Raw genomic sequence first — 256,746 nt, forward strand, 5'->3', positions numbered from 1 at the left:
AGGAAAGCATAAACAAAATGAAAAAACAACCCTCAGAATGAGAGAAAATCTTTGAAAATGAAGCAACTGACAAGGGATTAATCTCTAAAATATACAAACATCTCATACAGATTTATACCAAAAAAACAAACAACCCAATTAAAACTTGGTCAGAAGATCTAAATAGACATTTCTCCAAAAAAGACAGATGGTCAAAAAGCACATGAAAATATGCTTAACCTCACTAATTATTAGAGAAATGTAAATCAATACTACAATGAGGTGTCACCTCACAGCAGTCAGAATGGCCATCATCAACATTCTAAAAACAATAAAAGCTGGAGAAGGTGCAGAGAAAAGGTCACCCTCCTACACTGTTGGTGGAAATGTAAGCTGGTGCAACTGTATGGAAAGCAGTATGGACAGTCTTCAGAGAACTAAATGTAGAACTACTATATGATCCAGCAATCTCACTGCTGGGCATATACCTGGAGAAAACCATAATTCAAAAAGATACATGTACTCCAATGTTTATTGGAGCACTATTTACAATAGCCAAGACATAGAAGCAACCTAAATGTCCATCAACAGAAGATTAGATAAAGAAGGTGTGGTACATATATACAATGGAATATTACTCAGCCATAAAAAAGCATGAAATAATGCCATTTGCTGCAATATGGATGGACTGGAGATTATCATACTAAGTGAAGTAAGACAGAGACAGACAAATATATGAAATCACTGTATGTGGAATCTAATAAAACATGATACAAAAGACCTTAAAAAACAGAAAAAGACTCAAAAGAATTTGGAACCAAATTTATGGTTACCAAAGGGGAAACATGTTGGGGGGAAGGGATGAATTAGGGGGCTGTGACATATGCACACTACTGTATATAAAGTAGACAGATAACAAGGACCTACTGTATAGCATAGCATAAACTACTCAATACTATGTAATAAGCTAGATGAGAAAATAATCTGAAAAGGAATGGATATAAGTATATGTATAACTGATTTATTTTGTTGTACACCTGAAACAAACACAATTTTGTAAGTCAACTGTACTCCAATAAAATTTATTTTAAAAATAAAATAAAATACAAACTATCTTTGGGAAGATTATACAGGATTCTTTTTCTTATTTTCTATAATTTACCAATCTTCTATAATAAGTATATATTGTTTTAATTTGTAAAAAACACACATGGGTATAGTCATGGGTAAGTTTTTCAATGCAGTATGATTCATACTCAAGTACTCATACACAAAAGACTCAGTGGCTATTTTCTTTGGTAGAAAATTCCTAAATGATTTGCATATTCTCTGCCAGTAGTGGGAAATTAATACAACAAATGACTTATTTCCCAATATTAACTCCTCTAAATGACAAAACATTAACCTCAACAAGCAGCTATGGACTGAATTTAACATCTATAAAATTAATTTAAAATAAGAATACAACCAGAGTTCTTTCTGTGGCTCAGCAGGTTAAGAACCTGACAGTCGGAGGAGTTCCCATCATGGCTCAGTGGTTAACGAATCTGACTAGCATCCATGAGGATGCAGATTTGATCCCTGGCCTTGCTCAGTGGGTTAAGGATCCGGCGTTGCCGTGAGCTATGGCATAGGTCAGACCCTACATTGCTGTGGCTGTGGGTAAGCCAGCAGCTATAGCTCTGATTTGACCCCTAGCCTGATAACCTCCACATGCCAAGGTTTCGGCCCTAAAAAGCAAAAAAAAGAACCTGACAGTCTCCATGAGGATGCATGTTCGATTCCTGGCCTCGCCCAGTGAGTTAAAGATCCAGCAAGCTGCAGCATAGATCACAGATGTGGCTCAGATCTGGTGTTGCTATGTCTGTGGTGTAGGCCCCAGCTGCAGCTCTGATTCAACTCCTAGACTGGGAACTTCCATATGATGCAGGTGTGGCCCTAAAAAATTAAAAAAAAAAAAATAGAATACAACCTGCAAAGTTACAACACTGTATTAAGTCTTTCAAAATTGGTGCCAGATTAAATAATATTCAACAGAAACTTTATATCCAAATGTTAGCAAGGGAGTCTATTTTTTAAAGCAATGTATATTTTTAGAATACTGATATAAATAGGTTATTCATACTTTTATGTGAAGAGAAGAAATTTAAGCACGATTCATTAAAAATTCATTTTTTGTAAATCAACTATACTATAATAAAAAGCTAAAAAATAAAATGTACATAGTGATGATTCGATGCATTGTGAAAGGAATCCTCAGATTTGCACACATATTTCAGTCAAATAAAAATAAAAACGTTCATAGTTTGGAGCCCAACAGTCCTGGGTTCAAATTCTGATTCTGCAACTTATTAGCTGTATAACCTTGTTATAAATGGCCTAACTGTTGTGCATCTCAATTTTCCTGTTAGTAAAGTTTGTGAAATGGGAAAAATAATCCTTGCTCCCTAGGATTGTAAAGATTAATAATATAAGTAAAACACGTAGCAAACAGCAGGTGCTCAGTAAACAATGGATGTGGTAGTAATAGTTGTAGTAGTAGATTGTGTTGCTTTTGAAATTAAATATAAACGGTTATCATTTATATGAAAAGTCAGGAAAAGAGTATATTAAATCCTGACATGCTGATTCACAGATCCCTGGCCAGTTCTGGCAAAGGCCCTTCCTCCACATTTGTGTCTCTTGATACATCTGAAGTTGAGAGCAAACAAGGAATCTTCACTAGCAGCACAGAGCCTATGTAACAAGTGGTCATTCAACAGCAACCACCAAACTGAGCTTCTTGCTGGGCTCCCTCTTACTCTGTATGGCGCTGCCCCCAGCACTCATCTCCAGTCCTAACTCTGCTCATACCCACCCACAGATTTTTTTTTATTTCTTAGCTCAAATTCAGCCACCAGACCTGGTGGGGGCCAGGACAAGGAAGCATGGCCATATAGAACAGGGCACCTGGTTCTAGAAAAGAAGCAATGTAGCTAGAGAAAAGCTCCAAACTCCTTGCAGAGTGGTTGCCCTCCTCCACCACAACTGGGTCTTAGCACATAAATTACAATCACCTTTTATTGCCTTATGACTCACGCATAAGGAAGTCCAAATTTGGAAGTGAAACTGAGTGGCAACACACTACAAACAGCCAAGAAACAAGTAATGGAGGCAAGAGACAATGGGCTTACAGCCAGAGACCATAGGACTTGGTCCAGAAGACTGTTTTTAAGCTGGGATCAAAACTCCTAAGGATTGGAAAGGATGTTTTGATCTGAAAAACACTGAATAGCTTTTTGATCATGATGTAAAGTTATCAATGGCCTTTTCCCACCATGTGGCATGATCTTCTTACTTTCTCGAAATACCGAAATTTTTCTAGTTATTTTTCCTGTATATCACCTCCAGCATATCTTCACCTTAGTTTTTCTCAGACTCTGCTTTCCTGTGTGAAGAGTCCTGATTCACAAACTACTTTCCCAGAAATGGAGTCCTATGTTTATGTTTAGGAAAAAAATATGTCCATCATCATGGATTTGAAGTCCCAGTAACCCAGTAATCTTTCACTTCAGGAAACGGTTTGAGTGAAAAGAAAAGATAGAGTGAATTAGTCTTATTTATTTATATATCAATGCATTCTTTTCCTCAAAAACTAGCAATTGATGGCTAAGAGTTAGGTACAGTTCTTAGAGTTGGGGACGGCCTAGGGTATTAGGGAAGACAAACAAGGATCGTGTCCTCATGGAGCCTATATTCTAGCAAGAAAAGACAGAAAATAAGATAATTGCAGACAGCGATAGGATGCAATAAGAGAAATGCACAGGATAAGCACTATATATCACCTCGGAGAAGAAGAACAGTTGGTAGCCTCTCAATCTTATGTAAGTCACTATGCAAATGTCTTCCAGACAAGTTTCCTAACCAAAAGTCACCACCGACTCCTCCACCATCACATTATGGCAATCAGATAATTTCCCCTAAACTAAACTTCTGTAAAAGTTCTTGAGCCATCAGAGTTGTTAATGGAAAGTGACTGGCTATTTTAGATAGGATAGCCTTGCTAAGGAGATGATAATTGCATTGAAAGATGAGAAGGAAGCATCTCTTGAGGGACCAAGGGAAAAGAGTTCTAGGCGAAGGGAGGAACATGTGCAAAGGCCCTGGGGCAGAAAGAGTTTATGGTGAACTCAGACTAGAAAAGTCAGTATGGCTAGGGAAGGAGTAAGATAACAAGCTTAGTGAGGTAGCCAGAGGCCAGAAGGGTTCTGGCCCGAACCAGAAAGTCCGGAACTGAAGGGTTATAAGCAGGAGGGTGACACTATTTGATTTACAGCTTTAACAGAATGAAAGACAAAATGGAAGCAGAAAGATCTCTCAGCAGGCCATTGCAATAAGCTTAGGGGAAGATGGTTGTAGTTTGTATTTGGGGCCAGGGTGGCAGCTTTGGAAAGAAAGAGAAATGGATAATGGAAAAAAGAAAAATCATTTTAAAAAAGTAAATAAATGTTACTGCTTTAAAAAACTGAAAAAAAAAATAATAAATAGTAATAAAAAGAAGAAGAAGCCTTTCAATTCCCCCTGAATCTCTTGAAACTCAGGACCCAAGCACTAAGAAGCCCAAGCCACACAGGTGCTCTTTTGATAGCTCCAGAGTACCCAGGCAACAACCAGCATCAATTCTAGGCAGATGAGTGAACCATTTTGGGAATGGAGTCCGGTGAGTCATTAGATGATGGCTGCTCCAGCCAATAACTACCTGCCACAATACGACAGACCCCCAAGGGACAATTGTCCAGCCAAGCCCAGTCAGCACACAGACTATGAGAGAGAATAGTAAATTCTTGCTTTAGGCCAGCAAATTTGGAGTAATTTGACACACCGAAATCAATAAACAGAACATGGAATCACTTTCCAAGGCAGTGACTCAGGGATCTAGGCTGCTTTGCTCTTGTGGCTCCACCCTAATTCAGTATCTGGCCTCCACTATCACCTTGAAGGGGAAGGCAGAGGTGAAAATTCACACAGGACTTTACCCTGCCTCAGCTCAGAAGCGATAGGCATAATTTTGGCTCACAGCACAAGTTGAGCCAGGAAAGGAATATCTTGTGTATCCAAGACAGAAAAAAAAAAGAGATACATTGGTGGTCGCTGCCAATGTCTACTCTGCCTGTATGTTACTTTCACTTTTCGACTGTGAAATATTCCAAACATAACAAAAAGTATGATGATGAAAATAATAGACACCTGTCTACTCACTATCCAGACAAAAGCTTTATTTGTAAAAAGATAATTGGACTCTAAATTCCCCTGGAGAGTTTTCCCTGGATGTTGGGTAATAATTGCTAATTATAACCCTTTAAAAAATGTCAAGATCAGACTTCTTAACAATGGCCATCTCTATCAGTCTTCAGCCCCACTTTCTGGATAGTTTATAGTTTTCCTCCCAACACACTCAATAGAGGATGCTGGTTCATTTCCCCCCTTGCATCCATGTACTCTTTTTTTTTTTTTTGTCTTTTTGCCATTTCTTGGGCCACTCCTGCGGCATATGGAGGTTCCCAGGCTAGGGGTCTAATCAGGGTTGTAGCTGCTAGCCTACGCTAGAGCCACAGCAATGCGGGATCCGAGCCGCGTCTGCAACCTACACCACAGCTCATGGCAACACCAGATCGTTAACCCACTGAGCAAGGCCAGGGATCGAACCCGCAACCTCATGGTTCCTAGTCAGATTCGTTAACCACTGCACCATGACGGGAACTCCCCATGTACTCTTTTGGTAAAACAATATCCTGATGTTAGTTCGCATAACCATTTCTACCCTACTCCTAGCAAAACAGTTTGGGTGGGATTAACCCTCCCTCAGCCTCAAGACGGAGCTGGCTTTTACCACGCAGGCTATCCCATACTCTTAAACACAGTAATTGGTCCCATCTGAATGAAGCCTAGGAATTTCATCTGACAACTGAAGAAAGAGATGTCTTTCCTGTGGACATGAACAAGGAATTATCTAACCTCGGGACCTTTGGTATCATTTGAGGACCATGAGGAAGTCTGCCCTGGGAGGCAGCTTGCATAGTGGAAGCCAGAACAGAGAGAGGAAAAGAAATGAGACTTTGATGCCAGCAAGCCTTATCTACAGCCTGAACCACCTCTGGTCTTTTTAGGTGAGTTGATGAATTCCTTTCATTGTTTAAGTCAGTAGAAGCTGGGTTTTCTGTTGCTTTCAACCAAAAGACTCCTAATTAATAATACCAATACTATGATCCAGCCACTTTGAGTCACTTTCAGTTCTCTAAAATACATTGTATTTTTACTTCAAAACATGGTTAATCTGACCTCAAAATGTATTGAGCATAATCACCATAGAAAACCAAACCTGGGTCCCTGTGGTCCTGACTGATGAATGAAATCGCCATCTGCAGCATCTAGAAAACATTTCTTTTTTTGACTGCACCCACAGCATGTGGAAGTTCCTGGGCAAGGGATCGAACCCATGCCACAGCAGTGACCCAAGCCACAGCAGTGACAACACAAGATTCTTAACCCGCTGAGCCACCAGGGAACTCCTAGAAAACATTTTAGAAATTAAGAACATTGCAGATTTCCAGCTGTTGAGGAGTGCCAATCCTTCAGTGTTGAATGGATGGCATCTACAATTTTAGGGCAACTGCCTGGACGAAAGATCACGGGCAGCTCTGTGAGCCCCACGCTTTTCTCAGAATGGCTAAGCAATCAAGGTTGGGCACCACTGAGCAGAAAGCTTGGCATCTTGTGAAGACCTCACCCAAGGCCTGACAGCTCCTGCATGGAAAGCTTCTAACTTCCTGACACGGTTGTCTGAATGGGGAAGTGTGTGCCCTCGGAGAATGCATAACACAGTGCCAACAAGTATAGCTGAGTCAACTTGAGAGGTCCCAAGGTAACCTAAAAAGTGGAAATGGAGGGACATTTTTTAATCCAAAGAGTCAGATTTTCCCTTCTCTCCATATTATAATTCTCCTGAGCAACTGGAGAAGCCTTCAAGAAAGGATGACGTAAAAGTTACCAAGGGAGGAGTTCCCGTCATGGCGCAGCAGAAATGAATTGGACTAGAAACCATGAGGTTCTGTGTTCAATCCCTGGCCTTACTCCATGGGTTAAGGATCTTGCATTGCTGTGGCTGTGGCGTAGCCCGGCAGCTATAACTCCGATTCAACCCATAGCCTGGGAACCTCCATATGCCATGGGTGCAGCCCTAAAAAGCAAAAAAAAAAAAAAAAAAAAAAAAAAAAAAAAAAAAAAAAGTTACCAAGGGAGACCTTCCAGAGATTAGAGTAAAGGAAATATGTGGTTTGTGGTCTTCTCAGCCCTACAAATCCATTTTTTCTTGGATCACTATTTTGTTTTCCTCTCTTCTTCTTGGTGTTGATAAATGTTGAGGTATTCGAGATGGACATTTGCAACTTCCATGGAAATGATGAGGCAGATCCACTAAACTTAAAAAAGAACTTTTGAAGACATAGCAAATGGAGTTCCCATTTTGACTCAGTGGTAATGAATCCGACTAGTATCCATGAGGATGCGGATTCCATTCCCAGCCTTACTCAGTAGATGAAGGATCCGGTGTTGCCGTGAGCTGCAGTGTAGGTTGCAGACGTGGCTCAGATATGGTGTTGCTGTGGCTGTGGTGTAGGCCAGCAGCTACAACTCTGATTCCACCCCTAGTCTGGGAACTTCCATATACCGAGGGTGCAGCACTGAAAGGCCAAAAAAAAAAAAGACTTAGCAATTTATCGAGATGGACACACTGCTTGATACATCTTTCAAATGCAAGACCATCTTTTGCTTATTGCAAATCTCAGAAGAGCATTTGCATTAACTTATTCGTATATTTGTAATTTCAGGTCTCAGTTGAAGCCCTCGTATCAAGGTTAGCTTGATAAATCTCCATGAAATGTTAAAGAAAACCATATCTGCCTTTTGCTGCTGTTGTTGTTGTTGTTGCTATTTTGATCTCATAGAAAAGAATGTAGGAGAAGGTAAGAATATAAGCATAAACATTGAATGAAAGAATGCAATTATAGAACAGTGGTAAAAAATATACACAGAAAGTCGGCGAGATGACTCATTAGTACAAGCACAGAAATAGCTCAGTTTTGTGTATGGTGGGCAGATCTGCCAACAACTAACTCATGTAATAGAATAATGAATCGCTTGGGACTAGATTTATTTAAAAGTTCCTGTAGGAGCTCCCACTGTGACTCAGCGGTAATGAACTATATTAGTATCCATGAGGACCCCGGTTCGATCCCTGGCCTCGCTCAGTGTTAAGGATCTGGCATTGCCATGAGCTGTGGTGTAGGTCGCAGACGTAGCTCAGATCTCATGTTGCTGTGGCTGCACTGTAGGCCGGAGGCTGAGGCTCCAGTCGGACCCCTAGCCTGGGAATCTCCATGTGCTGCAGGTGTGACCCTAAAAAGCAAAAAAACAAAAAAGGAAGAAAAAAAAAAAAGTTTCTGTAAAGTACACCTGCATATATGCTACTGGAAATACCACTGACTTTCTGCAAACTTGGCGACCAATATAAGGGGGCGGGAGGGTGGAGAGAGGCAAGGGAGTGACCCACTGGTAAATTCCATGACACCAGCTGCCTGCGCTTTAATGAGGTCCCCTCACCTTCCGGTCCACCTGCCTGTCCAGGGAGCACTGGATGTTCAGCAGGCAGGGAAAGAACAGCAAGGGTGGGCAAGCCTCAGGGCTCGTGAAGTCTAACCAGGGTCTCACCTTGGGGGCCCTGACCCCACTGGACATCCCTTGGCCTCTGCACACTCTGAGTTCCCTGCACTGAATCATTTTAGTAGGACAGAGCTCACCTCCCCACTGGGTTGGGGGTGGGAGGATGGGTGGGTGCCCCACATCCCTGCCCTCTCTCCCTCAGGCTTGATGCACTCTAGGGCCTGCAGTTCCAATCAGGACTGGATGACAGAGTCAACCAGTATCCTCTCTGATGCCATTTTTCTTTTTCTTTTTTTTAATCTTTTTGTTTTTTAGGGCCGCACCTGCAGCATATGGAGTTTCCCAGGCTAGAGGTCAAACTGGAGCTGTAGCTGCCCGCCTACACCAGACCCACAGCAACCCTGGATCCGACCCACGTCTGCGACCCACACCACAGCTCATGGCAGCGCCAGATCCTTTAACCCACTGAGCAAGTCCAGGGATCGAACCCGAAACCTCATGGTTCCTAGTCGGATTCGTTTACGCTGCGCCATGATGGGAACTCCTGATGCCATTTTTCTGAAATAATTTACATTTCTGAGGGCTCCAGATCTGATAACACAGCTTTCTATGTATTTCCTACTCCACAGAGAAAAGACCCTCTCCAGACCTTTCTTCACACAGCCCACAACAGAGCACAGAGTCCGGCTGCCTGCCTTTCAGCCCTTCCTCTGCCACTTGCTTGCTACCTGGATAACCTCGGGCACATCACTCAAGCTCTATAGGCCCGTGTCTCCTCAGCCACTGAGCTGTGGTGAGGTTTCAAAGAGATAAGCCATGTAGCACGCTTCCTGATACACGTAAGAATTAACATCAGGACTCTTGCCAATATCTGGCAGCCAAGATCCCGCATCTGCAGGGGTAATGCCTGGCACGGCAGGGGCCTCCTGGACTTTGCCCCATCACTGCAGCTGGTGACCTTTCTGATTGGTCAGCACCTGTGACTTCCTGGTTGCTAAACATTTTTAATCTTAATGCTGGTTGTACTCTGTGTACCGAAAGCAAAGTCACACAGAGAAGTCTGTACTAATGGGTCCTTAAAGTGTGGGAAAGGTGAAACAAGGAATCACAAACAGAAGTTCAGGGTGGAGGATGGGAGGCAGCAGATGGAAGGGTGGCTTTGGTCTGCACCATGATAGGCAAACAGGATCTTAATGGCTCAGACCTAACAGAGAAGCATAAGAAAGACTATTGTATAATTTTCTGGGTTACCATAATGGGACCACAAACTGGGCTTAAAAACAAAAGAAATTTATCCTTTTATATTTTGGGAGGCCAGGCGTTCCCAATGTGGTTCAGCGGTAATGAACCCGACTAGTATCCATGAGGACATGGGTTTGATCCTTGGCCTCACTTAGTGGGTTAAGGATCTGGAGTTGCTGTGAGCTGTCACAGATGTGGCTTGGCTCCCAAGTTGCTGTGGCCATGGCACAGGCTGGCAGCTATAGCTCCAACTCGACCCTCAGGCTGGGAATTTGCACATGCCACAAGTGCAGCTCTAAAAATCAAAAAATAAATTGGGGAGGCCAGAAGTCCACCCTACCTCTGAAAGTGTTGGCAGGGTCGTGCTCCCTCTGAACACCCTAGGAGAGAATCCTTCTTTGCCTATTCCAAATCCTGGTGGCTCTAGGATTTTGTTGTCCTGTAGCATCATCGCTTCAATCTCCGTCTTCATCTTCACATGGCCATGCCCCGTGAGTCTCTGTGCTTTGATTGTTTTGAAGATTAAATGAGTAAACACAAAAAAGCATTTAGAACAGCACCCTGGATGTAGAAACCATTCAATGTGTGTTTGATACTATTATTTTTACTGCAATGCGTCCAATTACTACACATCAATGATACTGGAAACTGCCTAGGTAACCCATCTGGCTTCTTAAATACCCATGAATCAAAACTCATAGAGCAATGAATTTGTGTCTGTTGATATAAACTCCGCAAAGGCATCTTGATGGTCACTGGGTAGGAGGCTGAAGCATGTTCTGTGTCCCATCCGATGCATGGTTTGTTGGTGAGGCAAGATGCTAAGGAGACCACAGGGAAGACTTTGCTCCTCCAACCATCTCTCAAGCATATTCCATGGGTGGTCACTATTATTGGCTATTACTGGACTATGGGCACCATTATTGGAGAAATTACCACACTTCCATGAGCAATGATGGGTCATTGGGATCCCCTTCCTTAATTAACAAGAATGCCTTTGGGAGTTCCCATCACGGCTCAGTGAGTTAAGAATTCCACTAGTATCCTGGAGTTCCCATTGTGGCTCAGTGGTTAACGAATCCAACTAGGAACCATGAGGTTGTGGGTTCGATCCCGGCCTTGCTCAGTGGGTTAAGGTTCTGGCGTTGCTGTGAGCTGTAGTGTAGGTCGCAGACACAGCTCGGATCCTGCATTGCTGTGGCTGTGGTGTGGGCCAGCGGCTGCAGCTCCAATTAGACCCCTAGCCTGGGAACTTCCATATGCCATGGGAGCAGCCCAAGAAATGGCAAAAAGACAAAAAAAAAAAAAAAAAAAATTCCACTAGTATCCATGAGGATGCAGGTTCAATCCCTGACCTCACTCAGTGGGTCAAGTATCCAGCATTGCTGTGAGCTGTGGTATAGGTTGCAGGTGTAGCTCAGATCCAGTGTTGCTGTGGCTGTGGTGTAGGCCACAGTTCAACCCCTAGCCTGGGATCTTCCATATGCCACAGGTTTAACCCTAAAAAAGGATAATAATAATTAAAAAAATTTTTAAAAAGAATGTATTTTGGAGTTCCCGTCATGGCACAGCAGAAATGAATCCAACTAGGCACCATGAGGTTGCGGGTTTGATCACTGGCCTCACTCAGTGGATTAAGGGTCCAGTGTTGCCGTGAGCTGTGGTGTAGTTTGCAGATGCGGCTCGGATCCCACATTGCTTTGGCTGTGGTGTAGGCCAGAAGCAACAGCTCCAATTCGACCCCTAGCCTGGGAACCTCCATATGCCGTGGGTAAGGCCCTAAAAAAAAAGACAAAAAGACAAAAAAATAAAAAAGTAAAATAAAAAAGAATGTATTTTACTACCATCCAGGGGATTGGATCAGGGTAATTCAGAGGAGATAGAGAGGAAAAAAATCACTGTAAAAACACACTGATGCACAACTTTGAATTGCCTGGAAATGTGACAAAATATTCCATAAAAGGGCAAAGACAGGCCTACCTGCATAATCTTGGGTAAGTCACTTTCACTTTACCAACCACAGTCACAGTATCTGTATTAACAAAGCGGGTGTGTGACCTAGATCGGCCTTGTTGAAAGACCAAAATCTTTTTTGCTTGGAACACCCCAAATCTCCCATGACACATTATTAGAAACACCAACCTAGAAGATTTGTAACAAGGAATATCCCACTTACTACACCCCCAAGGTGTCAACAGCAGCAGACAAAATTTCCTCCCCAAGTCCATATAGCACTGCCTCCCCTCAGCCTTCCTCTGTGCCCTTAGGTCTAAATGCCTTGTCCATTTATGTTATTCCAGTTTTCAAACTCCAAATACATATGTGATTATGAATATTTATACATAAGCTTGGAGACAGAGAGAGGAGAGAACCCATAAGTCATCCATATTGGTCTGAAACTCATCTGAAGACTCTGTTTCATTCTTCCGGGTCCTTTATCTTTATAGAACCTGAGTGATGGTCTCTGGTGTCATTTACTGTCTTCTCTGGGTTAATCCCGGGGCATTCTCTCCCAGGCATTATCCGCTTCTCTGCTCCCACCAGCCACTCACCACTCAGATGGATTGCTTTAATGCTACTGGATTTCTAGGTTTTTTTGTTTTTGTTTTTTTTGTTTTTTCTAGAAAACAGTATAGTGGTTCCCCTACAATGGCTGCACCATTTTACATTCCCACCAGTAATGCACAAGGGTTCCAACTGTTCCATACCCACACCAACACTTGTTTTCTATTTTTTGATAATAGCCATCTTAGCCAATGCAAAATGTCAACAGATATTTTTAAGATCATTTAAGTGTGAGGGCTTGCTAATGCAATCTAACCAGACACCTGCCACCCAGACTGTTTAATACCACAGTTAGAGGGCATCCTGTTCCCCCCTTCTACCACATCATCTATTTCTGATACTGCCCAAGTGCCTAAGCCACAAATCCAAATGGCCCCAGGACACTTGCTTATACCCTCCCAAGCTCCTCTTGCTTCTGAAAGGCAGACTTAATCTGTGCCTTGCCTTAATCCTTAGTAATTTCTCTGATACCTTGAAAAAACTCAATAACCTGTACTAGGGCTAACTTTTTAAGAAAAAAAACACTTTTTAAATAGTAGCTTTATCAAGATATAATTTACATAATAAAATTTACCTTTTTAAAGTCCTGTATTTTTTGGAGTTCCCATTGTGGGGCAGAAGAAACAAATCTGACTAGGATCCATGAGGATGCAAATTTGATCCCTGGCCTTGCTCAGTGGGTCAGGGATCCAGCATTGCCATGAGCTGTGGTGTAGGTCACAGACGTACCTACACTAAAAATAAATAAATAAATAAAGTACTATATTTTTATTTTATTATTATTGTTGTTATTATTTTGCTTTTTTAGGGCCACGCCTGAAGCACATGGAGGTTCCCAACCTAGGGGTTGAATCAGAGCTGCAGCTGTTGGCCTACACCACAGCCACAGCAATGCCAGATCTGAGCTGCATCTGAGAGCTACACCACAGCTCACGGTATCGCCAGATCCTTAACCCACTGAGCGAAGCCAGGGATCAAACCTTCATCCTCAAGTATCCTAGTCAGATTCGTTTCTGCTGCACCATGGCAGGAACACCTAGTTCTACATTTTTAAAGACAACTTTCTGGTTCCTATGGGTGAGTCCTAAGTTCATAGTCACTTTGAGGAAGAAGAGCATTTTGTGATAGACCAATAGCGTACCATCCCTCAGCTAGGCATCTGTTTATAGACATAGTCAGCTGTCTTGGTCAGGCTCTTTGGGTTGATTAAAACAAATATTCACTCAAGTCCTTAGAAAAAGGGCATGTATAATAAATATCTTTGTGAGGAGAAACTAGGAAGCCACAAGGAACCAAAGCTACTTTTTCTCTATTTCTTTTAGTCTACATTGCCTCAAGCCATCTGTTTCTCATGATATCATTTTCTCTCTGTGTGCATTTGTCCCATTCGAAATTTTAATTTCTCTTACTATTGTGGCCCCAAGTCTAACTCATCTTCCCCCTTTCCAGGCATACTTTCCTTTCCTGCTCCTATTACTAACACCTTAATTCTCTCAGAAGGAAAGTCTATTGTCTCAGCTTATCGTTTTCTAACTAGGCCGCATGATAAGTACTGACCAGAATCAGGTGCCCAGCCTGGCCCAATGTACCTTTCCATGAGCAGGACTGAGGTCGCATAATAAACACAGAGCTGGGACTCATCCCCAACTACCAGGAGGACAGCAACAACCCCAATCCCCCAGGCTCTGAAGCCAGCCACCTTAGGACCCAGCCCTGTCCAGAAGTTTGGCTGGCAGCCTCCACACAACACAGCCAACTAAGCAGGGGGCCAGGCTGGGAGTCAGCCCCACCAACCAGTGTACCCATAGTAGTCAGCCTTGCCATGGCAGAAAGGCTCATACAGCCCACATAGACATGCCTAGACCACATAGCTCTGGTCCCAGAGGGGATTGTGCTGCTGATCTCCATAGAATGTCTCCTATATCAGGCCATTTCCCCAAGGTCAGGCTTACTTAATACATTGAAATAGAAACAAAGTGAGGAGACAAAGGAATACGTTCTAAATAAAGGAACAAGATAAAGCCCCAGAAGAAGAACTAAGTGAAGTGGGGATAAGCAATCTACCCAATAAAGAATTTGGGTAATGCTTATAAACATGCTCAATAAACTCAGGAGAAGAATAGATGAACACAGGGAGGAGATTAACAAAGAGGTAGAAAATATAAAGAAACCAAATAGAGCTAAAGAATAAAATAATTGAAATAAAAAATACACTAGAAAAGAGTTCCCACTGTGGCTCAGTGGTTAACAAATCCAACTAGGAACCATGAGGTTGCTGGTTCGATCCCTGGCCTTGCTCAGTGGGTTAGGGATCCAGCATTGACGTGAGCTGTGATGTAGGTTGCAGATGCAGCTCGGATACCTCGGTGCTGTGGCTCTGGCATAGGCCAGCAGCTACAGCTCTGATTCAACCCCTATCCTGGGGACCTCCATATGCTGCAGGAACGGCCCAAGAAAATGGCAAAAAGACAAAAAGAAAAAAAACACTAGAAGGAATCTGCAATGGGTTAGATGATACAGAGGAGCAGATCAGTGAACTGGAAGACAGAGTAGAGGAAATCACCCAAGAAGAAGAGGGAAAAAAAAAAAAGATTTTTAAAAAAATGAGGATAATTTAAGAGATCCCTGCAAACATCAAGTATACCAACATTCACATTATAGGGTTTCTAGAAGAAAACCAAAGAAAAGGGCAGGAGCTTATGTGAAGACGTTACAACTGAAAATTTCCTTACCCTGGGAAAGGAAACAGACATCCAGGTCCAGGAAGTGCAGAGAGCCACAAACAAAATGAACCCAAAATATCCACACCAAGACACATTGAAATTATTTCCCTTCAGGTGTCAATTTGTATTAAGCACTTTCCTTTGAAGTATAGTTGATTTATAACATATTAGTTTCAGGCATACAACCTAGTGAGCTAACATTTTTACAGATTATATTTAATTTAAAGTTATTAGAAAATAATGGCTATATTTCCCTGTGCTGTGCAATATATCCTTGTTTCTTATCAATTTTTTGAAGTATTAAAGAATTTTATTTTATCTTATTGAGTTACAGCTGGTTTAACACATTTAATTAAAATGACAAAAATTGGAGTTCCCATCATGGCACAGTGGAAACGAATCTGACTAGGAACCATGAGGTTGCGGGTTTGATCCCTGGCCTCACTCAGTGGGTTAAGGATCTGGCATTGCCACGAGCTCTGGAATAGGTCACAGATGCGGCTTGGATCTACTGTTGCTGTGGCTGTGGCATAGGCCAGCAGCTGTAGCTCCAATTGGACCCCTAGCCTGGGAACCTCCATATGCAGAGGGTGCAGCCCTAAAAAGCAAATAAATAAATAAATAAAGATAAAGATAAAGAGAGAATCTTCACAGCAAAAAAAGGGAAAAGCAACTAGTTTTGTACAAGGAAACTTCCATAAGACTATAAGCTGACTTTTCAGCAGAAAACTTGCAGGATGGATGGAAGTAGCATGATATATTTAAAGTGATGAAAGAAAATAAACCGGAGTTCCTGTCGTGGCACAGTGGTTAACAAATCCGACTAGGAACCGTGAGGTTGCCAGTTCGGTCCCTGCCCTTGCTCAGTGGGTTAACGATCCGGCGTTGCTGTGAGCTGTGGTGTAGGTTGCAGAGGCGGCTCAGATCCCGCGTTGCTGTGTCTCTGGCGTAGGCTGGCGACTACAGCTCCAATTCGACCCCTAGCCTGGAACCTCCATATGCCACGGGAGCGGCCCAAGAAATAGCAAAAAGACAAAGAAAAGAAAAGAAAAGAAAGAAAAGAAAAGAAACCTACAACCAAGAGCACCCTACCTAGCAAGGCTATAATTTAGATATGAATGAGAGAGGATTTTACAAGAAAAACAAGCTTATGTTAGAAAGAAGAAAAATCTCATATAAAGAACCCAACCTTACATCTAAAGAAACTAGAAAAAGGACACACAAAATCCAAAGTTAGTAGAAGAAAAGAAATAGTAAAGATCAGAGCAAAAATAAATGAAATGGAGACTAAAAAACAATGTAAAAGATCAACAAAACTAAAATCTGGTTCTTTAAAGGATAAACCGGAGTTCCTGTCGTGGTGCAGTGGTTAACGAATCTGACTGGGAACCATGAGGTTGCGGGTTCGATCCCTGGCCTTGCTCAGTGGGTTAAGGATCTGGCATTGCCATGAGCTGTGGTGTAGGTCGCAGACTCGGCTCAGATCCCATGTTGCTGTAGTTCTGGCATAGGCTGGAGGCTATAGCTCTGATTAGACACCTAGCCTGGGAACCTCCATGTGCCACAGGAGTGGCCCTAGAAATTGCAAAAAGACAAAAAAAAAAAAAAAAAAAAAGGATAAACCTTATTGATAGGCCTTTAGCCAGACTCACCTAGGAAAAAAGAAAGAAGGCTCAAATAAATAAAATCAGAAATGAAAGAGAAGTTACAACGGACACCACAGAAATACAAAAGGTCAAAAGAGATTACTAAAAACAATTACATGCCAATAAAATGTGGACAACCCAGAAGAAGTGGAGAAATTCCTAGAAATATTCTATCTCTCAAGACTGATTGAGGAAGAAACAGAAAATATGAAAATATGAACAACAAATGAAATTGAATCAGTAATTTTTAAAAATCTCAGCAAACAAAACTTCAAGATCAGATGGCTTCACAGGTGAATTATACCAAATATTTATAGAAAAATTAACAGCTATCCTCAAACTCTTCCAAAAATCGAAGAGGAAGAAACACTTCCAAATTCATTCTACAAGGCCAGCATCTGACACTCAAACTAGAAAAACAGTACAAAAAGAGAAAATTACAGTCCAGTATCCCTGATGAACATAGACGAAAATATCCTCAACAAAATATTAGAAAAACCAAATCCAACAATACATTAAAAGGATTATAGGAGTTCCCATTGTGCCTCAGCAGGTTAAGAACTTGACTAGTATCCTTGAGGATGCAGATTTGATCCCTGGCCTCGCTCAGTGGGTTAAGGATCAGGCCTTGCCGTGAGCTGAGGTGTAGGTCGTAGATGCGGCTCGGATCTGGCGTTTCTGTGGCTGTGGTGTAGGACCACGGCTGCAGCTCTGATTCAACCACTAGCCTGGAAACTTCCACATGCCACAGGAGTGGTCCTAAAAAGGAAAAAAAAGGATTATATACCATGATTAAGTAGGATTTATCCCAGATAAGTACAGATGGTTCACATCTGTAAATCAATCAATATGGTATACATCACATTAACAAAATAAAGAATAAAAATCATGATAATCTCCACAGATGCAGGAAAAGTTTTTGACAAAAATTCAACATTTACTTTTGCCACTTCTATTTTACGTATTATTGGAAGACCTAGCCACAAAAATCAGACAAGGAAAAGAAACAAAACTCATCTAAATTGGAAGTGAAGAAGTAAAATTGTCACTATTCACAGATACCAAAAAAACATATATATGTACGTGTGTGTACGTATATATATACACACACGTACATATATACTATGATATATATATATATCATATCAGAATTAATAAATGAATTCAGTTAAGTTGCAGGATCTAAGATTAATATATGGTAATGTTTTGCTTTTCCATATATTAATAATGAGCTTAAAGAAAACAAGAAAGAAATTCCCTTTATAATTGCATTTAAAATAATTAAATACCCAGACATATACTTAACCAAAGAGGTGAAAGACCTATACTCTGAAAACTGTAAAACACTAATGAAGGAAATTGAAGACAATACAAAGAAATGGAAAGATATCCTGTGTTCTTGGATTGGAAGAGTTCATACTGTTAAAATATCCATACCATCCAAAGCAGTCTATAGATTTAATGTGATCTCTATCAAAATACCAGTGGCATTTTTCACAGAGCTATAAAAAAATAATTCTAAAATTTGTATGGAAATTAAAATTCTATTTTAATTTCTAAAATAGCCAAAACAATCTTGAGAAAGAAGAACAAAGCTGGAGGTATATAATGCACCCTACTTTCAAGCCATAATACAAAGCTACTGCAATCAAAACCTCATAGTACTGGCACAAAAACAGACACACAGATCAGTGGAACAGAATAGAGAGACCAGAAAAAAACCAAAGCATGTATGGTCAATAAATCCATGACAAAAGAGGCAATACTATAAGTGGGGGAAAGGCAGTGTCTTTAGGAAATGGTATTGGGAAAACTGGACAGCTACATGCAAAAGAATTAAACTGAACTACTTTCTTATACCATATACAAAAATAAAATCAAAATGGGTTACAGACTTAAATATAAAGACTGAAACCATAAAACTCCTAGAAGAAAACATTGTCAGTACATGCTTTGACATCTGTCTTTGGATTTATCTCCTTAGGCAAGGGAAACAAAACCGAAAGTAACAAATGGGTCTATATCAAACTGACAAGATTTTGCACAGCAAAGGAAACTGTAAGCAAAATGAAAAGTCCACCTACTAATTGGGATAAAATATTTGCAAACAGTATATCTGATTAGGAGCTAATATCCAAAATATATAAAGGGTTCATACAACTCAACATAAAAACAACCCAATTTTTTAAAATTAAAAAAAAATTGCCTGTACAAACTTATATTCTATTTTTTAAAAAAAGTTTTATTGAAGTGTAGTTGATCCATAATGTGTGACTCAGCTATACATATACACATCCATTCTTTTTCAGATTCTTTTCCCATCTAGACTATCACAGAACATTGGGTAGAGTTCCCTGTGCTATACAGCAAGTCTCTGCCGGCCATCATTCCATATACCACAGTGTGCATATGACTATCCCAAACCCCGAGTCCATCCCTCTCCCCACCTGTCTCCTTTAGTAATCATAAGTTTGTTTTCAGAGTCTGCGAGTGTGTTTCTGTTCCGCACATAAGTTCATTTGTATCCTTTTTCTGGACTTAAATATAAGTGATATCATATGATGTTTGTCTTTCTCTGACTAACTTCACTTAGTATGATAATCTCTAGGGTCCCTATATGGTGCTGCAAATGGCATTATTTCATTCTTTATGTGGCTGAGTGATATTCCATAGTATCTATGTACCACATCTTCTTTATCTATTCCCCTGTCAATGGACACTTAAAACAACCTGATTTTAAAATGGATAGAGGACCTGAATATATGCTTGTCCAAAGAAGATAACCAGATGGTTCAACAGATATATGAAAAGATGCTCAGCATCACAAATCATCAGGAAAATGCAAATCAAAGCCACAGTGAGATAATACCTCACACCTGGCAGAATGGCTATCATCAAAAAGGGAAGAAACAGGAAGTTCCCATTGTGGTGCAGTGAAAATGAATCCAACTAGTATCCACGAGGATGGGGGCTTGATCCCTGGCCTTGCTCAGTGGATCAGGAATGTGGCATTGCCATAAGCTGTGGTGTATATCACAGACTTACCTCAGATCCTGCATTGCTGTGGCTGTGGCATAGGCCAGCAGCTATAGCTGTGATTCGACCCCTAGCCTGGGAACTTCCATATGCCATGGGTGAAGCCCTGAAAAAAGCAAAAAGAAAAAAAAGACAAGAAATAACAATGTTGGCAAGGATGTGGAGAATAGAGAACTCTTGCAAACTGTTAGTAAAAATGTAAATTGGTACAGTCACTATGAAAAACAGTATGGAGGTGCCTCAAAAAATTAAAAATAGGACAATTATATGACCAGCAGTTCCACTTTCAGATATTTTCCCAAAGAAAACAAAAACACTAGCTGGAAAAGATATGTTCAGTTATGTATGTACTATGTTCTTTGCAGCATTCATAGTTAATATGGAAGCAACCTAAATGCCCACTGACAGATAATGGATAGAAAAGATGTAGTACATACATATATGAGGAAATTAGCCGTAAAAAAGAATGAAATCTTGCCATCTGCCACAACATGAATAGACCTAAATGGTATTAAAAGCTAAGTGAAATAAGTCTGACAGAGTATGAAAAATACCATATAGTTTTGCTTATCCATGGAATGTAAAAAATAAACGAACATGACAAAAAAGAAAAATATTCATAGGTATAGAGAATAAACAGGGGGTTACTTGAGGGCAGGTTGGGGAGTGAGGGAAATAGGTGAAGGAGATCAAATGGTACAAACTTCCAGTTACCAAATAAATGAGTCATGAGGATGAAATGCATAGCATGGGGAATATAATCAATAAGGTTGTAGTAACTTTGTATGGTGACAGATAGTCACTGACTTACTGTGGTGACCATTTAGTAAGGTATAAAAATATTGATTCGCTATATTGTACATCTCTGTGTTGTAGGTTAATTATACTTCAACTTAAAAGAAAGAAAGAAAAAAAATCGCATAGTCGTTCCCATCATGGCTCAGCAGTTATCAAACCCAACTAGCATCCATGAGGACACGGGTTCAATCCCCAGCCTCGCTCAGTAGGTTAAGGATCTGGTGTCGCCCTGAGTTGTGGTGTAAGTTGAAGACGTGACTCAGATACTGAGTTGCTGTGGCTCTGGCATAGGCCAGTGGCTACAGTTCCGATTGGACCCCTAGCCTGGGAACCTCCATATGCCAAGGGTGCAGCCCTAAAAAGACAAAAAGACCAAAAAAGAAAGAATGACAGAAAGACAGAAAGACAGACAGATAGAAAGAAAGAAAGAGAGAAAGACAGACAAAAACAGAGCTGTCAGGGTGACATGAAGAGGATCTGATCACAGTTGAACACACAGTAAGGTAACTTAAGGGGAAGTCTAAGATTAGGAAACATGAATCTTTTTTTTTTTTTTCAATTTTTTTAAACATGTGGCCACTTCCGTGGCACATGGAAGTTCCCAGGCCAGGGATCGAACCAGAGCCATTGCAGAGACCACACTGAGTAGTTATGTTGATAGCCACCTGGGAAATCCTAGGAAACAGAATCTTTTATACTAGGCAGTTATAATGCCCTTTGCTCCAGATGAACATCGTCTTTATCATGACAGCGCTTTGCTCTACAGAGAAACATTATCTCCATCTTCCAAGGTTGTTCACTATATAAACATCCTAGGATGAAGCTAAGAAAGATAATCCAGAATAAAGGAAAGTCAGTATCTCAGCTTGCAAGCCAGGCAGAAACAAGAAAGACATGGAGAATTATCTCCCAACAGTAGTTACTAGCAAATTCTCACCTTTTTATATAAATACTATGAAGATCATAGGATTTTATTGTGTTTTCTGTGACCTAATGTTCTTGAATGTGAATGTGGACCTTGTAAAATCTTTTCTGAAAGGTATTTAAAATGGACCACTGCAGCAAGGCTTGAAATGCAAATGTAAGATATTATTATTCCTCTAAGAACTATAGAAATCAGAGTTCCCATCATGGCTCAGTGGTTAATGAATCCAACTAGGAACCATGAGATTGCGGGTTCGATCCCTAGCCTCTCTCAGTTGGGTTAAGGATCCGGCATTGCCGTGAGCTGTGGTATAGGTTGCAAATGCGGCTCGGATCTGGCTTTGCTGTGGCTCTGGCATAGGCTGGCGGCTACAGCTCCGATTGGACCCCTAGCTTGAGAACCTCCATATGCCACAGGTGCGGCCCCAGAAAAGACAAAAAGATACACACACACACACACACACAAAAAAAAACCTGTATAAATAGAAGTTCTTACTGTGGAACAGTCAGTTAAGGATCTGGCATTGCTGCAGCTGTGGCATATGTCACAGCCATGGCTCAGATTTGATCCCTGGCCCTGGAACTTCCATACACCATGATGCAGCTGAAAAAGAAAAAAAAAAAAAAGAAAGAAAAGAAATGTAGAAATAGACCAGCCTTTGCCTGGATTCTTCTAGGCTGTACTGGGTAAGTGTTTACTAGCCCCACCTAAAAGTACAGATGCGGTGTCTGCCTGGCTGAACCAGGCCATCCAGAATGACAGGGAAGGCACCGATCATAGGCGTCTAGCATAGGAGGTTACATTGGCCAGGCAAGCAGGTAGTGAGGAGTGAGGTGGCTAGTTGTAAAAATTAGGAGTCGTGGTGACCACAGCAACAGTAGAGCGTCTGTCTGAGGTTGGCAGCCACGTCTCAGCTTCAACTGATTATTTTCTCATGACAATGAGGGTCCCACGTTGCTTATTTTTTTTCCTCCAAAAACTTGGAAATGGGATTTTTATGTGATATCACCCACTCTTTATATGTTGGCAACTAATTCAAATTTAAAATACAAGTGCCCAGAAAAAAACCGGAAGGAACAGTGGGCTGGAGCTGAGGGCATAGAGTCAGAAAGGAGGGAGCAACCTCTAAGGGGTAGCGAAAGCCTCCCCTGACTGTAGTTTTAATGGGTAAACCCAGCTGATGCGAACACGGTGCTAGGAGTTGTACACAGAGCTCTGCTAGAATCACTTACCTGCCCTCTCGCCCCCACCCTCACTTACTTTTATTCGGAGTTTAGAAAAAGGAATTGTGCATGTCTGGATCAGTTCACTCCCTTTCTTCTCTTTGAGATCTGCCTACCTACAAAGAACACACGATTTGGTCCGTTCCTGGTTATCTAAGCCATAAGTTTTAGACAATTTACATGGTTGAGGAGGGGGTCCTATGAGTTGTTTAGCACTACCAGAGACCATGTCATTCTTTTTTTTCTTCTTGTTTCTTTTTCAGTTACACCTGTAGTATACAGAAGTTCTTGGTCCAGAGATCGAATCCAAGCTGCAGTTGCAGCAACACCAAATCCTTAACCCACTGCATTGAGCTGGGGATGGAACTGGAGCCTCCACAGAGAAAAGCCACATCATTAACCCACTGCACCACAGTGGGAACTCCAGAGACCATGTCATTTTTGAATGTCATTCGACATCAAATTTTCTCAATAATAAAGCTGACATGTTATTCTCCATTCTGTGGACTCTTGAATCTATTTCTCAATTGTTTCCAAATTTGGCAAAAATTAAGGTATGGCATTTATTTATTCCGTCCAACTCCAATAGACATTATTATAATTTTTTATGGCCACATTTTTGGCATATGGAAGTTCTCAAGCCAGGGATTTAATCCAAGCAGGAGCTCCTGACCTACACCACAGCTACAGCAACACCAGATCCATACCCCACTGCCCCAGGCCAGGGACGGAACCCGAGCCTTCACAGAGACTCCAGCCACAGTGGTGAGATTCTCAACCCATTGTGCCAGGGTTATTGGCACAATCCTAATAGGCATTATTATTATTTCTACTTTCCAGGTGAGAAAACAGAGGCATTGGACAATGGAGATCTATCTGGTCCCACATTCTCTGCTCCTAAACAACTACCAGTGTTACTCTTGACTGCCTATTAATGATTCCTCCTTCTCCTGGTATCAACAATTTTAGTTTCCTTGAAATTTTCACTGTATATTTGAAAGGGTAAGGATGGCCAATCAGAGCACAGAACCATATGGATATTGTGATTGGTTCAAGAAGGAACATAAGATACGAGCTTGACAAACCAGAATCAATTAAACTGAACCTGGTACAATATTGGGGAGAAGTATCCTCTCCCCAGCGGCGTCACCAAAAGAAAAGGATAAAAGCATGGAGCTTATGACAGCTATTTTGCTACCATAAGGAGATTGTGTACAGAGCTTAAAAAGAGAAACAGCATGTTAAGGTGGTGTGCCAGTTATCAACTGATTGTCTCTTGCCTCCAAATCCATCCTTTATTGTCTGCTCTGCAAATCTGTAGTGGGTCCTTACATATTTTTTCTTTACCAGCTGTCATGATGTTGCCCTTTGTCAATAGAGAGTCCTGGAAATACATAGCAGAAGAAAGGGTTCTGCTTCCTGGTTGCAGTGGAATGGGGGCCACTTCTCCAGTGTCTGCCTCTTGCAACATCAATGACTTCTCTAGCATGTGCTCCTTCACTGACCAGCTTATCCTGGCACCTCCCTCAGAAACACTTCATGAACAGATTTCCCCAGCATCATGGGGACGAATTTCCAATAAGTTGCAGGGGAAGATTTCCAGCAAGTTCTACTGAAACAGTCTGACAGTGACTTATCTGTCAGGAAGATATAGCTCTGCCCTCCCCAACAGGATCTGGATCTCTCAACTCAGGGTGGGGAGATCAGAGTGCCTGAATCTTCCTTGAATGCTCTATTTTGGCCCCCGGGGGGGAGTATTACTCCATATACTCACTATTCCTGCATTCCTTTGGACTCTACTTCTTGTTAGCCAATCCCATGTTATTCTAATCCCCTGGTATAACTGACAATTCTTTTTTTTTTATCTTTAAAAAAATGTATTGAACATAGTTGATTTACCATGTTATGTTAGTTTCAGGTGTATAGCAAAGTGAATCCTCAGATGATCTTGTGGCTTCTCCTTCCTGATGGGCCTCTGAATGACACAATGGCGAGGGAGACCAGGCCCTGATGGCACTGGCTGGGCCAGAAGCCACCCCTTCCTCTGGACTTTTCAATCATGTAAGCCAATACATTTTTTCCTTTCTTTTTTTGTTACTCTATTTTTTTTAATTTTTTTTCTTATTTTTATCGTTATTTCCCCAACACAATTTTTTTTCCACTGTACAGCATGGGGACCCAGTCACACATATATGTATACATACTTTTTTCTCCCATTGTCATGCTCCACTGTAAGTATCTAGACGTAGTTCTCAGCGCTACACAGCAGGATCTCATTGTTAATCCATTCCAAAAGCAATAGCTTGCATCCGATAACCCCAAACTCCCAATCCAACCCACTCCCTCCCCCTCCCCCTGGGCACCACAAGTCTATTCTCCAAGTCCATGAGTTTCTTTTCTGTGGGAATATTCATTTGTGCCATATATTAGATTCCAGTTATAAGTGACATCATATGGTATTTGTCTTTCTCTTTGTGACTTACTTCACTCAGTATGAGAGTCTCTAGTGTTCCATCCATGTTGCTGCAAATGGCATTATGTCATTCTTTTTATGGCTGAGTACTATTCCATTGTGTATATATACCATGTCTTCCTAATTTAATCGTCTTTTGATGGACATTTGGGTTTTTTCTGCGACTTGGCTGTTGTGAATAGTGCTGCAATGAACATGAGGGTGCATGTGTCTAAGGAAAGTTTTGTCCGGATATATGCCCAAGAGTGGGATTGCTGGGTCATATGGTAGTTCTATGTATAGTTTTCTAAGGTACCTCCATACTGATCTCCATAGTGGCTGTACCAGCTTACATTCCCACCAAGAGTGCAGGAGGGTTCCCTTTTCTCCACACCCCCTCCAGCACTTGTTATTTGTGGACTTCTTAATGATGGCCATTCTGACTGGTGTGAGGTGGTATCTCCTGGTAGTTTTGATGTGCATTCCTCTAATAATCAGGGATGTTGAGCATTTTTTCATGTGCTTGTTGGCCGTCTGTACATCTTCCTTGGAGAACGGTCTATTCAGGTCTTTTGCCCATTTTTCCATTGGGTTGTTGGCTTTTTTGCTGTTGCTTTGTATAAGTTGTTTGTATAGTCTAGAGATTAAGCCCTTGTCCATTGCATCCTTTGAAACTGTTTTCTCCCATTCTGTAAGTTGTCTTTTTGTTTCCTTTTTGATTTCCTTTGCTGTGCAAAATCCTGTTAGTTTGATGAGGTCCCATTGGTTTATTTTTGCTCTTATTTCTATTGCCTTGGGACAATGACCTGAGAAAGATATTCCTGAGGTTGATGTCAGAGAATGTTTTGCCTATGTTCTCTTTCAGGAGTTTGATGGTGTCTTGTCTTATATTTAGGTCTTTCAGTTTATTTTTGTGCATGGTGTGAAGGTGTGTTCTAGTTTCCTTGCTTTGCATGCAGCTGTCCAGGTTTCCCAGCAATGCTTGCTGAAGAGACTGTTGCTTTCCCATTTTATGCTCTGGCCTCCTTTGTCAAAGATTAATTGACCACAGGTGTCTGGGTTTATTTCTGGGTTCTCTGTTCTGTTCCACTGATCTGTATGTCTGTTGCGGTACCAGTACCACACTGTTTTGATGACTGTGGCTTTGTAGTATTTCTTGAAGTCTGGGAGAGTTATGCCTCCTGCTAGGTTTTTGTTTCTCAGGATTGCTTTGGCAATTCTGGGTCTTTTGTGGTTCCATATAAATTTTTGGATTGTTTGTTCTAGTTCTGTGAAAAATGTCCTGGGTAATTTGATAGGGATTGCATTGAATCTGTAGATTGCTTTGGGTAGTATGGCCATTTTTACAATATTGATTTTTCCATCCCAGGAACATGGAATAGCTTTCCACTTCTTTACATCTTCTGTAATTTCCTTGATTAATGTTTTATAGTTCTTGGCATATAGGTCCTTTGCCTCCTTGGTCAGGTGTATTCCGAGGTATTTGATTTTTGGGGGTGCAATTTTAAAAGGTATCATGTTTTTGTATTCCTTTTCTAATATTTCATTGTTAGTATACAGAAATGTGACTGATTTCTGAATGTTAATCTTATATCCTGTTACTTTGCTAAATTTGTTGATCAATTCAAGTACTTTTTGGGTTGAGTCTTTGGGGTTTTCTATATATAGTATCATGTCATCTGCATGCAATACTTTTTTTTCTTAGTGGAGCCTTTTTGAGCTGGGTTTTCTGCTTCTGACAAATGAAAAGATCTCAATTACATAAGCCACAAAAGGAAAAGGAATGATGAAAGGAATAGGACTTGTTTACCCAGGAAAAATGTCTTCTTTCTAGGGGGCAGTATGAGCATTTACGTTTTCATTGTGTGAAAGAATTTGAATGTAAGGATTAATTTGAACTGTAGGACCAATAGTCATCTGATGACCACATTAGGACGAATGGGTGGAAGTTACAGAGAGACAAAGTCTCAGTTCATCCTGACAGCATAAGGAAGAACTTTCCAGCAATTCAGTGTGCAAAAGTGGAATGAACTCCTTGTCTCGTTTTGAGGGCCCTGTTCCTGGAGGGATTGGGGGACAAGGAGTGACGTTCCTTCTTATGGATGCTATGGAAGAGATTTTTGCATTGGGTTGAATATGCAACTAAATGACAGGCAGAGTCCCTCCCATCCAAGATTCTGTTAGACTATGGAAATTTCTCAGCCCAAAAACTATTAGCCAGGCCCATTTAAGAGAAAACCAGACAAGGACAACATTGTGTATTATGTGAATCACTTGGGATTGAAACTTTGGGTACTGCCAGATGTTATTCCATCAAATTCAAAGAAAAAGGACTAAGTCACCAGATAGGGGTGTCGAAATAGACTTTGCCCTGCAAAGAACACAATGTATTGGGTGAAAAACAGGAAAGCAACTACTGTAAATAAAATCATTCTGCAAATAAGCATATTAAACACTTGGTTTTCATTTAACTTAAACTTATTTACCTGACTCAGAATTGGATTGCTTAAGTGAGAAGGTAAATGAAAAGTGCTCCAAGATCATCTGGCTTCCCTCAAGGTATGGAACATTAAGCTGGGAGGCAGCCAAGATAATTCAATTCCTGCTTTTTACAGTGACCTTGGGGAGAGGGGAAGGGGAAGGGGTAAAAGAAAAAGAACTTGATTTTGCTGAGCTTTGGCTTGTCCAAACCCAAGAATCAACAAAGCAGTAGTCACACCTACATCACAGAGCATGTGAAAGTTAAACAGGAACTGCCTACAAAAATAGAGAACAATGTATTTGTCTCTGAACATAATAGATATTTTGAGTCAGAATTTTTTCATGCAAAGATTTCTGGGCGTAAATTATACTGAAAGCTACACTATTTAGCCATTATTTCCCAACCCCCTCTGATTTAATATAACTTCTAAAGATATCTGATCCCAAACTAGCATGTAGAACAAGTTGGTTTAACATATACCAGAAAAGAAAGTGAAACCAGAACATACAAAAAATCATTAACAGTGTATTTAAAGGCATAATAGAATCAGGAAGTCGGAGGTAACTTTGCATCTGACTATATAGAGTAGTGCTGGAGACCAAACACTTCAGCAAATCATATCACTTCCTTTTCACTGTGGATATTTCTTTTTTCCTTTCCTTTTAAAAGGAAAAAAAAATCCAGTCACATTTCCATCTCAGTTTTTGTGGAGCAAAACTTGCTTTCAAGTTTAATTACTTACTCTGTCCTACTATTTACTATTGTTCTTTCTATTTATGCTTTGCATGCAGACCACATCCTGAGCAGGAAATTATTTTAAAACCTAATTCTTACGGATATCCTCATTTCAGGGACATTTTGTGACTGCATATTTATTGCTTACACAGAATGGGGGAAGGCAGGAATTAATCAGGAGCCAAGAAAGATTAGGGAAGGCCCCTGGACTGAGCCTTTACCATTCGGCTTCTCTGATCAGTTAAGACCAATTTGTAGATCAAATAGACCCAGCCATGTTCAATTCACCCCAAAGCCTCCTGTGTGATTTAGGGATTGTGATCTGCAGCCCAGACTTATGCAAAAGAGCCTCAACACGTTCGTCTCAGAGGGAAAGGGTTTGGGGGAGCACATTTGCAAATAGTCTCCTGAAGCCTGGAGCAATGAAGAAAGCATTAGAGGCCAAACTGCCACTCATAGATTATTTAATAGGCACTTGCAGATGCTCTATTATAGGAAATGCTTTGGAAACAGACAATAGAAGTGCAGTGGTTAGGAATGAGAGAACCGAGCTCCTAGGGATGGCATGTGCATCCAGCAAGCCTCAGTGAGAAGGCTTGGGCTGTCTGTATCCTGGAGTGAAGAGATGGAAGAGGTGGGACATTCAAGAGGCTGGTCTCCAGAGGCCAATGCTAGAGGAGCTCTCTTCTCTGTTTAGCACAGGGAAAGTACTAGGAACTCTTCACAATCAATACCTTGCATGAACCATGGAAGTGTTGGCCAGACAGCAGAGAAAAGGAGTGCTTCTCTGCAGAGAATGTGGAGCCAGGCCCCATGAGCACAGCCACCTTGTTGCCCAATTCGGAGCTCAAGTGAACTGGTAGTGTGGCTGGTGGGGGCCCTGAGAGGGAAGCCAGCTTTCAGGGAAAATGGATCTCTCTGGATTAGGGTGTTGCCCCCACAACGTTGGCAACATTTGTGGTATTGACATATGAAGTCAGGCCTCAATCATACTAAAGACTTGAGGTCACCATGTTGGAGGGCGGCTCTGGCTGGAATATACCATTAGCACTGGTCTGATTTTGTTTGTTTGTTTGTTTTTCTTTTTTGGCCACCCCTCAGCATATGGAGTTCTTGGGCCAGGGATCAGATCCGAGCCAAAGTTTTGACCTAAGTTGCAGCTGCGGCAACACCCGATCCTTAACCCAATGTGCCTGGCATTGAACCTGTGTCCCAGCGCTTCCAAGAGGACGCCGATTCCGTTGCACAGCAGTGGGAATTCCAGCACTGGCCTGTTTTCATGTGCTTGGAGCATGGCTGATGAAGCATGAGTGTGTCCTAGAGAAGGGCTCACTGAGAAATGAGGCCCTGGGAAGAAATAGGTGTTTAGGATTCAGGGATTCTACCTCACCTTCACCGCGATTCTAAGTTTGGCTCTTTCCTTCCAGAAAAGAAGGAGCGTGCCAGTCCCAGGGAAGGCCATGACCAGGTCCCCCAAACCAACTGCCTTAAAAATGGGTCAAATGATACATTTTATGTTATGTATCTCTTACTATAATTTTTAAAAATTATATATTCTAATTTTAAAAGACTAGATGAAAATACAACAAAATACCAAAAATCATTACTTCAGAGTGGTAGAATTATGGAGTTTATTTTCTTTTTTCTTTTGGAAGTTTAAAGGCTTTTATTTATTTATTTATTTTTCCTTTTTAGGGCCACACCCATGGCACATGGAGGTTCCCAGGCTGGGGGTCGAATTGGAGCTACAGCTGCTGGCCTACAACACAGCTCATGGAAATGCTGGATCCTTAACCCACTGAGTAAGGCCAGGGATCAAACCCACAACCTCATGGTTCCTAGTCGGATTCTTTTTAACTGCACCATGACAGGAACTCCTATTTTTTTTAATTTTTAAATTATTTTTATTTTTTCCATTATAATTGGTTTACAATGTTCTGTCAATTTTCTACCATACAGCAAAGTGACCCAGTCACACATACATAAATACCTTCTTTTTCTCACATTATCCTCCATCATGCTCCATCATAAGTGTCTAGATATAGTTCCCAGTGCTATAGCAGGATCTCACTGCTTATCCATTCCAAATAGATGCAATAGTTTGCATCTATTTACCCCAGTTTTCCAGTCCACTCCACTCTCTCCACCTCCCCCTTGCAGTTTATTTTCTTTATGATTTTTCAAATTTTCCACAACAAATATTTTTAATAGAAAATATTTCTTCGATTTCCTCAATCATCAGTCTACTTTTCTTTTTCTTTTCTTTTCTTTTTAATTTTGTTTTTGTCTTTTTAGGGCCGCACCCTCAGGATATGGAAGTTCCCAGGCTAAAGGTCAAATTGGAGCTGCAGCTGCCAACCTATGCCACAGCCACAGCAACGCCAGATCCAAGCTTCATCTGCAACCTACACCACAGCTCACAGCAATGCCAGGGATCCTCAACCCACTGAGCAAGGCCAGGGATCGAACCCAAGTCTACATGAATACTAGTTGGGTTCATTACCACTGAGCCACAACAGGAACTCCAAAGACTCATTCTTGTCATTAGTCTACTTATCAATTTCTTCAAGATTTGCCCAAACACAGCTATTTCTTCTTCTAGGGACATAATAAATTCAGATTTCATAGAATTAGGAAAACCTATATCCCAAATATTCCAAGAGATTTCAGTGCCATCGTCCTACTGATAACACTGGTAGTCAATTCAAAGAGTGTGTGTGGTCACTAAGCCCACAAGGTTTTTCAGTTTCCCCACAGCCGCTGCCTATCTATTATCTCTGTACTTCTCCCCTCTCCCCCCTCTGTGGTGTAAAAATCTGTGGTAACAGAGTAGATGAGGCTTCACACCTTTTACCATGACTGCAGTCAGTTCCTTGTGTCCTTATTCAGTGCTCTCTCTACATCTCTCCTCAATTCTGAGACATTCATTTTTTTTTTTTTTTGTCTTTTGTCTTTTGTCCTTTTAGGGCCGCACCAGTGGCATATGGAGCTTCCCAGGCTAGGGGTTGAATCAGAGCTGCAGCTACCAGCCTATGCCACAGCCACAGCAATGCCAGATCTGAGCTGCATCTGCGACCTACACCACAGCTCACGGCAACGCTGGATCCTGAACCTACTGAGCGAGGCCAGGGATCAAACTCACAACCTCATGGTTCTTAGTCAGATTTGTTCCCGCTGATGCTGCACCATGACGGGAACTCCTGATACGTTCGTTTTTGTCATCTGTTAAGAAAATTCACTTGGAGGAAGCAGAAGAGACTCCAAATCAGCATATCACCACGAAGGCAAAAACTACTCTCACCAGAAGCTCTTCACCAACAAGGAGCTATGGGCCATAAAGGCTCCCTTCTCACCCTTTTAATGAATAAATGTTAGAAGTTAGTTCTTCCCTGAGCACACCATGCTCATTTTTAGTCACATGAATCATTTATACACTTGTGGGTGGTTTCAGGTCTGCCTCTGTGGGGTCAGTGACTGGCCCCAGGTGTTGAGGTGGTGTTATGGGTGGCTGAGAAACAGAGCTTCTTGGCCTGACCTCCAGCAAGCTCCAGTAATTTCTTCTAAGTCCTGCTGTGGTGCCCGTCCCCCAGCCTTCTCCACCTCTTCTGACCCCGCCCCCCCACTAGATTTCTGTGCCCTCTTCCCACAGCTCTCAAACATGCACACTCTTCTCAATAAGGGGTACTTGCGTCCCGATTTGACCCATCGCCAGCAATTAAATTATTTGTAAACTGGGTCAAGTATCAAGCGCCCCTTAAAAGTGATTGATTGCTCGAACCTGCTCCACTTTTAAAATGATTTGTAAGCTGAACTTGAAAGTTTAAGTCGAAGCTAGGTTTAAGAAGTTGTGACTAGTTATACTAGTTTGCATCTGCTAATCCCAAATTCCCACTCCACCCCGCCCCCCACTCCAACCATTGTCTTAAACCTCGGCACTTTAGCTCATTTATAGTGAGTGGAAGCAGGAAGCTATTGCATGGCTGTGCCAGCTGCTCAACTCCCTCAAACCCAGTGAAACCTTCCATAAAGTGAACTGGGATGAGCCCTAATGGGCAATGGGCTCCTCTCTCCCGAGCTGGCCAAAGGTCCTATCTGGGGGGCTGAGGCCGGGGTAGTAGTTCATGGTCTGGGGGTCACTTGCACAAGCTCAATTCAGTGTGGCGTCTGTTGGGCTCAGAACAAGCTTTGCTATCTTGTGTGCTTTTTTGCAAAAATATTTTGAAAAATGTAATTCTTAATTAACTTCACAATAGTGGGACCCATATTTTGCATTTAAATGTTGGACCTCAGTTACCGCATTATTGTGCAGATTTGCTGTGCTTTCCTACTGGTTAGGTAAAATATCTGCCACCCTGAGGATTCTCCCACCTTGGGCTCTTCTGAGCTCTTCCTCTGAACACCTTCCCTATTTTCTTGTCCTGGCACAGCGTGAAGACCTGGTGTCTCAGCTGGTGTCCCTTCTGAATGGTGTGGAGATGCTCCCTGTTAAATGTCTCAGGTTACATCTGTTTCTACCCAATGTACCCCACTTTCTCAAATAACCCATTGTGGGGAGAACCCCTCAGCTGTCTCTGTGCTCTCTGTGTATGGCATCAGAGTTCTCCCCTCTTGAAGCTGCAGCTCTAGAAATTCCCTTTCCTGTGACTGGCATGTAAGCTGTATGGACTTATCTGTACTTAAGAGGTATAATGTTGGAGTTCCCGTCATGGCGCAGTGATTAACGAATCCGACTAGGAACCATGAGGTTGCAGGTTCAATCCCTGCCCTTGCTCAGTGGGTTAAGGATCTGGCATTGCCTTGAGCTGTGGTGTAGGTCGCAGACGCGGCTCGGAACCCACGTTGCTGTGGCTCTGGTTCGACGGCTACAGCTCCAGTTCGACCCCTAGCCTGGAAACCTTCATAGGCCATGGGTGCAGCCCCAGAAATGGCAAAAAGACCAAAAAAAAAAAAAAAAAAAAAAAAAGAGTTATAATGTTAATATCTGTGTATTGTGGTTACTTTGTTGTTTAGTTTCCACTCCAGATTTCCCTTGTCCTCCAGTATTTGACTAATCCTGTTGTAATCCAACCCAAGTTCAGCCTCTAATAATTTGAGAGGCAAGTGTCAGTGGAAAGGAGAGGTGCTATAATCAGAAAAGCCGGCAATGTGGGGAGATAGTGGACTCATGTCCAGAGACCAACACCAAAGATTCTGCTCTGCCAGGACAGTTCTTACAGGGAAGAATGCAGGGGAGGGAAGAAATTCAGTGAGTCGTGAAGGTGGAAGTTTGGGTTCTGCATCCTTCTCCGTTGAGGACAGACTGACCCTCTCTTCAGGTGTAAGCTTGCCTGCATGATTTGCCTGCAGGATTGCTAAGGGGGCTGTGGGAGTAGAGAGCTACTCTTAATTCTTCATGCTTCTTTTTATCTAGGGATAGAACCAGCAGGTTAGACAAGTCACGGTGTGCACATGACTTAGTGCACAGGAGTTAGTTTCAATTGTTTAGCGATCTCATTCCTATAATTAGGTTCTTTAAAGCCTAGAGGGGAACAGAAATGGGCAAACAGGAAAGGGGCAAACGAGCTGCTTTCAATTCCCTACTGTCAAACTTCATTCCATTTCTATGGGATTAGAGACAATGATCCATCTTCTGTGGCTTCTTCGTGATGATGAAGGGTGTCATCTTCTCACATTGGAAGGTGTCAACACGGTCTGTAGCATCTCTCTGCTGACAATTTTATTTTATTTTATTTTATTTACTTCCAGTTTTATTGAGATACAATTGATGTACAACACTGTGTAAGTTTAAGATACACAGCATCATGATTTAACATATCATGAAATGATTATTTCTTATGTTTAGTGAACATTATTACATATAGATACAAAATTAAGGACAAAAGATTTTTTATTCTTGTGTTGAGAAAGAACTCTCAGTCTGCTGGCAATTTTATTCACTGGCTTACATATATGGGCAGAGCAAGCTACAATTAATCTGATCCACAAAGATAGATTATTATGAGCAATAATGTTAATTTCATTCTCTCTTTTTTCTTTCCTTTTTTTGTTTCTTTCTTTTTCTTTTTTTCTTTTTTTTTTTTTTTTTTGCCACCCTGCAGCATATGGAGTTCTTGGGCCAGGGATCAGATCCAAGCCACTGTTGCAACCCATGCTACAGCAGCTGTGGCAAACAGCTGGATCCTTTAACCCACTGTGTCAGGCCAGGAATCAAACCTGTGTCCTGGTCCTGCAGAGACACCGCCAATCTTGTTGCATCACAGTGGGACCTCCACTCCCATTTTCACAATTCCAACTCTTCGAATTGTGCTAGCCATAGATTCAGCACTGCTCAAGATGGACCTCTTATGACATGGCTATCGTCTGATCATCAGGTAGTTAGCTCCCTGTCCCTGCGCCCCCCCTCTCTGGCCCATGGCAGTTATAGCCTCTGTGAAATAACTCAAGAAGGTGCATCAGACACTGAATTGCCCTATTCGTTAACTGCTTGGTTTTGTAGTGGGAGAGGGGATGCCTTTATCTCAGGTTCTACTGGTGTCTCCAGCTCTGCTCCAACACCTCTTTCCTTGGAGCCTTGGGATTCCTGCAGTGAATCTTTTACTCTTGTCCTCCCTCACCTTCCCATTATTACTTCCTCCTCTTCTCTCTTCTCCTCTGCAGGCTTGAGACAAATTTAGTCATGGCCCTCTCGAGAGCTATTTCCTCCCACTTACTGTTTCTTGCTGCAACTCTTGTTGGTTGCTTGATATTATGCTCCAGTCTCCAAACATGTGCTATAAACTGACATCTATCTTCTTCATTCCCCACCCCCGAAGCTCTTTCAGAAAACCTCCCCTTCTTTCATGTACCCTCTTCCCCTCAAAAACTTGTTACATTCTTCAGACAAATAAAAATAACTCATTTGTTCCTCTTCCTCTTTCTTTTGCATGCCCTTAAAGCCAGCCCGACTCTGCCCACCTCCTTATTATGCCATGCTCCCGGGGAATTTGCCTAACTGCATGTTACCTGTAAACAGGTGATGGAGTTCATGTTTCAGACTTACACCTTTCTTAATTCTACCTGGATCAGCGTTCCCAACTTCACATTGTACTCAAGAGTTTCAAATCACACTGCTGTGTCTTTCACGGTCTTTAAATGGAATGTCTAGCATGTGGTCAACCCCAAGTTCCCCTTTGACATAATTTGATTCTACACTAATCATCTCCAGACCAGACCCCAAACAGGTCAGCATCTTTTACCAGGGTTATTTAATACCACACGAAGCCTTGTAAGTACATAACAAAGTCTCCTATATCTATCTTTACATGCAGAAGTAGAATCAAGAATACATCCATTTTTTCTGCTGATCTGCAATTTCATGAGAACATTTACTCTTACAGAATCTGAATTACAGAAAACATAAGCTGAGCTTACTGAGTATGTTCTAACTGGATTCATGGCCATGGAGCTCACCCTGTGCTTCTCACCTGGTGGCTTTCCTTATCCCTGGTACAGCCAACTGGGGAGCATGGGGAGGGGGAATGCAGAAGGGAGATGTCACTAGAGGGTTCTAAGTTAGCTATGATGGGCTTGCATCCTGGCTCCAGCAGTAGCTGCGGAACCTTGAACAGTTGATTTCATCTAAGCCTCAGTTTTCTCATCAGCAAAACTCCCAAATAACCTATCTTTTGGGGTTGTTGGGAGGCTTAAATGAGATAATACATGCAATGTCCTTAAAACACTTTTTTTTTTCTTCTTATGGTTGCACCGTCAGCATATGGAGGTTCCCAGGCTAGGGGTTGAATCGGAGCTGCAGCTGCTGGCCTACACCACAGCCACAGCAATGCCAGATCCGAGCCATGTCTGTGACCTACACCACAGCTCACAGCACGCTGGATCCTTAACCCACTGATCCTTAACCCAGAGATCAAACCTGCATCCTCATGGATACTAGTCAGATTCGTTTCCACTGAGCCACGATGGGAACTCCAAAACCATTCTTAACACATAGTAAAGTGTTCAGTAAATGTTAGCTAGAGTTATTAGCACCAAACATTGTCCCTTCAGAGTCATCTGTTCTTCTCTCTCTTAATTAGCCTAGGCTATTCTCTTTTATCTTTCCCTCCTCAAGTCCTTCTTTAGACTGCAAAGAAATTCCTTCTCTCTCCCCTTCCCCCTCTACTTCCTTTTCGGCTCCTCCTTTTCCCACATCTTTCTCTGACTCCTCTCCTAAGGTTGTTGGTACCTAACAAGTGACAAACACCATCCAACTGGAGTCGAGGGAGAAAAAAAAAAAATGTGACTTCACCGGTCTGAGTCTGACCCATGATTGTAGAGGATTCTCTCTGCCTGTGTCTTTGTATTTGTTTGTTTGTTTTTGTCTTTTTAGGGCTGCACCTGCAGCATATGGAAGTTCCCAGGCCAGGGGTCCAATCAGAGCTACAGCTGCCAGCCTACTTCACAGCCACAGCAGCTCAGGATCCCAGCCATGTCTGCAACCTACACTGCAGATCATGGCAACGCTGGATCCTTAACCCACTGAGCAAGGCCAGGAATCGAAACTGTGTCCTCATTGATACTGGTCAGGTTCGTTAACCACTGAGCCATGGCGGGAACTCTGTGTCTTTAATTTGCAAAGTGTGCATTAGTGAGTGAATGAGGAGAGTCAGGTGGCTAGGGTAGAGGCCCATGGGAAGATTGTCGCCTTTGCAGTGCTGGGTGCTAAAGGAAGTAGGCATCAGGGTTGGGTGGGGCAGGGGTCATCCTGGTGAGGAAAAGGATCAGGGTCAGTAACCCCCAGCCCCTCCCTGTGCCCTGTGGCCTCATTCTGTGAACAAAGTGGCAACCTAAGGCAGTTGAGCTTTGAGCTCCTGGGTGGAGTGCCTGAACAGGCAGGGCCTGGGAAGGCCGGTTCACAACGCCTGTCCCAGGCTCTGGCCGGAGGCAGAGCTGACAGCTCCTCACTTCCGCCTATTTCCAAGTTCTCTGTGTGACCCAAGTTCTCTGTGTGACCCATTTCCTCCTCCACCCAGGTTAATCCAGGTTTCTCACGCCTCTGTAAAATTCTGATTTAGGAGTTCTCCTGTGTTGCAGCGAGTTAAGGATCTGACGTTGTCACTGCAGTGGCTTGGGTCACTGCTTTGCCGTGGGTTCGATTCATATGCTGCGGGTGCAACCAAAAAAAAAAAAAGGAAAAAAAGGAAAAAAAAAAAAAGCCGATTTAGTCTTTGGATATTCTGTTTATTATAGTCACAACTTTTTTTGGTTTGTTTTTGTTTTTGTTTGTCTTTTTAGGGCCGCCCCTGTGGCATATGGAGGTTCCCAAGCTAGTGGTTGAATTGGAGCTGTAGCCACTGGCATATGCCACAGCCCCAGCAATGCCAGATCCAAGCCGCATCTGTGACCTACACCACAGCTCACAGCAATGCCAGATCCTTAACCCACTGAGCAAGGCCAGGGATTAAACATGAGTCCTCATAGATGCTAGTCAGATTCTTTTCTGCTGAGCCACCATGGGAACTCCGAGTCACAACTTCTTAAACCTAGCTTCGACTTAAGTTGTATGTAGGATAGATAAACAACAAGGCCCAACTGTATAGCACAGGGAACTATATTCAATATTCTGTAAGAAACCATAATGGAAAAGAATGTGAAAAAGAATATATGTATATGTATAACTGAATCCTTTGCTATACAGCCGAAAAGAACACAACACTGTAAATCACCTATACTTCAATAAAATAATTTTTTTTTTCAAAAAAGAGAACGTTGAGAGCATAAACTGTGGAGGGAAAAATTCTCTTACAAAATGTAAAAAGTACGAATATTGACAACTCTCCCCTTCCTCTTTCTTCTAAATACAGTTCATACTGAATTTACATTTGTTCTAGATGAAGTGATACCAAAAGGAAATTTCAAAAGGATCAATAGGAAGTGATTCAGCTGAAAACAAAATAAAGCTGACTTCTGAAGCAAAACCTTAGGTCATTATGTGAGAATATAGGGCTCAGATTGTTCTCAGGTGGCTGTCTCATGAGAATGCTGAACCCCAACCACTTGATGGTGGTCCCAGAATTTTGTCACTTTGAAGGAAGAATTCAGCAGAGACTGCGGGTAGTGAAGCAAATAAGTGTTTATTAAGAGAGAAGAGAGAGAAGATAGGGGTGGAGAAAGCACAGATGCGGCAGGCTGGCAGGGGAGCACAGAGAGACAGAGAACAAGAGCAAGAGAAGATGAAAGCCACACGTGCTTTGGAGGTCCTTTTAAAGCACTTGGGGGGGGGGGGCAGGCCTTCCAGGCTTCCTCTGGCCAATCATCTTGTTTCCTCTGGCTTTGGCCTGACTCAGGGCCCGCCCCTGTGTGTGCGCGTGCGCGGGGCGGGGGGGGGGGGGGGGGCTTTTTCTTGTCTTTTTTTTTTTTTTTTTTTTTAAGCCAGGGTGGATTCTAGCGTTCAGAGTCTCTGGAAGTTGACAAGATTTATTATGGTCTGGTGCCCCTCCTTTCTCTGACCCCTGAGGAACTTTTCTGCAAGTGTGTAGTAGCTCCGGGGGTCTCCTCGACCTCCAATGAGAAATAGATGGTCTTATTTTACTTTATTTTATTTTATTATCTTTTGTCTTTTTAGGGCCGCACCCATGGCACACGGAAGCTTCCAGGCCAGGCGTCAAATGGGAGCCACAGCCGTCAGCCTACACCACAGCCACAGCAACGCAGGATCCGAGCTACATCTGCGACCTCCATATACCACAGCTCACCACAATGCGGTTCCCCAACCCACTGAGCAAGGCCAGGTATCGAACCCGTGTCCCCATGGATTCTAGTGGGGTTCGCTAACCACTGATCCAGGAAGGGAACTCACAGATGGTCTCTATTTTTTATCCAGGCAGGTTGCAGCTTTTATCTTGAAGTTATCTGTCCATGGGGAACAGACGACAGTTGCTCAGCCTGGGACCCATCTCATTTCCTGCTTCAATATCATAGGCACAATCAAAAAGGGAAATTGGCAGAGGGGAGCTGCCCCTGGGGCCCATCATGGTGGGGTTACAAAGTATGGGAGACTGCCTATGGAGCAGGCACGTTTTGGGGGTGGGAATAAGTAAAGTTGAAGTAGAAAGGAGCAGAGTCCAGCCAGAAGCACCATGGAAGACTATTCATTTTTGCACAGCTTGGGGAGAGTCAAGATTTTGATCCTGCCAGTTCCAGTTTCCAAAGGGACTCTGGAAAAAACCTAGAGTTGGCAGGGGCAGCCTCATGGTAGGACCCCTGTGATGGGCATGCCTGTTCCTCTCCCCTCATGCCAGGAAACTGGGGGTGGGAGGGGCGTCCAAGATGTACCAATGTGTGGCAGAGGCTGGGAGAAGCTCTGGCATCTGCAAGGCTGTCTACCCAGGTGGGCCTCCTGGACTCTAGCATCATTGCAGCACTGAGGGCTGCAGATGGCTGGGCCCCAAGTGCAGGCACCTGCATGGAGACCCCTTGGTGGTGGATGGCAGCCGGCCTGAGGAGCCAGGTTCATGCAACACCTGCAGGGGGAGCTCCTGAGCACCGCCCTAGAGCGTTGATAAACGCGATGATGGCTACCCTCTTCTCCCAATGCAATTGAGGCTGAGGTTTCTATTTAACCAGGAGGAGGGGCATGAGTTCTGCTGCAATCGTGCCTATGCCACTCCCTAACCCTGAATCGAATGTGCAAGAAAGACTAGAGGTTGTGAAATGCAACTCATCGGAAGTCGCTGCCCGACAGGGCGGTTCTGTGGTGTGTGTGGAAAAGAAGGTCTCATAAAAGCTGGGTGATGGGTCAGCTTCATGGAGCACTTAGCAACTATGTGTTAGAGAAATGCAAAATAAAATAATATACAAGGAACAGGGAAAGAATTGGGGTATCTCTTTTCAAAGAGGCAGAGAAGGGTGAGAAATGTTTTTCGAATGTTTTAAAATAAAGTTCTAAGAAGGGGAGAAAGTCAAAGAAAGGTTTTAAGCAGCAAATCAATTTCTGGCTGCACAGAAATTCAAATGGAAGCATGGGCCAAGGAAACCAAGGTAGAAAAATGCAAAGAACAATTGTCAGAGCCGAATTAGGGGACAAGACAGAGGTCTATGGGACTTTAAGAAAAATGAGAAGGGGAACAGAGTCTCTTACTACGAGAAAGAAAAACATACAAAGAATCACAGATATGAGGTTGCAGAATCTTCAGATAGCAGAAATGTATAAGCAGCAGCCAGAAATATATATGGGGGGGGAGAAAGAACTATAAATGTGTAAGTAGCAGCCAGAAATATGTATATATAGATGGGGGTGGGGGAAGAAAGTTGAACATTTATGAATGAAAAGTTTTATTTGGCTCCTGGTAATTCCGGTAAACTGCTGCTGGCATACCCAGTGGATAGCACACCCCTGGCTCAGGTAATGACAGTTACCACCCCATAGCTGTAGACTTCATCCGGGGACTTTAGAATGTACTTGCTGTCAGAGTTCCCATCATGGCTCAGTGGAAACCATTCTGACTAGCATCCATGAGGACACAGGTTCGATTCCTGGTCCCAATCAGTGGGTTAAAGATCCGGCGTTGCCCTGAGCTATGGTGTAGGTTGAAGTCAAGGCTCGGATCCCGATTTGCTGTGGCTGTGGTGTAGGCTGGCCGCTACAGCTCCAATTCAGCCCCTACCCTGGGAACCTCCATATGCTGTGGGTGTGGCCCTAAAAAGCACCCCCCCAAAAAAAAGCAAACCAAAAAAAATGTATTGCCCTGATTGTAGTCACTCTAGAGGATCCCAGGACAGAGGGAAGCATCTTTTGTCAGGCTTGCATTCCCATCAAAGGATTCAGAGGACAGCCTAAGGGGAGGGGCCATTTCTGCATTGGTTGCTATTTCTCAGGCAGGATTAGGAGGGACAGAGATTAAGTAGGGATTGAGTGCTATTTGTGCCTAAACAATGGGCTATCCGCAATAATACATGAAAATGGGACCGTGGGTCTGGGGGTGTCATTGGAATGCATCAATAATCACCCCAAGGGGGGCGTTATTATGGCATTTTACAGCCTTAAGAAAAAGAAATAATTTCTGTTAGTTTTGCAACTGGCTTTATCTGTTTCTGTCCTTCCAGCCTGGTTAAAGCAGGGCTGCTTTTTTTCTTTCTCAGTTTGAGCTGATTTTTATTCTTTCAGTATCAGGTTTTTTTCTCTCATTCCTGTCTTGGCCAAGGGTACACAATGTCAGACCTTAGGACATTATTCTGCAAAATTCATGTCTTCCCTATAATCCAGGTTGATCCGAAGGCAGTTCAGAGAACCTCATATATGTTCAGATGAGAAGAAACTTCTCCTTCCTGCTGTTGTCGGATAAACTGAATCATCTGATTGGACAATGGCCGTACACTAGCATTTGGACTCTGGAGGTCACACACTTGAATACTGCAACACACACAAATACTAGAATAGATTATCTTCAGGGTGTATAGTCCATTTCCAAACCAAGTGCCAAGTTTACTCAAAATTGTATCAGGAATAGGTTGCACCCCCATTCTGCAGAACCTATAGAACCAGTTACAGGGGTATTAGCTAAACTGAATTGAGTATGAATTCATGTTTAGGTTAATATAGATACAGAAATTTACATGTAGAACTATTTTTGCATATATATAACACATGCACGGCTAATTATACACATTTTTTTTCTTTGCTCTGTCAGCCAGGGGGGACCTAGGATCAACACTCCAGTGGCCTTGAGTAGACCTATTGCCCAGTCTTGAGCTTTGAATACCATTCTGCAAGAAAAGAACCCAGGGCTCTTTGGCAAAATAGTTGATTCTAGGTCTAGGGGAAGAAAATATACAAGATAAGCCTGGAGCAGCTTGCAGTACCAGATAGAAATAAGGAAGAAGAGAGGGAGGAAGAGAGAGAGAAAGAAAACACACATGTGGGCGTTCCCATTGTGGCTCAGTAGTAATGAACCTGGGTAGGATCCATGAGAACTTGGATTCAATCCCTGGCCTCATTCAATGGGTTAAGGATCCGGTGTTGCTGTGGCTGTGGTGTAGGCCGGCAGCTGCAGCTCCAATTTGACCCCTAGCCTGGAACTTCCACATACCACAGGTGCAGTCCTAAAAAAACAAAAAATAAATAAAAAATAAAAAATAAAACATGTACACACAATGAAGGGACATAGGTTAGCTGAAAGAGGTCCCAGTGGCCAAAGGTGGAACAAGTTGAGCAAGAAAACGAAGTACTGTTGGATTATAACTCAAAGTATAAAATAAATATCCATGAGGCCATGCTGATGTAAATAAATGATTGAATACATGAAAAAATGGGAAAGAAACAAACCTCCCATACAGAAGGATTTCAAAGTGTTCATGTAGATACTTTGCCCTTAAGAGGTGGAATAAGCCACCCACGCCTGAAATGTGAGCTGCATTGGCGACTTCCTTCCAAAGAGAACAGTGTGAAAAGGTGGGGGTGGGGGTGGGGAGTGACTTTACAGTGGAGAAACCTGACAAAACCCCCTCAGCCAGGTAATCAAGATTCCCATCAGTGGTGGGAAGTCATAACGATGTACCCTTGATAAGATGTGACGAGAATGGTATTTGCTCCTTTGATCTTCCTCCAGAAAGCCCATAACCCTACTCTAATCGTGAGAAAAACACCAGACAACTCTCAGTTGAGGGCCATTCTGCAAAATACTGACATGGTCTACAAAATACAGCTCCCCTCCAGTCTGTAAAGGTCACCAACGTTGAGGAAAGTCAGAAATTGTCACAGCCAAGAGGAGGCTAAGGAGATGTGATAACTCAATGTAATATGGTGTCTGGATGGGATCCTAGAACAGAAAAAAGACATTAGGTAAAAACTAAGGAATCTGAATCCATTATGGACTTTAGTTAACAATAATGTAATTAGAAGATTTTTTTTTAAAGGGTGTGTGTTTCTACCTATTCTCCACCCCCCCCAAAAGGCTGAAAACTTCTATTGACTTCATTTCCATCGGGATTTTCAAGGACAGTTTTCTTTTGATTAATTTCAACTTAGAACATTTTCTTTTAAGGTTTATATAATTAAATTGTCAAAGCTTTACCCTGTCATTAGTTAAAAATTAAGTGCTGCTTTTGCAACAAAATGCCCCTCCCTCTATCTCCGTTAATGACTTTAATCATAATATTTTTCATTCTCTTGAGAAAAGGCCCATAGTGAGGCTTTAGGGAATTTGCTGGGGTGGGGGGGTTGTGTGTGTGTGTGTGTATTTAACTAAGTACTGGTAAAGTAGCGTTCATCTGACTTTCCCCTCAGGTCACTTGTTAGATATGTATGTGACTTTGAGCACATCACCCAACTTTCCCTTGTATGCGTGGTAGATGCCAGTCCTTCACTCCATGAATATATACTGGAGAATATACTGTGTACCAGGCATGGTGCTAAGTCCTGGGAAGACGGAGAAGTGCAGAGTGGACTCCATTCCCCCATGGAGCTTGTAGTCTACAATGATTAATACTACTAACAATTAAAGTATCTCATAGGCAAAAGCAAAATCATCACAGTTGTGGAGTTGCCATCGTGGTGCAACAGAAACAAATACAACTAGGAACTATGAGGTTGTAGGTTCGATCCCTGGCTTCAATTGGTGGGTTAAGGATCCGGCATTGCCGTGAGCTGGGGTGTAGGTCACAGATGCAGCTCAGATCTGGCATTGCTGTGGCTGTGGTGTAGGCCAAAGCTGTAGCTCCGATTTGATCCCTAGCTTGGGAACCTCTGTATGCCACAGGTGCAGCCCTAAAAAGCAAAAAAAAAAAAAAAAAAAAAAAGTCATAATTGCCACACACACACACTACCAAGGTCCAAGGGAAGGAATTTGCCGCCTTGGGGAAGGTGAGGCTCTGGATGCGAGGGATGGGGAGTGAGGGTGGGGGGTTGGGGAGGTGGGGGACAAAGGGCCTGGAGGGAAGGCATGGGGGGCCTAGAGGCCCGGGAGGGAGCGTGGTGAGTAAATACCCTGCTCTGCCTCCCCTTCAGCTCTCTGGTTATCCAATCAGTCCTTTTGACTTGCTGAGTCTGGGAAGAAGGACACAGAAAGGGACAAGTGTCTCAAACTTAATTAGCCACACTTGAAGTCCTCTTGAAGACTCCCAGTTGGCTTATCAGCAGCAGAGCCAGCCCCATGGCCTCCAGCAGGAAGCTTCACAGCTCTGCCCTGGGCTCCAGCAACCTCAGGGCACCTGTGGCTCCACCTCCATCATTCCCTCTCCCTCCCCCATCCCCTGCCCCCCAATTCTCTCCACTGGCTCCTCCTGCCAAGCAACTGCTTATTCTGACTCTTCCAAGCCCCCCGTGGCTTTGGTTTGGGAGTGGCCTCTGTGGTCTCCTGGCTGCTGCTCACTCCATCTTTCAGTGGCTCTCAGCTGCCTCTGCCCTGTTGGCTCCAATTGCTAAGGGCGTGTGCTCCACTCAGCTGCTCACTCTCCACAGCGTCCTCCCCAGATCAGGTCTGCAGCCATGGCCTGGCTGGAGATGTTGTCTTGAGGTCAGGTGGGAGCAGGAAAGTGAGATGAGCATCAAGGCCCCTTGTCTCTGAGGGCCTGCCTCTGGGCATCCTTGCACCTTTGGAGAGGTGGGCACTTCTCAAGAGTTTTACAACTTGAACTAATGGCCCCTCCAACTTACAAGGCTGTATTGTACTTGCTTCTTTCCTCATTTATCTCCCACCCCAGAGTGTGTGAGTGTGCTATGGCAGCCATAACAAAGTACCACAGATTGGTTGGCTTAAACAACACATATTGGAGTTCCCACTGTGGCACAATGGGTTAAGAATCCGACTATAGCAGCTCAGGTTGCTGCAGAGGCGCCAGTTCAATTCCCAGTCCAGCGGAGTAAGTTAAAGATCCAGTGTTGCCACATCTGTGGCTTGGATTCAGTCCCTGGCCCAGAACTGAACTCTCATATGCCATGGGTTCATCCACTAAAAACAAAACAAACAAAAAACACACCAAAAAAACCCCAGCACAATTTCATAAATTTGGAGGCTAGAAATCCAAGATCCAGGCACAGGCAGGGTGAGTTTCCTTCCTCTCTCCTTGGCTCGTAGGTAGTCATCTTCCTCAGGTATCCCCACGTGGTCTTCCCTCTGTGTAGTGTCTGTGTCCTAACCTCCCCTTCCTGTAAGGACACCAAGTGTGTTGGATTAAGGCCCAGCCAAAGGACCTCACTGGAGGCCCTGTCTCCAAAGACAGACCCATCCTGAGGTGCTGGGAGTGGGGACTTAAACATGTGATTTGTGGGGAATGAGATTAACCCCAAATCACCCTCAAGGACAGAACCACATGCTGTGAGTCATTTTATTTTATTTTATTTTATTTTTGTCTTTTTGTTGTTGTTGTTGTTGTTGCTATTTCTTGGGCCGCTCCCGCAGCATATGGAGGTTCCCAGACTAGGGGTTGAATCGGAGCTGTAGCCACTGGCCTACGCCAGAGCCACAGCAACGCGTGATCCGAGCCGCGTCTGCAACCTACACCACAGCTCACGGCAACGCCAGATCGTTAACCCACTGAGCAAGGACAGGGACCGAACCCGCAACCTCATGGTTCCTAGTCGGATTCGTTAACCACTGCGCCACGACGGGAACTCCTGTGAGTCATTTTATACCCAGCCCTCAAGACTACCTGACACATGGTGAGCACTCAGTTTTTTTGAAGATAGGAAAAGACAGAAAGATGAAGAACAGGGAGGGATGGTTCAGAGTCAGCAGCAGCTTAATTCAAGGTGTGGAAAAGAGTGAGATGACCAGTGTGAAGCCATACAGAGAATGGCATGACCAGGACAATCGTTCTTTGTGTGGAGCTGTGGGAAATGAAACTGAAGGTTAGGACCAATTCTTTCTTTTTTAATTTAATTTTTATTTCATTTAAGTTTATTGGAGAATAGTTGATTTGCAATGCTGTATAGTTTCAGGTGTACAGCAAAGTGAATCAGTCATACATATAAATATATCCATTCTTTCCCATATAGGTTATTACAAACTATTGAGTAGATTTTCCTGTGCTATACAGAAGGTTCTTGTTAATCATCTGTTTTTTACAGTAGTGGATATGTGTATTCCCACCCTCCCAAATCTTTCCTACCCCCAGTGGTTTCACCTATGATAACCATAAGGTTGATTTTTAAATCTGTAAGTTTGTTTCTGTTTTGTTTTTGTGGGGGTTTTTTGTGTGTTTTTTTGGTTTTTGATGCTTTCTTTTACAAAAAAAATTATTACAGTCGATTTACAATGTTCTATCAATTTCTGCTGTACAGCAAAGTGACCCAGTCACACGTATATATACATTCTTTTCTCACATTATCCTCCATCATGTTTTATCACAAATGATTGGACATAGTTCCCTGTGCTATACAACAGGCTCTCATTGCTTTTCCACTCCAAATGCAATAGTTTGCATCTACTAATCCCAAACTCCCAATCCATCCCACTCCTTCCCCCTCCCCCTTCCGCTCCCCCTCCCCCTTGGCAACCAGATGTCTGTTCTCCATGTCCATGATTTTTTTTTTCTGTAGATAGGTTCATTTATGTCATATATTAGATTCCAGATACAAGTGATATCATACGTTATTTGTCTTTCTCTTTCTGACTTACTTCACTTAGTATGAGAGCTTCTAGTTCTATCCATGTTGCTGCAAATGGCATTATTTTGTTCTTTTTTTAAATGGCTCAGTAGTACTCCATGGTGTATATGTACCACATCTTCTTAATCCGTCAATGGATATTTAGGTTGTTTCCATGTCTTGTCTATTGTGAATAGTGCTGCAATGAACATAGGGGTACAAGTATCTTTTGGGGTTTTTTGTGTGTTTGCTTTTGTTTTTCGTTGTTGTTTTTAAAAATCTTTTATTGTCGTCAATTTATAATGTTCTGTCAATTTCTGCTGTACAGTAAAGTGACCCAGTCATATGTATATATACATTCTTTTTCTCACATTATCCTCCATCATGTTCCATCACAAGTGATTAGATGTAGTTCTCTGTGCAATACAGCAGGATCTCATTGCTTATCCACTCCAAATGCAATAGTTTGCATCTACTAATCCCAAACTCTCAGTCCATCCCACTCCCTCCCCCTCCCCCTTGGCAACCACAAGTCTGTTCTCCATGTCCATGAATTTGCATACATTTTTTGAATGAAAGTTTTGTCTGGATATATGCCCAGGAGTGGGATTGCTGGATCACATGATAATTCTATATTTAGTTTTCTGAGGTACTACCATACTGTTTTCCACAGTGGTTATACCAATTTACATTTCCCACAAACATTGTAGGAGGGTTCCCTTTTCTTTATACCCTCTCCAGCATTTGTTATTCATAGACATTAATGATAGCCATTCAATGAGGTGGAGATTAAGCCCTTGTCAGTTGCATCATTTGCAACTATTTTCTCCCATTCTGTAGGTTGTCTTTTTTGTTTTTTTATGGTTTTCTTTGCTGTGCAAAAGCTTGTAAGTTTGATTAGGTCCCATTGGTTCATTTTTGTTTTTATTTCTGTTGCCTTGGGAGACTGACCTAAGAAAACATTTGTACGGTTGATGTCAGAGAATGTTGGCCTATGATCTCTTCTAGGAGTTTTATGGTGTCTTGTCTTATGTTTAAGTCTTTAAGCCATTTTGAGTTTATTTTTGTGCGTGGTGTGAGGGTGTGTTCTAGTTTCACTGATTTACAGGCAGCTGTCCAGTTTTGCCAGCACCACTTGCTGAAGAGGAAGGCCCAATTCTTAAAACCCTGGGTGCCCAGGTGAGGCACTTGGAATTTGTTCTAAGAGCAACCTCGTTGTCCTGAGAGGTAATGAGCAGAGGAAGAACTTGAGACCAATAGCATTTGAATGTTAGTGAAAATCTGGTATTGAGAGCTTCTCTCTAGAGATATGCAATTTTTATTAAGAATTCCAGAAAACCATGAATTGTGCAGGGAAAAAAAATTTAAAAAAAAAAAACTGCCTCTTTCTGGTCAAAGGTTGATTTTACTGAAGATATAACATTAGGTAACAGGACCATTAAGACCTCATTTAAAAACTGACCCCTACAGGAGTTCCCTTATGGCACAGCAGGTTAAGGATCTGGTGTTGTCACCACTGTGGCTGAAGTCACTGCTGTGGCATGCATTCAATCCCTGGCCGGAGAAAGTCCATGGTCGTGGCTGGGGGAAAAAAAAAATGACCTCTTTTATGATATAACCAGGTCAATTTCTAGGAAAGGTGAGTCATCACCACCCTTGTTTAAAGCTTTTAAAATGTTGGGGTCATTCTACCAGCTCGCTAGAAGACCCCAGCAAGTGTCTCTCTCTCTCTCTCTCTTTTTTTTTTTTTTTGTCTTTTTGCCATTTCTTGGGCCACTCGCTCCTGCGGCATACGGAGGTTCCCAGGCCAGGGGTCCAATCGGAGCTGTAGCCGCCGGCCTACACCAGAGCCACAGCAACTCGGGATCCGAGCAGCGTCTGCAAACTACACCACAGCTCAGGGCAACGCCAGATCGTTAATCCACTGAGCAAGGCCAGGGATCGAACCTGCAACTTCATGGTTCCTAGTCGGATTCGCCAACCACTGCGCCACGACGAGAACTCCCTCTCCTCCTTTATTAATTTGATTTCTTGTGGTTATCTTGCCCTGCTCACAAGACCATGTATCTGTCTCTGTTTGTCAAAGATTCATTCATGGTAATTAACCAAAGAAACAAAAACAAACAAAAAAAAAGGAGTTCTCATCGTGGCGCAGAGGAAATGAATCCGACTAGGAACCATGAGGTTGCAGGTTTGATCCCTGGCTTCAGTGGGTTAAGGATCTGGCATTGCTGTGGCTGTGATGTAGACCGGCAGCTGTAGCTCCGATTAGATCCCTAGCCTGGGAACCTCCATATGCCATGAGTGCGGCCCTACAAAATAAATAAATAAAATAAGAAATAAAATAAAAAAACTGGAGCCAGTGAAACAGAAAGAGTTCTAAGTGTGTAAGTCACTGGTAAGGTAGCAGTGCAGCTGGCCACAAGCATGCCTGGAACCAGGGACTCAGGTCCTTCAAATCTCTCTCAGTCTGGCTCCATTCTCTCAGGCTGGCTGGCTCTACAAGGCTCTAATATCCTGAATGGCTATATCCTTAATTTCTCCCCCTTCCTTTCCACAGGAAGATTTGAGTCTATCAACCAACTCCAATCCATGGTCTAATTTGAATCCCAATTCTAATAAACTGTTTCTTAAAAAATGAAAATTTGGGAGTTCCCATCATGGCCCAGCAGTAACAAATCTGACTAGAATCCATGAGGATGTGAGTTCAAACCCTGGCCTTGCTCAGTGGGTTAAGGATCCGGCATTGCCATGAGCTGTGGTGTCGGTTGAAGACTCGTCTTAGATCTGGCATTGCTGTGGCTGTGGTGTAGGCCAGCAGCTGAGTCTCCAATTTGACCCCTAGCCTGGGAACCCCCATATGCCACGGGTGCGGCCCTAAAAAAAGCAATAACTAAATAAATAAATAAATAAATAAATTTGAACCCAACTTACTACCTGATCATAAAAGAAATCATGGTTAATTTTTTTTCTTTTAATGATATTTATTTTTTTTTCCATTGTAGCTGGTTTACAGTGTTCTATCAAAATCATGATTAATTTTTAAGGCACAGTAATAATATTGTGTTTATTTTTTTTGCAAAGAGTCCTTATCTTTTGAAATTCGTACTGAAATATTTATTGTGAAAACTATGATGTCTGGAATTTGCTTCAAAAAAATGCAGGGAGAAGTGGGTGAGGATTGGGATGAAACAAGATTAAAGAGGACTCTTTCTCACCAGAACCAACTGGGAAATTCCAGAGAAACTCTGCTTAGGTCATTTACCCACTCCTGCCCCAAGGGAGGCTTATGGTTGACCTTAGGAGGAGAAAATCCCTCCTCACAAAAGGGGATGCTAATCTAGGCTGATAAAATAATAAGTGTTTGTTTTGGAGCCTCACAGAAATTGTTTTTATTTATAAGCATTTTGGGGCTATGTGACTGGTCCTGGTGAACTGATAGGTTAAAATTTCCTGAACAATCCCAATTTCATTTAAGGTGTTTTTTTCTCAATAAAGATGATTTATTTATTTATTTATTTATTTTTTGGTCTTTTTGCTATTTCTTGGGCCGCTCCCGCAGCATATGGAGGTTCCCAGGCTAGGGGTTGAATCGGAGCTGTAGCTGCCAGCCTACGCCAGAGCCACAGCAACTCGGGATAGGAGCCGCGTCTGCAACCTACACCACAGCTCATGGCAATGCAGGATCGTTAACCCACTGAGCAAGGGCAGGGACTGAACCCTCAACCTCATTGTTCCTAGTCAGATTCGTTAACCACTGTGCCACGATGGGAACTCCAATAAAGATGATTCTTAAGTGTACAATTAAATATGATTTGCTTTGTACACCTTTGTACAACTTCATATGAACGAATGAATGACTAAGTCTGAAAGTCATTTGTCAAATCTCGTGTCCTTGGTTTTAAAAACTGGGTGTATTGCTTTGCTGTTGAGTACACTAACAAAATTATCAAGAATCTCTGGATCTTTCTTCTTTACTTCTGTCATTGGATCTCTTCATTTGTCTCTTGACCTACTCGAATGGGAGCCTTGTAACCTCAGACTCTGCTTATTAATTGTTCAGGTCTAGGTTTTGTTGGCTTACCAACAACCGGTAAAGGATGTGTTTGCTTAACAATTGAGAAATAATGTTTTCCACATTAGACTCTATTTGAAGTGTGAGGCTTTTTTTTGCTGGTTGCCTGATAATCATTACTTCAGCTTTCTTTGAATGAGACTCTCTAGGGGTTGTGAGGCAGGAATTTGGAGTTTACAAAAACTAAATCATGGAGTTCCCATCGTGGCGCAGTGGTTAACGAATCCTACTAGGAACCATGAGGTTGTGGGTTCGATCCCTGGCCTCGCTCAGTGGGTTAAGGATCCGGCATTGCAGTGAACTGTGGTGTAGGTCGCAGATGTGGATCGGGTTATGTGTTGCTGTGGCTCTGGTGTAGGCCAGCGGCTACAGCTCTGATTAGACCCATAGCCTGGGAACCTCCATATGCAGTAGGAGCGGCCCTAGAAAAGGCAAAGAGACAAAAACAAACAAACAAAAAAAACCTAAATCATTATCCCCCACTTTAGACTGTGACTATACACGAGGCTTTTTAAAAGAAAATTTTATTGAGGGAGTTCCCTTCATGGCTCAGCAGTTAACAAGCCTAGCTAGGATCCATGAGGACACAGGTTCGATCCCTGGCCTCGCTCAGTGGGTTAAGGATCCAGTGTTGCCATGTGCTGTGGTGTAGGTTGCAGACTCAGTTCTGATCAGGTGTTGCTATGGCTGTGGTGTAGGCCAGCAGCTACAGCTCCGATTCAGCCCCTAGCCTGGAAATTTCCATATGCCGAGAGTGTGGCTCTAAAAAGCAAAAAAAAAAAAAAAAAAAATTTACCGAGGTATAGTTGATTTTCAATGTTGTGTTTGTTTCTGTTGTACAGTAAAGTGACTTGGTCATACATTCTTTTTCATGGTCTTTTCCATTATGGTTTATCATAGGATATTGAATATAGTTCCCTGTGCCAAATGGTAGGACCTTGTTGTTTATCCATCCTACAGATACTAGTTTGCATTTGCTAATTCCAAACTTCCAATCCATCTCTCCCTCAACTCCCCTCCCTTTTGGCAACCACAAACCTGTTCTCTATGTCTGAGTCTGTTTCTGTTTCGTAGATAGGCTCATTCGAAATAAGAGGCTCTTGGGAGTTCCCATTGTGGCTCAGTGCATTATGAACCCAACTAGTATCCGTCTCTGGCCTCGCTCAGTGGGTTAAGGATCTGGTGTGGCTGAGGGCTGTGGTGTAGGTCTCAGACATGGCTTAGATATGGTGTTGCTGTGGCATCGGCTGGCATCTGCAGCTCCAATTCGACCCCTAGCCTGGGAACTTCCATATGACACGGACGCAGCCTTTAAAAGGCAACAATAATAATAAGAGTCTCTGAATCTATTGCCTGTCTCTGTGGCTGGTGGCAGGGGGGATGGCTAGAAGGAGGACACTAAAGGCAGGAAACAGGCAAAGAAGTAAATGCACACAGAAGAAAACCACACCCGGGATATAACTATGAGAGTGTAAAAGAAGAGAAACATTATGAAAGAAGAATCCATAGAACATGGTGGCTAAGTGGACCTACAGAGAGAAGAGGAAGGGAGAGTCAAAGATGGTTAGATGGCTTTAATCTGTGAGAGAAGCAGAGGAGAAACCCTTAATGGAAATGGAGAAGGTGAGAATGAGAAAATGATGCTGTTTTTGACATATCAGACTAGACAGAAAACCACTTTCGGGTAGCTGGAAACCCAGGATCACCCCTAGTTAATGTTCAGGAGGAGAAGTGCCGAGAGGTAGCAACCCCAGCCCCAGGTCAAGGGGCCAGAGGGCATCAGAGGGGCGACACAAGTCTGTAACTAAAAGGGCTCACACACTGTGATGTGGCCCATAAAATGCTGAGACTAATCAGCTAGAATAGGTCCATTTTTTCTTTCTTTTTTTATTTTTTATGAAATTTTTTAAATAAACAAAAGTAGAAATAATATAATGAACCCCCATGTTTCCAACACCCAGCCTCAACAATGATTAAATTGTGGTTAATTTTGTTTCATCCCAACTCTCACCCACTCCTCCCTGCATTATTATTTTGAAGCAAATACCAGACATCATAGCTTTCACAAGAAATATTTCTATATGAATTTCAAAATATATGGACTCTTTACAAAAAAAATAAGCCAATGCCATTATCATACCTTAAAAATTAACAATGGTTTCTTATCAAATACCAAGTCAGGGAGTTCCCACTGCAACATGGTGGGTTAAGAATCCAACTGCAGCAGCTCAGGCGGCTGCAGAGGTGTGGGTTTGATCCTGGCCCAGCACAGTGGTCTAAAAGATCTGACATTGCCATACCTACAGCTTGGATTCAGTTTCTGCCTGGCCTGGGAACTTTTATGTGCCGGAAAAAAAAAAGTCAGGTTCAATGTTTCATTTTTTTCAAAAGCAGTTTATTTGAATTGGGATTCAAATCAGTCTGCAGATTGGGATTGGTTGATGGGCTCTTAAGTCTCTTTTACTCTATGGGTTCTGTCTCTCCCCTCATCCCCACTCCCACCGCATTCCCCTTCCCTCCCCCCTTTTCCAATTTGTATTTGAAGAAATGGATTCTTCATTTCTTCAATAGACTCTCCCTCACTCTGGATTCTGCTGGTTGCATTCCTTTGGTGTATGTTGGCATGTTCCTCTGACCTCTGTATGTTCTCTAAGTTGGAGGCCCTAATCGGATTCCCATCTGTTTTTATTTTCAATGTTATGTGAAAAGATGCCCAAGCGAAGGTGGTTGGAGGGATCCCTGGCAGTGGACAGGATCCGAGGGAAAGAGTGTCAAGTGAGCGGGGTCTGAGGACAGAGCCCTAAGGAAGGGGGGCACTCAAGGGGCAGACAGAGGAAGAGACTCCTGGGACGGAGGGGCAGAGGAGCAACCAGGCCAGGCTGAGGTGGGGACCACAGGGGCTCTGGCCTCGCAGTCTCTGGGTAGCACGCAGGTATCTTCCCTGCCATCTCTCCCCAGCCTGCAGGAGGCGCTGTGTCCCAGACCCTGGCGGGGGACGCGCTCTTACCCAGCCTTACCTGCCCCAGAAAGCAACTTGTTCTGCCTGGCGAGAAAACAAGCAGAAACACTGCCTGGGATGCACACAACGCGTGAGCATGGAGCCTGGAGCCTCAGGGACCAGGCTGAGGATGAAACACGCTCAGCCCCCAGCTCCAACCCGGCACCCTTCGGCCCGCCCCAGCCCCCAGGAGATGGGGTGGCTGGATGCCCGGCAGCCCTCCGTTTGACGAGGCTATGCGGTGTCTGTCCTCCTGGCCCTCTCTGTGTGTCCATCTCCTGCAACAGGCCCTGCAGCTTTCTTTGCAGTTCCATCCTCCCCCGGAGCCTCCCTGCAGAGACTCTGCTTCTCCAGCTGGTACAGGGCTTCTCCTTCAGGCGCTGGAGAGATGCTAGACTGGCTTGCTTTCCCTCACTACTCAGGGGTCTGCTCTTCCTCAAAGGGTCTGCTACATACTCTCCTCACTGCTGTGAACCACTTTTCTTCTGCCTGTGGCGGTATTTATAGTCAGTCACTTTTGTGCTAGGTTTTCAATGATATAACTTTTGGACTCTTGCAAAAAGCAGTGGGTTGCACCACCATACAGACACCTGGTCTAGGTCAGTGGATCGGACCAACCTGGCCACCTGTGCCCCAGTATGGCCCATTTGGCTGCTGTGCCCAGCCTCACTGGAGAGCAGTCACAAATCCTTCTCTGCCTTGGAAAGTTCTGGAAAGAAGTTGGGCCTACCACAAAGGTCTCTCTTCAGAGAGAAATGCCAGTCAGGGCTTCTGAGCCCTGATAGGAAGCCTGTGAGCTGACAAGCAGAGTCAATCAGCTTCCAATTGTGGAAAGTAACATAATGTCTTTTCTATCAAAGGAAATCTTGGTTACTCCATTTTGCTCTGGTATCCCTTGAAATGCCCCTGCGACCCCCTTCCGGTTTACCTCTTTTCCCAGCAACAATTTGTTTCAATTATCCGATTGGGAAAAAAATGTGCGCCCTGACCTGACCAATGGGAAGGGGACAGGTACATCACCTGCCTTAGGGATAAATAGGGGAGGGTCCTTTGTTCTGCCCGCTTACTTTTTGGAGTACCCTGGCCCTCCTGCAGAAGTAAAGAGCCTTGGAGTTCCCTTCGTGGCGCGGTGGTTAACGAATCTGACTAGGAACTATGAGGTTGCATGAGGTTGCGGGTTCGGTCCCTGCCCTTGCTCAGTGGGTTAACGATCCGGCGTTGCCATGAGCATGGTGTAGGTTGCAGACGCGGCTTGGATCCCGAGTTGCTGTGGCTCTGGCGTAGAACAGAAGCTATAGCTCCAATTTGACCCCTAGCCTGGGAACCTCCATATGCTGTGGGAGCGGCCCAAGAAATAGCAAAAAGACAAAAAGACAAAAAAAAGACAAAAAAAAAAAAAAAAGAAGTAAAGAGCCTTATCAAGATTTCTCCTTGTCCATGTGTCTCACTTTCCAACACTGGCGACCTGAGCCAGAGTTATCTTAATTTTCCAACACCTTCTCTAACTTCCCAGGCACCCTCAAAATCTCAGGGTGGGTCACTACTTTGCTTGGCATCTACGGCCTCTGTGACAGGGTTAACTCAATACCAATAGATGCCTGATAGTTAACTCCCAAAATGTGGATAAGAATAAAGGATATGATAGCCTCAACCAGGAACATCAAGACTCTCAGGGAATGGAACAAAGGCTAGTATGGTTCTGATGGGGGCAGAGAGGGTTCTGGCTTGGGAACCGCCCTGCACTCTCTGGAAGTGGGCCCACAAAGTGGGGTAACCCAGCATGAAATCCCTGGGTTCTAGTAAATGGCCAGGATGGGGGAGGCAAGAGATATGGAAGGAAAGGAAACTGCATTTTTTTAAGTTAAAGTATAGGCGATTTACAACATTGTGCCAATTTCTGCTGTATAACAAAGTGATTCAGTCATTCAAATACATGTGTGTGTGTGTGTATAGTATTCTTTTTAGTATATTTTTCATCATGGTCTAACCCAGAAGATTGGATATAGTTCCTTGTGCCACACAGTAGAACCTTGTTGCTTATCCATTCTAAATGTAAGAGTTTGCATCTACCAATCCCAAACTTCCAATCCATCCCATTCCTCCCCCTCCCCCTTGGCAACCACAAGTCTGAGAAAACTATCATTTTATTGGACATCCAGACAGGCATTATGGAGTTGCCGTCGTGGCTCAGTTGTTAACAAATCAGACTAGGAACCATGAGGTTGCAGGTTCGATCCCTGGCCTCACTCAGTGGGTTAAGATTCCGGCGTTGCCATGAGCTGTGGTGTAGGTCGCAGACATGGTGCGGATTCCACATTGCTGTGGCTCTGGCGTAGGCCGTCGGCTACAGCTCCGATTCGACCCCTAGCCTGGGAATCTCCATATGCCACAGGAGCAGGCCTTAAAAAGGCAAAAAGACAAAAAAAAAAAAAAAAAAAAAGAAAAGAAAAAGAAAGGCATTCTGCTGGTGCTAAGATACAGGCAAAAACTAAACCTCGGGGGGGAGCATTAAAAATTATGGAAGTGGAAATGGATATTTTTTGTTACTCCTCTCCCCCTAAGATGACGCTAATCTGTGCAAGAGTGAAACAAATCTTGAAAGAACATAGAAGCCAGCAGCAGGAAACCCCCTGCCGATACAGCTCATTTCCTCACTAAAAGCCCCCTTCTAGGATCTCAGCCTCACACAAAGCACAGGGCATAGGTCTGACACTGTCGAGGAGCAGTGAATGGATCAGAGGTGAATTCAGTCCCATGTGCTCAAGATTCCCACAGGCCGTCAGCCCCCACCTCTAAAAGTAGAAGGGACATGTCTCACCATGTCTGTGGAGGAATCCTAGGTATTTCCAGGACATGAACCATTTTCCCAGTGCCCACTGAACAGGAGGCAGGTTCCCTGACGCCCTCACAGACATGCTGTAAAGGTTGCTGGGTCAGGCCTGGTAAATGGCCAATGTCTTAAATTCCTCTGCAGGGCCAGGAGCTTCCAGGACAGCCCTGGGTGGTATTTTAAGCCTGCAGGGCAGGCTGGCTAATGGGGCCCTGAGCTGGTAAAGTCTGCCTTAGGCTTTCAGATAACCATATGGTGGTAACAGATGCAAAGCTAGTCGGTTTTACTGGGCAAAGAGGGGAGATTTAAGTGATCAGGATTATCACCCGTGTTGTTTCCCTGTTAGAGAAATTGCTTTTTATTGCTTGTTGTTTTTCTAAAATTATTTCCTCCCTCTGACTTAGACAAATAATATAGGGAAGGTGATTAGAGGGGAGAAAATGGGGGGGGGGGAATAGGAGATAGGCTTCAAAACCATACACCGGAGGAAAAGGGGGAGTTTTCTATTTTTAATGAATTTAATTCAGTTTTCGCAGACTGTAGAAGTGACTTATGACACCAGAAACTCTCTGCCCACCTTCTGGTTGTCGATAGATTTTAATTCTTCTGTATGACATTAACAGATTTAGTGTATATTAATTACCTGCCAGCTGGCCTATTTATTTGAAATATAGCTGTGAATTAATGGATTTTTATGTGTTTCGTGTTTTGTTCATATACATTCTTTTCATAATTCAAAGTGGAAAGAAATTCAGCACTCGTTTTGAGAAGCTCATTCTCCAGAATTGAAACAAATAAAAATGCATTTCTTCTCTTAAGGTTATTTGTTTGATAACCTGAATTCACGAACGCATTCAAAATGTAAAAGCCTAAGATTCCAACCTTAAGGGCAGTCACTTTGCTGTACAGAAGAAATGGACAGAACATTGTAAATCAACTATAATAGAAAAAATAAAAATCTTACAAACAAAACGAAACAAAAACACCTTGCTGGCAGTAAGATGCCAACAGATAAAATCCACTGACCTGGTTTTCTCTTAAAGTGACAGGTGTATATAAATAGATTAAAATCACAAGCACTTGTGTAGCACTTGTTAAGTAGCAGGTGCTGTTTTAAGCACTTTGTAGGTATTAACTCATTTCATTGTCATGAAAATTCTGGGGAATAGGCACCATCGTTAACCCATTTTATGGATGACAAAATTGAGGTACAGAGAGGTTAGATTGCTTGCTAAGGGTCAAACACTAGGAGGTAGAAGAGCCAGCACTTAAATCCAAGCCACCTGGTTCCAAAGCCACATTCTTTCCCCATATGCTAGGCCTTTCAATTAAAAAAAAAAAAAAGAAAGAAAGAAGGAAAGAAAAAAGAAAATCCCTCAAAAGTGTTGCCTTGAACTCTTGCGTCCTTGTCTGGATATGAGGTTCATGAGTTGAGGAGCTCCTGGAGGCAAGAATAACAAAGGTGTAGAAAGGTTAAGTAACTTGCCCCAGACTGTGTGGCAGGTATGTGGCTGGAGAGGCTTCAAAGTCATTGTGTAACATCAAGAACACATTAAACCACTTTGAGATATTTGTCAATAAAGTCCTTAGGGAAAATTAATAATTCAAGAGATTTTTAAAATCACCAACTATGTGAAAGCATATCTTTAACATAAACCTCATCCATAAATATAAGGTGGTAGCATTAGGCTTATAGAAATAACACAAATCTTACCCCCCAGTAATTTTAGAATTAATAGATAATTGAGATGATGTATGTGAAAGTTTGGAGTTCCTGTCCTGGCTCAGCGTAAATGAATCTGACTAGTATCCGTGAGGACACAAGTTCGATCCCTGGCCTTGCTCAGTAGGTTAAGGATTTGGTGGTTTGTTTGTTTTTTGGTTTTTTTTTTAACCACTTATGACATTTTATTGGCATATGACAATTTACAAGGATCCCTGTTGCATTATACATCACACTGAGTAAGCATCGTTTAGCCATCTATATTCATTCTTATTGGGTATACTTTTACTCAAATTATAAATGAATTCCCAACACTTGATTTTAACTGTGACAAAAGGGAACAATAATAATTCCTTAAAGTAGGCTGCAATTGGAAAAACAAACTTTCTTTTTATTTATTTTTTAATTTTTTTCTTTGCCAATTTTCTTTTTTTTTTTAATTTTCTTTTTTTTCCTGCTGTACAGAAACTTTACTTTTTATATTAAAATTTCTAGAATGTTGAAAGGTATACACACCTAAGGACTGAGTCATGGCCTTCTTAAACAGCTTTCTTAATCCTTTCTGAAAATATCCTTGGGTTCATTTTTACTTTCCTTCTCTAGGCAAAAGGAAGTCTGTTAACAGGTTATCAAAGAGTTGCTATTTTCTGGCAAGAGGAACCATTCACCTTTTTATAATGTGTCATGAAGTGTGGAGTTCAACTGTGGTTTAAAAAAATACACACAGGCTCCTCTTTATATGCTTACCTCTAACAAAAGGTAACATCCACCACAGCATTCTATTGCAGTGTTTTCACAATCACCCTTCCTACTATATTCTATAGGATACTCTTTCCTCAATTTTACTTAACAAAAATAACCAAATCATGTATATATTTGGGTTAAAATAATGCATTTACTCTTAAAACATAACCTGCTGGTAGGACTTAGGTAGCTTTAGTCCCATTCTCTATTAAATAATTTCTCAGTGAATTCCCTTTTCCTGTTGTCTTATGTGAAAAAAGCAAAACTGTCTATTTATAGTCATGCGGAGATTCAGTATCTAACAAAGTAACTGTTCAAATAAAAGCTAAAATTTATTTGCATAAAGAAAATGGTCGTGAAAATTCTGTGTTGGAGATCAAATCCATGTTGCTTTAGCACGTTATTAAGTATTATTCTGATTAGGAGAATATTAGTTATGTCCTGATTAATGCAACACATAACTTGCTTTGACAGAATTTCCTCTTCTCTAACAATTTCAGAAAGACAATATAGGAGAAATCATGCAATATTTAAGGATCTTAGGGCCATAAACATCACATATGTTGAGTTTTGTTTTCTATTTCTTCCTCTTAAAGCTCTTAACTAATGCCCCTGACTGTAATCAAGGTGCTAGAAGCATCACAAATCATCAGTGAAGATAAAAAAAAAAAAAAAAGCCATACACTTAAGATGATTAAAAGTTTGACAGAATAAGCATTATCTCCTTTTAATGCAAACATATACAACTAATTCAGCTGCTGAATTAACAAGTGAAATTTGACTACTTTTATATATGCTCTCAGAGCAGACAGACTTTACACTGAAATTTACTATTTCGGATTTTCATTCCTTTTAAGAGACATCAGCATAAACATAAAGGTAATTCATGTTTGAAAGAGTATCTTCCAGAAAAAATAGAACCCTTGGGAAGAAAAAGAAAAACCCATTTTATACACTTCAACTGAAATATGGAAAAAATAAGAAACAAGTTAGATCAATGCTGTAACAAAATTTCCTGTCAAATATTTTTATTAGTGACATTTGAAAAACAAGTTACTTAAAATACTAATGATGAACAGTATATTCTGTTCACCTATTTTTCCGTATGGTTAGACTACAAAGTAATGATTCAGCTGTTCAAAAGTTCAAATAAATATGTAAGATATGACATCAGGTACACATGTTTTTAACGTATCAAGTCATTCTGCAGAATAAGGATTTGGTGTTGATATGAGCTGTGGTGCAGGTCACAGACGCGGCTCAGATCTGGCATTGCTGCGGCTGTGGTGTAGGCCAGCGGCTATAGCTCTGATTTGACCCCTAGCCTGGGTACCTCCATATGCCACAAAAAAGAAAAAGAAAGTTTACAAGTTTGATTAAAACTGTTGAAAGGTTATATAGCTCCATCACTAACTGGTTTGTTGTTGTTGCTGCTTTGCTCTCTGTATCTTCCTCTAGAGTATCAGCTCTCTGAGAAAAATCACCTTGATTACCTTGTTTTTGCTATAGAAAAATGCATGGTACACAGCAGGTGCTCAATGAATGAACACTGAATGAATGAATGAGCGTATTTACCAATCTTGTTGAGGCTGTGAGCTTGAATGAGCTCTCTGAGAATGCAACCATGGACAATGATGGAAAAGGAAGAATCATGCAGAATTCTGCCATTCAGAGAATAGGAGTGAAAGAGGAATCAGAAAGTGATCAGTGGGATGGAGGGCAAATCCAGATAGTGAAGGATTAGAGTTCCTTGGTGGCTCAGCAAGATAAGGAGCTGGCCTTGTCACTGTTGTAGGTCACGTTGCTGCTGTGGCACAGGTTCCCTGGCCCTGGAAATTCCACATGCCATAGGCACTGCCAAAAGAAAAAAAAAAAAAAATGAAGAATAGTGAAAGTTGAGTAGGGAGAAGTTTGGAAAGTGATTGTCAACTGAAAAAAAATGCACAACCTAAAAGTTGAGAGTTATGTTTTATTTGGCATCTTTTCTATGGATGTCAAGCCCGGGAGACTGAACTCTCAGATAGCTTTGAGAGACTGCTCCAAAGAGATAAGGGAGGAGCCAGTATATATAGGAGTCTGTGCAACAAAACCAAGTAGTGGGAACACCAAGAAATTACTGTTAACTAAAGAAAACCAGGAGTTCTGGTTGTGGCTCAGCTGTAACAAACCACACTAGGATCCATGAGCATGTAGGTTCGATCCCTGGCCTCGCTGGGTGGGTTAAGTATCTGGCTGCGGTGTAGGTTGCAGATGCATCTTGGATCTGGAGTTGCTCTGGTGTAGGCCGGCAGCTGTAGCTCCAATTCGATGATTCAACCCCTAGCCTGGGAATTTCCATATGCTTCAGGTGCGGCTCTAAAAAGCAAAAAAAGAAAGGAAGGAAGGAAGGAAAGAAGGAAGGGAGGGAGAGAGGAAGGAAGGAAGGAAATAAGGAAGGGAGAAAAGCTGGCAGGCAGGCAGGAAGAGAAAGAGAGAAAGAGAAAGAAAGAAAGAAAGAAAGAAAGAAAGAAAGAAAGAAAGAAAGAAAGAAAGAAAGGAAGGAAGGAAGGAAGGAAGGAAGGAAGGAAGGAAGGAAGGAAGAAAAAGAAAAAGAAAGAAAGAAAGAAAGAAAGGAAGGAAGAAAGGAAGAAAGAAAGAAAGAAAAAAGAAAACCAGACATCTCGGGTTAATGAATTTAGTCCTTTTCTACATATGAGAAGAGGCAAAAGTCTGGGCTCATTGAAAGCATTCCTTTGATATGCACCTCAGCTATCTGGGAGCAGTATCCTGTGTTTTCTCTTCCTGAGTCTCCACAGGATGCACCATCAGGGGGCAACTGTAATGTGGTGGCTTGATGGCTGCAATATCCTTTGTTTACAACATGGCAGCCAACATTTCTTTTCCTTCATATAATGACTAACATTAGGAAACACTGCCAAAAAATTTTAAAAGATGATAATCGGGAAGACACTGTTGCATCTGGTCTTTGGGGGCCAAAAAAAGGCAGCTGCCAAAGAGACATTGCAGTGGAACCCCATTTGCACAGGAATTAAGGAGTAATTAGGACAACAGGCCAGAAGCTTGGCAGTGAATGAAGGAAAGAGTTGACAGCATTGGACATTTTCTTGTAGAATGCAAGGACATTGTTAATTCAGTAGAAAAGTGTCATGTTGTCACTTTGTCAGTGACTCAAGTTGGGGCTCCCTCTCACTCACCCTTTGTCTTAAAAGAACAAAAGGGGCCTTGAATTTCATGAGTGCCCCAGTGACGCTTCTGAGAGCTCAAGCTTTGGAATCAGACTCTCCAAGTTCAAATCCTATTCTTCCTATGACTAGCGTGACTTAGGAGAAATTACTTAAGTCCCGAAGTTTTCTCATCAGTGAAGTAGAGAGTTAGTCATTGACTATTACTGTGTTCCACCATGTGCCACAGTTCTGGTAGGGGAGTTAACATACCAGCGATAAACAGATCTTTCTACAATTCCAAAAACATGAAGCCAATATTTTTAAATTATATCTTGACTTCTGCTTCCAGGAAGATGGAGTAGGTGTCTGTTCCATTGTCCCCACTAAGCACAACCTAAAACCCTAGACCTTGTATCTAAGACATGAGAAGACTCTGGAGGGTGGAGAGAAAAATGCTCACAGGCTAGGGAATTTGGGATCCAAGGCACAATCTAGTGATGAGTTCCCAGGGTTTTCATTCAGCTTCATGTGTCCCAGACTCAGAGCTGAAGAAGCTGGCATCCTAGAATTGCCAATAGGGGAGTTACCATCATGGCTAAACGGTAATGAATCTGACTAGTATCCATGAGGATGCAGGTTCGATCCCTGGCCTCTCTCAGTGGGTTAAGGATCTGGCATTGCCATGAGCTGTGGTGTAGGTCACAGATGCTGCTCGGATCTGGTGTGGCTGTGGCTGTGGTGTAGTCTGGCAGCTGTAGCCCTGCTTCCACCTCTAGCCTGGGAACTTCCATATGCTGCAGGTGCGGCCCTAAAAAAGAAAGAAAGAAAGAAAGAAAGAAAGAAAGAAAGAAAGAAAGAAAGAAAGAAAGAAAGAAAGAAAGAAAGAAAGAAAAAGAAAGAAAGGCCAATAGGAGCAAACAAACAAAAAGTCCCCAACAAAAGACCAGGCATTCTAAAAAGAGTGAAAACTTTTAAACTGTAACCACTTACTCCAGCCAAAAAACACAGTAAGAATGTTGGCTCCATTCCATCTACACCAGCAAAGGAGTGGGAGCCTAGACTTCCTGCTCAGCAGGCTATATCAAAGGACCCCAACTGCACCCCCCACTTACACATTCAGGTGATATCAGAGAAGCCCACAGGGAGCCAGACTTTCATCTCCGCCTGAGAGTAATGGGCCCTGCCCATGTGGTGTCAATGGAGACCACATAGGGCATCTGAACTCCACCCATGGCAGCAGTAACAGGCACCCCTCCCTTTCCCAGCTGCAGTCGTGTCAAACGGGGCCTCATGGGGAACAGTAACAAGACAATCCTACCTCTCCCAGCCAGGGTGGATGCCTCATGGGATCTAGACTCCCACCCCTGCCTGGCAGCAACTAGGAGGGCTTTCTTCTCCAGGGTCATCAGTGGTTAAATGGTGAACCTCTATCTCTGCTCCAACCTGGAAATGATGAGGCAGTGCCTCCCTTTTCCTCAGCTAGGAAGCAGAAGAGCCAGTTCAAACAGAGAGTTTAAGTAAAACCCAGAGTCTCATAATGTCCAAAATGTCCAAGTTTCAATTGAAAATTACTCATCACACCAAGAAGCAGGAAAATCTAACCTTGAAAGAGAAAAACATCAATATGTGCCAACAATAAGATGACAGAGATATTAGAATTATCTGACAAATATTCTAAAACAGTCATCTTAATGTTTCAGCAAGCAATTATGAATGTTCTTAAAACATGAAAAAATACAAAGTCTGAGCAAAGAAATAGAAAGTCTCAGCGCAGAAATAGAGAAGGTAAAGAAGAACAAAGTGGGCTGTGGTGCAGGTTCAGGAATCGTCTTGGATCCCACGTTGCTGTGGCTGTGGTGTAGGCTGGCAGTTACAGTTCCAATTTAACCCCTAGCCTGGATACCTACACATGCCATGGCTGTGCCCCCCCCCCCAAAAGAAAACCCTTAGTGGGTGGACTCAATAGCAAAATGGAAGGGTCAGCATGGAAAAAAAAAAGAAAAAAATCAAAAAACAAACCCCCTGAGAACTATAATATAGATCAACAGAAATTACCCAATTTGAATAATACGGAGAAAATAGACTGGGGGAAATAATGATCTATGGACCCATAACAAAAATCTTATAAGGAAGGACAAAGAGAGCAAGACTGAAATATTATTTGAAGAAATAATGGCTGAAAACTTCCTAAATCTGGCAAAAGACATAAGCCTACAGGTTCAACCATAAATATACCACAAACAGGACAAACCAAAAGAAACTCCATTCCAAGTGAAACTTTTCAAAACTAAACATAGTATTTATTCTTATATTTATTTATATGTAAGTTTATTCTACTAAATATAATAATGAAATTTGAACAACAAAAAACCCTAAAGACAAAAAATCTTGAAAACTGAAACAATACCTTACAATACCTTACATCTATCTTGAAAAACAAAAAATCTTGAAAGCTGAAACAATACCTTACATCTATCTACACCTTGAACAATAGCCGACTTATCATCAGAAACTACAGAAGTTGAAAAGAAGTGGTGAAACATTTTTGAAGTGCTGAAATAAAAGAAATTTCAACCCAGAATTCTATATCCAGTGAAACTACCCTTCAAGAATGAAGGGGAGTTCTCTTGTGCCACAGTAGGTTAAGGATGTGGCATGGTCACTGCACCTGCTTGAGTCACACTGTGGCAGGGGCTCAATCCCTGGCCCAGGAACTTCCACATGGTTTTGGTGTAGCCAAAAAAAAAAAAAAAAAAGGAGAGAGAGAGAGATACACTCAAAAACACCATTGGAATTCCAGCGTGACTCAGTGGGTTAAGGATCCAGCATTGTCATCGCTGTGGCTCAGGTCGCTGCCGTAGTATGGGTTCAATACCTGACCCAGGAAATTTGCATGCTATGGGCACAACAAAACAACAAAAACCAAACACTATAGCCATAGGAGAATGTACAAAATAAAATTATAAAATTTAAATTTAAATTGAACAGTATAGATAAATGAAAATAGAATTAAAAAAAATGTTTGTGGTCCATAAAAAGCAAAATAAATAAATAGATAAACAAAAAACAGTAAAATAGCAGATTTAAGTTCCAACATCAATAATTACGTTAAATGTAAATTATCTAAATACAGTACCTCGGAGTTCCCATCGTGGCTCAGTGGTTAATGAATCCGACTAGGAACCATGAGGTTGTGGGTTCAATCCCTGGCCTCGCTCAGTGGGTTAAGGATCTGGCGTTGCCTTGAGCTGTGGTGTAGGTTGCAGACGCGGCTCGGATCCCTCATTGCTGTGGCCGTGGTGTAGGCCGGCGGCTACAGCTCCGATTCGACCCCTAGCCTGGGAACCTCCATGTGCCGCAGGAGCAGCCCTAGAAATGGCAAAAAGACAAAAATAAATAAATAAATAAATACACCACCTGAAAGACAGAGATTGGTAAGCTAGCTTAGAAAATATGACCCAACTGGATGCTATCTACAAGAAACTCACTTAAATACCACCAAACACGTAGGTTGAAAGTAAAAGAATAGAAAAAGACGTATCATCCAAAAGCTAATCAAAAGAAAGCAGGATTGGCAATAATAATATCAAGAATGTACACTTTAGAGCAAAGCTATGTACGAGAGATAGAGGGACATGCCATAATGCCAAAAAGATTAATCACCTAGGAGACATAGCAATATTAAATATGATGGAAGCACCAAACAATAGAGCTAAAATACCTATGAAGCAAAAACTGACAGAATGAAAAGAAATAGACAAATCCACAATTACAGCGGGAGAATTCAACATTCTTTTCTCAACTATTGATAGAACAATTAGACATAGAATTAGCAAGGATATAGAACATCATCAAGCAACAGGATTTAACTGACATTAAAAAGACTTCCCCCAACAATAACAGAATGCATAGTCTTTTCAATTACTCAGAATATATGCAAAGATAGGGTTATATCCAAATTTCACATTTTAAAAATATCCAGACCTATGGATTCTTGAAGTTTTTAGACATAAATATTAGATTTTATTTGAGTTGGTTTATCAGAAGCGAAGATTTCAAGTGAAATTTATTTCATGTTCATTAGGATTGACGTTAAGTGCATCTGCAGTAACTGATACCTCTTTCTTCCTTTTCCAGATGTAGCACAAAACACCAAGGCAAGGGAGGCACTCACTTAGAGCAACCAGTTATGAAAATCTGGATTTACAGAGAAGATATTTTCACCTTCACAGATGTTTTCACAAAAGATTGGCCAAAATGTTGCTGGATTGAGGAGAGACAAAACTCCAAACAGAAAGTGTCGCGTCAACCTAAATAGTGACTTAAATCACTACTCAATATCTAAGGAGTTATATCCCAGAAATGTCATTGGAAAAAAAATTCCCATCTGGGAGCTTACATCAAGGTTAAAAAATCTGGAGTTCCTATAGTGGCACAGCAGAAACAAATCTGACTAGGAACCATGTAGTTGTGGATTTGATCCCTGGCCTCACTCAGTGGGTTAAGGATCCGGTGTTGCCATGAGCTGTGGTGTAGGTCAGAAACACAGCTTGGATCCTGCATTGCTGTCACTGTGGTATAGGCTGGCTGCTACAGCTCGGATTCGACCCCTAGCCTGGGAGCCTCCACGAGCCGTGGGTGCATCCCTAAGAAGCACCCCCCAAAAAAAGATTAAAAAATTTAAAAATCAAGACACACACACAACAAAATGGGCCCTTCCCCTTTCTCTTTGCCTTGAACAAAGGGGAAAAGATGAAGGAAGAGCTAAATGACTTTTTTTTTTTAATAGTGGGAGAAGATTTACCAATGACAAGAAAATGCCCTTTGCCTCAGATAAGAAGGTCTTCATATCCCAGATGCTCTGAGAAACTACAAAACTAAGTTCAGGCCTCCCCGTGGTCTGTGGACCACTCTGGACAGGACAGGAGAGTGGCCTTTCAGCAAAGTGGTCATCCCTCAGAGCCACACCTGCCCCAATTTCCTTTTCTCTCCATTTTTCCATCCTGCTCAATGTATTTTCTAAGAATGTTCTATGAACCAGGACCAGTGAGGCTGCACCGGGGATTAGTTGGAATAGTAAATCTTCCTCTGGTGGGAGCAAAATATATATCTTTGACCTCCAGTTTCTCACTAGGACCCAGCTGGATTGGTCTGTCAGAGCCCATACCTCTGAGGCACACAATGGCTTAATTTTTCCACTGACATTCAGGCAACACAACATAAATTTCATCTATTGCTCAACTATCCTCTCTCACTCTCACAGGCACAGACATGAGAAACCCGGAGAAAATAAAAACCAGCTCCCCAGAGCAAGTTTATGAGTTCAACTGAGCCGCTGTGTGAGCCATCAGTGCATACAGGACACTAAACATCACGAGAATCACTCAGAATTACATGTCCATTAACTCAGGTGTCACAAGCTATTCCTCACATAACCAGTAAATGTGAACTGGATCCACATCCACAGAAGACAACCAGGCCTTAGTGGGGAAAACTGTCCTTAACAGCACCAGCTCCATCCACACTAAATGGATCTTGAAATTTTATTTGTATGAATATTAGTTCGGATGGGCTAATGCATTAGTCTGCTTCATATTCTTTGGATGATTCCAAGGACCCACATCTCTTGTTTATTATGGTTCATGTCTGAGCTAACCAGTCAGAAAACAACATGGAAATCTTGTTTTCATCTGTATCTGTCCAAAACCAGGAGAAAAAAATAAGAGTCAAGATGATTTAGAACTGTGTTTCGAGTTTTTGCCCAGAAGTATGCTAACTCGCAGTGTGGTTTACAGGCTTTTGTTTTTTCCTCTTCCTCTCTTCTGTTGCCTTTTCGCTGTTCCAAGAGGGAAAAAGAGAAGCGGTGTGGGCGGGGGACCACAATGGTGAAAGAGAAAGTTGACGGGATGAACTAAAATTTGATTGATCCTCCAGAAGGTGCCACTTTGGACCAACAGTAATTTTTTAAAAAACAGATTTATGAAAAATGATACAGTACGACCACCCACTTCTCAAGGGGTCTTTTATTTTTAATGAAGGGAGTTATGAGAACATTTATTCATAAGAATGACTTCTAATTTATTTAAAATAGACTTCAGATTCAAATACAGATGGAAACAGAGTACATGCTTAAGATGGTTGGTACTACTGGTTCACTGGAATCTATATCTCACATCTTACTTAAAATTCATTCCGTGTGGACCTAAATGTAAGAAATCAAAACAGAAAATATACTAAAATAAATCATGAAAGAAAAGTTTTTAATAATCTTCAAGTTGACAAAAAATACAAAGAATTAATTAAAGACTGTATGCAGATGACATGATACTATACATAGAAAACCCTAAGGACTCAACCCAAAAACTGCTTGAACACACCCTCACACCATGCACAAAAATAAACTCAAAATGGCTGAAAGACCTAAATATAAGACAAGACACCATCAAACTCCTAGAAGAGAACATAGGCAAAACATTCTCTGACATCAACCTCAGGAATATCTTTCTCAGGTCATTGTCCCAAGGCAATAGAAATAAGAGCAAAAATAAACCAATGGGACCTCATCAAACTAACAGGATTTTGCACAGCAAAGGAAATCAAAAAGAAAACAAAAAGACAACTTACAGAATGGGAGAAAACAGTTTCAAAGGATGCAATGGACAAGGGCTTAATCTCTAGACTATACAAACAACTTATACAAAGCAACAGCAAAAAAGCCAACAACCCAATGGAAAAATGGGCAAAAGACCTGAATAGACCGTTCTCCAAGGAAGATGTACAGACGGCCAACAAGCACATGAAAAAATGCTCAACATCCCTGATTATTAGAGGAATGCACATCAAAACTACCAGGAGATACCACCTCACACCAGTCAGAATGGCCATCATTAAGAAGTCCACAAATAACAAGTGCTGGAGGGGGTGTGGAGAAAAGGGAACCCTCCTGCACTCTTGGTGGGAATGTAAGCTGGTACAGCCACTATGGAGATCAGTATGGAGGTACCTTAGAAAACTATACATAGAACTACCATATGACCCAGCAATCCCACTCTTGGGCATATATCCGGACAAAACTTTCCTTAGACACATGCACCCTCATGTTCATTGCAGCACTATTCACAACAGCCAAGACATGGAAACAACCCAAATGTCCATCAAAAGACGATTAAATTAGGAAGACATGGTACATATACACAATGGAATACTACTCAGCCATAAAAAGAATGACATAATGCCATTTGCAGCAACATGGATGGAACACTAGAGACTCTCATACTGAGTGAAGTAAGTCACAAAGAGAAAGACAAATACCATATGATGTCACTTATAACTGGAATCTAATATATGGCACAAATGAACATCTCCTCAGAAAAGAAAATCATGGACCTGGAGAATAGACTTGTGGCTGCCCAGGGGGAGAGGGAGGGAGTGGGAGGGATTGGGAGCTTGGGGTTATCAGATGCAAGCTATTGCTTTTGGAATGGATTAACAATGAGATCCTGCTGTGTAGAGCTGAGAACTATATCTAAATACTAACATCGCAACAAAACAATGGGAGGAAAAAGAATGTATACATGTATGTGTAACTTGGTCCCCGTGCTGTACAGCAGAAAAAAATAAAATAAATAAATAAATAAAAAAGAATTAAAGGATAATTCAATGGTCTTTATACATATGAAAAAAGAGGTTCAAATTCATCCATAATAGGACAAAGGTGAATGAGACTATTCTTTTTTTTTTTTTTTTTTGTCTTTCTAGGGCCAAAATGGCAGCATATGGAGCTTCCCAGACTAGGGGTCTAATCAGAGCTGTAGCCCCTGGCCTACACCACAGCCACAGCAACACCAGATCGGAACTGTGTCTGCAACCTACACCACAGCTCATGGCAATGCCGGATCCTTAACCCACTGAGCGAGGCCAGGGATCAAACATGCAACCTCATGGTTCCTAGTCAGATTCATTTCTGCTGCGCCATGATGGAAACTCCAAGAAACTATTCTGAGAAGCGATGTAAGTACATAAATCCTGTAGACCATTCTACCCAGGAAATCCTTATAAATACTGACAAAAGTTATTATGCTGGCTTTTGATAGAACATTACATGGAATAGGGGATTAAATAACTTTATATGGTTATTGAAGGAAGGTTTGACTCGAGAAGGCTTGAGGCCTTTGGTATGTTTGGATTACAATTGCAGAATAAGAGCGAGAACATATTCCCATTAAATTAAATAATGTCCTCTAGAATAAAAATTAAGAATTTTTTAATATGATCTTTTTCAAATTGTATTACTAAGCTAAAATGCAGACTTAAAAATACTGTGTAAAATATACCAATTTTGTATATGTTTTCCAAGGAAAAAATTGGAAGGACACAGACTAAAATGTTTTTTGGGGTTTTTGTTTGTTTGTCCATCTTTTAGGGCTGTACCTATAACATATGGAAGTTCCCAGGCTAGGGGTCAAATCGGAGCTACAGCTGCCAGCTTACACCACAGCCACAGCAACATCAGGTTGGAGCAGTGTCTGCAACCTACCACCACAGCTCACGGCAATGCCAGATCTTTAACCCACTGAGCAAGGCCAGGGATGGAACCCACTTCCCCATTGATACGAGTCAGGCCCATTACCGATGAGCCACAACAGGAACTCCCATTGTTTTAGACTAAAATGTTAATGGGAGTAAATAGGAGTTCACATTGTGACTCAGCAGGCTAAGAACCCAACATAGTGTCTGTGAGAATTCGAGTTCAATTCCTGGCCTTGCTCAGTGGGTTAAGGATCCAGCATTGCCGGACGCTGCAGCGTAAGTCACAGATATAGCCCGGATCTGGTGTTGCAGCTGCTGTGGCATAAACTGCAACTGCAACTCTGATTCAACCTCTAGCCTGGGAAACTTTCGCTGCAGTGTAGACTTAAAATCAGAAAAAAAAGAAAAGAAAAAAGAAATACATTTATTTTATTTTATTTTTTATTACTCAAATGAATTTATCACATCCGTAGTTGTATAATGATCATAACAATCTGATTTCACAGGATTTCCATCCCACAGCCCAAGCACATCCCCCTACCCTCCAAACTGTCTCCTTTGGAGACCATAAGTTTTTCAATGTCTGTGAGTCAGCATCTGTTCTGCAAAGAAGTTGCGTCTGTCCTTTTTTCAGATTCCACATGTCAGTGAAAGCATTTGATGTTGGTGTCTCATTGTATGGCTGACTTCACTTAGCATGATAGTTTCTAGGTCAATCCCTGTTGCAAAAAATGCTGGTATTTCATTCTTTTCAATGGCTGAGTAATATTCCATTGTGTATATGTACCGCTTCTTCTTGATTCACTCCTCTGTTGATGGACATTTAGGTCGTTTCCATGTCTTGGCTGTTGTAAATAGTGCTGCAACGGAACATCGGAGTACATGTGTCTTTGCGAGTCAGAGTTTTCTCTGGGTAGATGCCCAGGAGTGGGATTGCTGGATCAAATGGGAGTTCTATGTTTAGTTTTCTGAGGCATCTCCATACTGTTTTCCACAGTGGTTGCACCAAGTTACAGTCTCACCAACAGTGTAAGAGGGGTCCTTTTTCTCCACACCCTCTCCAGCACTTGTTTGTAGACGTTTTGATGATGGCCATTCTGGCTGGTGTAAGGTGGTACCTCATGGTGGTTTTGATTTGCATTTCTCTAATAATGAGCGATGTTGAACATTTTTCATGTGTTTCTTGGCCATCTGTATGTCTTCTTTGGAGAACTGTCTGTTTAGATCTTCCACCCATTTTTTGACGGGATTTTTGGTTTTTTTTTGTTTTTTTTTTTTTTTTGGTATGGAGCTGCAGAAGGTGTTTATAAATTTTGGAGATTAATCCCTTGTCAGTCGCTTCACTTGCAAAGATTTTCTCCCATTCTGTGGGTTGTCTTTTCATTTTGTTTAGGGTTTCCTTTGCTGTGCAGAAACTTTTCAGTTGGATTAGGTCCCGTTTATTTTTGCTTTTATTGTCAATACCGTAAGAGGTGGATCTGAGAAGATGTTGCTATCGTTTATGTCAGAGAGTGTTTGGCCTATGTTTTCCTCTAGGAGTTTGATAGTGTCTGGTCTTATATCTAGGTCTTTAATCCATTTGGAGTTTATTTTTGTGTCTGGTGGTAGGGAGTGTTCTGATTTCATTCTTTTCCATGTGGCTGTCCAGTTTTCCCAGCACCACTGATTGAACAAGCTGTCCTTTCTCCATTGTATCTTCTTGCCTCTTTTGTCATAGATGAGTTGGCTGTAGGTGCGTGGGTTTAATTCTGGGCTTTCTATCCTGTTCTGCTGATCTGTATTTCTGTCTTTGTGCCAGTACCATGTGGTTTTGATGATTGTTGCTTTGTAGTATAGTCTGAAGTTCTGGGAGCCTGATTCCTCCAGCTCCATTTTTCTTTTTCAGGATGTCTTTGGCTAGTCTGGGTCTTTTGTGCTTCCAAACAAACTTTAAAATATTTTGTTCAGGAGTTCCCGTCGTGGCGCAGTGGTTAACGAATCCGACTAGGAACCATGAGGTTGCGGGTTCGGTCCCTGCCCTTGCTCAGTGGGTTAACGATCCGGCGTTGCCGTGAGCTGTGGTGTAGGTTGCAGACGCGGCTCGGATCCTGCGTTGCTGTGGCTCTGGCGTAGGCCGGTGGCTACAGCTCCGATTCAACCCCTAGCCTGGGAACCTCCATATGCCGCGGGAGCGGCCCAAGAAATAGCAACAACAACAACAAAAAAAAAAAGACAAAAAAAAAAAAAATATTTTGTTCAAGTTCTGTGAAAAATGCCCTTGGTAATTTGATAGGGATTGCATTGAATCTGTAGATTGCCTTAGGGAGTATATTCATTCTGATAATATTAACTCTTCCAATCCATGAGCATGGTATATCTTTCCATCTATTTGTGTCATCTTTGATTTCTTTCATCAGTGGCTTATAGTTTTCAGAATACACATCTTTTGTCTCTTTAGGTAGTTTCACTCCTAGGTATTTTATTCTTTTGGATGCGATGGTAAACGGATTGCTTCCCTAATTTCCTTTTCTGCTCTTTCACTGTTAGTGTATAGAAATGCCGTTAATTTCTGTGTATTGATTTTGTATCCTGCAACTTTGCCAAATTCATGGATGAGCTCTAACAGTTTTCTGGTAGAGTTTTTAGGATTCTCTAGGTATAGTATCATGTCATCTGCAAATAGGGATAGTTTTACTTCTTCCTTTCCAAGTTGGATTCCTTTTAAGAAATACATTAATTTTAGAAAACAATCTCTCAGAGAAGAGAGAATATATAATAATACATATTATATATAATATTAACATAGCAATATTAATATATTAATATTAATGGAATATGTATGTTATATAATATATTCCCCCCAAACCAAGATTCAAATAGTTCTATTCTAACAACCACATGAAATAGTTTACAAGAAAGGAGTGGTGGAGGTGTCTTTATACTGATTCAGTGAGAACTTTCTCAACTTATTAGTCCACTTAAAGATTAACATAGGATAAAACCACAGCAGCAAGAAACAAATGTGAGATATAGCAAAACAGCTTCTTAAATGATTAATATTGAGTTCATAAGGAATATTTGTAACATCCATAAGAGAGATCTTGTGGTTTTAAAAAGCTCTTGAACTTTCTGAGAAATTCAATCTGTAGGCTTGTGTTTAAATACACAGGATATTATTATATAACTAAGCAGCTGGGAAGATTAATCATGATTAAAAATAAAAGGGAAAACACACAGAACACCAAGGCAGGACTGTTTAATGAGAGAATGGTGACTCAAAGGAAAACTGTATTTGTACAGGGTAATAAAAAGTCAACCCACAAACTTATCAAATAAGAATAAAGGTATTCAAGGAGTTCCCTGGTGGTCTAGTGGTTAGGACTTGGCACTTTCACCACTGCAGCCCAGGTTCAATCCCTGATCTGGTAACTGAGATCCCACGTCAAGCTGCTGCACACCCTGACCAACCCCCTCCAAAAAAGAATAAAGTTATTCTACCTCATACCTGATTCAAAAGGTACTGACTATCCCAGTAATGATTACACTAGAAATAATATTCATGAGCATATACACCAAATATATGTATTATGGACCATTTGTGAAGTATTTATTTCCAAATCTCACACCATTTTTCATTTCAAACACCTTAATGTGTCTCTGAGCTATCTTTTCAGCCTACTTTTTTTCCCTCACACCCTGCTTTCCATTGTACCCCAAACCTAGTGTGTTGAACACCATATACACCGCTTACCCATCACAACTTTTTGGGGGAGAAGGGAAACAAATGTGAGATATAGCAAAACAGCTCCTTAAATCTGGGGTCACACCCTCAGCATGCAGAAGTTCCCAGGCCAGGGTCTGAACCCATAACACAGCAGTAACAATGCTGGATCCTTAACCCACTGAGCCACCAGGAAACTCCTACCCTACCTATCACATCTTTGACATGAACTTCCAGTTTGTCCTTTACATATACCAGCCCCAACCCATTAATACTTCTTCAGAGCCCACTAGCCTACTTTATACTATAGCATGTTCATTCAGACCACAAAGGTTCATGGAGAAGCATCAGGATCTATGACATGTTCTAGAGATAAGAAAAGACAAATAGAGCTTTGTCTTGGGGGTCCCCATCACGGCTCAGCAGTTACACAGCCAACTAGTATCCATGAGGAGATGGGTTCAATCCTCGGCCTTGCTCAGTGGGTTAAGGAGCCAGCATTGCCATGAGCTGCGGTGTAGTTTGCAGACACGGCTGGGATCCTGCATTGCTGTGGCTGTGGCTGTAGCTCCAAGTCGACCCCTAGCCTGGGAACTTCCATATGCTGTGGGTGTGACCCCAAAAAAGACAAACAAAAACAAAAACAAAACATTGTCTTACATGCAGAGAATTCTGGCTGAGTGAGGGGCAGAACTTGTAAACAATTGTTAAAATACAGTAGGCTTGTGGGGAGAAAGCATGGCTATGCTTAGTGAAGCCAGCCTCCAGTTAGCAATTACTTGTTATTAATCCATCTTCCACAAACTCTCCTAAACCACTGCTTGTGAACTTGAATGCTCATAGAGTAAGCAGGTAACATGAACATATGAGTCAGGTTGGGTGTGAGACTGTTATCATGCTGAGACCTGTGCAATGGAGAGTACTTGTTTGTCTAAAGCCATTCATTCAATTTCTCACTTTTTTGAATGTCATGCCCCCAAACCAAAATATGCTTGCAGGCCTGATTTGGTTTGGGCTGCCTGTTTGTGACTTCTGTACGAAGTTTAACAATGTCATCTAATGTTTACTAGATGTGGGTCCCTCTTTGAGGTACTTTATGTGCATGCACTCACTCCTACAACAACCACTGAGGCTACTATTATGATTTTGCCCATTTTACAAATGAAACAATTGAGGCACCGGAGGGTTCATGTAACTTGCTGATGTTACACAGTTATTACGGTGGTGGAACTGGGACTTGAACCCAGACAGTCAGGCTCCTTCAGAGCCCACACTTTTTTTTTTTTTTTTTTTTTTTGGTCTTTTTAGGGCTGCACCCACAGCATATGGAGGTTCCAAGGCTAGGGGTCCAATCAGAGCTGTAGCTGCTGGCCTATGCCACACCAGAGCAATGCCAGAGCTGAGCCGTGTCTGCAACTTACACCACAGCTCACGGCAACACCGGATCCTTAACCCACTGAACGACGCCAGGGATCGAACCTACATCCTCATGGATACTAGTTGGGTTCATTAACCGCTGAGCCAGAGCCCACATTCTTAAATGAAACCCTTCATAGAACTATACTGTTTTTTTTTTTTTTTTTTTTTTTTTTTTTTTTGCCCATACCTGCGGCAGGTGGAAGTTTCCAGGCCAGGGATGGAACCCAAGCCATAGCAGTGACAATGAGCCACAGCAGTGACAACGCTGAATCATTAACCACTAGGCTGTCAGGTAACTCCTGTATCTAAACTTTGAAATTCCTTTATTCAGCTTATACTACAGAATGAGCTACATATTTAATAATGTGTCAAATACTCTTCTTTTTTGTTTTTGAACTCTTTTAACTGGCATATACAGATCGATGTAAAAATTTATATCCATCTTTAAGTTGCATCATATTCCGTTTACCACCATGGTTCTCAGTTGAAGTGGTCCTAATTCTTTAGATACAACTTTGCAGTTTATACCCAAAAAGCACATGTTCATTCATGGAGAAAGGCAGTGAGGTATCTTAAGGTATTTTCAAAGTCACTCCCACGTCTTTCCCCTCTTTCCAATTCACCTCCTCCATCCCTCCCATTTCTGGAGGGTATGTGGCTTATTAGCCCTCCAAACAGTAGGATAATGTTTTGTTTTGAATAATTGTCTGTATGTTTACAACTCTGTGGCCTTTCTGGACAAGGCAATCGATCAGGACAAAGCCTTCAGAGAAACCCTATTTATATGAGCAAAAACAAATCCAAGGACACCTAGGATTTGGTGAAGCAGACAAAATATAAAGCCCAAAGTCTTTTTTTTTTTTTTTTTTTGGCTGCCCCATGGTATATGGAGTTCATGGGCCAGGTATCAGATCTGAGCCACAACTGCAACCTGTGCAATCCCTTAACCCAGTGTCGGGCTGGGATCAAACCTGCGTCCTGGTGCTGCAGAGATGGCCTAACACAATTGTGCCACAGTAGGAATTCTAAACTCGAAAGTCTTTGATCTTGAGAGTTCCCATTGTGGCTCAGTGGGTCACAAACCTGACTAGCATCCATGAGGACAAGGGTTCGACCCCTGGCCTTGCTCAGAGGGTTAATGATCTGGCATTGCCATGAGCTGTGGTATAGATGCAGCTCTGATTCAACCCCTAGCCTGGGAACTTCCATATGCCATGGGTGTGTCCACCCCCCCAGAAAAAAAATCCACAAATTCTTTGATCTTAATCCAAAAGTTTCACTTGAACGGGAGAGGTGGTCACTTTTTTATTCCTTCCTAAGAGCTCTGGCTATTACATGATCTTCTTTTACTGAGTCTTGATACAGGCTATGGGTACTGCCTCTTAGCCTTTATTCCTACGCTCCCTCATCCAGGACCTCCCCACATTGGCACCCCCTTCCCAAACCCCGCCTCCCACCCAACCTTCCTGTCACTCCTCACATGGTCCCTCCTTTGGGGAAACTGATCTCCAAAGTGGTTATGTGTCCCTCCTGTAGAGACACCCAGTGACCAGCATCTAATATCTACTTCAGTTATTTCATTTAATTTGTAGTTGGAATTTTTGTAGTATTTATACTTTTTTTTAACCTAATTTGTACCTAAAATTTATGTAGTTATACATAGTCCTGAAAAAAGTTGTGCCCTTCAGCTTTTAAACTTCACTATTTTACATCTCAAGAATGGTAAAAATACATGGGTTGTGGGCTTTAGTATTGACCTAATGTGTGTTTGGCATCCAGTTCTAGTTCTAATGGCTGAATGACCTTGAACTTAACATCTCTGAGGCAGTTTTATCATTAGGAAAATAAAGACCTACTTCTCCATGAAGATTAAAGAATAAGAGTACAGAGCACATTACCTGTTCGAGTTCATGCTAAGTGGTAACTGCTATTGTATATCTTAACTTCATCAAGAGGAGAGATTTAACAAAAAGGACAGAAAAAATATTGCCAGCTAATTGGGACTACTCAAACGTACTTTATTTCTTATTTTTGGCTGCACCCATGTCATGTGGAAGTTTCCGGGCCAGGGATTGAACCCGTGCCACAGCACTGACCCAAGCTGTTTCAGTGACAATACCAGATCCTTAACTGGCTGCACTGCAAGAGAATGACCCAGATGTATTTTAGGATATGCAACTTTACCTACATTGAGATCAATACTTAACATTTGTTATCTGTTGCTTTCCACCTATTCAACATCAAAATACATCTTAAATGATTCGAAAATGTATCTGATCCCTTTAAATATTCTAATAAAAAAAGAGAGCTGAAAAACAAAAAACAATAGTGGCACCATCTAAGGGAGTATCATTTATACCAGGAAATTAATAGTATAGTAAATGTCACTGAATAAGACCCTATCTTAATCTCTAGGAGATGGGAAACTTCAGTTCATCTAAATCTCTATGCATCAAATTTAAAACAGCTTAGACAGTATTTTAAAGTTATTTACTTAATAGTAAATTGGCTTGTGAGCCAGTGAAGATTCCAGTAACCCCTGAGTGTTTAAACCCTTCTTAGACAGGAACTAAAATGCTTAGCAGATAATTATTGCCAGATTTAACCTGCTAAGACCCACAGACAATGCTTACTAATAAAGACTGTCTCTAACGAACTTTTCACTCTGGACTATGCAAAATCCCAAGAGGAAATGTGCCCTATTTCCTTGGATTTGCCTCTTTTAGATAAGCTTTAGATCTGAAAAGCCACAAGGTTAAACAAGGCGATATTTCTTCAGCACCAGCATAAGCCAAAAGTACATGAACATACACAACTGCATTGTATGTTCATTCATTTACACATTTATTAATCTCCATTTGCTCTATATTAGAATCCATTCTAGGTACTGGGGGAAATCCCAAGCTGAATAAAACAATGTATTCTTGCCCTTAGGCAGCTCTCAGTTTTATTTGCAAAAATGTAGTATTTTAAGTCATCATTAATTCACATCTGAAGTAGGCACCAATTCATAGCTGAAACCAAAGGCATGAGGAGATTAGGCGTGTTCAGGGTGGTATGGCGGGACACTGAACCAGAGCCTTGAGATGAGATGGAGAAATGGTAGAACAGAGGAGGGAATGGGCAGGAGACAAGACGACGGAAAAGGCAGGAAAAGGAAACTAGGGCATAACCTTGGTCTTAGGAGTCAGACATTCATTCCAAGTCGGTATCTAGACTAGGAATTACTAGCAATGCAAACAATCTTGGCTTCCTATAACTAGTATATATTTTACAGTTGAAAAACTTTAATCACCAAAAAAATTCTTGGAGTTCCTGACATGGCACAGCGGAAATGAATCTGACTAGGAACCATGAGGTTGCGGATTGGATCCCTGGCCTTGCTCAGTGGGTTAAGCATCTGGCGTTGCTGTGGCTGTGGTGTAGGCCAGCAGCTATAGCTCCTATTAGACCTCTAGTCTGGGAATCTCCATATGCTTCAGGTTGCAGCCCTAAAAATCAAAAAAATAAAATCTTTATTTCATGGGGTTTTTAAGATCAAATGAGAGCGCTGATGAAAGGATATAATACAGTGCTTATTATTGGGAAGCTCAACTAGTACACTCGTTTTTAAAAATGCAGTATCCCCTTAATGACTATTCAACACAATTTTGTTAATTTACATTTATACATATTTTTTTTTGCTTTTTGTCTTTTTGCCATTTCTTGGGCCCCTCCCGCAGTATATGGAGGTTCCCAGGCTAGGGGTTGAATCAGAGCTGTAGCCACTGGCCTACGCCAGAGCCACAGCAACTCGGGATCCACGCTGCATCTGCAACCTACACCACAGCTCATGGCAACACTGGATCCTTAACCCCCTGAGCAAGGGCAGGGATCAAACTCGCAACTTGATTGTTCCTAGTCAGATTCGTTAACCACTGAGCCGCGACGGGAGCTCCAAGGTTCAAGTTCTCGATAGCCAGTTGCCTTGCCTGAAAGAAGTCATTTTATCATCATGGACAAATTTTCACAGGGTGGTAAAGCTTAAATGTTAGAGAGATATAGAGCCCAGAACAAAGCAACTGACACTCAAGTATTAACTTCACTCTCCTTGATTCCTAAATAAATGCACTTCCCGGCTTTACTGGATGCCTGAGTTTTGGCTGCTCAGCATGCAAAACTAGCACAACCTGAGCCCCCTTCCCTGTTCTTTAAAGGTGAGGAAGGGAGGAGACCCGCCTTCCCCTGCCCTCTGCTGGCGGAAGCCCTCTGGTGGCCTGCAGTCTAGGCACAGCAAAAACGATACTCCCTTCTGAGGCTCTGACTTTACAGCGATGGCAGAGCAGACACTGTCTGGGCTAGTGGTGACGATGGCGGTGGCCACGACAGAAATTGGCACCCTGGCCCCATAACAACCTCTCATCAATCCTGTGACCTATACATTCATTCAATAAATTAATTTTCTCCTTAAATAGTTACTGCTGTTTATAAACAAGAACCCTTTTGTAAAACTAATACAAAAAGTCTGCTTTTGTAAAACTAATAAAAGTAAGTATCAGTGCCGGAAATTATTTTAATATCTTTTTCTCCATGACTGAATATACACAGATAACGGAAGTAACGTATTCTTCTGCTGTAAAGATGGGTGGAATATATCAAAATCCACTTGTTGAATTTTCTTTAAATAGTCCTCCAGAGCAACCTGGGAAAAGAGAATAATGGTCACTAGATCATAGAATGATGAAGTCTTTAAAAGAAACAAAAAACAAAACCCACCAAGTACTAAGGCTTTTTTAGTTTTCCTGAGATGGTCTTCTAGACATTAAGAATGTAAATGAGAATTTTAAAAAAGAGATCATCTTCTAAGAAGTTTCTACTAGACCGATATAACCATATCATCGAGACAGTACTACAGATATCAAGCCAGTTCTGATCATAAGTTATAGTCTTCTGGTCAAAATGTAGGAGAGAAATTATTGTCCAGGTCTAACTATTGGATTCTGTAGAACACAAAATCAGTGTTTCAGCTAAGGAAGATGAACATCACCCCGTCCCCACCCACAGAAATGCACTGTGCCACAAGGGGAGTTCAAGCTGTTTGTCTGAAAAATTATTTTGTGAAAAAGTTTAAAGGTTCTCCATGTCCTTGCCAGAAAACAATCTGCAACCAGGGAGCACAATCACAGGTCCTTATAAACGTCACCCATCACACAAAACCTGACAAAGCTTTCACTAGGATTGGGGGCAGGATGGAAAGACACTGATGATGAGCTCTTTATGGTTTTCAATTATTTTATGGATGTGTGAATTTTTATTTTATTTTGATAATTTGTTCATTAGAGAAGTGTTAGTTTTTGCACTGCCCAGTGCTGAGGCGTGAAGCCCATGTGCACAGCACCCCCTAGAGTTCTGAGGCACAACCTGTGCGATCCAACAGAGATCATGCTTATCCAAAGGATGGTGGGTTTTTTTCTCCCAGGCTTTTCTTCTACACACTATAAACAGATGAGAGTACATGCAAATGAGCTTGAGCTCCACTTTTTAAACCCTTAATTTGCATAATGTTTATAGCAATAGATAGACGTGCATCACTGTGCACAGCTGTAAAAAACCTGGAAACTCAGAAGTTCTTTAAAAAAAAACCAGATAAATGAAATGTTCACACAATGAAATATTTTGCTACGGTAAAATGAATGTAACTAGATGCAATAATATAGATAATTCTAAGAAACTCTGTGTGTGTGTGTGTGTGTGTGTGTAACTTAGAAGACATAAAGAAACAATGACCCATTTTTATAAAGTTCAAAAACAAAACTAAGCAACATATTGGTTAGAAATACATAAAAATGGGGGAAAGTTTTTTTTTCAGAATAAAAGCCAGAGAATAATAAATATAAAATTCAGGATTGCTACTGGGAAGAGGAAGAGGGAGGCAAGGAGATGAGATGGGAAAAACACAATTTTAATGGCCACATTCTAATTTCTGGATGGAGTAGTGAGTTCATGCTATGTTCATGTTATGGGTTATAATACTGCATACATATATAGACATCAAAAACAAAGAGATTTTAAAAGAGAATGAAAGTAAAAACTTTGAAGGTATTCTAGTGTGCTTTCTTTCACATGTTCTCTTTTTTTCTGGAAAAAGTTCATGTTATGCATAATGTGCTGTAACCTGATTTCTTATCACTTAATATACTGTGAATAACTTTCCAGCTCTAATTATGTTCATTTTAATCATCTTATAATATCCAGTTATATGGAACAGTTAATGAAATTAAGATGCAAACACATGACCAAATATTATATGGTCATTAAATATTGTATTAATAATTATTTTAAATAACATGGTTAAATGCTTGATAAACAGGATACTGACATAAAATATGACTTTATATACAAAATTTCATTTTAAAAAGAAGAAAAGAATAAATAGCATTTAGCTCTGGGTCTGGGAATTATAGGTGATGGTTATTTTCTTCTAATTTTTATTCTATTGTCCAACTCTCTATTATGAGAATGTACTGCTTTTACAATTAGGAGAAAATTCCATTAAAATACAGATGAAACATGACTTCAAAATTAGAGTTCAACTGAGCATTCGCAAATTAGGGTTTGTTTCAAAGCAAAGTCTGGCTAATGATAAGTTATTTGAGATAAAAAATTCACTGTGAAATTCTCGAAGATGTTACAATTTCTGAATATAGCTTCTTAAAATTGCAGCATAGAGAACAACGCACTCCACCCTAGACTAGTCATTTTGAAATCACTTTTAAACAGCAAAACCTTTTCTTTGAACAAATGTCCCATATACAAAACAAATGAGAAGAGATGTGCCCTGGCTGGAATGAGGGTGTAGGACAGAAGCAGCTCCCCAGGAATTGCCATGTAGTCCCCCTAATTTCTCCCAACACACAACAGAAACTGAAAGCTGGGCTTTAGCCCCAAGAGTTTCTGATTCATTGGGTCTGTAAGTGGAGCCCAAGATTTGCATTTTTAACAATATTTCGGACAGATATTCCTGGTATAGGAACCACAGCAGTAGCCTAGCATAGTGGTGCTCGGGCCTAGCTGCACTTCTTGATTACTGGGGAGCTATTTTTGTGTGTGTGGTGTGTGTGTGACATATGTGTGTCTTTTTTCAAGACATATGGAGGTTCCTAGGCTAGGGGTTAAATTGGAGCTGTAGCCACTGGCCTACACCACAGCCACAGCAACACCAGATACGAGCTGCATCTTCGACTTACACCACAGGTCACAACACCAGATCCTTAGACTACTGAACGAGGCCAGGGATCGAACCAGTGTCCTCTTGGATCCTAGTCAGATTCGTTTCCACTGAGCCACGATGGGAATTCCCCGGGGGAGCTTTTACAAAGTATCAATACCTAGTCCAACCTCTTAGATATTGTGATTTTATTGGTTTGGGGAGGGGCCCAGCTTTGTTTTTGTTTTTTTAGAGCTCTGGAAGTGATTTTAATAGACAACTAGAGTTAAGAAAAACCTTTTTCACAGATGTGAACAAAACAAAGTCTTTATCCTTCATAGAGCTTAATTCAGTTAAATTAAAAAAATAACCATTTAGACCAAAGAGCTAAATAAATAATCATTAAAAATGGTAACACAGAACAATGTGTTGACATAGAAAGAGCTGCTCAGCACTTCATTTATACAAAAAACTCATATGTAATTATACGAGCATAAAAAGTCCATTATACGAGCATAAAAAGATGAACAGACATTATTTCTGAAAAGGATGGAACTGGAAAGATTCTAATTTCTTCTTTTGCCTCCTCTTATGTGAACATCTAAAATATCAATGTATTACTTTTATAAGCAAACCCAGTAAAGAAACAAAGTGATTTCAAACACTCAGATCTGAGACCTAGGAGAGACGACATGAAGGGATAGAAACGAATCTTTAAATATATTTTAGGGGAAAAAGGGGGGGGGAGTTTGGTACTGCAGAAAATGAATGAGTTTTCCATTTTCAAACACCACACACCTTTGAACCTTGCTTTCGATCTACAAAGTGAAGTAAACCACAGCTAGGAATGTGTGAAATGACCTAGCTCAGAATCTGTCCCATAAAAGGTAATACTAACTGGAAGCAAGTCTCATTTCTTTATGTATTTTACAACAATGGTGCCTGGAGTTCCCGGAGTGGTTCTACAGCTAACGAAACCGACTCGTATCCATGAGGATGCAGGTTTGATCCCTGGCCTCCCTCAGTGGGTTAAGGAGCCAGCGTTGCTATGAGCTATGGTGTAGGTCGCAGACGCAGCTCAGATCTGGTGTTGCTGTGGCTGTGGTGTAGGCCGGTGGCTAGAGCTCCAACTCGACCACTAGCCTGGGAACCTCTATATGCTGTGGGTGTGGCCCTAAAAAGCAAAATAACAAAAACAAAACAAAACAAAACAAACACACAATGGTTCCCGCACCTGGCTACACAATCAGAATCACCTGGGCAATTTTTAAAAATCACAGCTCCTCTTAGGAATGGCCTTCTCCTCAACCCTAAGAGTCTTATTTAGTAAGAAGACCTCAGGAATCTGTATTTTTAAAGAAGCTTTCCAAATGATTCTGATGCAGCCAGCCTCTGGTCTGGCTGTGAACCATTTTCAGGGACCAGAGCAACAATATGGTCACTATAGAGAATGAAATTTTTAATTTTATAATTTTATAGGCTAGGAGTAGCCTAACACTCCTACAGGGTGTTTTCTCCCACGTGTAAACTGAGGAACAGAGTGTTTAAGGAACTTAAGGTTCCATAGCCAGTAAGGGGCAAAGCAGATTCAAACCACTGCAGTCTGGCTGCAGTCAGCACTGATGACAATTCCACTCACCTGCTTCTGGGGACACAGGCTCTGACGGTCACCATAAGCAGAATGTAACTAACAAAACCCACCCCAAGGGAGGAAAACAAAAACAAAGACTCCAAACTAAAGATCTGCATCAGGAACCTTATAAAATAGAGAAAGAGATTATACACATCTGCTTCATTAATTAAACCACTGTCTCTGTTAATCTACTTACTGTCTGAAGAAAAGCAGGAAATGCTTTCGCAGGAACGCTTTTGTGGAAGGACCTTGCCTAAAAAAGGAAGACAAAAGGAAACTGGCTTGAAATACAAATATTTCTGGAAATAAACACTCTGCCGCTGAAAGTGAACACAGAGCAACATCAGCAGTTTAAAACAGCACAGTTGGAGCCTCTCTCAAAAGCAACAAAACAGTTCTCATCTCATCTGCCAGTTGAGATTAATGTGCCAAACCTAAAGGAATCAGGAAAAGGTACTGAATGAAGAATTCCATTCCTCCTTACGGATTGGCTTCGGCATTTCTAGCTGCCTTATAACTTTGACACCCCCCAGCCCCAACTCAGTGGTAAGGGGTAAGTGTCCAAACATGGGTTCATTATGTGCAGATTTTTTTCAATAGAAAATGTACTACTCCATCCTTGGTCGGTTGAATCCACCCACACTGAAGAACCTTGGATACAGAAGGCCACCTATAAATTATCCGTGGATTTTTAACTACGAGGAGGGCTGGAGCCCCTAATTCCCTCGGTTGGTCAAGGGTCAAATGAAGTTGCATTAAAAGTCCCAGCACCTCCCTGGTTTGGATCATCATTCCCTCCTGTCTAGATGAATATAAGGTCCTCCTGGCTGATCTTTCTGTCTCTGTGTTCCTCAACCTTTAATTCATTCTGTGCAGTCAGCCCAATTAATGTAAGTCATTGTTTTATTTCACTTTCTTTAACTTATTTTCCTGATAGATCATATCTTAACTATCCATATTGGAATGCAAGACCCTCCCCATCTTGAATCCAACCTCATCTGCACAACCTAACTCCCTACTACTCTGGACTAGGGAGCCCTGACCCACTCAGGCTAATGCCCATCACCCTGCCCTCACCAAGCCCACTTCTGTGCACAGGTCTTTGTTTATATTGTCAGACAGCACCTCTACTCCTGGACTCACTGCTTCACCCGAGATGCTCTGGTTTTACCCCCATCTACTAAAATTGTTCTCCTCGAGACCATCCACAACATACTAACCATCATACTCATTTTCTCTCCTTAATCTCTCCGCAGAATATAAAACTTTGGTACTCCCTGTTCCCAGAATTTGCTCCTCCCTTGGTTTTCAAGGCACTGACTCTGAGTTCTCCTACTTCTTTGATCATTCTTTCCTTTTCCTTCTTCCTAATAAATGGCCCTTTTCCCCTCCTACCTGAGAAACGGAGGTGGGCTCAAGGTTCTGCCTTTGGTCTTCTGGTCTAAAAGTACATTCTCGGAGTTCCCATCATGGCTCAGTGGTTAACAAATCCGACTAGGAACCATGAGGTTTGAGGTTCGATCCCTGGCCTTGCTCAGTGGGTTAAGGATCCGGTGTTGCCGTGAGCTGTGGTGTGGGTTGCAGACGCGGCTCGGATCCCGCGTTGCTGTGGCTCTGGCGTAGGCAGGTGGCTACAGCTCCGATTCAACCCCTAGCCTGGGAACCTCCATATGCCGCGGGAGCGGCCCAAAGAAATAGCAAAAAGACAAAAAAAAAAAAAAAAAAAAGGACATTCTCCTTGGACAATAGTACATCCCCACCTAAAGAGCTTTAACCATAGATGACTTGCAGTCTATATCCCTAATTCGGACCTCCTTTTAAAGTCACAATCCTGCAATCTACATTCTAGCTACCTCCCTAAACATCCTCTAATTCCCTTAAATTCAGTGATGTCTATCAGCTTGTCCAAAGTCTACAGATCAGTACCCACCATACCACTGCCTTTTTACTGGAGTCTCTTGACTGGCACCGTCACCATCTATATTTGAGCTCTGTGCAGCCTTTGACTTTCTTGCTGCCTGATCCTGCCACAAACCAATCAGTTATCAGGTCTAGTTGATTCTCTATTATATGTGTGTGTGCATATGTATATAGGATATACATTCACATTCATACATACAAACATCTACCCTCTCTAAATCAGACACTTTATTATTTTTTTTTAAACTTTTTCAGGGCCATACCCACAGCATATGGATGTTCCCAGGCTAGGCATCAAATCAGAGCTGCAGCTGCCGCCCTATGCCACAGCCACAGCAACTAGGGATCTGAACCACATCTGTAACCTTTGCCACAGTTTGCAGCAATGCAAGATCCTTGACCCATAAGCAAGGCCAGGGATCGAACTCATATCCTCATGGATACTAGCCAGATTCTTAACCCGCTGAGCCACAATGGGAACTCCGTAAAATTATTTCTCATTGGAACAATTTGCTCTTCTATTGTTACAAATGAGTATACCTCCAAAATTCAAAGAGTACAATAGTGACACAATTTTCCTCTTGTAAAACTCTTAAAAAGATGTTGCAGGTATGAAATAAGACTGGGCAACAGGAGAAGCACAGCCCTTTGGACTCCCCTGCAATTTCTATAGCATTCACTCATATCTTAGAAGCACTTAAGGTGAAGCTACCAAGAGGGTTTAAGAATGCAATAAATCAGACACTCCAAACGTAGCCAGAAGGAGATTATTATTAGAATAGGCAGGATGAAAGCTACACTATAGCAAGGTGAACAGTGCTGGGGTGGTGAGGGCCTTGAGGTAAAAATGAGTGCAGGACACTTATTCGAAAAAAAAGGTTAATTGGGAGGGAAAAATAAAAAACAGTCTAATGGGCTGCCTGTAACTTCAGAAGACAGTAGCAACAAACCAGAAGATAAAAGGGGCAAGTTTTCAGAAAGGCCAACTGAAAACACCTGCTGGGAACTGCTGAGGATGCAAGATCCTGGAAGAGCTAAAGACAAGGCAGGAAGACACACTGTCCCCTGAGAGAAAGAAATGGTGAGGGGATGAATCAGAGAGGAACCCAAGGAAGCTGAGAAGAAGACAAGGGGATTTTTTAAAAGAGGGAAAAGTTTACAATAGTCCCTGAGATAAGCCTACCGGGATTTCAATGAGAGACAGAAGACGACTGCCAAATAGAGAACACTACAACCATGCCTAGGAGTAGCCACAGCTAGAAAGGGTAGTTTCCTAAGGGCTTTGGCAAAAAGAGGCTACTTACATGCTTTAGGTGCAGGTGTGCCTGGCTGGCAATGTCATACACCACATCTCTCACATTTTTATCTTGGCTTTTCCGCAAAAAATCCTCTTGGGAAACACCATGCTGTATGGGAAAATGGCTGTTACATAGAAATCAAAAAGCACACTTACAACTCACTTAGCTCAAGAAAACAGGTGACAGGAGTTCCCATTGAGGCTCAGTGGTAACAAAACTCGACTAGCATCCTTGAGGACTCGGGTTCGATCCCTGGCCTTGCTCAGTGGGTTAAAGATCCGGCACTGCCGTGAGCTATGGTGTAGGTTGCAGATGTGGCTCGGATCCTGTATTGCTGTGGCTGTGGTGTGGGCTGGCAGCTACAGCTCCAATTTGACCCCTAGTCTGGGAACTTCCATAGGCTGCAGGTACAGTCCTAAAAAGACCAAAAAAAAAAAAAAAAGAAAAAAGAAAAAGAAAGAAAGAAAGAAAACAGGTGATAGAACAGTATGTACAGTAAATGCCTATTTTGTTTTTTAAAATATACGTGTCTAGAGGTACACATACATATATGCATGCACACACTCTCAGAAGAATATATAAGAAGTAATGACAGTTGAAGGTAAGACAAAATAAACAGAACAAGAAACAAACAGATCAGAAATTTAAAAGAACAGTCAGTAATGAACCTCATCCAGAAAACTCGCTGTCATAAACAGCATTCTTTTTTTTAATGGATTACTACCCTCCTTTAAAGTAAAATAAGGAACAGGCTAAGATGAACACTAGGAATAAGAACTGTAATTGCTTGGGAGAGAGGATGGCATCAACATGAAGCCACACCAAGCAAGGCTCTCTGGACCTTCTCACCGTCCACCTGAAATGTCTGACAGATACAATTCTGACTTGGTGACTCTGGAGCAAAAAAGAATTAAGGATTCATTTCAAAGCAGTTACTTGACTAGACTAAGCAAAAAACGAAGAGAGAACATGTGTCCCCATGTTCTTGAGGTAAATGACTAGAGGGTACAGATAACGGCCTTACCAGCATACAAATATCCATGGGAAGGAAGACCCTTCTTCGGCTACCATGATAGGGCGTTGCTCTCAAGCAAGTGACAATGCCTTGTGCTTTTCCAATATGACTCGCAGCATGATCTGCATGAAGATCCTTTACACCTATGGTTTCAGAAATTAAACAACAGGGCTGCTCTTTTCTCTTTGTAAGTGTAACGAGGCAATAGAAGTAATATAGAGAAATCACCTAAACACGTAAAAGATTTTTATCCTATGTTTTATACCTAAAAACCAGGACACAAAGACAAGCTGACCATTTACCACTAATGGGTTTCTGAACTGCATCTTTTCTTTTTTGGCCGTGCCCACAGCATGTGGAAGTTCCTGGGCCAGGGATCAAACCCATACCTCCTCACTGATGTGAGCCACTACAGACAGGTTCTTAACCCAGTGAGCCACAGTGGGAACTCCCAAACTTCCAACTTTTAAATAACAGCTCTCTTCAGACTCCAGCACACCAAGAGCACATTTGCAATTGTAATCAGCTATCCTGGAAAAACACTGCAAGTTTTGCATTTTTTTCTCAGAGCAATTTCCATATGACCTCATTTGAAGTATATGCTTAAAACATTCTGTTCTCTGCTCCCTCCGTTCATTGTGTTGGCAAACATGTCACTAAATGTGGAGGCAGAACAGGCCTGGGAAATTCTGTAGGGGCTTGTGTTATTCTATTAAGGTGACATAAAGACATAGTACCTTCTTCAATGGGATGGTATTGTCCTTGTCACAAATAATTTCCTCATTCCAATCTGCATTATACCAAGACCTCACCAACTTAGAAAAAAAAGAGTAAAAAATACCATCTAAATGGCATAGTTAATTTTTTTAAAGAAAAATCTCATTCAAACTTAGAGATAGGTGGTTTTACTTATTCTACCTTAAGAAAAAAAAAAAGGAGAAATATTACTGACGGAGAAGGAGGAATCAAGCCACAGGTCTCCCAAATTGTAGGAGACATGTAACAAGGTAAAATCATCCGCAATTATCAGGTTAATTATAGTACTCCCATCAGGTAATAACTACAGTACTTTTATGAGAGCCTGGTTATTCTGAGTAGTCTGCATTCCATTCCAAAGAAAGGTATATATTAAATTTCCATACTCCTAAAATACAAGGACAGGGAACAATATTTAATATTTTATAATAATGTATAATAAAAGAGAATCTGAAAAAATATATATATGTGTTGCTGAATCACTTTGCTGTATACCTGAAACTAATCCAATATTGTAAATTAACTATACTTCAACTTTTTAAAAAAAGGTATTTTCTTTAAAAAAAAAAAAAGAGAGAAGTATAAAATAGAAAAAAAAAACTCACCCAATATTTCTAGTGTTAAATAAAGAAGAGAGCTCTGTGTGTTTTCAGCATAATTTTCCAGTTCCTGGATATTACGATATGCTTTGTCATCCAAATTTTTTTCCTATAGGCAAACAAAATGCTTTATTTGCTTGATGAACAGTCAACATTTTATTTTAAAAAGGCACAATTTTTTTGTCCAAAAATACTGAATAATAAAGAACAAAAAATTTTAGTACACATTATTATCCAATAAAATAAGATTAAAATAAAATTCAAGTACGAAAGTCCTAATACATTCAATATTCAAAATACCTCAGGAATAATCTCAATGCACAAATTGCCATGTACATGAAGTTGTCCTAATTTTTAATTCCTTCTAAATTAAAGCCAATGTATCATGAGAAACTGACTTAACTGAGCTCTTACTTAAGCACTTCAGACTTTGTCTTTTTTTTTTGCCTAGCCATGGAGCAGCTTGATGTGGGGTCTCAGTTCCTAGATATGGGATTGAACTTGAGCTGCGGGGATGAAAGTGCCATCACACCACCAGGGAACTCTGTAGACATTATCTTCTAAATTCTACTAACTCCCTCAAAAGTTAAGGAATTAATACTTCTTCCATTTTGCAGATGAAAGAACAATTATGGACACGTTAAGGAATATGCTCAAGGTTGCACAGCAAATAAATGGTGAGAAAAGGATTCAAACCCACATATCTTGACTGTTAAACCCATGCTCTTAATAAGGAAAAAGTACCTGGAAAAGAAAGGAGATTATAATCAGGCCCTGCACCCTCCCCCAAAGAAACCACGCTTAATAAAGTAACAGAGTTGATTACATGAACACATTATATTAAAGAAACAGAAATATGTAAATCTTAGAATAAGAACATTTAGCGACTCATAATAACACATTTACAAAGACTTGATGGCCAGGAAAAACTGGCACCAGCAAAGATCCCAGGAAAAAAACTGTCTACATCCTTAACATTTAAAAAAAATTGAGACATAACTCACATACCATAAAATGTACCCTTCTAAAGTATACAATTCAGTGGGTATAGCGGTTGATATATTCACAGTTCTGCAGGTAACACCACTATCTAATTCCAGAATATTTTCATCACCTCGAAAAGAAATCCCATAAGCAGTCACTTCCCATCTCTCCCTCTCCTTATCTCCTGACAAACTACTAAAAGATACTTTCTGTCTCCATGGATTTGCCTGTTGTGAACATTTTATAAAAACGCAATCACACAGTAAGTGGCCTTTTGTTTCTAGCTTCTTTCAATTAGCATGTTTTCAAGATTCATTCGTGTTGGCACATCTATGAGTACTTCATTCCTTTTAAGAAATTATGCATAATATTCCACTGCATGGATATATAACCTGTGTTTATTCATTCCTTCACAAACTATGAGTGTTCCTATTTGGGGGCTCTTGTGAATAACGTTGCTATGAACGTTTATGTACAAGTTTTGTATGGACAGATTTTCATTTCTCACGTCAACCTAGGAGTGAAGTTGCTGGGTGGAGGAAAGCTCTGTGTTTAACTTTCTGAAGAACTGCCAAGCAGTTTTTCCAAAGCAGCTGCACCATTTTATATTCCCACCAGCAATGTATGAAGGGTTCCAACTTCTCCACATCCTCACCAATACTCATTATTGTTCATCCTTTTCATTACAGTCATTCTAATGCGTGTGGAGTGGTATCTTATCGTGATTTTGATTTCCATTTCCCTAGTGAAAAGATGTTGAGCATCTTTTTAGGTACTTATGCGTCACTTGGCTATCTTCCTTGGAGAAATGTTTCCTCAAATCCTTTGCCCCTGTTTAAACTGGGTTATTTCTCTTTTTATGGTCAAATTATAACAGTTCTTTAAGTATTCTAAATACTAGTCCCCTATCAAATATATAAGCCACAAGTATTTTTCCATTCTGTAGATTGCCTTTTCATTTTCTTGAAGGTTTTTAATTTTGATGAAATCCAACTATCTTTTTTTAATTGCTTGTGCTTTTGGTATCATATCTAAGAAATCACTGCCCAACATAAAATTTAAAAGATTTATGCCTACGTTGTCTCCTAAAAGTTTCACATTTGGGTCTTTGATCTGTTCTGAGTTAGTTTTTGTATATGGTATGGGGTAAGAATCTAAATTAATTCTTTTGCATTGGATATCCAGTTATTCCAGCATTGTTTTTGAAAAGGCTCTTCTTTGCCCATTGAATTATGTTTACATCCTTGTCAAAAATCAATTGACTATCAATATATAGATTCATATCTGGACTCTTGATTCTATTCCATGTGAGCTACATGATCACTATATATTTACTTCTATGTCTATGCCATGTTGATGCTACATAGTTTGATTACTGTAACTTTGTAGTTAAGCATCAAAATTGGGAAATCTGAGTCCCCTTTGTTCTTCTTTTTCAAGATTATCTTGGTGATTCTAAGTCTCTTGCTTTTCCATATGAATTTTAGGATCAGCTTGTCAATTTCTGTAAAAAGGCAACTGAAATTTTTATAGGGACTGAATTTAATCTTTAGATCGATTCAGGGAGATTGATCCCAGTCCTTTACTTTTCAATATCCCTCCATTCAAATGCCAAATGTTATTTTCCATTAAACAATTGGGAAAATGTTATTATTTTTCTTATGAAAAGTGTTATTTTCCATTCAAAAAAGAGAGTGAGACAAAGAGATTTTCCATTATCTCTCTTGAGTTCTCTGATTTTCTTTACCTCATGAAAACAGAAGACACCCCTGAAAAACAGACTTTCTTAGTGCCAATTAACTCTATAGGCCAAGTGAGCAATTTTTTAAATGTTAAAGCAATTATTTCATTTTGGCTTATATTATTACTACTATAGCCTATGGTTATTAATCAAATATATCTAAATTAAGTAAACTTACACTTTCAAGACAATAGTATGTGATAAATACCAGGCCAATGAGGACACCTAGCCAACAAGGTGTAAGAAAGATTACACAAGTCAGGTCATCAAGCAATTTGCATGCTTGGTTGGAACTAGAAATGAGTTCTAAGAACTTAGGATAGAATTCCATTTGCTAGAACCATTAGACTTTCTTTATTCCCTCTATTTGGATAAAGATCCAAGCACTGGGTATACAGAAGGATATGTGTACAACTACTCAAGTTCTGATGATATTACAGAACTATCCAAACTATCCTACGGTAGTTATATTTTACTAAGTCTTTACCAATCTAACATACATATGTATTTGCAGATCAAATGATAACATGTCTGAGGATTACTTTACAATAATCTAACAGAGTGTAGGGAGGGAAGGTAGTAGAATATAGATGAAATAACACTGGACATGTGTTTATAATATAAAAGCTAGGTGACAGATAAGTGAAAGTATCTATTCTCTCTACTTTTGTATAAGTGAAAATTTCTGATTTTTTTTAATACATATATATTATTTTTTCTTTCTTTCTTTCTTTTTTTTTTTTTGGTCTTTTTGCCATTTCTTGGGCCGCTCCCGCGGCATATGGAGGTTCCCAGGCTAGGGGTCCAATCGGAGCTATAGCCACCAGCCTACGCCACAGCCACAGCAGTGCGGGATCCGAGCAGCGTCTGCGACCTACACCACAGCTCAGGGCAATGCCAGATCCTTAACCCACTGAGCAAGGCCAGGGATCGAACCTGCAACCTCATGGTTCCTAGTCAGATTCGTTAACCAATGAGCCACGACGGGAACTCCAAAATTTGTGTTTTGTTTTTTGTTTTTTTTTTTTAAAAAGCATAATAGTAGAGTGTGGTGTGCACACAACATGCCTCTGCCTTGGTGCCTGCCTCTGCCTCCCTGTCTCAGGGTGCAGGGGTCGGGGACTGAGGTGGATGACAGGCAGTGATGGAGAATGGATAAAATGGCATAGTTCTCTAAAGTTTCCTGCCTCCAAAATATTAATACACATATTAAGACAGTTCCCCCTGAAGAATTAGCTTAAGGATTAAAAAGGAAGAAAAGGAGTTCCCGTCGTGGCGCAGTGGTTAACGAATCTGACTAGGAACCATGAGGTTGCGGGTTCGGTCCCTGCCCCTTGCTCAGTGGGTTAACGATCCGGCGTTGCCATGAGCTGTGGTGTAGGTTGCAGACGCGGCTTGGATCCCGCGTTGCTGTGGCTCTGGCGTAGGCCGGTGGCTACAGCTCCGATTCAACCCCTAGCCTGGGAACCTCCATATGCCGCAGGAGCGGCCCAAGAAATAGCAACAACAACAACAAGAACAAAAAGACAAAAGACAAAAAAAAAAAAAAAAAAAAAAAAAAAGGAAGAAAAAACTTAGGACTTGAGCAATTTCAACTTACTCTTTCATCAATGATTTTCATAAGCCATCTTTTAGTCAGATTATGTCTTTTGACAGCCTAAAAGAAAAAAAAAAAGAGTTGTAACTTTTCAGAACATACTAGAAACGACTTCTGTAGACGTGAATAAAACAAACAAACCAAATATAACATTAAGTAAGGGAACATTTGTAATAACTCATCATCAGATAGATAGCTATGTTAAAGGACTAGGGAAAAAGAAAATATCCCTAGAAAACATTCCAAAACATTTCCAAGTAAAGATGATAACATGTCCAAAACTTTTCCACTAATTGGTCTTGTTTTTCTTATACTATTAGTAATTAAGAGATTCCACTTTTCAAACAAAAACAAAACAAGAATACTGAGCTTCTCTACTATGTAACTGTTACATACAAACTTTTTTTCCATAAAATGAAGACTCTATTTAATAAAGTGATGACTTTCCAAAAAAGAGAAGAGTAATAAAGCTCCAAAGAAAAGAATCTGCAGGGTGCAGTGTTATCTTACAAGTAAAGACACTCCAGTAGGAAAGCACACCTAGGGCTCAGACCTGGATCTCTAATGCCACTCCCTGAAAAGGAAACAGGACTCTAAAAGATTGAGTGATTCCAGAGCTGGGACAAAGGAGATTCAAGATGATTCTAGACTATTTTATTGTGCCAGAAAATAGAAAGTGCTCAAAAAAATCATGGGAGGCATGTCAGGACATAGGAGCTAGTTGGAAGGTATTCCCACTATCCAAATCTAGGACTATTTGAATACCAAATAATTACGTACAGTAGTGAGTCATGAACTACTGAAAAAAATAAGAATTCATGAGTTTATACCAATAATTAATAAACAAATACTACAGCAGAGTGAGAGCACTTGTTTATAGCAAAGTGCCAAGTGATAAATGTGAACAGAGAATCAGAGTTGGGAAATTATCATTCTGCAACCATAATAGTAAAGATTAAAATAAGACAAGAACCATCAATGAATGCTAAATTTCATGGGAAGCTGATGAGGAAGAGGATATCTGCATTGTCTTAAAGCTGACTAGGGAGTTTCCACTGTGGTGCAACAGGATCAGTGGTGTCTCTCCAGAGCCCTGGGATGCAGGTTCGATCCCCAGCCCGGCACAATGGGATAAAGGATCCTGTGTTGCTACAGCACAGGTTGCAACAGTGGATTGGATCTGATCTCTGGCCTGGGAACTCCATATGCTGCCAGGCAGCCAAAAAAAAAAGTTGATTAGTTGCAAGGGGAATTATAATTACAGAGTAGATTACACATTGGAAAACTAGGTGACATCTTGACTGTTAATGAAAATGAACAATGACAATAAAGAACAGATGGACAAAATGTATCTTTGGATGGCTACTCTGATAATATATCACCTATGCAGTATTCTGGCCAAGAATGCATCATCTAATCATGAGAAAACATCAGACAAATTCAAAATGAGGAAATTGCAAGGAAAAAGAGAAAGAAAGAAAGAGAGAAAGGAAGGGAGGAAGGGAGGGAGAGAGGGAGGAAGGAAGGGAGGAAGAAAGAAGAGGTTATAAGCTACAGAAATGTTCCAGATTAAAGTAAGCAAAAAAGACATGACAAAAAATACCTGGCCCTAAACTAGATGCTACACTGGAAGAGAAAAAAACACATTAGTGGATATTATTGGGTCAACTGACAAAATTGGAATATAAATGGAAAATTAGATGAAAGTGTTATATCAAAGTTAAATTTACTAAAGTTTTGTAACTATTTTGATTATAGAAGACAATGTTCCTATTCTTAGGAATTACTAGTATTTAGGGATAAAGGGCCATGATGTATGTAACATAAACTCAAATGACTTAAAAAAATTATGGAGTTCCCATCGTGGCGCAGCAGAAAGGAATCTGACTAGGAACCATGAGGTTTCGGGTTCAATCCCTGGCCTCGCTCAGTGGGTTAAGGATCTGGCATTGCCATGAGCTGTGGTGTAGGCTGCAGATGCAGCTCAGATCTGATGTTGCTGTGGCTCTGGCGTAGGCCAGTGGCTACAGCTCCGATTCGACCCCTAGCCTGGGAACCTCCACATGCCACGGATGTGGCCCTAAAATGGACAAAAGACAAAAAAAAAAAAAAAAAAAAAAAAAAATTATGAATATGAAAATATACATATATAGAGAGAACATGCTAGTACACACACGTGAGTGAGCACATACAAATGATAAACAAATGGGATAAAATGTTAAGAATGGTAAATCCGGGTAAAGGACATAGAAGTGTTCCTATACTATTTTTAATTTCGTTAACTTTCTGAAAATTTGAAGTTATTGCCAGTAAATTTTTAAAACATTGTTTTCTTGCCAAGTCAACACTAAGTATGATATATTTTCACAATAAATAATTATAGTAGTGAAACATAAAGTCTTAGGAACATCCTACACTTCAACTGAGCACTAAGATGTCACTGATACTAAAATGTAAAGGCTGGCATGCTCAGCAATACACATTTATGTGTCAGAGGGTGGAAGGGTGGAGAATGGAGCCCACTTTGCCCGTGTTACTACAATTACACAGCAGGACTCCCACAGGCCTCTCTCCCCAGTCCCAGGAATCAACCTGGGAGACCTCAGTCATTACAGAGTCCTGTTTCTTTATTTGGTACATGTCTGAGTGGGGCAGGGCTTGTTTGATCTCTGTAACCATCAAGCACCACTCCTGACACATAAAAGTACTCAAAAAACATTTAACCACTGAAAAGTCAGACTCCTATTTACTCAAGGCTGATGCTTTAACAGCTGCAGTTCCCTGACCACAAAATAGAGTTCTTCTGTCTGATTCTGAAAGAAATCAGAGATCAAAATAAAAAATATTTATAAGAAGCTAAAAACCTGCTCAATGAAATATCAAAACTTTGGAAATAAAAGCTAAATAGAATAAATACCTTGGCTATAAAAATTAAGGATCTGGTGTTGCCACAGCTGTGGCACAGGCCACAGGTGCAGTGTGGGTTTGATCCCTGGCCCAGGAACTTTTACACGCCGTGGATGTGGCCAAATATATATATATATACATATATACATATACAGATAGTCAACCTTTTTATACCCTAAAAGCACCAAAGAAACAGCACAGAAGGAATGTACTCTCTAGACAGCACACCACTGTATCCCTATTTAATCTTCTAAAGAATCTGAAACTTCAAAAAACCAATGGAAAGGAGCTCCCTTCATGACTCAGTGGTTAACGAACCCAACTAGGATCCGTGAGAATGTGGGTTTGATCCCTGGCCTTGATCGGTGGGTTAAGGATCCGGCATTGCCGTGAGCTGTGGCATAGGTTGCAGACATGGCTTGGATCTGGTGTGGCTATGGCTGTGGTATAGGCTGGCAGCTATAGCTCCGATTCAATCCCTAGCCTGGGAGCCTCCATATGCCATTGGTGCGACCCTAAGAAAAGAGAAGGGAAAAAAAAAAAAAAAAAAAAAAAAACAATGGGAAGTTTGACTGGACAGCAGGATAGAGAGCATAGAGATAGACAGCATAGAGAACATGCAGCCAAGACATGCTCTTAGCACTACCTGCTCTTTTTTTTTTTTTTTGGTTCTTCTTGACTTTTCTGGGGCTGCTCCTGTGGCATATGGAGGTTCCCAGGCTAGGGGTCGAATCAGAGCTGTAGCCGCTGGCCTACGCCAGAGCCACAGCAACACGGGATCCGAACTACACCACAGCTCATGGCAACGCCAGATCCTTAACCCACTAAGCGAGGCCAGGGATCGAACCTGCAACCTCATGGTTCCTAATTGGATTCATTAACCACTGAGCCATGACAGGAACTCCATTACTACCTGCTTCTTTCAAATATTCCCATTAACCATCAAAACCTGTCATATCACAAAGCTGGTCAACACTAATCGTCAAAATGTAAGCAGCTGTTAAAACTGGACAAATCGGCATACACGTAAATACTCTGTAATTCAGATATGCCTTCCGGACTTTTTAAAGAGAAGCCAAGGTGAGATAAACTTATGTTAAAGAACTCTCTGATCTGTCACATTATTTCCCAACAAAGGCTGGAATCTTCAATGCGAGTCTTAACATAAACCTCTAATGCAGTCAGGTTTTTCTACACAATCAGTAAGAGTTTCTGGACTTTAGAGAAACTTTTCTCTGAAGTGAGTCATCTAGGATGAGGTTCTTAAAGTGGGATGAACAGAAGTAAACAACTAATCTAATACTCACAAGCTCCCCATCCACTCTTTCTTCTCAGACCCTGGTGGTGGGGCCTGGCTTTCCATCCTTGCTGAGGCTCTGTGAGGTCAATGTGGAGCCCAGAAACGGGGCCTGCCCCTGCTGGGGCGCAGACCTAAGAAGAGGCGTACCACTGTCAGGTCTGTCGGTGGCTCCCATTACAGAACCTGTCTTTTGGCACTCACCATATTAACAGTGGAGACATTCCCTCCTCTGTTCATAGTTCAGCATATTCCTAAACTGTGCATGGTTGTTTGTGAATGAGGAATCCGTACAGCTGCTTTAAAAAAACTAGTTACTAAATACGCTTAGTTTACAAATAATACTCTAGCCCATAAGTTTCCATTCTCAGATACCTAAAATTCATTAACAAATAGACATCAGACTAGACAGGGTAGTTTTAGATTTGTCTGGACAATGATAGGAGCACATCTCCCTTCACAAAAGATCAGTGCATCTTTTTCTATACCCAGAGTACAAATTAAAGCACTGGAATAAAGAGCTGCTAGGCAGACAGAACAGAAAATGTACCTGCCATTGCTTCAAAATTTGTAGAGTTTAAATTCTGCAACCAAATATGTGGACAACAATTTATAACACAAAGAGATCAGATTCCTCTTTCCTCCTTTAATAAAGAAATACACAAAAGGAGTTCCCACCGTGGCTCAGTGGTTAACGAATCCAACTAGGAACCATGAGGTTGTGGGTTCGATCCCTGGCCTTCCTTAGCAGGTTAAGGATCCAGCGTCACTGTGAGCTGTGGTGTAGGACGCAGACGTGGCTCGGATCCCGCGTTGCTGTGGCTCTGTTGTAGGCTGGTGGCTACACCTCCAATCCCACCCCTAGCCTGGGAACCTTCATATGCTGTGGGAGCAGCCCTAGAAAAGACAAAAAGACAAAAAAAAAAAAAAAAAAAAGAAAGAAATACACCAAAGATCTGTGCAAATTTTTCCTGGATGATTTTAAAGTCTTGTCAAAACTAACATATATCTGAACATTACATGAGCCTAACAATATTTTCAGGATAGATTCCCCATTACCACTATCCAAATAGTATATACCAAAAGAATGCTGAAATAACATTATCATAAATGAAAAGCAGCTTTTTTTTTTTTTTACCTTCCATAGTTCAATGGCCACAGGCTGATGTGGTGGACTGTCACAGTATATATCATCCACGGTTTTTTTCCAAAACTGCATTCGCATCAGTCCAATTGTTTTCTCAGAGACTGAGTCCTTAACCTGTAAATAGGGTTTAAAAACTAATAAATTCACTGTTCATAGTCTCGAAAATTAGTATTTACAACTGCATAATTATATGATTCAGCCAAAAACTAATTCTATATATTTGTTTTAATTCTTCCTTGAAGTTATACATCAGTTAAATTGTCATCATCATGAGTTTCCTAAGTAAAAGCTGCAAATTATTTGGTGCCTATTCAAAAATATTTTCAAGATCTGCATTCAAAAATAGAAGAGATTCTTCTGAGGAAAAAATTGCAAGAAAAAACAAAGAAAGGGAGGGAGAATATTTAGTTTGAAATTTTAGAGAGAGATCAAATGGTCACATGTAGATCTAGTGAATCCTGATTTTAAAGAGACATAACTGGGAAATCTGAATGTCATTATATTTAATGCCATTATGTTTAACGAATTACATTTAAAATTTTAATGTATAATAATTGTACTATTTAAGTGAATTATCTTTTAGATATTTTGGGTCACTGCTGTGGCTTGGGTTCAATCCCTGGCCTGGGAATTTTTATATGCCATGGGCATAGCCAAAAAAAAAAAAAAGACCACAAATTAAGAAATATGGTTTGATGTGGAGAAAAGGAAGCTCAAGTTGCTGCAAATGTAAATTGCTGCACCCACTTCACATCAAAAACTGAACTACCATATATGATCCAGAAATTCCATATATATGATCCAGAAATTCCACTCCTGGGTATACATCCAAATAAATCAAAAACACTGTCTGAAAAGATACATGTACCTCAATGGTCATAGCAGCATCATTTACAACAGCCAAGGTATGGAAGCAACTTAAGTGCCCATCAACAGATGAATGGATAAAAAAGATACGGTATATTTATACAATGGAATATTAGCCATAAAAAAGAATGAAAATTTGCCATTTGCAACAACCTGAATGGCCCTGTAGGGTATTATGCTTAGTGAACTAAGCCAGAGAAAGACAAATACTGTATGTTATCACTTATACGTTGAATCTAAAAAATAAAACAAATGAACATAACAACAAGAAAAAAGAGAAGCAGACTTCACAAATATAGAGAACAAAGTAGAGGCTACCAGTGAGAAGAGGGATGAGAGGAGGGGCAAGACAGGGATAGGGCATTAACTAGTAGCAGTCTGCAAGGACAAATGGCCAGACTCTGTTATACTCCCTGCAGATTCATGGTGTCCAACCTCAATCGTGCCTCAGTACTATAACTCACATCCTTTTATTTGTGCCTAGTTCACTTCCTATCACATTCACTAGAGAGGCTCTGTCAAAACTTGCCACTCTCTTCAAGACTCCAAACCCTCCCATGCTTTCTCACTTCTTAATAACTGACCTTTCCATTTAATTTACTGAGAAGACCAAGGCCATTCTATTTCACCTCCCTCATTACCACCCTCTATTTTGATTTATCTTAATTTTGCACACATTCTTTCCATTTTAAGGAAAAAAAGGGGCCTCAGAGTTCCCACTGTGGCTTAGCAACTAGTATCCATGAGGATGCAAGTTCAATCCCTGGCCTCAATCAGTGTGTTAAGGTTATGCTCTTGCCCCGAGCTGTGGCATAGGTCACAGATGTAGCTTGAATCTGGTGCTCTGATTCGACACCAAGCCTAGGAATTTCACATGCCTCGGGTGCAGCCCTAAACAAAAAAAAGAAAAAATGGGGTCTCTTCTTTTGTAATTCTTCAGACAAAAATGAGTTAATATGATATGGTATTAGGTATGCTATAATTGCTTCTGTTTTCTATTTCACATTAAAGCTAAAAACTTAATTTAAAAAGTGCTTTGAGGGAGTTCCCATCATGGCTCAGCCAAAATGAATCTGACTAGTATCCATGAGGACACAAGTTCAATCCCTGGCCTTGCTCACTGGATCCTTAGATCCAGCATTGCTGTGAGCTGTGGTGTAGGTTGCAGATGCGGCTCAGATCCCGAGTTGCTGAGGCTCTGGCGTAGGTCAGTGGCTACAACTCCAATTTGACCCCTAGCCTGGGACTCTCCATAAGCCGAGGGTTCGGCCCTCAAAGGACAAAAAAAAAAGTGCTCTGAAAAACTGCTATATACATGTAAACTGTGCAAACGTGGGATAGGATAAGCAGAATACTCTGATTAACCTATTCAACTAACAGACAAATATGTAATGTTAATTGTATAGTTTTATAATATCCATAAAAAAGAAATTCCAGAATGGTATTTCCAGAAACATTAAGTTCATTAGCTAGTTTTATTTTTGGAACTGAACAGTTAGGCCTAAGTAGCAGGAGAAAGAAATCAGCAGCACAGACCTTAAACACATTTAACATAAGAATTAGCTGTATTTCTTTACTGTGCAGCATTAAACATACTATATCACTATGCATACTATATCACTTAAATAAGATATTTTAATACCAGCCTGAGCCAGTTCCACATTGAAGGCTCTCAGTGCAAAGGCAGAGCTTCTGGATTCTGCAGGGAATAGCAGGGAACATAAATAGCCTTCATAATCTCGTTTCCTATAACAAATAAGCAAAAAAAAAAAGATAATTACTTTTCACTTTACAAACTGCACATATAAAAATACTGACCAGGAGTGGCACAGCGGAAACAAATTCCACTAGGAACCACGAGGTTGTAGGTTCAATCCCTGGCCTCGCTCAGTGGGTTAAGGATCTGGCATTGCCATGAGCTGTGGTGTAGGTCGCAGACATTGCTCGGGATCTGGCATTGCTGTGGCATAGGCTGGCAGCTGTAGCTCTGATTAGACCCCTAGCCTGGGAACCTCCATATGCCATGGGTGCAGCCCTAAAAAGAAAAAAAAAAAAGAAAAAAAAAAATCTGACCAAAGTGAACTGAAAACAAGGCTTCAACTCAAAACAGGCCTGAAGTTTCTTATATTTTATTTTTCTTCAATTACAAAAAATGTATCTGCCCCCAAGCTCAGACCAGTTAAAAAGAATAATCCTTCTCTATTAATTTATTTTTACATAATTATATCATTTTAATTGTTTCAGAATCATTTTGGTTTTAGTAAGAATTTAAATGAGCTACAGATATAAAAATCAAGAAAACAGTTCCAGCAAGTACTGATATGAACACATGGTTTTGAATACATAGATAAATACATAGATAAGATAAAGACAGAAGAACAATTCAGGGATGGGGGTGTGTGCTCATGTGTATGCACACACACTCACACTTACTTGCGTTTCCCTCCAGTGTCTGCTGAGAAAGCCTAGGAGCAATGATATCCCCCCAGACCTCCAAGGTCAGTGAACACACCTAACACCTAGATCAAGGTTTCTCTACAGAAAGAAACGAAGGCTCCCTGGAAGAATGACTGACTCCAGAGCTGGTGCAGGGACAATATAAAATAAGCCTGAAACATCGTCATGAGCACAAAGTAAAGCAATGTTTAAAGAACAGACAGACTTGTCAAAGGGACAAAGAAAATGGCTTGACAAAATTCTCATTGGCCAAGTCTGGGACAAGTTGAGCATCAAAAAAATGGGAGTTCCCCTTGTAGATCAGCAGTAATGAATCCAACTAGCATCCATGAGGACACGAGTTTGATCCCTGGCCTCGCTCAGTGGGTTTAAAGATCCAGGGTTGCCTTGAGCTGTGGTGTAGGTTGAAGATACAGCTTGGATCCTGAGTTGCTGTGGATGTGGTGTCTGCAGCTCTGATTCGACCTCTAACCTGGGAACTTCCATATACCACTGGTGCAGCCCTAAAAAACATATAAATAAATTTAAAAAATGATAGTAACAGATTGTAACAGGACTCCATGAATGCATACCCTTATAAATGAATAAATAAATAAATACAGAGAGGAGCTCCCGTCGTGGCGCAGTGGTTAACGAATACAACTAGGAACCATGAGGTGGCGGGTTCGGTCCCTGGCCTTGCTCAGTGGGTTAAGGATCCGGCATTGCCGTGAGCTGTGGTGTAGGTTGCAGATGCGGCTCGGATCCTGCGTTGCTGTGGCTCTGGTGTAGGCTGGTGGCTACAGCTCCGCTTAGACCCCTAGCCTGGGAATCTCCATATGCCGCGAGAGTGGCCCAAGAAATAGCAAAAAGACAAAATAAATAAATAAATAAATGAGTACAGAGAGAAGGAAAAATTTGACAACCAGTACAATGCTACTTGATAAATCTAGAAGACATGATTGAATTTTTTAAAATCACCATTTTAAAACTATCAAAGTAATACTGGATTAAGGAAACCATCAATAAATGTCTGGAAATGTTAAACAGGTGAAAGTTTGACAGAAAAAGGATATTTACATAGTGTTAACGTATCTCCTCATAAAATAAGCATTATTTACTAACATTCTTATTAATTAAATTTATAAGGGAGAAAACTGAAAGACACCTTCTTTTTTTTTTTTTTTTTTTTTTTTTTTTTTTGTCTTTTTGCTATTTCTTGGGCCGCTCCTGCGGCATATGAAGGTTCCCAGGCTAGGGGTCTAATCGGAGCTGTGGCCGCCAGCCTACGCCAGAGCCACAGCAACGCAGGATCCGAGCCACGTCTGCAACCTACACCACAGCTCACAGCAACGCCAGATCGTTAACCCACTGAGCAAGGGCAGGGACCAAACCCGCAACCTCATGGTTCCTAGTCGGATTCGCCAACCACTGCGCCACAACGGGAACTCCTGAAAGACACCTTCTTAACCAAGCAACAAAAAAGTCACCCCACAGTTACTTCATAAACCAACTCCATGTGCTTCCTGATATGATAGTGAGAAAAGCACAGCATAACTTCTGTAATATTCCTGCAAAAATTATATAAATCATAAGGAAACATTATATAAACCCAAATTGAGAGTCTATAAAGTAACCTGGTCTGTTCTCTTTAAAAAAAAAAAAAAAAAAAAAAGTCAAGTTGATAAAAGATAAAGACTAAGAAACTGTTCCAGGCTGCAGAAGACTGAAGACATCTGACAACTCAATGTAGCACATGATCCTGGATGTGATCCTGGATTATTCTAGACAGGCTAGAATAATCAGCAAAACTTGAATGGAGCCTATGGATTAGATGGTAATACTGGATCAACTTTAAAATCTTGACTGTGATGGCTGTACTATGGTTATATGAGAGAGAATCCTTGTATATTAGGAAATATTAAATATTCCAAACAGTATTCCAAATAATGTGTCAAAAGGACAAAGAAATTGGCTATGTGTATATTATTATATATAAATATAATATTATTATTCCATTATAACATATATATATTACATATGTTATAATGGAATAATAACATTCTAAAATATTAAGGGGGATAATAGGGTATACACCTTATTCTCAAGTGGTTCAGAATGTTGACAATGAGGGACTCTTGGTAAAGAGTACATTGGAGCTCTGTGTACTAGTTCTGCAAATTTTTTTTCTTCTTTTTAGGGCCACACCCATGGCATATGGAAGTTTCCAGGCTAGGAGTTGAATCAGTTCTGTAGCTGCCGGCTTATGCCACAGCCACAGCAACACCAGATCTGAGCCATGTCTGTGACCTACACGTAAGCTCACTGCAACCCCAGATCCTTAACCCACTGAGTGGAACCAGGGATTAAACCTGAATCCTCATGGATACTAGTCAGGGTTATTACTGCTGAGTCACAACGGTAACTCCTATTTCTGTAATTTTTATGTGAATTTGAAAATACTTTAACATGAAAAGTTGAAAAAATATAGTCCTTATTAGATTCATTCTAGAATATCTTAAGTATAAAGTACTGCCAAGCCACAGTAATCAAGACTGTGGGACTGGTACCGAAACAGACATACAGACCAATGGAACAATACAATTTTTTTTCTACTGTACAGCACGGTAACCCAGTTACACATACATGTATACATTTTTTTTCTCACATTATCATGCTCCATCATAAGTGACTAGACATAGTTCCCAGTGCTACACAGACCAATGGAACAGAATAGAGAACCCAGAAAAAACCCAGACACCTATGGTCAATTAATCTTCAACAAGGAGGCAAGAATAAAAAATGGGAAAAAGACAGTCTTTTCAGCAAGTATTGCTGGGAAAGCTGGACAGCTGCAGGTAAATCAATGAAACTGGAACACACCCTCACACCATAAAAATAAACTCAAAAGGGCTTAAAGACTTTAAATGTAGGACAAGACACCATCAAACTCCTAGAAGAGAACGTAATGCAAGACATTCTCTGATATCAACCTTACAAATGTTTTCTTAGGCCGAAAGTCTACCAAGGCAACAGAAATAAAAGCAAAAATAAACCAATGGGACCTAATCAAACTGAAAATCTTTTGCACAGCAAAGGAAACCATTTAAAAAAAACAAAAACACAACCTACAGAATGGCAGAAAATAGTTTCAAATGATGCAACTGGTAAGGGCTTAATCTCTAAAATATACAAGCAACTTATACAACTCAACAGCAAAAAAAACAAAAAAACAAAAAAACAAAAAAAAAAAAACAACAACAACCCAATTGAAAAATGAGCAAAAGATCTGAATAGATATTTCTACAAAGAAGATATACAGATGGCAAACAAGCACATGAAAAAATGCTCAGCATCAATGATTATTAGAGAAATGAATATCAAAACTACTATGAGGTACCACCTCACACCTGTCAAAATGGCCATGATTTAACAGGTCAACAAATAACAAATGCTGGAGAGGGTGTGGAGAAAAGGGAACCTTCCTACACTGTTGGTGGGAATGTAAATTGGCACAACCACTGTGGAAAACAGTATGGAGGTACCTCAGAAAACTAAATATAGAACTACCATATGACCCAGCAATCCCACTTCTGGGCATATAACCAGACGAAACTTTCTTTGAAAAAGATACACGCACCGGTATGTTCACTGCAGCACTATTCACAATAGCTAAGGTGTGGAAACAACCTAAATGTCCACTGACAGATAAATGGATTAAGAAGATGTGGTGTGTGTGTGTGTATATATATATATATATATATATATATATATATACACACATATATATTACTCAGCCATAAAAAGAATAATGCCATTTGCAGCAACACAGATGGAACTAGAGACTCTCATACTAAGTGAAGTCAGTCAGAAAAAGACAAATACCATATGATATCACTTATATCTAGAATGTAATATATGGCACAAATAAACTTTTCCATAGAAAAGAAACTCATGGACTTGGAGAACAGATCTGTGGTTGCCAAGGCAGAGGGGGAGGAAGAGGGATTGACCAGCAGTCTGGGGTTAACAGATGCAAACTATTGCATTTGGAGTGGATAGCAGTGAGATCCTGCTGTATAGCACAGGGAACTATATCTAGTCACTTGTGGTGGAGCATGATTGAGGATAATGTGAGAAAAAGAATGTATATATATATGTGTGACTGTGCTTTACAGTAGAAAACTGACATGAGTTCTCATCATGGTGCAGCTAAAATGAATCTAACTAGGAACCAAGAGGTTGTAGGTTCGATCCCTGGCCTTGCTCAATGGGTTAATAATCTGGCGTTGCAGTGAGCCGTGGTGTAGGTTGCATATGCAGCTCAGATCCCAAGTTGCTGTGGCTGTGGTGCAGGCCGGCAGCTGTAACCCAATTGGACTCCTAGCCTGGGAACCTCCATATGCCAAGGGTGCAGCCCTAAAAAGCAAAAGAAAAGAAAAGAAAACTGACAGACTACTGTAAATCAACTATAATAGAAAAAATGAAAATCATTAAAGAAATTAAATTAAAATTAAAAAAAAATAAAGTACTGCCAATTGACAAGGCTACTTTTCATTCTAATATACTGGAACCTAGAGTTCCCTTCGTGGCTCAGTGGTTAACAAACCCGACTAGGAACCATGAGGTTGTGGGTTCGCTCTCTGGCCTTGCTCAGTGGGTTAAGGATCCGGCATTGCCGTGAGTGTGGTATAGGTCAAAGATACGGCTCGGATCTGGCACTGGCTGTGGCTCTGGCATAGGCTGGCAGCAACAGCTCCGATTAGACCCCTAGCCTGGGAACCTCCATATGCCGTGGGTGCGGCCCTGGAAAAGACAAACTTTATATATATATATATATAAACACACACACATACATATATACATATACATACTGGAACCTTATTATAACAGTATTTCCTATAAAACAGTAATCAATATAAAATGGATCCAACCTCAATCCATGGAGTTTAGGTTCTGCAATTTCGACTACTCCCACTTTTCAACTGGTTCACATTTTGTTGTGTGGCTAAAAGAGAACTTAAACCTTCACGATTTCCCCCAACTTCCACATAAACAAAAGGAAGAGATCATAAATAGTAACCCTGGCATTACAAAAAAACTCTACTAAAAAATCTCACTGCATGTGGTTTCAGCGAGAAAATGGAGACAAGATGGCTTTATAGCTTATACTTTTAAACAAATATATAAATGTATATATTTCTAAATTTTATATCATTACAAAAAGTCTCTAAATTTCAAGTGTTTAAAATATCTGAAAATTGGAGTTCCCGTCGTGGCGCAGTGGTTAACGAATCCGACTAGGAACCATGAGGTTGCGGGTTCGGTCCCTGCCCTTGCTCAGTGGGTTAACGATCCGGCGTTGCCGTGAGCTGTGGTGTAGGTTGCAGACGCGGCTTGGATCCCGCATTGCTGTGGCTCTGGCGTAGGCCGGTGGCTACAGCTCCGATTCAACCCCTAGCCTGGGAACCTCCATGTGCCGCGGGAGCGGCCCAAGAAATAGCAACAACAACAACAACAACAACAACAACAAAAAAAAAAGACAAAAGACAAATAAATAAATAAATAAATAAAATATCTGAAAATTAATATGAAACAGTGAGAAAACACCGAATAGGAATCAAAATTACACTCTTACTTTCCATCATTCTACTAGTTATTGACAGAAGTGATATCAGTCATATCTATTTCCTAACTTGCAAAATGAAGCTTCGTATTTCATATCTCCTAAAAAATAACCAATATGTGAAGTACTTCAAGTTTCCTACAGGCAAATGAAAAATGAAATTAAGACATAACAAAACCCATAGCAGTCTTTGGGAAATAAGTCATTCTACACAGCTTAGGGTTTGCCCTGTTAACAATTTTTAAAATATTTTGGTTGGATATTATTCTAAACAATACTATCCACTTCTTCACATTAAATAGGATATACTGACTATTTAACCATTTCCTCATCAATCAGGATCACAGTTATAAATATCAATTACTGGTGTACAAAGATATCCTGCAGGTGGTTGACCGAGGTCCAGTTACCTGAGAACTGTCCCAAACAGTGAGAAATGCCATATTATGATGGCTTTATATAGCAACAGCTTTATACAGCAACAGTTTTATATGACAACCTTTTGATCATTCATTTATTCACTCTAACATTTATTCAGTGCTTACTATGTGCCAGGCACTGCTAGATACTGAAGACAGCTACGGACTTCAGTCTAGTAGGGAGAGGCAGACTATGAGAAACAAGCATACGTTATGCTAGGATTGCTGTGCTTATTTCATGGACCTGTGCAACTAAGGCACAAAGCAAGAAGTGGTTCCTCAGTGTGCTGGAGAACTGCACTTCCACACATCATCATCACTACCACCTCCTCATCCTCCACCCCCCTTTTTGTTTGTCCAACACATCCCAGGCCAGGGACTGAACCAGCGCACAGCTGTAACCAGAGCCACAGCAGTGATGACAGATCTCAACCCACTAAGCTATGAGGAAACTGCCCTCATCGCACAACAGCACTAAACCCAAAGCCTGAGGCAGCGATCCTCAAAACCAAACCCTAACAACTATGTAAATCAGGTTTGCGATTTTCCCACAAACCTTGATTCCTAGAAGAGCTATGCTTGGCTAGCCTGAAGTTACGGCCTGGTGTCGTTCATAATATTTGGAAGCCTTGCATAAGATACTTGTCTAGAACAGCTCTGCATATATCATTTCAGAGGTCAAGTCTTACAAAGATTAATGGATAATTAGAAGCTAAAAGATGGGAACTTTGCTTTCACAATTCTTAATGCATAGATCTCCATTAATGCTACCCTGTTTCTCCTACAAGAAATCAGCAAGTAAATAAGGTGGATATGAACACTATCTTAAAAAGGGGTCGGAGTTCCCATCATGGCACAGTGGTTAACGAATCCGACTAGGAACCATGAGGTTGCAGGTTCGATCCCTGGCCTCACTCAGTGGGTTGAGAACCTGATGTTGCCGTGAGCTGTGGTGTAGGTCGAAGACGTGGCTCAGACCCCGCGTTGCTGTGGCTCTGGTGTAGGCCTACAGCTCCGATTAGACCCCTAGCCTGGGAACCTCCACATGTCACGTGAGCAGCCCTAGAAAAGACAATAAATAAATAAACAAATAAAATTTTTAAAAAATAAAAAAATAAAAAGGGGTCAAAGGAGTTCCCATCATGGCTCAGTGGAAATGAACCTGACTAGGATCCATGAAGACGCAGGTTCCATTCCTGGCCTTGCTCAGTGGGTGAAGGATCCAGTACTGCTGTGAGCTGTGGTGCAGGTCGAAGACATGGCTCAGATCTGGCGCTGCTGTGGCTGTGGTGTAGGCCAACGGCTACAGCTCCAATTTGAACCCTAGCCTGAGAACCTAAATATGCCACAGGTGTGGCCCTAAAAAGACCAAAAACTAACTAAATAAATAAGGGTTAAAAACAAAATACTGAAATGCATGGGAATTTTGTCGTTATGCTACATTTTGGTAAAATAGAATTTTTAAAAATTGGATTTACTAGCCCAATCAAATCCAAGGTAATTTAATTATTCTAGCACTTCTCAGAAGTCCTTGGGACCAGGTACTTTTGAGTCTTTATACCACTGTTATAAATCAAGGATAGGAGAAGCAAAGTGAAAACTAAGCCATCTACTACTCAGCCATAAAAAAGAAAAAAATAATGCCATTTGCAGCTACGTGGATGGAACTAGAGACTCTCATACTAAGTTAAGTCAGAAAGAGAAAGACAAATACCATATGGTAGCACTTATATCTAGAATGTAATATATGGCACAAATAAACCTTCCACAGAAAAGAAACTCACCGACTTGGAGAAGAGATTTGTGCTTGCTGACAGGGGGTGGGGTGGGGGCGGGGGGGTGGAGTGGAGGGATGGACTGGGAATCTGGGATTAATAGATGCAAACTATTGCACTTAGAGTGGATAAGTAATGAGATCCTGCTCTATAGCACAGGAAACTATATCTAGTCACTTAGGATGGAACATGATGGAAGATAATGTTAGAAAAATAATGTATATATACATATGTGTGTGTATATGCGTGACTGGGTCACTGCTGTACAGTAGAAAACTGACGGAACACTGTAAACCAACTATAATGGAAAAAAACTTTTTTAAATCATTAAAATCAAAATTAAAAAAAAAAAAAGAAACTAAGCCATCCAACTCTGCAGTCAGACTCGGACTTCAGATGTGCCAGGTAACCTGATTCATTCAATTCTCTTCACAAATGACTAACAACGCTCCAAGGTGCCAGGCCTTTCAGATGTTACAGGAACAAAACTATCATCAAGATTCTGATTTTATAAGCTATTTTACCGAACTCAGGTAAATTCCCAAATCTCTCTAAATCCTGGTTTCCATGTCTGTTAAATGAGATAAACTTTATACTGTACTCATTGTACCCTTGCTTTGTGCCAGGCACTTTCTAAATGCTTTGATCCACATATCTTTAAGTGGTAGGTCTACACCTGTCTGTCACACCTTATAACGAAGATGAAATAAGTTATTTGTGAACTATTTTGCATAGTGCTTGACAGAAGGAAGAACTCCAAGTTAGCTACTGTTGTCATTAAAATCAGTTACTGGTCATTTCTCAAATTTTACAAAAGCTGTGCACGATTAGGTAAAAGCTAAGGTTCAGATAAGGTGACAGCCAGAGGAATTTTGCCACAATTTTGTCACCGGCGTGAAAGTTCTCGTTGCCACACTCCCCCCATACATCCCACCGGGGCCAACCCGAGCACACTCGCCGAGTGATGCGAGGAATGTGCAGGTCCGCTAGTCCAGGAGAGCTCGGAGGCCCACAGAGCCCACCAAGGCCCCTTCCAGCTGCTCCCCTACCTCCCACCAGGGGCAGACCCGGCTCGCTCACCGCAGCAGTTCCATGCAGTAGCGGTCCGTGCCCGAGGCACCCGATCCGCTCGCCGCGGCCACGCTTCGCCCTGACCCCGCGGACCCCGGCAGCCGCCGTGCGCGGGCCCACAAACCGCCGGGCGGCCGGCGGCGGCACAGGCCCGGAAGGCCAAGCCGTAGCGGGCCCCACGCCGAACCCAGCATGGAGGCGGCCATGACACCGACGCCGCGTGCCCTTTGACCCCGGGCTGTTGGCGCCCGGCCACGCCACGCCCCCAGCAGGTCCCGCCTAGCTTCTCCTAGTTGCTAGAAGGCGAACTGCGAATGCCACTCGGAGAAGAGCCAGGTGTCGCTGTGGTCCTCTACAAATGCGCCGCCGCCGCACTCCTCGGCCTTATAGGTTCCAGGAAAGCCCCGCCTAAGACGGATCTTGGCCTCTCCTCATCCCTTCCAGGTCCTTCTGAAGATATATTTATCAAGGTAGGAGGATAGAGAATAACTGACAGTTTACTAGCTTGATTTGCAAATTTTAAATATTTATTCACATGGTATGTGAGCCTTCTTTGGTACTCTTACACTCAGGCCCCTCAAATGTTACAGGTGGGTCTAGTTGCCACGAACTGACCTGGTCCAAGCCGGCAGCTGCCTGCCTCTCGATCTCAGTGACACCTCTTGCCTCCAGATTTGCTCAAACTTTTCTTGTTGCAGCCACGCAAGTTCTTTCTAAAATATACCTCTGATCATGACTCTTACCTGCTTGACACACTTTACTGCGTGTTGGGTAAAACCTTTCAAAGCCTGTTTTTACCTTTCAGCCCTACCCCTAACTATTAGCATTTGTAACTCCAGCTTAATTTTGCCCCTCAAACTGCACCTAAGAGCTAGACCTGGAGTCTGGACCTAAGAGCTCTAGCCAATTCACCCTGCTCTGATTTTACTTCCTGAGACTGCCTCTTTTCCGCTAATGCGGGACCTCAGTCCCTGCTGCATCTCTTTTTTTCCCTGGGCTTCTGTCCTTTAGCTCTGACAGTTACACACTAGTCTTTCTGATACCAAAGTTTAAAGCTCCATTAAAAAAAAAAAAAAAAATCACGTATCTACATCTCTACTTCTGGTCTTCTGCCTGTCTGGATTTTTCCATCTCAACATCCTACCTTTATTTCAAAGTCCTTATGTCTAAAAACCAAATCAAACTAACTAATCTTCTTAGTCTCTTCATTTTTCTGGCCACTGTCCCCCTTCTCATAACTAGGGGAAACATTATGGAGTCATCCTTTCATATTCATACCTAACTGGTGAGGTCATATCATTTTTTTTTTTCCATTCTGTGGCAGCATAGTTGGTATAGCACTACCTGGATTCATATTCTGGCTCTGCCTCCTATCTCTGTGACCTTAGGTGACAGACTTACTTTTTCTTATGCCTCAAATTCCTCTGCTATGAAATGGAAATAATAGTAGAACCTCTCTCATAAAGTTCTGTTGAGAATTAAATGAATTAATACATTTAAGGCACCTAAGGTAGTGCCTGGCCTATAAACAGCACTCAAAACAAGTCAACCATGTAGGAAAAACATATAGAAAGATAGTTTACAATAACCAAAAAGATTGCTGGGTACTCAATGGAACCTTAGACATTGTCCGCATTATCTAATTATGTGGGGTCTTTGTGCCTTTCATTGTCTTTGAACTATTTTACAATTCTGTAAGTGGTAGACTATTGACAATAATGCAAATTATTCTTGTCCATAAATATGCAAATTATATCCTTTGGTGAGCCATTTGATTATTGTCTGTTGGATACTGACCAGTTTTGCAAGTTTTCATATCTTTTAAGCAGATTTACTTAAGCATTCCTGACCGCCTGTGTAAGTCTAGTAGTTTGAATACTTCTTTGAATTGGTTGCAATATTTTACTGGTTCCCCCACTAACTAAAGAGTTCAATGAAATTTTTGACATATGTTGATTTTTACTTCTGTATGAGAGTCTTGACTGTACAGTTTTGTTAAAAATTATTTTTTTAACAGCTGTCATTAGTTATTATTAACTTCTCTTTTGTTTTATTTCTAATACCTAGTTTCACATCTTTCTGATGGGTCTGTTTCTTTTGTTTTATTGTCTCTAGGCCAGTCAATCTATATATATTAAAAAAATACAGCCATATCTAGTAATTCTAGTAATCATAAATGCATACTAAAAGTGTTATGAGCCTGAAGACAGAATTTCACTTAATGGCAATAGAGGAAAAATTAAGAACTTTTAAAATTATTCTATGGATAACACACTATCACCAGCTAACATTTATTGAATAGCTATTATTTGCTAATCTTTAATTAATTTTTTTGGAATTATGAGCACATGAAATGATTTCCTTAATGTAACTTCTTGGTATCAAAATAATTCCCTGGTGGCTCAGTGGGTTGAGGATCCAGCATTGTCACTGCTGAGACTCTGTTTACCACTGTGGCAGAGATTCGATCCCTGGCCCAGAAACTTCTGCATGCCGCAGGCACAGCCCCCCTCCCTCCACCAAAAAACCCCAGTATATTTGAAATATGTGTACACTTTTATTCAGTTAGCATTATAATTAAGAAGAAGCTCAGTGCTTAAACAGAAAATTAACTTTGAGAAATAAATGACCACATAAGTATGGTTTGTTAACTGGACTTTAGATGTTGTAGTTGCTTACTCTGTCCTCTTTGAGTATATGACTCTCTCCATGGTAATTATAACTGATCCATCTGTGTCATGAGATATAATAACGTTTGCTTCCAAGCTTTAGCCAATAAATATTGTCTCATGGTTCATTGCTATATTATAAAGAATTATGCATTATTGTTCCAGAATACTTCTCCACCTCTTATTTTTCCATGGCCTCTGGAAGTGAGTTTCATTCCTTATGTTAAGAGTCAGGCTAGCCTGTTGGCTTTTATATGACACCTTGAGTATCTAAAGGGTCTGAGAGGTTCTGCACCAAGACCACAGCTGGTTAAATCTCCCCACACAGGAATACTCCTCCAGCTTTGCCATGGAGTTCAGGGATCAGCTAACTTCTCATAAGTTCATTTTGTTTTTGTTACTTTTTGAAAAAAAATTTTGTTATAATTGATTTACAATGTTCTGTCAATTTCTGCTGTACCAGTTATATATGTGTGTATACACACACATACACACATACATTCTTTTTATCACATTATCTTCCATCATGTTCCATCACAAGTGATTAGATATAGTTCCCTGTGCTACCACCTGTGGCTCCAGTCCCCTCAGAGATCAGTACAGAGGAAGGTGCTGCAGTTGAGCCCCACCCATTGTTGCTCTTACTCCTCTGGGAACACACATGCCCTGCCACTGCCACTACGAAACACTCCCTGCACAGCCTACACTTGCCTGAGGGTCACTGCTACTTCCCAGGGCCCTGCAACTAGAAGCAACCAGTGCCACCTTCTGGCGGGTCCTTGTCACTGTCAAGGGTCCAGCAACTGGGCACTACTACCAGCCCTGCCCATTGCCTCCATCTCCCTGGAACCATGCACAGCACCCTATCAAGGGGATAACAGCCTGCACACACTGAGGAAAGAGACTGCAAGCATACAAACCAAAAGTAGCTCTCACACCAGAAATAAGTATTAAGCCCTCACAAAATACCCAGGGGCACTCTTGCATATAAATAGCTCTCCAGGACTATAGTAGTTGTTTTCCCTAAACTCACAAAATAAGAAAAAAATCTAAGCAGGAGTTCCGGTTGTGGCACAGCAGAAACGAATCCAACTAGGAACCATGAGGTTGCAGGTTCGATCCCTGGCCTTGCTCGGTGGATTAAGGATCCGGCATTGCCATGAGCTGTGGTGTAGGTCACAGACGAGGCTCAGATTCAGTGTTTCTGTGGCTCTGGCTTAGGCCAGTGGCTACAGCTCTGATTAGACCCCTAGCCTGGGAACCTCCATATGCCACGGAAAGCAGCCCTAGAAAAGGCAAAAAGACAAAAAAAAAAAAAAAAAAAAAAAAAAAAAAAAAGAAAGAAAAAAAAAAAGAAAAGAAAGAAGGAAAATATATTTGAAGAAAGTATGGCTGAAAACTTTACAAATCTAGAGGAAATAGCTATCAAGATACAGGAAGCACAGAGGGCCCCAAATAAGTTAAACCCAAACAGGCCCACACCATGACATATTATAATAAAAATGGCAAAAGTTCAGGCTAAAGAGAGGATTCTAAAGGCAGCAAGAGAAAATCAAAGCATTAATTGTAAGGGAACCCCCTTAAGGCTACTATCAGCTGATTTCTCTACAGAAACACTACAGGCCAGAAGAGAGTGGCAAGATAGATCCAAAGTTCTAAAAGGGAAAAATTTGCAGTCTAGAATACTCTACCCAGCAAGAATATCATTTAAAATAGAAGGAGAAATAAAGAATTTTTGCAACAAACAAAAACTAAAAGAGTGTAATACCAAACCCATTTTTTAATCTCATTAAAGGAAATTTGGAAAGTACTGGCAGATGTAGAAAAAACCATGCTAAAACCTGTAATTCAAATAATTACTGTTCACATTTTATATTTTCTTCCATACTTTTTTTCCATGCATAGGCTCTTTGCTTGTTTTTACACATGGCCTGTACACTGTAATTTGATTCCCTAACATGGTCATACACATTTTCTTAAGCCATTATTCCATTCATTTTGAAACATTTATTGGAAGTCTTCTCTCTGCCTGCCCTGTACCAGTTGCTAGGATTCCAGAGAGAACAAATACATATGCTCCATGTCCTCAAAGAACTTACCCCTTAGTGGTAAAAATATTTAAACACACAAAAATCATCACAACTAAATAAATGATTATAAAGTGGGATGACTATTGTTAGATTAATAAGGATATAGGTTCAAGACACAAAATAACACTGCTGTAAACGAAGTAGACATTTGTTTTTTTCAAGTCGCAGTTTGGGTGTCAGCAGTCTAGGGTTGCAGGAAGAATCCAGGGTACCTGAGATTTAGGCTCTTTCAGTCTTGTTCCATCATTTAAGGGGTATAGTCCTCACCCGCGTGTCCAAGATGACCCATTGCTAGTGGCCAGCCAGCAGCAATAGTGTAAGGGGAAGTTGCAAGATGCTTTTCTCTTTCAGACAGGAATTTCTTCATCATTTTTGTGCATGGCATATAACAATATATGTGCTTCTCTAAACGTTAAATAGTAAGATCTAGCAGTGAGTCAGATTTCAAGTTTCATGGGGTCATGACCATAAACAATAGCAAAAAACTGTTTGTGATTTCATGTGAGGACAAGATCACAGTACTCCTAATACTTCCTGCTATATTCATAATTGAAGCTAATGCTAAGTTTTAATTAGCAGTTAGTGAAAATATATAGTTTTTTTTTTCCTATTCAAAGTCACAGACACCTCCCTCCACCCCATGAATTCTGTTCACAGCTTCCTTGATCTAAGAGCCCTCTGCTTTTAGGACACAACCCTGAATTTGCCCATCACATGTGCTCATATCCCATTGGTCAGAACTTAGTTTTCTCCAGTAGAAGCTTGAAATAGTCTTCATTCCAGGCAGCCATGAGCCTAGTTAGAAATCAGGACCCTATTATTATTGAAAATGAAGAGAAGGGATATTGGGGAAACATTAACAAAAAAGAACCAGATAGGAGTTCCGTCGTGGCTTAGTGGTTAATGAGCTCGACTAGCATCCATGAGGATCAGGTTTCAATCCCCAGCCTCATTCAGTGGGTTAAGGATCCGGCGTTGCCGTGAGCTGTGGTGTAGATCACAGACACGGCTTGGATCTGGTGTTGCTGTGGCTGTGGATCTGGTGTTGCTGTGGCTGTGGTGTCGGCCAGCAACTACAGCTCTGATTCAACCCTTAGCCTGGGTACCTCCATGTGTCCCAGATGTGGCTCTAAAAAACCAACCAAACAAACAAAAAACCAGATACCAGAATTTAACAGAGAGTCCTAATCCAGATCATGAGATCAGGAAAAGTATCTCTGAGAAGTGACAGTTAAGCTGAGATTTGAAATATTATTAGTAATAGTAACAATACCTGTTATTCATTGAGAGCTTACCCTGTGCTAGATAGTCTTCTAGTATACTGTGTGTATTCATTCAGTCTCACAATAGCCATACTCAGTGTAGCACTGAAAGTCCTACATCCCAGGAAACCCCTTGGCCTATGGCAAACTGGATGGTTTCACTCTATTGGTACTCTTGTTAGCATCCCCATTTTATAGAAAAGGAATCTAAGGCATGAAAAGTTCAAATAATTTGCTAGTAATGAGCATAGGAAAGATTTACACTTAGGAAGGCTATTCCACAACTTACCTGCTTAACTGTTGTGTTAGTTTGCACCCTATAGATAGAGTGGCCTAAACAGCAGAATTTATTTTCTCACAATTCTGGATGTCCAAGATCAAGGTGTTAGCAGAGCTAATCTCCTCTGAGGCCTCCCTCCGTGCTTGTATATGGCCCCCTTCTCCCTGTATCTTCATGTGGTCTTCCCTCTGGGGGTGTCTGGATCAGAATCTTCTCTTTTATGAGGATGCAGGTCAGAATAGGGCACACCCTCATGATCTCACTTTACCTCAACTTACCTTGTTAAAGATCCTCTTTCTGAATAACAGTCACATTCTGAGGTATTGGAGGTTAGGACTTCAATATATGAATGAGGGGGAGGTGCACAATTCAGCCTGTAACAACCACTATATTCTACTGCCTGCCAGTGGGGGTGGGGTGGTATTCCGAGGGAACAGCATGTCCAGAAGCCCTGAATCAGTAAAGGGTTCAGCACACTCAAAGAACAAAGTGAAAGCCTGTGTAACTGTACTTACTGAGTATGCAAGAGGGTGGACCATCTGAGATTGGAGAGGTAAACAGGAACTAGATGATGTAACATTTTGAGATTGGAGGATTTTAAGGCACTGGGAAGCCACTGACAGAATTAAAGCAGGAACTTAGATTTTTAAATGACAACTCTAATGACTATTTAGACAATAGATTTGAAACAGGGAGAGGGGTTAGGAGTTCATGGCTACAGATGGCCAGAGCTGCTGGACAGGTGACTTGGACAGGTGTAGTTGTCGAGATGGAGAAAAGTGGGTGCATATCAGACACTTTTCAGCAGCAGAACTTGCTGATGCACAGAAGGATCAGGAAAAAGATGCTTCTTGCTTTCTTCACCTTTTTGTGTGTGTATGGGAAGAGCTGGGCACCATCCTCAGCCCACAGAGGTAAAACCAATGAGCCAAGTATGGTGTTTCCAGTCCCATCAGTAGAGTGGTCCAGGGCTTTGCATGTGCCCTGCCCTGGCCAAGGTCACCCATGGAAGTTTGCTATGGATTTCTCAGAAAAATTCCTCACTAATAAAAGGAGACATAACATACAAAACACTTGTGAAACACTCTTGCCAAAAAAGGTTTAACATCAATATAATTAAGCTTATAAATCTAATTTTGAAGTTTACAAGAATATAAAGGGAATAAGATAAGTGATACTGTGTGAGAGTGGGATGGATTGGGAATTTGGGGTTAATAGATGTAAACTGTTGCCTTTGGAATGGATAAACAATGAGTATAGCACTGGGAATTATGTCTAGTCACTTATGATGGGGCATAATATGAGAAAAAAGAATGTATACATATATGTGTAACTGGGTCACATTACTGTACAGTAGAAAATTGACAGAACACTGTAAACCAGCTATAGTGGAGAAAATAAATGAAAAAAAAAGGATACTGTGGAAAAGCATATCATTTTTCACAGAACTCAAACAAAATATTTTAAAGTTTGTTTGGAAGCACAAAAGACCCAGAATAGCCAAAGACATCCTGAAAAAGAAAAATGGAGCTAGAGGAATCAGGCTCCCAGAACTTCAGACTATACTACAAAGCAACAGTCATCAAAACCACATGGTACTGGCACAAAGACAGAAATACAGATCAGCAGAACAGGATAGAAAGACCAGAATTAAACCCACGCACCTACAGTCAACTCATCTATGACAAAGGAGGCAAGAAGATACAATGGAGAAAGGACAGCTTGTTCAATCAGTGGTGCTGGGAAAACTGGACAGCCACATGGAAAAGAATGAAATCAGAACACTCCCTACCACCAGACACAAAAATAAACTCCAAATGGATTAAAGACCTAGATATAAGACCAGACACTATCAAACTCCTAGAGGAAAACATAGGCCAAACACTCTCTGACATAAACGATAGCAACATCTTCTCAGATCCACCTCTTACGGTATTGACAATAAAAGCAAAAATAAACGGGACCTAATCCAACTGAAAAGTTTCTGCACAGCAAAGGAAACCCTAAACAAAATGAAAAGACAACCCACAGAATGGGAGAAAATCTTTGCAAGTGAAGCGACTGACAAGGGATTAATCTCCAAAATTTATAAACACCTTCTGCAGCTCCATACCAAAAAAAAAAAAAAAAAAAAAACAAAAATCCCGTCAAAAAATGGGTGGAAGATCTAAACAGACAGTTCTCCAAAGAAGACATACAGATGGCAAAAAAAGCACTTGAAAAGATGTTCAGCATCACTCATTATTAGAGAAGTGCACATCAAAATCACTATGAGATACCACCTTACACCAGCCAGAATGGCCATCATCCAAAAGTCTACAAACAATTAGTGCTGGAGAGGGTGTGGAGAAAAAGGACCCCTCTTACACTGTTGGTGGGATTGTAACTTGGTGCAACCACTGTGGAAAACAGTATGAAGATTCCTCAGAAAACTAAACATAGAGCTACCATTTGATCCAGCAATCCCACTCCTGAGCATCTATCCAGAGAAAACCCTGACTCGCAAAGACACATGAACTCCGATGTTTGTTGCAGCACTATTTGCAATAGCCAAGACATGGAAACAACCTAAATGTCCATCAACAGAGGAGTGAATCAGGAAGATGTGGTACATATACACAATGGAATATTACTCAGCCATTAAAATGAACAAAATACTGGCATTTTTAGCAACATGGATGGACCTAGAAATTATCATGCTAAGTGAAGTCAGACAATAAGACACCAACATCTAATGCTTTTGTGGAATCTGAAAAAAGGACAGACTGAACTTCTTTGCAGAACAGATGCTGACTCACAGACTTTGAAAAACTTATGGTCTCCAAAGGAGACAGTTTGGGGTGGGGGATGTGCTGGGGTTGTGGGTTGGAACTCCTATAAAATTGGATTGTGATGATCATTGTACAACTATAAATGTAATAAATTCATTGAGTAATAAAAAAGAATAATTCAAAGGAAAAATTCAATGAAAAAACAAATTAGGGGAATGTTCTAAATTAAAAAGGACCAAAGAAATATAAAACCAAGTGCACTGTATGAAACTTGATTAGATTTGGCTTCAAAATATAAGCTTTTGAACATATTTTAGGGTCAGCTGAGGAAATTTGAATTTGGGACCAAAGGTTAAGTGATGTTAGGGGATTACTCTTAGTTCTTCTTAAGTGTGATGTTATTGTCGTTTTACGAGACAGCTTTACTCTCAGGAAATACAGGCTCAATTATGTAGGGAGAGAGTGGTGTGATATCTGCGACTTATTTTCAAATGATACAGGAAACAAAATAAAAATGTGTGCACATAGGGAGTTCCCTTCATGACTCAGCAGTTGACGAGCCTGACTAGGATGCAGGAGGACGCAGGTTTGATCCCTGGCCTTGCTGAGTGGGTTAAGGATCCGGCATTGCCGTGAGCTGTGGTGTAGGTGGCAGACGCTGCTCGGATCCTGTGTTGCTGTGGCTGTGGTGTAGGCCGGCCACTGTGGCTCCAATTCCACCCCTAGCCTGGGAACTTCCATATGCCACAGGTGCAGCCCTTAGAAAGAAAGAAAGAAAGAAAGAAAGAAAGGAAGAGAAAGAAAGAAAGAAAGAGTGCCTGTGTCAACCACGAGTAAAGGCAAGAAATTAAGCAATTTTGGCATGTGGCAAAATGTTCTCAGTTGCTAAATCTAGGTGGAAGATGTATGGTTAGTCATTGCACCACTCTGAACTTCTCAATATGTTTACAATTTTTCAAACCAACCCCTCTTCTTCCTCTGGATTTCTGAATGTGACATCTGTAACTGAAGCAGCGGTGAGGAAGCCTGGACTGAGGATCAAGCTGAAATGCTGACGTGGCTCTGGGTTCCTGCTGACCTCAGTGAGTAGATGCGTTTTTGACCACCCGAGCTGCCCTTCCTCAGAACTTTTTGTGTGTGACATAATCCGTATATCTTACAATTTAAGAGATTTCAAGTTGAGACATTATCTCTAGTGGAGGCAGGAAAAAGGATTGAAAATAGAGTAGAGTAGTCAGGGAGGTAGCTGGGAAGCCAGGAAGTAGTGGTGTTACAGATATAAATCATAATTCACATATTAACTTGGTCCTCTGCTTTTGAAAATATTATGAGTTTTCCTATATCATTAAGATTTATTTGTAAACATTTTATTTAATATGTTTGAGTAGGTAATATATTCCTGTGGCAGATTAAATATGACCACAGATTATTTTTATAGCTGCTCTCATCAAGAGGTGGGAGTCTTTTTCCCAACCCTTGAATCTGAGCTGTCTTTAACATTTGCTTTGACCAGTAGAAGATAACAGAAGTGCCATTGTGCAAGTTCCAGAACCTGCATTTCAGAAACCTTAGCTTCTGCTTTTCCCTCTTGAAGACGTCTCTGAATCTGCCATTAAGGAAACTAGTTTAACCTACTGGAGGATAAGAGGTCATGTGGAAGAAATTTAGACAAGAGCCAAGAGCAACTGCCAGACATGTGAATGAAGTCCCTTTGGACCTTCGTGCCCACCAGATAGCCCAGTTGAATTCCGCCATGTGACTGAGGCCAGGTAAACAAGCAGCAGAACAACCCAGCCAACCACAGAACCAGGAGAAATAATAAATCATTGTTGTTATAAGTCATCCAGTTTGGGGGTGGTTTGTTATACAGCAGTTGATTACTAATGCAATTTCCATGGAGCAAAACATTTTAAATATAAAAATATTCAAGTGAGGACTTAAAGAGATATTTGAGCACCCATGTTCAGAACAGCATCTTTCAAAATTGCCAAGCAATCCTCATGTTCACTGACTAATGGATGGATTAAAATGTGGTGTGTGTATACACACTCACACTCACACACACACACAATGCAATTGTTATTCAGCCTTAAAAAGGAAATTCTGAAGTTTCCGCATGGCTTAGTGTATTAGGGACCCAGAGTTATCACTGCCGTGGTACAGGTTCGATCCCTGGGCTGGGAACTTCTGCACACTGTGGGTGCTGCCAAAAAACTAAAAAGGAGCAGTTCCCATTGTGACTCAGTGGAAACGAATCTGACTAGCATCCATGAGGATGCAGGTTCAATCCCTGGCCTTGCTCAGCGGGTTAAGGATCCGGCGTGGCCGTGAGCTGTGGTGTAGGTCGAAGACACAGCTCGGATCCCACGTTACTGTGGCTGTGCCGTATGCCATCAACTACAGCTCCAATTCAGGCCTTAGCCTGGGAACCTCCAAATGCCATGGGTGCAGCCCTAAGAAGACAAACAAAAAACAACAAACAAAATAAAAAGGAAATTCTGACACAAGGTATGACATGGATGAACCTTGAAGACATTATGTTAAGTGAAATAAGCCAGGCACAAAGGATATACTATATATGTTTCCTCTTACATAAGGTATCTGGAATAGTCAAATTCATACAGATAGAAGGTAGAATGGAGAGGGAGGAACGGGGCATTATTGTTTCATGGGTACAGAGTTTGTTTTGCAAAATGAAAAGAATTCTGGAGATGGATGAAGGTTACACAACAATGTGAATGTTGCAGAACTATATGCTTGAAAACAGTTATGATGGTAGGTCACAGATTTTTCCCAGTTTGTTTTTGGTTTTGACTTTTCATGTAGAATCTTGCTGTGTAGAAATTTGTAATATATTTTTAGGTAGTCAAACTTACCAGTATTTACTTTTTTTTTTTTTTTTTTTTTTTTTTTTTGTCTTTTCTAGGGCTGATCCCATGGCACATGGAGGTTCCCAGGCTAGGGGTGTAATTGGAGCTGTAGCCTCTGGCCTATGCCAGAGCCACAGCAGCTCGGGATCCGAGCCACATCTGTGACCTACACCACAGCTCACGGCAACACCAGATCCTTAACCCACTGAGCGAGGTCAGGGATCGAACCCGCAACCTCATGGTTCCTAGTTGGATTCGTTAACCACTGTGCCACGACAGGAACGCCTTTTTTTTTTTTTTTTTTTTGTCATAATGTTTTATTCAGTTTCTGAAGGGTTCGTTTGCTTAGTGTTGTGTATGTTCCAGAATCCTAAGTCTGGGCCAGTGTTTTGAGTATTAAGACGTATACAAATATCCCGCTACCACTAATTTTCCTTTAACGAAAAAAGCCCTAGAGAAACCTAAGAAATTTGGGGCTTACTGGAAAATATGTTTTATAATTTATATTACATTTAATTTGAATCAAGTTTCCCTTTTTCTAAGTATTCCTTACCCATTTTAATGCTAATGTTCTTAATGTTTTTCTTTTTGAGCTCTATGAGCTTATATATACTCCATCTATCAAATCTGTTTTAAGTGTTTGTCATACTTTTGTCAAATGGCTTTCCAGTTTGTTGTTTACTTTTAGTTATTAATAACATGTTTTATTATATGTAGTTTTTTATTTTAAAAGCTGTATATATTCACTGAAAAAATTAAGTAATACAAGACCATATATACTGAGTACACATAAACACATATATTAAATGTGTATATTAAATATATATGTAATAAACCCTCTCATACTGCTAAGGGTATGTGTGGTGATTCTCTTGACATTTAAAATTTAAACTTTTTATGTTGTTGAATCTACAGAACTTTTCCTTTTTTAATTTCTTCCATGTGTTTGGAAAGACTTAGAAAGACCTTCCCATACAGAAGTCAGAGGTGGAGAAGAGACAGAGCAAATATGGAGAAACCAGTAGGTGGGCTGTTGAGGTTGTCTGGGCAAAATATTATTGTGGCTTGGACTGGAATTGTGGAATAGAGATAAAAAGAGGTGGACAGGTAATATATAATTTGCTTTTTTTTTTTTTTTTTTTTTTTTTTTTTTGCTTTTTAGTGCTGCGCCTGTATCTGCTGGCCTATGCCACAGCCACAGCAACGCCAGATCCAAACCACGTATGCCACCTACAACACAGCTCACAGCAACACCAGATCCTTAACCCTCTGATCAAGGCCAGGGATCAAACCTGCATCCTCATGGACACTAGTCATATTCGTTTCCACTGAGCCACAGCAGGAACTCCTCAATATATAATTTGGAGGTTGGCTTAACAGACAGATTGATGAGGAGAGGTGACGGAGAAAAGAGAAATAAATGATGGCCTAGATTTTTGGCATATGCAGCTAGTGGAATGGGGGTGTCTTTTTCACATTCCTGAGCTGAAGAATGTGGTCTTTATAAGGTGATCGAAGGTATCTTGGTATACGGTATTTTCCCAATGATATTCGACATGTGATCCCCTTTAGCAGGATCCTTAAATATGGGCTGACACACCCTTGACTCTGTGACTGCCCTTGGTCTTTATTTTTGACCTGTCATGTTTTAAATGTGCCTGTTGTGGGAATGTTCTTTTTGTGTTTACAAAGCGTTCTAGAGTTTGTCACTCATTCTCTGCGATGATTTCTTCCTCAGTACTAATGTGGACTAGAGTTTTCCACTCCCCATTCAGTGGGAGCTTCTGAAGGAGTGTTTTGGGCACCAGAGACTCACAAACATGGGCGGGAGCCACGACTCACCCCCACCCCCCGAGTGCTTTCTGTGGTTATCAGATTGTTGCAACGAGGCCCTCGGGCAGTTCCTGGGGGCCGATGCTGCATAAGTCACCACCACCTTTTGTTTCAACATCAGGGTTATCAAAGGAGAATGGTTTATGAGTGTGTGATCTGGAACTGCTGGTTTGGAACTAATCACAGTCAGCAGGTTTGTTTTTGATGTTGCTGTTGTGCAGAACAGTGCCCGGTGAAGCTTCTAGTCCATCTTGAACTCCACAAATAAGTTCAGAGGACACGAACATTTCAGAACATCACAGCAGTGTCAGAGTGCCTACCTCTAGGGAAAGAAATAAAGTTCATTGCCTCTGACCCTTGCGCCCCAGGACAGTGTATCGGAAGCCTGCATGTGACTGCTCTCCCTTAACAGCCCAGAAAAGACGTATCTGACTTCCTGCCAGAAGGACACACACAGAGTTGCTTATCTGAGAGTGATAGTGGCTCATGTGGCCTGTGCTATGCACATGCTCCCTCCTGAGTCTTCTAGCAACCAGTCACACGGGCCAACAAGGGGGAAGGTTCACTAGAGTTAGGAATGTAGCCTGTGGTCTTAGAACAGCTTTTCTGAGCAAAACTAACTGATCCTTCTAGGGAAATAAGCAATCTAGGTCTTTCAAAAAGTCAGTTCTAGCTAATCCACAATTCTGTTGCATAACCAAAGGTCACACCTGCAGGCAAATTAAATGTTTGTCGCTGAGGATATTTCCATCTGGCAAACAAAATACTGTGGGATTATTCTGCTCCCGCTTCCTGGAATGTCCTTGTGTGCTGTGTCTTCGAGGAGGCCATCTGGCCGCAGTCCCAAATCCCCAGCCTTTGACCAGTCACCTCCTGCCTCTTCAGACTCCCGAGAGAGCTATGCAGGGGGACAGTTCTGGCAAGTGAACACTGTTTATTACTCTGTTTATACAAGCCCCACTGCTGAGCTCGTCTGCATCACTTCAAAAGCAAAAAGAGACATAGACAAACCCAACAGAATGGTGGGGACCCAAGACCTAGATCAAAGTGATAAAGCTGCAACTGAAGCTTCCCTGAGTTTGGGGTACCGGAAGAAACTCTCGAGCTTGTCCTTGTCACCAAAAGTCATACTACCCTTTTCTTGCCTCATAAACTTCTACTCCTTACCCATTGAACCCCAGTTCAAATACCTCTTCCTTTCTAATTTTCCTTGATCAGGCCACATCGAAGAGAAATGAGTGGTTCCTTCTTTTGTGATTCAGTAGCAACTTGTGTGTGCTTCTCTTTGATCACTTTACTAGTTCTTTCTCATTGTGGTAATCTGTTTACATGGCCCTCTTCCCAGGCTCCAAAAGTAGACTCTGTTTTATTCCTTTTTTTATTTCCAGTGCCTGGCCAAGTGCCCAGCATTGGGAGGTGTTCGGTGTATTGTTTGGGAAGCCATATTTTCTGGCACTGGAATCAAGGCACCTGGGTGCCCATGGGGTGAGTAGGGCTGCTGTTCGGTGGCCTGGGGCCCAGAGTGAGGGGATCCTTCCTTTTCACACAGAGCCACAAGTTGGCAGGGCTGCGTGATCCCTGAGGGGGCACTTCCTAATTTGCACCAAGATGTTGTATTAGGCTTGCACCCTATTGGAAGAGCAAACCAGCCACTTTAAGAATGGCAGAATGTGAAGAGATTCAACTTGAAAGGAATAGTTCCCCTCATGAAAAGTTTCCACTATTCATTTAACAGCCAAGCCTCCCAGTTACCTGATTTTGGAGAACTTATTGTCAATTTATGAGTGAGAAGAACTTGAATGCATCATGCTTTTCAGTGTAGTGTACTTATCCTCAATTACTGTTTTTCTAAATACACAAGTATACAGTTTTAGACCTGAAAGAAAGTTACCTACTGGTTTTTTTTTTGTTTGTTTGTTTTTGTTTTTTTTTTTTTTTTTTTTGCTTTTAATACTGGCTTTGAGTATAGGCTAAGCCCTAGAAACTAATAAAACTGGCCAGTGTCAAATATCTAACTGGTGGTGGGTTTCTTATTTGCTAAAAGAGATCTATCATACATTTCTATTGGAAACAAGAAGAAGCACAGTGGTCACTATGTTAGCGCAATTGCAGTTTTATTCTTTTCACTCTTTAGTCTCCACTTTGGTCTTGTATTGCCAATTTTTTGAATGCAGAAGCTGCTGATTTTTGAGTTTGTTTTTCTCTCTGTTGCCACTCACCTACCACAAATAGACCATCAACCATGCTGGGGAGAACACTGCTAAATGCTCCACAAAATCACGTCTGTGAAGAAGGAAGATTGATGGTGGCCCCTGCACGAGGCACAGACAAGACCTGTCATAGTTGTCATGTGGTTATGGTGAGTTACTTCTGTGCAAATTGCTCTGAATAGGAATTGAAGAACCAAAGTTTGAAAATAGTTTGCTTTTCGTATATATTAGAAATGACTCCAGGTTTTCTCTATGATAATGGCCTTCCAATGTGGGAGAGAAAAGAATGGTATAGTTTTGCACCAGAAATTGCAAATACCTTATCTAGGCCACAGCCCCTAAGTCAAGCACCCTGGGGGGAACCGCATATCAGTGAACAGTGCCCACTGTGTGTGTTGCAGAGGGAAAAGCTTAGGAGCTCAAGGACTTATGATGTCACTTCCCTTTCTTCTTGTCTTCTTTCTTCATCTCCTCCTGTTTCTTTTCTTCTTTCTTCTTTTGGCACCCACACTGGGTTGCCACCTACAACTTTTTTTTGGCCATGCCTGAGGCATGTGGAACTTCCCAGGCCAGGGACGAACCCATGCCACAGCGGCAGCCTGATCCACTACAGTGACATCGCCAGGTCCTTAACCTGCTGCACCACAAGAGAACTCCTACAATTTGTATTTAATGAGCATCTTTACACATGTGTTTTTATCTGGATGTCTCTTGAATGCCAACGTACCTTCTTCTCAGGTGTTCCTTATCTGCTCCCACATTACCGGATGGGGAGCATCTTGAGGAAAGGAAACAAGTCTCGATTTTATTTGTTTTTACTCCCCAGATGTATAGTAGAGTAAGTGGTTGTTCAATGCATCTTTTAAAATGAAAGTTAATGAAAGCATTAGTGAATGAATGGAGGTAACAAGCCTACCCCTGGTAAATACATCGTTTACTTAAAATTTCTAAAACAGGAGTTCTTGTGCTCAGCGGAAACGAATCCAACTAGGAACCATGAGGTTGCAGGTCCGATCCCCAGCCTCGCTCAGGGGGTTAAGGATCTGGCATTGCCATGAACTGTGGTGTAGGTCACAGACGTAGCTCAAATCTGGTGTTGCTGTGGCTGTGGCATAGGCCAGCAGCAACAGCTCTGATTGGACCCCTGGCTTTGGAACCTCCATATGCCATGGGTACAGGCCTCAAAAGACAAAAAAAGAAAAAAAAATCTGAAACAAACATGTCAGAATATTAAGATTTTCTAACTCAGGGTGGTAGGTATGAATATTCATTATCTTAGTCTCCATACAATTTTTCGTATTTGAAATTTTTGGTAACATTTAAAAACCAAAATGAGTAATGAAGGTGGTAGCAGTATGATAAAAATGCCTTTCTTCAAGGATCTCATCGTTTAATTAAAGAATTGTTCCAATGATTGTAGAGGTCTACTGGGCTGTACATTTTTCAGAGTTGACTGGCTAGCTATAAAAAAAGCAGCATATAACTCTAAACTTAGAAAAGCAGAAGAGGACACTACTTGTCCAGTTTTGCAGGGTATCCTCAGAATCAGCAGATAAGCACTTTGGTATTTTTTTAATGTATATCCAGCCTCTGTGAACTAGGAAATATGGTCAAGAAGAACTGGATGAATTTAGGCAGCATGGTCTTGGCTCACTAAATACCTGGGGTTTGTAAAAAGCTTCTTGAGAGCAAAAGATCTCTGCTCCTTTGGGTCAGATCTGCTCTTCCTCTTCTCCATCCTACTCTCTTCCTGGAATGGACCTGCAAGAACCACATCAGTGGATGCTCATGACTCAGCCTTCTAGTTGGGATCACTTAAAAGTCAAAGAAAGGGAAGAAGGGGAGGGAGGTTAGGTTGCTTAATCCCTTTGTTCCCTTCCTATGAAGTTGCCTCCAGCTGACTGTGTCCCTAACTAAAGGTCATTGTTCCTCTACACGACTCTGTGTCTCTATGTCTCTCTCTCTGTCTCTTGGGTCCAGGAAACATCTCTTCTCCTCATCTGTCATTAATAAACGCCAATGCCTGCACATATGCACCTTTGAAAACAGTCTCTTTGTAGAGTTCCTGTCGTGGCTCAGTGGTTAACGAATCTGACTAGGAACCATAAGGTTGTGGGTTCGATCCCTGGCCTTGCTCAGTGGGTTAACGATCCGGCATTGCCGTGAGCTGTGGTGTAGGTTGCAGACGCGGCTTGGATCCCAAGTTGCTGTGGCTCTGGCGTAGGCCGGCAGCTACGGCTCTGATTCGACCCCTAGCCTGGGAACCTCCATATGCCATGGGAATGGCCCAAGAAACAGCAAAAAGACAAAAAAAAAAAAAAAAGAAAGAAAAAAGAAAAAACAGTCCCTTTGTATATAAAATACCACAAACTAGCCTCTTCTTTGATGTCATCGGTTTTCTTTTGGAATACTGATTTAAAAAGGGCTGGGACCATGATGTTCAAGCTTTACCTTAGCACCCAGGTTTTCTGTCCTTAACTTAGCAGTTGTCAGAAGAGAACTTCAGAAAATTGTGTTTAAACACAAACTCCTGTCTGTACCTGGTGTTCTCAGCTCTTTCTAAATCCTTTCACCTTTCTTTCCTACCACAAAGTTGTAGAAACTGAAATATTAAATTACTGCTAGGAGTTCCCATTGTGGTGCAGTAGAAACGAGTCCGACTGATAACCATGAGGTTGTGGATTCGATCTCTAGCCTCCTCAGTGGGTTGGGAATCTGGCATTGCCATGAGCTGTGGTGTAGGTCCCAGACGTGAGTCAGATCTGGCATTGCTGTGGCTGTGGTGTAGGCTGGCGGCTATAGCTCCAATTTTGGAGACCTATCATCAGTATGAAATAATTATAGTCATCCTGTAATAAATCCACCTTCTGATCATTTTTAGCCACTTTGTGATCTTCATACATTAATACAGTAGTAAATGTAAATAATAATCAGAGAGGGCCATCTAAACATTCATTCTACCATGTAATGATGAAAAGGGAAATGTTTATCAAAATGACTATACCACCTAAGTCAATATACAGATTCAATGCAATCCTTATCAAATTACCAACGACATTTTTCACAGAACTTGAACAAAATATTTTAAAGTTTGTTTGGAAGCACAAGAGACCCAGAATAGCCAAAGACATCCTGAAAAAGAAAAATGGAGCTAGAGAATCAGGCTCCCAGAACTTCAGACTATACTACAAAGCAACAGTCATCAAAACCACATGGTACTGGCACAAAGACAGAAATACAGATCAGCAGAACAGGATAGAAAGACCAGAATTAAACCCACGCACCTACAGTCAACTCATCTATGACAAAGGAGGCAAGAAGATACAATGGAGAAAGGACAGCTTGTTCAATCAGTGGTGCTGGGAAAACTGGACAGCCACATGGAAAAGAATGAAATCAGAACACTCCCTAACACCATACACAAAAATAAACTCCAAATAGATTAAAGACCTAGATATAAGACCAGACACTATCAAACTCCTAGAGGAAAACATAGGCCAAACACTCTCTGACATAAACGATAGCAACATCTTCTCAGATCCACCTCTTACGGTATTGACAATAAAAGCAAAAATAAACGGGACCTAATCCAACTGAAAAGTTTCTGCACAGCAAAGGCAACCCTAAACAAAATGAAAAGACAACCCACAGAATGGGAGAAAATCTTTGCAAGTGAAGCGACTGACAAGGGATTAATCTCCAAAATTTATAAACACCTTCTGCAGCTCCATACCAAAAAAAAAAAAAAAAACCCATCAAAAAATGGGTGGAAGATCGAAACAGACAGTTCTCCAAAGAAGACAGTTCTCCAAAGAAGACATGCCAAGAAACACATGAAAAATGTTCAACATCGCTCATTATTAGAGAAATGCACATCAAAACCACTATGAGGTACCACCTTACACCAGCCAGAATGGCCATCATCCAAAAGTCTACAAACAATTAGTGCTGGAGAGGGTGTGGAGAAAAAGGACCCCTCTTACACTGTTGGTGAGACTGTAACTTGGTGCAACCACTGTGGAAAACAGTATGAAGATTCCTCAGAAAACTAAACATAGAGCTACCATTTGATCCAGCAATCCCACTCCTGAGCATCTATCCAGAGAAAACCCTGACTCGCAAAGACACATGTACTCTGATGTTCATTGAAGCACTATTTGCAATAGCCAAGACATGGAAACAACCTAAATGTCCAACGACAGAGGAGTGGCTCAAGAAGATGTGGTACAGGAGTTCCCGTTGTGGCTCTGGTTAGCAAATCTGACTAGGAACCATGAGGTTTCGGGTTTGATCCCTGGCCTCACTCAGTGGGTTAAGGATCTGGCATTGCCGTGAGCTGTGGTGTAGGTTGCAGACAAGGCTCAGATCTGGCGTTGCTGTGGCTCTGGCGTGGTCCAGCGGCTACAGCTCCGATTCAACCCCTAGCCTGGGAACCTCCATGTGCCGCAGGAGCGGCCCAAGAAATGGCAAAAAGACAAAAAAAAAAAAAAAAAAAAAAAGGTGTGGTACATACACACAATGGAATAGTACTCAGCCATTAAAATGAACGAAATACCAGCATTTTTAGCAACATGGATGGACCTAGAAATTTTCATGCTAAGTGAAGTCAGCCATGCAATGAGACACCAACATCAAATGCTTTCCCTGACATGTGGAATCTGAAAAAAGGACAGACTGAACTTTGCAGAACAGATGCTGACTCACTGACATTGAAAAACTTTTGGTTTCCGGAGGAGACAGTTTTTGGGGGGTGGGGGAATGTGCTTGGGTTATGGGATGGAAATCCTGTGCATGATCATTATACAACTACAGATGTGATAAATTCATTTGAGTAATTAAATAAATAAATAAAATTTAAAAAAGAAAATGGAAATGTGTGTGATTTAGTTAATTTGAAATATTGTGGAAAACAAAAAACAATGAGAACTATAAGTGTCTGGGATAACGTCCCTGGGCCTAGCCAGAGATGTCTGGTGACACTCGAAACTCTTTAAAGCCTTCATCCATACCATTCCCTCTGCCTGGAGCACTTACCCTGCCTCTCCCACTCTTCAACCTCTGCTTTAATGTCACAACCTCAGATAAATCCCTGATTTCAGTTTAAAATAACCACCCACCTCCTGATAGAACCTAGTCCTTTTCCTTTTCCATACTTAGCACAATATAAAGTATATTTGTGTATGTGTTCATTGTCCAATGTCCATCTCACCCATGAGGACAGAAACCAGGTTTGTTTGGTTCCCCCACTGTATTTGCAATTCCTACCACAGTGCCTATCAATATTAGGGGCCCAACCAGTAGTCACAAAATAAGTGAAGGCACAAAGTTCTTAGAAAGGAAGAGACATTGCATTTATGAATTCTAACTCCATTTATACTACTGTTATCAAAGGTGGATTATTTGCTTCCCTTATGAGTATGTCTCAAATAGGGCTATTGAATATTGTTGCCAGGATAAATTGAAATGAATATATGTATATATTTACTGTAGATTTGCATTTTATGAGTCATGTTTTGCTCCAGGAAGGCAAAAGCCCAGCCAAGACCTTGCCATAAATAGTCTTTTAAAAAATAAGTCTTTACTTAGGGTTATAATTAGATGTAGTAGGGGATGCCTGCTGGTTTTGCTTGCACAACTTCCTTTCCACAAATTCCTTAGGTTACAGAACCAAGGACCACCGTGTATGGCCTCTCAGGGGTTGCGCACTCGAAACTCCAGGAAGTCCTACTCACATTCACTGTAACATGAATTACAGTTCTGAAGCTGTGTAAAGGGTGGCCCTGACGTAGGTAAACGCTCCTTATCCACCACATCATCCAACCTGTGGGTCAGCTCCTTTACCGAAGAAGTAGACATGTGATCCAGGCCAGTAAATCATAAAACTATCTCTAGAAATCACCATTGCTTATTGTAGGACTAGACACAAAACCCAAGGAAGCCAAACAGCACCCCTTGGGTAATTATGTAAATGGTAGGAAAGAATCTCTCTTGAGAGTTCCAGTATTGAGAAGCATGACAGTCTATGGAGTTCCCGTTATGACACAGCAGAAATGAATCCTACTAGTATCCCTGAGGATGCGGGTTCGATCCCTGGCCTCACTCGGTGGCTTGGGGATCCGGCATTGCTGTGAGCTGTGGTGTAGGCTGGCAGCTGTAGCTCCAATTTGACCCCTAGCCTGGGAACTTCCATATGCTGCTGGCACGGCTTTAAAAAAAAAAAAAAAAAAAAAGCAGCATGACAGTCTGGAGCTGCTAGGGGTTCTTTTGCTGCAGAGCAATAAAAATATATTTGCAAAGGAAGTTGGCATAGAGAAAGGCAGAACTGAAAGAAGGAGAAAATGAAACAGATTTTTTTGATGATAGAGGTTGATTCCCCAGCTCTGCCTAAACTACTTATGGGCTTTTTGGCCATGTGAGCTAATCAGTTCCCTCCCTTACTTAGGAGAGAAGTTGGGAGTTGAGTCACTTGCCGCTCCGAAAGTCCTGGCTAATACAGATGCACAAGCAAAACCATAAATTAGGAACTTGAACTTTGTTTACTGCCTGACAGAACACTGTGCACTTGCAACAATGATAATGTTATTTCTCTGCCTCTAACCCTCCAATGGCTTCACGTCTTAACCCAGAGACAAAGCCAACTGTCCACACATGGCCAGTAGGTCCCTACAGAGTCTGACCTTATCTCCTCCCACTTTCCCCACTTTGCTCACTGTGCATCAGGAATCCTGATCTTGGTGATCCTTACACTTGCCAAGCATGCTCCCACCAAAGGGTATTTGCACTTGGTGTTCCCTCTGCCTGATGTGCACTCCTAGTTATCTGCCCGTGTTCTATTCTTTGTTATTTGTGAACTTCTTTCATCACCCCACCTAAAAATCTTACTTTCCCCTCTCTGTATTAGTTTCCTAAAGGTTCCATAACAAAGTACTAAAACTGGGTGGCTGATTCAACAGAAATTTATTGTTTCACAATTCTGGAGGCTAGAAGTCTGAGATCAAGGTGTTGGCAGAGTTGGTTTGTTCTGAAGGCTGTGAGGGAGAATCTCTTCCATGCCTTGTTCCTAGATTCTAATGGTTTGCTGGCAATTGCTGGTATTCCTTTACTTATAGAAGCATCATCCAGTTCTCAGCCTTCATCTTCTCATGGAATCCTCCCAGTGTGTGTGTCTGTCACTGTGTCCTAATTTCCCCTTTTTATAGGGACATTATTCATATTGGATCAGGACCCATTCCAATGACCTTATCTTGACTTGATCATCTGCAAAGATCCTATTTCCAAATAAGGCACATTGACAGGTACTGGGACTTCAACATCTTTTGGGGGATGCAGTTCAACCCATAACACTCTACTATTGCTGTCTTATTTTTCTTTATAGTATGTATTACCATCTGACATATTATAAACTTAGGTTTTTACTGATTTAATGTCTTTGTCTCCCTCAACTAGGATGTAAATTTTATGAATTTTAATGTTTTTTCTTTATTGTTTTTTTGGTTTGGTGAGGGTCGTTTGTTTGTTTTGCTTTTTAGGGCCACGCCCATGGCATATGGAAGGTCCCAGGCTAGGGGTCATTTAAAGCTGTAGCTGCTGGCCTATGCCACAGCCGCAGCAATGCAAGATCTGAGTTGCATCTGCAAGCTATACCACAGCTCACATCAATGCTGGATCCTTAACTCATTGAGTGAGGCCAGAGATCAAACCAGTGTCCTCATGGATAGTAGTTGGGTTTGTAACCCACTGAGTCACAATGGGAACTCCAGTGTAATGGTTTTTGTTTTTTGGTTTGGGGTGGGTTTTTTTGTTCTTTTGTTTTGTTTTGTTTTTTGTTTTTTAGACTGTACCTGCGGCATATAGAAGTTCCCAGGCCAAGGGACGAATCGGAGCTGTAGCTGCCAGCCTACACCATGGCCACAAGCAATGCCAGACCCAAGCCACATCTGCAGCCTATGCTGCAGCTTGCAGCAGTGCGAGATCCTTAACCCACTGAATGAGGCCAGGGATGGAACCTGCATCCTCATAGATACTAGTCAGAGTCTTAAACCCCTGAGCCACAATGAAAACTCTCTAGGTGTAATGTTATATCCACAGTTTTTAAAACAGTGCCTAGTATATAAGAGGTATGCAATCAAAATTTGTTAAACGAGTAAATACTATGGGCTCTCCTATTTTAAAATAGAAAGTCTAAAACTTCTTTTTGCATAGTCAACTATTTAAAGGATGTAAGGCTTCTCAGACATCTTTAAAGTACATCTTTAGAGTCTAAGACTCGCTGGAGATCTATTTTAAAAAATCTCTGTCACAAACTAACAAATACCATTCCTTTGAAAATAGAAGGGTAGATAGAAACACTCTGGGGAAGAATGGAATTTGGGAGTGGTAGGTTGAGAGAGGACATGTGAGGAGTGGTAGAAGTTAGAATAAGGTTAAGAGTGGGCAAGCTCTGGCAAAATCTAAAAGTAGTGATCTTCCTGCCTGACTTCATGATAAAGGTATGCCAATGGCCTTCACTGGAGTTACACTGTTTTCATTCCCATTAAAAAGTAATTTTAGGGAGTTCCCATTGTGGTTCAGCAATAATGAATCCAACTATTATCCATGAGGATCTGGGTTTGATTCCTGGCCTCACTCAGTGGGTTAAGGATCCAGCATTGCTGTGAGCTGTGGTGTAGGTCACAGGGGCAGCTCATCTTCTGCATGCTGCGGCTGTGGTATAGGCAGGGGGCTACAGCTCCCATTCCACCCCAGCCTGGGGCCTTCCATATGCCACAGGTGTGGCCCTAAAAAGGCAAAAAAAGGTAATTTTAATGTGAAAACAAATTTGCCTGCTGCAGATATTAGAAGTGCCCCCTCTGGCATTTATTGAGAGTACTATCAGTGCACAACTTTATCAAGTTGTATTGTCATTTTCTGTCTTTCATCTGATGCACCCATTGGAATGTGAGCTGAGAGGTAAGGGTGTGTGTCCTTGTTAACCCATAGGTGGTCAAAAGACAAGTGATAAGTATACATGCGTTTGTGGCAGCCACACACAAAAAGAGTAGAGCCCTTACTTACACAAGGCTTTTAGAAATCAATAAGAGAACAAATGACCCATTGAGTTAAAGGTAATGCAGGTGCCATGTAAACCTAACAAGTTGCTCAATCCTCCCAGTAGCCAGGGAAATGCAAATTAAAATAATAACAGAATTGAATATTTGCACATCTGCTTGTTGAAACTGGAAAAGTGAGGGTATGGATAATCAGTCACCCTCTTACTTCAGGTTGTGGGACAGTATGTAGAACTCTGTGGTCAAATTCAGAATAGACTGACCTTTTGACCTAAAAATCCTACCTTTAGGAATCTATCCTACAAAGAATGCAGCCTTCAAAATGATACAAATTGGAGTTCCCATCCTGGCTCAGTGGTAAGGAACCTGACTAGTATCCATGAGGACACCGATTCCATCCCTGGACTTGCTCAGTGGGTTAGGGATCCAGCATTTTCATGAGCTTGGTGTAAGTTGCAGACGTGGCTCAGATGTGGAGTTGCCACGTCTGTAGCATAGGGCGGCAGCTACTGCTCCATTTTGATCCCTGGCCTGGGGACCTCCATATGCCATGGGTGCAGCCCTAAAAAAAAAAAAAAAAAAAAAAAAAGAGAGAGAGAAGAAAAAATGATATATATCAATAAGGCTCCAGAATGTCAGTATGGGAAAGACATAGGGGATGCCCACTTCGTTTTAAACAAATCAAGAATATATGTTTTGTACTTCTGAGTGTATAGAGTAAAATTTCTGCTCTCTACGGAATTAATTGTCAATTAAATAGCACAAACAACATTTATCAAATGTCATTTGGAGTCAAGGATGATGTCTGATTCCCTAAAATTCCCCTTTAGGAGTTGAGTCAAGAATATTTAAGAAAATAATTCCTCAGCTTCTACCAGTCTAAACCACCCTAAAATAGTCTCTGATATGTATAACCTGCTCCAAAGTTCCAAAGGTGGGCTTCGAAGGTGAAACGAAAAATGAACGTGTACCTAGGGCTGTACAAGACTCAGCTTTTGCTCCCAACTTTCACTCTGTGCTCTCACCATCCTTAGTTGTTTCTGTTTATAAGAAGAAGGGGAGGAGTTCCCATTGTGGTACAGTGGAAACGAATCTGACTAGGAACCATGAGGTTGCCGGTTTAATCCCTGGCCTCACTCAGTGGGTTAAGGATCTGGTGTTGCAGTGAGCTGTGGTGTAGGGTGCAGATGAGGCTCGTATATGATACTGCTGTGGCACTGGCGTAGGCCGGCAGCTGTAGCTCCGATTGGAGCCCTAGCCTGGGAACCTCCATGTGCCATACGTGTGGCCCTTAAAAAAAAAAAAAAAGACAAGAAGAAGCGGAAAGTGCTACTAAGAACAAAAATTGCCACAACCATTTCCTCATACTAAGAGAGTGGCTTCATGTTTTATATTTATATTTCAAAGAAAATGCCAGGTAGGCCTCTGTGAATAGAAAAGGTGACTCCTCCCACTAAGAAAGGAAAGTTTTCTTTATCTTAACTGCAGTGCTCCACATCACAAAAGTGAGAAGAATCTAGACTCCTCCCTGGGGTAGGGAGGAGATGAGGGTCAGGGTAGTGAGGTTTGCGGGATTTGGGAGTGAAAAGAAAGGCTTCCTTAGAAATGTGGTAAAAGAGGAGTTCCTGTCATGGCGCAGTGGCTAATGAATCTGACTAGGAACCATGAGGTTGTGGGTTCGATCCCTGGCCTTGCTCAGTGGGTTAAGGATCCGGCATTGCCGTGAGCTGTGGGGTAGGTCGCAGACGCGGCTCGGATCTCATTGCTGTGGCCCTTGTGTAGGCTGGTGGCTACAGCTCCAATTCGACCCCTAGCCTGGGAAACTCCATATGCTGTGGGAGCGGCCCAAGAAATGGCAAAAAGACACACACACAAAAAAAAAGAGAAAAGAAAAGAAATGTGGTGAAAGTGATGCTAGGATACTGGAGACCTGGGAGGGGTGATGCGCCTGCCCACCTGGCCCAGAGCATCATGGTGGGCTGACAGCAGCCAGCTCATAGCTCCTTCCCTGGCCCTCCAGCCTTTGAGGAGAGATATGGTACTTTCCAGGGCAGCCCCCAAGCAGTGACTGAGGGCCCAGATATTGCCACCAGATAGGGGACTTCTTCATGTGCAAGCTGGGTCCTGAGCACCCCTCGTTTTGACAAAGCCTTTGTCAAGTTGGCCTGGGTCCCCCTGCCCAGCCAGCTTCCCTCCTCCCCTTTGTCTTCTCCGCTTTTACTCCCCAGAAACCTTTCCCACCCCCTTCCGCTGTCAGCAACCCCAGCCCCCAGAACCTGACTGGCACAGCCAGAGACCCCCTCATTTGCCACTGCTAAAGTTTCACACCAGTGGGATTTTTTTTTTTAAAGATTCTGAAAGGAGGAGTTCCCATCGTGGCTCAGCGGAAACAAATCTGACTAGCATCCATGAAGACGCAGGTTCAATCCCTGGCCTTCCTCAGTGGATTAAGGATCCAGCATTGACGTGAGCTGTGACCAATGTAGGTCAAAGATGTGACTCGGCTCTGGCTATGGTGTAGGCCAGCAGCTCCAGCTCTGATTTAGCCCATAGTCTGGGAACCTCCATATGCTGCAGGTGTGTCCCTAAAAAGACCCCCAAAAAAAAAGAAAGAAAAAAAGAGACAAAGACTCTGAAATAAACTATTCTTCATTTTAATTTTAAGTTCAGGAATTAAAACCAAATAATTGCCAGTTTGTTCTCTCTGCCACGCAGTCACTGTTTAACTGGCTGGCTTTGAGTGAACAATCGCAAATTCTGTCAGGAACGCGTTCCTTTTCTTTTTTATTGTTAAAGAGAAACAAAAGAAATTCTGGGGGAGAAAACCTGCAAATGTTGGTACAAAAGCTTTCTAACTTTTATGAGCCATGGAGTCCTAATTTTAGTATAAGAAAGGACCTCCTGGTTTATTCTAATGAAAACCCCTAGCTTTGCATCAGAGGGTTGGTTCATAGAGCCCCTGAAAATTATAATCTAGACTTCCAGTTACAAAAGCAAACCAGTAGACGACAACAACAACAACAACAAAAACTTTGCAACTGTCTTAGTAAAAAAAAGCATTCCAAGTAATTGCAACTCATGTTTGCATTATTCAGAGTTCCTGTAACACAAGGTGGTAACACCCATCCAGATAAACTAGCACTTACGTCATTAGTAGATGATAAAGTTCATTGTTAAGGGACTAATTTTTTTTTCAGTTGGATATATTGTTCTTTTCATCTTTTTCAGCTTACCAATTGTATTTTTTAAAAGAACTGTTTAGGAGTTCCCGTCGTGGCGCAGTGGTTAACGAATCCGACTAGGAACCATGAGGTCTCGGGTTCGGTCCCTGCCCTTGCTCAGTGGGTTAACGATCCGGCGTTGCCGTGAGCTGTGGTGTAGGTTGCAGACGCGGCTCGGATCCCGAGTTGCTGTGGCTCTGGCGTAGGCCGGTGGCTACAGCTCCGATTCAACCCCTAGCCTGGGAACTTCCATATGCCGCGGAAGCGGCCCAAGAGATAGCAGCAACAGCAACAACAACAACAAAAAAGACAAAAAAAAAAAAAAAGAACTGTTTAGTTTTTCAGAAAAACAACACATGAGGCCACTTAGCCTTTCAGGTCTGTGTGCTGGGGAAATTGCAGTCATGTGAATTCAGTGTAGTGTACTTATTGGGGGAGGGGCCTTCTGTGTTTTGTTAAGAAGAACAAAAATGGTTGGTTTTTTTGGGTGGTTTTTTTTTTTTTTTTTTTTTTTTTTTTGCTTTTTAGGGCCGCACCCTCGGCTTACAGAGGATCCCAGGCTAGGGGTCGAATCAGAGCTACAGCTGCCGACCTACACCACAGCCACAGCAATGCAGGATCCTTAACCCACTGAGCAAGGCCAGGGATCGAACCTTCAACCTCATGGTTCCTAATCAGATTCGTTCCCACTGTGCCACGACAGGAACTCTGAGCAAAAAAAGTTTTAAAAATGTGTAACTTTTAAAAGGAACATTAATGAATAGCCATTACTTTAATAAACTGTTAAATATATCAAGGGAAAAGCTGACATTCAGAATGGTTTTTCTCTGTGTTTAATAGGAGATTGTATTTGTCAATTCCCTTTATTCTCTGAACACTCCGTTCCCTGCCCTCTTTTGCCACCTCTGCTGAAATGACATCTCCGCTTGGCTCACAAAAAGGAGAAGCTCCCCTTCAGACCCAGGCTGCTTAACCTTCACTAATCCACTTTCCAGCTGGGCCTAAGCTTCACTAATCCACTTTCCAGCTGGGCTGACCTGAAGCAGATGAGGTTATGGTGAGATTCCCCAGCCTCTTAGAAAGAGTACAGTCCATCCATAGACCTTCCTGTTGCCGCTTTGAGGGTCTTGCGGCACCATCCACACTCTCTCTTCCATGACACACTGACCCAGTCGTTCCCAGGGCAAGACGGCTGGATGCTCCAAGTCCAGCTCTGTCTGGTTTCAGTTGACACCATGGAGCAGCCAACTTGTCTACACAAAAGAGTGGTTTCAGCTACAAATCATATGCAGATGGTCGAATGTCTTTTCTGTGCTACTAAAACTGAGACAAGATTTTTGAAATCAAAGGCAAGATTTTTGAAATCAAAGACTTGAGTGAATGATATTTCCTTATGTCTGTAGGTATATGTGTATTATATGTTAGCTAACAACGATGGTGCCTGTGTTCAGAAGCATGGAGTTCAGGATAGTCTCACATCTATAAATGTGCATATGTAAACGTTCGTGTTGCCCCTATCATAAATGGAAATTGTTTTTCGGTTTAAATCTTAAACAGTTTAAATAGGAATCACCAAATCAATTACCATTTTTAGCAAGAGCTCAAGATAGAGTTTCTCTGTAAGGAGCTTGAAATCTAAACAAGACATATCAAACTGATAGCTATAAAAATTAGCTCAGAAAAACCTAGGCTTCAGCATGTGGGGTAGAAACTGCCCTTAGAATTTGCCCTTTATTGCATTTACCCCAGCTAGGATTATTCAGTTTTTCTTTACACCGCTGCTTCAGATAAGACTTGATGATGGCCATCGTTATTTCATGATGTATTACTAAATAATAATTTGAGGGAGAGGAGGAGGAGGAGAGGGAATACAACTGGAAGGCCCCCTAGCTCAGGCCCCACATTTATAAAGGGCCTAAAATTTAGGCTTTTGACATACCTCCAAAGGAAGTTACACAAAGACATTCTGATGGGATTGAAAGAAGACACCCCCTTAGATATTGAAAATTGAGATCCCTGACTAAACTACATCATCTTTAGTGTACCATGGATTTTTTTAATTTAGTCGGGTTTTTTTTTTGTTTTTTTTGGGGGGGGGTTGTCTTTTTTTAGGGCCACACCCATGGCATGTGGAGCTTCCCAGACTGAGGGTGGAATCGGAGCTGTAGCTGCTGGCCTATACCACAGCAACACCAGATCCAAGCTATGTCTGCGACCTTCAGCACAGCTCACAGCAACACCGGATCCTTAACCCACTGAGCTAGGCCAGAGATAGAACTTGCATCCTCATGGATACTAGTCAGATTTGTTTCCACTGAGCCAGGAAGGGGACTCCTAAATTAAATCTTGTAATTATCTATTGACTAGCATAACTGTCGTGTGTTGTAATTTTTGTGGGTTAAAGGCATCAATTGTTAAAATGCAAATGTTTAACCAATTTGTAAACTATCTTTTTTATTTTTGCCAATTTTCCAACTTTATTTTAGCATTTTAAAAAAAAGGTTAATATAACTGGGAACCTCAAAAATAATGGAGGCAGCGTGGATCTCCCTCAGCCTTTGAGAAGCCCTGAAATTATTTGGTTAGAATGCACATATTCCCATGAGGTAGCAGGAGAGCATTTTCATATAAGCCCAAGGAACTAGGACTAAGAAATCTGGAAATATGGAATTGTAAGAATGAGTTGTATGTTTCAAATGAAAACTCGGTGCATACCTTTTTTGTTTTTCCTCCGTGCTGAATTTTATAGACTTCCAGGAGTCTTACCATTCCAGCCTATTGATGCATATCTAAAATATATAATATTTGCACCTTTAAAGCATGTTTCTCAGTCTGAAGTCACTAACTTGCCTTGGTAATCTTGTAGAATAGCATGTGTGTGAACTTGTTCAACCAGAATAAATTGAGTGATGAAAAGTGTTCTTGGACACTGAGGTCTGGAGTGCAAAAATAAAACCTTGTATGTTAGACTCTTTGAAAGACAAGTCTTTCGGAGATGTCTTCAGGGAGAAAGGAGTGGCATTTAAAACAATAGGAAAGTCAACTCTCATGACTTAGAAGGGAAGGTTAATTCTGGGTAGCAGGTCAACAGAGGTCATTCTTTGAATTATAAATATCTTGAAAGGGAACTTCTTCCTCTCGTCTGCCCAGTTCCCACAGCTACATTGTTTCCTTGGGAAGCTTTCATAGTTATTTTAGCAAATCCAATACAGAGTGTTGGAGATAATCATTTTGGGGACTGAAATATGAAGCCAGCTATCTAGCTGGGGTGGAGAAATTATATCTTTGAGACCAATAGGAATTGGTCTAAGGTCATTTAGAGAATAGGGGAGAAAAAGATACAAAGGGTAGTTCCCGTCCTGGCTCAGCAGTTAGCAAACCCGACTAGCATCCATGAGGACATGGGATAAGGATCCGGTGGCATTGCTGTGAGCTGTGGTGCAAGTCACAGACATGGCTCAGATCCCATATTGCTATGGCTCAGGCATGGGCCAGCGGCTACAGTTCCTATTGGACCCCTAGCCTGGGTCCATATGGCCTGAGTGCAGCCCTAAAAAAAGACAGACCAAAAAAAAAAAAAAAAAGGGCAAAGGGCATCAAGGGTGAAAGGAGGGTTTGAGTCTGAATTCTGCCTCTGTGATAAGGTTAATGTATTCCTAATGGTCTTAACTCAAGTGCTTAAAGTAAAAACACTATAAAAGGAAGGCTCCTATCATTATCCACATGCTGAAGAGTGCAGCGTTCTAAATGCTAAAATAGAATCTACTGAGTAATAGTGGCACAAATTTTAATTTTCTAGGATTCCACAAAAGGCAGGTGGAAGGAAAAATTTTAAATCCACAGTGATAGTCCAGGAAAGAGTATAGCAGACACAAGTAACTAATGTTTTATGGCGACAAGAAATAAACTCAAAGGAAAATCCTGTGTGTGATCCCTGATGTCTTTGGGTCTCAGTATCACATCTTAGCATGTCCAGCTTGGCGAGAGTCTCTCTCAGGGTGGGTATATGCTTTGCTTATATGACCCCACATTTTCCTCATAGCAGCACTATGAGTTTGGGATGTTTATTCCCATTTTACAGATAATGAAACAACCTCAGGGATGTCAAATCATTTGCCCAAGTTCAAGTTGGAAAGTTGGGCTTAGATCCTTCTGACCCTAAAAATGATGCTGCCTCTTCAGTATCATTCTGTGTTATTCTTACTGCTACTTTAACTGCTGCTTACAAATTAACCTGACTTCTTTCTTTAAGGGGAATCACCCAGGCTTGAAGCTTGCAATCATCTTTGACCCTTCCAATCAATTATCCCACCAGTATTTATTGAGTACCTGCAGCAAGCTAGGGATAAAGAATGAGTGAAATACAATGCCTGCTCTCAGGAAGTATACAGTTCCTACATGGCATCAGTTACTAAACTTTGTGGAGTTCATTTAGCATACATCTATTCCTTCCTTTCTTTCTTTCTTTTCTTTTTAGGGCTGCACCTGTAGCAGATGAAGTTCCCAGGCTAGGGGTCGAATCAGAGCTGTAGCTGCCAGCCTACACCACAGCCACCGCAACACCAGGTCTGAGCTGCGTCTTCAGCCTACACCGCAGCTCACAGCAGTGCCTGTGGGCAAGATCCTTAACCCACTGAGCAAGGCCAGGGAGGGATGGAACTGCTGAGCCACGATGGGAACTCCTATTCCCATCTTTCTTTTCTGAATGTCTCCCCCTGCCTCTGCTCAGGCCCTCGCTCTCTGCTTCTTGGACAGCAGTCTTATAACTGTTCTCTGTCTGTTATTAGCTGGGGTCACAGGAGAACTAATCACAGAGTTGTGGGCAGGGTGAAGAATTTTTAAAGTAATGAGAAGGTTAGTAGATGCAAACTATTGCATTTGAAGTGGATAAGCAATGAGATCTTGCTGTATAGCACAGGGAACTGTATCTAATCACTTGTGATGGAACATGATGGAGGATAATGTGAACAAAAGAATGTATATAAATGTATAACTGGGTCACTTTGCTATACAGCAGAAATTGACAGAACATTGTAAAGCAACTGTAATAAAAATTTTTTTAAACAAAAATGCAAAAATAAAGTAATGGGAGGACATTCAGAAACTAGCAACAGTCAGAAGCAGTGACCACACTTAGAGCCAAACTGTTCCAGTGATGCCACTCCTTAGGAGCTATAGTCATGAGGGCCTCACTTCTCCTGCCTCTGATCTACCAGTGCTGCCCTCTGCTCAAGCTCAGAAGCCTGCCAGCCCCAGGTCTGCAGTCTGCAGCAATCAGCCTCCCTGTGCAGAGAAGTGGGGAATGAATCAGGCTGCAACAAATGGAGAATAACCAGTTCTCTACCTGTTCATTCACTCAGCAAATGTGTCCTCCGCGTGTGGTCCACCACAGGCATGGAGGCTACAGTAGCGAGCAGAATGGATCTTTCCTCCACGGAGCCTACAGTTTGGGGAAGACCACCAAGAAAAATCTAATAAAACACTGATGAGCCTAATTCAAATGGAAGTAGAGCTGTGGAGAAAAGGAATCCAGTTCAGTAAGAGAACAAAACAAAGGAAACTGAATCAACTTTGAGAGCCAGGAAGGCTTCCTCAAGAAAGTGGCAGTAGCTGAGAGATGAAAGGGGAGATTAGAGAGGAGAGAAAGAACTAGAGAGCACATTTAAGCAGAGGGCACCATAGGGCAAAGTGCCCACCTGTGACACAAAGGAGCAAGGCTCATCTGAGAACAAAGAGAAGTGCCAGTGTGGAGGACAGGGATGCTGGAAGGACAGTGGTCTTAGTAGCCAGTGGGGGGTGGCCGGGGCAGACCAGGGGAGGCTTTGTGGGCCAAGTTAAGGATTTTGGTTTATATCTTAACAGCAGGTGGTGGAGTTCCCACTGTGGCATAGCGGGTTAAGAATATGACTGCAGTGGCTTGGGTCATTGCAGAGGCATGGATTCAATCCCTGGCCAGGGTTAAAGGATCCAGCATCGCGGCGGCTGTAGTACAAGTCACAGCTATGGCTTGAATTCAGTCCCTGGCCTGAGAACTTCTGTATGCCATGGGCATAGCCATAAAAAAACAAACAAAAAATAGAGCAGGTGGGAAACCAACAGAGTTTTCATTCAGGGAAGGATGAGGATGGGGATGGATGCAGTCAGATGTCAGAACATCAGATGTTTGGGAAGATTACTCTGGGGACAATTGGGAGACTGAATTGGAAGAGGGTATTGTGGAAATCCAGGTGAGAGAGAGTGAGGCCATTACCTCTGCTGGTGGCAGTGAGGATGGAGGGTAGTGAAGGTGTTAAGAGTGATGTAGGAGCCAGAACAGGACTTGGCAGTGCATTGGTCAGGGAGTCGGGGGGGATGGGGGGGTCATGAAGTGCCAGGATGGTGCCTGGTTTCTGGTCTGAACAAATGAGTAAGGTATTCATTGAGCTAGGAAAACATGGTGAGCCGGGTATTGGTTAATTTGTGTCCCCTCAAAAAAGATATTGAAGTTCCCATTGTGGCTCGGTGGATTAAGAACCCAACTAGTATCCATGAGGATTCCGGTTCAATCCCTGACCTCGCTCAGTGGATTAAGGATCTGGCATTGCCATGAGCTGTGGTGTAAGTCACAGAGGGGGTTTGGATCCCGTGTCGCTGTAGCTGTGGTGTAGGCCGGCAGCTACAGCTCTGATTCAACCCCTAGCCTCGGAACTTCTATATGCCCTAAAAAGAAAAAGAAAAAAAAAAAAAAAAAGATGCAAATCCTAATCCCAGTACCTCAGAATGTGACACTGTTGGGAATTAGGAACTTTACAGAGATAACCAAGTTAAATGAAGTCATTAGGGTGGGGCTTAATCCAAAATGGAAAATTTGGACACAGAGACATGTGTAAAGGGAAGACCATGTGAAAACTCAGGAAAAACAAGTCAAGGAATTTCTGAGGCTACCAGAAGGCTAGGAGAGAGGCTTGGGACAGGTAGTTCCTCATTGCCCTCAGGAGGGACCAACCCTGCCAACACTTTGATTTTGGACTTCCAGCCTCCAGAACTGCAAGACTATAAATTTCTGTTATTTAAGCCATCCAGTTTATGGGACTTTGTTATGCAGCCTTAGTGAACTCATACGGGGATGAAAATCAGAAATTTGACCCTGGACAAGTGAGTTTAAGGAGCTTGTTTGAGAAGCAGTATAGCAAAATGGTGGAAAGCCTGGGCTCCAGAGCCATCTCCTTGAGTGTAAACCTAGCTCTGCTTTTTTTTCTTTTCTTTTTCTTTCTTTTTTTTTTTTTTTAACCTATCTCTGCTTTTGACCAGCCCTGGGAGCACATGCAAGTTCCCATAAGTCTTTTAGCCACAGTCTCATTTGTAACTAGGAATTTGTTAACTACCTTTCTCATACAGTTGTTAGGAAGAACAAATGAGCTGATTGCAAAGGACAGAAAACAGTGCCTGGTCCATAGGAAGCACTATAGAAGAGTTTATTTCAATGTTGACAACTACATGAAGCATCTAAGTATTGAAGAGCTTTCTGCATTTTAAAATTGGGAGTCACTGGCATGTAACTGAAAGCGCAGGGAAGAACACAATGGCCGAGAGAGGTGGTGAGATTCACCAGCTGGAGGTAGCAGTAGGATGAGCAAGGAAGAGAGAGGCTTAAAGGATTAGAAGAGATTTGAAATCACCATTGAGAAAATGAAAGGAGAAGCAAAGGTGAGTTGGAACGTTGTCTGGCCATGCAGAGGGAGTGTTGAAAGTCGGCCAACTTGAACTTTCCTTGCACCGGTTTGCCCTGGAGCACTGTTCAGCTCCTGGAGTCAGATGTGGAGAAAGCACAGAAAGAGGGCCTGGCCCTGGATTAGGATTTTCCCAGGTCATACAAAATTGAAGGGGCAGGAGAATTTAAGGCTGAAGAGGCAGAGGCTACCGGGCAGGCGGGGGGGGGGGGGGGGCAGCGTTCTGGAGGTGGGGGAGGAGTGGCAGGCCAGGTGAGCAGCTGAAAAGTAAAGAACTTTGCTGTGTGCTCCATACCCTTGTCCAGGGAGCATTTTAAAATTATAACTCCAACCACATCCCTCCCTGTGAACCCACCAATTTAAGTATCAACTGAGCTTACATTTAAAACCTTCCCCAGAAGGGCCCAAAGTCATCACTTTAAAAACATTCCCAAAAAGGGGGCCCTCCTACACTGCTGGTGGGATGTAAGCTGGTGCAACCACTATGAAGAACAGTATGAAGTTTCCTTAAAAATCTAAATATAGATCTACCATATGATCCAGCAATCCCCACTCCTGGGTAAATATCTGGAGAAAACCATTATTTAAAAAGATACATGCACCCGATGTTCATTGCAGCACTACTTACAGTTGCAAAGATACGGAAGCAACTTAAATGTCCATCAGCAGAGGACTGGATAAAGAAGGTGTGGTACATGTATATACAATGGAGTATTAGCTGTAAAAAAGCAAAATGATGTCATTTGCAGCAACATGGATGGACCTAGAGATTATCATACTAAGTGAAGTAAGTCAGAAAAAAACAAATATATGAAATCACTAATATGTGGAGTCTAATACAATGATACAATAGAACTTACAAAACAGAAACAGACTCAACGATTTTGAAGCCAAAATTGCGTTTACCAAAAGGGAAATGGGGGAGCAGATAAATTAGGCAGTTGGGAGTGATATATACACACTGCTATATATAAAATAGACAGGTAACAGGGACCTACTGTATAGCACAGGGAAATGTACTCAATTCCATGTAATAACCTATATGGAAAAATAATCTGAAAAGGCATGGATGTATATGTATAACTTATTTACTTTGCTGTATACCTGAAATTAATAGAACTTTGTAAGTCAAGTGTATTCCAATAAAATGTTTTAAAAGAAATATCTCCAAATTTTCCATCATCTTTTGCCCCCTCTGTACTTGTGCTGAACCCAATTGGACCATATGTATCTCCATTGCTTTCTCACCTCTATACCACTGCTTATGTATTTGCTCCATGAGGAATGCTTTCTCCATGACACAAATCACCCCTTTTATCAGTGTTCTTATGGTACTAAATGCACATCTCTATTACAGCCCTCGTCACATTTTATTGTAATTTTTTCTTTACACTTGGAGAGGTTATCTGTTGTGCCCAACATCCCTTCCTCCCGGGCCTCTCCCTTCCTTGAGTAACAGGTTCGCCCTGCAGTTAAAGCAAGGACCCTTCTCACTCATTGTGGATCTAACTAGGGTGGTTCTCAAATGTGGCTCCAGGACTGTCTGGCTGTAATTATAGGCACATGACCCAAACGGGGCCAATCAGCATTTCTTCTCAGGATCATATCTGTGGAAAGTGAAAAGATCTCTCTTTAGGTCTACTAGGTGAGGTGACATAAACCACAAGTTCTCTATGGCTGATTTCCACACCATGACTTCTAACCATTACCACATAGAGGAAGCCCAATTGTAATGGGGGAAAAAAAAAAAGAGACCCAAACAGAGATTACATTATTTGACTTCTGAGATCCACTTACACCTGATGCCCTCCTGGGCCTCGCAATTGTATAGGCCATTCAAGTGCCTCCTTTGCTGAAGTTGGTATAAGCTGGTTTCATTTACTTGCCCCCAATAGGATCTCAATGAATTCACATTATTTCCTCTGCTAGAGTCTAGGTCCTCAACTAGATGCAGAGTCTGTGACCCAGCATCTTGTGTAACGGGTGCTCGGTAATGTGAAATAAATGTTGAAATCCTAACAATCATTCCAGGTCCAATTCAAACTTCATTTACTGGTATAAGAATTTCACTGAATTCCCCCCGCCCCCAAATCAATTATGATCACCTTCGGGAGCCTAAAGCCTGTGACACCTGGTGGCACTTTAGAGATTGTTTCACGTTTTAGTTATGTTCTTGGCCATCTCTCCCTACCAGATAACAAGTGAGTTGGATGCAAGACTTGAGTCTGTGTAGGTGGTGCTCTCTAAGAGTTAACTGTTTACCATTGCACTCCTGTGTGCCAGCTGTTGTGCGGAGGAAAAAGAAAGTTAGGTGAGAGAGTTTCCACCCTGAGGTGCTTGTAGCACATGTTCAACAAATAATGTCCTGAATTGCCTTGTCCTGACTAGAAAATGAATAGAGAAGAAAGTAAGCAACATAATATCCCTAATGGAGAAACAGCGCTCTAGACAGAGAGCAAACGATATTTTTATCAGGAAGTGTCCAAAGAATGCGGAACGAGCTCGGAAACATTTTATAAATAGATCAGGAACCAAATATACTGGAAATATAAAACCACTCATAAATAAAGTCAAAGGCAACATTTCCCTGAACATGATCTAACAACTGTAGGAGTCACTACATCTTCTTTTCATCGTCTCCAAATTTCTTCCCACCTAAATAAGGATAGGTTCATCTGACCCTCTGTGTGTGTCTAACCGTGGATAAGCACAATGGTTATAAAATGCTCTGCTTCCAAAGAACGCTTGATGAAGCTTATTACACTGTTCCAACTATTCCTCAGTGTTAAATATGGTGGCAGAACTTTGACTCTGAGGCCCCCCTCCCCCAACAGAGACTTGCCATCTGCAGATGCTCAGGGACTTATGGGTTGAGTCCCCAAGGTGCGATCATATCAAACTTCCTTACATTGTTTCCTCCCCTGCTCCGTTTAGAGGTTTAGGAGCCCAGTCTTGGCCAGCCAAACAGGAGCAAATGTTTATGCAAGACTACAGGAATCTTACTTAGTTTAATCTTTAGACAGCCTTCGGGGAATCAGGCAAAAAGCATCTGGGCAGATCCACTCAAAAGTGATTAGGTCATGTCAGCAGTAATAGCATTGTTCCGTGTCCTCACTCGCCTGAAAGCTTTCCTGTTGCAGTTAAGATGCAGGGAGACCAGCAGGCTGGCTGCCTGGTCAGATGTCATCACAGAGTGGCATTACCAAGGTGAGGCACCGGGAGTTCCCATTGTGCACAGTGGAAACTAATCCGACTAGTATCCAAGAGGATGCGGGTTCAATCCCTGACCTCGCTCAGTGGGTCAAGGATCCGGCGTTGCTGTGAGTTGTGGTGTAGGTCACAGATGCAGCTCAGATCCCACATTGCTGTGGCTGTGGCGTAGGCCAGCCCGGGAACTTCCATATGCTGCGGGTGCAGCCCTAAAAATTAAAAAAAAAAAAATAGTATCCAAAATATGGCACCAAAGGCTTAGGGCCTCAACTTTTCTGGATCAAAAACTTGATTAGACCTGCTCTTTCAAGATAGATGTATTAGTCAGAGTTCTCCAGAGACTAGGATATAAAAGGAGATTTAGTGTAGAAATTGACTTACGTGGCTATGGGAGCCAAGAAGTCCCACTGTCTATAAGCCAGAGAACCAAGAAGGCTGGTGCTGTAATTCTGTCTGAGTCCAGAGGCCTGAGAGTGGGGAAAGGGGGTGATGGTTAAGTCCCTGTGTGGGTAGGCAGACTCAAGAACCAATGTCCTCTGTATCCAAGGACAGGAAGAGATGGATGTGTCAGTTCCAGTTGAGAGAGCAGATTACTCTTCCTTTGCCTTTTTTTTAAAAAACACTTGGCAGCATATGGGAGTTCCCAAGCTAGGAATCGAATCAGCATTGTAGCTGCCAGCCTATGCCACAGCTGCAGCAATGCCAGATCCAGGCCGTGTCTGTGACCTATGCCACAGTGCATGGCAATGCCAGATCCTTAACCCACTGAGTGAGGCCAGGGATCAAACCAGAGTCCTCATGGATACTAGTCGGGTTTGTTAACCACTGAGCCATGACGGGAACTCCTGCCTTTGGTGAGAGCAACTTTCACTCAGTCTGCTGATTCAAGTGCTTATCTCTTTCAGAGATACCCTCACGGTCCCTCTAAGAAATAATGTCGGACCAGCTACTTGTCCATCCCTTAGTCCAATGAAGTTTGATACATGAAATTGACTATTCTAGTGTGGTTAATCAAGCATCGGAAAACTGAGTTGCACTCCCCCAAAACATTTCCCAGAGGGTCAGAGATTCAACCAACCTGAATTTCAGTCCTCCTTTCCTAATGAAATACACTTTATGCTCGAAAAGCGTCAGGTTTTTTTTTTTCCACTTATAAAAAGAGGGTATTTTGGAATTCCCCAAGTAGCACTGTGGATTAAGAACTCAACTGCAGCTGCTAGGGTTGGTGTGGAGGTACAGGTTCGATCCCAGGTCCAGTGCAGTGGGTTAAAGGATCCAGTGTTGCTGCAGCTGAGGTGTAGGTTGTGGCTCAGATTCTTTCCCTGGCCAAGGAAATTCCATATGCTGCAGATGTGGCCATTTAAAAAGTGGGGAGGGATTTGTATGTTATATACTTTTACCATTGTTTGAATTTTCTTTACAACAGTCATGTTTTACTTTTATATTAAACTATGCCTTTTGAATTACTGCAGCAAATCATTCATCTATGAGACCAATTTTTAGTTCTGTGAAGGTAGTTTTGCCTGACCCTTGTACCTCAGTATGTAGCACAACATCTTAGACTTTATAGGAGCTTAATAAATATCCAAATAAGCTTCTTGAGTCTTGTCAATCTAGTCATATTTAAAACGTGGTCAGAGTCATGTGAATCAGGTAAAGGCTCACTACTTTATAGACTATCGGAGTCTTTCAACAATAAATACTCCATGATTTCCCAACTTGCACATAGTGCCTATTAGTGGTTTTTGAAACCCATGTAGTGAGTCATGACTGGCATTTAAAAAAAATAGAGTAGAATTCAGTAGGGAAAAAAACAGTACATTTAATAAGAGTATTGTTTCATGAAATTTTTGTTTCCGTTTGCACACACTATGTGATGATGTAAAACATATTTCTTAACTCTGGGTTGTGGTCAAAAAGTTTGAGAGCCACTGATCTGGTCTAACACACACACACACACACACACACACACACACACACACCCTGGGTTGTGGTCAAAAAGTTTGAGAGCCACTGATCTGGTCTAACACACACACACACACACACACACACACACACACACACACACACACACACACACACACACACACACACACCCTGCTATCTAGCCATAACAAACCACTGTCTGTTCCCCCAAATACCAGGCCATTTTCTACTCTAGAGGACTTGGCATTCATTGTTCACTTTACCTGAAATGGACTTGCCCTCCTTGGCTACCTGGGGCCTCTGGCTTCCTTTTCAAGATGCTGCTCAAGATCTTACCTGTGAACCCTCTGTCCCTCTTCTGAACCAAGCCAAGCTCCCTCCTGCAGGTTTCCACTGACACCTTCCACTGATGCCTCACACCGCTATGCACTGGGCAGTGGTCGCTTCTGCAGATGGCCACCTCTTTGACTCTTTTGTGGGCTCCTGGGAGTGTGGACTTTGTGGTGTCTACCTTGATATGGGTCCCGCATAAGGCCTGCAATACTCAATACTGTCTGTTAAATAATTATAGGAAAAGGCCTTTATGAGGAACAAGGCAGCTCTCTATGTAGTGAAATAGAATAGCATCCAAATTTGAGCATCCAAATTTTTAGTAGTAAATGAAAACAAGGCATGGTGCAGTACAATGTACAATATGCATAATATACTGCCAGTGTGTGTGTGTGTGTGTGTGTGTGTGTGTGTGTGTGTGTCTGTCCGCAGAGAATAGCTTTCAAAGAATATGAAGGAAGAATACAAAGCACCTGGAGACAGGCATAGAAAGGAGACTAATATTTCACTATCTGCCTCTTGATTGTTGTGCTATATACATGGGTTACCTATCACTAAAATTAATAAATATGACTCCAAAATATTTTTACAGGCAATGAACGTAAGAAAGACAAGACTTATGGCTTCCAAATATCCTATAATATAGAAAGGCACAATTGTTTTTTTCTTGACTGATTAAAAAAAATGCTTTATTCTTCTGTGAAGCTTTAAGATAAACCCAAGCATTTTTTGATTTATAGCAAAAAGGAGAACTGGCATCTCCTCTAATCAGGAGAGCAGCCCAGGTGTAAGGGAGACTGGGGTGGATGGAATTACAGTTTCTATGAAATAAGCAAACCTCCAATCCTTATGGAGAACACAGATCCTAGGAAGGCCTGACTAATGAACACCCAGCAATTGACAAAGGAGGCAATTGTGACAAAGAATAATCTAAGCTAATTTTGTAACTCTTTAGAGAATAAGGCTCTTCTGCCAGTCCTCTGGAAGGGCTCTCCAAATTCTTCATCTCATTAATATATTCTTTTATATAAGCCTAATTGTCAGAATTAAAAGAGCTGCTTATTAAAGACTTGGGTTTCTATGGCAACAGTAAAATAAATGCCAAAGTGTCTGAAGCATTGAGAAAAATAATATACACTAATAATAGGTAGCCCTGTGAGTCCTTTTAATAAGACAACTAATTGAGAGCTAGCTCCTCTACGTGTTGTAACAAGAACGGCTGCGGAGATCTGCAAACTTTTTAAAACCCAGCAAAATGTCCTCTGTTAGAGTCACTGAAACAACAGAGTCCAAATATATGTTCCATGTATATCTGTTAGTGAAAGAAAAGATCATTTTCCCTTTTACATTGTATGCTAAAAATATGCTTTTGTATTTTCTCTCTCTCCTTTTTTTTAATCCACCCTTAAGTGCTCCCTAAAATCCTGGCAGGGGTGATCTTGGTCCCAGGTTGGGGCCTGCCCTGTGGCCATGTGTGAAAGCACAGGGGAAAGTCAGTCCCTTCTGCTCCCTCTGCCATGCTCCTCTCTTCAGAATAGAGGATGAACTCTGAACATGTTCTGGTCTGGTTCATGTTCTTGAATATAAGTTCTTTTATGAAATAAACAAGTTCTTTTCTTGATTTATTATAAAGCAAATGGCATAATCCTTTGTATTAGTTTGCTAGAGCTGCTATAACAACCACCACAGAATGGATGGTTTAAACAACATTTATTTTCTCACAATTCTAGAGGCTGGAAGTCCAAGACCAGGGTGTAGGCACAGTTGGTTTCCTTTTGTGTGTGTGTGTGTGTGTGTGTGTCTTTTGTCTATTTAGGGCCACACCTACAGCAGCATATGGAGGTTCTCAGGCTAGGGGTCAAATTGGAACTACAGCTGGCAGCCTACACCACAGCCACAGTAACACTGGATCTGAGCCGCATCTGTGACCTATACCACAGCTCATGGCAATGCCAGATCTTTAACCCACTGAGCAAGGCCAGGGATTGAACCCACATCCTCATGGTTACTAGTCAGGTTTGTTAACCACTGAGCCATGACAGGAACTCCTGGTTTCCTTTTTTTTTTTTTTTTTTTTTTTTTAATGGCTACACCCACAGCATATGGAAGTTCCCAGGACAGGGATTGAACTGAGCTGTAGCTGCAACTTACACCACAGCTGTGGCAGCACCAGATCCTTAATCCACTGCACCACAGCAGGAACTCCCAGTTGGTTTCTTCTGAGGTCTCTCTCCTCAGCTTGTAGATGGCCGCCTTCTCCATGTCTTCATGTGGTCTTCCCTCTGTCTGTCTGTGTGCTAATCTTCTCTTCATACAGAGACACCAGTCATATTGGATTAGGGCCCACCTTAATTTCAACTTTCGATGGAACATGATGGAGGATAATGTGAGAAAAAGAAAGTATATATATGCATGTGACTGTGTCACTTTGCTGTACAGCAGAAATTGACAGAACATTGTAAATGTTCTATAACAGAAAAAATAAAAATTTTACCAAAAAAAAGAGACCTCATTTTAACTTAATTAATCTCTTTCAAGATTATCTCCAAATATAGTTACTTTCTGAAGTACTGGGCATTAGGACTTTAACATATGAATTGTGGGGGCACACGATTCAGCCCATGACAGTAAGCATGCTTGTTTACAATGTGACTTTGCTGTCCTTCCCATCACAGTAGGCTCTACCCAGTATGACTGGTGCCCTTGTAAGAGAGGGATTAGGATACAGACAAACATAGAGGGAGAATGACCTGTGAACATGAAGAGAGCCATCTGCAAGCCAAGGAGAAAGACCTCAGAAGAAACCAGCCCTGCTGACACCTTGGTTTCAGACTTCTAGCCTCCAAAATTATAAGAAAACAAATTCCTGGTTTTTGAAGTTTCTTCTTCTTCTTCTTCTTCTTTTTTTTTTTTTTTTCCCCTTCTTTTCAGGGCTGTACTTGTGGCATATGGAAATTCCCAGGCTAGAGGTCAAATCAGAGCTGCAGCTACCAGACTGTGCCACAGCCACAGCAACACTGGATCTGAGCCATGTCTGTGGACTACACCACCACACGTGGCAACATCAGATCCTTAACCCACTGAGGGAGGCAAGGAATCAAACCTGCATCTTTGTGGATATTAGTCAGTTCCTTACCTCTGAGCCACAACAGGAACTCCCCAAATAGCTGTTGTTTAAACCACTCAGTCTTTGGTATTTTGTTATGGCAGTTTTAGCAGATGCATACACGTAAAGAGACAAAAGGAATTGCAGCAGCTACCTTTTCTGACAATTTGCCACACTCCCAAACCCTAGGCTCCCTGTGGTTTGGGGTTCTGTTGTTCTTGTGCATCATCAGTATTCAATAAATACTCCCTGTCTGTAGGCAGTTTTTCAAGGCAGGAGAAGCAAGAAAAGCCAGACACTATGGTGAAAGATCAGAGAAATATGAGAGAACCAGAAGAATGTGTCAGGGAAGCCGAATGAGGAGAAAATCTTGGGAAGAGATCTTTGGAAATGTCGAGGAGGATGGGGACTATTGGATTTAACAATCAGTAATCAAAAACACCAAACAGTTTGCAATGTGGGAGGGGCTGGGATTGGTTGCAGGGAAAGAAAGAAAATGTTGTTCAAGTGGCACTTTACATTCTTACCACATATTTCCACTTCTTAAAATATTTTATCCTAAGAATCTATCCATATGTGAAAACTTTTAACATATAGTAATTTTTAAATTAAAGAAAGTCAAAATCCTCTCTGGGCCTTCCACCTCTACTTTCTGCAAGTATGCATTTCTAGGAATTTAGTGCACATTCTCATGCATTACTAGGAGTGCAAAATGGCACAGCCTCTGAGAGGGCAACTTGGCAAAAAAAAAAAAAAAAAATATATATATATATATATATATACACATCTAAATTATGCCTCAATAGTTTTTTTTTAAGTTACAAATGCATAAACCCTCTAGATAAACTCACTCACATGCCAAATGACTCTGTGTACAAGGATACTCATTGTAGCTTTATTTTGTAATAGGAAAATTCTGGAAATAATCCAAGTATCTTCCAATAAAGGACAGTTAAATAAACTGTGCCACAGTCACGCAATGGAATCTCATGGTGCTGTTAAAAAAAAAAAAATAGAATGAGGAAGCTCTCCTTGTAGTGATATGAAAAGATTTCCAAGACAGATTAAGTGAAAAAAACAAAGAACAGAGCTGTTATATGCTCCTTTTATGTAAGCAAGGAGGCAAAAGAAGAATACACTTATAGGTATATTTTCAATTTGCATATGTTTGCATAAAAACTCTAGAGGGATAAGGAACAAATAGAATTGGTTATCTGGAGAGAAGGTATATAGACAGGAAAAGAGATGGGATTATTCTCGATTATTTTCTCATTTTTATACACAGTGTTCTTAGATCCTTACAGCAAATATGAAGCAAGTATTATTATCCTTATTTGACAGATGAAAATTAGAAAGACAAATCACTTATTTGCTAGTTACCAGCTTACACAGCTGGTATACACGGAGCCTAACTCTCACATAGCCTAGCTCCAGAGTCCCTGTGGTAAAATCATTCAAACTGATAAACATGAACCCCTAGCTTTCAGATTTATGATCTAAAATAAGTGATATCAAAGGTAGACTAATCAAAATCACAACCAAACATATTTTAAGGTGTTTATACAAATTCAAGGGGCTAGAGATGGGGAAATATTTTTTATTAAGTGGACTGGTTTTACTGGCAGTTGGTATTTGTTTATTTGTTCCTTTGTTGGCTTCCTGGCTTTTCAGATGTCTGTTTTGGAATGAACGAGTGGAGGAGGGGATGGAAAGATGATCTACTTTATGTGGTCCATGCAGTTTCCTTAGGCAAGTACTTTTTTGTTGATGCTTTTGAAGTTCGGTGTTTATGCTATTTAGTTCCTGACATCTTGTCCAAGAAAGTGACTAGAGGTATGGAAAGGGAAATAAAAGATGAAGAAAAGTCTCTTCCTGGATAAGGCTTCTGCTCTCACTACTGCCAACTCTCCTGGATCTGTTGGAGCATAAGTGGAAAAATCTGGAGTTCAACCATCTGCGAGAAGACTCTGGCGCCCAATTAACTTACACTGTGTGTTCTAGATCTTTTCTTAACTAGTTGTGTCTTTGCCCTGTTAGGAGGACATCTCTCTTCAGCTAGATTTATTTTCTAAATGGAAATATCCAGGCCTTGAATGAAGCAGCTCTTGCTCTGAGCAGTTCAGATCCTTCAGTCTTTCAGTTACATAGTCATGGTTGTGACTTATGTGTAAGACCCAAGTGATCCTTCAGAGAGGTTCTTTTTTTATTTTTTTTATTTTTTATTTTTATTTTTTGCCATTTCTTGGGCCGCTCCCACGGCATATGGAGGTTCCCAGGCTAGGGGTTCAATCGGAGCTGTAGCCACCGGCCTATGCCAGAGCCACAGCAATGCGGGATCTGCGACCTACACCACAGCTCATGGCAACGTCGGATCCTTAACCCACTGAGCAAGGCCAGGGATCGAACCCACAACCTCATGGTTACTAGTTGGATTTGTTCACCACTGAGCCACGACAGGAACTCCCCAGAGAGCTTTGGGGGTTCTAAGTAGAAAGAGAGAAGGAAATCTTAAGAACTCAGAGCTGGCAGGGGAGAGTTCTCTCCTTGGATTACTTTCCCCCTTGATTTCAGCTGCAAGTGACATTGGTTTGTCATGATGCCAACCTGGGCCACACTCACAAGTCTATTCTCAACTGGTAAAAATGGGAAAATAGAATAGTTGCTTTTTCCCAAGGCCAGTAACGCCTGTCCCCATCATAGGGACTCTGACAATGCCAGGCCCAATTTGTTGCCCTAACTCCAAACCATCTTATGAATGCCCTGCCCTCATCTTGCAGCAAAGCAGGCCTCCCAACTTGTCCTGTAAGCCTTCAGTGCACCCAGCATCATAGACCAGACCTTATGATGCTTTGTTCTGGAGACCAACCCTCTCACTGGCTCATCACAACTAATAGAAGACAAACTGAATCTTAGCCATGACACTGATAAAGTCTTTATAGTGTAGAAATTTTTCCCTCTGCAGTCTTGAGCAGAAACAAGAACCACTGTGACCTATAACAATCAAAAGAGAATTAACACTCCTTTGGCAGTGGAATAAGTACCCAAATCCCCAGTCACTGTCAGCATCAAAGCAAGAACCTGAATGTGCTGGTTGGTAAAACGGTTTAGTGGTTGGGTGAAGGCATCTCATTGCTTTCATTCAGTGACCTTCAGTTCATTCATTTCACCATTCATTCATTCAATATTAATTTATTCATGGATTCACATTTATTGAGCCAGACATTTTATTAGTCATGGGGATTACAAAAGAGAACAAGAAACAGTGGCTGACCTCAAGGAATGTACATTCTGGCTATTGTTCCCTTCCTTATCACTCTCAGGAACTTTAAACTGCTCCCTCTTATTTGACCTTCATGCACAGAGATGTAAGCAACTTTGCCTCTCTATTCTCTATAAATGCCAGTTGTCACTAGAGTATTCTTTTAGTTTATCATCTCCTAACCTAAGAAAATAATGAATTCTAAAAATAATTATCATTGCATAGTTGGAAATACTTTTCTTATTTATACAACAACTCATTTGCTCCTCATAAAATCTGAGCTGGGTAGAAGTTATGGTTTCTTTTCTCTCTCTTCTTTTTTTCTTTTTCTTTCTTTTTTTTTTTTTTTTTTTTTTTTTTTTTTGCTTTTTAGGGCTGCACCTATGGCATATGGAAGTTCCCAGGCTAGGGGTCGAATCGGAGCTGTAGCTACCAGCCTACACCACAGCAATGCCAGATCCCCGACCCACTGAGCAAGGCCACAAATCAAACCCACATCCACATAGATACTAGTCAGATTCCTTTCTGCTGTGCCGCAACGGGAACTCCCTCTTTGTATAAATAACAGCTTTATTGAAATGTAATTCACATACCATAGAACTTACCTTTTAAAGTGTACAATTAAATAGTTTTTAGTATATTCATAGAGTCATGAATATAAACATCACCACAGTCAATTGTAGAACCTTTTCATCACCCCAGAAAGAAACCCCATACCCACTAGCCAGTGTACTGATCTGCTTTCTGTCCTTATAGGTTTAGCTGTTCTGTACATTTCACATGAATGGAATCATATAATACATGGTCTTTTGTGTCTGGCTTCTTTCACCTAGCGTAATATTTTTATGGCTCATCCATGTGGTAGATTGGGTCAGTACTTCATTCCCTTTTATGGCTGAATAATATTCTGTTATGTGGATATTTCACATTTGATTCAACCATTCATCATTAGATGGCATACTTCATTTTATAAGTGAAAAAAATAAATGACTGAGTTAAGACCATTCAAAGCCAGGTATCCTGGATCCTCATCCAGTGTTCATCCTATTAAATCCTTTGGGTCACATGCTGTAAAACTACACCTTCATTTCTACTTTTAAAACATTTATCCGAGAATTCTAAAATAGGGAGTGAAGCTAAGAAGTGCCATGTAGTTTCTAGGACTGCCTCCTAGGAAGTCCTTTGCTGCTTAAGTCGTGTTCCCACTTTGCAGGAAAAAAATAAATAAGTGCACAAAAATGTTTCTTTGCACAGTTCCTGCTGAGGTGAAATAGGTTAAGAATCTGATTGCAGGGGCTTAGGTCACTGTGGAGGCATGAGTCCGGTCCCTGGCCAAAGCAGTGGGTTAAAGGATCCTGCAGTCTAGGTAGAACATGCAGCTCGGGTGCAATCCCTGGCCTGGGAACTTCCATATGCTGTGGGTGGGCAGTCATATTTAAAATTTTTTTTAAAGTTTTTTTAAATGTTTCTTTGTAGAAGCTAGCCCTTGCAGATGCCCCTGTGCCTTTCTGTCCGATTCTGTCTCTCTTCTCTGTTGTTGTCTGTGTACAAGTCACAGATCATTAGCATGGGCCTGTGAGCTGAGAGAGGAAGGGTAAGGTCCTCATTAAAAAGGACGTCAGCCTCACCGCTCAAGCTCAGTTGCTAACAACAGGCTCCAGAATCCATAGGCCATCTGCAAATATTACGAGATTCATCCTGATTACTCTTGCCTCTCATGGTTTTATATACTTAGGTGAGGCCCTTAGTGGGGGATAAACTAACGGAGGCTACTATAATATAATAAAACTTTCCCATACAGAATATTTTAATTTAATTTAATTAATTTATTTATTTATTTTGTCTTTTTAGGCCACACCTGTGGCATATGGAGGTCCCCAGGCTAGGGGTTGAATCGGAGCTGTAGCTGCCAGCCTACACCACAGCCACAGCAACTTGGGATCCGAGCTGCGCCTGACCTACAGCATAGCTCACGGCAACATCGGATCCTCAACCCACTGGATGAGGCCAGGGATTGAACCTGAAACCTCATGGCTCCTAGTCACATTCGTTAACCACTGAGCCACGACGGGAACTCCAAGAGTATTTTTAATTTTAAAAGAAAATGACTTTAAACAAAGCTTCAACCCTATAACAAAGCAAATCTGCCCAGCTTTAAACCAGATTCCAGGAGTAGCAGACTTCTGTGTTTCAGCAATTGGCAAGCACCTTTAGTAAGCTCTATTGATATTTCTTTTTCTTCATCCCATACAGTATAAAACAAAAAAAACAACCTGGACCCATGGATAAGCTTTATATGGCCATTTGAGTTTTACAAATAGTTTCTCAAATGGTATGCCAGAATCATTTTTGTGTTCTCTCCAGATAGCTTTACTGTAACATGCAGCAGTGTTTATCTACTGGTGACGAGTCTCCTGTAAACAGCCAACCAGTATTTGTGTTACGGAAACTTATACATATGTAAATGAAACAATCCACAGGTTCTAACCTGGAAATACTAGGAAAACAATCTGGATGCATCAATCACAGCACTGTGAAGACATGTCCAGGCTGCTATCATAGACTAGAATATCATAGATGAGGTGGCTTATAAATAACAGAAATTTATTTCTCAAAGTTCTGAAGTCTAGGAAATCCAGATTCAAAGTGCTGGTGTCTCAGGGTCTGATGAGGATTCACCCTCTGGTTCATAGATGGCTACCTTCTCATTGTGCCCTCAGATGGCAGAAGAGGGCAAAGGAGCTCTCTGAAGTCTTTCTCTCTTTTTTTTTTTTTTTTGTCTTTTTGCCTTTTCTAGGGCTGCTCCCACAGCATATGGAGGTTCCCAGGCTAGGGGTCTAATCGGAGCTGTAGCCACTGGCCTACGCCAGAGCCACAGCAACTCGGGATCTGAGCTGTGTCTGCGACCTACACCACAGCTCACGGCAATGCTGGATCCTTAACCCACTGAGCAAGGCCAGGGATCGAACCTCAAACCTCATGGTTCCTAGTCGGATTCGTTAACCACTGCACCACAACGGGAACTCCTGAGGTCTCTTTTATAAGGGCACTAATCCCATTGAGGAGAGCTCCACCCTCATGAACTAATCACCTCCCAAAGGCCCCACCTCCAAATATCATCACTTTGGGGATTAGAATTTAATATATGAATTTGGCAGGAGGACGTGCTGACACAAACATTCAGTCTATACCATATACTAAAGATAATAAAGGTGGTAAATTAACTCAAAAGATTTGAAATTAAATTTCAGCCTAGTAAGCCAGGTTAAGAGAAGGCTTGATAAACAACAAAACATTGTCAGACCTTATAATGCAAAATACAGGTTGAGGTCTCAACCTCATTGGGTTTTTTGCAGTTCATTTCTCACTTCCTCTATTGTCTCCAGCTTTCCTGTCATTATTGGAGAGACTGGGGCTTCTTCTACCAGGACCTCAGTTAGCTAACCAGCCTAAAGCAGGGCAGGTCCACTAGCCAAAACTGAAACTGTTCCAGTCAATAGCAGTGCTGCTCCTCTTATGAAAATGTGTGTGCTAAGATCTAATTCTAAACCTATTCTTCTGATTCTAGTGCATCTTTTTTTTTTTTTTTTTTTTTGCTTTTTAGGGGCACACTCGCGACATATGGAAGTTCCCAGACTTGGGATCAAATCAGAGCTACAGCTGTGACCTACCCCACAGCTCATGACAATGCCAGATCTTTAACCCACTGAGCGAGGCCAGGGATCAAACCCACATCCTCATGGATCCTCGTTGAGTTTGTTAACCACTGAGCCATGAAGGAAACTCCTGTCTTCTAATATAATGCTCTGTCCTGGCGTGGCTAGAGACATACTGCATCCCACAGAAAAGCCTTTCTGGACAACAGACCTCCTTTGGGGTGAGAGCTCCAAGGGAGAGGAGAGAAGGGTAAGCCTGGTGGGGTGTTGGAGCAAGGTCTGTATGTGTCTAAATTGAAAAGAAAAAAAGAAAACAAAAAGCAACAAGAATTCCCACTGTGGCACAGTGGGTTAAGAATCTGACTGCAGTGGCTTGGGTTGCTACAGAGGTGCTGCTTCAATCCCCGTGTCCAGCTCAGTGGCTTAAGGATCTGGTCATTGCCACAGCTGTGGGGTAGATCACAGCTTCAGCTCAGATGCTGGTCCTGGTCCGGGAACTTCCCTATGCTGTGGGTGCAGCCATTTAAAAAAAAGAAAAAGAAAACCCCAGTTTTTTCCTCCTATTCTAAGGGAAAACCTCAGATCAGTCTATCTCTTGTGCATTTCTTTTATGACTCACACAAAACACTTCACTTCTGACATTTCTGGTCACCAAATTTGGGGGGTGGGGGTGGGGCAGCGTTCTGCCCCACAATGAGCAAATTGTAGGACACAGGGCTTGATGTCCTACAGTTTAGCTCAGTTCTGACACTACCTACCCAGAGAGAGCATGAGACCCCACAGGTTAAGGGCTCAGCCCCAAAAGACTGCTCCCCCTTCCCCACCACACACACACACACACACACACACACCCCACTCCAATTGAAAGCCCGGATGTTCTCTGTGCTTCTCATCAACAGACTATAAATTGGAAGTTTCAATGACCTGCTCCTTGGGTTCAGTTAAGTTGCTAGGGCAACTCACAGAACTCAGAAACATTTATGTTTACCAGTTTATTAAAGGATGCGATAAAGGATAGAGATGAACAGCCAGATGAAGAGAGATAGAGGGCGAGGGCTGGGAGGTGTCCTCTCTGAACCCTCTTCTATCAGGATTTTATGGCAGTTTCATCATGTAGGCATGATAGATTGTAAACTCCGCTTTTAGCCCTTCTTCCTTCTCAAGAGAATGGGGAGCCAGACTGAAAATTCCAAGCTCCTAAGCATGGCTTGGTCTTTCTGGTGACCAGCCCTGACCAAGAAGACCACCAGAAGTCACCTCGTTAGAACAAAAGGCACTCCTGTCACCTGAAATTAGAAAACTTTCAGGAGCTCTGTGTCACGAACTAGGAGCAGAGACCATTGTATCCTTTCCATTATCTCACAGTGTTACACCATAATTTCTGAAAAGAACTAGAAGCAAGACATCAAGACGTGCTAAGCAAGTCCTGGCAAGAGCTGCACCCCTGATTTGGGAGAGATGAGGGATCAAGGGCACTTCTAAATGTGAAGGAACCAAGAATAATAAAAGCTGCATACTACTGCATACAGTACAATCCTGTTGGTTCGTAATGTAACTGTCTGTCCCCAGGGACCTATCTAATTTTTAAAAATCCATAAAGAATGATAAACATCAAATCCTAAAGCGTTATTACTTCTGGGTGACAGGGAAGCAATGCATTCAGGGAGAGACACGCAAGTGAATTCAACAATATTTGAAGTTTTCTTTCTTTCTTCCCTTCTTTTTTTTTAGGGCTGCACCCGAGGTATGGAAGTCCCCAGGCTAGGGATCGAATCAGCCAGCCACAGCCACAGCCACGTGGGATCCAAGCCACATCTGTGACCGACACCACAGCTCACGGCATCACTCACAACACTGCAGGATCCTGGACCCACTGAGCGAGCCCAGGGATCAAGCCCTCATCCTCATGGATACTAGTCAGATTTGTTTCCGCCACTGTACCATGATAGGAACTCCAAGCAGTTTTCTGTCTGAAACTGAGTGGTGGCTACAGGAATGTTAGTAGCACCATCTGTTCAGAATAGTGGTGTGTGTGTGTGTGTGTGTGTGTGTGTGTGTGTGTGTGTGTGTTTAGTTTCTCAGTTTCAATGACAGGTGAACAGTGATAGATAGCACCCACATAAACAAGAGCTCTTTTCGGTCCCTGATTTGTTTGTTTCATGTGCCTGGTTGGGTTGTTTTTTAATTGTGGTTTTATGTGTATTCTGTACATGACATTAAATTTACCATTTACATTGGTGTTCTTTTAATGCTACTGGCTCACATGAGATAGATGAATAGAGAATGGTATCAACATTACACGGAAACCAAGTTGGTTTAGATGAGATTTTTCCAGTAGGTTAATATTTTGAAGCCATCAGGGCAGGCTTTTTCACAGAGAAGACACTTTCATCATATTAGAGGATCACAGGGGGGAAAGCTGAATATCCCACAGAAGCACCTTTCTTTAGTGGCTAATTTAGTGGCTTCAAGAGCCTCTATGTTTTTCACTAATCTATTTCGGGAAATTGAGAGGACAGATGAGAAATTCTTCTCAGGTTTAGATAAAGTAACTTAAGAAAGTTTCCTCCAGGAGTTCCCATCGTAGCTCAGTGGTTAATGAACCTCACGAGCATCCATGAGATTGTGGGTTCAATCCCTGGCCTTGCTCAGTGGGTTAAGGATCCGGTATTGCCGTGAGTTGTGGTATAGGTGGCAGACGCAGCTCAGATCCTGTGTTGCTGTGACTGTGGTGTAGGCCAGCGGCTACAGGTCTGATTCATCTCCTGGCTTGGGAACCTCCATATGACTCATGTGCAGCCCTAAAAAGCAGAAACAACAACAACAACAACAATAAAAGCTTAAATTGCCATGGGCCAACATTTACATTATATTAGATAATACAAGGAATCTAAAGATTATTTAAAGTATACAAGAAGCAAAAGGATATGTGTAGGTTATATTCAAATACTATGCTGTTTTATATAAGAGACTTGAGCATCCTAAGATTTTGGTATAGGAGTGGGGAAAGATCCTGAACCAATCCCACACAACTGTGTTTTCCTTCCTGCTCTCTGGGCTGATGGTTGAAGCAATTCAGAATAGCTTAAATATTACAGAAAATGTATCAATTTCACACAACAAAGTTCCAAACATAAGGCAGCCTATGCAGAATGGCTTAGTGATGTCTTCAAAGACTGAATCACTTGCCATCTTCCTCCTCTGATGTCCTCAGCACCTTGGCTTTCATCCACAGCTTCTGCCCTCATGGTCCCAGGATGGCTGCCACAGCTCCCAAGCTTGCATTGTCATATAGTTGTGTTCAAAGATAGAGAAATTTTTGCTATAGAGTCCTTTTTTTTTTTAATTAGGGAGAAAACACTTTCCAGAAGTTCCCCCTGCAAATTTCCCTCAGGTCCCTTTGTCCAGAGTTGGATCACATGGCCATTCCCTAGTTGCAAGAGAGTCTGGTAAATTAATGTGTGGCATTTTCAGCCTTTAGAGAGGGAGGCAGCTCTACCGGCAAGGAAAACACATTTGGAGTGACTCGGGGTGGCCACCAGCACTGTCAGCCAAGGCAGTAGGTAGTCAAACAGGTGTGTCTGCAGGCAGAATTTATGCCTTTAACCTCTGCTCCATGATGTCACCTGTAAGATTCTTCCAGCTCTTAAATTGCCTTCCATCACAAAACACTATAATATAACCGCACCCCTCAAACTCACCCTGTACCTTCCTGCCTCCCAGTTTTGTACACACTGTTGCCTCAGCCCAGGATCCTGTTCCTTCCACACTGCATTTAGGCATAGAGTTCACTCTTGAAGAAGTCACTCAAACAACAGAGCCTTCACAATAAGCAGTCCAACTTTACAACTCCTCCTTCAGTCTCCTATAGCTAAGAAATTCCCCACAGGATCTAGCACAGGGTCTGCCAGGTCTCAAGTCTGGTGAATTGAACTGTTTTGTCCTCTGTGCTGCAGAAGGACGTGTAATAGAAAATGTTTTTCTTCACGTTGTATAGTGTTTGGGGGGATTTGAGTGAAGTGATATTATTCAATAGAGCTACCCAAAGGTGGACATTATCTTGATTCTATTTTTTTATTTTAATTTATTTCCACTCTACAGCATGGGAACCAAGTTACTCTTATATGTATACATTTTTTCCCCACCCTTTGTTCTGTGGCAATATAAGTATCTAGACATAGTTCTCGATGCTACTCAGCAGGATCTCCTTGTAAATCCATTCCAAGTTGTATCCGATAACCCCAAGCTCCCGATCCCTCCCATTCCCTCCCTCTCCCCTGGGCAGCCGCAAGTCTATTATCCAAGTCCATGATTTTCTTTCCTGTGGAAATGTTCATTTGTGCTGGATATTAGATTCTAGTTATAAGTGATATCACATGGTATGTCTTTGTGTTTCTGACTCATTTCACTCAGTGTGAGAGTCTCTAGTTTCATCCATGTTGCTGCAAATGGCATTATGTCATTCTTTTTCATAGCTGAGTAGTATTCCATTGTGTATATATACCACATCTTCCTAATCCAATCACCTGTCAATGGACATTTGGGTTGTTTCCGTGTCTTGGCTCTTGTGAATAGTGCTGCAATGAACATGTGGGTGCATGTGTCTTTTTTTTTTTTTTTTTTTTTGTCTTTTTGCTATCTCTTTGGGCCGCTCCCACAGCATATGGAGGTTCCCAGGCTAGGGGTCGAATCGGAGCTGTAGCCCCCCGGCCTATGCCAGAGCCACAGCAACACGGGATCCAAGCCGCGTCTGCAACCTACACCACAGCTCATGGCAACGCCGGATCATTAACCCACTGAGCAAGGGCAGGGACCGAACCCTCAACCTCATGGTTCCTAGTCAGATTCGTTAACCGATGTACCACGACAGGAACTCCGCATGTGTCTCTTTTAGGTAGAGTCTTGTCCAGGTGTATGCCCAAGAGTGGGATTGTGGGGTCACATGGAAGTTCTATGTATAGATTTCTAAGGTATCTCCACACTGTTCTCCATAGTGGCTGTACCAGTTCACATTCCCACCAGCAGTGCAGGAGGGTTCCCTTTTCCCCACAAGCCCTCCAGCACTTGTTATTTGTGGACTTATTAATGATGGCCATTCTGACTGGTGTGAGGTGGTATCTCATGGTAGTTTTGATTTGCATTTCTCTTATAATCAGCGATGTTGAGCATTTTTTCATGTGCTTGTTGGCCATCTGTATATCTTCCTTGGAGAACAGTCTATTCAGGTCTTTTGCCCATTTTTCCATTGGGTGATTGGCTTTTTGCTGTCGAGTTGTATAAGTTGCTTATATATTCTAGAGATTAAGCCCCTGTCCGTTGCATCTTTTGAAACTATTTTCTCCCATTCTGTATGTTGTCTTTTTGTTTTCTTTTTGGTTTCCTTTGCTGTGCAAAAGCTTTTCAGTTTGATGAGGTCCCATGGGTTTATTTTTGCTCTTATTTCTATTGCTTTGGGAGACTGACCTGAGAAAATTATCTTGATTCTATTTTGCACTGTGTTTTAACTATTTAAAAAAAAAGATTTCTTACCCAAATCGTGTAGGAAATTTACCTAAAAGTTGTTATTCTCCTCTCCCAAATTATTTGAATGACTATTTTAACCGTTTCAAATTCTTTGACTATTTTAACCCATTGATCTTTATGGATTTTTAAACTGCTTCTCCAAATTAGTAAAATGCTAATAATTGTAGAAGCTGGGTGTATGGCACAGGGGAATTCATTATGCTACTCTTTTTTTGTCTATGTTTAGAATTTCCATAAATAAAATTAAAAAATGAATTGGTTATCCATGTTCAAAACCTTTGAAGCCTACAGCGATGAATTTAGTAAAAATCATAGTAAACATGCAAATGGGATGTTATTCATGGGAAATTAATTTCTTTGGGAGTGGGGAATTGATTTCCAGTCAATTCAAACACAAAATCTACAGGGCCTTTGGTAGGGTTTTCCTCTTTGTTTCCTCAGATTCAGTGAGTCATGAAGTTTTGTTTTTTGTTTTTGGTTTTGGTTTTTTAGGGCCACAGGTAGCATATGGAAGTTCCCAGCCTAGGGATCAAATCGCAGCTGTAGCTGCCAGCCTACTCCACAGCCACAGCAATGAGGGATCCCAGCCAAGTCACCTACCTACACCACAGCTTATGGCAATGCCAGATCCTTCATTTGCTCAAAGAAGCTAGAGAACTTTCACTTTAAAAAATAATAATACCTTTAACTCAGCTGGCACCAAAATTTAGCAACGACAGTTAACCAGGAGTAACATTAAGCAAAATTCTTTTAGTTGAAATAACAACTTTATTGCTCAAGTGATCTCAGTAAAATGTCTTTTCAGTTCATAAACAAGGAACTCAGAGATTGTACTTTATCACTTTTTTCGGTACAAGATATACACAGTGGCGCTTCCTCTCTTGTTTCCTCTTTGAAAAGTTCTGTCTGTTCTACACCGCTTAAATTCTGCCTCCTCTGTGAAACTTTCAAGACTGAGGCTGCTGTTATAATAAAAACTATTTTTATTATGCTCTTAGCCAACTTGTATTGAACCCTTATTACACGGAGGCAACAGGTTGAAAAGCAATTATCTGCCTACTCACCACATTCATTTGGGAGGCATATTAAAAATAGATTCCCAAGTCCCTCCCCTAAAGATCCTGTTTTGGTAGCTCTGAGCCCTGAATCTGTACTTTAATAGGGTCTCCTGGGTGATTCTTGGGGCCAGGCAAATTTGAGAAATCAGGTAAAACAGTTAAGCCAGGGGCCCTGGACACCCCTTGAATACAGACGGCCTGAGTTACAATCCATGCTCCATCACTCACAGTATGGTCTTAGAAAAGTTACTTAATATCCATAAGCCTCAATTTTCTCATCAGTAAAATGATAATAACAGCAGTACCTACCTCACAGCCATGTAGTGAGGTTTCAATTTGATTAATACCAGTACAAGATTTGGAGAACCTGATTTAAGATAAATAATTGCAAAAAATCTTAAATTTGCAAATTTCACAAAAACATATAACCATGGGAACACAACACCAGGGCCCCTCTCAGGGCCCTGATGTTTTATGAGCATCATAGAAAATTCACTGTTAAGTAGCTATTATTTTATTGTGCTCAGGCTTTTTAAAAAAAATTTTTTTTCTATTATAGTTGATTTACAATGTTCTGTAAAAGCTCAGACTTTTTGTGGGTTGTTCCATTTCAGTTTTGCCATGACCCTGTGAGAAAAGTATTATTATTTCCACTTTATAGTAGAAGGATCAAAACAGAGGTTTAGAGGGATGGTCACCTGCCCAAAACTATGGTCTGCCAAGTCCCAGAGCCCACAGGTGTTGTCAGGATCACATAATGGATTTGTATACTCTGCCTTTATTAATCCTCTTTTTATGAGAATGACCTTGTCAAAGTTAGAGATATAAAGAGACTTAAGTTGGAGTTCCCATCATGGCACAGTGGAAACGACTCCGACTAGGAACCATGAGGTTTCGGGTTTGATCCCTGGCCTTGCTCAGTGGGTTAAGGATCCGGCGTTGCCGTGAGCTGTGGTGTAGGTTGCAGATGCAGCTCAGATCTGGCTTTGCTGTGGCTGTGGCGAAGGCCGGTGGCTATGGCTCCAATTTGACCCCTAGCCTGGGAACCTCCATATGCCACAGGTGCGGCTCTAAAAAGACAAAATAATAATAATAATAAAGATACTTAAGTTGATTGCCTTTCCTGTGTCACTGTGGGGCACCACAAAGCTGGGACTGTTCTCAGCTTTGTACTCAGCATCCCAAGGTTAAGCAACTAATTGCCTAACCAAACTCACAGGGAGCTGACTGAGCACACGAAATGCCAACGTGTTCATGTAAAGTGGGAGGGTGCTTACCATCAACCCAGTCAAGGGGGCCAAAGGACAGGTCAGAAGACAGTTTAGCAAATCTGGAATCACAAACAGGAGTTGGGTGCCATGCTGAGATATTTTCATCAAGCCAGGCTAACTGAGTGACTGTTTTCTGCAGCCAAGAGATAACATCTGCCCAGCAAACAGGGGTGGAGGCCAGGAATCAGAGCATCAGCTCGCTTAAAAAAGCACTGGATAAAAGGCAACTCATTCTTACTCTCTTGTCCTCCTTTCAAAGTCAGCCTCCGGGAGTTCCTGTTGTGGCTCAGTGGTAACGAACCTGACTAGGATCCATGAGGACTCAGGTTCGATCCCTGGCCTCACTCAGTTGGTTAAGGATCTGGAGTTGCCGTGAGCTGTGGTGTAGGTTGCACAGGTAGCTCAGATCTGGCATTGCTGTGGCCATGACATAGGCTGGCAGTTGCAGCTCTGATTCAACCCCTAGCCTAAGAACTTCCATATGCCACGGGTGCGGCTCTGAAAAGACAAAAAAACAAAACGAAGTCTGTCTCCAGTTTGACTATTTCGTACAGTTTGTAGAACTATTTTGGTATAGGCATCTTAAAGCCCTGACTTTGAGCTGACTTTGGAAATGTATCAACTCATGTAAATGAAAAGCCTAAGAGCAGAAGACCTGGTCTCACCAAGTCCAGATTGGGGTTCAAATCATCTGCTCTTCTCCATAGCTTACTTAATTCTCAGGCTCCACATGGAAGCAAGATGGCTACAGCTACTGCAGCCACAAGATTCAAGTTCAAGTAAAACGTGAGATTAGGAGCCACTTTGTAGTGGCTTCATTAACTGGCTTGGCCTACCTGCTTACTTTTGGCCAATCATGAGGCAGCAGGAAAGCGACCTGCTGACTGCTGTGGGCCTAGATCATGTGCTCTTGAGGCAAGTGGGTAGAGCCTATACATTTCATGGCTTGTTGAGGGCTTGGCTCTCCACACAAATAAAAGGCACTCTTACCTGGAAAAATGGGGATAGAAGTAAACAAATGTCCCCACCACTAGGGCTTCATGCCTACTACATTATAGTATAGTTGACAGTGTTAGTTTTTTTCTGACAATAACCATATTCCAGGAACACCTTCTTCAGGATACACCGCAGCCAGCTTCTTTGGGCTTGGGTGTGTCCCACAAACCATTTCTTCTCATGGGCAACTTCTGCAGTTGGCGAAATTCCTTTAACATGAGTGTTTCAATTTCCCTGCCATTATGAAGAAAGAACAGACACTTTTAAGAAATATATATATAGGAGTTCCCTTGTGGTTCAGTAGGTTAAGTGTCTGATGTTGTCACTGCTGTAGTTCTGGTCATTGCTGTGGCTGGGGTTTGATCCCTGGCTTAGGAACTACTGCATGCCGAAGGCATAGCCAAAAATAAATAAAAGAAAAGAAATACATATAAAAATACACAAAGAACAAAAAACTTATTATACATGGCCTCGACACGTAAACAAGACCATTAGTTTTATTTATTTATTTATGTTGTCTTCTTAGGGCCGCACTCGTGGCATATGGAAGTTCCCAGGCTAGGGGTCGAATTGGAGCTATAGTTTCCAGCCTATGCCACAGCCACAGCAATGCCAGGTCGGAGCCACGTCTGAGGCCAACACTGCAACTCACAGCAATGCCGGATCCTTGACCCACTGAGCAAGGCCAAGGATCAAACCTGCAACCTCATGGATGCTAGTCAGATTTGTTTCCACTGAGCCACGATGGGAACTCCCTTATGAATTTTAACCCAGTCTTTCTTCCATGGATAAAGTTTGGTTTTTGTCACTGTCGTTTTTACATTGTTGTTGTCCTCCTGCAAGTATTTCTACTTTTTTGCTTAGCAATATAGAATAAATTTTAAAAATTATTACCTAGACTTTATGAATATAATAACTTTTCATTAAAATATTTTAAAATATTTTTACAAATTAATACAATTATGGGGAAACAATTCAAGTAACATGAATGTGTATCAAAAAAGTAAAATCACCAGATTTTAAGAATGTGTACTAAACTCATGCTGAAATCTCCACTTCTTTGTGAGACCCCGAGAAGAGGTTTGTTTTTTTGGTTTTTTTTTTTTTTTTTTTTTTCATTTTTGGCTGCCCTGGGGCATATGGAGCTCCCAGGCCAGGGATCAGATCAAGCCACTGTCAAGACCTAAGTCCAGAGTTCCCGTTGTGGCTGAGTGGAAACAAATCTGACTAGCATCCATGAATATATGGTTGAATCCTTGGCCTTATTCAGTGGGATGAAGGATCCAGCATTGCTGTGAGCTGTGATGTAGGCAGTTGGCTACAGCTCCTGATTCCAACCCTAGCCTGGCAAATTCCATATGCCGCGAGTGCAGCTCTAAAAATACAAAAAATACAAAAAAAAAAAAAAATGCACCCGCAGCAACACCTTGCCGGGCTGGGAATTGAACCTACATCCCAGCACTCCCAAGACACTGTGGATCCTGTTGCTCCACAGCAGGAGCTCTCAAGAAGAGATTCTTGAATGTATAGGAAGGAAGGAGGGAAGAAAGGGAGGAAGGAGGAGTTCCCATCGTGGCTCAGTGGTTAGCAAATCCAACTAGGAACCATGAGGTTGCTGGTTTGATCCCTGACCTTGCTCAGTGGGTTAAGGATCCGGCCTTGCCATGAGTTGTGGTGTAGGTTACAGACACGGCTCAGATCTGGCATTGCTGTGGCTGTGGCGTAGGCCGGTGTCTACGGCTCCGATTTGACCCCTAGCCTGGGAACCTCCATATGTCATGGGAGCGGCCCAAGAAATGGCAAAAAGACAAAAGAAGAAAGAAAAAAGAAAGAAAGGGAGGAAGGAAGGAAGGGAGGGGTGGGGTAGAAAAGTGAAAGATAAAAATAGTCACTCTTGAGAAAATGAGACAGGGCCCTCTCTGGTAATGGCTGAGCAGCATTCCCTAAGGATGAAATGATGGGAAACCACGTGGTAAGCCAAGGCACCCTGTCTCATAAATCCACATGGGAATTAGTGCAGTGAAGCCACAGGAAAGTCCCAGATGTAGACAGAGATGTAGCTCAAGTGTCAGAGGCTTGCAAAAAGCCAACACCATCCAAAAATCTCAACACAAGAGGGAACTTGCATCTGAGAAAGAGATCAATGAGAACTTGAAAATGAGGGATTTCGGGTCCTCACAGACAGCGTTCTCAGTCCCAGCTGCCTGCTGGAGTCACCAGGGAGCTTTTACGAATCAGATGCCCTCTGATCTCCAGACCAGACTTATCTGCTCCCCAGACTTCGCTACCCCCCAGTTGGGTCAGAATTTCTTGGGATGAGATCCAAGCATCAGTATTTTTAATGTTCCCAGGTGATTCCAGTGAGCAGCCAGGGTGGATTTCAGCTATTTGGTTGGGGAACATTTCCATGAAAACAGGAATACAACACATGATCACAAGAAAGAATCAGCTAAAGATGCTGGAAATAAAATACAAATCACTGTTGACAGAAAAAAAGGAATAATGGCCTGCGTATAGGACTGGACATGACCTCGAACGCAGTCTCTTCAGATGAGTCACTTTGCAGAATTCCTGCAACCTCTTTGCTCCCACCTGCCTTCACTCCCTCTCTTTCTCTATTCCCAGGCCTACACCCTGTAAATTATAGTCAAAGGGCGCCATTAAAAAGTCTAGCAGATGAAAGCAACAAAGAAAGTTTCCAGAAGACAACAAGGAAAGTTTCTAGAAGACCAGCAGCTGAAGGTCATGGGAGTTGTGTGAATGTGCTCCTTCTAACGGCCCTGGCTCACCTCTGCCTGAGCCTTGGCAGGATTTGAACTTGGAGCCTGGAAGGCACACCTGGAACTTTCAGTGAAGACGCATCTGGAGAGGCCTTGGAATAGTTCAGTAGACATCACACTGTACCCGAATTTTCTCTCTTCTCTTCCCCACTTCCTCCCCAGGAAGGTAAAATAGACTAAATGATCAATTAGGGAGTTCTGTTGTAGCTCAGCAGTAACAAACCCTACTAGCATCCATGAAGATGTGGGTTTGATCCCTGGCCTCGCTCAGTGGGTTAAGGATCCCCAGCATTGCTGTGAGCTATGGTGTAAGTCGCAGATGCAGCTCAGATCCTGTGTTGCTATGGCTGTGGTGTAGGCCGGTGGCTGCAGCTCAGATTCAACCCCTAGCCTGGGAACCTCCATATGCTGTAGATGCAGCCCTGCCTTACTATACAGCACAGGGAACTGTGTGTGATTGGGTCACTTTGCTGTACAACAGTAATTGAAGAAATATTGTAAATCAACTATTTTTTCATTTTTTAAAGCAATAAATAAATAGATAGATAAATGAATTAACGAAATGATCAATGGGGACAGGTTTCAAGGGAAAAATAGACTCAAGGAGCCACTGGCAGGATGTGACTGAAAGGGGGCCTCCATCCCACCCACCTCTCCCTCTCTGCCTGACCCCAGCAGCTACTGGAGGACAGAGAAAGACTTGCCCCCTCCTAGGGGCAACTCAGCATTTGGATGATGCAGCTGAGACTGGCAAATGCCGCAGGTGATGACCTCATTAGGTCAGGAAAGGTAGCAGCTAGGAGCTGGCATTTTGGAGACAGACCTTGGTTTGACTTCCTGGCTGGCACGTACTCCTTTTTTTAGCCTATTACACCTTCGGTTTGAATCAGGTTGATGCTTGAGACAAATGTCTTCACTGAGGCACTCAGAGACTCAGTGTCTGCTCTGAGGGCCTATTACCCACCTCCTCGTAGAGGGCTAAAGATTGAACTGGATAATGTAAAGCCCCAAGTGCAGGGGAGGTAGTCAACAGAGGGTCTCTCAGTCTGCCCTCCTAAAGGACCACGAAAACCTAGTCTCAGTTACTAACGGGAAGCTGCTCTCGCTCTCTCTCTCTCTAGGAACTGAGCGCTGAAACCCAGGTGAGGTGTTCTCCAAACCGTTTTCTAAGCATGCACTCTTGCTACACACATATATTTTGCCTATTTACAATACCCTGTTGATGTCAATTTGGGGGGCTGTAAAATCATCTGGATTTATACAACTTTCTCCAGATTGTTTTTATATATTGGATTTAATTTTGCCAGTGATAACGGAAGTAAATTTAACTTTGGAAGATCATTAACACTTCAATCTACCAAGACCTTCGGAAAAAAATAGTTCCATCCATCAGTAAGCTTGAATCTGAGGGATCCCTGGCCAGGACCTTGCTGATAACCTATTAATCTGCATGAGACTTCTATCTGGAAGTATAATAGACCATTCCTTGCAATGATTTTTTTAATTTAAACTTATTTATTTATTTGTTTGTTTTTGTCTTTTTGTCTTTTTTAGGGCTACATCCTCGGCATATGGAGATTCCCAGGCTAGGGTTCAAGTTGGAGCAGCAGCTGCCGGCCTATACCACAGCCACAGCAACTCAGGATCCAAGCCACGTCTTTGACCTACACCACAGCTCACAGCAATGCTGGATCCTTAACCCACTGAGCAAGGCCAGGGATGGAACCTGCAACCTCATGGTTCCACAGTCGGATTCGTTAACCACTGAGCCACAGCGGGAACTCCCTTATTTGAACTTTTAAATTTTGCAATTACATGAAGTTTTAAGAACTAATACCAAGAGATCTCAGGTACCCTTTACCGGTTTCCCCCAGTGGTAATATTTTATAAAACTATAGTAAAATATCAGAACTGGTATATTGACATTGAGACAGTCAATATACAGAATTTTCCATCACCATAAGGATTCCCTTTTTTGCCTTTTAAATCCATACCCACCTCCATCCCCTCTTTAACCCCTGGCAACCAAATATCTGCTCTCGGGAGTTCCTGTCATGGCTCAGTGTTTAACGAACCCGAATAGTATCTATGAGGTTGCGGGTTCAATCCCTGGCCTTGCTCACTGGGTTAAGGATCTGGCTTTGCTGTGAGCTGTGGTGTAGGTTGCAGACATGGCTTGGATCCCAAGGTGCTGTGGCTATGGTGTAGGCCGGTAGCTGTAGCTCCGATTTGACCCCTAGCCTGGGAACCTCCATATGCTGAGGGTGTGGCCCTAAAATGCCCAAAAAAAAAGACCAAAAAAATTTTTTTGAAAAAAAATTGAAAGTGCACATAAAAAAATTCTTCTCTCCATATCTATAATTTTATTCTTGTCATTTAAAGAACGTTATATAAATATCATCAAAAAGTCTACAAATAGGAGTTCCCATTGTGGCTCAGCAGGTTAAGAACCTGGCATAGTTTCTGTGAGGTTGCAGGTTAAATCCCTGGCCTCACTCAGTGGGTTAAGGATCTGGCATTTCTGTAAGCTGTGGCATAGGTTGCGGATGCAGTTCAGATCCGGTGTTGGTGTGATGGTAGTGTAGGCCGATTCAGCCCCTAGCCCAGGAACTTCCATATGCCAAAGGTGTGGCCCTAAAAAGAAAAAGAGTCTACAAATAATAAATTTCGGAGAGGGTATGGAGAAAAGATAATGCTCCTACAATGTTGGGAGGGAATGTAAGTGATACAGCCTCTATTGAAAACAGTATGGAGGTTCCTTAAAAAACTAAAAATAAGAGTTCTTGTCATGGCTCAGTGAAAACAAATCTGACTAGCATCCATGATGCAGGTTTGATTCCTGGCCTCCCTCAGTGGGTTAAGGATCTGGTGTTGCTGTCAGCTGTGGTGTAGTTTGCAGACGCAGCTCAGATCCCACGTTGCCATGGCTGTGATGTAGTCTGGTAGCTGCAGCCCCAATTCAACCCCTAGGCTGGGAACTTCCATTTGCCATGGGTGTGGCCCTAAAAAGACAAACAAACAGATAAAAACTAAAAATAGAGTCACTACATAATCCAACAATCCCACTCCTGGGAATATATCCAGAAAAAGTGAAAACTCTAATTCAAAAGAAATTTGCCCCCCCAGTGTTCATATTAGCACTATTTACAATAGCCAATACATGGAAAGAACCTCAGTGCCCATTGACAGATTATTGGCTTAAGATATATATATATGGATATATATGGATATATTTGGAATACTACTCAGCCACGGAAAAGAATATATTATTGCTATTTGCAGCAACATGGGAAGACCTAGAGAATATTAATACTTATTAATATTAATGCTTATGAATATTAATACTTAGTGAAGTAACTCAGATAGAGAAAGGCAAATACCTATATCACTTATATGTGGAATCCAAAAAATAATTCAAATGAATCTATATACAAAACAGACACAGACTCACAGACAGAGAAAACAAATTTATGGTTACCAAAGGGAGGGGGCGATTAAAAGCATGGAGTTAACAGATAGTTTATATCTACACAGAAAATAGGTAAGCAACAAGGATTTACAGACTAGCACAGAGAATTATACTATCTTGTAATAACCTATAGTAGAATATAATATGAATTACATGTATTGAATCACTGAATCACTTTGCTGTACACTTAAAACTAAGACAATATTGTAAATCTGTTGCTGAAATTCAGCCTCCGTCTGCTGGTGCCAAAATGAAAAGCAGAGACAGGAGTTCCTGTCGTGTCTCAGTGGTTAACGAATCCGACTAGGAACCATGAGGTTGCGGGTTCAATCCCTGGCCTTGCTCAGTGGTTAAGGATCCAGCGTTGCCGTGAGCTGTGGTGTAGGTTGCAGACACAGCTCGGATCTGGCATTGCTGTGGCTCTGGTGTAGGCTGGCGACTGCAGCTCCGATTAGACCCCTAGCCTGGGAACCTCCATATGCCATGGGAGCGGCCCTAGAACAGGCAAAAAGACAAAAAAAAAAAAAAGGGAAAAAAAGAAAAGCAGAGACAGAGTTTGGGTAAAGGAGAAAAAGCTTTATCGCTTTGCCAGGCAAAGGGGGCCACAGCAGGCTAACGCCTTAAAGACCATGCCTCCCTTGGAAGGGGTTAGGAGGTGGTTTTATAGTTTGGAGAGTGGAAGATAGGGCCATAGATAAGGATCAGGGTAGAGGCAGGCTTGCATTGTCTCTCAAATCTGGTATTTGGTGGCCCCAGGACTGGTTCTGGTGGTCCTTCTTCCTGGAATGAAGACTGCTCCATCATGTAGTTCTTCCATTTGTTGGGGGGGGTTTAGTTCTACGGAAAGGCTCAGAGATATTATTTATGTATATTCCTTGAGCAGGAACCAAGACCCTGCCCCAAGTCTGCCCTATTGTCTCTTGACTGCTCCTCTCTGGTCTCTGCATCCCCCCTCCCCAATTCCCTGATTAGCAACTGCCCTTTGGAACTCAGGGAAAGTCATGGAGGCTAAGGCTTCTTCCCTAAAAATAAGAAATGGAGGACACAGAAAGGCTTAGGTGCCCAGGAGCCCCACAGGGCACTCGCTCAGTTACAGATCTGCCCTACTTCAACATTTATTTATTTATGTATTTATTTATTTATTTATAGCTGCACCTGCCTGTCCTGTCCAATATCGTAGCCACAGTCGTGTGTGGCTGTTGAGCACTTGGAAACGGGGCCAGTCCCAACTGAGACAATGCTGTCAGTGTGAACTACATAGCAGCATTCATAGACTTGGTGCAGAAAAAAAATAACATATCTCAGTAAGGATTTTATATTGATTACATATTGAAATACTATTGCAGATATAAAACATGTTATTAAAATTAATTTCTCCCCACCCTTTAATGATTTTTAACATGGCTACTAGATTCAAGTAGCTAGAAGTTTTGAAATCACATATGTGGCTTGAACTGTATTTCTATTGGTTGTTTGGCTCAAACTGAATTTCTATTGGTTGTTTGGCTCAAACTGAATTTCTATTGGTTGTTTGGCTCAAACTGTATTTCTATTGGTTAGCACTGCTCTAACCATTGGACTGTCATTGTCAAGGCTGCCGTCCTCTTAGTCCAAGACCCCAGGAGTCTGGGGCTTCTTGCTTCTGGGCCATGAGGCATGGGAAGATGGGTGCCCCCCTCCTTCAGTGCATAGCACAACCATCCCCCTGAGGGGGTGCCACCACTTGGGCCCTGCACAGGCCCCCAGCTCCTAGGCCCTTCTCCAGGGACTCTCTCAGCTCTCTTCTTTCTTATACTCACAGGCATCTCCCATCTTCCACTCTCCTGGGATGTTCAGCATCACCCATCACTTGAGTGGCTTAGGTTTTCCTTAAAGACTGGAAGAGGCCCCAATTCAGGTACCTTCCATGCCTTGGCTTCCCACTCCAAAAAAAAAAATCCCTCAAGCCACAGACACAAGAGAGTGTGGCTACCTGCTTGAAAGGGGGAGAACAAGACAACTAATCTAGAAAAAATCTAGATGAATACTTGCTGTTTTTCCTTGTGGTAATTGCTTTTTTACCAAATGGTCACAAGAAAAATTAGCATTTACTTTTATTTTTTTAATGATTTTATTTAACAAGGATTTATGCAGTAGGTTTCACATACCAGGTACTGCTGAGAGCTGTTTACAAATAGTAATTCATTCAGTTCTCATAACAAGCTTATGAGGTAGGTCCTATCATTGTCCCGGCTTTACAGAGGAGGAAAAAACTGAGACACACACAGAGACATTAAGTAATTTAATAAAGTCACACAGCTAGTAAGTGGCAGAGCCAGGATTTGAACTCAGGCAGCTTGTCTTTAGACATCGGAGTCCTAATTACATGGTAATTACTAAAAGTGCCTCTTGAGACTGTTTTGTTTGTTTGTTTGCTTTTTAGGGCCACACTGGTGACATATGGAGGTTCCCAGACTACAGGTCTAATCCAAGGTACAGCTGCCAGCCTACACCACAGCCATAGCAATGCCGGATCTGAGCCACATCTGTACAGCACAGCGCACAGCAATGCCAAATCTGAGCTGAGTCTTCAACTTACACCACAGTTCACAGCAATGTGGAATCCTTAACCCACTGAGCAAGGCCAGGGATCGAACCCAAAACCTCATGGTTCCTAGTCGGATTCATTTCCATTGTGCCATGATGGAAACTCCCGAAGTGACTATATTAAATATAACTTACTTTTATGATCAGAAACTCCTTTTCTTTTAGGTTGACCTTTAGGGTCACTTTTAAAGAGCACACGTTTGCCCTCTAAATCTGTCTTGTGATATCATTGACTCAGACACTTAACCATTTTGAAAATAACCTCTTTCACCTTTTCAGAAAACATTTTTCCAGGAGCACTTTCTCCCCAGTGCTGTCAGAGCCATTATTTTTCTTAATTAGCATTTGTCAAATGGCTGCAATTTGCCAGGTGAAGGAGTCCAGGTTGAGATGGCACTGTCAGAAAAGAAATAGCACAGTTGGTTTCACAACCTATGACACCATTCTTCAGTTTGCTGTCAGTCAGATTTTTTTTGGGGGGGGAATATATGTAAAGGACTTGGAAATAGAAGGTACAGTTCTCTGTCTTCTCTATTGATGAGAAACCTGAAAACAGAAGCCTTCCCATCAGGAATGACCCTGACATCACAGGAGGAAGCTCCAAGCCAGTCTTTGTCAAATAGGCAGGATGGAGAAGCAACCCCAGAGGGAAGAAGAGCAAAGACCAACCTTGGCCTTCAGGTCCTCCTGGGCACCAATCCTCTTATAGCAGGACATTAGATAACACGTCCAAGCTCAGAAGCATCAGCTTCATTTTCCTGTTCCATTAGCTATTCTTTGACTTTCATTGCTTTACAGTCAAGGCCACTTCACTTCCAACGCTGAGGTCTCCATCACCTAAGTCTGCCCACCCCGTGCCCGATCACCTTTGTCCCTGGGACTGCAGGTCTGGACAGGGCCACTGAGGGCCCCATCTGTGTGGCTGACTGTCACTTTGTGGCTGGGCTCATTTTTGCTGTGAGATTTTTTTTTAGATCCCAATTTTTTTTTAGATCTTTTGAGACTTTATTGCTTGCTCCCACAGAAAAATTTTTCAAATTTTACTTAGATGCAGATTTCTCAATGGCAGAATTTTCTGAATCATCTCTTAATCCCAGGACTTGGCACAGAGAGGTCAGCACAGAACTCAACAAAGATGTATTAACGGAAAGAAGGTAGCCAGTCTTCCTTCGTGCTCTGCCCTGGAACACTTAGATGCTTTCCTTTTTCCTGTATTTCCCCTAGGTGAGAATATAAGGTATATAGAACTTACAATTCGACTTTTTAAAAAAATTAACATGGGAGTCCCCTCGTGGCTCAGCGGAAACAAATCTGACTAGTATCCATGAGGATGCAGGTTCGATCCCTGACCTCGCTCAGTGGGTTAAGGATCTGGCGTTGCCATGAACTATGGTGTAGGTTGCAGACTCAGGCTTGGATCCCGCACTGCTGTGGCTGTGGTGTAGGCCAGCGGCCACAGCTCCAATTGGACCCCTAGCCTGGGAATTTCCATATGCCTCGGGTGCGGCCCTAAAAAGACAAAAACAATAAAGATAAAAATAAATTTTATAAATAACATGATATAGACATTTTCCTGTTTGTTATTGTCTGGATATTTGTGTCCCCAACCCCCAACCCCCAACCTATATATTGAAAAACTTGTGCCCAAAGTGATGGCATTAGGAGGTGGACCCTCTGGGAGGTGATTAGGCCCTGAGGGTAAAGCCCTCATGAATGGGCTTAATGCTCTCATAAAAGAGGCTTCAAAGCCCTCTCTTGCCCCTTCCGACATCGAGGAGACCACGAGAAGTCTTCGACCATAGAGAGGCCTCACCCAATCATTCTGATCCCTTGATCTCCTGCTTCCAGCCTCTAGAACTGTGAGAATTAAATTCCCATTGTTGGACTCCCCGTTGTGGTGCAGTGGAAATGAATCTGACTAGTATCCATGAGGGTGCAGGTTCGATCCCTGACCTTGCTAGGTGGGTTGGGGATCCAGTGGTGCCATGAGCTCTGGCGTAGGTCGCAGAGATGACTTGGATCCCGAGTTGCTGTGGCTTTGGTGTAGGCCAGAAGCTGTAGCTCCGATTCGACCCGTAGCCTGGGAACTTCCATGTGCCGCAGGTATGGCCCTAAAAAGCAAAAAGATAGAAATAAAAAATAAGTTCTCATTGTCTATAAACTACTTAGTCTTTGGTATTTTGTTATAACAGCCCAAATGGGCTCAGACAGGGTTACCATAAATTCTTCCCAATTTTTTGTATGTATGTATATATGGTTGATTAATATTCCATTGCATGAATATACCAAAATTTTCTAAGCCGTTTTCCTGGTGTCCAGCATTTGGATTATTTCCTCTTACTAACTATTACAAGTAAAACTATAGCCAGCTCTTTCATCGGCATCTTGGCTTCATTTCTTAGGTTCCCTGAAGTGGAATTACTAGGTTAAAGGACATGAACAGTCTTTGCTAATTTGATAGTTTAACACACGTCATCTTGTGGTTTTAATCTGTATTTCTTTCCTGGCTTATGGTGCCAAACATTTTTCTTTATCTTTGTTTAGTAGTTGGGTTTCCTCCTTTGTAACTTGCCCGTTCATGTTCTTTGTTCATTTACCTATTAGGGTCTTAGTATTTTTCTTATCAATTTGCATGAGGTTTTTTCTATTACGAAGATTCTAACCCTTGTCATATTTGCTAAAAACAGTTTCCCTCATTCTGAGTTTTAATGTTTCAGTGTTTGTTTACTGACATAGATATTTACCAAATTTGTATAACTTAATAAGTGTTTTCCCTCATGCTTTTATTGTTTCTAACTTCAAACTTCTTGAAAAAGAGACTCATACTACTAGGTCTTCTTCTAAACTTCACTGTCTCCAAAATCCACCATCATCCATCTGGCTGTTGACTCCAGGACTCTTGACAAGATGCCCTCTCTCTGGAATTCCCATTGTGGTGAAGCGGAAATGAATCCAACTAGGAACCATGAGGCTGCAAGTTCGATCCCTGGCCTTGCTCAGTGGGTTAAGGATTCCACATTGCTGTGAGCTGTGGTGTAAGTTGAAGACTCAGCTCAGATTTGGCATTGCTGTGGCTCTTGTATAAGCCAGCGTCTACAGCTGATTCAACCCCTGGCCTGGGAACCTCCATATGCCATGAGCATGGCCCTAAAAAGCAAAAAAAGAATGTCCTCTCTAACATCACCAATGACCTTCTACCACCTTTCAAGTCCCATAGCCCCACCTGACCCCCTGGAAAAATCTGGAAAGTGGAGAGCATCTCTCCCCATGACCTCCAAGATGCAGCCTCTTGCCTCCCCCACACCATCCACTCTTTCTCATTAGCTGCTGCTTTTCCATCCCCTTGACCAGATCTTCCCCATCCTCCCATTTCTAAAAGTTTGGAGGAATGTCTTCTCTTGCCCATTAAGACATATTCCCCATGTGAGCAATCTCATCTAGCCCTGCAGTTTTAAATGCCACCTTGATGCTGATGACTCCCAAATTTCTATTGCCCACCTGGACCTCACCCCTGAACTCCAGACTCCACCTTCCTCTGCAGCATTTCCACTTGAATGGCTCACCAGCATCTCAGACCTAACATGGCCACAAGACCAAATTCAAATCCTTGATTTACTCTCCCACATTTGTCTCCCACATCCCAGCAAATGGCAACCTCAGCCTCACAGATGCTCACTCCAGAAGCCTGAGTCATCTCTGAGGCCTCTCTGTCATACCCTAAATCCAGTCTGTCAGCAAAGCTGATCAAATACCTCTGGAATCCAATCACTTCTCACTTCTACCAAAACCAAGACTCCATCATTTTTCTCCAGGACTACTGCTGCAGAATTCTGTTTAGTGCCCCCGCTTTCACTCATGGCCCTTGTATCATCTGTTCCCCACCTCAGGGCCTTTTAAAGTAAGGTAGGTCAGGTCACCCCACCACTCAGGTCTCCCACCCCAAACCTCTATCTCCTCCCTTGATTATTCGGCTCCAGCTACATAGGTTGTGTGCTTCCTTAAAGACACCAAGCACACTCTTGACTCTGGGAATTTGCACCTGCTCTTCACCCGAAATGCTCCTCCACAGATATGCTGCCTCATGTGCTTCAGACTCTCCTCAAATGTCATCTCATGAGAGACACCTTTCCTCACTCTGCTTTATTTTTCTTCATAGCCCTTGCTATTACTTACATATGGTATATCTGTTGTCTGTTTCCACTGGCTAGAATCTAGCTCTGGGATAGAGAGCCTCAACGTGATTCCCAGTGACCCCACCTCCCAGTATCCATGCCCTTGTATAATGCCCTCCTCTTGACCTAGTGACTTCAAAACAAATAGAATTTGGAAACAGTAATGGGATGTGATTTCCATTAGGTTAATTCCAAGATTAGGTTACAGAAAGATTAATTTTTTTTTGGTGGGGGGCATACCCATGGCATGTAGAAGCTCCCCAGCCAGGGGTCAAACCCACGTCACAGCAGCACCACAAGCCACAACAGTGACAACCCTAGATCCTTAACCTGCTGCACCACAAGAGAACTCCCAGAAAGACTGAATTCTCTCCTACCTCTCCCCAACCCCCAGCCCAATGGAAGGCCCACATTGCCATGAATCAGTGTCTCTCTGGTCAACAGCCAGTTGAGGGCCTGAGGCTAACAGCCCCATGAGTGAGCTGGGAACAGATCCTGCCCAGCAGGCCTTGAGATGACCACAGCCCCAGCTGATATCTTTTTTTTTTTTTTTTTTTTGTCTTTTTTGTCTTTTTTGCCATTTCTTGGGCCGCTCCCGCGGCACATGGAGGTTCCCGGGCTAGGGGTCGAATCGGAGCTGTAGCCACCGGCCTACGCCAGAGCCACAGCAACGCAGGATCCGAGCCGTGTCTGCGACCTACACCACAGCTCACGGCAACGCCAGATCGTTAACCCACTGAGCAAGGGCAGGGACCGAACCCGCAACCTCATGGTTCCTAGTCGGATTCGTTAACCACTGCGCCACGACGGGAACTCCCCCAGCTGATATCTTAATTACAGCCTTAGGAGTGTCCCCAAGTCAGGCCATGCCCCAAAATTCCTGACCCATAGATACTGGGAAATAATAAATGTTAGTTATCCTAAGCAGCTCAGTTTGGGAGTAACACGTCACACAGCCACAGATGACTAAAACAGGGTCCATTGGAGGCAGAGTCCCTATTTGTTTTATGTGTGCTATGCCCAGCATCTAGAAGTATATACAGTATTACTCAGGAATATTTCTGAAAGAATGAATGAATTTCAGGACTTGTGCTAAGAAGATGGTCTGTCTTGCTCTGGACAATGCGGTGTGCATATGTGAGTCCTGGAACTTCTTCAACCTTGTTACTACTCCTTGTGAAGCCAGCCTGAATGCAAGGCCCATGTAGAGGGGGTGGAGCCAGGAAAAAGGCAAAGTTGCAAAGCCAGAGCCCAACCAACACTCCTGCCCTATTCATAATTTTTTTTGGTTATTTGAGCAAAGTTTAAGGTAGCTTGGCATGAATTTTCAATAAGTTGAAAACCATCCTAACTATTAGATTTTTTATGGCAGCATTCTCTCTCTGGCCCCCAAATGGCCTTCATCTTTTCCTTTCCTCTCCCTACCCCATTATGGCAGGGATTACCTCACAACTCTACTGGGTAGAGTTGTCTACCCAATTGGCATTCTCCCTTCTATAGTAAACCCTGATTTAGCTGGAGCCTTAAGGGACCTAGTAGCTAAAGAACTACATCTCCCAGCTTCCCTTGGAGACAGGTCACATGACTAAGTTCTGGCCAATGTATATGGACTGGGTCTTCTGGAAAGACTTCCTTAAAAACAGGCTCCTTTGGGTCTTCTGGAAAGACTTTCTTAAAAACAGGCTCGTTTGGCAGGCAGAAACACTTCTCTCTCAGGCTCTTCTTCTTTCCCACTGCCTCAAATAGGATGGTGGGACCTAAACGGGCCATTCTGCAATTGAAGCAAATTGAAGGACGCAATTCATACACTAAATATGATGGAAGGAAAAAAGAGAACCTGGCTCTCTAATGAAGCCACCATACTAACGCTAAGAACCTCACCACAGAACCTCAGTGATGAGAGAATTACAGATCTTAACTTTGTTCCTTATTTTTCCTGTTATCTAGAGTCTAACTGCTGTAATCCTTGAGTGTGAACTTCCCCAGGGCCTGTCCTTGTCGTCTCTTTTCCTGCCACACACTTCTCTTGGCTGATCTCATCAGGAACCATCTACATAATAAACTCCCAAACTGATACCAGGTTGCCTTTATCCCAGGCTCCCAAGTGACTCCTCGATGTCCCCACTGGGCGGCACTCAGAAGGCAGGCTGGGGACTGGTGTGGACTGTGGAGTCAGGTAGATGCAGTTTCTAATCCTGACTCCATTACTCTCCTAGCAACTTTGGATGAGCAACAGCATCTCTGAGCCTTAGTCTTCTTATCTGTGACATAAACATAATAATACTTTATAGGGTTTTCATGACAAAAAATATGTGAAGTAGGAGTTCCCGTCGTGGCGCAGCGGAAACAAATCCAACTAGAAACCATGAGGTTGGGGGTTCAATCCCTGGCCTCACTCAGTGGGTTAAGAATCCAACATTGCCGTGAGCTGTGGTGTAGGTCACAGACGTGACTCAGATCCCGTGTTGCTGTGGCTGTGGTGTAGGCCAGCAGCTGTAGCTCTGATTCAACCCCTAGCCTGGGAAACTCCACATGCCACTGGTGCAGCCCTAAAAAAATGAAAAAAAAAAAAAAAAAAAGTGAAGTAGTGCTAAATATAACCAGTGCTGAATGTTTATTCTTCTTCTCCATCACCCCCTCTACCCTCTCCTCTGCCTTCTGTCCTCTCACCTTCAGGTATATGGCTTTACCAGCTCCTCAATCTCCCAAGCTAGAAATCTCAAATCTCCCATTTCTCTGTCATTCTCCATTATTCCCTCATAGCCAAAAATAACCACGTTCTATTGCATTTATTTATTTTTTAAATTATTTATTTATTAGGGCCTCACATGCAGCACACGGTTCCCAGGCTAGGAGTCAAATTGGAGCTACAACCCCCAGCCTACACCACAGCCACAGCAACGCAGGATTGGAGCTACGTCTGCAACTTACACCACAGCTCACAGCAACATCGGATCCTTAACCCACTGAGTGGGGCCAGGAATCAAACCTGTGTCCTCAAGGATACCAGTCAGGTTCTTTAACACTGAGCCACAACGGGAACTCCGCGATTCTATTGCTTTTATCCCAGAACTGCAACTCTGTTTTTCTATCTCCGTTATTGCTCCCTGATTTAATGGCCCTAGTCTGGCTTATTCCTATGGCCATCCACAGGTGTCTCTCTATTAGAGTTTCCCCTTAAAAAAAAAAAAAAAGGATCTTGTCTCAGCATATTGCCTTTTAATGAATTCTGTTGCTACAGAATAAAATCCAGTTCTACAGTAAGTCATCCAGGGTGCTCCCTCCAACCCCTTGCTCTTCCCTCCCCAGGTACTCACCATTATTCAAACATATTAGGCCTTCCCTGACTCTGTTCTCACACCCCTTGAGAAGTTCATGTTCTGCCTTCCCCACTCCCCCGTGCCTTAAACCACACCCACATCATCAATATGTTGCACAGTAATTATTTGAAAGTTTTAACTTTTCTCTGGGCATTTCCTCTTTTGTCTTCACCCCTTCTGAAAGGATCTGTCCCTAGTCTCAGGAGAGGTGGATTGGAGACCCTTGCCTTCCTGGCTTGTATTTCCCCAGCCCTAAGTCCACTGAGCTGAACAGGGCTTGTGATGAGAGAGTGTATCTCTGGTGGAAACAGGACCAGGGGAAGATATTTCCCTAAAACCAAGAAGAGCTTCTGGGCCTGGGGAGAAAAAAGAGGCCTCTGGGGCCCACCAGCAGCAGGAGCCTGTGCCCCACTTTCTAGAAGCACCAGAGGACGCATCAACTGGTGGAAATACCCATGATTCATCAGGGAGCTAGGATCCGACATCCAGGGTTCCTAAGTCATAGAGACAGTGGTACAGGGGACTGCAGGGCTCTGCAGGCTGAGTAACACACCAGGATTTTAGCACAGCCTTGGGTGCAGGGGGAAGCCCCAGCAAGGACTCAGATTGAATTTCCTGTGAGCCTAACAGGATGGGGGCTGGGAGTGAAAATGAAGTCGAATGGTAAGAAATCATGAAACAGCCTTCTGTATAGCACAGGCAACTATATCTAATCATTTGTGATGGAAAATGATAGAGGATAATATAAGAAAAAGAATATATATATATATATGCAGTTGGATATATATATGTGACTGGGTCACTTTGCTGTACAGCAGAAACTGACAGAACATTGTAAATCAACTACAATAAAAACTTTTTTTAAAAAGAAATCATGAAATGGGATAGTTAGTAGCCTGAGTTTCTTACCTGCCTGAGAAGCAAGACTCCACCCATTTTGGGGGGCTTCTGCCCTGCCTCTCCCCATGTGCCCTCTTAAACTCTTGTCTTTTGGCCCCAGATTTCTGGCTCCCTGGACCATTAAAAGAAGTTCTTGCCAATCCTCACAACTTCCCTCCTGGTTCTTTGGACTTTGAGTTTCCTGCGTAGCTGTTGACTCTGCTGGCAACTTGTCCCAACATGCCCCCAGCCAGGCCAGCCTCTGGCCCCCAAGGGTAGGGATGAGAAGGGACATAGTACAGAAAGCCTTTTTTCTTCTTTTCTACCTGACAACTTGATTCATCCTGCAGGACTTTGTTAAAATGTCACCTCCTGGGAAACTTCCCTGACCTCCCTAGGTTCCTTCTCTGACTTTCCACATTTTGCTTCTATCTCTGTGCTTGTCACAATGTATTATTATTTGTGTATTTACCTGGTATCCTTTTCACCTTGACTCTGAACACCTGGGAGACAGGAACCATGTTCAATGAGCATGATGTCAGCTACAGCATAAAATTTCACAAATGCTTGTTAAGTGCCATTTCTCATGAAGTCCCCTAGACTCCCCTGCACCCTTCTAGCCTTTTTATCTGTATTGGGTAGGCATGCATTTGGCTGCAAGTAACAGAGAACCCTGACTACATTTGAAATAGAGATTTATTTTTCTAATGTAAAAAGTCTGGAAGTAAGCGAGCTAGAGCTGTCAGAGACCCAGCCTCTTCCTCTCTTCCTATCCTGCCAGTTTTTGTTTTTTGTTTTTTTGTCTCTTTGGCTTTTCAGGGCTGCACCCACAGCATGTGGATGTTCCCAGACTAGGGGTCTAATCGGAGCTGTAGCCTCTGGCCTATGCCACAGCCACAGCAACACCAGATCCGAGCCACATCTGTAAGCTACACCAGAGCTCACAGCAATGCTGGATCCTTACTCCACTGAGTGAGGCCAGGGATCGAACCCGCAACCTCATGGTTCCTAGTCGGATTCGTTTCCACTGCACCACGACGGGAACTCCTATCCTGCCAGTTTTAATATGTTGCTCATAGATGCTGTTGTACCTCCAAGCATTGCATATAGGTTATAAGCAGGGAGAAGTAGGAGGGGTGAAGAGCCAAGTAGGTCTCTTTTCATCAGAAAGCACAGGCATTCTCAGACTTCTGTTTACATCTCATTGGCCAGGATAAATCACATGACCACTTTGAGCTTCAAGGGAAGCTGAGAAGGGGAAGGCAAAGGAGAAAGGTGTGCATGAGAACATTCTTTAGCCCCAGCCCAGACCTACTGAATCAGAAATGCTAGGGGCGGAGCTTACAATCTGTGTTGCATCAAGCCCCCTAAACCATTCTGATTCAGCTGAAGTTGGGGAATCATAGTCATATATGATGGCCAGGGTTCTAGGAGGGAAAATTCTACACTAGAATTCAAATCACCCTTTTTTTTTTTTTTTTCTAGGACCGCTCCCACAGCATATGGAGGTTCCCAGGCTAGGGGTTGAATCGGAGCTGTAGCCACCGGCCTACACCAGAGCCACAGCAATGCAGGATCCGAGCCGCATCTGTAACCTACACCACAGCTCACGGCAACACTGGGTCCTTAACCCACTGAACAAGGCCAGGGATCGAACCCGCAGCCTCATAGTTCCTAGTCGGATTCGTTAACCACTGTGCCACAACAGGAACTCCATCACATTTTTTTATTATAACTTTTGTTACCTGCTAGGCAGGAAACTTTGGTTTTCTGATCACTGAGGTGTTGTGAGGACCAATTTAAACATATTGAGAGCTGTAAGCCATTGGACAATTATACTGAGATGAAAACATATTGAGAGCTGTAAGCCATTGGACAATTATACTGAGTTTGAAATGGTAAAATTTCTCAGTTCACAGTTTATGTAGCTGACACATTCAGCAGACTACAAATGCCTGGGAAAGCAAAACTACCCATAAAAGGTATGAAGAGATCGAAAAGTTACGACAGTAGAGGACAGAAATAGAAATTGAAACCACAGACGTTCAAAATACACTGCTATCAAAAACAAATGTTTGCAGCAGCCCCAGTGGTTGCTGCTACAGGTGGTTTCCATGAGAGGAAGGAGGACATACGAAGTTTCAAAACAAATACTTTGGAGGATAATGAAATCAAGCATTTAGAGGACAGGGTTGGTTAGAGGATGTGGAACAAATATAAGGGACTTGATGTTCTGCCATTTGGATTAGAAAATACTGAGACCCCATTGTCTGAGCTCCAGGTAGAGCATCCATCCCTCATTGTATTAAAACCTGCTCTCTCAGTTTTTTGCCTATTTTATTCCAGGCAGTTTTCACCAGTGAAATTGACCAATTCATCAACTGCTCACCAGGCACCGGGGAAGTCACAGTCAGACCTACATTCGCCTTCAAATAACATTCTCAGGTTAGGAACTGGCCATGACTAAAAGAGCAGAGCTGTAGAAACATTGGGAGCATGACCTGTGTACTCAAGTGAAAACCACAGTGTCAAGAAGGAAGCGTTGACACTCAGTGAACATGCTAAAAACCAATGATGAAGGTATTCTATTTTTTTTTTATTTTTTATTTGTTCTTTTGTCTTTTTGCCTTTTCTAGGGCCGCTCCTGCAGCATACAGAGATTTCCAGGCTAGGGGTCTAATCAGAGCTGTAGCCGCCAGCCTACACCAGAGCTACAGCAATGAGGGATCCGAGCTGAGTCTACAACCTATACCACAGCTCACGGCAATGCCGGATCCTTAACCCACTGAGCAAGGCCAGGGATCGAACCCAAACCTCATGGTTCCACAGTTGGATTCGTTAACCACTGAGCCATGATGGGAACTCCCAAAGGTACTCTTTAAATGCGTGGGTTCTCTCACAGCTGAACTATATCTCGATAAGGCACTTTTTTTAAAAAATGAAATGTTTGCCGTCAGAGACCCTGTGACAGAGGCTGTGAGCAGCTCAGAGACTATGTGTTCATGTGTCAGTTAACTTTGTACAAAATGTGAAGCCAAACGTTATTTACTGACTGATTTGTTTAACATCTGGGCTCCAACACACACATGCTGCGATAAGAGAGCTTGTAGAAACAAAATCTGAAAGCCACGTGCTGCTGGGTGCTGGTGAAAGAGGGTAGCAATCTGCAGTGAGAAGCTGATGAGGTAACTGTCTGAAACCGGGGTGACCTGAAGCGCAGCTCAGTTCAAATAAATAGGCCAATGCCAGGTCACAGATTCCAAATATTCAACCACTGTTGGAAACAGACTTCCTGGGGGTTGTTTCAGTTCATCGATCAGTCAACTAGAGCCTCACCTGTTTCTCTGCTTTCTCTTCCATGGATCTAAGATCTTCCTCATCCCAGCCTATCCTTGAGTGGTAGTAGTAGGTAAGTAGGTAGCCAGGGAAGCTATAATTCCTTCCTGGGGAATTATTAAGGTGACTGCCGGTATCAAAATGTAGTTGGAGAATTCCCTTCATGGCGCAGTGGAAACAAATCCGACTAGGAACCATGAGGTTGTGGGTTCGATCCTTGGCCTCGATCAGTGGGTTAAGGATCCGGGGTTGCCATGAGCTGTGGTGTAGGTCACAGACGTGGCTCGGATCTGGCATTGCTGTGGCTGTGGCACAGGCAGGCAGCGGTAGCTCTGATTAGATCCCTAGCCTGGGAACCTCCACATGCCATGGGTGCGGCCCTAAAAAGACAAAAAAAGACAAAACAAAACAAAAAAAAGGGGTTGGGGAATTCTCGTCGTGGCTCAGCAGTTACTGAACCTGACTAGTATCCATGAGGATGTGGGTCCAATCCCTGGCCTCATTCCATGGGTTAAGGATTCGGCATTGCCATGAGCTCTGGGGTAGGTCGAATACACAGCTCAGATCCCATGTTGCTGTAGCTCTGGCATAGGTCAATGGTTACAACCCCAATTGGACCCCTAGCCTGGAAACCTCCACATGCCTCGGGTGAAGCCCTAAAAAGAAAAAAAAAAAAAATGTAGTTGCTGAGACAGACAGTGCATCTCAGGGTTAAAATTCCTAGGGTCAAGTGCAAGCTCCATCACTCACAAGCTAGTGACCTGGGTAAGTCATTTTATACCTCATGATCCCATCCCACACCCAAGGCATTTGAGGACTTTGCTCTCTAATAACCCCCTTTCTCCCATGCCCTTCTCACCAGCAGTACCAGCGGCTGGAACCTCTCCCACAGTAAAAATCCAAAGTAAGGATAAAAACCTCCCTGTCTCCCCTATCACCTCTATTTCAATCCTTTGCTCTCCTTCACAGCAAGATTCCTTAAAGAAAAAAAAGAATGGAGTTCCCGTCATGGCGAAGTGGTTGACAAATCTGACTAGGAACCATGAGGTTGCAGGTTCAATCCCTGGCCTTGCTCTGTGGGTTAAGGATCCGGTGTTGCCATGAGCTGTGGTGTAGGTCACAGATGTGGCTCGGATCCCGAGTTGCTGTGGCTGTGGCCTAGGGCCAGTGGCTACAGCTCCAATTAGACCCGTAGCCTGGGAACCTCCATATGCCATGGGTGTGGCCCTAGAAAAGACAAAAAAAGACAAAAGGAAAAAAGAAAAAAGCTTGGTGTTATGTTTCCCACCAGCCCTGAAATGCATGTCTTGAGGCCCAACCACTAGCATCTCTGAATGTGACTACATTTGGAAAAAGGGCTTATAAAGCAATGATTAGTTTAACTTAAGTAGTCTGGGTGGGCCACCATCCAGTATGGCTGGTGTCCTATTAGGACAGAAACAACACAGAGGGACAGCCATGTGAGCATACGGGGAAGGCAGCCATCTGTGAGTCAAGAAGAGGGCCCTGGGGAGAAACCAGTCCTGCCTGCCAACACCTTGATCTTGGACTTCTAGCCTCAAGAACTGCGAGGAAATGAATGTCTGGTGTTCAAGCCACCCTATCTGTGGCATTTTGTTATGAGCTTTAGTAAACTTAACACACTTTTATTTTATTTTATTTCATTTTATTTTATTTTATTTTATTTTACTGTCTTTTTAGGACCCCCCACATGGCATATGGAGGTTCCCAGGCTAGGCGTCTAATTGGAGTATAGCCACTGGCCTACGCCACAGCCACAATGACGCCAGATCTGAGCTGCATCTGTGACCTACACCACAGCTCATGGCAACGCCGGATCCTTAACCCACCGAGCAAGGCCAGGGATCAAACCTGCAACCTCATGGTTCCTAGTCAAATCCATTTTCTCTGTGCCACGATGGGAACTCCAGCTTAACATACTTGAGACTTTCTGTCTCTGTTTCCTCGTCTCCTAGTCTCTCTCATGCTTTTCCTTGTTAACCTGTTCCAGCTGGGATTCTGCAGCCACCAACCCACCAGAACTGCTCATCCAAGGTTACTGCTGACCACCGTCTTGCCGGATCCAGAGGCCACTTCGATGTCTGTATCAGACTCAGCTTCTCTGCAGTTGGTCAGTTTCCTTCCAACGGCGTTTTCAGCACTTGGATTCCAAGTTACTTCACTGTAAGTTTCCACTCACCTCATCGTCGGCTGCTCCTTCTCAGTCTTCTTGACTGAACATTCCCTATCCTCTGTCTTCTAAATGTCAGAGCCCTAAAATCAAGCCTCAGTCCTCTTCTCTGTCCATCATCTTTCCCTAGATGTTATGAAAGAGGTGATAAGTCACCCATTTGTCTCATCAGCCCCTACCTGTCCCTTGAGCTCTAGGCTCAAATATTCAATGGCCCAGAACATTTTCTCTGGCCACCCAAAGAGCATTTTAAACTCAATATGTCTGAAACCCCATGCTCTAGTGTCCCATTACATTTAGAATGAAATTCACGTTTCTCATACCTGCTCTCAAGTTCCCTCATTACCCTTCTGACCTCATCTCTTTTTGCTGCTCCCTCCCTCACCACTGCAGCCACTCTGCTGGTCCTCTGCATACACCTGTGATGGCCTTTACCCTTACTCTTCCTTCTGCCTCTACTACAAGTCACTGGTTAGAGCTTCACAGAGCCTATTTGTTCCTTTACATCACTCCAGGCTTGGCTCAGAATTCACCTTCCTGAGAGGCTTTTCTTGACAGTGTCTCCATATCATTCTCCTGAAGTTTGTAGAACTCAGGACCCTCAGGTTATACTAATAACATTTTAATAAGCTCATACTATATGGAGTTCCGGTCATGGTGCAGTGGTTAATGAATCCGACTAGGAACCATGAGGTTGCGGGTTCGGTCCCTGCCCTTGCTCAGTGGGTTAACGATCCGGCGTTGCTGTGAGCTGTGGTGTAGGTTGCAGACGTGGCTCGGATCTCACGTTGCTGTGGCTCTGGTGTAGGCCGGCAGCTACAGCTCTGATTCGACCCCTAGCCTGGGAACCTCCATATTCCAAGGGAAGCGGCCCTGGAAATGGCAAAAAGATGAAAAATAAATAAGCTCATACTATAGTGCCAAGCATTACATGAAATATTGACATGCATGATTGCATTTAATCCTCAGAATCACTGGGTGAGACATTTTTATCATCCTCCTTTTGCAGGTGAGGAAACTGAGGCTAAGAAAGGTCCAACCCAAAACCTTTGCACTAAGATCTGATTCTGGAACCAGTGGTCTTAACCATTCAATTCAGTGGTTTCTCACTTTAAATACTATTCTTTTTTGCTTTTTTTTTTTTTTTAGGGCTACAGTTGCACCATATGGAAGTTGCTGGGCTAGGGGCCGAACTAGAGCTACAGCTACTGGCCTACACCACAGATCCGAGCTGTGTCTGCCAAGTACACCATAGCTCAAGGCAACGCTGGATCCCCGACCCGCTGAGCGGGGCCAGGGGTGGAACTGTGTCCTCTTGGATCCCGGTTGGGTTCATTACCACTGAGCCACAACAGGAACTCCTAAATGCTGTTCTTAATTATGAACAATATGGCTTCCAGTTTACCTTCCAGGATTAATTAGTTTGAATTGCACTTGTGTTTGAGCAGGTAAAATAACTCCAGGATATCAGTGTGTACTAGGGAGGGGCTTATTTTCCAAACTCTGGTTTTAAACATTCAGATAATACAAAATACAGGTTTCATAGAGTCAAATTCAAACATGGACCTAGACCACCTCTGTGGTTCTTTTTTTTTTTTTTTTTTTTTTTTTTTTTTTTTTGTCTTTTTGTCTTTTTTTTTGTTGTTGTTGTTGCTATTTCTTGGGCCGCTCCCGCGGCATATGGAGGTTCCCAGGCTAGGGGTCGAATCAGAGCTGTAGCCACCGGCCTACACCAGAGCCTCAGCACCGCGGGATCCGAGCCGCGTCTGCAACCTACACCACAGCTCACGGCAACGCCGGATCGTTGACCCACTGAGCAAGGGCAGGGACCGAACCCGCAACCTCATGGTTCCTAGTCGGATTCGTTAACCACTGCGCCACGACGGGAACTCCAACCTCTGTGGTTCTTGCTTATGATTTATTAAAGAAAATGAGGGTATTTTGCTCTGAACTTTGTTGTTTGGGTGGCTCAAATTCTCAGAAGCAATTAATGCTTTTAAACTTTAATTTAAAAAAAAATCCTAGAATTCCCATCGTGGCTCATTGGTTAACAAATTTGACTAGGAACCATGAGGTTGCAGGTTCGATCCCTGGCCTCGCTCAGTGGGTTAAGGATCTGGTGTTGCTGTGAGCTGTGGTGTAGGTCGAATACATGGCTCAGATCCCGTGTTGCTGTGGCTCTGGTGTAGGCCGGGTGGCTACAGCTCTGATTAGACCCCTCGCCTGGGAACCTCCATGTGCCGCGGATGCAGCCCTAGAAAAGACAAAAAAAAAAAAAAAAAATCCTATTTCTACAAGGTGATTGGAAATAAAATCTTTAAAATAAAATCCTTAGAAAAAAGTCAATGGTTGGTAAGAACACTTATCCATTACCTACATATCCAAGGCACTTTTCTGTTTTTACTGTTTAAGCTGGTATTATTTCCCCTCTTTTATAACTGAGGGAAATGAGGCCCTCAGAAGATAACTGTCCCTAATACAGTGCAGGAATCCTGAAATTTTCTGTTCATTCCTTCTTCACCAGATAGCATATGCCCCAAAGTGATTTTTCCTTCCCTGCATGCCACACAATTGACTTCCCGAGAGCCATTCAGTGACACTTGTTCTTAGGGCTCTGAAATTTAGTTCCATGATACAATGATAAACATGAAAAGTTACTGCTCAGGGACCTATATGCCTTTGGGGAAATGTGGGCAAAACCCAAAAGACTGTAGAGGAATTAAAAGTTCTGGGCCAGTTCTCTTCAACGCGTAGACTTAGGAGTCTGCTCAGGTAACCATCGGACACCAGATCGTGCCAAATTCTCAATGACACGGTGGAGGATGAGCACGGCTCTAGTCCCTGAGCACAAGGACTCTTCTGCTTGCGGCCTCTGCACTGGCTCTTCTGGCTCCCTGGGCTGCCTCTTCCCCCTCGTGCCCTTCTGTCCTCAGAGAGCCAGCCTGACCAGCCTACCTCCCCACCAGCCTTTCTCTAACCCTTTATCCAGCTTTGTTTTCCTTCCCAGCACACATTACATTGAATACGTATCCACTGATTTTATCTCCTCCACTAAAGCGAAGCGTCCTGAGGGCTGAGGCTTTGTCTGTTTTGTTCACCGCAGTATCCCCAGAGCTTGGTATAGAGTAGGTGCTCATTAAATCATCACTGAATGACCACATGGATGCTGTAAACACAGCAGGCCTGAATGAATGGGTAGATGAAGTTCCATCTTTATGGGGCTGTACTATTCACATCCTTCTTCTGTCTGAGCTACATGACTGAGTTGTCTGAGACATGACTGCTCCTCTCAGAGGAGTAAACAGGAAAAAAGACCCCACAAGAATAAAAATCAAAATGCTTCTTGCCTCTATCAAGATTTTCATGGCCAAAATCATGAAAAACTTGGACATTTAAGAACACAAATTAGGAGTTCCCATTGTGGTGCAGCAGAAACGAATCCGATTAGGAACCACGAGGTTTCAGGTTCCATCCCTGGCCTCACTCAGCAAGTTAAGGATCCAGCATTGCCGTGACCTGTGGTGTAGGTCGCAGACATGGCTCCAGATCCAGATCCATTACTGTGACTGTGGTATAGACCAGCTGCTGTATCTCCAATTCAACTCCTAGACCGAGAACTTCCATAGGCTGCGGGTGTGGCCCTAAAAAGCAAAAAAAAAAAAAAAAACACAAATTAATTTTGCAAAATGTGATGATATTTAAGGTAGTTAATTCCAGCAAAAAAAGGGGAGGTGGGATAACCTAATAAACACATTTTCCTTAAACAGGCAGACTATGCCGGCAGTGTGCAGCTTACAAAAGTAGCAATCACACTGTCTGCATCACCCTTTTGAGAAAGGCAGCAAGACACATTCTCCTGAAGCTGTCTCCATAATAGAGTGATTCACGGTTACAGACCCCACCTGGGGCTGCCTCTGGCACCTGTGGGCTATTGGGCCATAACCCAGAAGTAGCTGTGTGAGTGAAGAGGTAGCTTTAGCAGCAGGAGCTACCAAAGAACTTTGCTCACACACTTCAGAAAATGACTCCCACTGCCCCGGGACTGGTGGCATCTCCCCCACCCACTGGTTCTCTCAAGTTCTGTGGCTCCCTGGAGTGTGTGCTGGTGTCTGGAGGGCCATTCCTTAGCACGGATCTAGGCCACATCCATGAACGGACGATTCAAATTCTGCTCTGCTTTAAGGACAAGTTTGGCTTGAATTTTATTTTATTGTATTTATTTATTTATTTATTTATTGCCACACCTGCAGCATATGGAAGTTCCTGGGCTAGAGGTTGAATCAGAATTGCAGTTGCCAGCCTACACCACAGCCACAGCAATGACCTGTGCCACAGACTGCAGCAACCCCAGATCCTTAACCCACTGAGCAAGACCAGAGATCGAAACTGCATCCTCATCGATACTAGACAGATTCTTTTTTTTTGTTTAGGGCCACTCCCATTGCATATGGAGGTCCTCAGCCTAGGGATACAATCCGAGCAACAGCTGCCCAGCCACAGTCACAGCCCCAGCCACGCCAGATCAGAAACTCATCTGTGACCTACACCACAGCTCACGGTAACCCCAGATCCTTAACCCACTGAGCAAGGCCAGGGATCGAACCTGCAACCTCATGGTTCCTAGTCAGATTCGTTTCCACTGCACCATGACGGGAACTCCCGCATTCTCAACCTGCTGAGCCACAAAGGGAATTCCAAGGATATATAATTTATATAATTTATATATATAAATAAATATATATATTATATATAATTATATATAATTATATATAATATAATTTTAAATAATTGGATACTTATCAGTGCATTCACCTAGAAACTAAAAAGCCTTTAAAGTCAGGACTGGAGTTCTTGTCACGGCTCAGTGGAAACAAATCTGACTAGTATCCATGAGGACACAGGATCCCTAGCCTTACTCAGTCGGTTAAGGATCTGGCGTTGCTGTGAGCTGTGGTGTAGGTCACAGACACAGCCCAGATCTGGCGTTGCTGTGGCTGTGGTGTAGACCAGCAGCTGCAGCTCCGATTAGACCCCTAGACTGGGAACCTCCATATGCTGCGGGTGCGGCCCTAAAAAGACAAACATAAAAATAAAGTGAGGACTTTATAGAAACTGGAGAAAGTGCTAAGTCTGGGGGACTCTCATTAATCACTGACAATCCAGCACAGACTGCTGTAGCTCTCGAGGGCTCTTCTCCCCCAGAAACTGGCTGCTGAATGAGGTGGTCCCACCTCCCTTCTCCTTTCTGGCACCTCAGCCAGAACACAGACTTTTTTCATTTTAAGGATTTTATTTCTAATTATCATGTGGATATAGAGTTTAAAAAAACCTAATCTGCCAGAGTCTTATAAAGCTAGCACACTATGGTCCTGGTATCATTCCTGACTTCTTCCTGAGGTAGTGATTGGCAGCCCAGTGAGATATCTGTGGTCTGTTTTTATTTCAGAAAGTGAAGTTCACCAAACCTCTTGATTCCTTCTGTTCCAGGTTTTCTGGAGACCAAGACAGACCCTTTCTTTCCTTCTCTTAGGACAATGGACTTCACTGGAATTGCATATGATTGTCCTTTTAAAATGTGCAGAAGAATTCTTCTGTCTTTCCCAGACACTTGGCAACAGGCTGGACAGGTAGTAGAAGCCCAGCAGATGCATTTGTTGATGGATAGAATGAAAATTACCTAGGCCGATTTCACCTTGGGAGTTTCCTCAATATAGACTGGAGGACTTGTTGCTTTGTTAGAGGCACCCTAGGGGGTTCCCCATCTGCAGCTTGGTAGGAAACAACATTCTTTTAGCAGCCTTGACGCAACTAGCATGGCAATGGCCACAGCCTGCCTTTGTGAACAGGAGGCAGGGGCATTAGCTGCATTGTTTCTGGATGTTGGCACAAATGTGGTCCTGCCCTCTGGTTCTCCAGAACAAAGCTGGAGGTTGAATCCCTTTTGTTGGGGTAGAGAAGGCGGTGTATTGAGCTCCGTGGAAAATGGACAGGAGGACTCTGACAGATGGGGGAAGGGTCACCCCCCACAGTAGGGGGTCAGTCTGGAAGTGGGTACTATAGCAACCCACTGAGAATTATCCTGTGAATTAAAGGATGGTTGGATGCATGGGGTCTGCCCAGGCAGGGAACCTGGCTGGGTCTTTGTCAACCAACAGACGAGAGGCTGGTTTGCAGCTGTGTGATTTGACAGTTTGGTTGTGTTCAGACAGCTCTGTGCTGTGGAGACGACATGACTCTTGAGTTTCGCTGCATGTCTGTATGTAAACCAGGGACATACAAAGCGGGGAGGCGGGGGAGCCCTCCACCAGGATGCACAAGCAGTGAATTTCTGTGCGTGTGTGCGCGCGTGCATGTGTATAGAATTTAAAAGCAATAATAAAACTGACTAAAAGTAGGTTTGCTTTTTATTATTTTCATGCTCCAACAGTTCCAAACAATGCACAGTGATAAAATACCTCTCCCTCACAGGGGCAGCCTTTTCGCACCCACCCCCCCCCCAGCACCCTCACTAGGACACTGGGGTAAACAAGCACCAGGTGGGAAGATTATAAATCAGCAAGAGAGTAAACAGAAAGCAAATCACTCCTAAGATAAGATTAAAAAAACATATCCTGGGAGTTCCCGTTGTGGCGCAGCCAAAACAAATCCAACTAGTAACCATGAGATTGTGAGTTCGATCCCTGGCCTTGCTCAGTGGGTTAAGGATTCAGCCTTCCCATGAGCTGTGGTGTAGGTCACAAATGTGGCTCGGATCCTATGCTGCTGTGGTGTGGTGTAGGCCAGCAGCTGCAGCTCCCATTTGACCCCTAGCCTGAGAACCTCCATAAGCTTTGGGTGCGGCCCTAAAAAGCAAAAAAAAAAAAAAAAAAAAATCCCCCAAATTCTGCTTTATGGTGGTCAATCTGTACCCTGTGGGCCTTTCTCTTGTTTAGCTTCGTGTTTCGGTTACCTATTGCTGTTTTGAAAACCACCCTCACATTTAGGGCCTTAAAACAAGATTTATTTGCTCACAATTCTGCAATTTTGGCTCATCTCTGTTCCATGTGGTGTCGGCTGGGCTTGGACCTCCCTAGAGAGCTTTTTCACTCAAAGGTGTGGTTCCTCAGCTGAGATAGGCTGAACATCTAGACGTCTTTTTCCATGTGATCTGTCCACATAGCCTGGACTTCCTTACAGGATGGTGGGCTCGTCTTAAGTGGCGGCTGACTCTCCCCACAGTACAAAGCAGAAGCTGTCAGGCTTGCTTAAGGTCTGGTCTTGGAAGACCTAGGGAATTATTTTTGCCACATTCTATTGGTCAAAGCAGTCACAGGGCCAACCCAGATTCAAAGGGAATAAAAAAAAAAAGAGACTTCACTTCATGACAAAGGAGATGCTGTTGTGACCATCTTCAGAAACATCATCTTACATTGCATTGCTTTCTCTATCATAACAAGGAATTGTATACTTTCACATTTTGCCTTTAATCTTATCAAGGTGGACGAAGGTAGGTCTTAATGTGACCTTTTAAAAGCCTTGGAGTTCCCGTCGTGGCTCAGCAGTAATGAACACAACTCATTGCCATGAGGACCCAGGTTCAATCCCTGGCCTCGCTCAATGGGTTGAGGATCCAGTGTTGCCATGAGCTGTGGTGTAGGTCACAGAGGTGGCTCAGATCTGGCATTGCTGTGGCTCTGGCACAGGCCGACGGTTACAGCTCTGATTCAACCCCCTAGCCTGGGAACTTTCATATACCACAGGTGCGGCCCTAAAAAGAAAAAAGAAAAAAAATTAGAGCCTTAAAAGGATCATCATGCCTTGATTCTGAATGGGAAGATGATCTCTCCATGAATTCCTAAGAAGAAACAAGAGACTATGGGGCTCCTAATGTAGTAATGACACTTGAGAGGATATATTAGGATGAGCCTCGTTTGCCAAAAAAACTAAAATCCAAGTTAAAGTCTTGTTCTACTTTCTGAGAATGGCCCTCGAATTACAGTTATTACTCTTGGGGGTCAGACAATCCCCTGTACTTTGATTTTCACCCTTTAAAACCAGGATTGTTGGAAACAGATTGATGACAGGATGTTTGTGAGGGCCAGAATGTGAGTCTTTCAGAATACTGTAATGTATCAGACACCTGTTGAGGGTATATAAATTTAACCTTGGGAACCACATCTCAGGCCAAACAAGATCCACCATAAGAGTGGAGATACATCAAAATAACTTCCTTGCCTTGGCCAGACAGTTAATCCATCAACATATGTACACAGCTTTGGTTTGGAAAGTATTTTCAAGCCCACTGTCTTATTTTCTTCTCACTATAAATAGTGAGCCCGCCTGTAGGTTGAATCTTGAGCCTGTGGGCCAGTTCAGTCAGGTCCCAGTATCAGTTACCACAGCGAGATGGGGCCTGGCTCCTTGTCCTAAAAAGAAGGTTGGGGAGTTCCTGTTGTGACACAGTGGAATTAAATCCACATCATGAGGATGTGGGTTCAATCCCTGGCCTCGCTCAGTGGGTCGGCGATTCTGCATTGCTGTGGCTGTGGTGTAGACTGGCAGCTGTAGCCCCAATTTGACCCCTAACCAGGGAATTTCCATATGCCCCATGGATGTGGCCCTAAAAAGAAAAAAAAAAAAAAAAGATATTGGGTGGGCGGCATTCCTATACCTGAATCTAAACTTTCCTTCCAAAGAAGGCCAAAAGGTTAGGTGGCCCTGCCTTAGCACCACGTCCACGATTTTACCCGTATACTGGCCTGAAGTGGTCTCTTGGGATCTTCGTCTCCATCACTCTCAACGTCCCTGATTTTCCCCTCACAGCAAAAAAAGCTTTGTGAGCCTTTGTACCCCAAACACTCGGCCTCTCACTTGGCCAAAGGGTCAGCTGAGGTCAGGGCTCTTCCTCTCGCCCATCGGTTCCAGTTGTCTTCACACTCCTGCAGGTTCCCATTTCGGTTCAGCCCCAGCCCTTCCTCTGTTCTCTCCCAGTCGCCCCAGTGCCAGCCCCCATCGCACCCCCACCCCTGCTCCCTCCCTTCCGCTCGCCCCCCTACTCTCCCATCGGCGCCCGGGCTTTGTTGCCCGGGCTTGTTTCTAACTCAAGAGCGTCGGCCGGCTGGGCGCCAGGTCACGTGCGTTAGTGACAACCTCTCGCAGGGCGGCCCCGGGGCCCCAGCGCCGCCGATTGGTGGGCCGGGGCTGGCGCGGCCCCGGGGCGGGGCGGCCGGGCGGGCGCAGCGGCTGATCAGCTGTTCCGAGGCTGCACAACAACAAAAGGAGCGAGACGGGCCGGCGGCGGCCAGCGGTGTGGCCACAGGAAGGCTGGACCGGCCCCGAGCCCCGCGCCCGTCGTCCGGGAGCCGCAGCTACCTCAGCCGCCCCGAACCGCCAGCGCGCCGGTCCCCGCCGAGCCCCGCCAAGCCGGGTGCCCGCTGCCTTCGCCGCCGTCCCGCCGCAGGTCGGGCCCAAGTAAGTGCGGGCGGGGCCGGCGTCCAGGGCCGCCTGCTCCCCGCCGCCCCGCTGCGCTGCCTGGTCCGCGCGCCCTGCCCTCGGGCCGGCTCGCGAGCAGCCGTCGGTGCGCTCCCGGCCTTCGCTGCCTCTGCAGCCTCCGCGGGCTGGACGCCCACCCCCTCGGTGGACCCTCGGCGGACCTGGGGTGCGGGAGGAGGCGGCCGTGCGGACATGGACCGGCCAAGCCCGGGCGTGGGGCGGCGGTTGGGTGTTTGGTTTCTGCCTCCTCCCCCGAGCGTGGCCTGTTTTCTTGGCCTCGGCGGGACCTCCTCTCTCCTCCTCCTCCTCCTCCTTACTCCCTTCCACATCTCCTCCTCCTCCTCCTGCCCTCCGCTGTCGGACGGGGGCTGTCCGCTTGGGACTCGGCTTCGGAGCCCCGGGGTCCGGAGGAGCGAACGCGGCCGCCGCCCGGGGACGTAGCTCTCCAGTTCCGCGGCGCTGCGGCCGCCGCCCCGCCAGCAACCCTCCCAGCGCTGGGTCGCGCTCGGTAGTGCAGCGGCTCCGGGAATCTTACCTGGAGACCTTAGGGTCCTCCTGTCCTTTGCGTGTCCCTTGACCCTGCCTGACCTTACACATCACCTTTTGAGGTTGCACCTGTGGAAAGAGTTTACTTGCCCATCAGAATTAAAATCCTCATCGTTTTGATCACTCCCGCTGATTGAGTGCTTATTATGTGCCATATACTGTGAAGGGCTTAACCTGCCTTATCCCAATTGATTGCCACAGTAATCCTATGAAGTAGGCTATATTATCTTATGGATAGGAAATTTGAGGCCCCAGAGAGATTAAGTAACCTACTCAAGGCCACACAGCCAGTTAAAAGGACATGGTGTTTCTTTTTAGTAGTTGCAGATGAATTTTATGTGGGGATTCCTTATTTTTATTGTATTTCCTAATTACATCTGCTCATTATCTTCTGAGTTAATTCCAATTTAGAGTAGATAGGGACACCCCCCCCCCACGCCACTTCCATCATTCAGAAAAGAGCCTTTTCTGAATACAAAGTAGTTTGGGGAAAGGGGAATGGAAAGTGAACAGTTAATAATCAGGTGCCCCAAGATCTTCAAATCACTTGTTTGCTAAGTGAAATGTATTTTTTCATTGCAAATGTGAAAATTCCTGGGAAGCGTTTGGTTTTAAATCACAGCCACTATAATCCTGAACCAGCAGCATAATTGTCTAAGACTCCTGCTTGGAATCAGGACCTTACTAATTTCCATGACCAAGGTCTCATTTGTTTTTGTATCCTATCTTTTGTTCCTTTTCTGTGAATACTTCATTGATTGCTTCCTCATCGTTCTCTTGGAAATGGCTCCACTTTCAAAACTAAAGGTTAACAGGCTATGAATTACCACTTATTGCTGTCTTTGTCCACTGTCATTCAGCCTTTGGGCCGACCCTGGTGGATCCCAGGGAGAATAACCCCCTTGTAGCTAGTGAAATAGGCTGAGTAGAGGGAAACAAGCAAAGACAACTTTCTTGGCTTCGTTTTTCTACAGTTTAAAATTGATTCAAAATTACTTTGAATTAGCACATTTTTCTGAACTAGTGAGAGAGGGTGGAATAGAAAGATCATTTTGAGGCTGCTTTTTGATGATGATGATTTGTTCGTTTAGCCACCTGATATTTCGAAACTGTCAGTAAGCCACAGCTGTACCCATAGTTAGAAGTTAAATCATCAAAGTTGTGGGATTTTTTTTTTTTTTAATTTAAAATGTTGTTTTTGGAGCCTCCTACTGGCAACCAGAACCAACTGAAAAGTGCTGTTCCCTGAAGTTCATAAAGCCAGAGTTGAGGCTGAAAGAGCCTGAGAAATCCTGGGGTGCGGGTGGGGGGCAGCCTGGGAGCGAGGTACTCAGAACCAGACTTATGCTCTAATGCTGGTCCTGCCCCCTGACCAGCTCTGTTACTTTGGAGCAAATTACTTAATTTCTGAGCCTCAGTTTCTCTGTTAGTCAGATGGGACAAACAGATACCTCGAGTCTGTCACATGCAGTAAGCATTCAGTAAATTGTAGCTGTAAACATTTTACAGATAAAAACACTCAGACCCAAAGATGCTAAGTGACTAGATCACAGTCATCCAACTGGTTTGAAGTGAACTTGTAGTTAATATTTACTGGGTGCCTGCTGTATGTCAGACTCTCTTCTAAGTGATACATATTTAATCCTCATATTGGCACTGCCCTCCCCATTTTAGGGATGAGAAAACTGAGGCACCAAGAAGTTACTATATAAGTACACACAAGTCGTAAGGAGCAGAGTCAATATTTCAAACAGAGCAGGCTAATTCCAGAGTTGTGCTGCCTCTAGGTTGGTTGCTTGTCTCCAAAATGAGAAAATAAATCATACTAACCAGCTCTTCCAGACTGATAACTCCTTTTCTGAGTTCTCAAACTAGAATGCTCAACCCCATAAGTATGGAGCATTCCTACTCAAGTAATGTAAAAACATTGCTGATAAAATAATAAAGCAGGATACAAAGTTGTGCATGCATTAGTCTACAATTATAAAAAGAAGCATGTATAGAAGAAAATGTACACTATACTAACAATAATGGCAACAAAACGTAAAGAACTATTTTCCTTATTCATCTTCTAAACTTTCTGTAATGTGATTTGATTTGTTTTATAGTAAGACATTTTTAAGGGAGGGATGGAGGTTTTTTTGAGCCAAGCAGAGAAGGGACAGAGCTGCCTTCTTTATCTATTTATTTATTTATTTTTTTTTTTGTCTTTTCCAGGGCCACACCCACGGCATATGGAGGTTCCTAGTCTAGGGGTCGAACAGGAGCTGTAGCCGCTAGCCTACGCCAGAGCCACAGCAATGCCAGGTCGACACCACAGCTCACGGCAACACCGGGTCCTCAACCCACTGAGTGAGGCCAGGGATCGAACCCACAACCTCATGGTTCCTGGTTGGATTCGTTAACATCTGAGCCACCATGGGAACTCCAAGCTGCCTTCTTTAAATGCTGGGGCCCAGACACTGTTTCTCTTCTCCTTTAGAGTGAGATGGTGGAGCTTGCAGATGCCAGGAAGAACAGCAGTGCCACCCCACCAGGCTTGATTCCCCTACCTCTTTGCTGAATTCCAGAACTGTATTTGTAAATTTGTCCTGGTAGGCCTCTCTGGAATTTTCGCTTTAGTTTTATCATTGTCTCTGAGTTGCGAATATCAGAAAGTCAGCACTGTGTGGTGAGGAGTGAAGTCTGAAGTTCTGCTTTGCCTTTTAGCTCCACATAGAACCAGCTCCAGCCTCCATTCCTGGGCTGGAGCCAAGGTCAAGAGTAGCAGTGACTTGGTAGGGACATCAAGACATTAGATTTATCTGGAACAGCATTTGTCCAATAGAAAATATGTAATGTGAGCTATATATGTATATTTAAATTTTCTAGTAACCACATGAAAGGAAAAAGAAACAGGTGAAATTAATTTATTTTTTTCTTTTTAGGGCCACACCTGTGGCATATGGAACTGTCTGGGCTCGGGGTCAAATCGGAGCTGCAGCTGAGGCCTAGGGCACAGCCTTGGGAACACCAGATCCAAGCCACATCTGCAACCTACACTGTAGTTTGCGGAAATCTTGGATCCTTAACCCACTGAGCGAGGCCAGGGATCGAACCCACATCCTCAGAGAGACAGTGTCAGGTTCTTAACCCACTGAGCCACAATGGAAACTCCCTGCTTTTATTAATATGCTTTATCTAACCTAACATATCGCAAATTAAATAAGACTACAGAATTCGTTTCTTGGTCACACTAGTTGCATTTCAAATGTTTTGGATCTCTCCAACAGCTCCTTGTCTTTGTGACAGCTACAGAGAGCAGGGCCAAAGAAGCTTTGCAAAGTTAGACTAACCTCACTTGGAGAAACCAAAAGAAGGTTGACTTGTGTTGCCCTGTTGAAAGCTCCTCCAGAGACACCTTTCCTGTGGCAGAGCTGTGTATGTTCCAGGCATAAGCGGCCCATGGTTTTGGAGCGGTAGCCAGAGGGGGGCATTTTGCATTTAGGAGCTTGCAGCTGCCAAACCACAGTACATCCCCGCCCCATAGCATGTTTTCTGCCTAATAGTTGCCACTTAACTGGCCCGGGCCCCAGTGACTTACCTCATGTGGCATCACAGGGGACAAGGCACTCATTCAGGACAAGCAAGGGTTCCCATGGGGTGCTACCTCCCCATCCAGCAGCTCCAGCTTCCTCGCTGGTTGCAGGGCCCAAGTCCAGCCCTGTTCTCTGGAGAACTGGGATTCTCCCAACAGAATTGTACTTGGGGCCTCCATAATTTAAGAGAAACAGAGGAGAGCTTTTGAAAATGTCTTTTTTCCCCTCCCAGTTTATATGCTCAAAACCTTTACCCCGTTAGCCCTTAATGATAGTTCATCTTTTGGGATATAAGTCAAGCCAATGACACAGCCCGTAGACCATAAATAAAGCTCCCTGAGTTGTCATCCTCGAGCTCCAGATTTCATGACTTGGCCATGTTGCTTTCCAGAAGGGTTTCAGGAAGACTGGTTATGCAAGTGACACTTCCTGTTTACCCGATTTTCATAATTAATGGCCGAGGATGACAGATCGTGACCACAAAAGTGTTCCAATGTCATTTTTTTGGATGCACAGTTATAGCACTACACACTGGTAGAAGCTTGCCAGACAGTTGCAGCGGTCCACTTTGCACATACAGAATTGGACCAGGAGTCTCATCAGCTGCAGATTCTAACCACATGTATAGCTAAAGATGATTGTTTTGAAAGTGGAATGTCAAGAGTCTGAAGTTAGAGATTCGAGACACATGCTCTTTGGATGGTCTCCCCCACTGTTGTGATTCCTGTCATCCCCTTTGTGTTAACAACTCCCACATCTCTGCCCCCAGCTGACACCATGCTCCTGAACTGCAAAGCCTTGTATTCAGCTGCCTTCTAGACATCCCCGGCACAGGACTTGCAGATTTCCCCAATTCCACGTGCCCAGAATGCTCCGCCTGCACCACGGCAGTGTTCTTGTTCCACTGAACCGTCCCACCATCCCCTCAGTTAGCCAAGCTGAAATCTGGGGCATCCTTGACTTTTGCCCTCCCCTTCCCTTCTGGCTTACGAGGTCCTCCAGGATCTGGTTCTCGCTTAGCCCCCGAGCCTACTCTCACAACCATCTGCCTAGATCTTGCACCCTACGGAAGGTGCCACATTCTCCCTCTTCATGTTTCCACAGCATTCTTTCTCCTCCCTGCTCCATTCCTGACCTTGTCAGCCATTCAAGGTTAAAGACATTGACTGCAGGAATCCTCCCCTGAGCTCTGTCTCTGTGGATCCGAGGAACACTCAGTACTTCTCCCCACTTGGCACTCATCACAGCGGGGTGTTGCACTCGCCATAGGAGAGCCTCCTGCACTGCTCTGTCCCCTGCACTGGGCCTGATGCATAATAGATGCTCAATAAATATTTGTAGCATAATAGTTGACATTGACTGAAAACTTTGTACCAAGTGCCTTGCTAGGTGGGTTACTGCACTAGCTCATCTTGCAAGGGTAGGATCAGGGAGACCATCTGTGAAGTGGTGATTGGCAAAGTCCAGAGAGACACCAGGTGACTTCAGCTACGGTGAGAGAGGTGGAGAGAAGTAGGCAGATTCAAGCCACATCAGCAGCTGGAATCAACAGAACTTGCTGAGAGTTTGGATGTGGGGTTAGGGGCAGAGTAAGAGGGAGGATCAAAGGATCAAAAGGAGTCAAGCATAATAACGAGGTTTTTGGCTTAAATAACTGCTGGATGCTGCTTCGACTCCTTCCTAAGAAGGAAGGTATGCCTGAGAATGTGGGTGAAAAACCAAACAATCTCTTGGCTGTGTTTTAGCACATGCCCATCAGGTAACCAGGGAGACGTGGATATATAAATCTGGAACTCTGGAACAAGATCAGATGAGGCTGGGGAGTTCCTGTTGTGGCTCAGCGGGTTAAGAACATGACTAATACCCATGAGGATGCGGGTTCCATCCCTGGCCTCCCTCAGTGGGTTAAGGGTCCGGTGTTACACAAGCTGCAGTGTAGGTGGTAGATGTGGCTCACATCTGGTGTGGCTTCGGTGTAGGCTGGCAGCTGCAGCTCTGATTCAGCCCCTGGCCCAGGAACTTCCATAAGCCGCAGGTGCAGCCCTAAAAAAAATAAAAAATAAAAAACTATCAGATGAAGCTAGTGTTCCTCATTTAGAACTCACCAGAACTCCGTGGGGTGGAACTATTGTCAACCACTGAGGTAGTGTGACTTCCTTACTCTTGTAGGGCACAAGCAGCGGGGCCAGAATTTGAGCCCAGGCACCATGGTTGTTTCCGGTTCTAGTTGCTGTCCCCCTCAATTTTCTACAGTGTGCATTTCTCCTCGATGGCTGCAGGAATTGTTTCGAAGTCAAAGTATGCTATACTTACAGATTTTAAGTGTAATTAGTTTTTTTAAATTTAATTAGTGCTTACAGTCCTGTTCAAGAACAGAGCAGAAGAGAAAATGCCAGGGAATGCTGAGGGCCTCGTATAATAGTGGTCACTGAGTACTATTGCTGAGTTCATTTGGCAGCTTCTGATTGTTAATATCTAGTTTTTGCTGGGAGTTTCTGTTGTGGTGCAGCAGAAACGAATTCGACTAGTATCTATGAGGATGCGAGTTTGATACCTGGCTTTACTTAGTGGGTAAAGGATCCAGTGTTGGGGTGAGCTGTGGTGTAGGTCGCAGACGCGGCTCAGATTCCGCATTGGGGTGGCTCCGATTGGACCTCTAGCCTGGGAACTTCCATGATAGTTGACATTGACTGAAAACTTTGTATCAAGTGGCTTGTTAGGTGGGTTACTGCACTAGCTCATTTTACCAGGGTAGGATCAGGGAGACCATCCGTGAAGTGGTGATTGGCAAAGTCCAGAGAGACACCAGGTGACTTCAGCTACGGTGAGAGAGGTGGAGAGAAGTAGGCAGATTCAAGCCACATCAGCAGCTGGAATCAACAGAACTTGCTGAGAGTTTGGGAACAGCCCTAAAAAGCATAAAAAAAAAAAATCTAGTTTTTGCTGTACTTACAGAATAGTATTTCAGCTTGAAATACATTATTCAAATTTATCCCTTCCTATAAAAGCACAGATGTGAAAAAGAACCAAGTCCTTCCCTCTCATTGCACATTTTGAGATGCTTACAGGTTGCATTTGAGTGCTCTATTCATGATGCTTGTAAGAAAAGATACTGCATTTCTTGTGTTTGAGTCCTACAGGAAGGGAAAAGCCATAGGTATGGGCTAAGGCACATGCTTTTCTTCTCAGGGTGGGGATATGTGTGTGTTGTAAAACCACATACACATGCTACATAGACAGATGCTGATTTGAAGTAACCTTCCTTTTCTGTTTTATTTTAGGGATAATGACTCTTGCCTCTCGCCTAAGTTGAACAAGCACCTTGTGCACTTTATCCCCTGTCAGTGCCGTCAGGCTGACTGAAGACAGGTTTTTGAAATCTCAGCTATAAAGCCATCCAGCCAAAGTCTCAATCTTGCCTTAACAATGTTCCAGAGACTGAATAAAATGTTTGTGGGTGAAGTCAATACTTCTTCCAACCCAGAACCAGAATTTAGTGAGAAAGAAGATGATGAATGGATTCTCGTTGACTTCATAGGTAAGGGTATACTTAGCCGTTACTCAGCACAGCAAAAGTGGAAACTCTTGCATCTGGTTTTTGCATAAGTCAACCAGTGACCCTGAAAATTTTTAAGCCTTAAAAGTAAAGAAAAAATAATTTGTCTGAAAAAGCCTGCAGGAAACATTCTGTGCCAGATGATCAGTCAGCGGAATTGATTGACGGACTTCAGAATTTCCAGTTTTGCAACTCTTGCACCCTGATCAAATCAGAGGCGCTTTAGTAGGAAACCCTCACTCTAGACAAGCAGTAACCTATCTGGCTCACTATATGTTTACTCAGCAGAATAGAAACAGTCTTAAAAACTGTTCCTGGAAAGCCAACATCATCCATCTCATACAGTGATACAGCCCACCCCCACCACGCATGCACACACATACTTGATGCTCAGAAATTATATTATAGTCATTATGCATGAATAGAAGTGGTTTTGTTTCTGACCCAAGTAAAGGGAGGAAAGGAATTCTCTAGTGCGCGGTGGGTTGAGGATCCAGAATTGTCCCTGCAACAGCTCAGGTTGCTGCTGTGGCGCGGGTTCCATCCATGGATGGGGAGCTTCCACATGCTGTGGATGTGGCCAAAAAATTTAAAAAAAAATTTTAAAAATAAAGGGAAGAATGTGAGCATCAGCTAACAGTATCATCTCTTCTTTTTCTGTGCTCTGATGTGATACCATTGTGACACTCATATCCCATGGGACTCCAACAATGCATGTGGACCACGATCCAGACACTTGCACTGGCTTCTCAGCAGCAGAAGACGAGGAGGAAGACATCAGCGAAGAGTCACCTGCAGAGCACCCTTCCGTCTTTTCCTGTTTACCTGCATCTCTTGAGTGCCTAGCTGACCCAAGTGATTCCTGCTTCCTCCAGTTTGAGTCCTGTCCCATGGAAGAGAGCTGGTTTATCACCCCTCCCCCGTGTTTTACTGCAGGTGGCTTAACCACTATCAAGGTGGAAACCAGTCCTATGGAAAACCTTCTCATCGAACATCCCAGCATGTCTGTCTACGCCGTGCACAACTCCTGCCCCAACCTCAGCGAGGCCCACTGTGGGACTGAGGAATTTCATAACCCAGGTAGTCCCAGGTACGTTCATCTCTCCACAGAATGTCTCTTTAAAAGCATACATTGTATTCATGTCTGCTACAAAAAGTCAGAGTGGGGTTTTTCGAAGATGCAAAGTGGTCTTGTTAGAGATTTAAGAAAGTGCGTACATAGTGCACAAGGTGGTTGAAAATACAAAAAAACGTGTTCACTTTAGATTTTCAGAAAAAGCGAGTTACAGCGTGACCCCAGTTATCTGATGGCACGCTGTCTCATTTGTAATATCTGCTACTGAATGGAAAGAAAAGACAGGCATTTCTGCTACAATCTTAGAATGCAACTCTGGCATTTTATAGCCTGGATTTTTGGAGGTTTCAAATTTGACAAGAATAGTATATTTTCAATTAAATCTCTTATTTTCTTCCAAGTAGTCCTAACTAGGTCACTTAACCTTGAAAACCTAAGGAATCTTAAGGATGAGGTAAAATGGCAGTTTGACCAAAACGTTGTTTTCTGCCTTACAGAGCAAAGATTTCATTCAAACAGTGTTTTGTTGTTATGTAGGTATCCTGAGCGGTCTGAAAGGCTCTGCTTGAAGGGCTGGTAGGGTTGAGGGCCTGGAAAGGTTCGAGCACGGTGCCTGGTCAGTGCTGTGTTTCCGAATGTACTTACAGAGAGTCTGTGGCCTTTATCCAGGGACTATATTCAAGATTGCTCCAACCCGCTAAAATAAAGCCCATGGCCGTGTTAATTGACTCAAAGTCCAGCTAGTTTGTGGAATGTTTGCATGTTTATGGAAGGGTCCGTATGGTATTAAAGTATTTCAAGGATGCCCGCACTGACTTAGTTCCCTTAATACCTGTCAGGGGTACAAGTGAATTGGGTTCTTGGGAGTAGTCACAATATTCCTGTGGTTAGTGCCATCCTCCAAAGGGCCTGTTTTTTGTTTTGTTTTGTCTTTTTAGGGCCACACCTGGGGCATATGGAAGTTCCCAGGCCAGGGGTTGAACCGGAGCTGTAGCCACCAGCCTACACCACAGGCGCAGCAACGCCAGATCCAAGCCACATCTGCGACCTATGTCATAGCTCACAGCAACACCAGATCCTTAACCCACTGAGCGAAGCCAGGGATCAAACCTGCATCCTCGTGGATACTAGTCAGGCTTGGCACCGCTGAGTCATGACGGGAACTCCCAAAAGGCCTGTTTTTGGATTGTTCAGGCTCCGACTCTACTCACTAGACCATTGTACGTACCTCCTACTATTTCCTGTTTGCCCAATATAAACAAAGCCCAGCAAGGTCATTAATTTTTTAGCTTTACCAGAGTTCGTTGCTCTCTTGAGTCTCAATATTGTAGATGATCTCAAGTGAGGTTAAATGTGCGCTTGTACCCAGTTGAAAAACAATTTGCTTATATAGTTCCCCAGGCTTTCTACCAGATCTTTGATGGGGAATGTTACTTTCACTGGCACTTTATTCTGTACTATAAGTTTATCCAGAGGTTAATGTTTCAGGTCTTCCCACAAAAGTTTAAAATACAATTTGTTGGAAGTGGTACTGATTTAATTGCTTTTTAGTGGATTCAGATCAGTCTCTTCAGTTCTTAGACATTCTTCCCACCTGATTTTGGTCTCACCTCTGAGGAATTCCACTCAAAAATTTGGGGCGATTCATAGCCATTTTGCACTTACTGGCATTTGTATGTGTACGTTTCAGTAACGTGAGTGTGTGTGTGTACATGTATATGTTCAGCAGCTTTGTGAACAACGTATTATTATTACAGAAGCAGTACACATACACTGTAGAAAACTAGAAAATGCAAAACTTTTTAAATCTTAAATGACATTCTCCCCACCAAGAGATGGCTTCTGTGAAGACCCTAAGGCTTATCCTTCTAGATTGTCTTTTCTGGATGTACCCCTGCACAGGCATATACACCATTTTTAACCCAAAGGGGCTCAATCTGTATGTACTATTTTATTTTATTTTTGATCTTTTTGCCTTTTCTAGGGCCACTCCCGCGGCATATGGAGATTCCCAGGTTAGGGGTCAAATCAGAGCCTACACCAGAGCCACAGCAACTCAGGATCCGAGCCACATCTGCAACCTACACCACAGCTCATGGCAACACTGGATCCTGAACCCACTGAGCAAGGCCAGGGATCAAACCTCAAACCTCATGGTTCCTCTTCGGATTCATTAACCACTGAGCCACGACGGGAACTCCTATATGTACTGTTTTATAATCTGCTTCCTTAGGCAATGATCTCTACCTTTTTTTTTTTTTTTTGTCAGTAAAATTTCTCTTCATCAACCACATAAACCCTACCCAGATTTGCCAATGAGAGCCCAGAATATTTCCTCTAGTTTATCCAAACCAACCTCCAGTTCAGAACCTTGGCCTGTATCTGGTTATGTGTTTGCAGTTTTGATGCAATGAGAATGTTCATTTTTTTATATCATGTTTGTTTTTGTGTCTTGTTTTATGTTTTAATATAACACATAGGATAGTTAAACATATATAAAGGATCAGATGAACCCAATTTTATTTGAATGATTTCTGAACATAAGAAAGTACTACAAATTTATTATAGTTCTGTAGAAACTAAAATTTTTTTTTAACATCCTTATTTTTGGATTTGAAATTCTTAGGAGAAAGACCCACGAAATCAAGATAGAATTCAGATTTTACCAAAATTAGGAGAATGGCTCTGTGGTAAAAATGTCTATTTTCTGAGCAAGAAATAAATCATGTATCTTTCAAAAGTTAGATTGTTTCCATCCTGTCTATCCTTGGAGAGATTACCATAAAGCACCTAAAAGTAAGGCGCTTTATAATTAAAGATAGGCTTCAGAATATGTACTTTATTGCATTTTAGCCTTTATAAATATTGTTTGTGAAGTTTATGTGCAATCATCATCTTAAATTAAGTAATACCTGTGCCTTTAATGACCTCGAGTAAGCCAGTTATAATAAAGAAGAGTCAGTCGCATCCTAACAGTAAAATTAAATAGCATTTTAAACCTTACTAGTGATTTAATAGTTCACCATTTAACATTGTAGGGCCAGGAAAAGCTGCTTATAAGACTCACTGGCACAGAGTAAGTATGTTCCCTTTGAGACTGTGTGGTATGTGTTATCAGTCTGAGCAGGGAGGTGAAGGACTCAAGGCACCACCTTTTAAAAGCCACTGTCTCAACACGGAGAGCAGGCTTTTGTGGTTGCCAGGGGGGGGGGGGGAGGGAGTGGGATGGATGGAAAGTTTGGGGTTAGCAGATGCAAACTATTACATTTAGCATACATAAGCAATGAGGTCCTACCGCATAGCACAAAGAAATATATCCAATCTCCTGGGATAGACCATGATGGAAAGTAATATTTTTTAAAAATGTGTATCTTGAGTCACTTTGCTGTACAGCAGAAATTGGCACAAAATTGTAAATCAACTATACCTTAATTTAAAAAATAATAAAACAATAAAAGCTACTGTATTTTAACTGCTATTAGTTTCTTTCTTTCTTTTTTGGGGGGGCGGGGCACATGTGTGGCATATGGAGGTTCCCAGGCTAAGGGGTCAAATCAGAGCAACAGCTGCCAGCCCACACCACAGCCACAGCCACTTCAGATCCAAGCTGCATCTGTGACCTACACTATAGCTCATGGCAGCGCCAGATCCTTAGCCCACTGAGCAAGGCAAGGGATCAAACTCACATCGTCATGGATACTAATCAGGTTTATTTCTGCTGAGCCACTATGGGAACTCCCTCTCTTAGTTTCTTAATGTAATTTGCTTTAATTCTGTTTCATAAAAACAATATGTTAAAAGATAATTGTTTGTGTTTTCCTCTAGTGATCATGGGCAGCATATATAAACTGCTTTTCCTGTGTAAAATAACCCTTAAAAATCTCAGAGTTCTTCTGGAGTTCCCGTTGTAGCTCAGCAGGTTAAGAACCCAACATAGTGTCTATGAGGATGTGGGTTTGATCCCTGGCCTCACTCAGTGGATTAAAGATCCAGCATTACCACAAGCTGCAGCGTAGGTTGCAGACATAGATCAGATCCACAGCATTGTTGTGGCCGTGGCTTAGGCCAGCAGCTGCAGCTCTGATTCCACCCCTAGTCTGGGAACTTCCATATGCAGCAGGTGCAGACCCAAAACAAAAACAGCCAAAATACAAAACATCAAAAGTTCTTTGTTATGTGTTAACAGTTTAGATCTATTTGATTAGTTTTTAACATAGAAAACATAATTATATGGTTTGTTGCCATATTTTAAGATTATGTGTTCTTCAAGGGTTTTTATTACATGGCTGGGCAGATGCTATTCCAATACGTGTCCTGTTGTGATATAATTTAAAACTTAGAGTTGTCTTCTATAATAAGCAGATAGCTTCTTAGCAAGAAAAATTTTATATGAGTAGAATTTCCTTATGCAAGTTTCCATTCAATACAGATATAAAGCTTGTTCCTCAAACATTTTATTTATAGACAGGGAACTTCTGTGCAGGTGCCATTGGCCCAGTGCATCAGTATCAACCCTGCCTTGTAACCATGGTCTTCAGATTGTGACCTGTATCAGAACCTTGGTTCAGGCAGTTAATGGTTGTGACCTTAACATCTCTGAGCCTGAATTTTCTGATCAGTAAAATCTGGGAATTAAAGTAGTTTCCTTTTACGGCTTTGGTGAGAATGAAAATACGTAATGTTGGCAAAAATGTTTGGCAAATGCAGATATTCAATAAATGTTAGTTCCCCTCCCAGGAAAGCTTATATAAGTGTATTGGGTGTGTAATTGAAATCCACTCAAAGTGCAAAGCATTTTTTTAAAAATACAGTCCACTTAATTAACCACCTGTGGACGCTGTGGCATATTTCGATTGAAAGTTGGCTTCTCCTTTCTACCCTTAACCACAAAATGTGGTCACAAAATACAGACTTGCCTGTCAGCCGTGAGACACTCAGCTCTCCTTGAGTCATAGACAGATTAGTGGGGCAAACTGAATTGCTAAGTAGCTTTTTCAGTTTCACTGATACTATATATCCTGTGACCTAATGTATCCCCGTTTCTTTCTGTTCCAGAGTGGAAGCTCAAAATGAAGTGCAACAGCACATTCACTGCTACGTTGCAGCTCTTGCTGCTCATACAGCTTTTCTGGAACAACCCAAGAGCTTGCGCCCTTCCCAGTGGATAAAAGAACACAGTGAAAGACAGTCTCTGAACAGAAATAGCCTTCGTCGCCAAAATCTTACCAGGGATTGCCATTCCCGGCAAGTAAAGCACAACGGCTGGGCTGTCCATCAGCCCTGCCCACGTCAGTACAATTACTAAGAATTTCAAGTGTGGTTGGTTCCTTTCTCTTGGTTTGTGCCGATGTGTGTGGATGTGTGTGGATGGGCGATGGCGAAGCTGTCTCTTTACAGCCAACTGATGACCAATCATAGAGTTTGATCAGTGTGTTTAGACACTATCTTGAAAGCCAGATTTACATGCTGTGTATCACCTAATGCCTTGCTCTTAACCTTTACTTTTTTTGTACATTTTTTCAGAATATTTTTGGAAACATATCAGTACAATTTACAGTGTTTGGGGATGTCTTTAAATCTATTAAGATGTACATGAGTTAGCAATTTAAAGACATTTCTTCCCAAGTACGAGACTAGGCATCTTTTCAATTTCATTTTATTCGGTATTAATCAATCTTCTGAGGAAACAGAACTTTATTCTCAGGGTCAGCCATACACTTTATTGACCAGTACTTGATAATCTTCTCTGTATATAATGAAAACATTTTTACACACTAACAGGAGCATTAACACATGATGGTTGCCATGGATATAATGGAATTATGGCCGAACTTTCTTTTGGAAGAAAACTTGATATATTTCTCTGTGCATGGGTGTTCTCTTTGCCAGATTTGCCATGCAGTTCACTTGGGAATTCAGGTACATTAAGTGTGTGGGGGAACAGTGCATTCAGTAATTCCGACGTGACTGTGTGACGTGGTACAGACGTTACGGGCAACGTGGGACAAAAGCCCTCATCCCACGTGCAGAGGGCTTCAATTAGACCTGTGACCTTGTATTTGGAAAAGCATATGTCTACAGCTAACCCCTTGGTCCACTATTTAAGTTGTCTGGATTCTTTCCCGCCAGCTCTGCCCACTCGCCACCTCACATCAGCTGTAAATTCAGAAGTCCTTGTCCGGGCAACTCGAGTGACTTCTCATGTATCTGCCCAAGGGGGAAGGAGGTGGCTTTGTGTGTCTGCTACAGTGACAGATCCTCTGCCACGGAGCCCGTCCTGCCAGGTGGCAGGCCAGGGGTAAGGGGGATTCCTGGTGACATCTTTCCATAGCATCTAAATGACGAGTGACAGGTCAGCTTCCTTGTTTTCATTTTTGTCTGTTAACGTGGGCTTGAGGCAAAAATCTTGAACCACTTTGGCCTCTGTTTCCTCCACCAGCGGGGGCATAGTAATGCGTACCTCCCTCACCCTACCTTGTTGTGAGGGCTGTGTGCTCATTTGCCGGAGGGCTGTCCAGAACTGAACCCGGTGTGAAATTCCAAGGGCCTCTCTACTGAATCTAGCGGTGGGAGTGGGGCCTGTGGTGGCTTTGCTGCCACAGAGTGCTGTTCTTCAGAGTGTTGGTGCTAATGAGGCCAGGGTACAGGGTTCGGTTCACACAGAGGCCAGTTAACTCGACGCAGAAAAATCTATTTCCTTACCTCTAGCCAGTCACTTTATTTTTTATTTTTTTTTATTTTTTTTAGCAGCGGTGATGGGTTTGGCTGAGCCCTCTGCACGCTCACAGCTTCCTCTGAAATGAAGTTAAATTCATGTACAGTCCAAAGCACGTTCTACCGGTAGAGCAGTCGTTATCGCCTTCATAATCACATAGCTGATTTTCTCACCTCCTCTGCAACCCTAGGTAAATAAGCAGACACCTCTGTACGGTGTTGTCAAGGGAAAAAGCAGCAGGAAGTTGTGTGAAGTATTATTATATTCTTCAGTATCCCTGTAAGCAGTTGGAGGCAGGGAACCCTGGGAGACTCTTTTTAAGTGGAGAGCTGTCTCTTTTCTGACCAGACTGGGGTGTGTGGCGTCCGCAGGTCAGTTAGCTTAGTGAGACGCTGATGTCAGGTGGTTCTTCCACTGGCTGTGCTGAAGGGCCAGGAAGGTCTTTTTAGAACCAGCGTCTAGATTCCCCCTTCTCTCCTTATTCCCCTTCCATTTCCACTCCCCCTTTATTTATTTGTTTTCTAATTAGGGGCCAAGTCTGTCAAGTTTTTTGTCAAACTGAGCTAAAAGGTCTTTTGTTATACTATTTGTGTTTACCTGCGTTGGGAGATAGGGTCGTTTTTTCGTGAAGGTGTGTGTGTTTGGCACCAAGACTGTTAAAGGGCCCCATGTTGCTGACTTGAGCATAGACCAGCTAGATGTCTTCTGCATGTAAGCCTCTGAACAGAGAGGGGTCTCTTTTTTCACGTATGAAATGCAAGTTGTTAGTACCTCATGAGCCATAGAAGTTCAGCCATGACCCTTTGTTTGGCAGCACGAACAGGTTTGTATGTAAAACTGCAGTGGTGTTTTGTCCTATGATTTTTTTTTCAGCTTTCCTGCTACCTTAAATATACTTACATCTTGATCAGTTTCTGACTTTTTGTTTGCCTTATTTGGGTCAAGCCTTTTTATGCTTTGTACCTGGAACACAGATGACTTCAGTCTTTGGGGTGTTTTTTGTTTTTTTTTTTTTTTCGCAGGGTAAGTGTTAGCACACGCCATCTGTGATATCATACTGTGGTTTCTGTAATCAGTATCTAAGACTTCTGTCTAAAATTCACACACGTAAGAATTGAAGCAAGTGGTTACATAATGCAGTTGAAGTTCTCGGTTGTTCAGTGTTTGTTAGTGACCTACTGTGTGCAAGACCCACGCCCAACAACACCACAGTGGATGTTGACCTGTAAAGTATTCTTTTGAAACATGGCTGAAACGTAGCCTATTATAAGTTAATTATTATTTTTGCTGTTGTAAATATTGATGGTTTACAATGTGCTTCGGTGCATATTCCTTAAAAGTTTAAGCAGTGAGAAATAAGCCCTCTCTGAATTTAGCGCTCTGTTTCTAAACTAATAATAGAGAATGTTACTTGGAAAAGTCTGGAATATGTGGTGCACATAGTTGTGCTTCATGAGTGAGTCTCTTAGTTTTTATAATGTACCATGGTTCTCAAAGTTTGTGTTTTTTGGTTAATAAAACATTTGATAATAGATATCCCACGTTTATTACTTTTTCTTCCTCAACTAATTTGATAATGTATTGCACCAGGTAAGGCGAAGATCAACCATCCATTATTTACCTTCCATGGCAATTGATATGGTTGGGAGGGTGGAGAGTTTTTTTGCAGAAGGTGTAAAGTGATTGGACTTTTTACTTAACCGTTCCAGGGACTTTTTTTACATTGATTTCCTGTGCATTTTTTCAGTTCCCATGAAACTGTCCTTGTTTACATACTTTCTCTGTTGTATCAATACTTCGATTCTAGTGGGATGACAGTTTACTTAAAACCTGAGAGGGCCGTTCAGCATTGCCTAATGTTTTTACTTCTCAAATCTGTGTAGTACACTGGCTTGTAATCTTTATGTCTTCATTGACTCTGAGTGTCTTTGCTATTTCTCTTTCTCCTCAAGGAAATATACTGTCTTCATGTACTCTTAAGAGAAAAGAGCAAAAACGATTATCTTTCTAAGTCTCATTTTCTTTGAGTTGGAAACGAACAAACAAAAACATGAAGGACTCCACCTAGGAGACAGACATTTAAATTTTACATAGACTGTTGGAAAAAGTTTAAGAGTTTCCAAGTTATTAGCTTTTGTTTTTAGAAAAAGTTAAGAGACTGCTCCTTGTACTGGAGATACTAGTATACGTTTGTAATGTTACCTTAACGTTATCTTTTATTCTGTAAGTCTCGTACATACTAGTTAAATTCTTTAAAAAAATTGAGCTACTATCATGGATGGTTTCACTGCCATCAGCCATGTTGATGTATTATAAATGGCATCCTTATCTACTTATTTTAATGCTTAAAGTTTTATATAAAATGCTTTATTTAGAAAATGTACAGAATACAGTGGTGTCAGCCTTGCCATGTACCGATTTCACTTGAAATTTGACACCAATCACAGTGGTTGGGGGTGGAGAAAGAGGTTCTGGAAAACAAAAAGATAAGAATATCTTTTTCAGTTTGTAACAGTATCCTTTCTGTGGGAAGAGAAGTTACTATTCCAGGAAGGCAGCTCCAGTGTATGTTTTGTGTATCATTGAGAATTTTCTTTAAAACATTTTTTCAATGGTGTAATTGTTAAATGCCCAGTTTTGCTCTGCATTTGCCTGAGGTTTCTAAAAACCAAACCAGTGCTTGGGGAGGTTAGATGTGTGTGTTTCCAGGTTGGTGTGTATGAGTGGTTCTGCTTGCTTTTTGGCTGTGTTTTCCGCCAGAGGTTTGGAACCTTAATCAATAATTTTGTGTGTTGTTGTTGTTGTTTTTAAGTGGCTTTGGTTTTTTTTCTCAAGTTAAATTGTGAACACGTTTGCTTTTTAAGGGCAGGGCATCAGTTCTAGAGACTGAAAAGTATTGTAGGTTGTATGATACACTTTCTTGATGTGTTTCTGGACACAGTTTTTTGTTATTTTTTTCAACAACTTGAAAACTCAAAAGGGACATTTGATTAGGTTATATACTGTACATCCATGGCAGCTTGTTTTCTTGAGCCACTGTCTAAATTTTTTTTTCTGTTTTTATAGAAAATTTTTATACTGATTGGTTCATAGATGATCGGTTTTATACACAGACTAAACAATACAGCACTTTGCCAAAAAATAAGTGTAGCATTGCTTAAACATTGTGTATTAACACCAGTTCTTTGTAATTGGGTTCAGCGGTGTATTTTGCACTACCTGGAGTTATGGTTTTTAATCTGTCAGTAAATAAAATGTCCTTTAATGTCACATTTGCCAGATTCTCTTATTTTATCTTTGATGATTAGTCTTAAAACTACATACAACTTGCTTTAAATACTTACTTTTTAGTTTTACTTCTCCAAAAGATATGTTTAGTGTGTACTTTATTTTTTTATTTTTATTTTATTTGCTTTTTAGGGCTGCACCTGCGACATATGGAGGTTCCCAGGATAGGGGTCCAGTCAGAGCTACAGCAGCTGGCTTATGCCACAGCCACAGCAACACAGAATCTGAGCCTCATCTGTGACCTCCACCACAGCTCATGGCAACACCAGATCATTTAACCCACTGAGCGAGGCCAGGGATCGAACCCCTAACTTCATGGTGGCTAGTCACATTTGTTTCTGCTGTGCCACAATGGGAATCCTCGTGTGTACTTTAAATACTGTTTTAGAAACCTGTGTAAAATTAACATATTTAAATTTTTCACCTAAATTGAATATTTATGTGAACATGACTTTGAAGGTGGCTCTCAGCCAGAATGTTTTCCCTCCAGGCAATCTGTTAAAAAACCAATATAGAATTTAATACACTGGTTCTTAGCCTTGGCAAAGCAAGCTTGGTGAATTGTTAATGGCCCCTCTCTGAGATAAATGAGGCACAATCTTATTTTAGGACAATATGGACATCGTGATTAAGGTCCACTGATGCCCCCTACTGTGGTGTTCTAGTTTCAATAGGCCAGTAAACATTCAGAATCCTCGCACAGGAAGTGCAAAGAATAGCTCCCATGTCAGTGGATCCTTGGGGAAGATCAGCATTCTAGAACTGTAGCTTATTTCAAGATACATCTTGAAGCTCTCAGCTGAGATGAAAAGATTGGGGGCAGAGGTGAAGAAGAGGGGTCACCCCAAAGATGAAAATAAGATCATAAAAGTTGACTTGGGATGGAGCAACTGAAATGAAAGAGCCTAACCTGGAGTGGCAGGGGAGTGTTTGTTGCTGCCAAGAGTGTTTAGCAGGCCCACTTACAAGCTGGCTGGAATGTCAGAGGCGACTAGCAGTTCCAACATGTCTCAAGGGCAATGACTGCATGGAGTCCAAAGTAGGTGAGTCAATGGAGTTCCCTGGTGGCTCATCAGGTTAAGGATCCAGCATTGTCACTGCTGTGGCTCAGGTTGCTGCCATGGCACGAGGTTCAATCCCTAGCCTGAGAACTGCCTGCCTCAGGCATGGCCAAAAACAAAAAAGTGGGTGAGAACGCTGTAAACCAGCTATAATGTAAAAGAATAAAAATTATTAAAAAAAAAAAAAAGTGGGTGAGACAAAGGCCACGGTGGCTCTTGTGGACAGGCATCTCAGGGTTTCACAGTTTGACATATGGTCTAGCTCCTTGTTTGAATTTGTACTGACCAGAAGAATATTCATTGCAGCATTGTGTGTCAAATGTACAATATTAGAAACAACCTAAATGTTTATACATAGGAGAACAGTTGAAAATATCATGGTATGTCACACAATGGAGGAAAATGCACATCAACCCAAAAAAGCTGAAGAACTGATCTGCTGCTCCTACATGAGAAAAAAGCAAAGTGCAAAAGAATATCGAGAGTAAGAAACCCTTCATGTAAGAAAGAAGGAAATATAAGGAAACACACATGTAGCTGCTAATTTTTACAAAATGAAGAATAAACCAAAAACGAAACCTTCAGAGGACAAGTGGAAAAGTCAGAAGAGAGGAATCAGAACAGGTTTGCAGGGATGCGGAAGGAGCAGCATCTCTCTGAGTGTCCCTCTGGAATAGCCTTGGCTCTTGGAACCATAGTGCTGCTTCCCACACCCTCCAAATAAAAATGAAAGTCAACCAGGGTGTCGTGTGAGTGAAGGAGGAACCCCAAGTAGGAACCAGTTACAATCGCACCTAACTATTCCAAACGAGAACATAACCACACTGCAGGGAACTGGGGAGAAAAGAATTAAGTAAGGGGAAATTATGATTCTGACTTGGTACTGGAAGGTTAAGACAGAAAGAACTGCACAAATAAACTAAGTAGTAAATCTGTTGCCCACAGAGGAATGAGTTAGCAGTTCTGTCCTTTTATGTGTATAGGAGGACTGAACATATGCACTGAATATATGGTGGATGAGGAGAGCCGGTTTCACACACCACGACGCAAAACAACCCTGAGGTGACCCCTAGTGAGTCACAGATTCTGGATTACCTTCCCCTTCAGTGAAGGGTGAACCAGTGGTTACTTGTAACCAATAGATTTATGACAGAGGTGCAGGGAGGGACTTTGCAGATGTAATTAAAGTCCCTAATCAGCTGATTTCAGGACGATAAGATTGGGACTGACCAATCAGGCAGGGCATTTGAAAGAGAGTCCAGAGGTCACAGACTTGAAACATTTGAGACTTTCCATTGCTGGATTTGAAAAAACAAGCTGCTATCAATTCTTTAGCCACAAAGAAATGGCTCTGCCAACAACACAAGGCAATGTGAAGGCAGAGTCTCCTCAGTCAAACCTCCAGATGAGAAGGCAGCAGAGAACCCAGCTGCTGTGCCAGACTTCTGACTTACACAAACTGAAATAATAAAGGCGTGTTGTTTTTAGCCACTAAATTTGTAGTAACATGACGCAGTATAGAAAATGAATTACACTGTTGGAGAAAGAAGTTACAACTAAGGAAATGGGGAAGACTGGAATAGGCTCTATGGTGCTGGAATGGAAGGTGTCGGGGTGAACTGATTTTTAATGTACAGACAGATAAATAGGGAAATACATGTAGATGTGTATGTGTGCTAATGTTCACACAAATACACGCACACTTCCTTGAGAGTGCCCCTGAGAGTGTCGGTGACAATACCTAGCACCCAGAGATGGTGCCTAGACTGTTTCTGCAATAAGAAGAACCAGAGCTCCTTGAAGAAGTGGTTCATTCCAGGGCTGGGCAAGGAATGCTAAAGATGATTTTGGGACATCTTGGGGAGCCAGAAAATAAATCTTTAAAAAAGAATAGGGGGGGAGTTCCCATCATGGCTCAGTGGTTAACGAATCCGACTAGGAACCATGAGGTTGTGGGTTCGATCCCTGGCCTTGCTCAGTGGGTTAAGGATCCTGCGTTGCCATGAGCTGTGGTGTAGGTCGCAGACATGACTCAGATCCCTCATTGCTGTGGCTGTGGCATTGGCCGGCAGCTGTAGCTCCGATTCAATCCTAGCCTGGGAACCTCCATGTGCCATGGGAGCGGCCCTAGAAATGGCAAAAAGACAAAACAAAAAAGGATGAGGGTATGTCAGACAGACACGACTTAACTGATGCAGCTCCGAATGGTGAGAAGCTGGAATAATTTGAAACCACAACCATTGTAAAATATTGAATTATTACTCATAGAATGAAATAAATATTCTTGACTCTGCTGATAAAACTGAATCGATGGAGAAGAGTGAGCTCTTCTATACAGAAGAATTTCAGTTAATAAATGGAGTAGGTGAAATTAAAGATCATCTGTAGGCAAACATCATAGCAATAACTGTCACAGGCAAATTATTGTGGGCAGAAATTTGAAGAGAAATGTGGAATCATAGTCTCAATGTATCTCTCCCATTATATTTATCAATTATCAAGGTTAAAATAGTAATAAATAGTTAAAATAGTGGAGAAACCTAGTGGACACCACCTCGGCCAAGTGATCGGGGTTAACAGCACCAATAATAAAGATGTATTAATATCATGTGTCCTTAATATGATAATAGGATCCACGGAGAAGAACACCGTATCACTTCTGCGGCAACCATTTGACTCTTGTCAAAAAAGGCCTAACCTTGGAGTTCCCGTGGTGGCACAGTGGTTAACGAATCCGACTAGGAACCATGAGGTTGCGGGTTCGGTCCCTGGCCTTGCTCTGTGGGTCAAGGATCCAGCATTGCCGTGAGCTGTGGTCTAGGTTGCAGACGCAGCTCGGATCCCGTGTTGCTGTGGCTCTGGCATAGGCCGGCGGCTACAGCTCTGGTTCGACCCCTAGCCTGGGAACCTCCATATGCCGCGGGAGCGGCCCAAGAAATAGCAAAAAGACAAAAAAAAAGCCTAACCTTGATCCATGAGAAAACATCAGACAGCCCAAATTGAGATACCCTACCACCACGCAGGTGTCAAGGTCATGAAACATAAGGAACAAATGAGGAACAGCTTGTCAGAGAATGAAGTATACCAACTACTAAATGAAACATGAGGGTCCTAGAAGTTCCCACCATGGCTTAGCAGAAACGAATCTGACTATCATCCATGGGGACGTAGCTTCGATCCCTGGCTTGGTGGGTTAAGGATCCTTGCTGTGGCTGTGGTGTAAGCCAGCGGCTACAGAGCCCATTCGACCCCTAGCCTGGGAACCTCCGTGTGCCACAGGTGCGGCCCTAAAAAGACAAAAAAGGAAAAAAAAAGGAAATGTGTGGGTCCTAGAGTAGAAAAAGGACCTTAAGCGCCATTCAAATAAAGTTGTAATCTTATTTAATACATTGTTAGTGTTTGTGTCCTCATCATGATCATTGTACTGTGATCATATATTTTTAACATTAAGGGACGTTCAATGAAGGGTGCTATTTTTGCAACTTCTCTGTTAAGTCTAAAATGACTTCAGAATAAGAAAGGCTCCAGTGAGTGAAGAGACAGGCCACAAAGTGGGAGAAGGTGTTCACAACACACGGTCCACAAAGGACTGGTATCTAGAATACATAAAGAAATCTGACAAAACGGTTTTTTTTTTAAAAAAGTTTAAAATGTCATAGAAAATGGTTTAAAAGCCTTGAACAGTCATTTCACAATAGAGGAAACTCAAAGGGTCAATTCATAGATGACAAGATGCTAAACTTCATTAATTATCACAGGAATGCATATGCAAATCATAATGAAATACCATTGTATATTCATTTGGCAAAAATTCAACACTGACAGTACTGAGATGTCCACTGTGTCCTAGCAATTCCACTCCATGCAGAAATGTATGCTTCTGTGCTTCAGAACCTGTGCACCAGAACTTGCTTTTTTTGGGTGTGTTTTTTTAAGGGTTTTTTTTTTTTTTGTCTTTTTTGTTTTGTTTTGTTTTGTTTTTTTGCCTTTTCTAGGCTGCTCCCGCAGCATATGTAGGTTCCCAGGCTAGGGGTGGAATTGGAGCTGTAGCCACCAACCTACCCCAGAGCCACAGCAATGTGGGATCCGAGCCACTTCTGCAACCTACACCACAGCTCACGGCAATGCGAGATCCTTAACCCACTGAGCCAGGCCAGGGATCGAACCCTCAACCTCATGGTTCCTAGTCGGATTCATGAACCACTGTGCCATGACGGGAACTTCGTACCAGAACTTTCTTTACAGCATCTTTTCAACAGCCAGAAGCTGGAAACAACCCCGCTATCACCAGTGGTAGACTGGATAAATTGTGGTGCCCTCATGCAATGGACTGCTCTGTAACAGTGTGAGTGAACAACCTGTAGTCGTGCATATCAACAGAGATGAGTCTTAAAGTATTTGAAGAGAGTTCCTGTCGTGGCTCAGAGGAAACGAACCGACTAGTATCCATGAAGATTCGGGTTTGATCCCTGGCCCCGCTCAGTGGGTTAAGGGTCTGGCGTTGCCGTGAGCTGTGGTGTAGATCATGGAGGGGGCTTAGATCCCGAGTTGCTGTGGCTGTGGTGTAAGCCAGCAGCTACAGCTCCAATGCAAACCCTAGCCTGGGAATTTCCCTATGCGGGTGTGGCCCTAAAAAGAAAAAGAAAAAAGAAAAAGTCACAGAAGAATGTTTGCAATATGATTTCAACAGTGAGAAATTCAAGAGTTAGGCGAGCCAACAATGTCATCTGGGAGAGCACATGTAGCTGCAGAAATACAAAAAGCAGGGGACTGATGACCACTCATATTCAGATGGTAGTCACCAGGCGGAGGAGGTGCAATTCGAAGGGCCCAGTTCTCGGAGTTCCTATCATGGGAAACGAATCCAACTAGGAACCATGAGGTTGCAGGTTCAATCCCTGGCCTCGATCAGTGGGTTAAGGATCCATCGTTGCCATGAGCTGTGGTGTAGATCACAGATGCAACTCGGATCTGGCATGACTGTGGCTGTGGTGTAAGCCAGTGGCTACAGCTCTGATTTGACCCCTAGCCTGGGAAGCTCCATATGCCACAAAGGTGGCTCTAAAAAGCAAAAAAAAAAAGGGGGGGGCCCAGTCCACGAGCTCCTGAAGCCCTGGCCCTGTCCTATTGCTTCGTCTCAGTGTAAGACTCTGGATACATTTCATTCATTCTCATATATGAACAGATGGATATTTCACAGTTCTTAAGAGAGAGATATACACACATAGCAAGTACTGAATACCTCCCAAAAGAAAGACATGAAACTCCTTGTAGGGAGAATTGGGGTCTAGGAGCTAGGGCTGGAGTGGGATCCACTTTCCACTGTGTATATCCTTTTGTATTTAATACTACTCAAATAAAACTAAAGAAAAGTTTTTTTCAGTTTCTTGGTTCTACTCCAGAGCTACTGAGTCAGAATCTCGGAGGACGCCTGGGAATCTGGGTTCTTCAAGCTCCCTGTATGATTTTTTTTAGGCAGCTGAGGTTGAGAACCCCTGGTGTAGTAAGCAAGGTATCAGAAGAGGAAGTTGGCATCTGTGCTGTCAGGGATTCCATGCACTAGAACCCAGAGCTCCTCCTCCTTCCCCAGAAGTTGGGAACCCTAATCCTTTTCTTGGAGAGGAAATCCAGGCCCAAGTTGGATGGGCTCTGGCTCTTGAAGGCTGCTGGTTCACTCTGCTGCTCTGGAAAGAGCAGGCGCTGGTCCACCCACCATCAAGTTCCTTCTTGATCTCAGGTGACCAGCCAGAAAATCCTGTGACTGCTTCCTGGGTTGTTGTTGGGGTTTCCTTCTACCTTGATCTTCTTCCTTCTTTTAGTGGTACTGCCTCAGTCATCTGTTTCATTAGATCATGGATTAGATGTAGTTGAGACTTAGCAGGACCTGAGTTCTGTGTCTTTGGGTTAATTTTAGGTTTAAAATACTAAGGTATCCTTTAGCATACAAATTCATATTTCAAATAAAAACATCTGTCTGAACTTACAATTTAGGATCCCATAAGACTGCAAACTCTAGACCTGGCCTGTCTAAATATGGCACCCCCAAGCCATATGTGACTATTTTTTGAGGATTTTTTTTCTCGTTAGGGCCACACCTGTGACATATAGAAGTTCCCAGGCTAGGGGTTGAATCAGAGCTACGCTGCTGGCCTACACCACAGTCACAACAACGCAGGATCTGAGCCTTGTCTGTGACCTACACCACAGCTCACAGCAACACCAGATCCTTAACTCTCCTGAGCAAGTCTAGGGATTGAACCTTCATCCTCATGGATATTAGTCGAGTTCATTAGTGCTGAGCCACGGCGGAAACTCCCATGGCTATTTTAATTTTTATTAAAATCAAATGAAATTTAAAATTCAGTTTCTCAGTCACACTAGTCAGATGTCAAGTGCTCAGGAGCCCCATGTGGCTGGGGGATACCATATGAGACAGCTCGGATATAAAACATTTCCATCATCCAGAAAAGTTTCAGTGAGCATTTCTATAGACCTATCACTAGTTCCACAGCTCCTATGTAGCAGTCCCGGACCACTACTCTACCATGCAGCTTTCCCCCCAACTTTACCTGCTTCAAGTTATTAGAAATATTCGGGCTATCATCCTCTTTCTTCATGGCCACCCTAATTCCTATCCAGCCTTGACACCATGCTGCCCTGTTTTGACAATTCACATGATCACATGCTCAACTCTGAATCGGTTCTCTTTCAGACATACCTGCTCTGCTAATCTCCAATCTCATGTCAGTCTAAGTGCAGAACTGAGTTGCTTTTTCTTTCTTTTTTTTTTTTTTCTTTTTTTCTTTTTTTTGCTTTTTAGGGCCGCACCCGAGGCATATGGAGGTTCCCAGGCTAAGGATCGAATCAGAGCTGTAGCTGCCAGCCTACACCACAGCCACAGCCACCCAGGATCCGAGCCACGTCTGCCACCAACACCACAGCTCACGGCAACACCAGATGCTTAACCCATGGAGTGAGGCCAGGGATCGAACCCACAACCTCATGGTTCCTAGTTGGATTCGTTTCCACTGAGCCATGACGGGAACTCCCAGAACTTAGTTTCTATGCTTGAGCTGTGTAAGAGCTAGTGGAGGGAAACCACACAATGTGGGGCATCAGGGCCATGAGACACTCCGGGGTACAACTTCTGATTCGACTCCTAGCCAGGAAACTTCCATATGCCTCAGGTGCAGCCATTTAAAAAAAAAAGGAATGCAGATTCTGACCCAGTAGGCCTAGGGTGGGACCAGAGATGCTGCACATCTAACAAGAGCACCCTAGAAAAGTCTGTAAAGCTGGAAAATGGATTAATAATTCAAGAGCTGACCAGGAGTTATCTGTGATAAATGAAGTAGCAGTAACAGAGTCTGCTGTGGTCACTTCCCCGGACAGCATATTTCTCCACCGGCCTCCCAGGACCCGACCTGTCACTATAATCTCTGAAACCCAGGGAGGCCTAAGCCAAGGACCCCTGCTTCAAACCAAGCCTGAGGCCCAGGGGACACTGAGAGCACCCTGCTTTGTTTCCCTGATGAGCCCAAACTGTGTCCCTGGCACTAGTCAGGAAGGGAGTCAAACTGATTACTATGATGTACTTAAAGTTTCCTGAGTTTTACACTTTAAGCAGTATTTTTTTCTTTTTTAGGAAAAAAAATTACGAATATCTATCCTGAAATCCAGAGCAAGTGAGAAAGTTTTGAAACTAAGGCACAACTTACAAAAAAAAAAAAAAAAAAAAAAAAAAAGTTTTGCTAATGCAAAAACATTTGACAAAATTTTGCTGATCCAAAAACATGTTGCAATTGGCAACATGTGCTGGAGAATGAACTTGCAGTCCCAGAGGCTGCAGAAGTACCAGAGGGACAGTCAGCATAATGAGCTTCTCTTAATATTCTCACTCTTTAAGAGGCAAATGATAGAGAAATTCTTGTATTTTATATTCTTAAAGCAAAGTGAGTAAGCTTAAGAATTATTTCTTGTAGGAGTTCCCACAGTGGCTCAGCAGAAAAGAATCTGACTGGCATCCACGAGGACACAGGTTCGATCCCTGGCCTCGCTCAGTGGGCTAAGGATCTGGCGTGGCCTTGAGCTGGTGTAGGTTGCAGACTCAGCTCAGATCCTGAGTTGCTGTGGCTGTGGTGTAGGCTGGCAGCTACAATTCCGATTCGACCCCTAGCCTGGGAACCTCCATATGCCATGGGTACAGCCCTAAAAATGCAATATGTATATATATTTCTTGTAAAATTTGTCATAAGATTGTATTGGTAAAACATTAACACAGGAGTTCATAACATTTAGGGAAAGACTTGACAAAGTGAGATGACATTAGTTTTATTCTAAAATTCTTGCCCCATTTTTTAAAAATAAAATTTGTACATCTCTGACATTTTCTAAAATTTCTTTAGTGTTGACACACTGAATTTCTTCTTAGAGATTCTTTGTGTTTTTTTTCTTTCTTTCTTTCTTTTTTTTTTTTAGGGCTACACCTGTGACATATGGAAGTTCCCAGGCTAGGGGTCAAATTGGAGCTGCAGCTGGAGCCTAGGCCGAAGCCACAGCAAATGCCAGATCTGAGCCGCATCTTCGACCGATGCCGTAGCTCATGGCAACAGTGGACCCTTAACCCACTGATGGAGGCCAGGGATCAAACCCGCATCCTTATGGGTACTAGTCAGGTTCTTAACCTGCTGAGCCACAACAGGAACTCTGTAGTATTTTTATTGGAGGAACTTATAATTGATATTACCCTTTTCAGTGGTTAGTCTTTTAACTTTATTCTCTGTGGCTGTTTTTTTTTTTTTTTTAATAGGTAAAGCTAAATTGGACCTACTCTGTAGTGATTTTTTTAAATATAAATACTAAATACACTTACGTGGCTGACGGGATGACAGCTGGGATGTAAAAGGAACCGGGTCATTTGTGAGGTATTAAAGGCAGGCACTGGCCTTTCCCCTTCCAATGGATGGACCAGTGGACAATGGCTCTATTAAGGAAGTTTCTTGCTGTTGGGTGGTACTGATCCCACGGGACAAAGATCTGGCTGGCCTCTGTGTTATTCCTTGTGTTAGGACCACCTCTGATTCAGCATTGAATCAGAAACAGCAGAAGGAAGAGTATTGCATCTAGCTCTAAGAAATTGCATGAGGCTTTATTTCTTCTCCCTTCTGTACCATCTTGCTACCTCTCTCAGCTACTCAGTGACCTTCAGACTCACACTTTCATGCCTCACCGCCTTAGCTGTATACACCATTTCTGCTTATATGCCACTGGGTAGAATTCAGTTGTTGGTGGCCTCTCCTCGCTGCAAAGGAGATTGGGCAATTTAGCCCTTCTTTTAGTAAATAAGGAGATCTATTACTGATGCAGAGGAGGGCACAAATATCAGGGTGGGGATCCCTAGCAATCTCGTCCAGCCACCCACTAAAATCCCACTCATCCTACAGGTCTAGGACAGGTGTCACTTACTCTGTAAGGTCTTTCTCTTTCTTCCCCGATTTCCCCAGGCAGACTCCTAATCACTCATCCCTTTGAAGTCCCACTTCTACTTCTAGTTGCTTTTTGGCCTTGAATACAAGATTCATGAACCTATTCAGGTCTCACCCTGAATTATAAGTCCTGAACCATGGACACCTATGCGGCTTCCTCTGTGTGGCTCCACATGTAACTCACCTTTGTACTTTTAAGAACTGTACATTTTTTGGAGTTCCCATTGTGGCTCAGCAGGTTAAGAAGCTGACATAGCGTCCATGAGGATATAGGTTTGATCCCTGGCCTCACTCAGTGGGTTAAAGATCCGGCGTTGCTGTGAGCTGTGGCATAGGTCACAAGTGTAACTTGGATCTGGTGTCGCTGTGGCTGTGGTGTAGGCCGGCAGCTGCAGCTCTGATTTTGACCCCTAGCCCAGGAACTTCCATATGCCATAGGTGTGGCCATTAAAAAAAGAGAGAGAGGAGTGCAGTGGTTAACGAATCCAACTAGGAACCATGAGGTTGCAGGTTCGATCCCTGGCCTGGCTCTGTGGGTTAAGGATCCGGCGTTGCCATGAGCTGTGGTGTAGGTCGCAGATGTGGCTCGGATCCCGAGTTGCTGTGGCTCTGGCGTAGGCCAGCGGAAACAGCTCCGATTCGACCCCTAGCCTGGGAACCTCCATATGCCACGGGAGCGGCCCAAGAAATGGCAAAAAATAAAAATTAAAAAAATTTTTAAAAATTAAAAAAATAAAAGAAAAGAGAGAGAACTGTACATTTTGTGTGCAAAATCTGGGACATATGTGGCTCTTTGCAGCCTAAGACCCTTGGGCTTCTGGTAAAACAGTAAAAAGAATCTATGCTATTTTCAATATATATTTAAACTACAATATGTATTAAGGTAATAAATTTTATGCATCATAACATGAATTGGTCTACAAGTCAAGATATTTGTTGTTTCTATAAATGAAATCATTTCAGTGTGGTTAAGTAAGGTAGTTATCCATGCTAATTAGAAACTTCGGCAGTTGTCTCCAAGGCTAAAGAGTTCTATGGTTAAAAACAAACAAGCGAAAAATTGGGAATCACTGTCTTAGGTGTTCAGGAAACATTTTTTTTAATTAATGTATGAAGGAACTGTAAACTTCTTTCATTCCATAAGAAAATTTCTTCCAAAAAATTAAGCCCAGGTTCCTTATTTACAGTTCTGAAGTCCAAAAATTCTTAAAACCAAAAATTATTCCATAAGTTTGGCACAAAACTTATTTTGCAGCAAAACCTGGCTTGAACTGACCTAAGCCTCAGTTGTGTCATAACATTCCTCCCGAAGTCTTTGCTGAGCGCTGGTGTTTTGTTGCTTTTTGGTCGTGGTTCTTTTGTGACCATGAAGACGTCAAACGGAGTCAAAGATACCCCGTTGTAATAGTGAGAAGATAAAAAGACATGCCTTTCGTTAACAACAACACAGAGAGTGAAGTTATTACAGAAGTTTGGTCTTGATGTCTGTGAGGCGTTTCACTGAAAATTATGGAGTAGAATCACTCTTACACATGACCTAAAAAAACAGAAGTTGTTGAAGGTGTATAGTGATGAACAAAAATTAATAAAAATAAGAAAAAAATTGCATAGCACTTTTGATAGCACTTCATAGAAGTGAAGGTTCCCAGGCTAGAGGTCGAATCAGAGCTGTAGCTGCCAGCCCACACCACAGTCACAGCAACTCAGGATGCAACTGTGTCTGCGACCCTACACCACAGCTCACAGCAAAATGCCAGATCCTTAACCCACGGAGCAAGGCCAGGGATCAAACCCGCATCTTCATGGATACTAGTTGAGTTCATTAACTACTGAGCCATGATAGGAACTCCACAAAAATGTAAGATCTTGACCGTGCTTTGTTTGAGTGGATTCCACCAGAAGGGAATATATAACCAGACCCCAGCTAGACCATGCCATGAAGAACTGAACCCGAAAGTGGGTATGAACATTTCTTAGATTTGGAGTTCCCGTCGTGGTTCAGTGGGTAGCAAATTCGACTAGGAACCATGCGGTTGTGGGTTCGATCCCTGGCCTCGCTCAGTGGGTAAGGATCTGACGTTGCCGTGAGCTGTGGTGTAGGTCGTGGACTCGGCTCAGATCCTGAGTTGCTGTTGCTCTGGTGTAGGCTGGCAACTACAGCTCCGATTGGACCCCTAGCTTGGGAACCTCCATATGCCATGGGTGCGGCCCTAAAAAGACAAAAAAAGAAAAAGAAAAAAAGGAAAATTTCTTAGATTGGCTACAGAGACTGAAGAAGCAGAGTTGTGTAAAATAAGCTGAAAATCATGGCAAAAGCTTCTAATGATCAGAAAACATCAGAAAATTATATGGGTGAATTTCATAAAATCATATCTGATTTAAAGAAAACCTTATTCTTGAGCAAATTGACAATGCTGATGAAACAGCTCTTTCCTGGAGTTCCCGTTTAAGACTCAGTAGTTTAAGACCCCAACTAGTATAAGGATGCAGGTTTGATCCCTGGCCTCACACAGCGAATTAAGGATCCAGGGTTGCCATAAGCTTTGGCGTAGGTCACAGATGCAGCTCAGATCAGGTGTTGCTGTGGCTGGGGCGTAGACCAGCAGCTGCAGCTCTGATTCAACCCCTAGCCTGGGAACTTCCATATGCTGCAGGTGCAGCCCTAAAAAGAAAAAAAAAAAAAAAGAAAGAAACAGCTCTTTCCTGGAGATACATTCCCAGAAAATATCAGTAGTGCTGAAGGGTGAAATCCACAGGTTTGGGGGTACCACTGCCCACATTAGTCAGAACAGACAGTGACTCGAAAGAGCTGCGTCCAGGATGTCAGAAAGATGTCCATGATTGACCTGGACCGAACTATGCAAGCGAAACCTAGGTCACCAGAGAAACACCGTGACAGGTGAGTAACGACTTCATCATGGCAGTGGGTGTTCACTGCAGGCCGGCTGGTTAGGAAGAACTGTGAGGTTTTCGTCCTGTTAGACAAGTGCTCCACACACCCAGCCTGAACCTCTCATGATGCCAAAGTGGAATTTTACCCTCCGTGAAGAACGAGTGAAATCATTTAAGAAATAAGACGGGAGTTCCTGTCGTGGCTCAGCGGAAACCAATCTGACTAGTATCCATAAGGATTCAGGTTCAATCCCCAGCCTCGCTGAGGGGGTTAAGGATCGGGCATTGCTGTGAGCTGTGGTGTAGGTCGCAGACATGGCTTGGATCCCAAGTTGCTTTGGCTGTGGTGTAGGCCAGCAGCTGTGGCTCCAATGCAACCCCTAGCCTGGGAACCTCCTTATGGCACAGGTGCAGCCCTAAAAAGACAGAAGAAGGAAGGAAGAAGAAAGAAAGAAAAGACAAGACAAGACAAAAATTATCCTAGGTGCTTGCTTGCCACAGTTAATGAGGGCCTCGGAGTCCAAGACATCCTGGAAATTTTCAGTCTTTAGGATGCCGCTAATACAAGGAATTGTATTAAGGCTAAGAATTATGGTATTTACATTCTATTATTTATCCCACTGTTTCATTTAGTGGTTTGTTATTTTAGATAAACTACACGCTATTTGTCCTACTGAATACTTCACTGCAGAAATATTAATATGTTTGAACATCATGGGCCGGGGCTGTTATATTACACACAGTATATATACATACTATCTTTCAAGAAATATGAAAAATTCTGAATTCCCAAGGATTTTGGATTATAGATTTTGGACCTTCTTTTATTTTTTTATTATTTTATTTTATTTTATTTATTTATTTATTTATTTATTTTGTCTTTTTGCCTTTTCTTGAGCCACTCTCGCGGCACATGGAGGTTCCCAGGCTAGGGGTCTAATCAGAGCTATAGCCACCGGCCTACGCCAGAACCACAGCAACGTGGGATCTGAGCCTCGTCTTCGACCTACACCACAGCTCATGGCAACGCCGGATCCTTAACCCACAGAGCCAGGCCAGGGATCGAACCCGCCACCTCATGGTTCCCAGTCGGATTTGTTAACCACTGCACCACGACGGGAACTCCCCCAAATCTTATTTTTTAAAGAGGAGTTCTTTGATAAAAAGATTGTAAGCACCTAGAAGAGTATTGACATTACATATATATATATATAAATAAATTATATATGTAGTTAAGAAACAACCCTTTCCCTTCTTCTTATTCCCTCAGAGGTGGTTCTTTGGGCAGAGTGAACACTATTAAGGGTATCTGACAAAATGATGTTCTAGCATTCACTATTTGAAATAAATCATTCTTAAAGATCTCAAAAGAAGCCATAGTGATGGAAACGGTGTTATAAAGGTACATGGATTTTGAAAGGACATGGAGAACTTTGAGAATATTTTTAGGAGAGGCAAAAGCATCTTGGATATGCTAGAAAAAAGATCCTGGACCAATTTGATCTTGCTGTCTCTGCATCCCTCAGCTATGTGACTGTGGGAAAGTTGCTTAAACTCTCAGTATCTTAGTTTCCTCATCTATGAAACTGGCAGAATAATGTGTTTACAATATAGGATTGTTTTAAGAATTAAGTGAGCTAACATATCAGAACTTGGAGCAATGATTGGCCATAGTAATTGCTCAACAAATGTTGAGAATTACTACTATTTTCTTTAATGTGTTTTTTTTTGTTTTGTTTTGTTTTTTTGTTTTTTTTAGGTCTGCATGTGTGGCATATGGAAGTTCCCAGGCTAGGGGTCAAATCGGAGCTGCAGCTGCCGGCCTATGCCACAGCCACAGCAATGCAGGATCCAAAATGAATCTGCAACCTACACCACAGCTCACGGCAATGCCGGATCCTTAACCCACTGAGCAAGGCCATGGTTCATGGCCAAGGCCATGGCAACCTCATGGTTCCTAGTAGAATTCATTAACCACTGAGCGACAATGGGAACCACTGAGCCACAATGGGAACTCCTGGACCTTCTTTTAGTCAAAAAGCAAATAATGCACTTGTAAGAAATCATTCCATTGTTCCAAGTTGAGGTCTTTTTGAAAGTTTCTAATGTCTGTCACACTTGGCTGTGCAGATTTCTAACTGCAGGCAGCTGCTCTATATTTCCCTTGTAGGATAAAGCCCTCTGTTATATTATGGCACTAATACAAAAACAAAACTTGGGTTTTATGCAGTAAAACTGAAAAAGTTTAATCGCCTTTGGTGGTAATACTTCTAGACTGTCTCACATTCTAAGGAGGGGCCTTATAGGATTATATGAAGCATGCATTAATCTCTCCCTAATAATCCAGCAGCATCATGATGAAGATCAATCAGTTATTGTGAAAACAGGGCCTGACCCCAGACCATCTGGCTTCCTGAGTACTCGAGTTTGCATTTTAGTCTTCCATGCATCCCTGGGCTAAGATGCTCTCAGGGTGCTTGCAAGAGCATCATTGCTGGAAAAGCTTGTTTGTGTTGTCTAAAATAAGAATAAATGATCTGGCAGGAGCTTGAATTTCAGACAACTGTCAGAAGCCCTCTTCTTTCCTCCCCACTTCACAGCTGGATTACTAGTAACTGAGGTACCAGATAAATAACTCCTGGAGGGCTGAGGCACCATTGTACATTATTCTTTACCTCTATAAGGGTAAGGAGGGAAGAGGTCCCATCTTGGCACAGCAGAAACGAATATGACTAGGGACCATGAGGTTGCAGGTTCGATCCCTGGCCTTGCTCAATAAGTTAAGGATCTGGCGTTGCCATGTGCTGTGGTGCAGGTCACAGACATGGCTTTGATCTGGCATTGCTGTGGCTGTGGTGTAGGCCAGCAGCAACAGCTCCAATTCGACCCCTAGCCTGGGAACCTCCATAGGCCATGAGCGTGGCCCTAAAAAGATGAAGACAAAAGACAAAAAAAAAAAAAAAAAGAGGATGAGCAGGGAATCCCCTCTTTGGTAGGCCAATGCCACACCGCGTACATCAGGATAACACACACGGGTAGCATGCGTTTTATTATTCTATTCCAAATTGCTTGTGTAGAAGGAAAAAGAAACTAACATTTATAGAAGGATTTCAGGAGTTCCCTGATGGCCTAGTGGTTAAGGATTCGTGTTGTCATTGGTGTGGCTCAGGTTGGATCCCTGGCCCAGGAACTTCTGCATGCTTCAGGCACAGCCAAAATGCTTTTAAAATAAATAAATAGGAGTTCCTGTCATGGCACAGCAGAAACAAATCCAATTAGTATCCATGAGGATGCGGGTTCGATCCCTGGCCTCTCTCAGTGGGTTAAGGATCCAGCATTGCCATGAGCTGTGGTGCAGGGTTGCAAACACAGCTCAGATCCTGAGTTTCTGTGGCTGTGGTGTAGGCCATCAGCTGCAGCTCCGATTCCACCCTTAGCTTTGGAACTTCCATATGCCATGGGTGCCTCCCTAAAAAGCAAATAATAAGATAACAAATAATAAAAAATCAAAGAAAAGGATTACAATGTGCTACATGCTTTATATACTTTACTTCCTTTAATCAAACAGTAAAGTAGATATTATTCCCCTTTTCAGGTTAAATACTTTACCAAACCTCTCTCAACTATTCAGTGACAGAAGCTAGATTATAACCTATCTGTCTCTCAAACCCATTTTCTCAAAAATTTTTTATTTAAAAAAAAAATCACAATATCAGAGTTCCCAGGTGGCTCCATGGGTTAAGGACCCAGTGCTGTCTCTGCCGTGGCTCAGGTCACTGCTGTGGCATTGTTGGATCCCTGGCCTGGGAGCTTCCGCAAACTGTACTTGGATTTTGTTTTTATTCTTTTTATTTTTTGTTTTTTTATTTTTTTATTTTTTTCGTCTTTTGTCTTTTTAGGGCCGCACCCACCGCATATGGAGGTTCCCAGGCTTGGGGTCTAATTGGAGCTACAGCTGCTGGCCTACAGCACAGCCACAGCAATGCCAGATCCGAGCTGCATCTGCGACCTACACCACAGCTCACGGCAACACCAAATCCTTAACCCACTGAGCGAGGTCAGGGATCGAACCCGCAACCTCATGGTTCCTAGTCGGATTCGTTTCTGCTGTGCCACAATGGGGACTCCTGTACTTGGATTTTGAATGTTGATCTCTACCCAGGTTAGCAATGCTGGGCAGCAACAGCAGCAGCCAGAACCCCCAGGAAACCACATGATCACAGGCGTAAACATTTTCTACAGGATTCAATAAATTACATGAACACTTTATACATTTTAGTATAAAATAGGCTTTGTGTTAAATGATTTTGCCCAACTGTAATTTAATGGAAGTGCTCTCAGCACATTTAAGGTAGCCTAGGAGTTCCCATCATGGCGCAGCGGAAACAAATCTGACTAGGATCCATGACGTTGCGGGTTCGGTCCCCGGCCTTGCTCAGCAGGTTACGGATCCCAAGTTGCTGTGAGCTGTGGTGTAGGTTGCAGACTCGGCTCGGATCTGGTGTTGCTGTGGCTGTGGTGTAGGTTGCAGACTCGGCTCGGATCTGGTGTTGCTGTGGCTCTGGCGTAGGCCAGCAGCTACCCTGGGAACCTCCATAGGCCGCCAGTGCGGCCCTAAAAAGGACAATAGACAAAAAAAAAAAAAAAAAAAAAAAAAAAAGCATTGCCTAGGTTAAGCTATGACATTTAGAAAGTATTGCCTAGGTTAAGCTATGACATTTAGAAAGTATTACACACATTTCCAACTTGCAGTGGGTTAATTGGGAGGTAACCAGGAAGTTCTGTGATCACATATACACATATACAAAGATTTCCTTATTTTTTCCGCAAGTAAGATCATTCCATTACTATTACTTCGCAACTCTATCACTATATTTTCATAATATATTCACAGACAGCTTTCCAAGTACACAAGGGTAATCTTAGCTCATTAAAGAAATAATTGCATGATATATTCTGTATTACAGATAAACAGTAATTTATCCAGCATTTCCTGACAGAAATTCCCATTGTTTTGGGGGTTTTGCAATTACAAACAAAGCTTCGGTAAGCTTTCTTGAGCACTAACCTTATAAACTGGAACCTTGATTTCCACAGGTTAAATGAACAAAAATGACATTACTGAATGTAATCTCTGTGCTTTTTATTTTAATAGACAGTAGGCTGCATTCCCCAAAGGTACTGCAGTTCCTGTTTACAGCAGCAATGGATGACATGTGTGAGTACTCACGTTCTCACCTTCTTGCCAGCACAAAATATCTAATTTTTTGTCTACATGGTTGAAAGTGGTCTTTCAGTGCATTTCTTTGCGTACTGGTAAAATTTTGGTTTGTGCTCTTCTGTTATCAGGTTTGACTCATTAAAAAAGAGTAACTTTCAAGACCAGACAGTGGAAACTGTCTTCTCTAAGGCCTAGTAGTTATTCCTGCAAGACAGGGGCCAGATTCTGTTGAATTCAGTGCAGAGTGCATCCTTGATTAGCTAGCAGGGTCTATACTGGGGCATCAGAGAAAGAAAACAAAACAAAACTGGACTCTGAGGTGTGAACAGTTCAAAAACAGTAAATAAATGAAGAGGGAAGTGGGATTATTTTTATTAGCTTTCAAACTTAAAGACCTTTATCCACACCAGATCTTAGCAGGGAGAGAGTAGGGAATGTTGGAAACTGGATGCCTTTTTGACAACCCTCACCCCTTACCTGCAAGGTAAATGAGAATGAGGAGGAAGAAATGACAGTTGGAGTTCCCGCGTGGTGCAATGGGATCAACGGCATCTTGGGAGCGCTGGAACACAGGTTCAATTCCTGGCCCAGCCCAGTGGATTAAGGATCTGGCATTGCCACAGCTGCTGCTTGGGTCTCGATTGCAGCTCAGATCTGATCCCTGGCCCGGGAACTCTTTATGCTGAGGGGTGACAAAAAAAGAAAAAAGAAAAAGGAAGGGAGGGAGGAAGGAAGAAAAACCAAGTTTCCTTTAGTGAGTCCAGGCCCCTGGCAGAAAGGGCGGAGCTTCCAGGGGCCTCTGGTGCAGAAGCAGAGGAGAGCCTGGTTTCCTACAAGCTTGGTGCACAATCTCCAGCTGAGAGTGAAATCTGAGGACAAACCAGAAGCAGTCAGTGGAGGAGCGAGCTTCAGTGTAATTACTTCTCACACTGGAGGTGTGCCTTTGGATATGCCATTGAAATTCTCCAAATCTCTTCCTATTTTGAAAAATGAGGTGGTGGTGGTGGGGTGTTTATGATATGTAAGGCCACTTTCATCTCTAAGATTCTATAATTCTAATTATAACATGTTGGTAGTTTTCTAATAATTAGGTTCTCATCTTCAACTGGCATCCATGAAAAAGTTGAAAGATGACACAATTTGGAGTCAAGGCTTACATTCACGTCCCAAACTGCAAGCTACATAATCGTAGACAAGCCTCTGAGCCTTTTCTGCACCTATAAAACTGACAAAGTGAATCTCATAGTGCTGCCGTAAGATTCAAGTGAGGGGACATTTGTAAGAGTACTTATAAACTGTAAAGGTTAAAACAAACATAGCAGAATATTCTTACTGAGTCTGAGCCAGTCATTTCCATTTCTCTACTTAAACTTCACTAGTCAAATACTTGAATCATTTTGAGTTCCCTCTGTGGTGCTATGGCACTCTTGGGAGTGCTGGAATGCAGGTTCTTCCCCAGCCCAGCACACTGGGATAAGGATCCAGCATTGCCACAGTTTCGGCTTAGGGCGAAACTATGGCTCGGATCTGATCCCTGGCCTGGGAACTCCATATGCCACAAGACACCCCTGCCAAAAAAAAAACTTGAATCATTCATTCCATAAGTATTGACACCAAAAAAAACCTTGAATCATTCATTCCATAAGTATTGACAGATGGTCTCCTGTTTTAGGCACCAGAGGTATTTTAGTGAATAAGACACTGGAGGTCACTGATTTCAAGGGATTTGGACTTGAAGATGTTCTTTTTTTTTTTTTTTTTGTCTTTTTGCTATTTCTTGGGCTGCTCCTGCGGCATATGGAGATTCCCAGGCTAGGGGTCGAATCGGAGCTGTAGCCACCAGCCTACGCCAGAGCCACAGCAACGCGGGATCCGAGTCGCATCTGTGACCTACACCACAGCTCACGGCAACGCCAGATCGTTAACCCACTGAGCAAGGGCAGGGACCGAACCCACAACCTCATGGTTGCTAGTCGAATTCGTTAACCACTGCGCCACGACGGGAACTCCTGAAGATGTTCTTTTAACATCTGCATCAGATAAGGAAATCTGGACATGTAAGTATTTTCCCGGAGTTTCCACTGGGGCACAATGGAATCAATGGCATTTCTGCAGCACCAAGGGTGCAGGGTTGTGTGTGTGTGTGTGTGTGTGTGTGTGTGTGTGTGTGTCTTGCCATTTCTTGGGCTGCCCCCACAGCATATGGAGGTTCCCAGGGTAGGGGTCGAATCGGAGCTGTAGCCACCAGCCTACACCAAAGCACACGGCAACACTGGATCCCTAACCCACTGAGCAAGGCCAGAGATCGAACCCGCAACCTTGTGGTTCCTAGTCGGATTCGTTAACCACTGAGCCACGACGGAAACTCCAAGAATGCAGGTTTGATCCCCAGCACAGTGGGTTAAAGGATCTGATGTTGCCACAGCTGCAGTGTAGGTTGCAACTGCAGCTCAGATCTGATCCCTGGCCAAAAAAGGCGAAAAAAATTACTAAGATACATAAAAGGTAAACGAGGTGTGTCCAGGGTTGTAGAGATAGGAATTCAATAAGTATGTATGGAGCTCCTACTATGGCCCCAGACATAAAGACCAGCACTTTAGGTGTTGGGAGGCTGAGCATTGAACAAGACAGACCAAGTCCCTGGCCTTCTGGAGCTTACTCTCCATCAGAAGAGTTGTATCAGAGTTCCCGTTGTGGCTCAGTGGTTAACGAATCCGACTAGGAACCATGAGGTTTCGGGTTCGGTCCCTGCCCTTGCTCAGTGGGTTAACAATCCGGCGTTGCCGTGAGCTGTGGTGTAGGTTGCAGACGCGGCTCGGATCCCGAGTTGCTGTGGCTCTGGCGTAGGCCGGTGGCTACAGCTCCGATTCAACCCCTAGCCTGGGAACCTCCATATGCCGCGGGAGCGGCCCAAGAAATAGCAACAACAACAACAAAAGACAAAAAGACAAAAAAAAAAAAAAAAAAAAAAAAAAAAAGAGTTGTATCAATCAGATTACTACTAGTTATTATTATTTTTTGTCTTTTGTGTTTTTAAGGCCGCACCCGTAGCATATGAAGGTTCCCAGGCTGGGGATCAAATCGGAGCTGTTGCTGCCGGCCTACACCACAGCCACAGCAACCCTGAATCCTTAATCCACCGAGCAAGGCCAGGGATCGAACCCACAACCTCACGGTTCCTAGTCGGATTTGTTTCCGCTGCGCCACAATGGGAACTCCAGATTACTACTAGTTATATACGGAAGGCACAGCCAAAGAAAAGTATGCAGCTACTGTCAGATGCGGCTAATGTGAGAGGTATGAACACAGTTCTAGACCCAGAGCTTCTGGCCTCTTCTCTTGGCCACACTCAGTTTCCCCTTATCAGAATGGAAGGCATTATAAATTCTGACTTGCTCTCCCCATGCCTCATTTCTTCCTTCCAACCTGCCTCAGACAAGCTAACAGCCCTTACCAAGAGAGGAGGCATTTGGGCATAGAAAATAACCACAGCAATTTTTCAGCTGTGGTCAATTATTACAACTTAAGTAGATTTTCAAAGAGCATTCATGCATTTGGCAAAAGTGGGATTCAGCTTTACCCTTCTTGCAGGTTCCATGCCTCAGTTAACATGAGGACCCCCATAGCTGTAGCTCTAGTGAAAGGAAGAGGCAGGGGAGGGACGCTGATCCTACCTGGACTGTTTTGCTTTCCCTGAAACTGTGGCCCAGGGAAAGGGCACCAGGATTAACAAGTTGGGGTTCTGCATCTATCCCTGGTGGTGGGTGGTGGGTAGCTTCTGATACCAGAAGGAAGACAGAGGGAGAAATTCATCTGGGTCACCTAAAACATTGGCTACCATAACGAGGCTCCTGGAAGAAGCTCTGCAGTTGTGGGAAACAGCTGAAACAGAGAAAACAGAATGTGCACAGTGCATTCCTGGGATGGAGGGAGCTTAGTCTGGCTGGAGCTGAAGCCGTGGTTACACCTAAGAGCAGGAAGAAAAATCAAGGCCAGACTGTGGAGGACTTTGAGTGCCTGGATGAGGACTCCAGGACAGTCTGATGGGTACGTGGTGACAGCTTTGTTCAGAATCTTTCCACTTTTCCTGAAAATCATTCAGAGCAATGAGAACAAAGGTTTGACACACTGCAAGCGTATATCTTCAGTGAAACAAGGACGTGAGAAATTTCACACATTTCATATGGTGCGTAGCGCCACCCCCAGAACCAGCACAGGAAATCATATGTGTGGTTTCGTGGGTGCCACAGGGAAGATCAGAAATGGCCCAAGAGTCCAGGGACTGCAGATCCCCAGCAATTTTCAGCAACCCCCAGAAAAAACTCAACCAGGAGAGGACTCAGGCTGGGTGGGAATGGCTGTGAGCAAGACTAAGAAGGAAGAGGGCAAGAGCACTGGGAGAGGAACACCTGGAGGAGCCACAGGTGCAACTTAGGAGAAGAAGAGCATGCTGGCAGGAAGGGCAGGATGCCTGGCACTCACTGACTGGGAGAAACCAAAGGAGCTCCAGATTGGTTGCAGGAACTTACCTGAGGCAGGTTAGAATCCTAAATCTAGAGGATGCCCCGTCACACAAGAGCACCACAAGGTAAAGTAGACACCACGGTACCGAGAGAGGGAAGCTCCCTTATTCCCATCATGGGATTCTCTTGCTAATAGTTATTTTAGAAAAATCCAACTCATTCCAAAATGATAAAAGGTTATAACTCAACATCCAGGAGTTCCCGTCGTGGCTCAGTGGTTAACAATTCTGACTAGGAATGGGTTGCAGGTTCGATCCCTGGCCTTGCTCAGTGGGTTAAGGATCTCTCATTGCCATAAGCTGTGGTGTAGGTTGCAGACACGGCTCGGATCCCACGTTGCTGTGGCTCTGGCATAGGCCAGCAGCTACGGCTCCGATTCAGCCCCTAGCCTGGGAACCTCCATATGCCATGGGAGCGGCCCTAGAAAAGGCAAAAAGACAAAAAGACAAAAAAAAAAGTTATAACTCAACATCCAATCAAAGGTACCATAAGAAAAACATCTATACAAAGGTACTTGCCATGGAGTGCCTGTCGTGGCTCAGTGGAAATGAATCTAACTAGTATCCATGAGGACGCAGGCTCAATCCCTGGCCTTGCTCAGTAGGTTAAGGATCCGGCATTGCCATGAGCCATGGTGTAGGTCACAGACATGACTCAGATCCCGCATTGCTGTGGCTGTCGCGTAGACTGGCAGCTATAGCTCCAATTCAACCCCTATCCTGGGAGTCTCCCCATGCCATGGGTGCGGCCCTAAAAAAAAGAAAATCAAAAAAAGGACAAAGCTACCGCAAGAAGAAAAATCTTCAAAGGAGGAAAAAAACTTCCTTGCAGACTAAGAAAACTCATCAGAGAAATGTGGCCCCAAAGCAGAGGAAAATGTTAACCCAACAGCCTATTATAAATTTTTCAAAGTGTCATGAGACAGCTATGCAGGAAGCTGACAGAGCAGAAATAACTCAAGGGAGGGATGGTCAGGCCAAGGAACAGAAGGTGACAGACAAGAGGAAGACAAGGAACAGAAATGGGTAGACTTAGGAAGTATGTGTAAGAAAAATAACACAAAATATTTCAACAAAACCCAAATTGAGAGACACAAGAAAAGAAGAGACGACTTAAGGGATACCATGGAAGATATCAAGAATAGAAATAAGGAGTTCCTATCATGGCTCAGCGGAAACGAATCTGACTAGGAACCATGAGGTTGCATGTTCGATCCCTGGCCTCACTCAGTGGGTTAAAGATCCGGCGTCGCCGTGAGCTGTGTAGGTCAAAGCAACAGCTCCAATTAGACCCCTAGCCTGGGAATCTCCATATGCCGCAGGTGCGGCCCTAAAAAGACAAAAAAAAAAAGAAGAAAAAAAAAAAAGAATCGAAATAAAAATGAAGATAAAATACAAGTGAATAAAAATCATTAGCGAGATGTGATAAGGAAGACAGGCAAAGGAAATTGCACAAATGTTAAGTCAGAGTCCCTGAAAAAAAAAAAAGAGAGAACAGTTACTTTAAAATAAAGCTCAATTTTAAGTAGGGTTTGGAACTGGGATGGGAGGGAGAAGTAGACCCAGGTCACAGGCCTAAATTTAGGAGCGAGGTGGGGAAAGCAGCTCTGGAAGGCATTCTCAAGTCTTCGGGAACCAGAGCATTTGTCAGGCCCCACTCCCTCGGGTCTCTAGGGAGCCACTCCTGAACCAGCCACTAGAGGGAGACTCTGAGTGGACGAGCAGCTCTGCTCCCAAGTCATAGTTCAGCCCAGTCTCAACCACCTGCAGAAGTGGAGGGGGAAGGACAGTGCCTAGACACGTTCGCAATCAGAGACCCCAAAACTGCAGAGATTAATATAATGAACATGTATACAGCACCCAACTTTATAAAATCTTAACATTCATTTATTTATTTATAGGGCCGTGGCATATGGAAGTTCCCTGGCTAGGGGTAGAATCAGAGCTGCAGCTGCTGGCCTACACCACGGCCTCAGCCATGCCAGATCCGAGCCACATCTGTGACCTACAGTTTATGCCATGCAGGAGCCTTAACCCACCGACTGAGGCCAGGGATTGAACCCACATCCTCATGGAGATGAGTCAGGTTCTTAACCCACTGAGCCACAGTGGGAACTCCCTGCCTCAAATATGTTTAAGGAAATACAGCTTTACCAATATAGTAGAAGCCAGTTTTGCACCCTTCTGATTTCATCTGTCCCCCCAACCCCTACTTAAGCTACCACCATCCTGGAGTTCCCGTCGTGGTGCAGTGGTTAACGAATCCAACTAGGAACGATGAGGTTGTGGGTTCGATCCCTGGCCTGGCTCAGTGGGTTAAGGATCTGGCATTGCCGTGAGCTGTAGTGTAGGTAGCAGACGCGGCTCGCATCCTGCATTGCTGTGGCTCTGGCATAGGCCGGCGGCTACAGCTCCAATTCAACCCCTAGCCTGGGAACCTTCATATGCCGCAGGAAGCGGCCCTAGAAAAAGCAAAAAGACAAAAAAAAAAAAAAAAAAAAAAAGATACCGCTATCCTGAAATTGATTATTTCTGCAAAGTTTGCCTTTATGCTATTATTGCATAAGTAAGTATCCATAGCTATAGGTGATATTTGTTTCACAAGCTTTCAAAGTTTATATAAAGGTATCATACTGAATGTTTCAGTTAAAAATTGCTACCCCTCCTAAACATTATGTTTTTCAAATTTATCCATGTAGATACATGTGGCTCTACTTCATTTCAACCGAGGCACAGCATTCCATAATATGAATATATCATATCACAATGTATGTGTTCTATTGTTTCTGGACCTTTGGGAAAAGGTCTGACAGTTCCTTATAAAATTAAAGCATATATCTCCCCTCTGACCCAGAAATTCCCCTCTTAGCTATTACCCAAAAGAAATGAATATGCCTGCCCCACAAAGGAAAGAATCCAGCACAAAAAAAAAGAGTATATGTAAGATAATATCTGTCTTGTCTCTCTATCTATCTATATTCATATTCCATAGTATAGAACTATGGTGGAAAAAATCAGAGCTGTGTCTCCCTCAAGAAGGTGGAAATGAGAAATAAAATGCAAAGGAAACTTTCTGGAAGTGACAATAATGTTCTATAATTTATCAGGAGTTTGGGTTACAGGTGTATCCATTAAAAATGTATAGTTAAGATTTGTACTTTACATTGAAATTTTACCTCAAAAAAACTAGACAAATATTGAACGATGGAGAAAAGACAGTCTCTTCAATAAGTGGTGCTAGGAAAACTAGACAACCACACGTGAAAGAATGAAATGAGAACATTTTCTCACACTGTACGCAAAATTAAATTCAACATGGATTAAAGACCTAACTGTAAAACCTCAAACCATAAAACTACTCGAGTAGAACATAGGCAGAACACTCTTTGACCCGAATCGCAGCAATATTTTTTTGGATCTCTCTCGCTTAAGGCCAAAGAAACAAAAGCTAAAATTAAAGCCAAAAGTGGGACCTAATTAAGCTTAAAAGGTTTTGCACAGCAAAGGAAACCATCAGTAAAATGAAAAAATAACTTACTGAATGAAAGAAAATATTTGCAAGTGATATGACTGTAGAGGGTTAATATCCAACACAAATAACTAGCTCACAGACCTCAATATAAAAAAAAATTTTAAATGGGCAGAAGACCTGAAAAGACTCTTCTCCAAAGAAGATGCACAGATGGCTACCAAGCACATGAAAATATGCTAATAGCACTAATCATCAGAGAAATGCAAATTAAAACCACAATATCCACCTCACACTTGTCAGAATGACTATCATCAAAAAGTCTACAAGTAACAATTGTTGGTGAGGATGTGGAGAAAAGAGCACCCTAGGACCCTGTTGGTGGAAATATAATTGGTGCAGCCACTATGGAAAACAATGTGGAGTTTCCTCAAAAACGTAAAAATAGAATCACAATATGATCCAGCAATTCCACTGCTGAGTATATACTCAAAGAGAATGAAAACACTGATTCAAAAAGGTACATACAGGAGTTCCTGCTGTGACACACAAGGTTAAGGATTCGGTGTTGCCACAGCGGTGGCATAGGTTGGAGCTGCAGTTCAGACTCAGTCCCTGGCCCAGGAACATCCACATGCTGCAGATGCAGCCAAAAAAAAGGTAAATGCAACCCAGTGTTCACAGCAGCATTATTTACAATAGTCAAGATATGGAGGACTGACAAGCTTTTGCACAGCAAAGGAAACCATAAAAAAAAAAAAGACAATCTACAGAATGGGAGAAAATAGGTTCAAATGATGCAACTGACAAGGGCTTAATCTCTAAAATATACAAACAACTTATACAACTCAACAGCAACAACAAAACAACAACCCAGTTGAGTAATGGACAAAAGACCTGAATAGACATTTCTCCAAAAACGATATACAGATGGCCAACAAGCACATGAAAAAATGCTCAACATCACTAATTATTAGAGAAATGCAAATCAAAACTACCATGAGATACCACCTCACAGCAGTCAGAATGACCATCATTAATAAGTCCACAAACAACATGCTGGAGAGGGTTGGAGAAAATGGTACCCTCCTATACTGTTGGTGGGAATGTAAATTGGTATAACCACTGTGGAGAACAGTAGAAGGTACCTCAGAAAACTAAATATAGAACTACCATATGACCCAGCAATCCCACTCCTGGGCATATATCCAGAAAAACTTTCCTTGAAAAAGGCTCGTGCACCCGCATGTTCATTGCAGCACTATTCACAATAGCTAAAACATGGAAACAACCTAAATGTCCACTGACAGATAAATGTATTAAGAAGATGTGGTATATATACACAATGGAATACTACTCAGCCATAAAAAGAGCAAAATAATGCCATTTGCAGAAACATGGATGGATCTAGAAACTCTCATACTAAGAAAAAGACAAATACCATAGGATATCACTTATATCTGAAATGTAATATATGGCACAAATAAACTTTTCCACAGAAAAGAAACTCATGGACTTGGAGAACAGACTTGTGGTTGCCAAGGGGAGAGGGAGGGAGTGGGATGGACTGGGAATTTGGGGTTAATAGATGCAAACTATTGCATTTGAAGTGGATAAGCAACAAGATCCTGCTGTATAGCACAGGGAACTATATCCAGTCACTTATGATGGAACATAATGGAGCATAATGTGAGAAAAAGAATGTATATATGTATGAGTGGGTCACTTTGCTGTACAGTAGAAATTGACAGAACACTGTAAACCAACTATAATGAAAAAGATAGAAATCATTAAAAAATAATAAAATAGTACTATCACAGCAACATGGATGCAACTAGAGATTAAATACCATATGATATCACTTATGTAGACTCTAAAATATGGCACAAACAAACCTACCTACAAAATAGAAACAAGACAAAAAAAAAAAAAAAAAGGAGTTCCCGTCGTGGCGCAGTGGTTAACGAATCCGACTAGGAACCATGAGGTTGCGGGTTCGGTCCCTGCCCTTGCTCAGTGGGTTAATGATCTGGCATTGCCGTGAGCTGTGGTGTAGGTTGCAGACGCGGCTCGGATCCCGAGTTGCTGTGGCTCTGGCGTAGGCCGGTGGCTACAGCTCCGATTGGACCCCTAGCCTGGGAACCTCCATATGCCGCGGGAGCAGCCCAAGAAATAGCAACAACAACAACAAAAACAAAAGACAAAAGACAAAAAAAAAAAAAATAGAAACATATTCACAGGCATAGAGAACAAAGTTTTGGTTGCCAAGGGGAGGAAACTGGGGAAGGGAAGGATTGGGAGTTTGGGGTTAGGTAGATGCAAACTACCACATTTAAAATGGATAAACAACACGGTGCTACTGTACAGCGCAGGCAACTATATTCAACCTCCTGGGATAGACCATGATAGAAAAAATATTTTAAAAAGAATGTATATATGTATATGTGTATATATATATATATGTATAGTGTGTGTGTGTAACTGAGTCACTTTGCTGTACAACAGAAATTGCCACAACACTGTAAATCAACTATACTTTAATAAAAAAATTTAAAGAAAAGATATGGAGGCAACCTAAGTGTCCATCAAAAGATGAATAAGATAGAATAGAATATTACTCAGCCATAAAAAAGAATGAAATTCTGCCATTTGCAACACCGTGGATGGACCTAGAGGGCATTGTGCTTAGTGAAATAAGTCGGAGAAAGACAAATACTGTATTTCATCAGTTATATGTGGAATCTAAAAAATAAATGAATATAACAAAACAGAAACAAACACAGATATAGAGAACAAACTGCTGGTTACCTGTGAGAAGGAAGGGGGCAGGGGAAAGGCAGGGGTAAGTGATTAAGAGGTACAAACTACTATGTATAAAATAAAATACAAGGATATATTGTACAGCACTGGAAAAACACCAAGATTTTCTAACTTTAAATGGAGTATGATCTATGAAAATACTGAAACACTGTGTTGTGCACCTGAAACTAATATTATAAAGCAACTATACTTCAATTAAGAAAAATAGGAGTTCCCGTTGTGGCTCAGCAGTAATGAGCCTGATTAATATCTGTGAGGATGAAGGTTCGATCCCTGGCTTTGCTCAGTGGGTTAAGGATCCAGCATTGCCATGAGCTGTGGTGTAGGTCGCAGATGCAGCTCAGATCCTGCTTTGCTGTGGCTGTGGCGTAGGCCAGTGGCCACACCTCTGATTCGACCCCTAGCTTGGGAACTTCCATAAAAAGACAAAAAAAAAAAAGGGAAAGAAAAGGGGAAAAGAAAAACAAAGACCAGAACTCCTGCTGTGGTGCAAGGAGATCAGCAGGGCTTGGGAGCCCTGGCACATGGGTTCTTTCCCATGCCCAGCACAGTGGGCGTTGCTATGGCTGTGGCTTAGGTTGTTACTTGTGGCTTAGGTTGCGACTGTGGCTCAGATCTGAGCCCTAGCCCAGGAGCTCCACATGCCACGGGGTGGCCAAAAATGGGAAAAAAAAAAAAAGAAGAAGAAAAACAAAGACAAAAAACAAATATCGAAGTCTCTAATTACTATGCATGCTAAAGTATTTGGGGGAAGTGTATTGATATCCCCATTTTTTTGGACGTGTATCAAAAAATAAGATGGAATGATGGAGGGAAGAAGAATGGATAGATGGAGAGAGCTCAAGCATGGCAAAATGTTGATAAATACAGATGATGAGCATATGGGTGTGCATGATAAAATCCTTTTGACTTTGCCGAACATTTACAATTTTCATAATAAAAACTTCCTCTTACATTTTAACATTTAACCTGTCCAAAACCAACTCTCATTCCGCCCAAAAGGCACTTTTCCCTTCATCTTCCCCATTCCAGTAAGTGACAAGTATTCAACTAGGTACTAACCTTTGGGTAGTCTCTGTCCCCTGCATCTAATCCAGCAACCATCACATGCTTTTGGCTCTACCTTCAACATATGTCCTGAATGCAACCACTCCTCATCAACCCTCCCACCTCGCCCTATTCCAAAGCCACCACCATCTTCTACCTGGACCTACTGGTCTACTAACTAATCACCCTGCCACTACTCCCCCAGTGAGAATCTATTCTGCACACAGCAGTCACCCTGATCATTTTAAAACGCTTCTTCCTGCTGCCTCTGTTCCCACTCTCTCTCTTGCTCACTCCATCCCAGCCATCCTGACCTTGTGGTCCATTAACTATGCCAAGGTCCTCTGGACCCACTGTTTCCCAGCCTGGAATGTTCTTCTCCTTTATCTGCAGAGCTCATTCTCTCACTTCACTGTTCTCTGCTCAGCTGTCACACGTGAACATTTATCTAAGAGAGCGCTTCCCATCACAGCCCTTATATACCTGTATTTTTCTTCTGAGTTATTACTATTTAACCTATGTTTGTTTTCCATGCCCCTCCCCCACTAGAATTGTGCTCCAAAGGAACAGGGATTTTTCTCTACTTCATTACATATTATGCTCTAGAGTCTGCTGAGTTAATGAATGAAATAGATAAAATAACACTCCCTCTGTGACTCAGTCCTATGTCTCTCCCCACCACCTACAGCTAAAGTAGCCCCCTCTCGGAGTTCCCATTGTGGCGCAGTGCTTAACAAATCTGACTAGGAACCATGAGGTTGGGGGTTTGATCCCTGGCCTCACTCAGTGGGTTAAGGATCCGGCGTTGCCATGAGCTGTGGTGTGGTTTGCAGATGCAGCTCGGATCCCGCGATGCTATGGCTCTGGCATAGGGCAGTGACTACAGCTCCGATTAGACCCCTAGCCTGAGAACCTCCATATACCGTGGGTGTAGCCCTAAATGACAAAGAAAGAAAGAGAGTAGCCCCCTCTCTTATAATATTTTATCTTTTCCATAGTGCATAATGATAGTTATTCATTAACACATTTATTCTCTGTCCCCAACCCCAATAGAATGTAAGCCAATGTGGACAGTCCATGCCCTGAAGTTAACAAGAACAGTGCCTGGCCCAGAGCAGGCTGACCTAACTGGCACCATCGTGCCTGTTTCAACCTCCACCCAGAACTTCTGAATTTCCAATGCTGCCGTTTATCCCTATTCTTTTTCCACACTATGCAGTATCGTGGACTCTGGAGGAGCTTAACCACCCGTCCTTTAGGGGGTCACACCCTAAGACGCCCTCCTTCCTGAGAGCTCCCTTCTGAGATGGTGGCCAGCGGCAGCTCCCACAGAGCCAGGGCTCTCTGCCTAGACTGCCTGGTGCCTCTAGAGTCCTAGAGACCAGGAAACAGTCCTGCCTCTAGAGGGCAGTGCTAAGCTGCGACCCTGCTGGCTCTGCAAGGTGCCAGCTGCAAGGCTCTTGCAAGGGAGTGTTCCCTGGAGTCTGGTTAGGAGGACCAGCCCTGGAGCTGCTGCCCTCTCCATTCATCCCACAAAGGGGGCTGTGGTCAGCGAGGCCCCAGGCCCAGTGTCAGGGTCTCTGCGAGGAGAGGCAGCCCTTGCTCCAGGAGCTCCCTGCAGCTTGGGAAGGGCAGTGGTAGGGGCAAGAACGGGAGAGGGGAGGAGGAAGGGGTGCAAAGAGAGCCCTCCCTCCTGCAGGGCAGGGCAGCTTCTAGAGAAGGTGGTGTTTATTTGGCTATTAACAGGCGGCTGGTAGGAGTTCTCTTCGTGGAGCAGCAGAAATGAATCCGACTAGGAACCATGAGGTTGTGGGTTCGCTCCCTGACCTTGCTCAGTGGGTTAAAGGATCTGGCGTTGCCGTGACCTGTGGTGTAGGTCGCTGACACGGTTGGATCTGCCATGGCTGCAGTGTAGGCTGGCAGCTCGGATTGGACCCCTAACCTGGGAACCTCCATATGCCAAGGATGCAGCCCTTAAAAAAAAACAAAAAAAACAAAACAAAACCAAAGCCACTCCTTAGGTGGCTGGAGTTAGCTGGCAAAGACAGTGGGGGGGGGGGTCGGGGGTGCAGGTGCAAAGGTGAGAAGGCAGGGGGCATAGAGAACAGCATTCAGTTGGATTTCCCGGGTTTGGGAAGCTTTGTGTGTTAAGTTAGCGGCTTGGCCTTTAGCCCAACGTGATCCGTAACAGGCCAGTGGCTGTGTGAGCAGATCCGTGCTTTAGAAAGAGAGCTTGGGAGATACACTGGAAGAAGGGTTGGAAGGGGCAACACGTGTCAGGAAAAGCAGTTAGGAGATTCTGCGCTCATTCACCGAGGAGAGAATGGAGTCCTGAGCTAAGGCAGAGGGGAAAAAGAGAATCTGGAGATGATGCGATGGTAAGCAGAGGCAGCACGGCACAGGGCACCAGAGCCAGACTCCATATGGGACTTGGGCAGGTGACCTTTGTGCC

General features: G+C 42.5%; 3 protein-coding genes across 22 annotated transcripts; 2 read left to right on the forward strand and 1 right to left on the reverse strand.

Annotated features, from left to right (window-relative positions):
• NDUFAF6 (NADH:ubiquinone oxidoreductase complex assembly factor 6) lies at positions 76,551-112,753 on the reverse strand. 2 transcript variants are annotated; one of them, XM_001925041.6, is made up of 9 exons: positions 112,528-112,753; positions 102,838-102,937; positions 100,316-100,438; positions 94,977-95,033; positions 90,658-90,760; positions 89,306-89,439; positions 88,288-88,389; positions 85,260-85,316; positions 76,551-80,925 (listed from the first exon to the last, which is right to left on the reverse strand). In XM_001925041.6, the coding sequence occupies exons 1-9, from the start codon at positions 112,722-112,724 to the stop codon at positions 80,797-80,799; spliced, it is 1,002 nt and encodes a 333-aa protein (XP_001925076.4). In that variant the 5' UTR covers positions 112,725-112,753; the 3' UTR covers positions 76,551-80,796. The 2 variants fall into 2 exon arrangements, with proteins under 2 accessions (XP_001925076.4, XP_020944740.1); XM_021089081.1 differs by having other exon boundaries at positions 102,834-102,937; positions 112,528-112,670.
• On the forward strand, positions 112,833-201,956 carry LOC106510020. 17 transcript variants are annotated; one of them, XR_002343206.1, is made up of 8 exons: positions 122,342-122,672; positions 123,185-123,359; positions 125,415-125,485; positions 127,682-127,778; positions 128,526-128,652; positions 192,368-192,601; positions 195,369-195,541; positions 201,036-201,955. XR_002343206.1 is itself a non-coding variant. In XM_021089082.1 (7 exons), exons 3-7 carry the CDS (start codon positions 125,470-125,472, stop codon positions 201,227-201,229), a joined length of 564 nt encoding a protein of 187 aa, XP_020944741.1. In that variant the 5' UTR covers positions 122,343-122,672; positions 123,107-123,359; positions 125,415-125,469; the 3' UTR covers positions 201,230-201,955. The 17 variants fall into 17 exon arrangements, 9 of the variants coding, with proteins under 9 accessions (XP_013852047.1, XP_020944742.1, XP_013852040.1 ...); XR_002343205.1 differs by having other exon boundaries at positions 122,344-122,672; positions 123,104-123,359; positions 201,036-201,954; XR_002343202.1 differs by having other exon boundaries at positions 122,345-122,672; positions 123,107-123,359; positions 201,036-201,954.
• On the forward strand, positions 204,725-223,759 carry TP53INP1 (tumor protein p53 inducible nuclear protein 1). Of its 3 annotated transcripts, XM_003355019.4 has the most exons (5): positions 204,786-204,998; positions 212,425-212,681; positions 213,432-213,789; positions 216,813-216,850; positions 218,830-223,759. In XM_003355019.4, exons 2-4 carry the CDS (start codon positions 212,570-212,572, stop codon positions 216,832-216,834), a joined length of 492 nt encoding a protein of 163 aa, XP_003355067.1. In that variant the 5' UTR covers positions 204,786-204,998; positions 212,425-212,569; the 3' UTR covers positions 216,835-216,850; positions 218,830-223,759. The 3 variants fall into 3 exon arrangements, with proteins under 3 accessions (XP_001925259.1, XP_003355067.1, XP_013852049.1); XM_001925224.6 differs by lacking the exon at positions 216,813-216,850 and having other exon boundaries at positions 204,725-204,998; XM_013996595.2 differs by lacking the exon at positions 216,813-216,850 and having other exon boundaries at positions 204,792-204,987; positions 218,830-223,461.

Source organism: Sus scrofa, chromosome 4 (assembly GCF_000003025.6).
Source record: "Sus scrofa isolate TJ Tabasco breed Duroc chromosome 4, Sscrofa11.1, whole genome shotgun sequence".
NCBI lineage: Eukaryota > Metazoa > Chordata > Mammalia > Artiodactyla > Suidae > Sus > Sus scrofa.

Coding starts and splice junctions, on each gene's coding strand:
- NDUFAF6 (XM_001925041.6), bottom strand. CDS start 112,724: ATGGCCGCCTCCATGCTGGGTTCGGCGTGGGGCCCGCTACGGCTTGGC. Junction 95,034..100,315: donor TGGCCATTGAACTATGGAAG/GTAAAAAAAAAA, acceptor TTTTTCTTTTAG/GCTGTCAAAAGACATAATCT. Junction 80,926..85,259: donor TTCCTGCTTTTCTTCAGACA/GTAAGTAGATTA, acceptor CTCTTTTCCCAG/GTTGCTCTGGAGGACTATTT.
- LOC106510020 (XM_013996586.2), top strand. CDS start 125,401: ATGTGTTTGGAAAGACTTAGAAAGACCTTCCCATACAGAAGTCAGAGG. Junction 127,779..128,525: donor GGCACCTGGGTGCCCATGGG/GTGAGTAGGGCT, acceptor TACCACAAATAG/ACCATCAACCATGCTGGGGA. Junction 195,542..201,078: donor GGATTCCAAGTTACTTCACT/GTAAGTTTCCAC, acceptor TCCTTCTCTTAG/GACAATGGACTTCACTGGAA.
- TP53INP1 (XM_001925224.6), top strand. CDS start 212,570: ATGTTCCAGAGACTGAATAAAATGTTTGTGGGTGAAGTCAATACTTCT. Junction 212,682..213,431: donor GATTCTCGTTGACTTCATAG/GTAAGGGTATAC, acceptor ACCACGATCCAG/ACACTTGCACTGGCTTCTCA. Junction 213,790..218,829: donor CATAACCCAGGTAGTCCCAG/GTACGTTCATCT, acceptor TTTCTGTTCCAG/AGTGGAAGCTCAAAATGAAG.